This window comes from Patella vulgata, chromosome 6 (genome assembly GCF_932274485.2).
Source record: "Patella vulgata chromosome 6, xgPatVulg1.2, whole genome shotgun sequence".
Taxonomy (NCBI): Eukaryota; Metazoa; Mollusca; class Gastropoda; family Patellidae; genus Patella; species Patella vulgata.
In genome coordinates, this window is record NC_065884.2 from 69,985,142 (window position 1) to 70,273,499 (window position 288,358).

At 37.5% G+C, this 288,358-nt stretch overlaps 7 protein-coding genes and 4 long non-coding RNA genes across 15 annotated transcripts; 5 read left to right on the forward strand and 6 right to left on the reverse strand.

Annotated features, from left to right (window-relative positions):
* Window positions 1-803: 803 nt before the first annotated feature.
* Window positions 804-15,690, forward strand: LOC126824554 (protein ILRUN). Its single transcript, XM_050553791.2, has 5 exons — window positions 804-1,076; window positions 4,292-4,446; window positions 6,190-6,387; window positions 9,060-9,295; window positions 12,363-15,690. Exons 1-5 carry the CDS (start codon window positions 922-924, stop codon window positions 12,417-12,419), a joined length of 801 nt encoding a protein of 266 aa, XP_050409748.1. The 5' UTR covers window positions 804-921; the 3' UTR covers window positions 12,420-15,690.
* Window positions 15,691-22,201: 6,511 nt separating this feature from the next.
* Window positions 22,202-46,575, reverse strand: LOC126824553 (thymidylate synthase). The gene is made up of 8 exons (XM_050553790.2): window positions 46,364-46,575; window positions 31,051-31,178; window positions 27,935-28,111; window positions 26,337-26,507; window positions 25,501-25,601; window positions 24,172-24,246; window positions 23,505-23,576; window positions 22,202-22,385 (listed from the first exon to the last, which is right to left on the reverse strand). The coding sequence occupies exons 1-8, from the start codon at window positions 46,453-46,455 to the stop codon at window positions 22,248-22,250; spliced, it is 954 nt and encodes a 317-aa protein (XP_050409747.1). The 5' UTR covers window positions 46,456-46,575; the 3' UTR covers window positions 22,202-22,247.
* Window positions 46,576-48,239: 1,664 nt separating this feature from the next.
* On the reverse strand, window positions 48,240-51,590 carry LOC126824555 (uncharacterized). The gene is given in 8 exon segments (XM_050553792.2): window positions 48,240-48,707; window positions 48,709-48,826; window positions 48,828-48,981; window positions 48,984-49,232; window positions 49,235-49,379; window positions 49,381-49,401; window positions 49,779-49,842; window positions 51,568-51,590. Coding segments are annotated over 8 exon segments (870 nt in total). The 3' UTR covers window positions 48,240-48,611.
* A 10,536-nt stretch (window positions 51,591-62,126) lies between these two features.
* LOC126824556 (40S ribosomal protein S16) lies at window positions 62,127-71,342 on the forward strand. The gene is made up of 6 exons (XM_050553793.2): window positions 62,127-62,281; window positions 62,402-62,495; window positions 67,138-67,242; window positions 68,909-69,005; window positions 70,419-70,466; window positions 71,160-71,342. Exons 2-6 carry the CDS (start codon window positions 62,403-62,405, stop codon window positions 71,303-71,305), a joined length of 489 nt encoding a protein of 162 aa, XP_050409750.1. The 5' UTR covers window positions 62,127-62,281; window position 62,402; the 3' UTR covers window positions 71,306-71,342.
* Window positions 71,343-73,623: 2,281 nt separating this feature from the next.
* On the reverse strand, window positions 73,624-85,541 carry LOC126824557 (myotrophin). Its single transcript, XM_050553794.2, has 4 exons — window positions 85,299-85,541; window positions 77,838-77,948; window positions 77,184-77,267; window positions 73,624-76,855 (listed from the first exon to the last, which is right to left on the reverse strand). The coding sequence occupies exons 1-4, from the start codon at window positions 85,368-85,370 to the stop codon at window positions 76,769-76,771; spliced, it is 354 nt and encodes a 117-aa protein (XP_050409751.1). The 5' UTR covers window positions 85,371-85,541; the 3' UTR covers window positions 73,624-76,768.
* A 5,291-nt stretch (window positions 85,542-90,832) lies between these two features.
* On the forward strand, window positions 90,833-211,439 carry LOC126824549 (double-stranded RNA-specific adenosine deaminase). 4 transcript variants are annotated; one of them, XM_050553782.2, is made up of 11 exons: window positions 90,833-90,967; window positions 95,107-96,945; window positions 193,381-193,521; window positions 195,003-195,153; window positions 197,652-197,850; window positions 199,326-199,419; window positions 200,443-200,601; window positions 200,929-200,993; window positions 201,595-201,765; window positions 202,975-203,218; window positions 203,741-211,439. In XM_050553782.2, the coding sequence occupies exons 2-11, from the start codon at window positions 96,389-96,391 to the stop codon at window positions 203,976-203,978; spliced, it is 2,019 nt and encodes a 672-aa protein (XP_050409739.1). In that variant the 5' UTR covers window positions 90,833-90,967; window positions 95,107-96,388; the 3' UTR covers window positions 203,979-211,439. The 4 variants fall into 4 exon arrangements, with proteins under 4 accessions (XP_050409739.1, XP_055957785.1, XP_050409743.1 ...); XM_056101810.1 differs by lacking the exon at window positions 90,833-90,967 and having other exon boundaries at window positions 95,036-96,945; XM_050553786.2 differs by lacking the exons at window positions 90,833-90,967; window positions 95,107-96,945 and adding an exon at window positions 107,924-110,528.
* On the reverse strand, window positions 153,553-154,708 carry LOC126824552 (programmed cell death protein 2). The gene has a single exon (XM_050553789.1). It carries the CDS (start codon window positions 154,683-154,685, stop codon window positions 153,579-153,581), a length of 1,107 nt encoding a protein of 368 aa, XP_050409746.1. The 5' UTR covers window positions 154,686-154,708; the 3' UTR covers window positions 153,553-153,578.
* Window positions 211,440-214,759: 3,320 nt separating the features above from the next.
* On the forward strand, window positions 214,760-219,060 carry LOC126824561 (uncharacterized). 2 transcript variants are annotated; one of them, XR_007681559.1, is made up of 4 exons: window positions 214,760-214,898; window positions 215,601-215,821; window positions 217,302-217,421; window positions 218,682-219,060. It is a non-coding gene; the product is annotated as an uncharacterized LOC126824561 (long non-coding RNA). The 2 variants fall into 2 exon arrangements; XR_007681558.2 differs by having other exon boundaries at window positions 214,873-214,969.
* A 10,785-nt stretch (window positions 219,061-229,845) lies between these two features.
* LOC126824559 (uncharacterized) lies at window positions 229,846-234,111 on the forward strand. The gene is made up of 4 exons (XR_007681556.2): window positions 229,846-230,075; window positions 230,637-230,857; window positions 232,353-232,472; window positions 233,733-234,111. It is a non-coding gene; the product is annotated as an uncharacterized LOC126824559 (long non-coding RNA).
* A 20,842-nt stretch (window positions 234,112-254,953) lies between these two features.
* LOC126824560 (uncharacterized) lies at window positions 254,954-259,954 on the reverse strand. Its single transcript, XR_007681557.2, has 4 exons — window positions 259,738-259,954; window positions 258,492-258,715; window positions 256,822-256,941; window positions 254,954-256,276 (listed from the first exon to the last, which is right to left on the reverse strand). It is a non-coding gene; the product is annotated as an uncharacterized LOC126824560 (long non-coding RNA).
* Window positions 259,955-270,008: 10,054 nt separating this feature from the next.
* On the reverse strand, window positions 270,009-276,305 carry LOC130013178 (uncharacterized). The gene is made up of 5 exons (XR_008788531.1): window positions 276,187-276,305; window positions 273,717-273,751; window positions 272,654-272,932; window positions 271,063-271,197; window positions 270,009-270,507 (listed from the first exon to the last, which is right to left on the reverse strand). It is a non-coding gene; the product is annotated as an uncharacterized LOC130013178 (long non-coding RNA).
* Between the last annotated feature and the right edge of the window lie 12,053 nt (window positions 276,306-288,358).

Genomic DNA, 288,358 nt, shown 5'->3' on the forward strand with positions numbered 1-288,358 from the left:
TCGAGAAATGGCCATTTACAGCCACCATAATTAAAAGCTGATTTATAGCGAAAAACTATTTTGGCTTTTAAACGTGGTTACCGTAGCCTAGGAAACAACCAAGAATATCAAGACTGTATACGTAACAACAGCAATAAATATGCCACCAGTAACTACTGTCGCTGCGTCTGTCACGGGACAGACCGCAACCTTATGTTCTTTAACAGTAAGCGCAGGAGATCCGCAAAACAAACCCGACAAAACAAACCTACAGACGAGACAAAGTACGCAGACATTGCACGAAATAATCAACAATGCAAGTGAATGGATCCTGGGTGCTAGTATATAGCCGTAAGTTTCCACTGCGCTGTACAGGAGAATTTTTTCGGCATTTCATTTATAACCTTCTCCTCAAAACTTGAAATTCGGCTATTCATAGAGTGGAATTTCGGTTGCAAAACCACATAAATAAGGCTATATTTGGACAACTTCCAAGTTTTCATGGATTTAGCATTCAAGTTATCTGGAAATAATTAATAGTCTGATCCCTGTTCTTAAATGTAGTTGCCTCCCTTTCCATTCGGTGAAGACAGTCATCCATATAATATTATTTAATGTACGCAAATTCGTGCTGTTAATAAATTGGATTAATCATTTACACTCTTTGGTCTGAATGGTTGTCGTTATTGGCAGACAGCATAAAATATAAATATCCCCCCAAAAGCGATAATTAAACTATGTTTACGTTCAATCGAAACCGCGTGGCTAATTTGCATAGATTTCCCGAAGGACGAATTACTTCCGCGCATGCCTAGTCATCACATAATGGCGTCGTGTGTTGTTGAGGTGTCACAGGACACATCGAATCGAAATACATAATTCATCAGAGATCTTAGTCTTATATAATACGAAAACTGTTAAAAAACTAATAACGAATTCACGATGGATGTTGACAATGATTTAGATGGAAAACTGTTACAGCAGTTCAGTTCTATGGGCACAACAGATCGGGATGTGCTGATCGCAGAGTTCCAGAAATTGCTTGGCAATCAACTGAATCCGAATAGCTGTGCATTCTTCCTGGACATGAACAATTGGTATGTGATGAAAATATGAAGAAAAATAATACTTCTGTCCGCAATGAGTCAATATATCTACGTATTTTGGATAGGCAGCGTTTATTCTAATATGGATGTGAAGTGTGTGAATCCTATGAGTTGACTACGCCATTCTTATTACGTATTATTACAAGGCCTATTGAATTGTAATCCGGGTGATGACGTGACCATGTAATTATGTGTCTCAATTATATGTTAGACAAGATATCAAGAATGATATTATTACAAGCCTAACCTGTTAGGTTATTTCCCCCCCCACCCCAGCCACCAAACCTGTACTTGTAGCTTACAAATTATATTTGTAAACAATGTGTAGGCCTACCTAGTACCTACAAGTAGTACAGTACTCTACAACCAAAAGGATATGGATATTTATTTAAAGTATAGCAGTTCAGCTTATGTATGTACTTCTACCTGTCTGCATATGAATAGAAGAAGTAGAAAATATTCTGTTTAAAATCACAGAAAAATGTCCCATACATAAATACCATCACATGCTATCTCATTTTAATCAAAAGCTGACTAGTGTATAGCACTGCAATTATTTCACTATCATTCTGTTAATTGTATGATATAGCGCTAGTATCAGTACAACATAGCCATAGGGTTACTGAAATGAAATGTTCTGCTTCAACTGGGCTAATTTAGACAGACATAAGGCATACAGTGTGCTATGATTGAATGAAATTTTGCCCAGGCAGCGGCGTTATGGCCTACTCTTATATCGACTTCCAACTGCCAAGGGATCTTTTACATGCATGTCAATGTGTACATGGGACCTCATATTTTGTCCCATCCAAACTACTAGACAGCTGTCCTTGACAGGCCCTCCGCCCTGCAACACTGACAAGGGGAAACCATATCGGAAAATCCTGATGAACTTTCTCAGCCAATGCAGGGGTCGAACACGCGATCTCCAGACTAGTGAGCCAGCGTGGCTCCCCTATAGGGTTACCAGATTACAGCAGAAACTGGGACATTTGTTATTGGAAAAAGGATTTGAGCCTGACACGAAAGTCCCGATGGGCATGACATATTGTGTGCCGAAGGCCCAAATTTTCTAGAGGGTTTGGGGTGCATGCCCCAAAGGATGCCTTTTCCCCCATTTTGTGACGGTAGTTACTCTAAAAATTTATGTTGTGGGATGGGCCAATGACAGACATTATCAGTTTGCTACATGTACATTGTATGTAATGTGTAGGAGGGCAATTGTCTTTTCGTCATACCTGTTCGTAAATTTAGCTGTGATAACCACACCTGTTTTTGTATGGTCTCTTTTTTTCTTATTTTTTTTTTTTAACAAAAGCCAAAAAGGATTCATGGTTATGTTTAACAGAAAGGCCTAAATTGATTTACAATCAGAGAACCAATCACACTATAAATAACATTTAGAAGTGGTATTATGTAGCAACCTCTGTATACATTAAACACTAGTTTATGTGTTTTTTTTGTGTTATTATTTTCAATCAACCGTATGGTAACCCTAGTAGAGTATCTAATTTTATACATACGCCCTACACAATCTGATTATAACACATATCCTATTTCGTTTCGGTTTTTTTTTATAGTTTAAAATTTTGTTTTACTTGTTTTTACTACACTAGGATCTGGAACAGTTGTTATAATTATATTACCGGTCTGGCGTTTTGGTTGAAGGGAGAGATTAGCCAGAGAAACAGTCTGTTACAGCGAGTTCTTGGCCTTTTGATGCATGGAGCTGTGGGTAAACCACTAGAAACGTCAACGCTTGTTGATTATTCAATGTCTGACGTCAAAAGCCGCTTGTTTGACCTCAGACATGAACTCCCACTGTAACTTGTCAGATCGTCATGTAGTTTAATCCATTGAAAGTTTAAAATAAACAAATGAAATATAGATCTGTATTTTAATCAGATTGAGGCAATACACTGTATTAGTTCTGAAAGCCGTGCTGGCTCATTGAGTAAGACATTGGATCACTAACTTGGTGGTCCTGTGTTCAATCCCGGCGTTGGCTGAGAAAGTTCATCAAGATTTTCTGGCATGGTACCTTCTGGTCAGTGTTGTAGGACCAACAGCCTGGCAAGAGACAATGTATTGTCTTTGGATGAGACGAAAAACCGAGGTCCGTTGTACACATTGGTGTACATGTAAAAAATCTCTTAGCAGTTGGAATTCGATATAAGAGTAGGCCGTAGCGCCGATATCCGAGCTAAATTCCTCTCGTAGCTCATTGTATGGCGTATGCCTATCTTCATTAGCCCAGATGAAGCAGAACAGTAGGAAGTTAAAACCCATTTGATTTCAGTATGAGAGCATCTGATTTTTTAACCCAAGGCTTGCTATTTATGCTGCGTGTAGTCGTGAGTGAGATCCTGTGCATGTGTGGAGAAATGAAATGAAATGAAATTGAGTTTAACGTCCTACTGTTCTGCTCCTAACCTGGGCTAATGAAGACGGGCATACGCCATACAGTGTGCTATGAGGGAAATTTTGCCCGGGCAGCAGCGCTAGAGCCTACTCTTATATTGAATTCCAACTGCCAAGGGATCTTTTACGTGCACGCCAATGTGTACACGGGACCTCGGTTTTTCGTCCCATCCGAACGACTAGACAGCTATCCTGGTCTGACCCTCCGGCCTGCATCACTGACAAGGGGAAACCACGCCTGAAAATCGGGATGAACTTTCTCGGCCAATGCAGGGATCGAACACCCGACCTCCAGGCTAGCGAGCCAGCGTCTCACCCACTTAGCCACGGACAAGGCGTAAATGACCATTGCAGGCAAACAACTTATTGAAATAAAAAAAGAATACCATGTTACTGTTAATCCAAAAATGACCAGTTCTGGGTAATAGTTGTATAAGCTTAGATTAAGCTACATGTATTATTTGTTTTTATGCCCAAATTTAGATGTTGTCGTACATTATCGTTGTCTCCATCAGGCATCCACAATTGCTTGTAACCGCTTTAGAGGCTAAAGATATTATCCGATTGACTTTAAATTTATACACAGTGTCTATAGTCATGAGACAAAAAAGCCTACAGATACATATTTTCAGGGCTCTGGGATAACTACTGCCAGAGTTATGTCCCTTGATCACTTTGATAAATCTTTTGGATGGTTTAGTTTGCAAGACAAATACATGTATATTTATTCACAAGCATACCCCCAAAATTATGTTGCATCATCCCATGTTATTATTTTTTTACAGGAACCTTCAGGCAGCTATAGGATCATATTATGACTTTGAACAGCCACCGATAACCTTACCATCAATGGCATTTGTAAAAGATGTAACCATTGGAGATGGCGAAGCTATTCCACCAAATACTAAATTTATCAAAACTTGGCGAGTTAAAAATGGAGGTAAAGTACATGTAATTTAAACATACATTATTGCAGGTATTTCTTCAGGCCTGAAATGTTATATAAATTATTAATTAGACATTTATTAACATGAAAAGACCATAATCAACTCTTGATGCCATCTTATCTGTCAGATTTTCATTGGATTTGAATCCAATCTGCTGTTCAACGTCTGTTGATGATTAAACGCAAAAATAGATTATCGAGACTTTGTTAATATTCTTGACAGCGCTAACAATGACAATCATGGCTACAGTGATTTTAAAATAAGGTTTTCTCGACTTAGAGCGTAACAATTTGACTGAAATTTTCAACATTTTCCCTTTACATTATCTAGTTTTTAACTATTATAGAGAGAGAGAGAGAGAAATGGGGTTTAACGTCCACTCGACACAAACTAGGTCATTTTGGGACTAACATCTGGTTTAATTTTATTTACATAATTTGCTTGCGCGTAGGGGACTTTAGCAGTGGGAGGAAACAGGAGGACCCGGAGAAAACCCACGAGGTTGGACAGGCGACCCTACTCCTTGCCACGTACAACCAGGGATTCAAAACCACGCCGGTCGACTCAATGACAGACTTTATGATACAGCGCGCGCACACTAACCATTCAGCCATCCAACCCCCCTATTATAGAGAGAACTGCCAGCTCTTTATCTAATCTTCCATAATGTTTCTTTAAGTTCAGGTCCCGTGTATATATTGGAATGCACGTAAAAGATCCCCTGGCAGTTGGAATTCGATATAAGAGTAGGCGATAGTGCCGCTGCCAGGGCAAAATTTCCCTCATAGCACACTGTATGGCGTATGCCCGTCTTCATTAGCCCAGTATAGGAGCAGAACAGTAGGACGTTAAACCCCATTTCATTTCATTTCATTTCATTTCTTTAAGTTCTTTGACTAAAACTTATCTGGGAACTATTGGGAACACAATGAAGTGTCAAAGATCTCATGATACAAAATGCTTTATTACATATACAGTGGACTCTTGTCACATCCGGCCTCTGAATACTACAGCATTCTGTGAAATTGATTTAATCCGTCATCATTTTCATGTCAAGATTTGTTTTCTTATTACTTCAACCCAAAAAGTTTTGAGTAATCCGTATTCTGAAATATTACGAATTACGACATCAATCAGTGTTCAGTCACACGATTTGCATTGAATTAACATTTTGTCTTTATTATTGTTCGAATTATATAGCACATTCACAACAAAACAGTTCAAAAACTTTTTTGAAATAAGTATGTTTTTTAAGTTAGTCTTAAAGATTTGGATGGAAACTTGAATGGTTTTTGGAAGATCATTCCACATTTTAGGTGCTCTGACGGAGAAAGCATATTCACCAGAACGTTTATTATATTTAGGAATCCTCAATATGCTACGATCACTTGAAGAACGAAGGTTGGATCTCCGGGGAGAATAGAAATCAAGGAGTTATTTTAAATAACTTGGTGCAGCGTCGGAATGAATTGATTTAAACACAATCACAAGAGCTTTAAATTGAACCCTTGCTTGAACTGGACGCCAGTGGAGTTTCTGTAACTTAGCTGATATATGATCAAATTTTTGTGTTCTAGTTATGAGAAGTGCAGCATTGTTTTAGTGCTATTTGTAATCTGTTTAGAGCTGTTTTTAATGTATAATTTTTAGGTTCGGACACATGGCCTCCTGGTTGTAGTTATTGTGTTGTGCTATTTGTAGTCTATTTAAAGCTGTTTTAAATGTATTATTTTTAGGTTCGGACACATGGCCACCTGGTTGTAGTTTAAGATTTAGTGGTGGTGATAATATGAGTGTAACAGATAGAGTACTAGTAGATATATTACAACCACATCAAGAAACTAATATCAGTATTGAAATGACGAGCCCTTCATCAAGTGGTGTTTATCAAGGACAATGGCGAATGAGTACACCTACTGGACACTTTTTCGGAGGTAAGACAAGAAGTGATTAAATTTGATATGAACAGTCCTGAACTAATTAACTGGTCCTGAACTATTTGATTGGACCGTAGCTAATTAATTGGTCTTGAACTAATTAACTGAGCCTTAGATAATTAACTAGTCCTGAACTAATTAACTGGTCCTGAACTATTTGATTGGACCGTAGCTAATTAATTGGTCTTGAACTAATTAACTGAGCCTTAGATAATTAACTAGTCCTGAACTAATTAACTGGTCCTGAACTAATGATTGGACGGATGATTAGGTACATGCCAGCGCATTTCCGCAGTTTTGTATTGTTTCTGAATATCCCCTACTTTTTTTGAAGAGTATATATAGGCTAATATGCTAATTTACATAATATGATTGTTTAATTTGAAAAGTAGTTCTTTGTAACCGATTGCCTTTATTTCTAAAGATATAATTAATTACACCCAGTGTGACTGTAATACAGGTGTAGAGGCTTTGTTTTAGAAAGGGGGTTGGATGGCCGAATGGTTAGCACGTACGTGTTATATCAAAAGATATGTCATTGAGTCAACTCGTCCAACCCTCGTGGGTTTTCTCCAGGTCTTCCGCTTTCCTCCCACTGCTATAGACCCTTACGCGCTAGTGAATTATTTAAATAAAATTGAACCATACTGTATGTTAGTCCCGAAATGACCAAGTTTGTATCAAGTGGACGTTAAACCCCATTTCTCTCTCTCTCAATGTTCTAGAACAGTGCCGGTTAATCTATCGTAGTGGGGGGGCCGTGGCATTTTGGGTGTATCTGTTAGGGGTAACCCACCGCACAAACTGTCTGTCAGTGGTCATTCATGATTCCTGTAGTGGTACTGAACAATGCCAAAGCTGTTTTAGGTGGTACAGATTTCAGCTATTCTAACCTAGCTGTGGTCTGGAAATTAGAAAACTCTTGTCAGGGATACTCCACCACTACAAATGTCTGGCAATTACATAGCTCTGTCCGAGTGTTTTTATACGCCCACATTTTCAATTTCATGTGGACGTATATTGTCTTTCCGTCCGTCCGTCCACAATTGTTTGTGAACAGTCTACAGGTCACAATTTTATCCGATTTCAATGAAACTTGAAATATAGGTTTATCACCCTAAGATCTCGTTTCCTTTTGATATTGGCATGTATCGTACTGTAACTTCATGGATTATGGCCCCTGATTATATGAAAAATCACGTTTTTAGCTTGTGAACACTGTAGAGGTCACAATTTTTTTCCGATTTAGTTTAAACTTGAAATGTATGATAATAACCCAAAGATCTCGGTTCCTTTCGATATTCGGGCATATCGGAACGTAACTTCCTGAATTATGGCCCCTGATTGTACGTAAAATCGCGTTTTTGCTTGTGGACCCTCTAGAGGTCATAATTTTTATCTGATTAAAAAAAAAGTACTATTATATCACCGTTAAACCCTAAGGATGGCTGAGTTCGAATTTTGTAAAAATCGGCCCAAAACTGACAGACAAAATGGCCACCGTTCATTCTCAAATAGCGTAAAAATATGGTATATCAAGGTTGTGGACCCTATAGAGGTCATAATTTTTATCTGATTTTGTTGAAACTTGAAATGTAAGTTAATAACCCAAAGATCTTGGTGCCTTTCGATATTTGCGCATATCGGACCATAACTTCCTGAATTATGGCCCCTGATTGTACGAAAAATTGCGTTTTTAGCTTGTGGACCCTATAGAGGTCATAATTTTTATCCAATTTAAAAAAACGTAAGATCTCGGTTCCTTTCGATATTTGCGCATATCGGAACCCTATAGAGGTCATAATTTTTATCCGATTTAAAAAAACGTAAGATCTCGGTTCCTTTCGATATTCGCGCATATCGGAACGTAACTTCCTGAATTATGGCCCCTGATTGTACGAAAAATCACTTTATTTTTAGCTTGTTCTCTATCCATCTCTCGAAAATGTGGGCGTATCCTGCCTGGCAGCCGCTGGTTGTAACACCTGAAGATGTACGGTACACTGCAGTAAGATTTTCGTGTGGTACACTTTCAAGCTTATCTAGCCTAGTTGGGGGCATGGCATTTTGGGCGTGGAATACCACACCAACCACCAGAAACCCGGCAAACTTACATTCTGATGATACCAGATATACATGCATTGATACCATTTAGGAGAAAATTGGTACACTTTTCACCTAGGTTAACCCCCTGGGCTCCCGCTCTATATGCCCAATCAGACATCAAGACATGGTGAATAATATTCAAAATTCCAAAATTAATATAGTGTACTGAGTGTATAACTACCACTCAACCCGATTATCATTGATAATAGGCTGGATTGATTAGGTAATTAAGTGAACGACGTATTTATTGTGTTATATCGTCTATGCACCTACATGTACCTTGATTAACTATTTAATCTGCCTTGATTGGTTGACTTAATCTGATTGGTTGACTTAATCTGCCTTGATTGGTTGACTTAATCTGCCTTGATTGGTTGACTTAATCTGCCTTGATTGGTTGACTTAATCTTTTGTCGGACAATTCATCAATCCAATCCTGAACAGAAGTCATTGCTTCTCCTTTGTCGGAGTATGTATGAATCCAATAAGAGTGATTATAAACTTAATCTTCGTGATTAACCTGTGATTTCTCCATTGACGATACTTTTACAAATGTATTGTAGAAATAATCTGGGTGATAATTAATGTTGAAGAAGGTGGAATCCTCGCTGTCACACAACAGATGTCAAGAGTTGGAGAAGATTTTGTAGAGACGGGACGACTAGCCACATCCCCAAACCCTTTTGCTACACCTGAAAAATCATCTGAAGATTTACACAATGTTTCCATTATTGGACAAACAAGTCTACCTTCCAGTCCGTCAAACTCTAATGATGCAGCTAGATGGCTTATATTCGCAGTAAGTGAAACAATTTACGATATTTTTGAAATACTAATCCACCCCCAATCTGATTAAAATACAGATCTATATTTCGTTTTGTTTTTTTATTCTTTCGATGGCCTACACTACATGAAGATCTGACAAGTTGTACTATAAGGTCGTGTCAGGGGTCGTACGAGCGTCTTTAGACCCTGTGACATCAGACATTGATTAATCAATCAGCATTGACGTTTCTAGTGGTTTACCCACAGTTCTGTGCATGGTACGCCAAGAAGTCGCCATAACAGACCGTTTCGTTGGCTTATCCCTCACTTCAACCAAAATGCCTTTATATAACAACTCTTCCATATCCTAGTGTAGTACAGACAAGTAAATTGAAATTTTGAACTATTAAAAACAAAACAAAATAGGAGCTGTGTTTTAATTAAACTAATCCACCCCTGGAAGTTTTTTATCCATGTACATGTACATGTATGTGTCTTTGTGTATTTACAGCCCCTTGTTAGTGGTGCAGGATAGAGGGCTGTTTAGATGGGATAAAAATTGAGGTTCTGTGTACACATTGGCGTGCACTTAAAAGAGGCCTTGACAGTTGAGAATAGATATAAAAGTAGGCCATAGATAGGCAATATTTCCCTAAAATCATACTGTATGGTATATGTACGTCTTCATTAGCTTAGTCGGAGCCGTTTATTTCATTTCTGTATTATCAGACCTTATCTTAAAGATACTTTCCGACAAAAGTATTTATCATGTGGTTATTTCCAATCAAAGTATGGCAATTTTGGTATATATGGAAAGTATAAACATCCCATCTTATTAAATAAATACTTTATTCCTTTAAAAACACAGATGGAGCGCATACTGGACAAGAATGATAGAGTGTCACTAATTGAGTGATGTCAAAGGTTGCACGCGTAGATTGTAGTGTTGAAACTACTATTCGGATATCCGTTAACGGATACAAAATAAGGGTTATCCGAATCATTTTACTATCCGTTACAGTCTTCTGACATTCCGTATGCTCTATATTTAGCCATTTTTACATCTGATTACTTCGAAATTTTCCCCAATGCTATTGATCACGTACGCAGCTTTGAGCATAAATGTTAATATCACGCGTATTATTTAGCGATAGTAACTAATAAAAATATTAATGCAGTGCAACGAAAAACCGTAGTCTAAATAAAAAAATATTCATTCATTCCTCGCGCTGGTTTACGCTAGATAGAAGCTGCGTCTTGGGTTTACGGGATACAAGTTAACACTGTGTTTAGACTTCCCACAATGAAATTTATTCATAACGACCTAGGTCACGTATGTTCTCACTTACTGATTGGTTCAATAGCGGTAGATTATCAGAATGAGGCAAACGACCTTGGCGGAATAAATGTTAGATGTTTTTATTTTACTTTTTTCATTCGTGTTGATTGAGCAAAAATGATAAGTGGGAGGGCCGCAGATTACAGGAGTAGTTATACACAAATTTATTCACCTCGTTGATTTTTTTGGATATCATGGATTGTCTTAATAATTGCGGATAAAGGTAGGCAGGTTTTTTTCTTCGCGGCTCAAACAATTTGCAAATCGAAAGTAAGATTTCATACTTGGCATCCACAGACATTCATAAACAGTGAAATAAGTAAGAAATTATGAGTATATGAACTTTTGATGTGATTTTGTTCAAGAATTTCACGTTGCCGAATTATCCGACGAATAGTATTCAGATAGCAAACAAAAGTATTCGGATCACAAATCTCGATCCGATTTTCAACACCAGTAGATTGTCTGTCTGAGCCCATGGTGTATATGTGGATAAACTTGATGGTGAACGAACGTTGAAAAAGTGAGAGACTTTAACGTACACCAGTTTCCGAGATAAAAAACACAGAAAAAGACGTGGGCGCTTCGATATTTATGATAAATAGTCAGCGATTAAAGACAACATCGTCTATTATATGCAATGAATTCTCCTCTGGCTTCGCACCCGTTGCTAGGTTCTGCGACAACCAAGTCATGTGACACAAGCATGAATTTTTTTTAATAGATTTTTTATAGCTTGTTGTAATTCCTCACAAATACAATGTTTTGAGAGGGATTTGAAGAAAATTTTTGATGGATTGCTTAGTTTGAATATGTACATGTATTTAGTCCAAATATATCATCAAATCACCCAGTTTATATGCGGGAAGGTATCTTTAAAGGGCATGTCTAATGAGAAACGTCCGTGTAATTTTCAGTTTCTGACCTATAAGTAGGGTGACCCGTGCACTCTACAGAAAGTTTGTCTCGACACGGCTAAATGTGCACGCTTCAGTTGCTTGTCTCGTACTGATTTCTGACTAACCCGCATTCTCTTTGAGTCGATAAATAGCCATGGCACGTGCAATTCTCTACAAATATATCAACTATTACAGCCGTAATAAATCTGCTGTTGACGATTTTGAATAGCAGTAAAATTTAGCTTCTTGGTTATTACAGCAGCTTTAGAAATTACGTTTGTTTTATTTTTTAAATTGCTTTATCATTAACTGTACCGTTAAGAGCGGCATCTTTTGGTTTAGTACAAATACTATCTCTGAATCACTTTCGTTAGCAGGAACATGATACTAGCAGTAGTTTTATTTTACTTTTACAAGTTTCTTAAAACAATTGTTGAGTTGTCTAAAGTGCTTATTTCTAAATTCAATTTCTTTTTCTAGCTTTTTGTTATGTTTCGTAGAAAAGTAGTCTTGATTATCCCGACCTGTCAATCAGACGTAGAATGGTCGATAGACTGGTTAAGCGAGACTAATTTCAAAACAAGGGCACGTAACCTATCTTTTACTCAAAAGTGTCTGGATGTTATGGACGACACTTGGAACCAGTTTTCAGTCTATTATTTATAGATGATTAATGGTCATAGCTTATTAAGTACAACATGATCGTTTATTTAGTGACTATAATTGTGTGAAACTGATTTGAGGCTTGGCATATATATAAATATTGTGGCGTAATTGTCGAGATATTTGGAGATATTTATTTATGGTGGATCACCCTACTATAAGACAAAATTAATTTTTTTTACACAATTTCTGTTTTTCAGAATAGTTATGAAGCTTCACATCAGTCTGAACATTCCCAAGATACAGAGATGTCCTAGCAGTAGTTAATACACCTTACTTGTTTGTTTTTTTATTTGTTATGATGATGATGTGGTTTTTAATTTGTAAACCAGATACTTCTCACTACTGGTACTAATCCCGGGCCCAGATCTATTACACCCCTACTTCTCACTACTGGTACTAATCCCGGGCCCAGATCTAATACACCCCTACTTCTCACTACTGGTACTAATCCCGGGCCAAATTCTCACTACTGGTACTAATCCCGGGCCCAGATCTAATACACCCCTACTTCTCACTACTGGTACTAATCCCGGGCCCAGATCTAACACACCCCTACTTCTCACTACTGGTACTAATCCTGGGCCAAATTCTCACTACTGGTACTAATCCCGGGCCCAGATCTAATACACCCCTACTTCTCACTACTGGTACTAATCCCGGGCCAAATTCTCACTACTGGTACTAATCCCGGTCCAATCCTCAGATAGATACACCCCTACATGTATGATAGAATACATGGTTTCAATCAGATTAAAAACAGGCCCATCAATTTGGTTCACAGCAAATAAAGATAATGGCTTTCTTGTTAAATAGGGAGCAGCACGCATGTAGATCGATGGGAATTTCAATTATTTCATATTTTTTTAAATACTGAACAGAACTGAACCAGTTTTGGACTGATATTCCTATTAGAGATTCTTCAACTTCCACAACATTGTAGTTCACGAGGGATTCTGTAGCCCTAAAATCCCACTCGGGGTCTTTAAATCTGTTTTGGACTGACACTCCAATTAGAGATTCTTCAACTTTCACAATATTGTAGTTTGCAAGGGTTTTGGAGGAATTTGCTTTACTGGTTACCATGGGAATTACCGGTAGCCTTATTTTGGCTATTGGGAAAATTTCATGTTGATGGAACTATTTAGAAATGAGTTATTTTAAAATTCATATTGTCGAGCAGTGTCTTTCTTCACGTCAACATACAGTCGACTTTAGTACCAGTGTTGAGAAGTGTGGTGGTTTATAATGAAGGATGAATTTACACATTGTTTATTTAAAAAAAAATAAATACATTATTGACTGTTGATTATACCATTACCTCCTTATCTGGTTTCTGTAAATATTCATCATTATTTCATAGTTATATCCCGCGAAATCTATTTGTTAAGGCCAGCTCAATTTTAGTCAAGGTTGCTGAGATGTAAATAATGTTAGGGTACCTGATATTGGGCAAGATTGTAAGTAAGGATAAGCATTGGAGTTAGGGTTATGGTTAGGATTAGTGCTAGCCCTGTTTACATCTCGTGCCCTACGACGAAAAATTGAGCTGGCCTTATCATTTAGCACTAACCAGTTATATCGATCATCTGAAAATTTTATTCATCTTAGGCTGTAAAATATATCTTGTGTAAAAACTAGTAGGTACATTTTAAGATATAAAATTATTGGTTGTACAATAGTTAGTTACATTGTCCTATTATTAGTGCATGGATTCTCTAAATCAGCCCAGATAGGCCTAACTTGTATTGATAGGCCTAACTTGTATCAATAGGCTTAACTTATTTTGATAGGCCTAACTTGTATTGATAGGTCTAACTTGTTTGGATAGGCCTAACTTATATTGATGGGTCTAACCTGTATTGATAGGCTTAACTTGTATTGATAGGCTTAACTTATTTCGATATGCCTAACTTGTATTGATAGACCTAACTTACGTGTATTGATAGGCGTAACTCGTATTGATAGGCCTTTGTAAACAAATCGATTTAAGATTGTCAACTTGCCTTGTTTTTACTTGTGTTATAACAATATGGCAACCTACAGTTATTGCTCATAAACTAGATAGTTGTATTTTATAATTTTATCGGTGGTTTTAACCCGTTAACTGCGTAGGGTGTTATACAACGCCCTGGAGGTATTTCCCCCAACCTATTCTTCGAACATGATCGCAGCATGACTGTAGGACGTTATATTACGCCTGGTCGAGGAAATCTAATTGAAGGGAAACAACTATAATTACCGTTAGTTTTAATATGGTTTAAGACTACTAAAATTTGTATTCAGGAATGAAAAGGTCCAAAAAATGACGTTTTTCGTCAAATTAATTACACAATAGGGGGTAGTTAACATTTTAAAAACTACGCAGTTAAGGGGTTAAACAATAGTAGCATGTCCAAACTAGACATCACCTCGGGGTCATGGCTTCTTTTACTGTGTTAAAAGACATCAGCACTTGATGATAGCACTGCGTCACAGTACATTAACACCTAAGCCTAACCTGTGTGGGAGGTTGCATGGCTGAATGGTTAGCGCGTGCGTGTTTCATCATAAGGTCTGTCGTTGAGTCACCTGGCATGATTTCGATTCCCCGGTTGTATGTGACAAGGAGTAGGGTCGCCTGTTCAACCTCGTGGGTTTTCTCTGGGTCCTCCGGTTTCCTCTCACTGCTGAAGATCCCCTACACGCAAGCGAATTATTGAAATGATCTAGTTTGTGTGGAGTGGACTCTGACAGGGATGTTTTGATATATTGTGAGGACTGATGTTAGAATTATCAGTCAGCAGTATGTACTATGACGCGGTATCATTGAGTAATGACCATTAAAAGTTGTCTTTCCTTGTCCTCAGTGTAGAACAGTTCAATGAAATAAAATGAGATTTATCGTCCTACCGACTAGCCATTCATTATACAATCTGATTAAAGTACAGATCTATATTCTGTTTCGTTTTTTTATACTTTCAATGGCCTACACTACATGAAGATCTGACAAGTGTTAGTGGGAGTTCACGTCAGGGGTCAAACAAATGGCTTTTGACCTTATGACGTCAGAGATTGATTAATCAATCGGCGTTGACGTTTCTAGTGGTTTACCCACAGTTCCGTGCCTCAAAAGGCCAAGAACTTGCCGTAACAGACCGTTTCATTGGCTAATCTCCCACATCATCCAGAACACGTCAATGATAACAACTCTTCCAGATCCTAGTGTAGTGAAGACAAGTAAAACGATATTTTGAACTATAAAAACGAAACAAAATAGGATCTGTGTTATAATCAGATTGTTGATTTATATAATAACCTGGTTAAAGTAAATTTAGGTGTCAAGTATGAGTATGAAGATGAGAATTACTGAATGATTATTTATTTGATTTTTATTATATATCTATTGAGAGATTGCCTGTTTTAGTAATTGAATTGGAACAACAGTGTAGAGAGACAGGGTATTGTGGTAATTGTATCACATTTGTGTTGCACAACTGTATTTTTCTCTTAGTCAAATAACAAAAACAACTCATAGATATATTACTTTAAAGTTTAAAGATATATTACTTTAAAGTTTAAAGATATATTACTTTAAAGTTTAAAGATATAATACTTTTATAGTTTAAAGATATATTACTTTAAAGTTTAAAGATATATTACTATAAAGATGTATTACTTTAAGCTTAAAAAGATATTTTACTTTACATTTTAAAGCTATTTTACTTTACATTTTAAAGCTATATTACTTTAAGGTTAAAGCTATATTACTTTAAGGTTAAAGCTATATTACTTTAAGGTTAAAGCTATATTACTTTAAAGTTTAAGATATATTACTTTAAAGATTAAGATATATTACTTTAAAGTTCAAAGATATAATACAGTGGACTCTGTCACTTCTGACATCTGAATACTACAGCATTCTGTGAAATCCGTCTTCATTTTCATGTCTCGATTTATTTCCTTATTACGTCAAAAAAAAATGTTTTGAGTAATCCGGATTCTGAATATTCCGAATTACGACATCAATCAGAGGTCTCGTCACACGATTTGCTTCCAATTAACATTGGATAATCCGACCTTCAATCAGTGGGTGTTAACTGACCAGCAATCACCAATCAATTATCTGTCGGCATAAATCATGTGTCTGTCTTTGTTGATTACCTTGATAATTTTATAATCTCTTGGTATAAGTAGGCCTATTCAATTGGCCGTACTACAGTTTCCGACATTTTAAAGCAAATAGATGAATTCAAAAAGTGGTTTAAGGGCGTGGACAAACACAACCTGTCAGTCAATTGGTCGGCCAATCGTAAGGTTTGGATGACAAGTGCTATTTAGTCAAGTTTAGATATTATATATATTCAAAGTAAATTAATTGTTATTCGAGGGTGCATTTTTATAAAACGTAAATTATTCGAAGGTACAATTATACTTCCAACATAATTGAGGCAATTTAGTATTCCGATATGCTGTGTAATCTGGCGATATGCTGTGTAATCTGGCGTATTGTATCGATCCCGTGCGATGTCGGAATTGACCGAATCCACTGTACTTTAAAACTAAGATATTATTACTATACTACTCATGACTAGTAGTACATTAACCAAATTTAATTTCTTGGCATCTAATGTACAAAGGAGGTGGAGGGGCGGATTAAATTTCTAATTTGTTGCTGTTGTGCTGACGAAGAATATTTATAGATCTCTCAGTGAAGAACTGTTTTAAAGACAGGTTTTTTTTAACATTAAATGTTTTTGTCTGTTCACTTTACAACAGATATAAATTTACCCATTTCAAACAAATGGGCATTGAATATGGAATAGACTATTTTTTTATATACTGCCTAGATTACACATTATATTTTAGTTCTAGTTCTAATTACTTATACTAACACCTAAGGGCTGTTCCATTTAACACCCCCCACAATCTTGTCAACAATCACATCCCCTAACCCTGTTTACATCTCGTGACCTTGACAAAATCTGCAGGTGTCCTTAATATTTAGACATGACCGGTCCCTATAGTACTTTCATACTTATTAATTACTAGCAGGATACCCGGCTTCACTCGGGGGTCATAACTCCGAAACCGGAAGTGGTAGACTAACGCCACCTGGCCTATGTTACTCCCCGGTCCGAGCTACCCCTATACCCCAAATTTCAGACTCGGGGCAGACCTAGTGTAGCCACCAACCCCAAACAGACAGACAGACAAACGACAGTCACAAATATATATATATAGATCAGAGATCCACTTATTGATTGTTAGGTTACTAAAAAAAAAAAACCTCATCACATATCGTTTTATTGTTAACAATTATTTCATAGTTGATTTTGTATTGGATTTTTTATAATGAATTGTGTTGTGTAATGAAATGAATTCATTATATTTGACTTGTGTATATTTGTATTCATGAATTCCATGGTGATTTTCTATCAATGTTTTTATTTTAATTTTAATTTTCAAATTTATCTCAAAAAACCTCATTTGCTCTTGTTCTGTATAGTGGATGATAATTTCCTAGAGCAGCCAAAAATAATCAGGTATGTGGTATGCTAGTTATTTTATCATCATCAGAGTTAGTTTTCTCTTCTGTATCTAATCAGAATGCAACAGGGTGGGGACGCAGGAATGAGTGAAAAATAACGAGGTGCACCTATTTTTTATTACGTATAAATTTGAATATATTGTTTACACGTGATTCTTAATTTTGGTTTGAAAACACCTGCTTAAAGAACGATAAGAGTTATGTCCCTTTATTTTCGGGGAAAAATGTCCGACAAGAAAATTTTTTAAATCCCATCATTGTCTTAATATCTGCTATTGTTAATAATAAATATAACTAAATAAAATAATGACGGATCTGTTAAATGGCCCTTTTGTCCTTGAGTTTTGATTTTCATGGGCGTTATAAGTCAACATTAGGAAATATGCCCTATTTTTAACACGATCAGAGCAAATGATATACACTCAAGTTTTTCAATTGTGATGAGGTTTAAAGGAATAAAATATTGGATTGTTAGATTTGTGTATATTTTTTCCACATAGGTTAAATACTGATTATAAATTTCTATGGTAATTTCATAAAAACTGATTATAAATTTCTATGGTAATTTCATAAATACTAAGTATAACTTTCTATGGTAATGTTATAAATTACCACACTACTATTATTTCCATAGGCACTTGTAAAATAGAAAATTTCTTTCAAGAATAAATGCTGTTTAACCAACAAATTTTTTACTTGCTGGTTCTTTAGGATTGTTTCTAGAGGAGAATGCCTGTTCTTTAGGACCGTTGCTAGAGGAGAATGCCTGTTCTTTAGGACCGTTGCTAGAGAAGAATGCCTGTTCTTTAGGACCGTTGCTAGAGGAGAATGCCTGTTCTTTAGGACCGTTGCTATAGGAGATATGCTGGTTCTTTAGGACCGTTGCTAGAGGAGAAATGCCTGTTCTTTAGGACCGTTGCTAGAGGAGAAATGCCTGTTCTTTAGGACCGTTGCTATAGGAGAACTGCCTGTTCTGTAGGACTGTTGCTAGAGGAGAACTGCCTGTTCTTTAGGACCGTTGCTATAGGAGAACTGCCTGTTCTGTAAGAACTGTTGCTGTAGGAGAAATGTCTTCTGTGGGACAGTTGCTGTAGAACCATTGCCACAGCAGAAATTTAAAGACTAAGTGACACAGTATAATATCCTTGTTTTCCCCCTTTAGCAGGGGCGTTGGATGGCCGTATGGTATAATGTGTGCGCATCAGATCATAAGGTCTGTCATCGAATCCAGCAGCATGGTTTTAATTCCTGTCCAACTTTGTTGGTTTTCACCAGGTCCTTACGGTTTTCCCCCACAGCTAAAGACCCATACACGCACACGTAATGTTATTTTTGAAAGAGATTTTTCATTTTACAAGTGCCTGTGATTTTTTCCAGACCGAAAAACTATACAAATTTTATTTTTATTTTGTGTAGATGATATAATTGATATTTTAGCTTTAATCTTTTTTTATTAATGTTACATTAAACCTCCAATCTCTACAACATAACAATCAAAGAATATTTATGGAAAATGTTAAAGATGCATTCCCACAAAGTTATTTGTAGGGTAATTTGTATGTAGGAAGGCATCTGTTTTTCATGCAATCTGATTAAAATACAGATCTATATTTCGTTTCGTTTTTGTATCTTGATGGCCTACTCTACATGAAAATCTGACCGGTTGTACTGGAAGGTCATACGAGCGGCTTTTGACCCTATGACGTCAGACATTCGATTAACCAATCAGCGTTGATGTTTCTAGTGGATTACCCACAGTTACGTGCACCTCACACCAAAAACTCGCTGTAACAGACCGTTTCATTGGCTAATCCCTCACATCAACCATAACGCAGGTTATATAACAATTCTTCCAGATCCTAGTGTAATAAAGACAAGTAAAACGAAATTTTGAACTATAAAAAAAGAAACTAAATAGGATCTGTGTTTTAATCAGATTGGCAGTCGCTTTATTTTATTTTCTGGCATAAAAATTAGATGTCAGTTAACCCTTGAACCACCCGAAACATTCTCAAATATTTGCTGGGGAAATAACATTTATTTTGCACCAAAGATTTTGTTTGAGGACATGTAACATCTAAAGGTTGTTGTAGAGATTAAATCTATTCCTATTTAAATGATATATATATATGTATATGCTGTACAGGATATATAAATAAGATAATGCATGAATGTGTGTTATAAATTGTATGAAAGAAAACCAATTAAATCCATGCTAGAATTAATTTTTGTTCTTTTTCCTTTTGTTTGTTTTAATTTTTTACTTTTACATTGGTGGAAATGCTGCTTGTCCAGTCAAAACTTTACCATTCAGATATAGATGTAAGTTGCTTGTCTACTGAAAACTTTACCCTTCAAATTGCACATGTAACGATAGATATAGGTGAAAGCTGCTTGTCTAGTGAAAACTTTACCCTTCAAATTACACATGTAACTACAGATATGAAAGTGATCATAAGCTAGTCTCCAAATGACTGAAGTGATGTGTTGATAAAACTCTAAATTCCATTCTATTTATGTTATGGGGTGGAAGGCCGTAGGCTTAGCATAAGGTCTGTCATTGAGTCAACTGGCATGGTTTCGAATCCCCGGTTGTACCTGACAAAGAATATGGTCGCCTGTCCAACCTTGTGGGTTTTCTCCGGGTCCACCAATTCTAAAGCCCCCTACGTGCAAGCAAATCAGGGCTTGCCACGAGACGCGAGCAACTGCTCGCGCTCGCACTGTGCTCGCGTAAATCTACATTTACGCGAGCGGTTCGTTGCTCGCGCAAAATTTTAAGAAAACCCTGTAAAAATAATCAAAATATTGACAAGTTTATTGCCGAAACTAACCCAACAATGTCAATAACGTCATAAATTCGTCTGTCAAACTGAGATTCACCCAGCTGCACGCGACATTTCCTCCTGAAATTTGATTGGCTAATAAAGTTACTCGCAACTTGTGTTACTAAAAATACACTTTAGACCTGAACGTCATGACTGGTTTTCCTACGAACACCAGTAACAAACACGTGATAATCGAGTCTAAAGTAAAGAATGTTTACATCCGGCATTTGGCATTCACGCTAAATGAACACGTTTCAAACTAATATTTATCGGTATTTCCTGTTTTATCAGAACTTCGGTTTTTATTCCATTGTTCCATTGTGCAGTCGTATAATTTTCAATCTAAGCGTAATAATGGCCAAAGTGCTTTGGCGCAACCTGATTGCCCTATCCACATTTATTTCGTGGGGTGAAGAAATCCATACGGAAATTGGTTTTAATAAAGAAGAGTACGTATGACTGTCAAAAACAGAAAGCGATGGTCACACATGTTTACTGCAAACTTTGTGCCAGGAATAGCAATTTTCTTATGATTTTAAATTGAAACAATGTTACAAAATGTGTGCTTACGCAAACAACATTTTGCGTGAGCAATTTTTATTGCTCGCCTTGCTCGCCCAAACCTAAATTTGCGTGAGCAGTCATCTGCTCGCCATCAATTTATTCGTGGCCAGCCCTGCAAATTATTGAAATAAAATTGAACCATTTATATTTATGACTTAAGTTCTTTTTATACAGGTCTATGGAATACAACTACTGTTTATTACTGAACAACATTTCAACTACGCTTCTCTAGTCATTATCTCGAGACAGAGAGAAATGGGGTTTAACGCCTACCCAACACAAACCAGGCCATTTCAAGGTTCAATTTTATATCAATAATTCGCTTACGCGTAGGTTTTTTAGTAGTGGGAGGAAGCCAGAGAAAACACACAAGAACCTACTCCTTGTCACGTACAACCCTGGAATCGAAACCACACCAGTTGACTTAACGACAAGACCTTATACAGCACACATGTGCTAACCATTCGGCCATCCCCGCCAAGTCATTATCAAGTTCTCTTTCTGGATATGAACCTGCTTTTGTTGATAAAAGTGTTTAGACATCTGCTTTTGTTGTTGTCACCAGTGCTCACACATCTGCTTGTGTTGTTGTCACCAGTGCTCACGCATCTGCTTTTGTTGTTGTTAACAGTGCTCACGCATCTGCTTTTGTTTCTATGGTTTTGAAAATAAATGTCATGGGGGAAAAAGATTTAACCTTGTATATTTCTGCTGTGACTGAGCTAAAGTCAAAAATTATTTTACGTGCACGCCAATATGTCACCAGGGCCTTGATTTTCCGTACCATCCTGACGACTACACACCTTTTTGAACTGAGGGAGAGAGAGAAATGGAGTTTAACGTCCACTCGACACAGACTAGGTCATTTTGAGACTAACATATGGTTTTCTTTTATTTCAAAAAATCGCTTGCACAACGTGCGCATTTTAACCATTCACCTCCCACCCCATGCTGGAAAATTCTGAGGAACTTCCTCGGCAAATACTGGGATCAAACTCTAGACCTCCTAGTGAATGAGCCAGCACCTATATCACTTAGCCACAGTGGCTCAATGTGGCCATGTGTTTTTGACAAGGTTTTTCAAGAACGCGGGGTTATAAAAACCAAACAATGTGTATTTTATATATAAAAATAAAATTTAATGTCGTCATTATATTGCAATATCAAACAGCCATATCCATTTGAATCTTAGGATAAGGATCATAACCATTCAGTTTGATGTCCTCCATTGTAAATTTATCTATATTTGTAACACCATCTTGTAACGAGAGGGTAGGGAAGGGTCGAGGCGTTCTCTTCAACTGAAAAAAAAAAAAGCTACATGTATAAAACACCTCATTATCATGGACCAATCAGCTGGGGGAAGGCCTAATTATGGACCCAATATTTCTAACAATTTATGGGCAAATGCCTAATATTTACAGCAATCTGTGGGACGAAGGCCTAATTATAGACCTAATATTTATAACCATTTGCAGGGGAAGGCCTAATATTTATAGCAATCTGTAGGATAATTTGGGAAGGTCTAACTATGGAACACATATTTGCCGCTATCTTTGAATGTAAAGCAGAACTAATTTGATCTCGATGTTAGTACACTAGATATTTGAGACAAAACTAGGTATGTACCAGACAGGTTAAAGCGGGGCTTCCAAAGGTTAAGAATTCTCGTAGAATGCCATAGATTCGAGAGAGAGAGAGAGAGAGAGAGAGAGATGGGGTTTAACGTCCACTCGACACAAACTAGGTCATTTCGGGACTAACATATGGTTTAATTTTATTTCAATAATTCGCTTGCGGGTAGGGGTCTTTAGCAGTGGGAGGAAAGCGGAGGACCCGGAGAAAACCCATGAGGTGGACAGACGCCCCTACTCCTTGTCACGTACAACCGGGGATTCGAAACCACGCCAGTTGACTCAATGACAGCCTTTATGATACAGCGCGCACGTGCTAACCATTCAGCCATCCAACCCCACCATAGATTCGAATCTAGGTGTGGGCCAAAAAGAACCATTGCATTATTGGAAGTGGGCCTTCTGTTTCATAGGAAAGTGTGCCTAGTGATCAGAACTGCGTGCAAAACTGTAGTCTCTATCACCAAGAACCTCTTAGTCTTCAACGTAAGGAGGGTCTGGGGCCATTGTCAATATTGGTCGAAAAGTTCCATTGCCCATGGGTAAGCAGGAGTTTGTTTTTTTTATGTGGTTGATTATCCAGTATCTTTGGCCAAGTCAAGTAAGAGTTGCACCCCTTCCCAAATTAAATTGCATCCCTTCCCATAATTCTTGCATTATTATAAACAAACATGAATCGTGACAACGAATTAGGATTAATTAAAAAAACATAGATATGGTCCATGAGGAAACCCAATGTTAAACCCTATAATATTGTAATCTAATTATATAAAGTTAAAGTTGTACCTGTTCTAGTAACGGATCAATATGATTGACATAAACATGGGCATCACCGATAGTATGTACAAAATCTCCAGGCTGTAATATATAAGTATTATAAATATAAGTATCAGAGAGAGAGATGGGGTTTAACATCCACTTGACACAAACTAGGTCATTTCGGGACTAACATATTCAATTTTATTTCAATAACTCCCTTGTGTGTAGGGGTCTTTAGCAGTGGGAGGAAAGCGCAGGACCAGGAGAAAACCCACAAGGTTGGACAGGTGACCCTACTCCTTGTCACGTACAACCGGGGAATCCTAACCTCGCCAGCTGACTCAATGACAGACCTTATGATACAGCTCGCACGCGCTAACAATCGGCCATCCAAACCCCCATAAGTATCGGCAATGATGTTGGAATGAAGTTTAATAAGATTCACTCTTAAACTCTCCTTAATCTAAAAAAAAAACTCCAAAACCAACAGACTCATGAATAGGTTATTTCAATATGAGAGAGAGAAATGGCAGAAACTAGGTAGGGATCGTTAGCAGCGGGAGGAAAACAACGAGGTTGGACAGACGACCCTTGATTCAATGACAGACCTTATGAGCTAAAGTGCATGCATTAGACTTCATTAGACCAAGATGAATAGTGATTGTGTTCCAAATCAAAAATGTGAGTTACCTACCTTTAATTGAGTGACATGTGCTATCATACAGGTCAACAAGGAATAACTGGCAATATTAAACGGAACACCCAAACCCTGTAAATAAATTAAATAATATCTAATTTCCAAAATAAGAGAGAGGGATAGAGGGACAGAGAGTAATGGGGTTTAACTCCACTCACACAAACTAGGTCATTTCGAGACTAACATATGGTTCAATTTTATTTCAATAATTCGCTTGTGCGGCGTAGGAAACCGGAGGACCTGGTGAAAACCCACTAGGTGCACAGGCAACCCTACTCCTTATCACGTACAACCAGTGAATCGAAACGCCAGTTGACTCAATGGCAGACCTTATGATACAACGCGCACACGCTAACCATTCGGCCATCCAGCCCCGATTGTGAGACAAATTTGAGAAAGGTTGATACCTTTGAAACTATATCTTGCCTGATGGTAGACAAAAATGCGAATTTTACATTTTGGGCACTTGAAAGACACAAACTGTCCTTGAACCCCTGGAAGTGCTACAAAATTGTGACACAAGACACTTTGTGACTAAATTGCGAAAGAGTATTTTATGTTCAATTGCCACGCATAACTGTCACAAATACAAAATATTCTCAATTTTTTTGCTCGTTTTTCACATGACTAGCATACTTAATTAAGATAAATATTGGTCCAAATTTTGTCAGAAATTCATGCAGCATATGCAAATTCAGTGTGATTTCATACAAAAACTTGCTAATTCACATATTTTCTCAAAAATCTGTGTCTCTCAATTAGTTGTAAACTGTCACTGTCCAGCGAGATATTAGCTTTAACGTCCTACTTTTCTGCACCGACTGGGCTAATGAAGGAAAACGGGCATATGCCATACAGTGTGCTATGAGGGAAAATTGGGGATACAGCTGAGAAGACATAAGATTTTGCTCTGCGTGCACTACTTTATTAACGGTAATAATTATGATATACATGTATGGTATTATCAATCTGATTAAAACACAGATCCTATTTCGTTTGTTTTTTTATAGTTCAAATTACATTTTACTTGTCTTTAGTACACTTGATGTGAGGGATTAGCCAATGAAATGGCCTGTAAGGGCCACTTTTTGGCATTGAGGTGTACAGAACTGTGGGTATCCTACAGGACACATCAATGCTGATTGATTAATCAATGTCTGACATCACAGAGTCAAAAGCCGCTCGCATGAACCCCCGATGTGATCTTCCACTACAACCAGTCAGATCTTCATGTAGTAGAGCCCATCAAAAGTTTAAATAAAAAAAATGAAACGAAATATCAGATTGGCAGTATTATTTAATATATTAGAGAGACAGTATACTTACCATGTCCGCTGAACGTTGATATAACTGACATGACAGTTCATCACCAGCAACATAAAACTGTACCAGACAATGGCATGGTGGTAATGCCATCTTTCCTAAATCTAAACACAAACAAATAATACATGGTTTATTTTAAATAAATTTCAACAAAATAACTTATTCTATTTTTTCAAGACTTTAACTGTTGGTACGGTAACCAAATTTCCAAAAGTCAGCCAACATTAAGACAAATGTTTTAATGGCTACATCGCAACGTTTGATTCCACCTATCGCTGTAAAATTATGTCATTTCGGGATTAACATCTGGTTCAACTTTATTTCAATAATTCACTTACACATACATGTGTCTTCAGCTGTGGGAGGAAACCGGAGTACCCGGAGAAAACCCACGAGGTTGAAACCACGCCAGTCGACTCAATGACAGACTTTATGGTCTAAGGCGCATGTGTTAAAACATTCTGCCATTTAACACCTGTTAATAGTTCTTATCACTGTCCTCATGCAATCAAAGACACACAACAATTTTGTGGCAATCAAAGAGAGAGAGAGAGAGATGGGGTTTTATTTCAATAATTCGCTCGCGCGTAGGGGTCTTTATCAGTAGATGGTAACTGGTGGACCCAGAGAAAACCCACGAGGTTGGACAAGCGACCCTACTTGTCATGTACAACCTACAACCGGGGAATCAAAACCATGCCAGTTGACTCAAAGTCAGACCTTATGATACAACGCTCTCAAGCCCCCCCCCCCCTCCCTACAGCGCCATCCATCTATACAATCAAGGACGAACAACACTATAGTAGTCAAACTAAAATATGTTACAATGTGAAACAAACCTTGTGGATTCCATGCTGACATAATGATACGTCTATCTTCAGGAGTATTTTTTATTTTATTTATGACATCTTGTAACTGATCAACACCCTGTCCACTATAGTCACTGTTCATATCTTTATATTCAGCTCCAAAATGACGCCATTGAAACCCATAAACTGGACCTAAATCACCTGAAGACATTAGAAATAACAAGACTTGGTTAAAACACATGTAAATACATGTATAACACGAGCAGGATGAGAGAGAGAGAGAGAGAGAGAGAGAGAGAGCTGTTCAGCTCCAAAATAACGCCATTGAAACCCATAAACTGGACCTAAATCACCTGAAGACATTAGAAATAACAAGACTTGGTTAAAACACATGTAAATACATGTATAACACGAGCAGGATGAGAGAGAGAGAGAGAGAGAGAGAGAGAGAGAGAGAGAGAAATGGGGTTTAACGTCCACTCAACTCAAACTATGTGATTTCGGGACTAAAATATGGTTTAATTTTATTTCAATAATTCGCTTGCGTGTAGGGGGTCTTTAGCAGTGGGAGGAAACCGGAGGACCTGGCGAAAACCCACGAGGTTGGACAGGCGACCCTACTCTTTGTCAAGTACAACCGGGGAATCAAAACCACGCCAGTTGACTCAATGACAGGCCTTATGATACAGCGCGCACGTGCTAACCATTCGACCATCCACCCCCCCCCCCAGAAGCAGGATGATCACACATTATAAACACAATACCATAATGATAGTGCATGATTCTTCATCGCAGCAATGAAAAATCAAGTGTTCTCTTAGAGAGATTATAAAATTATAAAGGTAATCAACACGTGTTTTAAGCTCATCGATCCATAATTGATTGGTGATTGCTTGTAGGTTAACACTCACTGATTGAAGGTCGGATTATCCAAAGTTAATTCAATGAAAATCATGTGACAGGATCGCTGATTGATGTTGTAATTGATTGGTGATTGCTTGTCGGTTAACACCCACTGATTGAAGGTCGGATTATCCAAAGTTAATTCAATGAAAATCATGTGACAGGATCGCTGATTGATGTCATAATTCGGAATATTCAGAATACGGATTACTCAAAGCTTTTTTGTTTAGAGTAATAAGGTATTATGCAAGAGATAAATCTGCCAATTGCAGGTTTTTCTTTAGGCCTGAAATGTTATATTAACTATTAATTAGACATTTATTAACTTATCCCGAACATAATCAACTCTCGATGGCATTGTTAGCCTTCGATATTTACCGGATCAATTAGACATTAATTAACTTATCCAGACCATAATCAACTCTCGATGACATTGCTAGTCTGCGATATTTACTGGATTAAGATCCCATTTGCTGTATGCCTTCCATTCATAATTTAATCATGAAATGGATAATGGAGACTATGTTTTTTATCGTACCGACTTTAGTAATGATGATCGAGGCTAGGCCGAATTTTTAATCGCTTAATTCTCGGTTCATAGTGGATCAATTTGAGTGAAATTTTCAGCAAATTCCCTTTACATTATCTAGTTTTTAACTATTATAATGAGAACTGCCAGCTCTTTATCTAATCTCCCATAATGTATCTTTAATAAAGTAACAAACCTTCCTCTCTGTGGTTTAAGCCAAGATTATCTAAAAACTGGCGCGATCCATTAGCATCCCAAATCTTGACTCCTTTATCCGATAATTCTTTACCGTTTGTACATCCCTTAATAAACCACAATAATTCCTCCGCTACACCTCTCCAAAATACTCTCTTCGTCGTCAGTAATGGAAAATCTGGAAAATATTTGGTTTGTAATTAAAGATAATTCATTGAACGAGAGAAAGATGTGGTTTAACATTTGCTCCACACAAACTAGGTCATTTTGAGACTAACATATGGTTTAATTTTATTTCAATAATTCATTTGCACGTAGGGGTCTTTAGCAGTGGGAGAAAACCCAATCTGATTAAAATGTATATTTGGTTTCTTTATACTTTTGATGTTCCTACTACACGAAGATCTAACCAGCTGTAGTGGGGGTCGGGTCAGGCGTCATACGAGTGGATTTTGACCCTATGATGTGACAATCTGCTACTTATTGAGAAAAAAGCTAATCTCGTCAGTTTCGGTGAGAAGGCTTTTGAGGAAGCTGCCCCCAAACTATGGAATAAACTTCCCCATTCCATTCGATCATATACTTCTCTGTCATCATTTAAGATTTCTCTAAAAACCCACTTGTTTAATACTAATAGGGCTTTTAATTAATCATCTCTATGATAATTATATCTATAATTTTATACATTACTTCCTTTTACTCAACTTTTATGTATATTATTCACTTTTTTATGTTTTAATCTTATATTTGTTTTGTCAATCACATTATCTTTATTGTAAAGCGTCATTGAGCACTTTTGTGGAAATGGTGCTATATAAATGCTTATAAATAATAATATAATAAATAAATATTTGATTAACCAATCAGCATTAATGTTTCTAGTAGGATACCCACGGTCCAGTTTCATTGGCCAATCCCTCACACCAACCAGACCGCAGGTTATATAACAACTCTTCCAGATCCTAGTGTAGTAAAGACAAGTAAAACGAAATGTTGAACTAATAAAAACGTAATGAAATAGGATCTGTGTTTTAATCAGATTGGAGGAAACCTGAGGAATGAAACTGAAAGTTAGAATTCAACTGCTGTCCAGGCAAAATCATCCTCACAGTACTGTATGGCGTATGCCCTAAGGATGTGAACGGTCACTCGGTTAACCGGTCACGGTTCGTTTGCACTGTTGAAAAAATTACTAATCGGTATTCGTTTTCATGATAACTGACCTTCAAACCCAGGAATGATAGCCACAACATTGTTTTCTTTCACCAAGACAACATAAATATTTCAAATAGCACTTGCCATTTGTAATAAGTCTCGGGAAATTGACGTCATTCAAAGTTTTGACATTTGTGTATGTTATTTATAGCACTCACTGCCAAGCATTAAATAGCCTCAACCGATTGACAAATTAATTGTTTTACAGTATTAACCTCACCACTCCATAAAGTCTCAAAATGAAACAAGTATGATGTGATGAAATAATATTAAAATAGAGAGGATATCATAGTAAAATTGTTTATATTATCACTCAAGTGCGTGATGCTGTGGGGTCAAAGTTGACACACGGGTCACTGAGTGGTACCATACGATACAGCATGGCTTGTGATAGAAACAAGTGTAGTAAATTATTTGGAATTAGCTGACGTTGAATAATCAAACTTATTTTGTATTTAAAAATCCAAAGGTATGATTTCAAATACTGATTTCATAACTAATCTTATTAAGTATTATTAGTGAAGCTTTTTTTTTTAAAAATCAACATGATTTCAATTCAACTGGTCTATACGACATTACCTGATCATTACCTGACTGGTCCATCGTATATACTGACCGGTCCATCGCAAGGGGAGAAATGAAACATCAAGAATGAATGAATGAATGGAATTTGTACAGACTGTTAACTTAAAAGTTGTAATACTTATAATTTAAAAATACCGGTATATTATTAAGTCTTATTTTGGTGCAACAAATATTTTGACCAGTTAACCGGTTCAAGAATTTTTGAACCGTTACATCCTTAGACTATGTCCATCTTCATTAGCCCAGTCAGTGCAGAACAGTAAGATGTCAAACCCTGTTTCATTTTATTTATTCACAAAAAGGTGAGATGGGTTGATGGAGGTGCAAAAGATACTAAGGTGCAAGGTGCAAGGTGCAAAGAGAGAGAGTGCAAGATTTTTATTTCAGTACTTCACATGTAGTAAGCAAATCACAATGGTCAATAAAGACTGGTTACTTAGGCAGACAATCTTGATCCTCAATTTTTTTAATGACATCTAGAGGCACAGTTACACAACACAAGCATGCACATTAACTACTTCTCTATTATCTAATAACGATCAGATTGTGTATCACGGTATCTGGACCATAGCCTGCTTATGACAGACTGAGAAACATTCATTGTCCGCGCCACAACCGCCTGTGTTGTGCCGATCTGTAGCATGCCAAGGGCACGTAACCTTTCATTTTGGGTAAGCCGACGCATATCAAAATTTGTTTTCTGGTCACTAAAACAATTAAACTGATGTTTCCACCCTGGAATTCAATGCAACAATGACTGTAACATTCAAAGTCAGAGTCGTGCAAATCTTGGGTTGGACCCCCATGATGATCCCAAGCATCACCTGCATTCCATGCGGTAGCTATTGGTGCGTTTGGGCGTCACATGTAACTGGAAATGTTTCTTCTGTTAGGTTCTATAGTGACTTTTTTCGTAGTCATTTGCATATTTTAGTATTATGCCCCCAAAATCAAATATCCCCTACTTTTTTGAATAGTATATATGTAATAACACATAAAGGTCACGTTTTCAAGTTAATGATAAATATTCATCAAGTCAGCTTGGCTTACACCAAACTGTAAAATAATAAGAAGAATCCATTAAAATAATTAAAAGCAACCATAATTACAATAATAAGATAAATAATATATCGAATTCCAACTGTCCAGGGATCTTTTACGTGCACAAGGGACCTCGCTCTTTGTCCCATCCAAACGACTAGACAGCCGCATACATATGTAGTAGGGTTTTTGATTGACAGTGCGAACATTAGACGAACCTATACCTTTAGGAAAATAGACCAGAACATTACACTAAACGAGATTGAATAAGTTCACCTTTTCTTAAGTTGTATCTCATCTGCATACCAAATATGGATAATGTATCGACACCCGTTCTGTTCCCACGTTTAACACCACGTTTAATTATTTGTTGAATGGCTTCTAAATACTGTAACTCATCATGTCTAAAATTATAATAACAAATATAATATCTAAATACTGTAACTCATCATGTTTGTACATGTAATTATAATAACAAATACCATATCTAAATACTCTAACTCATCATGTCTGTAATTATAATAACAAATATAATATTTAAATACTGTAACTCATTATGTCTGTAATTATAATAACAAATAAGCACCTACATCGAATAAGCACCTACACCAAGTGTAAACATTCTAGCTCAATTAGAAGGAGAGTTATTGTGTTCCAACGTCTCCACCAATCAAATTGCTTATCCCTGTTTACCCTGAGCAGAAAATGCTCATTATCGAACTTGGTCAAGGTATTGATGTTATGAAACTATACACCATTGCAAGTTTCATCACTCTCACTTAATTAGAACTAAAGTTATCGTGTCCCAAAGCATCAACCAATCAAATTGCTTATCTCTGCTTACCCTAAGCAGAAAATGCTCATCTTCGAACTCAATCAAGGCATTGACCTAATAAACACCTACACCAAGTTTAAACATTCTAGCTCAATTAGAAAGAGAGTTATTGTATCCCAAAAAATGTGACGGACATGCATGGCTCGAAATGTTCACCTGTCTACTTGTCCCCGACAGGTGAATTTTTTGTCTGACAGACCTGTAGTTTTTTTTAAACATTTCGAGGCCTGCGGACATGGATAGACAAACCCATTTTAACATTTCTTCAGAAGACAGGGGACAACTGACCAAATTGGCTGATATTCAATATCCTTCTTTGTTTCACTAATTTAAAGGATGCATATAAATTTCATACTGATCAGATAATTGTTGTCGTTAAGAGCGCAATAATGTGAAACAAGAGCCATAACTCCAGAAGAAATTAACGGGAATTATTGAAATTAAATAGGGGTATTTATCTCAAATGATAAATGTAGACTGTAGAGTTTTCACAAGGAATTCATCGACGATGAACCGATGGCAATATACGAGGTAGTTCAGCTCTGAACGTAGGTCTCATTACACTCGCCCTAAATTTCGTTTCGCCTTGTATGGCCAACATTCCTAAATATGGGCGTTGACCAATATTTAGAGTGTCATGGCGGCGAAAAGGCAACTTGATAGGAGGGGTTGTATTTTTAACAGTGTGTTGTGTCGCTCATGCTGACTCTAGTGAGGTAAGCAAAAGGCGTTTTTACGAGAAACCGATTATGGCTAATCGATTTGCAATTCCTTTTCAAACACATTTACGGCAAAGATTACCCTAATTGGTTTCACCTAATTGTCGTATTTACCACAATGATTTGCCAAATCGATTATGCAAATCTTCCAACTTGCTCACCTGCCGGATTGACGATTCGACTTCCAAGATGGCGTCCCCCAACAAGGGACACGACGTGCCCGACGTTAGTTCATTTTCTTTTGAATTTCACATTAAAATATGAATATCATGGACATTCCTAATGAGAATACAGTACAATTTCTCGTTTTTATTTTTGGGCGGTGTCGCCAAGAACAGAATAAAGAAAGATCTGTTGCCAGGCACTGAAACATACGCCGAGAGCAGCTAAATCGTCCGGGCAGTCAACAAGAGTTGTCACATATTTTTACTCTTTTTTTTGGTAATGAAACATTTATAATACACTAAAATCTAATTAAGAGTAACAATTCATTAAGTAATTATCAGAAAATCATTGGAATTTGTTTAGTTTTTATAAAGTTCTACCCCATGCTAACGTTTAGAAAACGAAACATTTAATATCATGGATTCAGCTGTTCAAGTTATTAAAATTCATTGAAATCAATATACTTGTTCGTCTCAAGACCTTAAACTCTGTGTATCAATCTGAAGTCAATCGGATGATAACTTTAGCCTCTAGAGCATCACAAGATTTTTCAAAGTGATCAAGGGCCATAACTTTGGAAGTAATTATCGGAAATCGTTGAAAATCAATAGGATTCTTCGTCTTATGACCTCTTCCCTCATAGCACACTGTATGGCGTATGCCCGTCTTCATTAGCCCAGGTTAGGAGCAGAACAGTAGGACGTTAAACCCCATTTCATTTCGTATGACCTCAAACACTGCGTATAAATTTAAAGTTAATCGGATATTAACTTTAGCCTTTAAGTCCACAAGATTTTAAAATGTAATCAAGGGCCATAACTCTGGCAGTAACAAACCAAAATCGCTAAAAATCAATAGGATTCTTTGTCTCATGACCTTAAACACTGTGTATAAATTTAAAGTCAAGCGGATATTATCTTTAGCCTCTAGTGCATCCACAAGATATTTTGAAGTGATCAAGGGCCATAACTCTGGCAGTAATTATCGGAAATCACTGAAAATAAATATGCTTCGTCTCATGACCTTAAACACTGTGTAGAAATTTAAGAATTATGACCGCTATAGGGTCCACAAGCTAAAAACATGATTTTTCGTACAATCAGGGGCCATAACTCAGGAAGTTATGATTTGATATGCGCGAAGATCTTTGGGTTATCAACTTACATTTGAAGTTTCATCAAAATCAGAAGAAAATTGTGACCTCTAGAGGGTCCACAACCTTCATATACCATATTTTTACGCTATTTGAGAACGAGGGGCGGCCATTTTGTCTGTTAGTTTTGGGCCGATTTTCACGAAATTCGAACTCAGTCGTCCTTAGGGTGTAATGATGATATAATAATACGTTTTTTTAAATCAGATAAAAATTATGACCTCTATAGGGTCTACAAGTTAAAAACACGATTTTTCGTACAATCAGGGGCCATAATTCAGAAAGTTACGGTCCGATAATCAGTGTTCGACACAAACGTCGACCCGTAGGCCCCAGGCCAACTGATTTATCGGAGGACTCCTGCTTGCCTATTTCACTCTGGTCCGTCGGGCCTTCGCCTTCTTTCTTATCTCACATAGTTAGTGTCCACATACGACAATTCGGGAAATGCTAGAACTGTCATAGAAACGCAACCTCCGAGTCTCCGATAGTTGACGGTTATTGTTTACTTGTCATCGACATGACGGAAGCTGCTGTTTTTCCAAACATTGACTCGCGTAACCAGCCTTTGATTTGTAACTGTTTTTTTGTCGGCTTTAGCCGCTTGAACTTTAAACAAGCCAATTGGTAAAAACAATGAATCGGCCACTATGGTATCATAAATCAATCTACTTTCGGCTAAATTTAACGGGTTAATTATTACTTTTTGATTAAGTAGTCAATCAACTTGCTTGTTGGCTACAATAACAGTCATACCTCTCGGTATGGATCGGGAATCACGCTACTTTGACGCTCCGTATAGATTCCAGGTACCGGTAGATAATAAAATAATAATTGGATCATGCATTTAATGGTTTCGCTGACCAGTTGTTACAGAAATTTAAATCTTAGTTGAATATAATCCTCAGATAGAACACCGAATACACCGAGAAACAGTCATTAATAATATATTTTTCCGACAAAATCTTCAATGCCAAATCCGTCGATGACACGTGACATCAGTTGGAATTTCTAGGTCAATAAGCCAGCGATGCTAGGTTTAGTTTTATAGTTTTAAGTAGCGTTTACCGTTATGATTTTTTATTTGATACACATGCTGGCAGAGGCTAAATATTAAACATATTGTCGTTATTATTATTGAAAACTATATGGCATAGTGGTACGGAATTTTATTTTAAAGCAATTTCAATTATGGTTGTCACGTGATCACTGTGCCCTGTGTCTCTCATGGACGAATGAACAAAAACATATTTGCAAGTTATGTGATAGACAAAAACTAAAATTGTGTTATGAAAAATACCACAGTGCTGTATCATTTTATATCCATCCAAAAAACGAAGACAGTAATTTATTCAGGAATATTACCGACACGAATTTCAAGCCGGAACGTGAATATGGAAAATTTTCCGAACAGTGTAGCTGTAGGCCTACCTATTATTAAAGGTAATGGAAGCTTATAATTTTAAAACCATTTCCTACGGGACCTTATTTGACTCAATTCTGGGCTATTGTGCTAACAATCTAGGGCGGGATAAGCGAGTTTATGCCAACGCCATTCCTCAACGTTATCGCCAGGCGTCAAGTTTTTTTGTGTAATTGTTTGAAGTTGACCTAGTTTAATGAGAAAAACCGTAAATTATGTAGCCATGAATAGATTTGTTGCCATTAAATTGAAATGAAATTAAGTTACTAAACCCTTAGTCCTTCTGTGGTGTACTGGCTTTATATGTACTTCCATTATTCTGATCATTCTGCGCTTCACTTGGAAACTATAAATATTATTATTATTGGTTGGGCCTGCGTGTCACCTGAAGGACCCACATGATCACATGCCACACAGGTCCTGCGGGCCTGTGCTTGGAAAATGTTTGTTTCAGACACTGCCGATAATGCGCAAATATGAAAGGAACCAAGATCTTTGGGTTATCAACTTACATTTCAAGTTTTAACAAAATCGGATAAAAATTGTGACCTCTATAGGGTCAACAACCTTGATATACCATATTTTTACGCTATTTGAGAACAAGGGGCGGTCATTTTGTCTGTTAGTTTTGGGCCGATTTTCACGAAATTCGAACTCAGCCATCCTTAGGGTGACCTGTATAGAGTCCACAAGCCAAAAAACGTGATTTTTTGTACAATCAGGGGCCATAATTCAGGAAGTTACGGTCCGATATACGCGAATATCGAAAGGAACCGAGATCTTTGGGTAATAAACTTACATTTCTAGTTTCAAAGATAGGTTGCCAGGCAACGAAACATACGCCCACAGCAGCTAAATCGTCCGAGCAGTCGACAAGGGTTGTCACATCTTTATTCCTTTGTAGGTAATTGGGGGCCTTTACAAGACACTTCCATACAGATCATATTATAATTTTTGCCATTTGAGGGTTCACAAGGTTCTACAAATTGAAACAAGGGTCTCAGCTCTGGAAGTAATCTACAGAAATTGTTGCATATTAATTTCATACATATCGGATGATAACTTTCATCAATTGAGCATTAACAAGGTTGAACAAAGTGAAACAAGGGCAATAACTGTAGAAGTAATAAACGTAAATTGCTGAAATTCAAAAAAAGGTTTCTTCTCCTTACTAATTTAAATGACGCATGTAAATTTCATACAGATCGGCAGATAACTTCTGATGTTAGAGCGTTCACAACGTTCAATAAAGTGAAACAAGGGCCATAACTCTAGACGTAATGAACAGAAATTGTTGAAATTCAATAAGCTTCTTCATTTCACTAATTTAAATAAGGCATATAAATTTCAGAAAGATTGGATGATAACTTTTGGCAATAGAGCGTTCACAAGGTTTAATAAAGTAAAACAAGGGCCATAACTCTAGACGTAATACACAGAAATTGCTGAAATTGAATAGGCTTCTTCGTTTCACTAATTAAAATAATGCATATAAATTTCAGAAATATAGGATGATAACTTTTGGGGTTAGAGCGTCATACATGTACGGTTAAACAAAGTGAAAAAAGGGCCATAACTCTAGAAGTAATAAACGGAAATTGCTGAAATTCAACAAGTTTCGTCAAAATCGGATAAGAATTGTGACCTGTAGAGAGTCCACAAACAATTGTGGACGGACGGACAGGGGCAACGTCATAATACGTCCACATAAAAAGTACAGAATACTTCAGCTAGACTTGTTACTTAACTAAGAAATGTGACCACATAACTCCTGTTTTATATAATTTACAATGGTTACCTGTTAAATATCGAATTGATTTTAAGATTTTATTACTTACTTTTAAATGTTTAAATAATTTAAGCTCCTGTTTACCTCTCAGATCTTTTAGAACTTTATACACCTGGCCGAACATTACGTACATCAGATAAACTACCTTTAAAGCACAAAACTGTTCAACTAGTCTCTTATGGTCAGCGCTCTTTTAGTTATCAAGCACCTGTTTTATGGAATAATCTACCATTTAGTTTAAGATGTTGTACATCTCTATATTCTTTTAAAAAAACAACTTAAACACATTTATTTAACCAGGCTTTTAACTGATTCTGTATACAATCGTTAACATGTCCATAATCTTGTTGTTTATTATACGCCCACATTTTCATGAGGACGTATATTGTCGTCGCTCCTGTCAGTCCGGACGTACATGCACATCCGTCCACAATTTGTTTGTGGACACTCTACAGGTCACAATTCTTATCTGATTTTGACGAAACTTGAAATATATAGGTTTATCTCCAAAAGATCTCGGTTGCTTTCGATATCGGCATGTATCAGATCGAAACTTCATGGATTATGGCCCCTGATTGTACGAAACATCACGTTTTTAGCTTGTGAACCCTATAGAGGTCACAATTTTAATCCTATTTTGATGAAATGTGAAATGTAAGTTTATAACCCAAAGATCTTGGTTCCTTTCGATATTCGCGCACATCGGACTGTTACTTCCTGAATTATGGCCCCTGCTTGTACGAAAAATCGTGTTTTTAGCGTGTGGACCCTATAGAGGTTATAATTTTTATCCGATTTCAAAAACCGTTTGAATATCACGGTTACACCCTAAGGATGGTTGTATTCAAATTTCGTAAAAATCTGATCAAAACTGACAGACAAAATGGCCGTCCCTCGTACTCAAATAGCGTAAAAATATTGTATATGAATGTTGTGGACCCTCTAGAGGTCACAAGTTTCTTCTGATTTTGATGAAACTTGAAATTTAAGTTTATAACCCAAAGATCTTGGTTCCTTTCGATATTCGTGCATATCAGATCATTACTTCCTGACTTATGGTCCCTGATTGTACGAAAAATCACATTTTTAGCTTGAGGTCCCTCTAGAGGTCACAGTTATCAGATTTAAAAAGATAGGTTGCCAGGCAACGAAACATACGCCCACAGCAGCTATATCGTCCGGGAAGTCAACAAGAGTTGTTGCATATTTTTACTTTTTCCGGTAATGAAACATTTATAACAGTGCTTCACGTTTGACGCGAGCGATCGCTCTCGCTCTTCTCGGCTCGCGCAAACGTCAAAATAGAAGAGCTTTTTATCGCTCTGCTCCGAGGATAAAATCGCTCTCTTCATATTTTACATTTGTCAAAAAACGAACCCCAAACTGCAAATAAAGGCCATGTAACCAATCCTCGAATTATTGTCCAATGGGAAATGTGTTTCTGGCCCACAGGAAAATGTCGCTAAATTTGATTCTTGGTACTGGAAATTAGTGGAAACATATGATGCGTCAAGTAAATATTTTTGTTAACGTGAAAATATTCGTTATTTTTATTGTATATAATGGCAAACTCAGTAGCACATTAATAAAAGGTAATACATGTTGGTCGTTGAGGTTACCGATCCATCCATTATACTATAAAGCATGCAATATGCAAATAAGATTGTTTGATTCGTGCATGCATGCTGTCAGCCAATAGTAACAGTAAATTTTCCCACGGTTAGACCCCTCTAACCAATGAAAAAAATAGTTGTTTTGAAAATTCCTCTTGGTTGAATATGACCAACAAAACAATGATTATGTCGCATCAGAGAATAATTAATGAACCTTAAAATAAATAGGCAGTGGATATTTAACCTTACATCCCACTTCTACTCGTTGCCACTAGCAACCTTTGATAAAACTGTCCCGTTTTGCAATAGATGCCTAAAACGCCTAAAAGTATGGTGTATCAGAAATGTACAGAAAGAATACTGTTCATTTCTGATACACGGATACTTTTATGCCGTTTTAGATACCTATCAAGCAATAAGTAGCGGACGTTTCGACCCAGATCGCAATTGATAACAATGGCTCTATCCAATGTACATGAAACAACTAGTCAAAATCATAGTAACAAAACAAAATGGGGGGAACTACATGGCAGCTCAAAAACATATACAATGACATTAAATTAACATAACAACATATTACAAAAATCAATTATTATACATATCAATTGGCATAATTTGGTTTGATTTATATTAATGTGCAAAATATATAAATTAGAATATTGAATAATTATTTTAATTAATTGTGATGATAGAAGGCACAGTTCTCTTGCTGGACACTTCACAGGCATTGAAAATAAGCAGGATGAAAAAAATGCCTAGAAATTTATTACAAATAAATTTCAACGGAAGAACTATCTGCCGATGCATACTTTCACCAGGAATGACCCACGTTTCGCATTTCCTTTATACTACATTTAATAATATCGCAGTCCTCTACGCCATAGACAAGTTGTTTTGACGGTGTGGTCTAAACAAACAAGTGATTGTTTTACGCTCAGAGTATCATAGCAAGACGCACGTGTAAATACTACTCAGGTCGTCTCTCCACTGCGAAATCATTCTACCATGAAATGTAACGTGAGGCTCAGAAAGGGATAAATAATGAAAGAGCAGAAAGTATTTGTCACTTTTTGGTTGAAACGACTCGATAATAAATACTATTTTTCACATTTTGCTTCACAATACTCAATAGAAATGTGATGTAAGTAACTTATTAGCACCTTTCCGAGGTGTATCGGTGAATATCAGGACAGTTTTGGTCGGGAGCCGCCTCGGCTGGGCCCCTCGACCAAAACTGTCCTGATATTCACCGATACACCTCGGAAAGTGTGCTAATAACTACTACGTATACGGCACTTTACTATTTGTTTTTTGTCTAACATTACTTCCTTTTCCGTTTCTTATAAAGGAATGAAATAGCCATACTTGAATTTCTCTAGTGGAAACTGGAAAATTATTTTTAAAAGAAAATAAGATAACAAATGTAAATTGTAGAAAAGCATTTAGAATATTATTCTATTTTGGTCGAGGGCACATTTCTGCGGATTTTGGTTTTTAATTAAGTACTAAGACTGTCAGTGGATTATGTTTTTACCCGTAAAATCGTGCTTCTGCACCGAACTTGAAAGACCATTTACCAAAATGGCGGAATATATCTTTACTTTCTGCCATTTTGAATCAGAAATGATGTACGGTAAAATAGCGGAAGTAGATACTTTGCCGTATACGGTTAAATATCCACTTCGTAATAAATATGTACAAAAAAGAAAGAAAATAAGATACAGTCAGAACAGTTTTCCAAATGTTCAATTGATCACGTACGCAGATGCATCGAGGATTCGAGCACCTCACGCGATTTTCTATAATAAGCAGCCTATAGGCCTAAGTGTGGGCAGGGCCGTAACTAGCTCAGAGCAACGAGGGGGGCGGGAAGTGTTCTCGGGGGTGCTGTAATATTGACGGACAATGTATATCTATTTTTTTATGGTTGAAAATTTTTACACGGGGGGGGGGGGGGGGGGGGCGAAACTTTTTAAAGCCCCCGCACCCCCTCTTGGAGTTTTTTTAATGGTTTTCAAAAAAAGAAAATAATTTACATAAATAGAAATAAATATAGAATTTAATCAGACAGACCTGTCATTTATAATTTTCCACGTCACACATTATCCATGCACACAAACACGATTAAATGGTTTTGATTCTTATTTTGATCCATGTGAATATCGTAGTTAATTTCTTTGACATCAGCAGGACTAAAAATTTGCGCAAATCGACGCACTAGCTGTAAGTCTTGATGTGGATTCCGCTTAGTAAAACATGTTTTAAGTTTAATTTAGACGTCTATGACCCTGCCGTTGAGAAATGTGTAGAATTCGGATTCTAAAATATAGGTATAAAATGGAATATCAAACACGTCGTTGCACCTGTACATGACACTATACTATTATTAATCACGTGCAGAGGACAGTTGGAGACAAAACGGGCAACATCGAATTGTTACGGTGCAGACTTTGTGCCAAAATTATCAGGGCGTCAAAGTTAAACTTAAGATTTTTTCTGTGACTTTTGTTTATGGTTTTCATCATGTCCAATCTGGTTAAAATAAAGATCTATATTTCGTTTTGTTTTTTTATACTTTCGATGGCCTACACTACAAGAAGATCTGACAAGTTATAGCTTAGGTCATGTCAGGGGGTCAAAAGATCGACTTTTGACCTATGACGTCAGACATTTGATTAACCAATCAGCATTGATGTTACTAGTGGATTACCCACAGTTCCGGGCAAAAAAGGTCAAACACTCGATTCGACAGACCATTCGATTGGCTGACCCCTCATTTCAAGCAGAACACGAGTTAAATATCAAGTCTTTCAGATCCAAGTGTAGTAAAGACAAGTAAACGAAATTTTGAACTACATGTATAAAAACGAAATAGGATCTGTGTTTTAACCAGATTGCATCAAGTCAGTATAGGAGTGAAAGATTGATACTGAAATTTCATTTTTCTTTTTATTTATTCTAATAAATATCGAAACACATATCTTTATTTTCTAAGTATTAATGGTCAATAAATGGCTTCATCTATGGTCAAAGTATAGTATGAAATACACGAATGGTCCTTCTAAACAATGGATTAGAGTTGAGAAGTGCTATTTTTGCAGGAGCTATTTTCAGCTGTTGTAATTTTAAAGCTTTTTATGGCTCCTCTATTTTTTTCAAACGTGAAGCACTGTTTATAATACATTAAAATCTAATTAAGAGTAATTAAGTAATTATCAGAAAACCATTAGAATTTGTTTGGTTTTTATAAAGTTCTGCCCCATGCTAACGTTTAGTATACGAAACTTTTAACATCATGGATTTAGCTGTTCAAGTTATAAAGATTCATTGAAAATCAATATACTTGTTCGTCTCAAGACCTTAAACTCTGTGTATCAATCTGAAGTCAATCGGATGATAACTTTAGCCACTAGAGCGTCACAAGATTTTTCAAAGTGATCAGGGCCATAACTCTGGCAGCAATTATACGAAATCGTTGAAAATCAATATGATTCTTTATCTCATGGCCTCAAACACTGTGTATAAATTTAAAGTCAATCAGATATTAACTTTAGCCTCTAGAGCGTCCACAAGATTTTTCAAAGTGATCAAGGGCCATAACTCTGGCAGTATTTATCGGAAATCGCTGAAAATCAATAGGCTTTTTCGTTTCATGACCTTAAACACTGTGTATAAATTTAAAGTCAATTGAATATTAACTTTGACCTGTAGAGCGTCCACAAGATTTTTTGAAGTGATCAAGGGCCATAACTTAGGCAGTAATTATCGAAAATCGTTGAAAATCGATAGGCTTCTTCGTCTCATGACCTTAAACACTGTGTATAAATTTAAAGTCAATTGAATATTAACTTTGACCTGTAGAGCGTCTACAAGATTTTTTGAAGTGATCAAGGGCCATAACTTAGGCAGTAATTATCGAAAATCGTTGAAAATCGATAGGCTTCTTCGTCTCATGACCTTAAACACTGTGTATAAATTTAAAGTCAATCGGATATTAACTGTAGCCTCTAGAGCGTCCACAAGCAATTGTGGACGCCGGACCGACGGGGGCATCAACAATATACGACCACATTTCAATGTGGTTAAAAACAAAGTCATGGGTATCACAAAACCATCTTTTATAGTATCTAACGTTTCGTAAGTCTAAAAACCTACTTCTTCAGAGAATACAAGCTACACAAATATATTTGGATTCACACATTTCAATGTGGGCGTATAAAAACGTTTGAATATATCACCTTTACACCCGAAGGATGGTTGAGTTCAAAGTTCGTAAAAATCAGACCAAATCTGACAGACAAAATGGCCGCTCTTGTACTCGAATAGCGTAAAAATATGGTACATCAAGGTTGTGGATCCTCTAGAGGTGACAATTTTCTTCTGACATTGATGAAACTTGAAATGTAAGTTTATAACCCAAATATCTCAGTTCCTTTCGATATTCGCGCATTTCGGACCGTAACTTCCTGAATTATGGCCCCTGATTGTACAAAAAATGCGTTTTTAGCTTTGTGGACCCTATAGAGGTCCTAATTTTTTATCCGGTTACTCTCTGAAACAGAAAGGGCAGGGGCCTCTTTCACAAGGTTCTGTGCCATAGGAACGTAGCTTGCCAATGTTTGCTTGCCAATGTTTGCGGCTGCTTATTGGCCCCAGTCCCAATGACTACTCTACCCTGCAATTTCCAGCCAGCGTAATGTATCTATAAGAGACATTTTTTCCTAGTTCCTACTGGCGGTTCACAAATATTGCATTCAAAAATTCAAATAAGAACATAAACACGACTAATAAACAGTATCATATTGATTATAACAGTATAATGTATATATTGGTTACACTATATATATCACAAAACATCAATCATTAGATAATAATAATTATTCACTAATTATAAAAATCATTTTAACTCGTAGGAGTTATCTTTTACCCTTATAATCTACCCTGGTTAGAAAGGTATGGACAATTAATGAAGGTATTTAAATATGATTATGACGAGAGAACATAACACTATAGACTTCTATAAGACATATACATGACATGTTTATAAATTTAGAAATGACAATGTCCTACATGCTAATGTAGTACTTTATTTGTTGTGTTCCTTGTGATCGTAAATAATACTGCAACAACAATGATTTCACAGCTTTATTAGTAAACTGGAAATAACTTTGCAGGTTCCTCGTTCTCAAATATATAATGACTGGTAAGAATTTCTGGGTGAGCTCTATCTAGCTCTCCTCTACACCCTAATTTATACCCCCTACTTTTTCCAGGTCTTCAATAACCTTGACGTGAATTTCCACGCCATATAAGGAATAAAACTCTATATTTCCCACAAACAAGACAGGCAACATTACCTATTTTTGGTCAACCGACCATAGGTCAATAAACAGCTAGAATTTGATGACTATTTTGACAATGATTATAATTTAACTAAAACATCACTGTTTTTAACGAACAACTATAACCACCTTCATTTAGTACTTATGATTTGACTTTATAGACAAAATTAAAGAGACAATTTTATAAAGAGCCAAAATTGTCTCAAGGGCCATAGTGCTACACTAACAAATAATGTAATATTATAGTATTAGTAAATATAAAAAAAAAAAAAAAAAAAAAAAAAAAAGTAATCGCGAACATCCTGGCTCTTGACTGCTTCAATAATTGTATTTTTACTTTCGAGAAGGATGCGCTATGATTGATAATAATAGTAATAATAATCATACCGGCTATCTATAATGGCGTGTACCAAGCTCAAGGGCAGTTAACTCTGTTTGGCTTAATATTTGGTCCAAAAACTGGTTATGATTTTAAGCGGAAAAGTAGGTATCGAATTACGTTTGACCGTACCTTTACTTTTGTTGGCAGGTGGTGTAACTTGGTGGGAGATGTTCGGGAGAATGTTGGGCCTGTGGAATATGACAATTGGACCCTATCAGGTGAGTGGAAGGATTTTTTCTAGAATTTTAAAAAGTTCAAATATTTTCCATTTCTTTACGTAAGAATATTCCAACATAATTTTACGACACTTTAGAGAATATTCTATTCATGAAAAATTAAAAACCGAATTGTCATGGACGTAATCATGCGTTAAATTGAGAATTAAGTAAAAATTCAGCAAATAATGGTACATGGCAATAAACCAGAAGTTGAATATCCATCATGGAAGCTTATGGCGAGCACTGTAGCTATTTGTTTTCATTCCGTAAAAATGTGCTTATTCTGCCTTTTTTTACATAGATCGGTTACAACATGACTTAGAAAATAAAACTACCCATGTTTATAATAATATATTAATGGTAAAATTTTAGCCGATATTATTCGATCTGTAGAAAATGGACCGAAACCGACCCGTAGATACGGCATAAATGAAACAGTGTAGTGTCCTCTAACAAGAGGTCTGCTATCAGTGAAGGTAATTCTGCCACCAGTGACTTCTTCCCTTGCTCAAAAACGAACAACAACTTGTTAATTAAATAACCATTTATTCGTAAAGAACTTCTAAACTCAGGAGTCTTAGTTACAAACAACGTTGCAGTGTTTTAGATACCTATCAAGCAATGGACGTTTAGTCCGGCCCAGATCACAATGATAACGATGGCACTACACAAGGCACTAAAATAATGTACATGAAACAACTAGTCAAAATCATAATAACAAAACAAACCGAGTGGAACTAAATGACAGTGCAAAAATATATACAATAGCATTAAATTAACATAACAACATACTACGTAAAAAGATCACTATACATATTAAATGGCATATATATATATTCCATAATTTGGTTTGATTTATATTAATATACAAAGCATATAAATTAGGATATTGAATTATTTTAATCAATTATGGTGATAAGGAGCGCAGTTCTCTTGCTGGACACTTTATCAGTATGAACTCACGTTTTTAAAAGCAGAATTTGTATTAACAAAGAATAACTCACATAGACACTAAAGTGAAATGTTAGGCCAATTTATTATCACTGATATATGACATAATGTCATGTGATATTGCGAGTAGGCTGTCACTAGTAAGTAGACTTAGTAGTATCAGATTAGGTGGGTTTGAAAACTAATCCTTTGCACTGGTTTGTTTAGTTTATTTCATTTTATTTATTTTTTCTATGCACGCTGTTTACGATAGACTCTGAAGCAGAGGCCTCATGCGTTCAGTGATCACACTTTCTGTCATATCAAAAATTATTACCTCAACTAGTTGATAAAAAAAAAAAGAAACAGCTAGCAAAAAAAAAATGTTGTTTGAAACTTTCCAAATATTATTATATAATTTTTTTATATATCTAAAAAATATGTATTTATATAAAATGATAACAATACATGGTATTATATAATAATAAATAAATAAATAAATAAATATTGGTTATTTATATAAAATGATAACAATACATGGTATTATATAATAATAAATAAATAAATACATATTTTTTAGATATATAAAAAAATTATATAATAATATTTGGAAAGTTTCAAACAACAATTTTTTTTTGCTAGCTGTTTCTTTTTTTTTTTATCAACTAGTTGAGGTAATAATTTTTGATATGACAGAAAGTTAATTCATTGAAAAATAAATTTTTTACATTGCACTGAAGTCAAATTACCACTTTTTGGACCAGATTTCGATTTCGGACCAAAAAAACAAATTCAATAAAAATTGAATATTAAAAAAAGTATAGATCTAAGTCCGATTCTAAAAATTTAAACGGTTTTGAAATTCTAATGTTTGGGCAATTATTTCTGCCATGTTTCAAAGCAATTAATTGCTCAAAAAATAAAATTTGGTTGGTACATGCTATCTATAATAAAGTCTGCAAATTTACTTGTTAATATTAAATATAGGATATCGATGTTATTGTTGAAATAAATATTTACCGTTCTTCGATGACATCAGGTTTTGTGCAATTATTGGTGTGCTTTAACTCGGTCAAAGGACCGTTATATTGAACTTGATTTTCTATTTCCATTGCAATTGTTTGAATTTGTTCCCTGCACTTGCCGCGGTCTTTTTCTGTTTACGCGCGAAATATATGCCCCGGAACTGGTTAACACATTTTAGGCGAGGTCATGTGAGACGGCGAAGCTCGCATATAGAAACTAGCATAGATATATATGGAAACTAGAGTCCGCACTGATCACGTGACACCCATGACTATGTTAGGCGCAGTCTTCACCCCTAGCCATCTGCGCTTATCAAGCTGGAGCGCAGATTGCCAACTTTGCGCTAATTACCCCTCGATGTTTTTAGAGATGTTAGTAGTGTTTCAGACGTAACTAGATATATGATCTGCCCCCTATTGACTTTATAGTGAAATATTTTCAAAATCACTACATAATTAGCGTGTGTTCTCGAAAATAAGACTGCATAATCAAAACAATAAATCAACCAATCACAAATGATATCTATGGTCAGACACGTAAATAAAGGTTAAGGTATTTCCAGCAGACACCACCAACCTGTCATAATGGTAAAGAGATGTGCATGGAGTACGTGTAATACGGACAGTAGATACCCGAAGAGACATGATGAGTTAGTTGTATTTTACGTATATAACCTTTATATACTTCCCCAAAGTTTGGAAGAAGACGCGATACTATGAGAGCCGGCCCTACCTAACTGAATCGATTCCAGAGATAGCTTGTCGATGCGGACAACCTTTCGAGCGGAGAAATAAGGCCCACATACTAAGGTTATTATTTATTTATATTTTTATAGACTTTTTTGCCTACACTGTTTGTTTTGTTTTTTTTTCAAACAAAATTATGTACCGGTAGGCCTTGTCTTATAGGCTAATAAATGTGGCTGTTTTTACCATGTGACATTAAAATGTCAGTAGGCCTATTTCCTCTCAAACATTTTGACAGCCAGTGGAAACAATCTTTTTCATAATATAATTAACATAGTTGATCTTATTTGACTGTACCTCACATAGTATGATATAGGCCTATAGGACAGATCTGCAGGTTAAATAGTTCAGACATGGGCCTTAACTTCAAGTTTGAATAAAATTAAGAATTTATTGTTAACAAAAAACAGAGAAGGCGGAAGGCATACAAAGCAAATCCAGTTGCCAATTAAAAACTTGATAGTAATTATCTAGGAGAATGAAATGGTCATGTAAACTTACTTATATTATATTATGTATCATAATAATAATATTTATAATATTATTATTTTTTTCATTTTTCAGCACTTTGTAAATGGTCAGCCACATCTTATCGCTGCACTGCATTATGATCATATTGCTCAACCAAGACCACCACCCAAACCCAGTTCAAGTAATTTTTTTAAGAAATCTGCAGTAGTTGAATCAAAGGTTTAAAGGTAACAATGGCTTTATCAGCTTTACAATGTTTTTTTCCTGTCACATGTGCTCACAGTGTTAGTCATACAGAGGCCTGGAATCACTGTCTTGTAGATGTGCCTTCTGTCCTATACAGGGGTTTTGGGTTGTCGAATGGTTAACACATGCATATTAGATCATAAGGGCTGTCTTTCAGTCAAGTGAGGTGGTTTCAAACTATTCGAACCAATACTTGTATGTGGCAAGGCTCCTCTGTCCAACTTCGTGTGTTTTCTCCAGGGCCTCCTATGCTGAAGGGAATTATTGAAATAAAATTGGACAATTTGTCAGTCCAAAAATGACCTATCCAGTTTGTTTCAACTGGATGTTAAACTCCATTTCTCTCTGTCTGACACTACAAACTATTCTGTATCATTTTAGATATATTTCATTTATTTAGATCCAGGTATAGAGTACATACATTCTTTATGCATCTGTAACTCTAAGTTATGGTAATAGCATGAAATTAAAATTGAGAAAATTGTGTTAATGTTGCATTTTTTTAATTAATGGCTAGTCTAATTATCATATTTATTAAAATTAGACGACCGGCTTTAGCAGCAAACAATTAAAATATTTTACTGCTGTAATTACAAAATTAGTCTCTACCAATCTCTGATATAAAAATTCTAAAATATAATCATGTATGTACAAATTTCTTTACAGATATTCTATCAAGTCAAATCTGATTGAGTATGAAAACTGTGAAGAAAATGCTTTAATGAAATGGTACAGATAGAGAATATAGTTGATGCTGTCAAAGGTTAGCTAAACTTATTTTATAGACATGTAGAATATTTTATAAGATAAAATGGCTTTAAATGTTCAACATAAAAACATGATAATTTTGAGACAAGTTGCTGCATGGTTTCTTTTTTCAGGATATATTCTCTCTATGCAGAAATCCGGTCTTGTAAAAGTGAAAAAGTCGCAAAATTGAGCCCCAGTTATGAGAAATTGTCCCTGAATCTGAAACAAGTGAATATGGTTTCTACAATTTATATTCATCATCATTTTGCACTGAAAAGAAATCTTTCAGTGTATTGCATGCTTCTGTAAGTGTCATATCTCGAGCTGAAAAAGGACATTTAATTTCAATGAGCTCAGTCTCGCCTTTATCACAAACACTTGCATCTGGTGTAGCACCTAAAATGGAAAAGCTGGATTTATGACAAGTCCAATGTCATGAATATGATTCCCGGGCTGTTTGATATACATTTGTTTTGCAATGGTTTCGTTTGCTTGCCCATAAGAAGTGGGAACAGAATAAAAATGAATTGACACGTGTTTTCTAAAAATGAATCGTCTGTTTCTTTCTTTTCATAACGCTCCAAAATTTGAGGCCGTAACACAACACTTTCTTTCGGTCATCTAAATGTTATTAATATTTCTTGTGGAATCTCTATTTTTATGGCTTCATCTTGCTTTACATCTATTTATTTCCACTCAACTGTCATCTTTTCTATCTGATTTAAATCTAAACGTACATCAACTGTTTTTTGAAAAACTATTTCACCACATTTATCAGAGTTCTCTGCTCTTGGTTGTTGTCACTTGTGTAAGGGGTGCCTGAAATACATATTATATAATCTATTTACTGTTTATATTTTTCAGGATTGTAGCAGTTTATTTACCATTTGGATCAATTATATGTTTTATAGACTTGGCTCTCTTGTTATATGGCCACACAGAAATATTATCATTGAAAATATGCCAGAACAATTTAAAACTGATTATGGCTGACTTATATCTGTTGCGTTTTAACAAATTTTATGTGATTCCTTATTGAGAAATAAAAATGGAATATAAAATACTGCATTATGTCCTTGTTACTGAAAATACAGAGTGATAACTAATGATATTGTTTTTATATTACGGTTATGAATCTGTGGTTTTGCTGAAAAACCTATACAAGCCCAAATCAATATAGATACATTATTACATACATGATAAGCAAGTGGGGATCCAATAAGTTGAGGACCAAAGGATGTTGTTATGGAGTCTGCTGTGCTGCTCACCAAGTATTAGACTGTAGTATTTTGGCATCTGATACTTGAATATTTCTGAAAAAGAAAGTATTGAACTACAAAACCAGCATACCGGTATTTAAAAAAATTGCATGACACCATAGGCGTAGGGGCTCGATGACAGTTAGGGGGGCAGAATCCGAAATGCCCGAAAAAATTTCATGGTTTACAGACAGCAGCGACCTTGTATACCCCCCCCCCCCAAAGACAATTTTGGAATATTTGATGGCTGCAAACACGTTTTCCTGCTATTGCAGCCGTTGAACAAAGCAACTTCAAAGTGGTCTTATATAGCCTAATTAAGGTGGCTGACTCGGAATTCCAATCAATCGTTTACAGTCCTCGAAGACGTGACCGTTAGGAGTGAATTTTGAAAATTTAACTGCCGCAAACGCGTTTTCCCGATATTTCAGCCAGTGAACAAAGCAACTTCAAGCGGTCTAATATAGCCTAATTAAGGTGGCTGACTCGAATTCCAATCAATCGTTTACAGTCCTCGAAGACGGGACCGTTAGGAGAAAATTTAACTGTCGCAAACGCGTTTTCCTGCTATTTCAGCCGGTGAACAAAGCAACTTCAAAGTGGTCGAATATATATTATAGCCTTATTAAGGTGGCAGACTCGAATTCCAATCAATCGTTTACAGTCAACGAAGACGGGACCGTTGGGAGAAAATTTTGAAAATGTAACTGCCGCAAACGCGTTTTCCTGTTATTCCAGTCTGTGAATACAGCAACTTCAATTTGGTCCCGAATTCCAAACAACCAATCAATCGTCGCGCGGTATATGGAGGCCTCACCCTCCCGGAGAAAAATTTGAAAATTTAATCACCGTAAATGCGTTTCCTGCTATTCTAGCCCGTGTAAGCAACTCCAAAAGTATCCAATGGTTTTGTTACTGAAATCCCACTCTGAATTCTAACCATCCAATCAGACTGTTGCATCTGCATTCACAAATAATAATCGATGCCTGAAAAATGTCGCACAAAGTAGAGTGGCTCCAGACAAAATGTTTTAATCCATAGTCAACTCAGTACAAATTCGTGATATTCAATTACAAGAAAAGTAAAATTAGTGTTTTATTAGGGCTCGATGACAGCTAGGGAAGCAAAACTAGAAATGCCCGAAAAATTTCGGATTTATAGACAGCGGCGCCGGTTTTCTTTGAGAGGCGAATGACCCGCCAAGAAAATTTTGGAATATTTTACGGTCGCAAACGCGTTTTACTGCTAGTTTCCTCTGCCGCTTTCCGGCCCGATGCCCGTTTTTCGGGCAATACCGTTTTTTCGGGCATACCTATCATAAGAGAGCTTCGGGCATATTTTCGGGCATATGCAGTGGACAAGAAAAAGACGAGAAAATACTTTTCGGGCAGTGTGGATCTCATAGAAATAAGTTAGTTATATTTTTTCTCTAAACGTTAATACGCCTATGCATGACTTTTGGAGGTATCACGTCATTTGAGACTCAACATAAACGACATATAGGGACTCAATATAAACGACATCTGGGACTGGCAATATAAACGACATCTGGGACTGGCAATATAAACGATATCTGGGACTCTTAAGAATTTATGTAGAGATAGTAATAACTTATCTGTTTTCGTTTTAGATGATCGTATTTTTAACTGGACGATCACAATAATTACATCACTCCCTAAGAACATTTTCCTATGTGGTGGTTGCCCATGTTATCTGAACACTTACCTGTTGTCGTTAAAATTTGCCATCACAGGCTTTCTTTTTCTGTTTACATTCCCAGGTCTTGATATTAAAATAATCTGTGAAACAGGGTCTGGTTACATTTTTGCCACCCTTGGTTTATTTCACTGTTGTGGTAAACTTGTTTATGATGGATGGCAAAGAAGGGGGATTTTTTTATCCTGCTATCTTCCATTCTAGCACACTTTCCTCCCATTCTAGAAAATACAATTATTTTGCAAGGTTAAAAAGACTCATATAAATAGGCCTACTACTAACGAATAGTAGGCCCACTAGAGTATGAGATTAAAATACAATTTTTGTCTATTCCTTATAAACTTTATAACTAATAAGTAATATTACTATTATTATTAGTGCAAGAACAAATTGATTACGGTACTAAAGAGATTTAACTTTATTACGAAAATGTTTAAATTGCAGAGTATTACCTTTTTTCTTATGAAAATCACGTTCATGAATATAATGAAACAATTTAGGGGTTATCCAATCAGGTTTATGAACATTTTTGACTCGTTTGGTTTTTAAAGGGGCATGTTTATTAATAATGGGCAGTGTAATATCATATCAGTTGTCTAGTGCAGTATTAGAATCACAGTGATCATATACAGAATTATATCGAGCCCATCGTAAATCATAGAGGAATAAATCATTATTAAAATGTTTAAATGAGCGATAAGTAATATTAGTATGTGAAGATTTGGGGAATTTTACACCTTTCTTTTGCCAAGTAAAACAAATAGGGAAATGGTCTGATATTGAGTATGAAGGAACAATAGATTCTTTGACATGTTTAGTTTCAGATACAAATATATGATCAATTAGTGATTTAGAGGAAGAAGTATTTCTAGTAGGTGACCTAATAATTTGATGTAGACCATATATTTCAAGAAGATCGGTCCATGATTTATTATGATTATGTAATAAGTCAATATTTAAATCTCCTAATAATTGTATCTCACAGTGAGAATTCCATGCTTTTTCTATCATAAATGAGAAGTCAGTATTCCAGGAAGATAAAGAAGAGGGATTACGATAAATATTACAAAGTAATAATGGTTTAGAGTGTTTAAGAGTAATTTCTATCCATATAGCCTCAATATTATCATGTTCTAAATCTAACCTACGATTACATATGATATGATTTCTAACATACAGAAGCGTTCCAGAGGAACTTACATTACAAGAATCTTTCCTAAAAGGATGTTGAAAGTTTGAGATTGAAATATCTTCATCATTAGTCACAGATATATCTAAATGTGACTCACAAAGTCCAAATATATCAAAATTTTGAAAAAGGTACAGTACAGGCAATTATGAATAAACAAGCTTAGCTTAAGAATAATTATGATATGGGGAAGAGTTATATTGCGGGAAGTAATAAGGATTGTGTAAATACCCAGATGTTCACTATGTTATCGCATCAATCAATCAGTGTCAAACTGTTTGAAAACGTGCACAAATATTAAATGTTTAAATTTTCTCACCCAAATTTTTATTGTTTAATAAAAATAATAATAAAGATCCATGGACCGACTTATCTCCGGGCTCCACTTTCCACAGTAAAGGTTATAGAACATTTTAATTTGACATGTCACCGATCTCAACCGCAGTTTCTCTACGTCTACCTAGTTGTACTTACCTTCGCTTTCTCTTTTAATTTTTATTAAAATATTGATCTTTTAAATTAGTTCAATGTACACAATAAGTATTCTACGGAGCCCCTTAAGCGCAATTTTCGATACTTTTTTTAATTATTTCGTTTAAACGAAATAATTAATTCGTTTAATAACGAAATAATAATTCGTTTAAACGAAATAATTAATTCGTTTAAACGAAATACATGATATTATTTCGTTTAAACGAATTAATTATTTCGTTTAAACGAAATAATTAAAAAAAATATCGAAAATTGCGCTTAAGGGGCTCCGTAGGTATTCATATTTACGTACCTTGTTAAAGCAGATATAATTTAGATCGTCTGAACTCTATTTAGTGAGGGGATGGGGTATTTAAAAGTCAACATACGCGTCTTAATACGAAATTCCAGTTGTCTTAAAATGCTTCACCTGAAAGTATTTGTCTATCGCTCTTTGAATATACGAGTATTAGTTATTTTTCTGACCCAATCATGATTACATGATTTAGAAGAGATAAAGCCCTCTTTCGTTTGTCCAAAGAAATATGTCGCTATCAAATAATAACTTAATTACTAAAATATAGACTACTTTCAATTTATTTTATTTAATGCTAGATCAGATTAACAATATATATATAGAGAGAAATGTAAATGTAGATTATTTTTTTTATTTACTAAAATAAATTTTGTCTTTATATTAAAATAAATTTAAATTAAACAAACATACTATACATTTTATAAATCTGATATGACAAATGTCTGATTTGTAAAACAAATAATGATTTTAAGATACAAATGTTAATTTTAGTGTACAAATGTCGAAATACGACAAAAAAAAAATGAAGAAATAAGATTTAAGGACTATGAATTAAGAACTAACAATTAAGAACACTGAATATAGAGCTGTTTGGTTTTCCACTATTTATACCGAGATTGATGAGGAACTTTGATTTCAACAATATTTTATTCATAAAAGAATGGGACTGAGCAATAGGCTTGAAACCTATATCAGCTCTTTCCATAGATACAAAGGTATAATAAAGAGTAGCACGTTATTTACAAAATATGTTTAAAGAATGTACAAACATTACATTTAAAGAACATATATACAGATGTTGTACGGAAGTGTATTTTGCACTGATTTTGAAATTAAAATCTGTGACTTCGTTTGATAAAAAGGTGAACAGCTGTAGTTAATTGTATATTTGATTCCAATGATAAGCTTTCATCTCCTTGTAAAATAATTTTTAAAGTAATATTTTGATCATTTATAATTTTATAATAATTTCGAAGATATGTAGTGTAATTTTATTATAGTGTGGACAGATAAAAAAAATAGTGATATGAATCTTCTTCATTCGGGCAATTAGGACAAACAGCAGAGTCTAACAAAAATTGTTCTTTGAGGTGGCTTTTTAGGTTACTACTATTGTTTCTTATTTGCCAGTGTAAAATATTCTCTTTTCTGTTACAACGTTATGATAGGGTTTGATTTTTTGAAAGGGGTATAACTTAGAGATATTAGTTTTAAACTGATTAAGATTATTTGAATTTCTGACGTTCAGAATAGGCAGATTGTTCCATAGTCGTATAGTAGTGGGAAAGAAACTGTTAAAAAAAGACATTGGGATTTGAAGAACGCAGGTTGTAACGTGAGAAATGAAAAAAAATCGGTTAAGATGTCTTGCAGATATGTCGGCGCACAATCATAATAGATTTTATAAAGCATGACAAGCTCCCATCCAAGTTCAGAATAAATAAATTTTCTTTGAGAATTTCATCGTAGCCCTGTTATTATTCGCCCTGCTTCTATCTGGACACTTTCTCATAAATTAGAATCTTTCTTAGTACAGTTATCCCAAACGAGATTAAAATATTCAAGAACTGGCCTAATAAATGACAAACAGATTTTGTTTAATTATCCCAAACCACAATATTCAAAAACTGGGCTAATAAATGACAAATAGATTTTGTTTAAAGACGTTCGATCGAATTTGTATTTCATCAGTCTTAATATATTCAATCGTTTGGTAGCTTTTTGATATATAGTTGAAATATGTACAGACCACGAGGCGTTCTTTTGAAGGTTAAGATGACAATGGCTATTTACTTGTTCAGCTAATTGGTTATTAATATAAATGTTCAGATGTATAATACTTTTCTGCGAGGGTTTTCTCTGGGTCCTCCGGTTTCCACCCACTGCTAAAGACCCCTACGCGCAAGCGAATTATTGAAATAAAATTAAACCATATGTTAGTCCCGAAATGACCTAGTTGGTTTGTGTGTGTGTGTGTGTGTGAGTGTGCGTGTGTGTGTGTGCGTGTGTGTGTGCGTGTGTGTGTGTGTGCGTGTGTGTGTGTGTGTGTGTCTCTCTCTCTCTCTCTTTATTGATGATAGTATATAAAGACACATCATCGGCAAACAATCGTACTGAATTATAAAGACCATTAGAAATAACATTTATATAAATTAGAAATAAGAATGGACCCAGTCTGCATAGGATATTTTATGTCCATGGTTTGGAAACTCTTATGTGACCGGAATAGCCATTTATCCAAATGCCCAAGACAATACGTTTGACATTCACTAGTTCTTCTAAATTAATAAGCGTATGTTTTCTCTCGTGGATTAATTTGAATTCGGTTAATGAATCACCAGTCGGAACCATGAGAGTTCTTTTTATGTAAGTTATGTAAACAAAATAATAAAATCTCATTAAGCTTACCTAATTTAATATTTGTGTAGAGAATGTTATAAAATAAATTTATCTTTATGTCATTAATCAAGTTTAATGAAATAAATTAGACATTACTAACTATATGTACGATATTCCTCTCGACCAATAATATTACTTGACTCCTCCCAGTGGAAGTATCGAGTATGGACGAATATTGATTAAGGTGCGTCGTAATCAATAGTCATCTATGTGAGCTATTCCTTTCAACCAATAGTAATATTTGGCTCTTCCCAGTGGGAGTTGACGATGGAGGAGGCCACGTGTTTCATGTTCACCAGGTATCGTGCTATTTCTCATGAAATTCGGTCGCTGTTACCATCCGCCTGTCTATAAAAGAATCATTTGTTTTTAGCTTCAAGTTGAATTAATTTCACCATGTATGCTTTCAGATGCACAAATGCACTGCACATTTTTGGATACAAAACATTAGTATATGCTCGGATATTTTTTTTCCCAGTGTTGTGTTAAAACCTAGCCCTAATTTATTCAAAATTGTTCTTTTAAATTTTGCGTAGTAGTAAATAGTAAACACTATAATGAACTAATGGTTAAAGATACTTTCAAAGAAAAGTATTTATCGGGTGGTTATTTCCAATAAAAGTATGTCAAATTTTGTATATATGGAAAGTATAGACACACAATCTTACTAGAAAAATACTGGATTACCCGACAAACGCCCATGGGGTACGCACTGGGCAAAATTAAACGGGTATCACTAACTGGCAACCCGACTGTTATCTGCCAGCTTATTCTGTGCCAGCTTAAGTGTGGGGGCGATTGTTATTTCTTGATCAAATGGTTATAGGCGGTTTGGGGTAACATTGAGGAGTGTCACCGTACAAAAGACTCTGCAATTAAACGGCGGAAAAAGAAGTTGACAGAAATAATTAAGAATTTACTTAGACCTCAATATGTATGGTAAATGTACAGTAAGTAATGATGATAAATACATACTTAAAAATGGACCCTCCCACAACGAAGCTAAGTTGACAAACATTGCGTCTAGCAACAGCTTACTTATAGCTATAGGTATCCCCGACGAATACAAAGTTTTGAGAGGGAATTGAAGCAAACTTTTGATAGATTGGTTACTTTTAATATGTTTTTAGTCCAAATATATCATCAAATCACAAAGTTTGTACGCGGGAATGTATCTTTAATTGGTAACATGATTAACATAATTATTCCCTTGACCAGGTGCTTCCCCCTTGTCAGTGACGCAGGACGGAGGGCCTGACAAGAACAGCTGTCTAGTCGTTCGGATGGGACGAAAAACCGAGGTCCCGTGTACACATTGGCGTGCACGTAAAAGATCCCTTGACAGCTGAAATTCGATATAAGAGTAGGCCGTAGTGCCGCTGTCCGGGCAAAATTTCCTCATAGCACACTGTATGGCGTATGCCCGTCTTCATTAGTCCAGTTCGGAGCAGAACAGTATTTAAACCCCATTTCATTTCATTTCCCTTGACCAGAGATACATTAATAGTTTATTATTTCTTAAAATCAAGTTTCACATTTAGCGACTCCTAAAATATTTACAAAACATGTGAAATTAGAAATAGAATGAATTATGTATAGGTTGCGTTTAATATATACATATTTAAAATGAGTGTTCAAGTTAAACTAGGATCGGGGGGAGGGGGGAGGCGTTGGATGGCTGAATGGTTAGCATGTGTGCGCTGTATCATAAAGTCTGTCATTGAGTCAACTGGCGAGGTTTAGAATCCCCGGTTGTACGTGACAAGGAGTAGGATCGCCTGTCCAACCTAGTGGGTTTTCTTCGGGTCCCCCGGTTTCCTCCCATTGCTAAAGACTCCTATACGCACAGGCGAATTATGGACATAAAATTGAACCATATGTTAGTCCCGAAATGACCTGGTTGTGTCGAGTCGACGTTAAACCCCATTTCTCTCTCTCTCTCGCTCTCTTTCTCTCTCTCGCTCTCTCTCTCTCTCTCTCTCTCTTGAACTAGGATCGATCAATAGTATTTTCCTTCGGTCCAAACGCGTATTGTTTTCTAAAGTTTTTTTTTTATTTTCGTCAGTTTGCAGCAAAAACTGTGCATGGTGGAAATATCTTAGCATCGTATAATTTTAGTCGTGATCAGAACTATTTATTAAATTTAGATTGGGTCAATTATGACAAACTGGAATAGTTTTACGGATATGACAAAAAATGGCCATATTTCAGTCAATATTAATGCTGGAGTCATATAACTATAGAGTTTTGCATAAGTCTATAATAAATATGTACTATAGCATATTCTTTTTGATAATATTCTGAGGGGGTTACCCGAGGGCCACTTGTCCATCATATTACTGAATCAATGGCCCGAGAACGCCTTCTCTAGCCTTTACCGTACTGAAACTGAGAACGTGGGAGTATGTCTCTTCTTATCGTCCAATCAAATTTGAGCTGAACACAGTAGAAGTGGGGGAATTATTTGTCTATCGCTCTTTGAATATATGAGTATTAGCTATTTTACTGGCACATCCATGATTTAGAAGAGATAAGGTCCTATATCGTTTGTCCAAAGAAATATGTCGCTATCAAATAATAACTTAATTACTAAAAATAGACTACTTTCAATTTATTTTATTTAATGCTAGATCAGATTAACAATATATATATATATATATATATATATATATATATATATATATATATAACACGCACGCGATTTCAGATTTCACTGAAGTCACGGTCATCGAGCGATATTTCTAATTGTATATATACTCTTCCAAAAAAGTAGGGGATATTGAAATGCAAATACCTATGCAGGTTGTGATATGATAAATAGTCATGGACACTTGACATGCTTTGAGAGTATGTTCACAGATGAAGAACTTATAGCCCCAACAGAACCACCGAGCTGCACATGCGACACGCAATAACGCCATACACATGGGAGGGGTTCATTGTCAAATTTGACACTTCAAGGAAGGGTTGATGAAAACTGCCGCGTACTGGTTTATCTATCCATGGTTGCTTTCCTATCGGTTCTTGCATAAGCTTTTGTGTGTTACATTTAATTTGATCGGGAGACGTGTTCGTCGACGTCAACGTCAACCGACAACACTGCAAATCGTGATTGGACGGTTGATTAGGAGCATGCCACGACGAACTGCTGAATGTCTGAGGATTGGTGGAGCAATTACTCATTATTAAGACAGAAATCAAAAACGTCCATTTTTACTTTTGACGGTGTATCTCTGTGCGAGTGAAATGGGGCCGTCAGATAAGCCGCCCATATGAAATGTTTATGTTCATGTGTAGGCAATTGGCCTGTTATTAACATACACTGGTTACCTCGAATAAAAACAGCAGTGCATTTCCCGAGTTTTGTATTGTTTCTGAATCCCCTACTTTTTTTGGAGAGTATATCTTTGGTCAATTCTCATTTGTTGTATGGTGACTTATTGTATGCCAAGTTGATTTCCGCTTATGTCGTCATAATGTTCCGGTTGGATGAATTTCGAAAAATGTTTTTGGAAAAATGTTTTTGGGAGAAATGTTGTTGGAGAAATGCTTTGAAAGATTTGTGTTTGGAGATTTGTATTTAGAAATTTGTTGTTCGAGATTTGTTTTTCGTTGTATGTCTATGATGAAATGTAAATGTAGAAATATTTTTTTGATTTACTAAAATAAATTTTGTCTTTATATTAAAAAAAAATTAAATTAAACAAAAATACATTTTACAAATCTGATACGACAAATGTCCGATTTGTAAAACAAATATTGATTTTACGATACAAATGTTAATTTTAGTGTACAAATGTCGAAATACGACAACAAAGGAAGAAATAAGATTTAAGGTAAATGAATTAAGAATTAAGAACGCTGAATTAAGAGCTGTTTGGTCTTCCATATTTTTGATGAATTGTTAAGATATATGCATAAGCTAAAAACAACAGAATATACTCTAGAAAGCACCATTTACAGTCATTTATTTTCAAAAGAAATTTCGAGTCTGGTTGGAGAGAACCCTGTCATTCCCCTCACGGAGCAAAGATCAGCCCGTCCCCAGTATTTATACGTATTGCCTAGTGTCCATTGCTGGCACAAACAGTTTTACTGTGGCAATTGCAAGAACTTGTGAAATAAATAACAGACAGAAATTAACATGTGCTTACTATCGGTCTAGATGATACCAAAGACGGACCGGGGTCCGAAAGGTTCCTGAAACTTGAGGTCCGGTGTGGTTCTCTCCTCCCATGCGCGAAATCTCTTTTGAAACTGGCTTTAAATTTATGTTTTCTATAGTATGTTCTGATGTTTCTAGCTTAGGCATATGCACAAATTTGATGTGTAACAATCTTATCGGATATTAATTTTTGAACCCAATATTGAATTCAGTAACCCTGAAAACGGTCTTTTGCAAGCAATATCCACAAGAACAAAAATCGCAATTTTGGGTTCTATTTTGATTTTCGTTTTAAATTTAGGTCTACACCATCTTGGCTAGGTTTTTGGGTAGAAACTGAACCAAGAAACCCCAAAACCCTTACATCAGACATATTACAAGCCATATCCAACGGAAACAAATGACGATTAAATAAAATTCCGGTTTGAATTGCTGCAATGTTTGATTTTCGAAATATATCTTTAAATTTAGAGACATCGAAAACCATATAAAAGACATAGTAAAGGTCATATCTTACGATATTTTCGCTGGTTATATGGAGAAAATGACATTTTATTACGATTAATTAAAAGTCCGCCATTTTGGCTTTCATTTTTGCGGCAATTGGAATTTCTACCATCACGGATTCTCGAAATTCATGTTACAAGCCAGCAAGAGTGTTATGGTCCCTTTAACAATATATTTTTTGCTATTTTATTCTACAAATTCGTATTATCGGCACATTTCGCCTCTATAACTACTTTTTGTTTGAAGAAGCCCGGATCACGGCGAATCTGTTTGTGTTTTTGTAAACAACGCACATGCCATCGAGGCCGTAAGATGTGACCGTCACACGTACCCTATAATGCACGCGTACTAAGGTCAGTCATCCTCTACAGAGTTAAAAGTCTATGCTTTCGCATTCAATGAACAGAAATGAAAGGAAATTGGGTTTAACGTCTTACTGTTCTGCTCCTAACCTGGGCTATTGAAGACAGGCATACAGTGTGCAATGAGGGAAATCAATGAACAGATTGCCAAGTAAGATAACCACTCTTTATAACGGACAGTAAACATATATCCCGATTTCCTAACTATAAATTACAGGTGACCCTATATGCATGTATAGGCCTACATTTAACCCGAAAAAAAAAATATAGTTTTTTCACCAATTTAAAATTATTTATCAAAAAATTCACAGTATAAATTATTACCGTGTCTTAAAGGGACTATCCCTTATTTGAAAAGAGTCTCAACAATAAAAGTCTGAGTATGTATGAAATTTAAGCGCCTAAATATAGAGGAATGGTGTATTGACCTTATCTCAAAATTTCAGCTCAAAATTTTGAGTCGTTTGGACGTGACCGTCAAAACTGCTTATCCGGACACGTATCCCTTTTAAGATTTTGGGTCAGTTTTTTCGCTTGGAGACCTGATAATCGATTGTCGTTCCTTTAGAGGTCTATACAGTGAATGAACCAAATGCTGTACTTGATAACGAAAGGCAAATGTCACCTACACATTATTTTTATGCAAAAAATGTCTGGTTTTATCTAGACGCCGCATAATACAGCTTGGGACACTGGTCTCGATTAACAGATGAAGACTGACGGGTTTCAGTTATTTGAAAACTTATCACAAATATTGAGTTAGTTGCTCGGTCCTTAGGAAGAGGACTTTAAGGGATTTTAAAACAAAATTAAACAGTTGTATTCTCCAAAAATTTATCGGTATTAGCCCTTTAAAACTGTATGGCGTGACTAGTTCTGGTGTGTTAATTGTTGTCACATCAGTTGGATATTAAATTTTATGCATACTTGAGATTTACTAGACTAAAATATTGTACATAATATAATATTATGTTGGCTAGTTTTTGAAGCCCATGGTGCCATATTTAAGACTTTAAATCGGCTTTTACATTATTATATCCACATCGTCCTTCCGTAGATCTGAATTAATGACGTCACGTTAGATTCTCGATTTTCATTATTCCAGCTGCAAATCATGTATTTTAAACTTGTATATCAGTGCGCATAATAAAAGTAATATGACATTTAACTGACAAATACTTTATAAGCGTAGATGTGTGTTAAATTAAAGAAAGGCAACTGAAGGTGTCGTGTTCGAGAGTATAAAGTCGTGTAACGGAAGTGGAGACCCCAAGTAACTTCCTTTTCCTCTTTCGCCGTGATAAAAATAAAACGTGAGTTGAGAGCTTGCACAAAACAATATTAAAATGATCCATATATATACCTTTTAGAAAATAGTGAAATAAATAAAGATGTTCCCAATATATTATATGTCCGATTTTCTTTAATTTTAGCATGGCTCCTACCACTGGTGTCCCTGCAAGCGGCCTAAAAGCCGCGGCGAAAGCCAAAGTTCCCGTACAATCGGTTCAAGTTTGTGGTAGAAAGGTGAGGCAAGAAGATAGAAATTAGAAAAAAGTGTTCATTTAAAAAAGAAAGAGGGAAATGTTGCAAATAACCATTCATTGAAATCTTATATATTTTATTTTTCGACCCATGCCATTGGAGCTTGCGATAGCTGTTCGCGAATGTCATGTAATTAATTGTAATATCATGTTTTAGTTGAGTGGGATTATTTTATAGCAGAGGATATTCGCCATTCGAATGGCAAAGAGTTATTAGCCATTCGTTTACGTTATTTGCCATTCGTTTTCGTTATTTGGCATTCTTTTTTTTAAATCGATATTCTCTGTCCTATCACGATGTCTAGTCGAGGGGTAATGCTACCAACCACTTAAACTACCGTAGTTTAACTTCGTCCTAAAAAATGCACAAACATCATTTTCGTTGCAGTAAAAATGCGAAAATAACTACTACAACAAACGTTGTTTGACACAGTGCCATTGGAGGTCTATTTATAGCCTAGCGGTGACTACCCGAAAAAGTACCATACTTTATGACCTGTCTTTGAAAGGTTTAGATAACACAAAATAGTTTTATTCAAATATATGGATTGGAAATAAACAATGGTTGAAAATGAAAGGTTCGAGTAGATAAAAAAAAAAATAAATAAATATGAAAAATAAAAACGAATGGCTCAAAAAAGACGAGAGATATATACAATAAGATAATAATAAAATACTCCATATTTTAACCTGTTTCGGCGTGGTTTCGATTCACCTTTTGTACGTGACAAGGAGTAGGGTCGCCTGTCCAACCCCATGGGTTTTCTCCAGGTCCTACCACTGCTAAAGTCTAAAGACCCCTACGCGCAAGGGGATTATTCAAATATAAAAAATGGAACCCTATGTGTTAGTTCCAAAATGACCCCCCCCCCCTCTCTCTCATTCCAGTTTCATATGGGGGATATTCTGCCCGGATACACCAATGTATACACGGTTCCTTGTTTATTTCGTCCCATCCGAGCGACTACACAGTAATTGTCTTATCAGGCCCTCCGTCCTGCACCACTGACAAGGGGAAACATTCATGATTCCCGAAAAAATGTCACTGTGTATTAAACTGACTTTAAATGTTCTAAATTCTATGCCAAACTTTAATCCCTTAGTCAATTTTAAGAAATTACGATCTCATCCCTGGCTGGACGTATGCCTATGTGAGTAGATGTAAATGAATTATAAGTTTGACAATAAAACATACGGTTGAGAAAGAAATGTAGGCTATGAGTAGCAAATGAATACGGGATGCCAAGAAAGAAATGGCGGGGGGGGGGGGGGCAATGGTTAGAACGTGTGCGCTGTATCATAAGGTCTGTCATTGAGGTCTCTCTCTCTCTAGTTTGAAATGGAAGGTATAGAAACATTCAGGTGGCAAATATAACACGCAGTTGGAAATGAAATGAAACAGGGGTTTAACGTCATACTGTTTTGTTCCTAACCTGGGATAATGAAGACGGGCACACGCCATACAGTGTGCTATAAGGGAAATTTTGCCCAGGCAGTGGCACTACGGCCTACTCTTATATCGAATTCCAACTGCTGGGTGATCTTTTATGTGCACGCCAATGTGTACACGGGACCTCTTTTTTTTTGTTCCATCCGAACGACTAGACGACTGTCCTTGACAGGCCCTCCATAACACGCAGTTGGAAATGAAGTATTGGTAGGAAATAAAATATACGAATGATACATAGATAGAACGTGCGGTTGGCAATGAAATGATATGGGTAGTCTACTCCGGGTGGTAGGCGGGCGGGCAGATCAGGTAGAACAATTTCAATAAGCCTCTGCTGCTTTCGCAGGAATGAAATTAGATTAAAAAGTTTGTATGTTATCTTCTTTGTGATAACAAAATTACAAAGAAATGTGTTTTCGATGTTTCTGGATTAGTAAAGATACAAAATGTCGCAGAATACGGAACTTTTCACATGTGCGCTACTTCCATCTACACACGATGGCGGTTTCGGTGTCTACGCTTCGCTGTGAACGAAGGTGTTCATATGCACTATGAAGCTTCAAATAACAAATGACAATTAAAAAGGGATTCTGGGTCTGTATTTTGAATAAAACCACAAACAATCTGCAAGAATGTTAGGTTTATTATATAAAACGAATGGCGAATAACCATCCTTATGGCTCTAGGATATTCGCCATTCGAATGGCAAATATCCACTCCGTTATTTTATTACGGTATAATTATGTAAAATTTATGGCTCCTTATTACTGTACAAATACTTATGGTTTTACCTATATTGGATGCTGAATGGTTAGCGTGTGTGCTCTGTATCATAAGGCCTATCTTGAGTGAACTGGCGTGGTTTCGATTCACCAGTTGTACATAAGGACTGGTGTAGGGTCACCCATCCAACCTTGTGTGTTTTCTCTGGGTCCTCCGGGTTTCCTACTGCTAAAGCCTCCTATGCACAAGCGAATTATTGAAATAAGGTTGATCCTTATGTTAGTCCCAAAATGACTTGGTTTGTGTTGAGTGCATGTTAAACCCCATTTCTCACTCTCTCTGTACCGATATGTTATCATTTGCTTGATAAAGATGAGTAGGCTTACGTAGACATTGCATGTTAATAAATAGTTCCTTTAGAACAGTCTCTGATCGGACGAGTTCCACAGACAGTTCCTATCCGCTCTTTATATAGTTGCAATACTGTAAAATACCGCTCTTTCCCACCTCTGTTCTCGGGCTTGTTTCAAAACCTGACTTTCAATTTTTCACAGCGATTCTTTATATTTTTTGTCAAAAGGAATCATTTATATTAATTCAACGCTATTTTCACGTACAATTTAGCGATTTAATAAACATGTGATCTTCACATGTTCGAGTGTCGTAATGACTGATTGGATGTTTTTAAATTTTAATCGTGAAATTGAAAATAGTGTTGAATTATTATAAATGTGTGACTGCTGTGGCAAAGAAATGATTCCTTTGGCAAACAAATAATAATCAAGGTGAAGAATAGTAGGTAAGAGGTGGGGAAGAGTGATATTTCCATATTGCAGCTATATAGGGACAGATGGAACTGTCAGCGGACATCGTCTGATCAGAGACCGTAACTAAACGTAGTGCCGCTGTCCTGGCAAAATTTCCCTCATAGTACAGGCCTTGAAATGTTTAAAAAAAAGATGCTTTTCTTCATACCTGTCGCTTCAGTAAATAACCTGTCACTCTCAATTATCAAACTCAAAGAGTAATCACATCACTCATATCCATACATGTAGGTACACACACACACGTGGTTAGGTCTTTGACGTACATTGCTCTATATTAATATCGTAATATGAAACCTATTTATTTCTTGGCCTTGGAATGCCTACTAAAAGTTCTTGAAAGTCGGCGAATCTGCTTTGGCTCAGCGACTCGAAGATTCATACAATTCTATCATCCGTATCAACGTGAATTCCGCAAAGTATCATGGTACCACACTTCCGTACTAAATCGAATACTTCGCCGTTGAGTTGTAGAATTCAGATTTTAAAATATCCGTAATAAATTGAATATCAAAACACAAATCACACCTGTGCATGGCACCGTATTTATATATACTTATGTACCGGACTATATTTACGCTACAAATTATATTTATATATGTATGAAATATTTTTCCGACCTGATTTTTTGATTTTGTCAAATTGTCTTATAAATTATTCATAGCTTTTATTTATGGAAAATTGTTTAAAACTTTTTAAATGATTAAATACACCAAGCAACGAGCCGTGTGCATTTCCATTCCAACCACTACTTTATTTACTGTGGTGTCGTTACGGTAGAACTATTTCAGGTGACTTGGGGGTGCGTTTTACTTTATTTAGATATAATACTCCATAATGCTATAAACTAGTGTCCAGCAGATGAAAACAAGCGTAGATGGTGTGAAATTCATTGATACAAAATTGTCTACTTCCAAACTGTGTGAGTAACTGTAGCCTACGACAGAGCGAAATGTAAACAGTGCAAATGGCGGCTTTTCGCGGTGTTTCCGTGCTTAATTCTTGCATTTAGAAACGTGGACGTGAGTATTGTGGTCAATTTACTGAACATCAAGTAAAATTTAGTCCAGCTGTCGCAAGCGACAGGTAGTTTTATTTGCCACCTGTCAGACGAAAAAATCGCCTGTTGGCGACAAGTAGACAGGCGAACATTTCGAGCCATTTAGTACACTCTATGGCGTATGCCCGTCTTCATTAGCTCAGTTAGGAGTAGGACGTTAAACCCCATTACATTTCATTTCATCTCCTTATTTAGTCCCGAAATGACCTAGTTTGTGTCGAGTGGACTTAAAACCCCATTTCTCTCTCTCTTTCATCTCCTTACCTTAAGAATAGTGTTGGATTATTATAAATTCTGTTACTTTGACCAAGAAAATTTCTCTGGATTTTCCAGCCTGGTTCCTCCTTGTCAGTGTTACAGGATAGAAGACCTAACTAGTCATTTGGATAGGACAAAAACAAAGGTCCTGTGTAGACATTGGCATGCACGTAAAAGAAACCTTCCCATTTTGAATTTGAAATACCGATAACCCATTTCATTTATTAACTAATTAAAGTTAATTATAGGCTTACTATTATTTTTGTTAGTAGGATATCCCTATATTGTATTTATTTAAACTGTTTTTCAGAAAACTTCAATAGCTGTTGCTTACTGTAAACGAGGATCCAAATCTACTTTAAGAATCAATGGCAGACCTCTTGAACAGATGGAGCCTGAATGTCTTCGTGTCAAGGTTAGTAGGCCTTCTTCACTTCTCCATGTATACAGATGTCGGTCTACCTGTCATCAGTTAGTGATACTTAGTGCAGTGATATCATCCAGCCTGGACATAAGCCAACTGTCACTGACAATGTTGGACACAAATTTAATTTTTGTCTTGACACAATCTGGAATTGGTGTCTCATTTTTCCGGCAAAGTTTGCTAGCTTTCTGTGTTTTTATACGCCCACATTTTCATGTGGACATATTATGCCGTCGCCCCTGTCCGCCCGGACGTCCGTCCACAATTGTTTGTGGACCCTCTACAGGTCACAATTCTTATCCGATTTTGACGAAACTTGAAATATAGGTTTATCTCCAATAGATCTCGGCTGCTTTCGATATTGGCATGTATCGGATCGAAACTTCATGGATTATGGCCCCTGTTTGTACGAAAAATCACGTTTTTAGCTTGTGGACCCTATAGAGGTCACAATTTTTATCCGATTTTGTTGAAACTTGAAATGTAAGTTTATAACCCAAAGATCTCAGTTCCTTTCGATATTTGCGCATATCGGACAGTAACTTCCTGAATTATGACCCCTGATTGTACGAAAAATCACGTTTTTAGCTTGTGGACCCTATAGAAGTCATAATTTTTACCCAATTTAAAAAAACGTATTATTATATCACTGTTACACCCTAAGGACGACTGAGTTCGAATTTCTTGAAAATCAGCCCAAAATTGACAGAAAAAATGGCCGCTCTTCGTTCTCAAATAGCGTAAAAATATGGTATATCAAGGTTGTGGACCCTATAGAGGTCACAATTTTTATCCAATTTTGTTGAAACTTGAAATATAAGTTTATAACACAAAGATCTCGGTTCCTTTCGATATTTGCGCATATCGAATTGTAATTTCCTGAATTATGGCCCTTGATTGTAGGAAAAATCACTTTCTTTTTAGCTTGTTCTCTATCCATCTCTCGAAAATGTGGGCGTATCCTGCCTGGCAGCCGCTGGTTTATTAATACATTTAATGTCTGGCTCAAAGCTAAAACTATCACATAAAACTTGTGTCAGGTACAAGTACAATTATTATTTTCAGGCCTGGATATATATATCATTCTAGCTTTGTGGGTTTTCTCCGGGTCCTCCGGTTTCCTCCCACTGCTAAAGACCCCTACGCACAAGGGAATTATGGAAATAAAATTGAACCATATGTTAGTCCCGAAATGACCTAGTTTGTGTCGAGTGGATGTTAAACTCTCTCTCTCTCTCTCTCTCTCTCTCTCAGAACAAGTTAGACAATGTCTAGATTAACAACCTGGCCTTCACAAAGCATTATCAGACTTAAGAATGTACTTGAAATTGTTGGCTTTATTTTAACTCCTATAAAGCCCTTTATAAGACTTCTATTGTTTTAATGTATGCAATACATCAATAAGAAACTGTGCAAAGTTTTGTGTTTCTGAAACCAAGATATTTCTCATAAACGGGGATGGAAATTTGAGTAAATTCGTAAGTCTGAGAATGCTTTGCGAGCTTTGACAAGTTGAGGTCATGGTCGATACTGGTGATAATCTGTGCACAAGAAGAGAATGTGAGTGGCGATAAGACTGCCAGTGGTGTCAGTTTTTTCGTTGCCTGGCAAGCCTATGTATGTATGCCATGTTAACATATATGTTTTTGTTTTGTAGCTGATGGAACCTATGTTGCTCCTCGGTAAAGAAAGATTTGATGGATTAAATATCAGAGTACGAGTAAAGGGAGGTGGTATCATTGCACAAATCTATGGTAGGTTGTTAACATAAGGATAAAAAAGAAAATGGGGAGCCCCAGTGACTCAGAAAGATGTTGACTCGATCAACTTGTGGTCCTGTGTTCGTTCCCGGTGTTGGCTTAGAAAGTTCATCCTGATTTTCTGACGTGGACCCCTTATCAGTGATGTAGCACAAAGGGCCTAGCATGGGACAACAAATCAAGGCCTGCGTGCATATTTGTGTGCACGTAAAGGAACCCTTCACAGTTTGAATTCGATATAAGAGTAGAACATAGCGCCGCCCTCTGGGCAAAATTTCCCTCGTCATGTTAGCTTGACAAGGACAGCCGTCGAGTCATTCGGATGGGAATTTTGACGTAACTTGCAATACTGGGCCCTGTTTCTCGAAATCTTAACTAAAGATAAAATCCAAATTTTAGTAGATACTTCAATTTTGATTGACTAAGCACTAAAATCAATCTAATATTAACCAATCAAATTACTAAAATTTGGATTTTATCCTAGTTAAAATTTCGTGAAACAGACCCCAGGTTTATATCCCAAAGATCTTGGTTCCTTTTGACATGTATCGGACGGTAACTTCATGGATTGTGGCCCCTGAATGTACGAAAAATCAGGGTTTTAGCTTTTGAAAACTATAGAGATCACAATTTTTAACCGATTTTAATGAAACTTATGTATGTTACCCAAAGATTTTGGTTCATTTTGATTTCGGTGCTTAACAGACTGTAACTTCCTGGATTATGGCTCCTGATTAGGACAAATAATCACATATTTAGCTTGTGGACCCTCTAAAGGTCACAATTTTTATCTCGGTTCCTGGGGCGTTGGATGGCCGAATGGTTAGCACGTGCGCGCTGTACCATAAAGTCTGTCATTGAGTCAACTGGCGTGGTTTCGAATCCCCGGTTGTACATGGCAAGGAGTAGGGTCGCCTGTCCAACCTCGTGGGTTTTCTCCGGGTCCTCCGGTTTCCTCCCACTGCTAAAGACCCCTACGCGCAAGCGAATTATTGAAATAAAATTAAACCATATGTTAGTCCCGAAATGACCTAGTTTGTGTCGAGTGGACGTTAAACCCCATTTCTCTCTCTCTCTCTATCTCGGTTCCTTCTGATATAGATGCATGTCAGACCGTAACATCCTAGATTATGCCCCCCCCCCCCCCCAATTTAAAATATCCTTTTTAGCTTGTCCATCTCTTGCAAAATGTGGGCGTATCTTGCATGATAACCGGGCGTTGAAATTGATGTGTTTACATTCGTGAGAAGCATACTTAATTTCAAAAATTACTTGTAAATGCTCACATTACCAATGAAAGAATAAATGTGATAGCTCTTGTCGACCGTTCGGACAACTGAGCTGTTATGGGTGTTGCCTGGCAACCTATCTTCTATATTACAGCTTATATTATTTTATATATTTCAGCTATCAGACAAGCTGTAGCTAGAGCTATTGTAGCATTTTATCAGAAATGTAAGTTTCATTATAATAGGGGGAGGGGGTGGATGGCTGAATGGTTAGCGCGTGCGCGTTGCACCATAATCAACTGTTGTGGTTTTGATTCCCCGAATCCCCGGTTGTACGAGACAAGGATTAGAGTTGCATATCCAACCTCGTTGGTTTTCTCCGGGTCCTCCGGTTTCCTACTGCTAAAAACCTACGCGCAAGTGAATTATTGAAATAAAATTGAACCATATGTTAGTCTCGAAATGACCTAGTTTGTGTCGAGTGAACATTCCTCGCTGGTAATAAAACCCCATTCCCCCCTCTTTCATTGTAATATATAATTTATTATTATATATTCACTGTTTCGTTACGATTTTGGGGGTTGGATGGCTGAATGGTTAGGGTGTGCGCGCTGTTTCACAAAGCCTGTCATTGAGTCAACCGGCGTGGTTTCGATTCCCCGGTTGTACGTGACAAGGAGTAGGGTCGCCTGTCCAACCTCGTAGGTTTTCCCCGGGTCCTCTGCTTTCCTCCCACTGCTAAAGACCCCTACGCGCAAGCGAATTATGTAAATAAAATTTAACCAATTGTTAGTCCCGAAATGACCTAGTTTGTGTCGAGTGGACGTTAAACCCCATTTCTCTCTCTCAATAGGCAGATTTAACTCGTGCATACAGTTGTAATGTATGTTTAATATCCACTATTAAATTTGTATTTCAGACGTAGATGAAGCTAGTAGAAAGGAGATTAAGGATATATTACTTCAATACGACAGAAATTTATTGATTGGTGATCCTCGTCGTTGTGAGATGAAGAAGTTCGGTGGACCTGGTGCTCGTGCTCGTTACCAGAAATCTTACCGTTAAATATTACTGTAAAAATAAAAAAAATCTGAGCATCTTATTTCTTCCTCTTTATTAATGTACAAAAATAGAAAAGAAATTGTTAGCCATGCGAATTTTCCAATAAAAGGAAAAATAAGTTCTAAAAGAGTATCGAATAGCCACTGTGGCTAAGTGAGTAAGATGCTGACATGCTAGCCTGGAGGTCGCAGCTTCGCGTCTGGTGTTGGCCGAGACACTTCATCAGGATTTTCCGGCGTGGTTTCCCCTGTGTCAGTGGTGCAGAACGGAGGGCCTGAAAAAGGACAGCAGTCTAGTTACTCGAGTGGTGCAAAAAACCTGTGGTCCCATGTACACATTGGCATGTATGTAAAAGATCCCTTGGAATTTGGGGTCGCCTGTCCAACCTCGTGGGTTTTCTCCGGGTCCTCCGGTTTCCTCCCACTGCTAAAGATCCCTACGCGCAAGCAAATTATATAAATAAAAATTAAACCATATGTTAGTCCCGAAATGACCTAGTTTGTGTCGAGTGGACGTTAAACCCCATTTCTCTCTCTCTTCCTTGGAATTTGGGGGGGTTGGGTGGCCGAATGGTTAGCACGTGCGTGCTGTATCATACGGCCTGTCATTGAGTCAACTGGCGTGGTTTCGAATCCCCGGTTGTACGTGGCAAGGAGTAGGGTCGCCTGTCCAACCTCGTGGGTTTTCTCAGGGTCCTCCGGTTTCCTCCCACTGCTAAAGACCTCTACGCGCAAGCGAATTAATGAAATAAAATTAACCATATGTTAGTCCCGAAATGACCTAGCTTGTGTTGAGTGGATGTTAAACCCCATTTCACTCTCTCTCTCTCCCTTAGAATTCGATATGAGAGAAGGCCATAGTGACGCTGTCCGGGCAAAATGTCCCTCATAGAACACTCATATTACTGCATGGCGTATGCTTGTCTTAATTAGCTCAGTCGGACCAGAAAGGTAGAAAGTTAAACCTCATTTCATTTACACATTGACGTGCATGTAGAATAACTTCTAACATATGGAAGTCGAATTGGGGTAGAAATGAAATAAAATGGGGTTTTAATGTACTACTGTAGAAGGAAATGTGGTAATCCAGGCTGAATTCTACAAAAGTCTTAAATGAACCTACAGGATTAACTTGAGGTTTAGGGAGCTGTGATATTCAGGGCACTACAATCTCATAGTCCCTAATGTTTGTGTCTTGTAGGTTTTGTATGGGTGTAGTGATGTGCTCCTGAATTTGCTACTAGAGAATTTGGGAATACTTTTAGGTCATCAACAACAAAGTGTATGTTTTATAGATGCTGCCATCTCCTTAAATACTTTGCGTGCACCACTATGTACTAAACTTGCCAGTAAATCTAAAGATTCCAATTCCTAGCCCCTTATTTAAGGATATAAACAAGCGGTTGCCATGCAATATATCCCCACTTTTTGCAAGAGATGGACACGGAATGAGATAAAAAAAAAAAAATTATTTGTACAATCGGGGGCCATAATCCAGGAAGTTCCAGTCCAATATGCACGAAGATCGAATAGAACAGATCTTTAGGAGATAAACCTATATTTCAAATTTGGTCAAAATCAGAGTGTCCACAAACAAATCATGGATGGACAGGGGTGAATACAGGGAGAGACAGAAATGGGGTTAGTCATTTTGGGACTAACATAGTTCAATTTTATTTCAATAATTTGCTGGGTCTTTAGCAGTGCAAGGAAACCTGTTGAACAGGAGAAATCCACGAGGGGTATTCGATCGAACGTTCCGGAATTGAATTCTCTCAATCCCAAAAATAGTGATAACCAACCATGCAGCCGAAACATATTCCTTGTGTTTAATTACGTCACAATTCTACTCACACCACCTCCATTATCGGGACTGACAGAACTGAATTCTGTGTTACTCGATTGCAATTCGGGACGTTCTGGACTGTGAATCGAGCATCCCCTAAGTCACATACAAGCATGCAATCAAAACCGCGTCCACTCGCGCCATGACTGATCTGACCCGCACAAGTTAACCCATTTGGTCACCCAACCCCACTTACAAAAATACAAGACATTTTTAATGATTTATTGCAAATAAATTTGTTAAAAAATAGGCTGGCCTCTTACGTCTTCAGGTATACAACATGCACATATACAGTACATTTATAAATAAGCTTAAAACTTCTTACAACATTTATTTCTAGCAATTCAATAATCAAGCCTGGAAATAAGGCACCTGTCACAGACAATGTCAGGCACAGAGATTCAGGCTTTGTCAGGCACTAAACCTCTGGTGCCTGTCATTTAGTTCGGCACTGATTTGTCTTTTTTATTGATATCATTGATACATGTCCGGCACTAAGTTGAAAATGTCAGGTACTATTTTATTAGTGCTTGACATTTTGTCAGGTACATCTAAAACCGTTATTTCCAGGCCTGTCAATAATTCATTTTCATTTAACACATGATCAGAATGTGGTGGACTTTTCAAATTCAAAGTGAATTTTGGTCCTTTTATTAGTGTTGGCCCCTGAAAATTGATATTTTTCACTGGACTGGGAATTACGTGAACATTGGTATTTATTGGTAATAAAATCATTAGCATTCCTTGTGTTACAATTTTGTGAAAAAAAGGAACCCAAGCCTGGAAATATAAGGCACTTTCCACTGATAATGTCAGCCACAACTTCAGGCTTTGTCAGGTACGGTTCCTTTTTTCACTGTCATTTTGTTCTGCATCATTTGGTCTCTTGATATAAATTTAAATGTTAGGGCTGTATATTGCGCCAAAAATCGTATTGCAATACTTCGATAAAGTCAGGGTTTATCACAAAGCACAGTTTTATTTTGAATAGTTTTATTGTTTACTGCAAAGCTTATAATATGACTGACAATGTGAATACACATTTTCACTTTATTTGTTTTTACAAGCTTGGTCTTGGCTTAGCAGACTTAGGCTAATGTTTACTGCCAAGCCTAATATAAATAATATGACTGATTAATGAAGTCTAGCTAACATTTGTTTAAAAAAAAATATCGATACGGCAAAAATTTATCGATACAGTGTATCGCGGACGATCGATCGTATTGCAATATATCTATACAGCAATATTTTTGGACAGCCCAAAATGTCAGATACAACATTCAATAGTGCCAGAAATTTTGACATAATTCATCATATCCAGGATTGAAAGTGGTTTGGTTTTCAATGAAATATAAGTTTTAGGGTGTAGTACATGCTATAAAACTTCACAGAAACAAAAATGGCAGTCACAAGAGTTAATTAGTAAATTAGTTTATACATGTAAACAGGAGTTTAGCGTCTTATTTTTCTACATCTTAACAGCGAATGAAGACGGGCTAGTAATTAGTAGCGAAAGATAAAAAGCACTAAAGATGTCACATAATGTACAACACATACATAATATTTTTCACATTGTTATAAAAAAGTTTCTTGAACCAAAAATTTTATGAACAGTATGGATGTTTTACTTATTACTTTTATAGAAACGTATGAAATTATAAACAGAATTTACCAAAAGATTTTCGTTAAAAAAATGGAAGTTTTACAATACATCATAAACATGATCATTAATGTTAACTACGTGAAATTCTCAGACAGTATCAGGTGCTTTAGAAAGAGTTACACATTATCAATGGAAGTTTTGTAATATATCTTAAACATGATCATTAATATAATGTTAACTATATGAATTTCTCATACAGGAAGTGATATCAGGTGTTATAGAGAGAGTTAAGCATCATCATGGTATACTGGTTTCTCGAGAAGCGAGATTTGAGACAGAACAAAACAAAATACACTCGCCTTAATTAAGCCATTCAAATCATAGAAATAAATTAATACAATAATCTCAATATCAAGCAAAAACAAATCAATTAATTTCTACTCTAATATACATGTACATGTAACTCAATAACAAAATTATAATTTGGGTTAGAATACGAGGGGAAAAGCCAGGATGTGTGAAATAAGATCAGTGAAATAATTCATTCATGGATGGTCAGTGCTAATTAACAAGGCCAGCTTAATTTTTCGTCATATATCACGAGATGTAAACAAGGCTAGCTCTAATCCCAACCCTAACCCGTACCTAGCCCCAAAGCTTATTCTAACCCTAACTTACAATCTCGCAAACAATTATGTGCCCTAACTTTATTTACATCTCAGCGACCTTGACAGAAACTAAGCTGGCCTTAACAAATAGATTTAGCCATTTAGGGATTACAGTCTATGATCGTCATTTCACAAAGTTGAATATCGAAACCGAATTTTTGTCAAAAAATGATTCAATTACTCTCAGTATTGACAAAGATGAATTGAAAATCTGTCATCATTCTATGGCATGTACTGCAGGAAGGGATACCGTCAAAATAGGTCAGAGCTACTTATAATTTTCACTAAATTGTTGTTTCTGGATCAGAGATATTTCTCAACAGAGCCACTTCAAATCTCTTTACTTAAATCGTTTGAGAAGACTCTTTTTAATCCGACTGACCCCAAACTGCGAAAATACCCAATCTGATTAAAACACAGATCCCATTTCATTTCGTTTTTATAGTTCAAAATTTCGTTTTAATACACTAGGATCTGGAAGAGTTGTTATCATTGACGTGCTCTGGATAATGTTAGGGATTAGCCAATGAAACGGTCTGTCAAGGCGAGCTTTAGGCGTGTTTTGCATGGAACTGTGGGTAATCTATTAGAAACATCAATGCTGATTGGTTAATCAAATGCATGACGTTATAGATTCAAAAGCTGCACATATGACCCCTGATGTCAGAACTTCATGTAGTGTAGACCACACGAATGTATAAAAAAAACGAAACGAAATATAGATCTGTATTGTAATCAGATTGTAGTAAGGTGGTACTTGTTTACGCCCAATCAGCTGACTCCATTTCCAATTGTTCGATTCACTATCATAAATAAATAAAGTTTTTAACTAAAATACTTGAAATACCGGTACCCCTATGTTCATTAATAATCTATCTATATGAGGCTGAATGGGTTGCAATATTCCCCCCCTCCATGCTTCAAATGCAAGCCTGGAAATAAGGCACCTGTCACAGACAATGTCAGGCACAGAGATTCAGTCTTTGTCAGGCACTAAACCTCTGATGCCTGTCATTTTGTCCGGCACTGATTTATCTCTTTTATTGATATTATTAATACATGTCCGGCACTAAGTTGAAAATGTCGGGTACTTTTTCATTAGTGCCTGACATTTTGTTCGGTACATCTAAACCGTTATTTCCAGGCCCGTATAAATGATAATATATACATATAATATATATAGTGAGAGTTGCATGACAAATGGTCAGAAATCACTAGTTACTAAACCCTCACGAAGCAAATGTTTATACACATGATTGGAAGTCTTAAAGTAGTAAAATAACAAATTCGACTATCTTCATTTTGTAAAGATCACATCCATTTTGTCTTTTTTTTCTAGATCACTTAATTTCACTTCAGTAAGTCCTTAATTTCCTGTTTTTCAGCACAATCTAGATACGATGTTCCATCCGGAGATTTGCCATCTTTTTTTGCACCCTGTAAGAGAATAATGCAAAGTTTGTTTTAAAAACATATGGACTGGGGGGGGGGGGGGGGAGAGACAGCAATCTCATTAAAACACAGGTCCTATTTCGTTTCGTTTTTTTTATAGTTCAAAATTTTGTTTTACTTGTCTGGAAGAGTTGTTATATAACCCACATTCTGGTTGATGTGAGGGATTAGCCAATAAAATGGTCTGTGTTGCAGCGAATTCTTGGCATGCGATGCACAGAACTGTGTGTATCCTACTAGAGACATCAATGCTGATTGGCTTATCAAATGTAGCTCTCAACATCTGGAGGAAAGGTGTTAGTTCATATTTTACCTTTTGTAAGAGAATTTTAACACATTCACTATGACCCTCCCATACCGCAGCTAGTAGAGGACTTATACCATGAATATCACATGCCTGAAACAGTTTATATAATTCATATATTATATAGTCAAAAGGATAATCAAATACAAAAAAAAATAAGCTGCAAGAACTGACATCTGTGTTTTCCCCTGCCTTGGGAGAGAGGACAGGACAGCTTTGAGTTAAATACCCCAAAACTCCATTATACATCTATGTAGTTTTATTCTATAACAACATGCAAATACAAGCAAATATCATTGAATACAGCCATTGAATAACCAAAAATATTTTGTATGTAATTTAATTAAATACTCTCAAACCACTTTACAAGTCATTAGAATGAATTAATTAAATAGCCCGCAATCACATTGCATGAATGAATTAAATATCTGAAATACTATATTAAATAAGGTAGATACATGTACTCCAAAACCACATTCTATGTAGTTTGAATGAGTTAAATACCCTCAAACTGCAATAGTTTAAATGAAAAACATAGTAAATGGCATGTGCAGTTAACAAAATATGTAATAAATCATAATGACTCCATGGTTACACATGGATTCCTTGTAGATTTAATACGTAAATCGTTCCGAAATAAACCCACTAATAAATAAAACTTACGTTGACATCAGCACCATTTTTGATGAGATATTCAACGATTTCTGATTGTCCATAGTCTGCTGCAAAATGTAGAGGTTTACGTCCAGATACATCTTTATTGATTATACCTTTCTGAAAAAAATACAATTCCGTACAATTTATTATTCACTACATAATATATACACTAACACATCCTCGGTATGCCCTGCAGTTTTGAATGGACGTTAAACTCCATTCGGCTCTCTCCTTGAAGAAAACCAGCGAAATATGATACAGTAATATTGGTACATCCCTGAAGCTTAAGTCTGAAAAGGCCAAAATTAAAGAGAGAGAGAGAGAGAGAGAGAGAGAATTGGGGTTTAACAGCCACTCCACACAAACTAGGTCATTTCGGGCATAACATATGGTTCAATTTTATTTCAATAATTAGCTTGCGTGTAGGGGTCTTTAGCAGTGTGAGGAAACCGGAGGACCCAGAGAAAACCCATGAGGTTTGACAGGCGACCCTACTCCTTGTCACGTACAACCTGGAAATCGAAACCACGCGGTCAATGTTGTCAGGTGGTAGAAGCATTAACCTGTACATGTACATGTAAAATACAATAAAACTGATCAAGGACAATAACCCTTGTAGTAATTATCAGAAATAGATAAAATTTGACAGACTTCTAGTTTTTCCCAGCTCTTAACATAAACAAAACCTCCACTGGTGTTCAAGTTATACCTGTTAGTAATCGTTGAAAATAACTTTAACCTCTAGAACGTCCAGATTTTATTTTTTTTCTCTTACAGATCAAGGAAGATAAATCCAACAGTAATTATTAGAAAATCATTACACTTTTTTATCTTGAACATAAACTCTGCTCATCAATTTCAAGCCAATCGGATGAAAACTGGAGTCTCTAGAGTGTCGACAAGGTTTTATTTTAAGTGATCAACGGGCCATAACTTTGGCAGAAAATCAAAAGACATCTTCATCTAATGTAACTGTGCATACATTTCAAATTAATCGAACAATAAATTGAGCCTCTGGAGTGTCCACAAAATAATTTTTGTAAGTCATCAAGGGCCATAACTCTGACAGAAAATCAACTAACATATTCATCTCAAGTGACTGTGCATACAGTCATTACAAATACATTGGAAGTCAATCAGATGATAACTTGAGCCTATAGAGCATCCATTAGATCAGTGATTGTCAACCAGTGTGCCGCGGCAACTGATCCTAAGTGTGCCGCGGAATTTTGAACGGCACACTTAGAAAATGGGAAAAACCACGTGACCCCAATTGAGTATTCACTGGTGTCTACTGAAAAGCTGCATTTGTCTTTATGTAGTTTTAGTTCTTCTATGTGTCTATGACTAGTCTCTGTCTACGGTTGTATGACGTCTGACTTGCCATGTTTTTATTTTACAAAATCCAGATATTTCTCATATATATTTAGCCAGGTGTGCCGTTATTTTTCATGTGTTCCTGGGGTGCCCTTAGCAAAAAAAGGTTGAGAACCACTGCATTAGATCTTGCTCAGTAATGAATTTTTGAAAATCATTAGGCTTCATCGACTCAAAAATAAATGTTTAATTTAGCTGTTAGAATGCCCCTAAGCAATAGTGGACGACAAACTGATGGACAGGGTGATGGCAATATACAATCACATTATTAAATTGGGCTACATGTATATATAAAAACTATTTTCCTTGTGTTTGCCTGACAGAAAATTTAAAGAAATAGTTTTTATGATTCACATTAAGTGTGTGCTAGCCTTGATACATTGTTTTAGTCTAGACACAAAGATAACACATGCTGCCAAAATAAATTTAAACTCGGCAGCTAAATTGAAAAATAAAAACTATTTATTTGTTGTTAGTGTTAGTCTGAACTCACCAAATGCCATTGTAAACGTACACTCACTACACTGTTGTCGGTAGTGATGATTGTTGAGAGAGAGGAAGAGAGAGAGAAATAGGGTTTAACTCCACTCAACACAAACTAGGTCATTTCAGGACTAACATATGGTTTAATTTTATTTCAATAATTCGCTTGCGCGTAGGGGTCTTTAGCAGTGGGAGGAAACCGGAGGACCTGGAGAAAACCCATGAGGTTGGACAGGCAACCCTACTCCTTGTCACGTACAACCGGGGATTCGAAACCACACCAATGACAGGCCGTATGATACAGCGCGCACATGCTAACCATTCGACCATCCAACCCCCCTTTGATTGTTGAGAACTAGATAGATTTAACTGAGAAGGCAAAAAATGAAATGAAAAGAGGTTTAACGTCCTACTGTTCTGCGCCGACAGGGCTAATGAAAACTGACATAAACCATACAGTGTACTAGATAGATCTAACTGAGACGGCAAAAAAAGAAATGAAATGGGTTTTAACATCCTGCTACTCCTACTGTACAGCTCTGACTGAGCTAATGACGACGTTCATACTTCATACAGTGTGCTATGACTCAAAGTATGAGGGAAATTTTGAACGGCGGGCAGCGGCACTATGGCCTACTCTTATATTAAATCCCAACTGCCAAGGGATCTTTTACGTGCATGCCAATGTATACACAAGACCTCGGTTTTCCGTCCCATCCGAACGACTAGACAGCTGTCCATGTCAGGCCCTCCGTCCTGCACCACAGACAAGGGAAAGATACGTCGGAGAATCTTGATGAACTTTCTCGGCCAATGCAGGGATCGAGCCTGCGACCTCCAGGCTAGCGAGCCAGCATCTTACCCACTTAACCACCATGGCTCCCAATTGATAAGGCCAACTTTAAATTTGGTCAAAGGTCACGAGATGTAAACATGGCTAGCGCTAATCCTAACCCTAACCTACAATCTCGCCAACAATCGCGTGCCCTAACCTTATTTAGCCGGCCTTAACAAATAGATTAAGCCATAATCCGCTTATTCAACAATATTTAACTGTACAAGTGTATTCAACCAGGAAGAAGATCACTGTTTAAAAATGGCAGTCAACTTTGTTATTATACAGTAATACACCACTTAGAGTTTAGTGTATGAATTAAAGTAGTTACAGTAGGCCTTCATGTATTAAACATACATTATTCAAGAGCTAAATCTGCTTTATGCAGGTATTTCTTTAGGCCTGATAATTTTCTATAAATTAGAGATTTATTTACAAAACAAGACCATAATCAACCCTCGATGACATCAAAGCCTGCAATATTTACTAGATTTGAATCTGACTGAATGCTCATTGATGATTAAATCCAAAAACTGATAACTGAGACTATGTTTTGTATCTTACCGACTTTAGTAATGATGATCAAGGCTAGGCCTAAAATTCAATCGCTAAATTCTCGGTTCAGAGTGAATCAATTTGATTGAAATTTTCAGTAAATTCCCTTTACATTATCTAGTTTTTAACTATTATAGCGAGAACTGTCAGCTCATTAGCCAATCTCCCATAATGTCCCTTTAAACTAATTTGATCAATATTGCCAACTTTTTCCGAGGCGTCAAAATTACAAATTTGGCAGAATGTTTCACAATGATTGATTGACAGCTAATCAGACGACCTATTATTTCAGGCTGGTGACAAAAGACTACATCTGGAGCAGATACTAGGGGATGGGGTTTAACATCCATTCAACACAAACTAGGTAATTTTGGGACTAACATATTGTACAATTTTAATTCATTAATTAGCACAACACAATTTTTATGGGAAACAATCACTGGTTATATTCTAAAAGCACAACGTTTCGACAAGTATTCTCTGGCATCGAGAGTTGATTATGGTCTGGATAAGTTAATTAATGTCTAATTAATAATTTAGATAACATTTCAGGCCTAAAGAATGACTGCAATAGGCAGATTTAGCTTGCGTCTACCGGAGGAAACCCGGTAGTATTGAGTAATCAGTTTATTCAACAATATTAGTTACATATATACCAGGAAGAAGATTAATATTTAAAAATAACTTGGTTAATATACATCACTTAGACAGGAATTCAGTTAATGAATAAAACTAGTAATAGTATAATCTTTAAGTGGCATTTAGCGATTGTGAAACACATTAACAGAACACAGATTTCATGGGATACATTCCGATACAATCACTAGTTTTATTCTAAAAGCAGTACGTTTCGACAAGTATCCTCTTATCTTTATCAAGCACAATGACGACGATAAGTAAATACTTGTTGAAACGTCGTGCTTTTAGAATAAAACTAGTGATTGTATCGGAATGTATCCCATAAAAACTGTGTTCTGTTAGTTATAGTATACATACAACACTAATTTCATCCGTTGTCCCATTGTTTCCAAAGATCCAAAATTACAATTTCACAGAATTTATACAATGATTGTCTAACCCCTAATCACACAAGCTATAATACTTAATTAGCAACAGGGGCATTCATTTGGGGATGGGATTTAACATCCATTCAACACAAACTAGGTCATTTTAGGACTAGCATATTATAAAATTTTACTTCAATATATATACATGTACCTTGCACCTACATGTCTTTATCAAAGGATCTGGAGAAAATCCATGAAGTTGGGTACATACAAACAAGTTTTGAATCAAATCCATGCCACCTGACTTAGCAACATACTTTATATTCTAAAGCGCAAGCATTAGACATCCCCCCCCACCAAACACACCAGCCCAAATGTGTACCAAGGCTGATTTTGACTTGAATTTAAGGAACAGCCTACAACCCCCCAAACTATTTACGGATGACAATTGCTATATATAGTTTATTACACTACAATGTTTCATCAAGCTACAGGATAAAAGTAAAGCATAAAAGTCACCCAGGTTTACCTAATATTAGGTCATCTTTTGAGGGCATTTTGTGACAATAGATTTGCTTAACTTTCAAATATAATTTTAACACAGAGATCATTGCTACGATAGCAGAGTAATACAGGTTTCCCGAATCGGAAGTGACGAACACCAAAGGAAAACACGAGTCATCTCTCTATATAACTGACTGATGTGATGTGGTCTTCGAAGGAATTATTAGTAAGCAGAAATTTGCCCGTATGTCCGTTATCACTTGTCACATCAGTCAGTTATATAGAGAGATGACTCGTGTTTTCCTTTGGCGTTCGTCACTTCCGATTCGGGAAACCTGTATTACTCAGCTATCATAGCAATGATCTCTGTGTTAAAATTATATTTGGAATGTGTTTAACAAGCTCTATCACATGTGTGATAATGACTGGCACCAATATTGTCCTTTTAAATACTTTCTATAGTAAAATTACACATAGAATGTTTTAATTGTAGCCTACATTGTAATATAACCAGAAGTGTCAAAGTCGGCCAACTTTATCTTAGTTAGAAGGTATATAAGTTACCTGAACAATGAGAGAGAAATGGGGTCATCCACTTGACACAAACTAGGTCACATGGTTCAATTTTATTTCAATAATTCGCTTGCGCGTAGGGGTCTTTAGTAGTGGGAGGAAACCAGAGGACCTTGAGAAAACCCATGAGGTAAAACTGGGGAATCGAATCCACGCCAGTTCACTCAATGACTGACCTTATGATACAGCACACATGTGCTAACCACATAACTATATCTTACTTGATGCATTTAATAACTCAACCGTAAATACACAGGTCACAATTCTACGAAATTCATTTACTGTTTATTACTGGGGCTAAAGAGCAGTGAGAGGTGTTTTGACTAGGATTCAATAGTGTTTATCATTTCTTGATAAATACTAGAAAACAAACAAATGAAATTGATTTAACGATCTACTGTTCTGCTCCTATCCTGGGCTAATGAAGACGGGCACATGCCATGCAGTGTTCTATGAGGGAAATTTTGCCCAGACAGCGGTGCTACATTTATGGCCTACTCTTAAGACCAAATAAATAAAAATAACATTACTTTTCATCACATAATATATTGAGATCAAATTTATGTTTCAAATTCTTTGCTGAGCCACTGTTACGCACGTACATTACAAAATATACGTTTTTGATTGATGTCGAGCAATAGTAATAGTATAATGCTAAAGCATCGCACTAAAGAAACAGCTCTTTTCCGGAAACACAGGAATGTAACTGAAACTCTCTGAGTGATGGCTTAAAGAAAATTCAGACCAAAACCGGATACTCTAGGCAAAACAGGCAAACCACATGACAACTTCGTCAGAGTTAGCCGATCTCTCCTCAATCAAATCTCGTCAAAACGAAGCAAGATTATGTAACTTATCAAACATATACGTATAGCGTCAATGAAATTAATTCTCATCCTTATTTTTTCTTAACAATTTGGAATTTCAAATGAAACAAAATTATCTAATTTAGAGCGAACCTCTAATACATCGCAAAAGCTCTTTTCCGGTAATACAGGAGCGTAACTAAAACTGTCACCGACAGACGGTTGATTAAAAAAAAATTCACACTGGAACCGGATACACTGGGCAAAACTGGCAACGCGCACGTCACCTTACCAAATCTTGCCCAAGCGAGATTATGCATCTATGACGCGTCTAATCAATGACATCACATATTTTTGACATCAATGAAAATAATTCTCACACTTTTTGTTCCTTTTTTTTTTAAAAACAAAATTAATCATACAATTGGTAAAAACAAAATAATTTAACATTACTTGTATCACTTGAGAAACTTAATTTAATTATATGAAGTGGATATTTTTAACCGTATACGGCAAAGTATCTACTTACGCTATTTTACCGTACATCGTTTCTGATTCAAAATGACGGAAAGTACAGATATATTCCGCCATTTTGGTAACTCGTCTTTCAAGTTCGGCGCGGAAGCACAATTTTACGGGAAAAATATAAACCACTGACAGTCTTAGTACTTAATTAAAATTCACAGAAATGCGCCCTCGACCAAAATAGAATAATATTCTAAATGCTTTTCTACAATTTACATTTATTATCTTATTTTCTTTTAAAAATAATTCTCCAGTTTCTACCATAGAAATTCAAGTATGGCTATTTCGTTCCTTTATAAGAAACAGAAAAAGAAGCAATGATAGACAAAAAACAAATAGAACTGTTGGGTTAGGGTTAGGGTTAGGTTTTGGGTTTGGGTTAATGTCAGACGGCATTGCCAAAGTGAAAACTGCTAAGTCCAGGTATCAGAGAACTGCGCATGTTAAACGGAAGTGTACGGCAAAATAGTAAATAAAGTAAAGCGCCGTATACGGTTAAATATCCACTGCCTTAATTTTAAAGGTTTTACTTTTTTATTTTTATAATTTAACAACAATCACATCATCAGCATCCCTCTATATTCAGGCAATGTCTGTTAGATTCTATCCTTTGATCTAGATTTCAAGTAGCCTACTGGATACTCTTGGCCTATAATACAATGCTCTATTTGGTTTCTTTAGTAACCTAGTGGAGAACTAGTGCCCTTGCTAAGTAGTGCTAGTCTAAAGAAAGGAGAAAAAAATCAAGAATCGAGTCAGTCGGCATCACTTTTCTGGATATCACACAACTTCAAGTACAAACCTCGGCTTCTAGAAGTTTCTTCACTTCGTTTAAGTCGCCATTTTTAACACTCCACACTAACCCCTCCGACATTATGTTGACTTTTTATGAAGATTTTAGTATTTGGTAAATCACTGTAGTCTGTCAATTTTTGTTGGGAGGCTTCGATAAACCGGAAATAGTTTTAATAAGGTTTCCGAATGTTACACAACTTCCGATTCGATTTCTTCATCCAATCAAAAAAGTTTTCTTAGGCGTGTATGGCTGGCTGTTATGAAGACTAGATCAACATGACCCACGTGTGTCTCGATTAAAGTGCACACGGCTAGACACAAGTTCATCCAAGAGCGTTTTATAAGAGGGGCCTTATGTGTGCTGTTCGGAGCTTAGCATCAAAGGATGGCGCTACAAGTGCTTGAGAGAGGGATATGTTTTTTTTTAAATCTGTCAACAAGCTTCAATATAAGAGCTGTCTCAGTTCTTTCTCGAATGTTTTTGATCAATATTATATATTTTTTTTTACCGTGTGATTTTTACACCCCATTATGGATGATTGTACCGCTATATGTAACCATGTTTTTTGCCTGCAATAAAATTTTAACAATGTTAACAATGTTTATCCATTATGTTCATTCTGTAAGTTTTGTCACAATGAGTTTTATGTTATTAATAAAATACAATTAGGTCATTTAGTTATTGCTTTTATATCCGGTTTCCTCCCACTGCTAAAGACCCCTACGCGCAAGCGAATTATTGAAATAAAATTAAACCATATGTTAGTCCCGAAATGACCTAGTTTGTGTCGTGTGGACGTTAAACCCCATTTCTCTCTCTCTCTCTCTCTATTGCTTTTATAGTGAACCGTATATAACGTCGGGAGAAAATTTTTAAAACGTAGACAGCCGCAAACGCGTTTTCCTGCCATTCCAGCCCCCGAGTACATGCAATATTAGTTGATAAGGCCAACTTCAGGTTTGATCAAAGGCTAGGGCTAGCGCTAATCCTATCCCTAACCCTAACCCTGGACCTAGCCCTAATGCTTACCTAAACCCTAACCTACAATCTCGCCAACAATCATGCGCCCTATGCTTTTATACATGTAGGCCTACATCTCCGGGACTTTGGCGAAAATTTAGCCGGCCTTAACAAATAGATTTAGCCATGCAATATATAGGCCTATTTATGTGGTTTAACTGGTTTTCAACCGAAATCCCACGCATTGCCCTCCCGAATTCCAGTCAATCAACCAATCAATTAGACTGTTGCAGTGCATACACCGGATACCAGAAATTTAAATTCCCAAAACAAAGACGAAACAATAATGTTGATGCCCGAAAAATATCTCGTTTAGAGTCCACGGAGCGGCCTGCAAAGTCGTTCGCCCGCAGACACGGAAACAAGTAATGATGATTCCAGTCTAATTAAAATACGGATCTATATTTCGTTTCGTTTTTTTTTTTATACTTTCGATGGCCTCTACTATGAAGATCTGACCAGTTGTAGTGGAAGGTACGTCAAAGGTAATACGAGCGACTATTGACCCTGTGATGTCAGACATTGGATTATAACTAATCAACGTTGATGTTTCTAGTGGGTTACCCACAGTTCCGTGCACCTCTCGCCAAAAACTCGCGGTAACAGACCGTTTCATTGGCTCATCCCTCACATCATCCAGAACGCGGGTTATGTAACAACTCCTTCCAGATCCTAGTGTAGTAAAGACAAGTAAAACGAAATTTTGAACTATTAAAAAACGAAAATTATAGGATCTGTGTTTTAATCAGATTGTGATGATTCCCGAATTTAAATATTTTCAAATTTAATCCATTATTAAATTTAAATAATTTAGGATTCCCGAAAAATTGATGAAACAAATATTGATCGATGCCTGAAAAATGACAAAGTCGAGTAACTTCCCGACAAATTCGCTGCATTCAAATAAAAGAAAGTAAAATTCGTTTTTTATCACCACTTGAAAGTCATCCGGTTTTGGACACTGATTTTTAGTTAGGGCCAGAAGCAAGCTTAATCCAGTCTTGACGTCTATATTCACATCCATATTTTTTTTAGAGGGACAAGGTGTCTAAAATGGAGTTACCTCCCATTATTAACCGCATATTGAGCGTATTCATAATTTAGTTTGGTATTAATGGGATGGGTCGAATATCGCCCTACTTTTCCGCACCACTTACTCTTTTAACAACTAGAAGGAAAAAATGTCATTGGTTCATATAATTTATATCAAAACGTGGCCACATTTTATTTCCACTGATGGTAGCCCAGTTAATAGGCGCTGACTCGCTAAACATCAGGGCCCTCATTCACGAAAACTTAAACTAAGATAAAATCGAAATTTTAAGAAATACTGCAATTCGATTGGCTGACCAGTAAAATCAATTTGCATATATCCAATGAAGTTGCAGTATTTCTTAAAATTTCGATTTTATCTTAGTTTAAGTTTTCGTGAATAAGGGCTCAGGGTGGGGGGGGGGGGGCGAATGGTTAGCACGTGCGCGTGTATCATAAGGCCTGTCATTGAGTCAACTGGCGTGGTTTCGAATCCCCGGTTGTACTGTACAAGAAGTAGGGTCCCTGGTCCAACCTCGTGGGTTTTCTCCAGATCCCCCGCTTTCCTCCCACTGCTAAAGACCTCTACGCGCAAGCGAATTATTGAAAAAAAAACCCCATTAAACCATATGTTAGTCCCAAAATGACCTAGTTTGTGTCGAGTGGACGTTAAACCACATTTCTCTCTCTCTCTCTCTCTCTCTCGCTAAACATCAGGGGATTCGGGGTTTTGATCCCTTTTAGAACGTTAATCCTCGACATTTTCCAGTGTGGTATCTACTTGTCAGTGGTCGATCAGGGAGAGTGTCTAGCCGTTCGGATGGTACAAAAACAGGCGCGTGTCCGGGAGAGGGGGGGGGGGGGTGACCAGGGATCACGCTGGTTAATTTGATACCACGTATATGGTGGTGGGTTGTGCCAAGAAGCGCGATGGGCGCACACATAAACACCCACCCAGACATCTTTGATTTTATTTATTTAAATAGATATTTTCTCTCTAGAAGAAATGAAATGATACGAAATGGGGTTTAACGTCCTACTGTTCTGCTCCTAAACTGGGCTAATGAAGACGGGCATACGCCATACAGTGTGCCATGAGGGAAATTTTGTCTGGACAGCGGCACATACGGCCTACTCTTATATCGAATTCCAACTGTCAATGGGTCTTTTACATGCACGCCAATGTGTACCCCGGATCTCGGTTTTCGTACCATCCGAACGACTAGACAGCTGTTCATGTCAGGCTCTCCATTCTGCACCACTGACAAGGGGGAACCACACCGGAAAATCTGGATGAACTTTCTCGGCCAAGTCGAACACCCGACTTCGAGGCTAGCGAGCCAGCGCCTTACCCACTTAGCCACCGTGACCCCCACCCCCTCTCTAGAACATGATTTTAGTAAAGGAATCTTGTATGTGAACAATATTAACTGACACTCGGACAATATTGAGCGGAATATGCTGATCTCCCTCTTCTCCAATGGCGGTTGGGTGGTCGTATGGCTTAACGAAATGAAATGGGGTTTAACGTCCTACTATTCTGCTCCTACTGGTCTATGAGGGAAATTGTGCTCGGACGGTGGCGCCGTGTACTTGTTTTATTTACAATTCCATCAACTGACAAGGGTTCTTTTACATGCACGCCAATGTGTACACGGGACTTCGGTTTTTTGTCCTATCCGAACGACTATACGTTGTCCCTAGCCTATCTAAATCGTGAATTTTTTAACAATATCTCACTTTCCACAACTTCTTCCATGCTAAATTGTATTTAGATGGATTAACATTTCATAAAGAAAAGTACAATATGAAAGGTATAGATGTTCTCCCGGCTTGGGAGAAATGGGGTTTAACGTACACTCGACACAAACTAGGTCATTTCCGGATTAACATATGGTTCAAATTTTACCATGATGCTTTTCAGCGCCATTTGTAACATGGGACTCGAAGAACGGGGCTAGACATATTCCACAAGTCATGTCAAACGCTGACGCCATACTCTTATCTGGAGAGCATACGTAATTAATACTATCGGTGTAGACTGGATTAACCAGACGCTAGAGATTGCTATTCCATTGATACTTCTAGCGTATTTCACCGAACATAAACTGATTTGAAATTAGAGTAAAAAACGGAAACAATTGAATGTAAATCAGTTTATATACAATCAGATTACATTATTATATGCGGTGCGACCTATTTGTGTCAATTTCTAGGTCCCAAATATTAGCGATTTAGCTCCTTTAAAGCTGTAACTGCTAGTAGATGTCTAATTATGTCGATGCTTTGTCAGTATGGTTCACTGCAATTGCTGGTGCTATTTTATTTTAAATCGTTCATAGATACATCCAATGTCGAAATAAACACAATAAATGATTAAACATGCATTATGCAAAAACTAAATCTGTCTATTGCAGGTCTTTCTTTAGGCCTGAAATGTTATATAAATTATTAATTAGACATTAATTAACCTATCCAGACCATAATCAACTCTCAAGGGCATCGGATTTCTCCGATATTAAATAGATTGGAACAGTTCAGCCATATTTTGACTTAACCTAAAAATGGAGGAACGAAACTTAGCTTCGAACAACCAGTAAGGTGGTTGAAATTATTGCACACGTCTTGACAAACTTTCAAAGGCTAATATCTTCAATTGCAATAGAATAATTTGAATGAAATTTTTCAAATTATTAATTTTACATTATTTATTTTCTAACCATTATAGCGAGAATGGCTAGATCTTTATCTAAATCTTACATAAAATATTTTTAATAAAAATCATAATATATTTATAAATAGACAGAGTTTCGCTGACATAGGTAAATATTTGTAAGATCGCAGCAATATTAATCGAAACATCGCCCTTATTTAACAAAAAAACAGACGTCTAGCCCCTTTTTGACGCCTTTTTGTAAACTTATTTTTCTTATAGGTTGTCGGGTTGTCGGTCTAATGTCACTAGATAACTCGAGTATAAGCCAGGTTAAAAAAAAAGGGTTATTAAATTTGTAAATACATGCACGAGACGATGTTTGAATACACATATAATGGAAAGGGTTTTGGCATATGATTACCTCTCTATAGCCTTTTATACATTGTTGCCAAATTACTATTCGAAAGAATGAAAGCTGTATTGTGAAGTTCACCATGAATATCAATAGTTAATATTCACCCCTCCGTATAAATAGAACGTCAGATTTAGTAATAATATTTCAATGGCTTTTACTTCTATATAGCTGTAATAAAATAAATATTATGTGGGGACATAAACAGACTGCCATTTTAAACAAATGTAACGGTTAACGGTTTATAAGGAGTGTATATCATATTATTATTTAACAGGTAGAAATGTACATAAATATTGTTAAAGCGATAAGTACTATAGCACGTTCAGTTTGTGTATAAATTAGTGGTATTTCCGGGAAGTGGTTATTAAAAAAAAAGCTTTGAGGATACAAGTAACGTATATATATATGTGTTAATATGGGATAATAGGCTATAAGGAACGAGTGTGAGTGATATGTACGAGAAGCGAAACCGAATTGAGGATTTAGCAGTAGGAATAAAGATGGAGATGAGTTCCGTCCCTAGTCAGAAGGATATGTAGTTTATATTAGGAGGTAAGGTCTGTGAATTATATCTAGTAATTTATTTCTATTAACAAATACAGACTTGATATTACACAGGTCATGGAATACGATTACTGCTTATTAATGAGCGGTTTGGGAGCCACGGTGGCTAGTTGGTGAAGACGCTGGCTTGCTAGCCTGGAGGTCGGGTGTTCGATCCCTGCATTGGCCGAGAAAGTTCATCTGGATTTTCCGACGTGGTTTCCCCTTGTCAGTGGTGCAGAACGGGGGGCCTGACAAGGACAGCTGTCTAGTCCTTCGGATGAGACGAAAAACCGAGGTCCCGTGTATACATTGGAATGCACGTAAAAGATCCCTTGGCAGTTGGAATTCGATATAAGAGTAGGCGATAGTGCCGCTGCCCGGGCAAAATTTCCCTCATGACACACTGTATGGCGTATGCCCGTCTTCATTAGCCCAGTATAGGAGCAGAACAGTAGGACGTTAAACCCCATTTCATTTCATTTCATTTCATTTTAATGAGCGGTTGGCCGAGAAAGTTCATCGGGATTTTCCGGCGTGGTGCAGGACGGAGGGACGAAAAACCGAGGACCCGTGTATACATTGGCGTGCACATGAAAAATCCCTTAGAAGATGGAATTCGATATAAGAGTAGGCCGTAGCACACTGTATGGCGTATGCCCGTCTTCATTAGCACAGTATAAGGAGCGAAACAGTAGGTCGTTAAAGCCCATTTCATTTCATTTTAATATTTATTAATGAGCGACGTTTCGATAAATACTAGAGAAGCCTAGTGGAAACGTCGATCAGTAATAAGCAGTAATTGTATTCCACACAATTGTCACCTATGTACTCTAGTTTAATTACTAAATGCCATTGAAACAATTAAATTAATGTTAATTATGCACTTTATTCCTAGTAAAAGAACAAAACCAAAAATTAATATTAATTATATAGCACACTTTATTACTAGTAAAACACAAAAAATGATATTAATTATATAGCACTCTTTATTACTAGTAAAACACGAAAAAATGATATTAATTATATAGCACACTTTATTACTAGTAAAACACAAAAAAATGATATTAATTATATAGCACTCTTTATTACTAGTAAAACACAAAAAATGATATTAATTATATAGCACTCTTTATTACTAGTAAAACACAAAAATTAATATTAATTATATAGCACACTTTATTACTAGTAAAACACGAAAATTGATATTAATTATATAGCACTAGTAAAACACAAAACAATTATATAGCACTCTCTATTACTAGTAAGACCCAAAAATTGCTGTCCGTTTTGCCAGGGTAGCGGCACTTTGGCCCACTCTTATATCGAATTCCAACTGCCAAGGGATCTTTTACGTGCAGTGTATTTATAGGTTTGTTTGTTTGTTTGCTTGTAAATCAAATGGGGTTTAACTTCCTACTATTGTGCACAGACTGGGCTAATGAAAACGGTGGTTGTTTGTAAGATAAGTATAGTATACGTGAAAAACCAGGAAGTCATGTTTACTAATATTATTTATAAGGAGGTCAAGTACTTACAGTAACCAAAACATAAATAATATATAATATGATGACCTATATAGGACTCAATGTTGGGAGATCGAGTGTGTGTGTGTGAAATAGCTTTATTTAACGTCCGCTTCCACCGAAGTGATATCGCAGATAAAAGGGACATTGAGTGTGTTGAAATAGCCTTATTTAACGTCCGCTTCCACTGAAGTGATATCGCTGACAAAAGGGACATCTTGTGTGTGTGTGAAATAGCTTTATTTAACATCCGCTAAACCCGACGTGATATCGCAGACATAAAGGACATCGAGTTTGGTGAAATAGCTTTATTTGACATCCGCTTACACCGAACTGATATCGCGAACAAAAGGGACATCGAGTGTGTTTGAAATAGCTTTATTTAACGCCAGCTTCCACCGAAGTGTTATCGCAGACAAAAGGAACATGGAGCGCATCAACAGGTTTTATATAGTGCTGTAGGTGGGATGGGGTGTATTGGACGAGAACAATTTTAGTATTAGAAATTTAGAAATATTACAAGGAATTTGAAAATACTTTCCTCACAGTAGTATGAAGTATCTAACTCTATCCCCAACCGAGGTGTGTGTGTGTGAATGGTTAGCGCGTGTACGTTATATCATAAGTCCTGTCATTGAGTCAACTGGCGTGGTTTCGATTCCCCGGTTGTACGTGACAAGGAGTTGGGTCGCCTGTCCAACCTTGTGGGTTTGCCCCAGGTCCTCCGGTTTCCCCCACTGCTAATGACCCCTACGCGCAAGCGAATTATTGAAATAAAACTGAACCATGTGTTAGTCCCAAAATGACCTGGTTTGTGTCAAGTGGACGTTGAACTCTCTCTTTCTCTCTCACGCTACAGGTGAACGATCAAATACACCAGGGGCCTGTTTCACGAAATTTTAACTAAGATAAAATCCAGATTTTAGTAATTTGATTGGATAATATTAGATTGATTATAGTGCTTAGCCAATCAAAATTGAGGTATCTAATAAAATTGGATTTTATCTTTATTTAGTTAAGATTTCGAGAAACAGGGGCCAGGCTGTCAGAGAAAGGTTGATTTCACAAATTTAAATGCATGCAGCCGATTTCATTCATGCATTTCACATCACCCACCCATAGAAAATAACCATGATTATATTGTAGGTATTTTTTATAATCATTTGAAAATACGTAGTTTATTGGATGTAAATGAACTGAAGAAATTAAAGCGTCATTTCGTTGGCGCGTAAACGTTAATTTAACGCTTTTTGAAAGAAGTCTCAGCTTTCAAAGGGTTTCCGAAACAAGACATTTCACTTTTTGAATGGATGCACCCAATGCACCCAAGGTTTAGTTCATCGGGATTTTCCGACGTGGTTTCCACTTGTCAGTGGTGCAGGACGAAGGACCTGACAAGAACAGCTGTCTAGTCGTTCGGGTGGGATGAAAAACCGAGGTCCTGTGTATACATTGGCATGCACGTAAAGATCCCTTGGTAGCTGGAATTCGATATAAGAGTAGGCCATAGTGCCGCTGAACGGGCAGAATTTTCCCCTAACACACTGTATGGCGCATGCCCGTCTTCATTAATTAGCCCAGGCAGAACAGTAGGACGTTAAACCCCATTTCATTTTATTTCATTTCCAATGCTCCCGCCCCAACCCCTCATTGATTCCAGCCCCCCTTGATTAGATGCTCCTCACTGACCACCCGCCACCCAACCAACCCCAACCCCTCTTTTATTGGAAGTCCCCACTGCCACCCCCACCCCATTCACTGAAGTAGAATAAAGGGATTTAAGATTTCACACAGAATTAACCCGATTCATTTACTGGCATATTGCCGGGATTTCTTCTTTAAAACAAATTATTCAATAATTCTATGACACATAATAGGGACCTTTCGCATCGGTACGAAAACGAATACCCCAAAACGAAAACGTCATCGAGTCGTGTGTACTTGTGACGCCAACCCGTAATGAGTGTTCGGCCAGTGAAAAACGTTACGCATGTTGAACTGGATTCACGTAGATATGCAAGCGAATAATTATTAATTTTAATTTGACATTTTTGTTAAAATAAACAATTAAAGTTTTAAAAATAAATAAATAAATAAATAAATAAATAAATAAAAATCGCTGTAGATAAACTTAAGACCACAACAATGTCAGTTAAGATTTTAAATGGTTAAGCCATGTGGTAACTAACAAAATAAACAAACAAACAGACGAACAAGAACAAAGGGTGTCTTAATATTTTTAACCACGTTAATTTTTAATTTCCAGAAAGTTATAAATTGAAAGTAGTATACACTGAGAATTAACACGTTTGAAAACTGCATGAAAAGATGAAAACACGCCCGAAGGTGACATAGTATATGAAAGTTGCAGGAGATTAAATTTTAAATTTCACTAAAACACACGTATACTAAAGCCAAGGCTGAAAATATAAACAAGAAACTGGGATATATTAAAATCTGCTTGAAGAAGGAAATAATTTTAGATTTTTAAAAAGATTTTTAAAACCCTTGTGATGTGTAATACCCCGTCTCGTGATTGGAGAGTCAGAAAGCCGAGACTTGGCGTACGTGGATAGTATACACTAGTTTCGATTTTAAAATTTATGAAATTTTATCTTTTAGAGGTTGTAGATGGTTGAAGGCAACAGGACGGTGTGCTCACGTATTACCGAGGTTGCAGTTATTGGGGATTGCATTAGAAGGTGGCCAATTAAGGATTTATTCAGAACTAAAGGATCCTGTAAACTCTGCTGCCACTGATGGAATTTAGCTCTGAATCTTTACGCATGCTCCGGAATCGGGTCAACCAAGAAGACTTTTTCAATCAGGACTAAATACCATCTTCACAAAGCAGGAATTTTCATTCGTCTTTTAAAACTGAGTGTACAGGTCATGGAGGCCCAAAGCTAGTCCAGACATATTTTTTGTTTTATTTGGATAACATAATCCAGGAACCCATACCTTCGAAACAAACGCATTATTTTCTTCTTTATCCTAAAGGTTTGGATCGTATCTTTTTTTTAATTATATTTTGAGAGTAATTCGAATAACAAGTTCTAAAGACAAGTTATGTTATCAGCATCATAACACCCATCGTCGCAGCCACAATAATTATCGAAACCTAACAACGTATAGTGTAGAGCTATTTTAAGAGGATAATAACAATCATCGTCGCAGCCACAATAAGTATTGAAACCTAACAACGTATTGTGTAAACTTATTTTATCAGGATAATAGCACCCATCGTCGCAGCCCGAACAATTATCGAAACCTAGTGTAACCCAACTGGCGTGATCATCGACACCATGACCCACGAATCGCTGTAAAACTCGGACGACCTAATCTAATAAGGAAACGTGTATTGCTGTAAAACTCGGACGACTAAACCTAATAAGGAAACGACGACGTGCACATTTTTAAAAAGGAAAGTGTGAAGTCAGCACGAGTGAAGATTAAGGAATTAAATCATTTTAACATTTATATAGCCAGTGTTTATCCTGTTAACACGTCTTCTTTACCACATACCATCTTCTGGATTACCAGATTTAGACACAGAAACTTCATTATTATTGTACCTCGACACTCATATCAACAGATGTAAGAAGTCTAATATAGCCAGTGTTTATCCTGATAACACGTCTTCTACATCACATACCATCTTCTGGATTAAAAGATTCATACTCAGAAACTTCAGCATTATTGTACACAGATACTCATGTAAGAAGTCTAATATGCCTTTCTTAGACAGGGTTTAGAAAATTGTATTATCTGCGCTGATTCTTGTATGGAACAGATATACGCTACGCTAGGTATCTATTGTTTTTAAAAGGAACTTCTGTATCGTTAATAGACGATACGTCCTGTGTTGGTTGCTAAAGTTGAGCCCTCATAATATTTGTTTGAAATGGGCGACAAGTCTGTAATTGTCGTAAATGGCTACGACGGAGTAAAATCAGCGAGGAGACCTGGGCATGAAGGTACCTTTGGAAACGGGAAGGAACAGGGAAGCAATGAAGCCACGGGAACAGTTCGACACTTTCCAAAGAGCATTAATGGACAAACAGCAGCAAACGGTGACTTAACAAGGGGATTTGGTTCGTCAAGCAGCAACGTCGCGAATGGTTGTGGGACTACGAAAAGCAACAGCACGAATGGCGGCCTCCGATTGAATAGCAATATTGATCTTAAGCCTAATGGGCAGAATGGCACGAAACCAGAACAATCGAATGGAACGAAACCAGAACAAGTCTTAAATGGTTTTAAAGTGAATGGAATAAATAATAATGGCACTGATCAAGGAGTAGCAAGTTGTTCGACTAATGAACCAGCAGAAAGAAACCACAGCGAAACCAATGGAAAAACAACAGTTAACGGGTCTGGGGATAATGATGGCGCCAATGGGAAAACTCGTGACGAATCCGTGAAAAGAACCCGAGTTCATAGGTCAAGGGCAAGGTTCAGGTAAGTCTTAGACTCTTTCCGTAATTATTTTTTTGGTATAAAAAAAGATAAAATATACTTTATAAACGTGTCACCATCTACATGTGTACAAAAGTGTTAAAATATGTTAATATTGCTCTATGTATTAAAGTACTTATAGTTACATAACAGTAAAAATAATAGATTGTTCTCCGCAAAATGTTTCGAATTTTAACATATAAAGATAAAACATATTTTATTAACGTGTCACCAGCTACAGGTATACAGAAGTTTTAAAATATTTTAATATTGCTACCTTATAGTTACATAAAAATAAAAAGTAGATGTCAGCCGATGACGACTTATGAGACATGGTTAAAATTTTCAAATTAGTATAAATTACAAATATAAGAATAAAACAAGAAAAATAAAACCAAATTACGAAGTTAAAATATCACATCACTATCAAGCTCTTTCTCAATTCAAATCAATCGTTTCGAGATATCAATCTCCGTATTGATCTGATCACCCACTATTACAAGATCTCCGTGCTTCCTATTCCGATTTTTTTTTATAAGCAATATTTTATTCAGATTTGTATCTGAATAGGGATTGGGGAACAGGCATAGCCTATATTAAACCCCTCTCCCTGTTTGATATAGATACATGTCTTTACATTTTAGAAATTAATAATCAATGTACACGTGCAAGTATGATTATAGTGAGAATATATTTACAATGATGAGTGTTTATAGTTGTCCCTATTCCGATCCCAAGGCTGAGCCTTGCTTTACAAATCCCCAAAAGACCGAACTGAATAATTTCAATACCGACTATATATATGGAACTCAGTTGCATCTCCGAACTTCTAACAGTTTATATACACTTTGGTGGATCAATCGTGATTAATTTTGTTGCTGGACTCGATGTGGTTAGCCTTAGTTTACAATTATTGGCGGATGTCGCATCCTGAATCAAGAACCGTTTATTTACATGTAAGAGTCCGTGTCTATAAAATATATTTTTATCTTGTGGTCCGACATAATATTTCTAGGGTAAAAAATGGGATACAGACATAATCCACATTCATTCAAACACACCTGTAAATCGTGACACTGCACGAGACTCATATGTGTTGTCCCGATCATATACGCCTAAATCTATTTGTTAAGGCCAGGTCAATTTTCGTCAAGGTCGCTGAGATGCAAGTAAGGTTAGGGTGCGTGATTGTTGTCGAGATTGTAGGTTAGGGTAAGCATTGGGGCTAGGTCCAGGGTTAGGGTTGTGCTTGGGATTAAGATTAGGTCTAGCCCCGTTAACATCTCGTGACCTTTGACCACATATATGAAGATGGCCTTATCAAATAGACCTAAACATCATAAAAAAATATATACCTTATTGATAAACAGAATAGAATATAGAAAAAAACAGAGTTATGCCCCATTATTACTTGTGATTGGTTATGGGAGTGCATGTTGTATACAATAGTTTAATAGAATTATTTTGTCTCGTTCCTACCTTATTTGAGATTTATTGTAATTTATTTCTATTGTTATGTCTATGATATGAGGACGGACAACTGTATCCGACTTTCCCTCTTTGTGTGTAAATCAGAGAGAAAATAAATTAAAGATGCATTATGTCAGATCAGATTTAGATAAAGAGATGATAGTGGTCGCTATAATAGTTCAAAAATAGATAACGAAAAGGGAATATATTGAAATTTCAGTCAAATTACGACTGAAGAATTGCATATACTCGATTTTCATTGCAACCGTTTTTACGATAACTAAAAAAAACCGCGATTATCCATTTGCAAATACAATTATTAAATGGTGATCGTCTGCCAGTCCGTTTAAAATCGCCACCATCCGATGATCTAGGGCGTTGATTATGTGCTTATCATAGGATTAGATGCCTAATTAATGATTTATATAACATTTGAGGCCAAATGTAAGACCTGCAATAGGTAGATTTAACTCTTACATGACGTGGAGCCACGGTGGTTAAGTGGGTGAGAAGCTAGCTCGCTAGCCAAGAGGTCGCGTGTTCGATCCCTGCATTGGATGAGAAAGTTCATTGGGTTTTTTTTCGGCGTGGTTGTCTCTTGTCAGTGGTGCAGGATGGAGGGCGTGATAAGGACAGCTGGTTGTCTATAGTCATTCGATTTCCCCGGTTGTACGTGACAAGGAGTAGGGTTGCCTATCCAACCTCGTGGGTTTTCTCCGGGTCCCCTGGTTTCCTCCCACTGCTAAAGACCGCTACGCGCAAGCGAATTATTGAAATTAAATTAACCATGTGTTAGTCCTGAAATGACCTAGTTTGAGTCGAGTGGACGTTAAACCCCATATCTCTCAATGACAGGCCTCGTGATAGAGCGCGCGCGTGCTAACCATTTGGCCACCCCCTGCATGCTTTAAAGTCATACGTTTGAAATATATTGGGGGTCACGGTGGCTAAGTGGGTAAGACGCTGGCTCGCTAACCTGGAGGTCGGGTGTTCGGGTGTTGGCAGAGAAAGTTCACCTAGATTTTCCGGCGTGGTTCCCCCTTGTCAGTGATGCAGGACGGAGGGCCTGACAAGGACAGCTGTCTAGTCATTCGGATGAGACGAAAAACCGAGGTCCCGTGTACACATTGGCGTGCACGTAAAAGATCCCTTGACAGTTGGAATTCGATACAAGAGTAGGCCATAGTGCCGCTGTCCGGGCAATATTTCCCTCATAGCACACTGTATGGCGTATGTCCGTCTTTCATTAGCCCGGTTCGGAGCAAAACAGTAGGACGTTAAACCACATTATATTTCTTTAAAAATATGTTAAAATAAACCTTAAAATACATGACAACTAAAACGTTTGATTTTGAAAACGTCATTGTAGACATCTATATAATTATCAAGGGGTCAAAATTTTGCCTCGATCACCCAGGCATTGTTATTATTATATGGTTAACAATCGACCACGTCCATTTTGTAATCTTGCTTTTCCAGTGAAATTTAGAGCAATTTCCAAGCACCGTGGGCGAATAGAAAATATATCAAATTTGTATGTGATATGTTTTTAAGTGCCAGAATGGTTATGAAGCAACAGATATATAAATAATTATGTTTAGTTTTTCTTACAAGGTATGGAATTATCGCTTTAACAAACGTTTTTTCAGCCAATTATTAACGGCTTGACATTTACAGAATTGTTTTTGTTTTTTTTGTAAACCGGCATTGTATGCAGTAGACATAATGTTTGTTTTATGTGAGGATTTTGATTGCCGGGCGCGTGTATAGAGGGAGTCGAAAGGGTCCGGACCCTCCCCTGCTATCGTAGGGCATGTTTTTCCTCTTCAACGTTCATCGAAATAATGTCGAAAAAATTAACGTGCGAGTACTTCCACCATTTTGACTCCTCTTATAGATGTATTCACCTCACCTATATGTACGGAGGGGGTCGAAAGGATCCGGATCCTCCCCTGATGGGGTAGGGCATGTTTTTCCTCTTCAACATTCATCGAAATAATGTCGAAAAAACTAACGTGCGAGTATTGCCGCCATTTTGACTCAGCCTGTACATGTATGCACCCAAATGAGCAGAAATAATATTATCTCAAATAATCTGGTCCCGTGTATATATTGGTATGCACGTAAAAGTTTCCATGGCAGTTGGACTGCGATATAAGAGTAGGCCACAGGGCTGCTGTCCGGGCAAAATTTCCCTCATAGCACACTGTATGGCGTATGCCCGTCTTCATTAGCCAAGTTGGTGCGCATGCGCTTTAGATCATAAGGCCTGCCATTGAGTCAAGTGGCGTAGTTTCTATTCCCCGCTTGTACGTGGCAATGACTCTCTCTCTCTCCCTCTCTGTCTGTCTCTCTCTCTGTCTCTCAACCTGTAAAACAAAACACAGAACCAGTTTTAGAACGTGTAAATCAGGTGATATATTTATATCGCAGCAATTAATTTTTAATTAGTTATAACCTGGTTATTCAAGGTTACACACCGTGTAGATAAAATATCGACTCTTTAGTGAAAAGATCCAGGTTTGAAAACCAGGGGTCTACCACATGGTTTATAGGTGACAATAATTTGTTTTGGTGTGGTTTTAAGGTATTCGTAGCCATGGCTTCACTGTAAGGGGTAAGTTGTTTAAACATTTGTTTTAATATTTATTGCGAGATAATTTTTATGTGCGGGACCATGACAAATTTTTACCGCACCCCATAAAATATATTACAATATGTGTATTTTTAACGATCTTAATATCGGTCTTGTTGACGTAAAAAAAAAATAAATAGATAGATTATACTATTGTTAAACTCAATGATCCCGATGCGACTTTTTGCGACCAATAATGGAGCGTTGGATGGCCGAATAATTAGCGCGTGCGCTTGTATCATAAGGTCTGTCACTGAGTCAACTGGCGTGATTTCGAATCCCCGGTTGTACGTGGGTCGCCTATCGAACCTCGTGGGTTTTTTCCGGGTCCTTCGGTTTCCTCCCACTGCAAAAGACCCCTACGCGCATGCGAATTATTGAACCATTGGCCTAATTTGTGTCGAGTGGACGTTACCCCCCTCCCCCTCTCTCTCTCTATCTGAATGATTAAACAACAATTTTCTTGTCACCCCCCCCCCCCCCCTATCCGCCCCACTACCGCGGCCACCAAGATAGTGAATTCAAAGGAATACCTTGTTTTTAGGAAGTACATTAACGTTAACCATAACATGGATGTGGTTATAATACGTGTTGGAATTTTTCGCATAGGAGCACTCATTTCGTCGATCCATTATCATTAGGTTTATAATGGGAATCACATATAAATTATAGCACAATCAACAAAATCGTTCTATCAAAATCGTCTTCACATTAATACCAGGCTTTTTTTATTCCTAAAGTGAACAAAAAAAAAGACGATAGCTTTAATTCAACACAAAACATCAATAAATTATACTCCTATAAAAATATCCACGACAATATATGACTTGAGAACCAATTCACAGCTATACAAAATAGCAAAACTCGATCACTTTTATTCCAAAGCAACAAAAAAACAGATGACAATAGATGACCCGAGAGAACAAGTTGGGGCGTAAAACGTCACGACATATCTTTGTGGAAAACTGTTATTGTTTGTTGATTTGTATTGATTGTAGATAATGACTATATGTATTATATCGTGTTGAGTTATGGCTGTAAGTGGTAGGCCGGAATATTAATGGCTTCATTAGTTTTAGCTAGATCGTTTTTTGTACAGATGGAACTTTGATAGAAATAAAATCACATTGTTATAATGCAACAGTTAAATTTGCAATTGATTTAACTTGAATCCGTTTCTCGAAGAATTAATGTCGAGGTGATCTAAGTTAAGTGATAACGTGAAGATAGACATGCTTTACAACAACAGCAGGGTTGCATGCGCACTGAACTCAGACTGTCTGCCTACAGTTAGCCCCGCTTGAGAGAGTGAGAGAGAGAGAAAGAGTGAGAGAGAGAGAGAGAGAGAGAGATAGATGGGGTTTAACGTCCACTCGATACAAACTAGGTGTGGTTCAATTTTGTTTCAATAATTCGCTTGCGCGTAGGGGTCTTTAGCAGTAGGAAGAAACCGAAGAACCCGGAGAAAACCCACGAAATTGGACAGGTGGCCCTACTCCTTGTCACGTACAACCGGAGAATCAAAACCACACCAGTTGACTCAATGACAGACCTTATTATGCAACGCACACGCGCTAACCATTCGGCCATCCAACACCCCTCACCCCGCTCGAGAAAAGACACTAAGCTAGTTGACCGACATTTTAAGACCTAAATCGAAGATTCTAGTCCAAAACACTAAATGCACTTCGAGACTTTTGTTAACTATTTGTTCTGCTTTCGTTTAATAAAGTTGAAAAAGTTTATTTAGTCCTAGTTTGTGACAGATGTAAACCGGCGTAGAATCGCAGTACAAAACAATACATTAATTTTTGAATATGGCGGTCATTGATAGCAGAGATCTATTCTCAAAGTATGGAGCAGATGGACCTCTGTGTGCAGAATGAGCTGCATATTGTAACATGGTGTATGAAACTGAAATAAAATGAGGTTTACCGTCCGCCTATTATAAATACTAACCGGTCTTATAAAGACGGGCGTACGTCATTTAGCGTGTTATCCCTGACGTTTTGCCCGGGCAGTGGCGTTTGTGCCTCCTCGTCATCGAATTCCGTTGGTCAAGGAGTCTCTTGTGTGCATGCCAATGAGCACACCACTGGACATCATTTTTTTCGTCCCATCCGAAGGACTAGGGGTCTATACTCTCCGGGCCTCCTTCTCTAACCTGACAATGAATTGTCGCCGACAAATACTCGTTAATATGCTCCTTTCTTTACAGGGGTGGGGGGGGGAGGAATAGCCGAATGGTTAGCACGCGCGCGCTGTATCATACGGTCTGTCATTTAGTCAACTGGCGGGGTTTCGATTCCCCGCGGTTGTACGTGACAAAGAGTAGGGTCGCCTGTCTAACCTCGTGGGTTTTCTACGGGTCCTCCGGTTTCCTCCCACTGCTAAAGACCCCTACGCGCAAGCGAATGATTGAAATAAAATTGAACCATGTGTTAGTCCCGAAATGACCTAGTTTATGTCGAGTGGACGTTAAACCCCATTTCTCTCTCTTTTATAAAGACGGGCGTACGTCATGTAGCGTGTTATCCCTGACGTTTTGCCCGGGCAGTGGCGTTTGTGCCTCCTCGTCATCGAATTCCATTGCTCAAGGAGTCTCTTAGGTGCACGCCAATAAGTGCACGATTAGACTTCCGTTAGACGAAAAACCGAGATCCCGTGTACACATTGGCGTGCACGTAAAAGATCCCTTGACAGTTGGAATTCGATATAAGAGTAGGCCGTAGTGCCGCTGTCCAGGCAAAGTTTCCCTCATAGCACACTGTATGGCATATGCCCGCCTTCATTAGCCCAGTTCGGAGCAGAACAGTAGGACGTTAAACTCCATTTCATTTCATTCCTATTGAAAACAGAATTACTGCCGGGAATTTCTCAATTTCTATTAGGCCCTCAATATCACCCCAATGACAACTCTTCTAAATTTTTAATATCTTTCCTTTAAACTCTGTTCCGTAGGTCAAATCGTAAACGGGACGGTAACTTCGCGATGTTTTAGGCATTTCGAATTGCGACAGGAGTCTGTCTTACTATCATGTCCGAATAATCACATCTTCGCATGTGATTTTTAAAACAAATAATTCACCGATAATTTGTCGGGTCAACAATTGCCACATATTTTCGATTATTTATGGGGGATAAATTGTCGCCGATAAATAATCTTTAACGTGTCGTTTTCGGTACAAATGCACTCTTATCTTTTCAGTCGCGTTTACACCTGTTTCAATCTGACCCCATATTCATTCCGAGGTCAAACTCTAACAACAGTTATAACAAAAACTATATTCAACTTGATATTGTATATGTATTTATATGTACATGTTCGGGCACGGCACTGATATGTCTCCTATTCTCTTCATTGAAATACATTGTGTACGGACGCATACACTGAAAAAAACTTTACTCTTAATTTAAGGTGCCCCAATTATTGTTAAAGCAAATGAAATGAAATGGGGTTTTAGATCCGACTGGACTAATGAAGACGCGCATTATTATGCCATACAGGGTGTTATGAGAGATATTTTGACCGGGCGTTCTACTCTTATTTCGAATTCCAACTACCAAGGGATCTGTTACGTGCACGCCGATGTGTACACGGGACCTTGGGTTTTCGTCCCACCCGAACGACTATACGTTGTCCATTGCCAGGCCATCGGTCCTTATTGTGAAAGACCCAATAATTCAGACGGAGATCGACAATCAGTCTATACAAATTGAGAATTGTCTTATAAAAATGAATATTAACACCACTAAATGTACCAAAATTGATTATTTACAATTTCATTAAGGGAAAAAAAACATATATTAACAGTAGATTATCTCTGGACTTGGATTAGCTCAGAATAAAAGGAAAGGAAATGAAAAGGGGGTTTAACGTCCTACTGTTCTGCTCCGACTGGGCTAATGAAGATGGGCATAATCCATACAGTGTGCTATAAGGAACGTTTGGTCCGGGCATCCGCCATACAGTGTGCTATGAAGTACATTTGGTCCGGGCATACGCCATACAGTGTGCTATGAAGTACATTTGGTCCGGGCATACGCCATACAGTGTGCTATGAAGTACATTTGGTCCGGGCATACGCCATACAGTGTGCTATGAAGGACATTTGGTCCGGGCATACGCCATAGAGTGTGCTATGAAGGACATTTGTTCCAGGCACCGACATTTCTATATACTCTTCATCGGATTATAATTGTTTGTTCCATCCGAACGACTAGACGTTGTTCATCTCCATACCCCTCCGTCCTGCACCACTGACAAGGGGAACCCATTGGGACTTTAAAGTAGCCACGCTGTTATTAATTCATGAATCAAACCACGCCAACGCGATCGCCCAGTTCATAATCTTACACAGCCTATACAGTTTAACACTGTACCCTCTGTCCTGCACCACTGACAAGGGGGGGGGGGGCATTTGGGACCTTAAAGTAGCCCCGCTGTTATTGATTCATTAAACCACACCCACATCCAAGGATAATCCATGTTATTAATTCATGAATTAAACCACGCCCACACCCACGACCACGCCCAGTCGTTTCTCTTACACAGCCTATACAGTCTATATACAGTTTAAAGCGATAATTTCATATTTCTATGTCTTTTGCTCAATAGGTTATCAACTCACTATTATACGACCATGGGCATTATTTCCCACCCTTAAAAATCATTGACACAGGAAATAATAACACAATTACCTCCCTTGTTTTCCTATTGCCTCCATGCATTAGCTACCTTCAAACGTTGGAATTTGAAGTTGAAAATAATATTTTTGCCAATTTCTAAGCTGGCAATAGTGAATTATAGGATTAATAGGATTATTCTTTAACAAGGTAGGACGGTTTATGGATACCATCTATTTTAAGGCTTTATTTTAATATATTTTAAAAATATAACTTAAAAGTATGAAATTGCAGCTTTAACACCAACATTATTTTTACAGTGTAGTCTAGATTTCGTTTATTGAATGAAAGGCGATTTACTTATTTAAACATATCGTTAAACCACCCGAATTATAAAAGCCTCATAAATAAATATAGCACACAAGTTTATTATTGTCATTATAAACAGCATTTCTCTTTATCGCTGTTTTATTGATATTATTTTTACATTATTGTATATTTTAAGCAAACCAATGTTGAACTACTCTGTAACTCCAAGGACAATAGAACAATTGGCTGGACATTTTGTTGATATTTTAATATTTATTGTATTCATTAGTAGATTAAGTGAGATGGCTACTCCGTTTTATCTTTTGTTATTAGGCTCTTTGTATTTTTAGATAAATATTATGGTATTAACTCGTGCGTTATAGCTCTGTTTATATACACGTTTCGACGAGATCGGATCTGTCATCGAATCAAGTGACGTGATTTCGATCGCGAGTTGTTATATATCCCGCGTTCTGGATGATGTGAGGGATTAGCAAATAAAATAGTCCCTTACGGCGAGCTTTTGGCTAGAGGTGCACGGAACTGTGGGTAAACCACTAGAAACGTCAACGCTGATTGATTAATCAATATTTGACGTCATAAGGTCAAAAGCCGCTCGTACGTGAGAAAGAGTTGGGTCACCTGTTACACCGATTTCCTCCTACTATTAAAGTCCTCTATGCGCAAGCGAATTATTGAAATAAATTTACGACATGAGTTAGTCCCGAAATGACCTAGTTTGTGTCGAGTGGACGTTAAACACAAACTATTTTGGGACTATCATATGTTTTAATTTTATATCCATATGAGTCTTTAGCAGTGGTAGGAAACCCAAGACCTAAGACAATTTCATAGGAGCAATCTCTCTCCCTCTCTCTCTCTCTCTCTCTCTCTCTCTCTCTATCCCTCTCTCTCTCTCCCTCCCTATCTCTCTCTCCCTCTCTCTCTCTCTCTTCCTCTCTCTCCCTCTCTCTCCTCTCTCTCTCCCTCTCTCCCTCCCTCTCTCTCTCTCTCTCTCTCTCTCTCTCTCACGGTTATATTTTTATTTACAATTAAGCACAAAATAGACTTGCACTGTTTCCACTACAGAGAAAGACAATAAAACAATTTCACAATCGATTGATCACCATTTATATTAATCTATTGGACAGATTGATTATTAATTTATGTCTAGGAATTATTATCCCGTATCCCCGGTTTCTGATTTATCCAGTAGATTATGGCATCATTACAAAATGTTTTACGATCTGTGACCATCGTTTTATCTGCGGATAATTTTTTTTATGATTATTCATTTATTTCTAATTGAGGAAGCAGTGGATTAACTTTCACTGAACATTACAGTTTAATTTAAAGGGGATTATTCCATTTCCTCCCCAATCAGATTAAAACACAGATCCTATTTCGTTTTGTTTTTTTATAGTTCAAAATTTCGTTTTACTTGTCTTTACTACACTAGGATCTGGAAGGGTTGTTCTTATATAATCCGCGTTATAGATGATGTGAGGGATTAGCCAATGAAACGGTCTGTTACGGTGAGTTTATGGCGTGAGGTGCACGGAAATTTGGGTAAACCACTAGAAACGTCAACGCTGGTTGATTAATCAATGTCTGACGCCATAAGATCAAAAGCCGATCGCATCACACCTGACGCGACCTTCCACTACAACTGATCAGATCTTCATGTAGTGTAGGCCATCGAAAGTATAGAAATGAAACGAAATATTGATCTGTATTTTAATCAGATCGTTTCCCCTCTGTGTGGGAGGAATATTATAAAGTTTAATATCGGACCGTGTTAGTTCGTATGTATTACCATTAAAAATGGGGGGGGGGGGGGTGAACGAATGATTAACACGTGCGCGCTGTATCATAAAGCCTGTCATTGAGTCAACTGGCGTGGTTTCGAATCCCCGGTTGTACGTGACAAGGAGTAGGGTCGCCTGTTCAACCTCGTGGGTTTTCTCCGGGTCCTCCGGTTTCCTCCCACTACTAAAGACCTCTACGCGCAAGCGAATTATTGAAATAAAATTAAACCATATGTTAGTCCCGAAATGACCTGGTTTGTGTCGAGTGGACGTTAAACCCCATTTCTCTCTCTCTCTCCCACCATTAAAAATATTCTTTTAACTGGTTTAGTGAATATTTTAACACCAAATTCCAGGAGGCCTTGTCGTCGCCATATGGATCGAAGTGCAAGGGGGTGTGGTAATTACGTTTCACTTTTCATGGCCATTTAAAAAATATATATGAAAATGAAATGAAATGGGGTTTAACGTCCTACTGTTCTGCTCCGACTGGGCTAATGAAGACGGGTATACGCCATACAGTGTGCTATGAGGAAAATTCTGCCCGGACAGCGGCACTACGGCCTACTCTTATATCGAATTCCAACTGTCAAGGGATATTTTACTTGCACGCCAATGTAAACACGGGACCTCGGTTTTTCGTCCCATCCCAACGAATAGACAGCTGTCTTTGTCAGGTCCTCCGTCCTGCATCACTGACAAGGGGAAACAACGCCGGAAAATATATAACCAATGAGGGCTGTCCCTCGCAAAGGCTCTTAAAAAAATATGAACCAAGTTACCATGGTTGCTTTAAAGCTGCGAATTTTTGATGCGAATAATCGTTGTTTTGGGGTGGGATCCTGATATTATCTCGAGACCTTTTCATTGGATGAGAGTTAAAATCCTATAGGCTCTTAGGGAATGAAAGGGACGCATTTTTAAAATTAATATTTTCGTGAATATGGTCTCTACAGTTAAATTCAAAAGTTACAAATTTGCAATCCTATTGGGTTACTTGATAGCTTCTTAATACATGATACACCTTACAGTCTTTAAAAATGAAAGCTTGTAAGGTTAAAACCTGTCTCAGGCTGCAAAAAGCGGTCTGAATTTCGGGAATTTAAACGAAAATCAAAGTAATAGTTTTAAACCCATAACTAGACTAAAGTTCGGCAGTTTATTTTTAAAAAAAAGCAAAAAAAAAAAAAAAAAAAAAAAAAAAATATCCACCAACCAATATCCACATTAGCAGTAGAGTAAAATCGAAGTTTTAAACCCATACCTAGACTGCTAGAAATATCGATCTGAAGATAGGCAATTTTTTTTTATATATTAAAAAAAAATACTATAAACACTAGGAAAGAAAATCGAAGAGTTTCCGCGAAGCACTTTAAGAATGTTGTCCACTGTCTAACATCTTACAAGAATGTGTCAACACTCAGACGTGCTACAAATCCGTTACAGCAACTCACGCAGGATTCCACAAAAAATACAACCACTTGAATGTTATTTTACATGCGAGCCACGGTGGGTAAGTGGGTAAGACGTTGGCTCGCTAGTCTGGAGGTCGGGTGTTCGACCCCTGCATTGCCAGAGAATGTTCATCGGGATTATCTGAGGTGCCCCCCCCCCCCTTGTCAGTGGTTCAGGAAGGAGGGTCTGACAAAGACAGCCGTCTAGTCATTCGGTTGTGACGAAAAATCGAGGACCCGTGTATAAATTGGCGTGCACGTAAAACAGTTGGAATTCGATATAAGAGTAGGCTATAGTGCCGCTGCCGGGTAAAAGTTCCCTCATAGCACACTGTATGGCGTATGCCCGTCTTCATTATCCCAGTCGGAGCAGAACAGTAGGACGTTAAACCCCATTTCACTTCATTTTATTTCCTTACATAACGCACCTTTAACAATAGTGCGGTACGCTTTCAGCGGTTCCGCCTCCCTCGGGGTGAAATAACCCCAAAGTGTTTCTTAAAATCTGTCTCGCACTCAGACGACAATGTTAAACCCCCATTTCATTCCCTTTCTGTTATTTTACATGCAGATTGGCACACCCGCGAAACCCTCCAGCTTAGATTTACACGTTTTCTGCGACACGAGGTGTAAGGATTTGAATTCAACAAAGCTCTTTTTAAATACGGATAAACTTTAAAGAGGGGAAACAATTTTCAATAACAGCCAAAGTGGGTAAACAGATTGTCGAGCGCACTTTCTTTGTTTGAATTGAACAAATAACTCAAGAAAAACGAACACGAAAAGGGAAAAACATAGAAGAAAATCTCCCTAAGATAAAATCTGTGCATAATGTTATAAAAGCTTAATTATTATGTAGACTGAACGTGTGAAAGCGAATTTCCTCGCGATCATTTCTCGCGATGTTGACATTCAGATCCACGTTTCATACCATATATAGATCCAACCAATGATAGCGTTTGTATTATCGATCTCAACCTTTGACCTGCTGGTTAATGTCAATAGTTAAAGTAAGAAGAAATAAAAGTAGAGAGATATTAGTTGGTGGTTTATGATATTGGGGCCGGGGTGTTGTGCTCGATTCAATGTTATCGGTGTGTGTATTTAGTAACTACTACACGTTCAAGTAGTGAAAATATTCGGTTAGATTTAACGTTGTAGGGATTATAACATACCGTTATAGTCCTTGTCGTTACAATATATAGTTTACTGGGAATTAACATCGGGCACCTATTCACTGCCCCTAACCCCTGGATTTTATAATCAGGATAAATTCTATCACAGGTAAGAACTTGATTCATTAATTATGTATTTTTTTTTAAACTCCACGTGATTTTTTATGTTTGATTTTTCACCGCGCGCTGACAAAGTGTAACTAGTCGTACGGATGGGACAACAGCTGCACACCCATCAGTCCCAAACATTGACAGCACCTTGCCTAGTCGTTCAGATGGGGCAATAGCTACCCACCAAGCAGCCCCAAACATTGACATCACCTTGCCTAGTCGTTCGGATGGGACAATAGCTACACACCGAGCAACCCCAAACATTGACATCACCTTGCCTAGTCGTTGGGATGGGACAATAGCTACACACCAAGCAGCCCCAAACATTGACATCACCTTTCCTAGTCCTACAGATGGGGCACACCAATCTGACATTGACAAGGCCTGTATTAAACACCAACAGATCTCTCCTCACGTATGTCAGTTATCAGTAGGCTATAACAGAAAAATCATATTTAATTAAATCTTATGTCATTCATTTATTCCTCTCTGGATCGTCAGTTTAATATGTGTATGATTTTGTGGATGATGATTTTAAACTGAATGTTATTTAACCCGATGATGGTAACTAGAGCTACTTCAACAATATGCACACTTTACCCTGTCATTCAACACACTGATAACACACAGCCTTTATATAATATTATCACATTGTACTCCTTGTATTAAATACAACCTCGTGGATTTTCTCCGGGTCCTCCGGTTTCCTCCCACTGCTAAAGACGAATTGTTGAAATAAAATTGAACCATATGTTAGTCCCGAAATGACCTAGCTTTGTCGAGTTAACGTTAACCTCTCTCTCTCTCCTCTCATCCCTCCCTCTCTCTCTCCCTTATTTTAATGTACTCATTTTATTGTATGTGGTATAGGGTGTTCTGTTCTGTGGCATGTTATGTGGAGAGCGTTACAATTCATACTATACCAAGAAGATGAATTTTATAAATAAGTGTTTGTAGAAATAAGTGTTTGGGGTAATAAGGGTTTGTAGAAATAGGTGTTTGGGGTAATAAGGGTTTGCAGAAAACAGGGTTTGTAGAAATAAAGAGTTCTAATCACTTTACAACGCAGTGGATCGACGCTTACGGTTAACCCCCGGATCCAGTCCATTAATCTGATATGCACGCTTGTTTGTGATTTCTGCGTATTGTGTCTTGTCCGTTGTTTTGTTTTGTGTAATTATGTGTGGTGCAGTACCCGTGCACTTACTATTATAAATAAGGGTTTGTAGAAAACAGGGTTTGTAGAAATGTGATTGTTACCGACTATGGTATGTATTTATATATGTTTATACAATATTGATAGTTTATCTATCTGATAACAACATAGATTGTTATGTCTGTAAACTTTAATATCACAGATATAACATCAACCAAACTATTGACGGGATTACAAATATACTTTAATATTACAATCTATAAACTTTAATAAATAGAATCGCAGATAACATAAACCTAATTATTGTAGGGTTTTATATTGAGGATTACAAATATACTTTAAAGATACATTATGGGAGATTAGATAAAGGGTTGACAGTTCTCGCTATAATAGTTACAAAATAGATAACGTAAATAGAATATGTTGAAAATTTCCGTAAAATTGCTCAACTCTGAACCGAGATATTAGCTTTTGAATTTTAGGCTCGATCATTATTACTAAAGTCGATACGATAAAAAAACACAAAGTGTCGATAATCCAATTTTACGTTTAATTATTTTTCAAAAACTGTATTCCAATCCGCTAAATATCGTGGGCTAGCGATGGCATCGATAGTTGATTATGGTCTGGATAAGTTAATTAATGTCTAATTAATAGTTTATATAAAATTTCAGGCCTAAAGAAAGACATGCAATGGGCAGATTTAGCTTTTGCAAATGTATGTTTAATATTATTAAAATGGTAGAAGAAACAATTTGGTGGTGGTGTGTGTGTGTGTGGGGGGGGGGGGCTCAGATTTCATATTATGTGGCCTATTTTCGTGATGGAGCTACGCATCTCATTAAAGGAATTTCATTCCTCAGTTGTATGATTGACTTGATAATCACGACGAACACTTACCATCGTATAGATAGTTTCAGGGGTGGTGTGGGCGGGACGGGTAGTTGTCTAGGTTGTCGCGCATTGATCTCTGGCTTGCGGTCGTGGTTGCAATCTCTGGCGTGATTGTATGTGGCTTGGAAATAGAGGCGCCTTCTACACCTCGTGGGTTTACTCCGGGTACTCAGGATGATGTGAGGAATTAGCCAATGAAACGGTCAGTTTTTGGTGTGAGGTACACGGAACTGTGGGCGACCCATTAGAAACGTCAACGCTGATTGGTTAATCAATTAATGTCAGACGTTATAGGGCCAAAAGCCGCACGTATGACCTCTGACGCGACCTTCCACTACAACCGGCCAGATCTTCATGTAGTGTAGGCCATTGAAAGTATAAAAACCGAAACGAAATGTAGATCTGTATATGAATCAGATTGATCTTGCAGTGCACTGGGCGTATCTTGCAGTGCACTGGGCGTATCTTGGAGTGCACTGGGCGTATCTTGCTGTGCACTGGGCGTATCTTGCAGTGCACTGGACGTATCTTGGAGTGATATTTAGCTATAAAGATAGCTGTAATGGATGTTAGAAAATTGAATCGTCATGACTCCGAGGCTTATTACGTGTAATAATGACACTAGACAACCTCATGTCGACCATAGAAAACATGTTTTAACTAGAACTTTCGATTTTCTTTTCAAATAGTTGATTGCCTTTTAGGAATACATGTATTGATACAGTTATTCTTTGCATTCATAATTTACGGGTTAAATATCTATACGATATTCAAAACGATGTAGATGCCTATACAGACTAGCCAAGAAAACCAGCACGATGTGACGTCAGACTTCCTTGCTTGTACGTCACGGCGCTATTCTGGCATAATATTTTTTCTATAGTCAGAAAATGTGCGAGGTCAGGTACCTCCTCTACAGTTGATTCCATTAGTAAGTGCAGGAGGACGGCACTACGTGCAGATAGTACCGATAAGACAAACATGCGGACTAGACACAAACTCAACAGACATTACAATCATTAATGCTAGGTTCCCACTATCACGATTCGTGCTAATATTGAAAGCATGGTTTTAATCGTAAAGTAATAGTTGTAATCCTATCAGGTCTGATCATATATTGAGGTGAGTCGTAGCAATCGTGTTGATCGTATCGAAACGTATCCGAACGTATCTGTACGTACCAGATCGTGGACACAATAGAGGCAATCATATTGTAACACATCGCACGACAGTGAGAATCTAGCATTAACAACTACCATCAAATCAAGTGAATTATGTAGCATTCGTCGTTGTCGTTATATATATTTGGGCGCTACTAGATTTACGTTGCCCTGTTTCGGAATTGATATTGAACTCGCCGTTGAATAGCTCTTATCTGAACCCCGCTTAATCTAGCTAACTCTTCTTTCGGTGACAATTTATAACAAAAATCTCAGGTTCGCTGAATACGAAAATCATCCCCGAATTTTTGCATTGGATCCGAATTCAACCACTAATTGTGTTATCTATAGTTTCATTAATGTACCGTTATGTAGTCTGAATAGGCCGCCATGACAAATTACCTATAACGGTAAATACCTTAACACGTGTTATAAAAGTAAAGCTACCATACCGAGTAACAGTATTGTATATGGTTTCATTATTTACTGGCTGACCAGTTTTTTTCATTTCTAATGAATAAACAGTAAGCAATACCACACCGGATAATGTTGTATATTGTCTAGGAGCATGTTGTACCTATTATTGGCTGACCACATGTATTCATTTGTAAAGAATAACAGCATGTATACAGTATAAATAATATTATTCTTTCACAGTCTCTATTCTGATTTCCTCACACTTACCGTATTCGCCATTGTAATGATATTGTTTGAATGATATTGTACAAAGCTGTGGTCAAATTATAACCCATGCCACAAGTTCACAAAGCATTCGCGGGCTTAAGTTAAAGGGACAATAACACTCTTGCTGGCTTGAAAGCTGCAGAAAATAAATAATATCTCTATAAGTGTCCTACCTGTTGTGTAAATTATCCATTACATCCTATTTTACTTGTCCAGAGGGTTCGAAAATATTTTTAAATCGAAGTTTCATTTGAAAAGGTTTACGTTAGACGTTTCAAACCATTATGTTGAATTTTTCAAAATTTTTAAATAAGGTGTGTTAAGATGAAATTTGTATCATCAATTAATTGAAATATTCTAAAATAGTACAATTTGTTGACCAGAATAAAGATTGGGACATATTATTCAGTTACAACAAGAGTGGTATTGAGCCTTTAAGAATTTACTTAACTTTCAATCACTGTTTATGTGAAATATCTACGATCTAGAAACACAGAACTTTTTTATTGATGTATTTGATACATCAAGTTTTATAAAAGGCTATATCTTACTTAAAATAAGGTGAATAATTCTGAGTAAATTCTTAAGCCTGAGAATGTTTTGTAAAACTGAGGTTGGTCTATTAAATGGTGAACAATGCCACACAAGTACAATTATTTTATGGATATACAGTTACTGGATTTGTTAATATGTCTCTATTGTTAATTCCCACTGTCGAACGATGCGTCACGATAGGCTTGTCCCTATTGGGTCCACGATCAACTACGTGCACGAATGTGACAAAGTGATCTATACCTGAAGTTGACGTTTAAATTGTGTTCGTTATTTATTTTTAATAAATAAACTGTGGGTGGGAAAGGAATGTGACAAAGTGATGCATACCTGAAGATGACGTTTAAACTCTCTATAACTTCTGTTAATGCACGATCTTATTAAACATCTAGTTTATTCAATATGTTCTTTACAAGCTACACGTGATCCGTGTATAACACTAGACAGAACTTCAAGAAAATGTATTAGTGGTCTGTACCTTGACCTGACAATGACTTCCAAAGAAACATGCAGTGTAATTACAAACACCATAATTTGATAATAAACAATACCATATATGATTATCACTCCTGTTCATCTCCCCTAATTGTTAGACGCTATATAAGCAGGCGTTTACTGACAGCAAGTCAGACTTGGAATAGAGCTCCTTCCGATTTATGTCTATTTCATGTTCTCAATAAATGTTTATACATTATGCTGATCTTCTGTTATCTGTAAGATAGTGTTACACGAATCGTGATAGTGGGAACCTAGCATTAGTTATAAGCGATATATCGTTTCGTTTTTTTTCGTTTTAAGTAATGGGTGATATATGGATGAAACACGTCATATTAAAACGGACCAGAATAAAATCTGATTGTATGAACATGTCTTGTGGAGTACTATTTTCCTTGACCATGTATTGCTCTCTACTGTTAAGTTATAAAAACAATTTAGTGTAAGCTTCCTTAACAACAGTATAAGCTTCCTTAGCAACAGACCGGGAAAAGATGGGCTTCTGATATCCGATATTTAAGACAAAATAAACATTTTACCATTGGTACACGAATCGTGTACCATAATTCGCTTCAGCGCCATTTGTAACAGGTCGTGCCAAACGGCGACGTCATATTCTTATCTGGAGAGCATGCACAATAAATACTATCGGTGTAAACTGGAATAACTAGACGCTAGAGATTGCCATTCGATTGAGACTTCTAGCGTATTTCGCGGATCATAACTGATTCGAAATTAGAGTAAAAACGGAAAAAATTGAATGTAAATCAGTTTATATACATTCATATTACATGTTACATTATTATATGCATTGCAACCCATTTGTGTCAATTTCTAGGTCCCAAATATTAGCGATTTAGCCCCTTTAAAAAAGCAGGTGATAAATCTAATCACAACATTTACCTATCTTTACCTATTTTATCACCTTGTTTAATCTAATAAAACTTTCCGTGTTTAATTTTACCTCGAGATAAAACATGCCGCTCTTTATGGCAGTACATATTTAACATGGTGGGTAAACACTAACTGTTAACTTTACGTCTGCGATCAGTAAACGCAAACGTAACATTGCGTCATGGAAAGCTATTGTTGGGTAACTTTTATGGTTGATTCTAAACGAAAAGCACACATTTTAAAAAGTCAATATTAGGTTTCCCATTGGATTATGTTTGGGTAGGTTCATATTTTATAGGACCTCTAATGTGAGGTCTATGTCGTTCTATTTATAAAAATGTTGCGGATTAGAGAGAGAGAGAGAGAGAGAGAGAGAGAGAGAGAGAGAGAGAGATGGGGTTTAACGTCCACTCGACACAAACTAAGTCATTTCGGGACTAACATATGGTTTAATTTTATTTCAATAATTCGCTTGCGCATAGGGCTCTTTAGCAGTGGGAGGAAACCGGAGGACCCGGACAAAACCCACGAGGTTGGACAGGCGACCCTACTCCTTGTCACGTACAACCGGGGATTCGAAACCACGCCAGTCAACTCGCAACTCCGCTCCTGAACTACTTTGAATATGGTATTGGGAGAGACGGTGGATCAGTGATTGGGGTGCTTGCCTCACTAACAAGGGGATTCCGGGTTTCATCCCGGTGCTGATCGAGAAAGTTCTCTGCGGAATTATCGACCCCTGGCTCCCCATTTTCTCTCAGTGGTAACCTCACAAGTAAATCCGTCTAGTTGTACGGAACCTACAAAAAATAAAAACCCAAATAAACGGAAGATACGAATTTGTCTCCATCAAGGAGCGCACCACGGTATGTCCGTTCTCGTTATTCCGGTTGGTAGGATGTAAAAGTCCATTTTATTTCAGTTTTCTCTATCAAACACCCCAACGCAACGGATGAGGGAATCCCCATCAATTATATAGTCAGTAAACAGGTGTTTTTGTTAAGGATGGCCGGCAAAAGAGAGAGAGAGAGAGAGGGGGGGAATAACGCCGACTCGATAAAAACTAGGTCATTTCGGGACTAACATATGGTTCAATTTTATTTCAATAATTCACTTGCGCGTAGGGGTCTTCAGCAGTGGGAGGAAACCCGGAGAAAACCCACGCTCCAGGTCGGACAGGCGACCCTACCCCTTGTCACGTACAACCGGTTAACATAAACCAATGAGAGACCTTCTGATACAACGCGCACTCGCTACCCCCCCCCCCCTCCGATTAAGAAGCAAAAAATCTAAGGCAGCTCTACTTAAATACATTTCTAAACTATAAATCTAGACTTTCCTCAGGGTTATAAGTTAGTCATCACTTTAAAATACATTAATTTTGCTGCTAAGCTCTTTTGTGGGTCATAAATTAAGAGCCTTTGTATCAACATATATTTTTAAATCTTTAAGATGTACATACTGGCATATCTTGTACTTTATTGCTGTTATATCCTTTCAAATCCTCTCGTGAATTTAGGTCTTAATGTCTGGTCCCTGTTATCTACTGTAAACCAACATTTAAAATCGGTTGATATTTATGAGATTGTCGTTTATTTATTGAACTCGATAAGGATGTTATAAATTATAAAATTTAAAGTGTATTTGTATTAATAAATAATAAGATGTCTACAAAGCATTATGGTAAATCACGAAGCCAATACTAGTCCACTCGTGGGTGCATATATATCGTGATACATGGCAGATTTTAAAGCCCTTGAGAGTTGAATCTCTAAACGGAATATCATCAGCCATAAAGTAGTTCCGTTTAGCTTAGTATTGACAAATGTTATACGAACTGAAATTGTTTCAACCTTGGACATCGTCTTCAGACAATATAAAAAATTTGTGTCAAATATTTTGATGGGCCTCTGTGTTTGGATGGGTAAGACGCTGGCTCGCTGGGCTGGAGGTCGCGGATTCGCTCCCGATGTTGGCCGAGAAAGTTCATTGGGATTTTCCGGCGTGGTTTCCCCTTGTCAGTGGTGCAGTCAAGTCGTTCGGATGGGACGGAAAACCGAGGTCCCGTGTATACATTGGCGTCCACGTCAAATATCCCTTGGCAGTTGGAATTCGATATAAAAGTAGGTCATAGAGCCGCTGCCCGGGCAAAATTTCCCCCAGAGCACACTGTATGGCGTATGCCTATCTTCATTAGCCCTGTCGGAGCAGAACAGTAGGACGTTAAACCCCATTTTCTCAGACAATATAAAAAGTTTGTGTCCCGTATAACAGCTTTGTAAAATATTTTGATAGGCCTCTGTTTGGTCCGATTGAATTCAAGGCGGGGGATTATCAACCGTTGATATTTTGATTCTTAATTAAATTTTTAAAAAAGAAATCAGAGAGAGGGAGAGAAATGGGGTTGAACGTCCACTCGACACAAGTCATTTCGGGACAAACATATGGTTCAATAAAGGGTTCTTTAACAGTGGGAGGAAACCGGAGGACCCAGAGAAAACCCACGAGGTTAGACAGGCGACCCTACTCATTGTCACGTACAACCGGAGAATCGAAACCATGTCAGTTGACTCAATAACAGACCTTATGATACAACGCGCACGCGTTAACCATTCGGCCACCCAACCCCCTTTAAATAATCAATCTGAATAGATTTTAGCGTGTGAAGGATCAGTGATTTGATGTACTGGGTATGTTCAGATCAGTCAAATAATGCCATTGTTAATAATAACTTCACATCGCAAACAAATCTCTTCAATTGCTATTTTATACGCCCAAGTATAACAAATTAGTAAACCTCGAGTGTCATTCTTCTATTAAGACAGAAAAACTGAAATGAAACGAGGTTTCTGCATCTACAGGGCTAATGAAGACGGGCATACGCTATACAGTGCGCTATGAGGGACATTTTGCACTGCGGCCTACCCTTATTTTTGCCTACTAAATCACCAACAAAGACCGACAATAGCGCTTCTTTTGTGTGGGTGGCGGGATGTTCTCGTTGAGGCATAATAGACCTGACATTTTCAATTTGACATTTTGGGTTTTGAATTGCTTGTACCCCTGTGCACTGACGTTTTTAAATACGTATTTTTGTGAGCTATTCAAGACACTTCTTATTCATAAAATAATTATTCACCGAGGATATTAAAGCTGCATCATGAAATGAAATGGGGTTTAACGTCCTACTGTTCTGCTCCGACTGGGTTAATGAAGACGGGCATACGCCATACAGTGTTCTATGAGGGAAATTTTGCCTATGGCTTACTCTTATATAGAATTCCAACTGCCAAGGGATCTTTTACGTGCACGCCAATGTATACACGGGACCTCGGTTTTTCGTCCCATCCGAACGACTAGACAGCTGTCCTTGCCAAGCCCTCCTGCCTGCACCACTGACAAGGGAAAAACACGTCGGAAAATCCCAATGAATTTTCTCGGCCAATGCAGTGATTGAACACGGGTCCTCTAGGCTAGCGAGCTAGCTTAACCTTCCTATTGCAGGTCTTTGTTGGCTTCAAATGTTTTATACATTATTATTTAGACATTTATTCACATCAACTCTCTGGGCCATCGGATGGTCGTGATATTTAATGGATTAGGACACTCACACCATTGAATAAATTAACAATAAAATGGATAATCGAAACTCTGTTTATTATCGTAGCAATGGTACTTGACAATCGAGACTGTCGTGTCAAGACGTCAATCACTCATAACGTCGCACAGAAAAAAGTAAATTGAAATTGTCAATATATTAATTTTTCATTATCTATTTTTGAACTAGTGTAACAAGAAGGCCAACTCTTTATCTAGTTGTTACATGATACATCTTTCAAGTGTGGCGTCCTACGTTATTGTCCTATGTGTTAACAAAACTAGAGTTAAGTCCCCATCACACCAAAGCACGAAAAATGAAATGAAATAAAATGAAATGGGGTTTAACGTCCTACTGTTTTGCTCCGAACTGGGCTAATGAAGACGAGCATACGCCATACAGTGTGCTATGAGGGTAATTTTGCCCGGACAGCGGCACTACGGCCTACTCTTATATCGAATTCCAACTGTCAAGGGATCTTTTACGTGCACGCCAATGTGTACACGGGACCTCGGTTTTTCGTCTCATCCGAATGACTAGACATCTGTCCTTGTCAGGCCCTCCGTCCTGCATCACTGGTTTTTCGTCTCATCCGAATGACTAGACAGCTGTCCTTGTCAGGCCCTCTGTCCTGCATCACTGACAAGGGGGGACCACGCCGGAAAATCTGGATGAACTTTCTCGGCCAATGCAGGGATCGAACACCCGACCTCCAGGCTAGCGAGCCAGGGCCTTACCCACTTAGCCACCGTGATCCCCACCAAAGCACGACCTAACGCGACTCACCTTGATGAATCGGGAGCAGGTCTTGTTGAAAAGGCATCAATTCGACCTCTTCGTGACAAGTGACCGTGGCGGCCCAGGTCGTGCAGGACCAACTCACTCCATCCCAGATCCAACAAGACCTTGCAATCTGTTTCACAGAGGATTACCAAAGTCTTCTAATATCTCTGTAAAAGATGACTACCTTTAACACATGACGTCATATCACGCGGCGTCAATTATTGGCTCAATGGCGCGTGCATTGTTTACATAAGACGTTCTAGTTCGGGCAGAATGGAGACTTTCACTCATTTTAATACCAATTTGCAGGAAATAATTTTTACCTACAAATACGGCAAACGCCTTTATTTATTTTTCTTATACATAAAAAACATGTTTTAGAATTTAATTTGTGGGAGGAAAAAAGTTAATATTTGTGGCTCTTTAAGTCGCATCGATGTAATACTTATCAGTGATTGTAGAGGCCTAGCGAATATTCACTGCTGATCTGTGTGAAGACCTTGATGAAAATGCATTAACTCGACCTCTTTCCGACGAGTGACAGTGAAGGCCAAGGTCGTGCATGGCCAACTCGCCCCATCCTAGATCAAACAAGACCTTGATAAGACCTACTCGACCTAATCACGGTCCCAACACGACAAACTCGCTTCACTCCAGATACAGTACAGACCCATCACTACCTCTGCAGAATAGTATAAAATGATCAGAAATAGACGTGTAGTTTCATATTGTGTCTGGATTGGGGTTGTGTTAAAGGGACAATTACACTCTTGCTGGCTTGACAGCCCCAGAAAATAAATAATAGCCTTATTCTAAGTACTAGATGTTTAAGTGTCCTACCTGTTGTGTAAATTATCTATTAAATCCTATTTTACTTGTCCAGAGGGTTCAAAAATATTTTTAAATCCAAGTCACATTTGAAAAGGTTTACGTTAGGCTTTTCAAATCATTTAGTTGAATTTTTCCAATTTTTTAAATTAGGTGTGTTAAGATGAAATTTGTATCATCAATTAATTGGAATATCATAAAATAGTACAATTTGTTGACCAGAATAAAGATTGGGACATATTATTCAGTTACAACAAGAGTGGTATTGAGCCTTTAAGGCCTTCTTGGATCGCGTTAGTCGTGTTGAGAGCGTATTGGGGTCTTGATTGATTAGGCCGACATCGTGTAGTTACCCAATCTTTGGGTCCCGGAGACTGGTTAAAGTAATTTTATCAAATTTGTACCGCGATTTCACGCGACCTGCTACAAATTATGCGTCTCTTTGGATCGCCAAATTTTTTTTAGATTTGAACCACATTGAGCTTTGGTCTGATGGGGGCTTAAGAGATAATCTTTTAAACTATGATCTATGAATCACATACCATCTGACCTGAATTACAATACAAATGATAGTCTCCTTCAAAGATATGGGTGTACAATTGATATAGCGTGGGCCACATGTTCAGGTTTGCTTGTTAACTTATTATGCAAGGGTGTGTCAATAGCACAACGGTGACGATATATGTCATAGAAATTGTAAAAATGCGACTGACAAAATGAAATGAAATGAAATAGGGTATAACGCTCTACTGTTCTGCTCCTATACTGGGATAACGAAGACGGGTATACGCCATGCAGTGTGCTATGAGGAAAATCTTGCCCGGACAGCAGCACTTTAGCCTAATCTTATATCGAATCCCAACTGCCAAGGGATCTTTTATGTGGGACGTCAATGTATACCCGGAACCTCGGGTTTTCGTCCCATCCGAACGACTAGACAGCTGTCCATGTCAGACTCTCCTTCCTGCACCACTGACAAGGGGAAACCACGTCGGAAAATCCCGATGAACTTTGCGCCCGACAAATACATCCATGTTGAATTGGTGGGGAATGATAAGAGAATACCCGTCTCAATAAACCCTATCAGAACAAATCAGCGGGGGGGGGGGGGGGTATCATAAGGCCTGTCATTGAGTCAACTGGCGTGGTTTCGAATCCCCGGTTGTACGTGACAAGGAGAAGGATCGCCTGTCCAACCTCGTGGGTTTTCTCCGGGTCCTCCGGTTTCCTCCCACTGCTAAAAGACCCCCACGAGCTAGCGAATAATTGAGATAAAATTGAACCATATGTTAGTCCCGAAATGACCTAGTTTGTGTCGAGTGGACGTTAAATCCCATTTCTCTCTTCCTCACTCTCTCTCTCTCTCTCTCTCTTCTCTCTAACAAATCAGCAGGACGTTAAACCCCATTTTATTTCATACAATCTTCAATTATTACCGAAAGTTTATATAGTTTGAATTCATACAGGTCGAGTTTTCTCTGGGTCGCCTAGATAAAAGTCCGTTTAAACCTGAACGCAGACGTATAGCATATTTACCTTATCTGAAATTTTAGGTTGCAAATGATTGTCAAAACCGGTTATAGACGTTCTTGTAGGTTACTGTAACTGTATTTTAGTTACATTTAACTGTATTTTAGTTACATTTAACTGTATTTTAGTTACATTTAACTGTATTTTAGTTACATGTAACTGTATTTAGTAACCTTACTTTAACTGTATTTAGTCACACGTAACTGTATTTTAGTTACATTTAACTGTAGTTACATTTAACTGTAGTTGCATTTAACTGTATTTTAGTTACCTTACTGTAACTGTATTTTAGTTACATGTAACTGTATTTTAGTTACACGTATTTTAGTTACATGTAACTGTATTCTAGTTACCTGTATTTTGGTTAAAGTATTTTATACTCCGTCAGTGAAAACCTGTAAGGTAAAAGTTATTGTGACCCGTGTCTTTATTTGACCTTGGCTTGACATGTTTGTCAAGATTAACCTGTGCCAATGTCAATTGATCACGTGACATAATGATTGACATAATGTTTGTATCCAACTCAAATAAAAGCCTACCACGAAAAAAAAAACCCAAATAAAATAACAAACATTTGCCTCATCGCGCTACACCTGCATTCGAAACACTTCGAATTCCACTTCCGCCTATTTACATATTTAGTGCAGATTGTCACAATATAGTTTATCTTAGTTAATTCCATTTTATTCCATTAAATAACAAAAATAAAGCCATAACATATTTACACGGAATGTAGCTGTTGGTTGCTTGTAAGGACATTATTAATACGCTTCCCCTTTCGTATTCTGGACGCCACGGTGACTCAATGAATATGACGCTGTTGATGGATATCTGAGGTTCGATCCCGGTATCTGAGAAATCCACCGGAATATTCCTGCGTGGTTCACCTTTTCAGCAAACTGATTAAAACACAGATCCTATTTCGTCTCGTTTTTTTATAGTTAAAACTTTCGTTTTACTTATCTTTACTACACTTTGATGTGGAAGAATTGTTATATAACCCGCTATCTGGTTATTGTGAGGGATAAGCCAATAAAACGGTCAGTTGTGGCGAATTCTTGGCGTGCGATGCACGAAAATGTGGGTAAACCACTAGAAACAGCAACGCTGATTGGTTAATCAAATGTATGACGTCATAGGGCCCTTCCACTACAACTGGTCAGATCTTCATGTAGTAGAGGCCATCGAAAGTATAAAAAACAAAACGAGATATAGATCTATATTTTAATCAGACTGATGTACTCATAGCTAGGTTTATAGGTAAGTATAGTCTCTAGTTTTGAACCTATATAACATGTATAGCCATGTATATTCCATCTACCGTCATGAGTAGACATCCACTAGGTATATTTCCGCAGATATACTACAAAATGACTCAAGGGTAGAACAATTTACAAAAAAAAATCACTAGGACGCCTCCCTCCCCCCCCCCCCCATGAATTTAAAGTCTGTCACCCACTCAAAAAATGGTTCCCGCGCCATTGAGCTTCAAATGAAAAGTGCATCCATTAGAGGTTGGCGAGGCACGCCATCCCTCTGATGCCGACAGTGGTGACTACATGTTGGCGTTCTATAAATAATTATGGTTTGAGATCTCTTGACTGATGTACGTCTAGAATGGAGACAAGGAGTTTGAGATCTTTTGACTGATGTACGTCTAGGATAGAGACAAGGAGTTTGTGTTATAAATGTGTTTAATAATTGGTTAGGTTTAGATTTAAACAATGGTTGTTTATTGTCTGTGACTTTTAATATCTCCTGTTGTTTATGTTTTAACGACAACCAGAGAGTATAATTCATGTATTTACTGTTTGTTATCATCCGTAAGACAATCCACGGATGGCGATCGGCAATCATCCGGGATATTAAAAATAACCAATGTTGGCTCTCCAGTGTTTGTTGGTTGTGGCATTAATATTCGATCTTTGACACCCTGTAAACTGAACGGTTTTTTTTAAGGTCATCGAATGGTCATATTTTAAATCTTTTTCTTTTCACTGGGAAGTTTCAGCCTCTGGTAACATTGAAATGTGAATTATTTGATTATCATTATTAAAAATGACATAGGACATAGTGGAATTGAAATCGGTTCGTTTCATAGAACAATATAGAATTAAACTCTTTGATCAACTTTGGCACAATGACACATGGGTAAAACAAATGTAAACAACGCTACGCTATACATCAATTTAAACTGTTATGTGACACGCATATATCTTTGAAAATGGCCAATACAATTTATTGGAGAGAGAGAGAGAGAGAGAGAGAGAGAGAGAGAGAGAGAGAGAGGGGGGGGGGGGTTAACGTCCACTCGACACAAACTAGGCCATTTTGGGACTAAGATATGGTTCAATTTTATTTCAATAATTCGCTTGCGCGTAGCGGCCTTTAGCAGTGGGAGGAACCCGGAGGAACCCGGAGGACCCGGAGAACCTAATCCTTGTCAAGTACAACCGGCGAATCGAAACCAGTTGACTCAATGACAGACCTTATGATACAACACGCACACGCTAACCATTCGCCCCACCCAACTCTTCCTCCCGTGACAATTTGCGTGGGTTTTTTTGTTTTTTTTATTAAGAAACTAAGAAAGCAAGTCGCCATAGAAACCAAACAGCAAAATTATGTGCATTTCTGTAACGTTTTGGCCTTTGATGTCAAATATGTACATGTTTGTTTTCTTTCTAAAAATAAGGGGGCTTCGATATGTGTCTCACTTATCCAGGTCTGAGTACACGTACATGTTTGTATCGGCTCTGAAATAAGGGGCCTGTGACACGTGTCTCATTTATCCAAGTCTTATTACATACAGTTCTTTATAGAAAACTTGTTAAATAAAATGGGGTTTAACGTCTGCATCGACTGGGCTGGACGAAAAACCGAATTCCCGGTTATACATTGGCGTGCACGCAAAAGATCTCTTGGCAGTTGGATTTCGATAGAAGAGTAAGCTATAGTGCCGCTGCCCGGGCAAAATTTTCCTCATAGCACACTGTATGACGTATGCCCGTCTTCATAAGTCCGATATAGGAGCAGAATAGTAGGACGTTAAACCCCATTCCATTTAATTTCCGTCTGGGCTGATGAAGCTATACATCCGCCATACAGTTGAGTATAGACACCATGTTAAACAAAGGAATATTGTGTTCAATTCACAGTACATCGTGAATAGAAGATATATCTTTTTAAGTGTAAGTCAATAACAATTTTAAATGATATAGTATGGAATAAGGTTTAAAGTCCTACTGTTCTGCACCGACTGGGCTAAAGACACTATGTTAAACAAGGGAATATGTGTTCAATTCACAGTACATCGTGAATAGAAGATCTATCTTTACGAGTGTAAGTAAATAACAATGTTTAAACGTGTGTTAAAGAAGATAAAGGGGGGTGTATCGCTATGTGTATTGACTTATAACAGTAATAATAATAAATCTAACCAGCGTATAGTTCAACTGTTATCTATCGTGTGTATATACACCGTATCTAAATACAGGGGCGGATTAATACCTTTAGAGGCCCTAGATTATATACATATACATTTACATGGAATTCGTGTAATAAGAGAGGGAGAATGAGAAATATAGCGAGAGAAATGGGATTTAAAGTCCACTCGACACAAACTAGGTCATTTATTCGGGTCTAACATATGGTTTTAATTTTATTGAAATAATTCAATTGCGCGGAGGGGTCTTTAGCAGTGGGGGGAAACCGGAGGACCCTGAGAAAACCCACGAGGTTGGACAGGCGACCCTACTCCTTGTCACGTACAACCAGGGTATCAAAACCACGCCAGTTGACTCAATGACAGACCTTATGATGCAGCGCGAACGCCCTAAGCATTGGCTATATATCGTGTATATAATACAGGTCTGGATGAAGATCGTTGGAGGCCTCAAGCACTGGATAGATTTTGCTGCCCCACATTCGAGCGTACGTGTAATTCAAAAAATAAATCGATACTAACCTGAAAAATAAATTTTATTCAAATCTTTAGAGGCCCTAAGCAATGGATGGATCATGTTACCTCCATTCGTGTAATAAATGTTATCTTAAGAAAGGAAACTAAACTTACAAATTTTAAAACAGCTAATAAATTAGTCATTATTCCCCTCAAGACTACAATGGAGGAAGAGCGAAGAGAGAGAGAGAGAGAGAGAGAGAGAGGGGGTAACTTTTTCGGTCAGTGCAGGGATCTAACATGCCACCTACAGGCTAGTGAGCCAGCGTCCTACCCACTTAGTCACTGTAGCTCCCTGTTTCACATAGAACTGTTTTGCTTATTTTAATATGTTCAATTACTAAGTTCCGTTTAAACAGTAAATCATGGAGTCAAGTAGATCTACCATAGTTATAACTCACAGCTTAGTAACCTATATATGTGATAAAACTTTAAGATATATATTGATATAGCTATATATTAATCTCGCTCTTTATATAGAATTGATCTGATTTATTGTAGGGTGATTTATAATATTATTTTTTTTAGCCCACTTCTTTGACAGTATTATTTATTAATCCTAGTGATCCACGGTGGCTAAGTGGGTAGGATGTTGGTTTGCTAACCTGGAGGTTCCGTATTCGATCCCTGCGTTGATTGAGAAAGTTCATCCTGATTTTCCGACGTGGTTCCTCCCAAGGGACACAAACCGAGGTCCCGCGTGCATGTTGGCGTACATGTAAAAGAACCCTTGGCTGTTGAAATTCGAAATAAGAGTAGGCCATAGCACCGATATCCGTGCAAAGTTTCTAAGAGTAGACCATGGCGCCATTGCCCGGGCAAAGTTTCCCTCATAGCACACTGTATGGCGCATGCCCGTCTTCATTAGCCCAGTGGGAGCTGAACAGTAGGACATTAAACCCCATTTCATTTAGATATCGTTTTATTGATCCTTGTTTTGGGTTCTAATCCTAAGCCTAACCCTAACACTTGCTCTGTAGTGTTATATAGTGTGCACGGCGAGTAATACCGGTGGTTTGCTGAATCTGGTGTCTAGCCCTATTCACTTCCTCATCATTCCACCAATCCTGATATAACAATATCGTAAATGGAAACAGACCACCATTAACTATGGCCACGAACTATATTATTCCTTATTTCTTATTATATTATATTGTATAGAATTCAAGAATTAATGTACGACGGATAGTTGCGTCTTTATAAGTATGCTACTTGCATTTTTTTTATCTCAAGATTTTCATGGCGAACCTCATACATGCTTTTGAGCAAGAGGTTTGCTACATTATACCACATCCGTGGTATAAAGCGGTCGAGCCTACGAATATGTTAGAGCCAGTCAAAGAAAAGAGAATAAACATTACAGTCAAAGGGGAAATCTATGGTATATATGGTCAAATGGCTAAATCTATTTGTTAAGGCCGGCTCAATTTTTGTTAAGATCGTTGAGATGTAAATAAGGTTAGGACACGCGATTGTTGTGAGATTTTGTGTTAGGGTAAGAATTGGGGCTAGGTCCAAGGTTGGGATTAACGCTAGCTCTGTTTACACCTCGTGACCTATGACGAAAAATTGAGCTGATCTTTTCATTTAGCACTAACCATGGTCAAATTTTCCATGCATGTGGTGCCCTCTCCTTGTTCTCGCATTCCGTTCCTGGTTTGTTTGTCTGGTTTGTTTATGTTTGTGTTCGCATTGTTGTCTTTAGTGTGGTCCCCCTGTTTATCGTTAAATATATTTTACATAATACGTACACGTAGGCCTACACAAGACAAACACAGATAATGGAATTAAGATGTTGTCAAACTAATTTCTGTATAACACGTCAAAACCGTTACGTCAACGATAGAGGGCGTTGAGTCAACATCATTACTTCAAGCCCTTATGTCAACAACTCTGTCAGGGTAATTTTTATTGGCCTTGAGTATATTTAGACGAGGTTATACCATATTTAAACAAGACTAATATTGGGAAAATATTTATCCTATCTGGGTTTAAATTTCAGAGATAGATGATTTTAAATGCTTTACCACAAATCTCCTGTGCACTGATTATATTTCTGCTGATCTTGCATAACAAACCACCGTGTTGGGTTTTATAGCCTATAAATGTCTGATTTGATGAAGAACTGATATTTTATTTGAATATGAATTACAACTGATGGATGAAATAATATTTGTATTTGAGAAATGGAGGTGATTTCAGTATAAATAAATGAAATGAAATGAAGTGGGGTTTAACCTCCTACTGTTCTGCTCCTAACCTGGGCTAATGAAGACGGGCATACGCCATATAGTGTGCTATGAGGGAAATTTTGCCCAGACAGCGGCACTACGGCCTACTCTTATATCGAATTCCAACTGCCAAGGGATCTCTTACGTGCACGCCAATGTGTACACGGGACCTCGGTTTTTCGTCCCATCCGAACGACTAGACAGCTTTCCTTGTCAGCCCCTCCGTCCTGCATCACTGACAAGGGAGAACCACGCCGGAAAATCTGGATGAACTTTCTCGGCCAATGCAGGGATCGAACACCTACTCAGCCACGTGATCCCCCACGTGATCCCCCAGTATAAATAAAGTGGGGAATGAGGGTAAACATACATTATGACGTCACATTAATAATGATGTCATTGTATACATTATGCAAGAGCTAAATCTGTCTATTGCAGGTCTTTCTTTAGGCGTGAAATGTTATCTTAATTATAAATTAGACATTAATTAACTTATCCAGACCATACTCAACTCTCGATGTCATCACTAGCCTGCGTTTTTTGCTGGATTAGGACCCGATCTGCTGCTTTACATTCATTCATGATTAAATCAAGAATTGGATAATCGAGACTATGTATTTTATCGTATTGGCTTAAGTAATGATGATCGAGGCTAGGCCGAAAATTCGATTGCTCAATTCTGGGTTCAGAGAGAATCAATTTAACTGAAATTTTTGAGCAAATTGCCTTTACATTATCTAGTTTTTAACTATTATAGTGAGAAATGCCAGCTCTTTATCTAATCTCCCATAATGTATCTTTAATGATGACATTTTTATTTAAAGGCGTTGAGGTCGGGAGGGGGGACAATGGCCAGGTTCTCTAATGTGTGCTGTTTATATCGTAAGATCTGTCATTCTACTGGGGGTGGGGGACGAATGGTTTAACGACCACACTTTGGATCATTAGGTCGATCATTGAGTCAACTGGCATGGTTTCGACTCCTCGCTTGTACGTGAAAAGGCGTAGAGTCGCCTGTCCAACCTCATGGGTTTTCTCCGGGTCCTCCGGTTTCCTCCCACTGCTAAAGACCCCTACGCGCAAGCGAATTATTGAAATAAAATTGAACCATATGTTAGTCCCGAAATGACCTAGTTTGTGTCGAGTGGACGTTAAACCCCATTTCTCTCTCTCTGTCTCTCTCTGTCTCTCTCTCACCCCACCTCTCTCTCTCTCTCTCTCTCTCTCTCGCTCTCTCACCCCACCCCTCTCTCTGTCTCTCTCTGTCTCTCTCTCACCCCCACACCCTCTCTCTCTCTCTAACCCCCACCCCCCCTCTCTCTCTCTGTCTCTGTCTCACCCCCACACCCCTATCTCTCTCTCTCTCTTTCTCTCTCTTGGCAGATTTAAAGGTCCTAGACCATCGGATCTCTGTCATATCTCAATACATTAGTCCAGTTGGTTCTGAACAGTAAGTCATTCAACCAAGTTATAGATATTAAATATAGATAATATTACACTACATAATTATAACACCAGGTCTTCATATCTATCTCGATATTAAATATACAATATTACACTACATAATTACATCAGAAGGTCGATATTAAATATATATAATATTACACTACATAATTATAACACCAGGTCTTCATATCTATCTCGATATTAAATATACAATATTACACTACATAATTACATCAGAAGGTCGATATTAAATATATAATATTACACTACATAATTATAACACCAGGTCTTCATATCTATCTCGATATTAAATATACAATATTACACTACATAATTACATCAGAAGGTCGATATTAAATATATAATATTACACTACATAATTATAACACCAGGTCGTTATAACTTCACGAAGTCTTCATATCTATCTCGATATTAAATATACAATATTACACTACATAATTACATCAGAAGGTCGATATTAAATATATAATATTACACTACACAATTACAACACAAAGGTCGTTATAGCCTCACGAAGTCTTCATATCTATGTCAGTGTTAAATTCAATATAAAAATAGATATCCAGGTCCCTATTGACATAACAAATATAAAAATATGTTCTTTAGCTTCACGAAATCTCCATATCTTTGTTGATATTAAATAGATACACAGTGTCTATTTGTATAATAAGTTTTGTATCTAATTGATGATGTAATAATGGATCGATCACTTCACAAATAAAAAAATCATGTTTCATATAAATATTTGTTTTATTTCATATTTTATTCATATTGACTTTGGTTTAATTCTATTTCATCAAATACAATACGTTTTATTTATGAAATGAAATGAAATTAAATGGGGTTTAACGTCCTACTGTTCTGCTCCTATCGGGGTAATGAAGACGGGCATACGCCATACATTGTGCAATGCTGGGTAATTTTGCCCGGGCAGCAGGGCTATGAGGTAATGGTCATTTAATAAGTAATGATCATGACACATGAGTAATGACCATATAATGAGTAATGACCATGTGATGAGTAAGGTCGATTAATGCATAATGGTCAAGTTATAATGAGTAATGAAAATATGGTTTAATCTCACTGTGCCCCCAATCAACTGGTGTTATAGGGTAGTGGTGTGAAAATTTAAGTAAACAAAGGATTATAGACTGTATCCTTATTAGTACTGTTCACCTAGTTAAAATTTAATTATTTTAATGATTAAAATATATAAGTTAAGTTCACGTGTCATCGGTTAACGAGTATCTTAAATATTATTCACCTACCTTTCATTCAGACAGTACTCATAAATCAGTCAAATATATGATTAGAAACTCACTATCATTATATAAGGATAGTTGTCACCCCCAATTACATTATATCTTTTAAAATGGCTCAAGTTCGCATAGGGTTTATTCCTAATTCTCAAGGAGGTCACAATTTAGTTAATTTGGGGTATAAGTACAGAGTAAAAAATACGAAACCCAATAGCACCAGCAGACTTTTACTGAAAATACAATAGTTCAATTGGATAACGGGGGACGATTGCCCCCTAAAAGACGAAAATATAAAAGAGTAGAAGAATCTATTAATGATCTAAAAATCAAACTGTTAAATGGAGTAAAAAGTGCAATTGAAAATACTGACGCCATATCACATTTAGTAGGGTTATGATTTATGTTTGATACATGTATTTGTTGTTACTTTTATGAAATTTATTGTGAATAAAGTTGTTAATTAGTTTAAGACTAGTAGTTTTAAAAAACAGACTATACTTTTAACACCATTGTATTCGATAATCCCCTTGCTTGATTAATCCCTCCATGAGAACAATAGCAGGGGGCACAGTGAGATGTCCCCGAAAGTATAATTAACCACATCCCAAAACAGGATTTTGCTACGTGTAGTGACGAGTGTCGTACATGAGGCAGACTAGTACACCACTTCCTATTTATTTAAACAAGTATCATTCGAATCTGAACACGTAAGAACTCGATATCTAACACACGAACAATTTATAGAATTTATTTAATATTATCAATTCATTTTATCTCAGATTCAGTGGTTTGTATTTGAAAGTCAATCGCCATGCAGATTTCAATAACCAGATTTAAGTAATAAACGAAATGTTCGCTTTTTTTTCAGAAAATATTTTTATAATATCGATCTAGGGGGGGTTGATCTACTGACCTATATTTGATACTGAATTAAAATGGCTTTGGGGAAGTTTATTATTGTTATTATTTTTCTGTACACATCTCACAGAAATTCGTTAACTCAAACATGAGATATGACGTTATAAACCCCGGTTAAATTAGTGTTATTGGTTTTTTTTACCACATTATCCAGTCAAAATTCAATACAATCTCGGCCGTGTTATATTTTACCACATTATCCAGTCACAATTCAATACAATCTCGGCCGTGTTATATTTTTAAAGAACATACAGCAACTTAATAAAACCATCTTTATATTTAACCCTGTAATTTTCGAGTGTCTGGATAAGCGAGGTTATAAAATCATTAACAAGTCACTTGAAAACTTCTGTCATGAATACACAAAGAGAACATATCGTCAGCAACAATATTGAAACGACTGTAAAAAGTTGTCGGCTCGGGGGCAAATATTTTCTCTGGAGTTCTCAAAGACAGATATCCATTCCAATTTCTAAAGCTGGAACGATTCCAGTAATGGCGTATAAACTCTTCATTACGGAGTAAATATTGACAGTGGTCATACAAAAGAAGTAGTTCCATGAAATCCTGGACCGTGTCTAAAAGTATTTAAGGATGAAATCAATATGGCGGCGATCAATATAAGATGTTATAAACAGCTAAATTCTAATAAACATTCCAAGAAAAACTGAATGTGATTATTTCTTTAGACAAATACCAACCGTGTACGGTGGTGTTAGAAATAATTACTGTTTTTATTATTAGCTAACTGGACAGACAATAAATGATTATATTTTACTGAATGAATTGTTTCCGCTTGTCAGTGGTGAAGGAAGGGGTGTCTGAAAAGGACAGCTGTCTAGTAGTTTGGATGGGTCGAAAAACCAGTTGGAATTCGATATAAGAGTAGTCCGTAGCGCTGCTGTCCGGGCAAAATTTCCCTCATGGCACTCTGTATGGCGCATGCCCGTCTTCATTGAACTATCGTCTGCATTAGCCCAGTCGGAGCAGAACAGTAGGACGTCATACCACGGCGAGGCAGAACAGTAGGACGTTAGACCACATTTTAATTCTTGTTTCTCTGCTTGTATTCCTGATTGTTTGTCTTTCAATTTTGAGTTAAGTCTGTATCACTACAGCCACGGGACTGTACAACGCGGTGGACTCGTACGGCTAGCCCCCGGATCCAGTCACTTTATTTGATATCTTCTTTGAGCGGCATTTAGCAATTGACATACGTAATAAACACAAAAACTATTTTAATTAAAGCGACGTTTCATCGAGGGTTCTCTCAACCTTTTCAAGCAAATAACGAAAAGTTGCTTGAAAACGTTGAGAGAACCTCAGCAAAACGTCGCTTTAATTAAAATAGTAATTGTGTTCCATATTATGGTTTTGTGTTTATTAATTGGATACGTTCGTTTGATTGTTATATCTGCGTATTATGTCTTGTCCGTAGATTGTTTTTCGTAAATTATGTGTGGTGCAGTCCCCCTGTACTTACTATTAGAAGAGATAAACCTCGCTATTGTACTGATAGAGAGAGAGAGAGAGAGAGAGAGAGAGAGGGTTTAACGTCCACTCGACACAAGCCAGGTCATTTCGGGACTAACACATGGTTCAATTTTATTTCAATAATTCGCTTGCGCGTTGGGGTCTTTAGCAGTGGGTGGAAGGCGGAGAACCCGGAGAAAACCCTCGAGGTTGAACAGGCAACCCTACTCCTTGTCACGCACACCCGGTGAATCGAAACCACGCCAGTTGACTCAATGACAGACTTTATGATACAACGCGCTCGTGCTAACCATTGAGCCCCCCTCCTCCCCCCGGAAAGAAGAGATAAATCTCCCTATTGTACTGAAAGAAAAGATAACTTCCCTATTGTACTGGAAGAAGAAGCGTTGAATTTAAGTTGACATATAACTTTCTAGATCTGTTTATATTCTATCGATATGAGACAAACTTCGAGACAAGTGAGATCGTTGTCAATATTTGTTTATCAGAGTTCGATATTTTCAACCGTCAGACACCTAGACGTAAACATGGCAAATATCTGTATTATTGAGTTGAAGTTAAAGTAACACCCCAAATAGAGAGAGAGAGAGAGATGGTTTAACGTCCACTCGACACAAACCAGGTCATTTCGGGACTAACACATGCTTCAATTTTATTTCAATAGTTCGCTTGCACGTAGGGGTCTTTAGCAGTGGGAGGAAACCGGAGGACACACTATTACAGACGTCCAGCTATTCTCCAATCTCTCTCTCTTTATCGGTTTGATGGCCGTGGTGAATATCTGTAGAAGATATTCTAGACAACTGTCTAGTCATTCGGATGATACGAAAAACTGAGGTCCCATTTGTGCACGTAAAAGATGGCTTGACAGTTGGAATTCGATATAAGAGTAGGTCACAGTGCCGCTGTCCGGGCAATATTTCCCTCATAGCAAACTGTATGGCCTATGTCCGTCTTCATTATCCCGGTCCGAGCAGAACAGTAGGACGTTAAACCCTATTTCATTTTATTTCATTTCATTATTTAAGATGACAGACTTGGAGTAAACACTAGGATGCTGATGGTTACACGGTTTCCTTTAAGCATCACATAGCCAAACACAGGCACATAACTTCATCTCAAACTCATATTTTACTTTTTATTTGACAGTGCGCCGTATTTTCGTATTTTATTACATGTTAATTTAGCGTGTTTGCACGTGGAATTGGTCCCATGTGTTAGAAAGGTGCGACGGCAGAGTGTGTTTTATTACATAAGATTAAGGTCTTTAGAAACTTTAATTTATTTTTACGAAATGCTCGATATGTAATCAGGTGATTTGCTGCGTATGTTGTGACAGGGGATGGCCCACAGAGAAAGTTTTCCTAGTCGTTCGCAAAACAACCGTTGGCAGTTGGAATTAGATAAACAGGTAGGCAAAAACGCTCCTCTATTGGGAACCCCCACCCATCTCGCTCACACTGCATACGTAATGATCGAAATAAAATAAAACATAATATGTTAGTCTTTCCAGTGTGGTTTCCCCTTGTCAGTGATGCAGGACGGAGGGCCTGACAAGGACAACTGTCTAGTCGTTCGGATGGGACGAAAAACCGAGGTCCCGTGTATGTATTGGCGTGCACGTAAAAGATCCTTTGGCAGTTGGAATTCGATATAAGAGTAGGCCATAGCACCGCTACCCGGGCAAAATTTCCCTCATAGCACACTGTATGGCGTATGCCCGTCTTCATTAGCCCAGTTTAGGAGCAGAACAGTAGGACGTTAAACCCCATTTCATTTCATTTCATTTCGTATGTTAGTCTCAAAAAGTATAATGATGCCGAGACTTTAAACCCACAGATTATTATCCACTGTTCATAAAATTAAAAAGGGGGGGGGGTAGAATTTTCTGACACTGCGCTGTATATCATAAGGCCGGTCTTTGAGTCACGTGGCGTGGTGTTTATCCCACACTTGTACGTGACAATGGGTAGGGTCGCATGTCCAACGGTCGTGGGGTTTCTGCGGGATCCCCGATTTCCCCCCAATGATAAACACCCCTACTCGGAAGCGAATTTTATTCTAATAATGAGGAATTTGGAATTTGAAAAATTAGATCGTTCATGTCTGACTTCTCTAACCATATATCAAAGATCCCATTCTTATAAATATAGTTTAAACCTGTATTGTGGAAGTTATATCAAACTTGATTCGACAACAATTGTCTGAAAACAATAAATCACTAGTAATATTATAGAATTTTATTCATCAAACTGTGTGTATATTTATAACCCTGGCATTCATTTAGCGGTTTAATATTACATGGAATCAAATCAACCTGGATAATGTAGACGCCTGGGGAATTTTGATCTAGCAGCGGTACTACACTACATTTCCCACTGTTTGGGGATCTTTAACGTGGTTTGGCCGAGATATTTCATCGGGATTTTCCGGCGTGGTTTCCCCTTGTCAGTGGTGCAGAACGGAGGGCCTGACAAGAATAGCTGTCTAGCTGTTCGGATGGGACGACAAAAACCGAGTTCCCGTGTATACATTGGCGTGCACGTAAAAGATCCCTAGGCAGTTGAAATTCAAATAACAGTAGGTCATTGTGCTTCTACCCGGGCAAAAATTCCCTAATAGCACACCGTATGACGTATCCCCGTCTTCATTAGTCCAGTCGGCTCAGAATAGTAGGACGTTAAACCCCATTTCATTTCATTTCATTTCTTAAACGTGTTGCCTTCGGTATACATGGAACCTCGGTTATTCGTCCTGTCCTAACGACTACCGTGAAGAAGATTAGGTGACAACACGGGAGAATTTCCCTCATAGCGCACTAGGCGTTTCTCCGAAATGAAATGAAATAGGAACGTCCTACCGTTCTGACTGGGCTAATGAAGGCGGGCATACGTCATACAGTGTACTATGAGGGAAATTTTGCCCGGGCAGCGCCACTGTGGCCTACTCTTATGCCGAATTCCAACTACCAAGGGATCTTTTTACGTGCACGCCAATGTATACACGGGACCTCGATTTTTTGTCTTGTATCCTTCCGCCTCAAAATCAGGAATATTCACCAAAACCTAACAGAAAATGTATTTTCAAACCCGTTTCGTCGATCTACACCAAAAAACACAACAAAAATCGCCATCCAAAGGGGGGAAAAAGGGAATGGGAGAGAAAGACTAAAAATAACTTTTGCCCTACATTCGTGGGTGACAGCGTAGAAATATTTGGTGAGCTGTGTCCATCTAGACTGAATGACGCTTGGATCGAATCCAGCAGTAACAGTAACAGTAACAGTAACAGAGCCGTTTGATCTTCAATACGAATCCTGGAGAAACTTGCACAATAATTTTTTTGATTCCAAAATATTTTTTCTAGTGTTCTTAGGAAGATCCTTTCCGCTTTCTTCACAAGTCAATTAATCAAATATTTATACTGATAGTGTTTTCAATTGACCAGTTTTAGCGAAGCTTTTTGTTCAAATCAAGCATGGCGTCTTGACATAATACTCTCTTATTCAAGAATAACAGTTAAGTCCAAAAAGCTCCGAGATAACGACTTGATGATAATATTTATTGAACCATCGTGTAAATATAATGTATTGCTGACTTAATCGAATATTTTTTAAGCTTTCTTTTGTCTTTGTGATATTATCAGTTTATAAAACTTGCCCTGATTTCATATTCAAGTATTTACACTAACGGATTCGTATAGAGGTAAGCGGAATGGACTGAGAGAGAGAGAGAGAGAGAGAGAGAGAGGGGGAGAGGAGAGAGAGACAGTGCTCCTTTGAAAGTGTCTTAGGTTTCCTACCACTGCTAACGACTCCTATGCGGAAGCGGTTTCTGGATATAAATTCGAAAACTATGTTAGTCGACACAGTCTAGGTCATTTCGGCACTAACTCATGGTACAAATCTATTTCAATAATTCGCTCGCTTGCGCGTAGAGGACTTTAGAAGTGGGAGGAAATCAAATCGGTGTACACAGGTGGGTGACTCAAATCCTTCGTATCGAGTTAAGCCGAATGGACTGAGAGAGAAAGAGAGAGAGAGAGAGAGAGAGAGAGAGAGAGGGTGTAACGTCTACTCGACACAAACAAGGTCATTTCGAGACTAACAATACAGATCTATATACAGATCTGACCGGTTGTAGTGGAAGGTCGCTCCAGGAGTCATGCGAGCGGCTTTTGACCTTATGGTGTCAGACATTTGATTAACCAATCAGCGTTGAGGTTTCTAGTGGTTTACGCACAGTTCCGTGCACCTCAGGCCAAAAACTCGCCGTAACAGACCGTTTCATTGCCTATTCCCTAGTGTAGTAAAGACAAGTAAAACGAAATTTTGAACCATAAAAGACAAAACGAAAGAAATAGGATCTGTGTATCAATCAGATTACTCGATTGATAGATTCGATTTTTGGTTGTTACTTCGATTAGTAATAGGAAAATCATTCGACCGTTTGATATCTACATGTATTCTATCAAAATAGACAGATTTCGACCTTTTCCCCAATGTGAAATATAGATCAATTTTCAAAAGAGAGACACAATAGCCGACCCCCTTCAATGTTGGTACGGGGGGGGGGGGGGCTGGGACGGGGCTCCTTGTGGTGGATGGCCGAATGATTAGTACGTGCGTGCTGTATCATGAGGTCTGTCATTGAGTCAACTGGCGTGGTTTCGATTCCCCGGTTGTACGTGACAAGGAGTACTGTCGCCTGTCCAACCTCGTGCGTTTTCTCCGGGTCCACCGGTTTCCTCCCACTGCTAAAGACCCCTACGCGCGCAAGCGAATTATTGAAATAAAAAATATCACCATATGTTAGTCCCGAAATGACCTAGTTTGTGTCGAGTGGACGTTACCCTCTCTCTCTCTCTCTCTCACTCTCTCTCTCTCTCAATGTTGGTACTAGTGATTATCTAGGAGTTAAAAGAGATGTATTGACCGTTACTATATGTCATATTAATTATCACTGTGTTAGGGTGAATAGATGAGTTGTCAGTAAAATTCTATATAATTATTGACCAGTCACAAAACTGGCTATAGTCAGTTTGAGTGGTATAAAGTCACTAGAGAGTTAATTACATACCATTATCTATTCCAATAAACAATGACCAAATAATAATAGAGATTTCATCTTGAAAAAAAAACCCAACCCAAACAATTTACACAGATAAAGTTTATCTTGCTTACTCGGGCCCCCATGGGTAATATCATATCTGGCTTTCTAACTCGGGCCTTCGTGGGTAAGGGTTAGGGTAATATATATTATATCTGGCTTTCTAACTCGGGTCTTCATGGGTTATCACATACATTTAGCAACCTTGCTCAATGCTTCTCTGATTTCACTAATATGCAGAAACGCAACGAAAACACACTACCGATTTGACCGGAAGTTCTGGTGAGACATACACGATGCAGCTGAAATGTGAATTTTGGCTTGATTGTAGCCTGCACATAGAACGATTCAGGAACGTAGTCATAAGGCGAAAAATCAGAAATCAGTAACGTGTGTGTACAACTCAATATCATCCAAACATAGCATAGAGCGTCACTTGACTCAGGGGATAAGCCTCTAAATAGGTGCTCGTTGTACTGACCCACATCCCGGCATCATAAAATCGTCATTTTTAACATTCAGTGCCCTGTTTCAAGAAATTGTAACTAAAGATAGAATCTAAATTTTGGTAGATACTTAAATTTGATTGGCTAAGCACTAAAATCAATCTAATATTGTCCAATCAAATTACTAAAATTTGGATTTTATCTTAGTTTAAATTTCGCGAAACAGGCCACTGTCAAATTAAATTTTTGTCTTTGATAAATTTGATTCTTTGTGCGCTTACGTGAATATCAAAATAACACTTGATGTTGTTACATTCAGAATTGCAAGATATACGTAAATCACTCAAATCCATTTATGTAAGTGGTGGTGCGTTTTCATTGCGTCTCAGTATATTAGTGAAATGACTTGACAGTCGACATGTTGACCGATAGGACGGTAGAAGAGGATTGTATTCGCCCCAGGAGAGTATCCGTGTTAATGGTCTATAATTCAGTGTAATGTAAAATAGATAGTATTGGTACTATTCTATATGTTTAGTTCTCTTAACAAAATCTATAATATAGCAATTGGGAATATTGACTCTTTTTATACCTCAACATAGATAAAACTGTTATAACTCATTGACTTATAATATATAGTACGCCCACTACATGATACAAAACTGTTATAACTCACTAACTAATATATACTACGCCAAATATGATATAAAAGAGTTATAACTCATTGACTTATACTAACGAGTACGCCAGTATGATATGAAATGAAATGAAATGAAATGAAATGGAGTTTAACGTCCTACTGTTCTGCTCCTAACCTGAGCTAATGAAGACGGGCATACGCCATACAGTGTGCTATGAGGGAAATTGTGCCCGGGCAGCGGCGCTACGGCCTACTCTTATATCGAATTCCAACTGCCAATGGATCTTTTACGTGCACGCCAATGTGTACGCGGGACTTCGGTTTTTCGTCCCATCCGAACGACTAGACAGCTGCCCCAATATGATATAAAACTGACTTGTAATATATGGTACGTCCAATATGATACAAAACAGTTATAACTCATTGACTTATACTTATACTACTTCCATTACATGATATAAAACTGTTATAACTCACTGACTTATAATATATAGTACGCCTACTATGATATCAAACAATTATAACTCACTGACTTATAATATATAGTAGGCCTACTAAGTTATAACTCACTGACTTATAATATATACTACGCCAAATCTATATATATATTTGTGACTGTCGTTTGTCTGTCTGTCTGTCTGTTCGGGGTTGGCGGCTACACTAGGTCTGCCCCGAGTCTGAAATTTGGGGTATAGGGGTAGCTCGGACCGGGGAGTAACATAGGCCAGGTGGCGTTAGTCTACCACTTCCGGTTTCTGAGTTATGACCCCCGAGTGAAGCCGGTCTGTTCGGGGTTGGCGGCTACACTAGGTCTGCCCCGAGTCTGAAATTTGGGGTATAGGGGTAGCTCGGACCGGGGAGTAACATAGACCAGGTGGCGTTAGTCTACCACTTCCGGTTTCGGAGTTATGACCCCCGAGCGAAGCCGGGTATCCTGCTAGTATGATTTAAAACAGTTACAACTCACTGACTTATGATATATAGTACGCCTACTATGATACGACGTTTTCAGTCTGATTAAAACACAGATATTATTTCGTTTCATTTTTTATTGTTGAAAATATCGTTTTACTTGTCTTTACTACACTAGAATCTAGAAGAGTTGCTATATAACCCGCGTTCTGGATGATATGAGGGATTAGTCCACGAAACGGTCTGTGACGGCGAGTTCTTGGCGTGCGATGCACGGAACTGTGGGTAAACCACTAGAAACCGTCAACGCTGATTGATTAATCAATGTCTGACGTCATAAAGTCAAAAGCCGCCGTACGACCCCTGACGTGACCTTCCAGTACAACTGGTCAGATCTTCATGTAATTCAGGCCATCGAAAGTATTAAAAAACGAAACGAAATACAGATCTGTATTTTAATTAGATTGAAATTACACATTTTGTTTTACAAAACACAAATCGACATTTTGTTTTATATAACTTTATCATTTATTTTTTTATATAGATTTAGAGTATGTCTCATGTTTCTTTACCTTTTATTGAATAAATCAATTAATTATTTCAAGATTATTTTCCCTGTCGATCAACGACAATCCCTAAAGTGTTGATATCCAGGTCATCTTTCTGTAAAGTCGACGTGTTTTATTCAAACAATAAAATAAGAAATAAGAGAGATTGTCAAACTATACCCATGTTGAGAAACAAGGCTCATTCATCTCATATGTGCATTATTTATGTGAATTTGCCAAGTACCGTAATATTGAGTGTTGCGATTTGTTCTTGTTGTGCTGGATTTGTGAATAGATAGGCTAAACAGATTTGTGATTGCGTATGTGGGTTGGGATGGCCTAGTGGTCTAGAGTGCCGCGCTTCGAGCTCTAGCTTGCCAGTCACCCCTGGCTTGCGGTCGTGGATTTTGATCCCTGGTGTGAATGTATATGGCTTGGAGATAGGGGCACCTTCTGAATCTCGTGGGTTTACCCAGGGTACCCCGGTTTCCTCCCACAGGAAATGCCCCTGCGCGTGCGCTAAGATAATAAGAAAATGAAAATAAGATAACTCGTCTTCGATATCACCCTTGGTGGAAGCGGACGTTAAACTTTAAACACTAAAAACCCAATGGGTACGACTGTTTTGTAAATGAAACGAAATGGAGTTTAACGACCTACTGTTCTGCTCCTAACTGGTAGGGTCGCCTGTCCAACCTAGTTGGTTTTCTCCGGGTCCTCCGGTTTCCTCCCACTGCTAAAGACCCCTACGCGCAAGCGAATTATTGAAATAAAAATTAAACCATATGTTAGTCCCGAAATGACCTAGTTTGTGTCAAGTGGACGTTAAACCCCATATCTCTCTCTCTCTCTCTCGCTCTTAACTGGGCTAATGAAGACGGACATACGCCATACAGTGGTCTAGAGGGTCGCGCTTCGACCCCTCGCTTGCCGGCCACCCCTCGCTTGCCGGTCACCCCTCGCTTGCCGGTCACCCCTGGCTTGCGGTCGTGGTTTCGGTCCTTGGTGTAAGTGTATGTGGCATGGAGATAAGGGTGGCTTCTCAACCTCGTGGTTTTACTCCGAGTACTCCGGTTTCCTCCCACAGCAAATGCTTGCACTAAGATAATAAGGAAATAAAAATAAGACAACTTGTCTGCGATATCACCTTCGGTGGAAGCGGACGTTAAACACTAAGAACAACAACACAAGCCACATTGACAATGATGACGTTTTAATTTGTTGTGCTGGATTTGCTCTCAAAACATAAAATTGACAAATCATGTGTGCCTTCGATTTAGTAAAAATGTAATTCCACTGTATAATGACCTAGTGTAGAAGTTATCCTCCCTCTCTCCCTCTCTCTCTCTCTCTCTCTCTCTTTGCCATAATGCCATTCGTGACTTTTAATTTGTTCTACTGGATTTGCTGTCGACATATAACATGGTTTGTTATCTTCGATATACACAAGCTAGAACCTATTATAATGAAACGGATATGAATATAGATTTTGGTGATACTGACATACATATTTAATTAAGGAATGTTTTATCCAATAATGGGAAAATAAATGATCCATGGAATGTTCCAATCCGACCTTTTAATAGCAGAAGAAAACGTCAATAATGTTTAAACAAAGTAGAAGTCCCTTAGTACCATAAAAACATTTCTACCTCAGCGAGAATGATAGATAGTGTTATAGGTTTATTTCATATTGCGATAATCATTGATGGACGTCCAGTATGGAGTTTGTGGATGGGTTTAATTCCTGGCTAGCAGCACAGGTAAGCTTAAAATTTTGATGTAAAATATGGAGAAAAAAAACCGGGTAAAACAAGTTGTCTTTCCCGTGGGAGGAAACCGGAGGTTGAGAAGGCGCACGCATCGCTAAGTCACACACGCGCACAACAGAGATCGAAACTATGACCGCAAGCCACAGGTGACTGACCGACTAGAGTCCGAAGCGCGATAATTTAGATCGCTAGGCCATTCCAACACCCAAATCTGAAACTTTCGGATCCGTTATTAAAAACGAAGAGCCGCAGTCTCCCTGTGAGTAAGACGTTGGAGGTCCCTTGTCAGTGGTACAGGACGGAGGGCCAGAGCCAAGGACATTGCATGGGACGAAAAACCGAGGTCCTGTATGTATCATGAGGTCTGTCATTGAGTCAACTGGCGTGGTTTCGATTCCCCGGTTGTACATGACAAGGAGTACTGTCGCCTGTCCAACCTAGTGGGTTTTCTCCGGGTCCACCGGTTTCCCCCCACTGCTAAAGACCCCTACGCGCGCAAGCGAATTATTGAAATAAAAAATATCACCATATGTTAGTCCCGAAATGACCTAGTTTGTGTCGAGTGGACGTTACCCTCTCTCTCTCTCTCTCTCTCTCTCAATGTTGGTACTAGTGATTATCTAGGAGTTAAAAGAGATGTATTGACCGTTACTATATGTCATATTAATTATCACTGTGTTAGGGTGAATAGATGAGTTGTCAGTAAAATTCTATAAAATTATTGACCAGTCACAAAACTGGCTATAGTCAGTTTGAGTGGTATATAGTCACTAGAGAGTTAATTACATACCATTATCTATTCCAATAAACAATGACCAAATAATAATAGAGATTTCATCCTGAAAAAAAAAACAACCCAAACAATTTACACAGATAAAGTTTATCTTGCTTACTCGGGCCCCCATGGGTAATATCATATCTGGCTTTCTAACTCGGGCCTTCGTGGGTAAGGGTTAGGGTTAGGGTAATATATATTATATCTGGCTTTCTAACTCGGGTCTTCATGGGTAATCACATACATTTAGCAACCTTGCCCAATGCTTCTCTGATTTCACTAATATACAGAAACGCAACGAAAACACACTACCAATTTGACCGGAAGTTCTGGTGAGACATACACGATGCAGCTGAAAATGTGATTTTTGGCTTGATTGTAGCCTGCACATAGCACGATTCAGGAACGTAGTCACAAGGGGCAAAATCAGAAATCAGTAACGTGTGTGTACAACTCAATATCATCCAAACATAGCATAGAGCGTCACTTGACTCAGGAGATAAGCCTCAAAATGAGTGCTCGTTGTACTGACCCACATTTCGGCATCATAAAATCGTCATTTTTAACATTCAGGGCCCTGTTTCACGAAATTGTAACTAAAGATAAAATCCAAATTTTGGTAGATACTTAAATTTGATTGGCTAAGCACTCAAATCAATCTAATATTGTCCAATCAAATTACTAAAATTTGGATTTTATCTTAGTTTAAATTTCGCGAAACAGGCCACTGTCAAATTAAATTTTTGTCTTTGATAAATTTGATTCTTTGTGCGCTTACGTGAAAATCAAAACATCACTTGATGTTGTTACATTCAGAATTGCAAGATATACGTAAATCACTCAAATCCATTTATGTAAGTGGTGGTGCGTTTTCATTGCGTCTCAGTATATTAGTGAAATGACTTGACAGTCGACATGTTGACCGATAGGACGATAGAATAGGATTGTATTCGCCCCAGGAGAGTATACGTGTTAATGGTCTATAATTCAGTGTAATGTAAAATAGATAGTATTGGTACTATTCTATATGTTTAGTTCTCTTAACAAAATCTATAATATAGCAATTGGGAATATTGACTCTTTTTATACCTCAACATAGATAAAACTGTTATAACTCATTGACTTATAATATATAGTACGCCCACTACATGATACAAAACTGTTATAACTCACTAACTTGTAATAGATACTACGCCAAATATGATATAAAAGAGTTATAACTCATTGACTTATACTATACAGTACGCCGATATGATATAAAACTGACTTATAATATATGGTACGTCCAATATGATACAAAACAGTTATAACTCATTGACTTATACTATATAGTACTTCCATTACATGACACAAAACTATTATAACTCACTGACTTATAATATATAGTACGCCTACTATGATATAAAACAATTATAACCCATTGACTTATAATATATAGTAGGCCTACTATGTTATAACTCACTGACTTATAATACGCCCACTATGATACGACTTTTCCAGTCTGATTAAAACAGATATTATTTCGTTTCATTTTTTATAGTTCAAAATATTGTTTTACTTGTCTTTACTACACTAGAATCTGGAAGAGTTGCTATATAACCCGCGTTCTGGATGATGTGAACCACTAGAAACCGTCAACGCTAATTGGTTAATCAATGTATGACGTCATAAAGTCAAAAGCCGCCGTGCGACCCCTGACGTGACCTTCCAGTACAACCGGTCTAATCTTCATGTAATTCAGGCCATCGAAAGTATTAAAAAACGAAACGAAATACAAATCTGTATTTTAATTAGATTGAAATTACACATTTTGTTTTACAAAACACAAATCGACATTTTGTTTTATATAACTTTATCATTTATTTTTTTATATAGATTTAGAGTATGTCTCATGTTTCTTTACCTTTTATTGAATAAATCAATTAATTATTTCAAGATTATTTTCCCTGTCGATCAACGACAATCCCTAAAGTGTTGATATCCAGGTCATCTTTCTGTAAAGTCGACGTGTTTTATTCAAACAATAAAATAAGAAATAAGAGAGATTGTCAAACTATACCCATGTTGAGAAACAAGGCTCATTCATCTCATATGTGCATTATTTATGTGAATTTGCCAAGTACCGTAATATTGAGTGTTGCGATTTGTTCTTGTTGTGCTGGATTTGTGAATAGATAGGCTAAACAGATTTGTGATTGCGTATGTGGGTTGGGATGGCCTAGTGGTCTAGAGTGCCGCGCTTCGAGCTCTAGCTTGCCAGTCACCCCTGGCTTGCGGTCGTGGATTTTGATCCCTGGTGTGAATGTATATGGCTTGGAGATAGGGGCACCTTCTGAATCTCGTGGGTTTACCCAGGGTACCCCGGTTTCCTCCCACAGGAAATGCCCCTGCGCGTGCGCTAAGATAATAAGAAAATGAAAATAAGATAACTCGTCTTCGATATCACCCTTGGTGGAAGCGGACGTTAAACTTTAAACACTAAAAACCCAATGGGTACGACTGTTTTGTAAATGAAACGAAATGGAGTTTAACGACCTACTGTTCTGCTCCTAACTGGTAGGGTCGCCTGTCCAACCTAGTTGGTTTTCTCCGGGTCCTCCGGTTTCCTCCCACTGCTAAAGACCCCTACGCGCAAGCGAATTATTGAAATAAAAATTAAACCATATGTTAGTCCCGAAATGACCTAGTTTGTGTCAAGTGGACGTTAAACCCCATATCTCTCTCTCTCTCTCTCGCTCTTAACTGGGCTAATGAAGACGGACATACGCCATACAGTGGTCTAGAGGGTCGCGCTTCGACCCCTCGCTTGCCGGCCACCCCTCGCTTGCCGGTCACCCCTCGCTTGCCGGTCACCCCTGGCTTGCGGTCGTGGTTTCGGTCCTTGGTGTAAGTGTATGTGGCATGGAGATAAGGGTGGCTTCTCAACCTCGTGGTTTTACTCCGAGTACTCCGGTTTCCTCCCACAGCAAATGCTTGCACTAAGATAATAAGGAAATAAAAATAAGACAACTTGTCTGCGATATCACCTTCGGTGGAAGCGGACGTTAAACACTAAGAACAACAACACAAGCCACATTGACAATGATGACGTTTTAATTTGTTGTGCTGGATTTGCTCTCAAAACATAAAATTGACAAATCATGTGTGCCTTCGATTTAGTAAAAATGTAATTCCACTGTATAATGACCTAGTGTAGAAGTTATCCTCCCTCTCTCCCTCTCTCTCTCTCTCTCTCTCTCTCTCTCTCTCTTTGCCATAATGCCATTCGTGACTTTTAATTTGTTCTACTGGATTTGCTGTCGACATATAACATGGTTTGTTATCTTCGATATACACAAGCTAGAACCTATTATAATGAAACGGATATGAATATAGATTTTGGTGATACTGACATACATATTTAATTAAGGAATGTTTTATCCAATAATGGGAAAATAAATGATCCATGGAATGTTCCAATCCGACCTTTTAATAGCAGAAGAAAACGTCAATAATGTTTAAACAAAGTAGAAGTCCCTTAGTACCATAAAAACATTTCTACCTCAGCGAGAATGATAGATAGTGTTATAGGTTTATTTCATATTGCGATAATCATTGATGGACGTCCAGTATGGAGTTTGTGGATGGGTTTAATTCCTGGCTAGCAGCACAGGTAAGCTTAAAATTTTGATGTAAAATATGGAGAAAAAAAACCGGGTAAAACAAGTTGTCTTTCCCGTGGGAGGAAACCGGAGGTTGAGAAGGCGCACGCATCTCTAAGTCACACACGCGCACAACAGAGATCGAAACTATGACCGCAAGCCACAGGTGACTGACCGACTAGAGTCCGAAGCGCGATAATTTAGATCGCTAGGCCATTCCAACACCCAAATCTGAAACTTTCGGATCCGTTATTAAAAACGAAGAGCCGCAGTCTCCCTGTGAGTAAGACGTTGGAGGTCCCTTGTCAGTGGTACAGGACGGAGGGCCAGAGCCAAGGACATTGCATGGGACGAAAAACCGAGGTCCTGTATGCACTTTAGGCTATACGTAAAAGATCCCTTGGCTTTTGGAATAATATATAACAGGCCGTAGCGAAGGATGTATGGCGTATGCCCGTCTTCATCAGACCAGTCAGTGCAGAACAGTAGGACGTTAAACTCCCTTTCTTACTTTACTAGTCTAGTTGAGGGAGGGGGTGGGTGTACGTGACAAGGAGTAGGGCCACCTGTCCAACTGGTTTCCTCCCACAGCTAAGAAGCGTATTTTTGAAATAGAATTGAACCATATGTTAGTCTCTAAATGACCTAGTTTATGTCGAGTGGACGTTACCACCCCCTCTCTCTCTCTCTCTCTCTCTCTCAGAAATAACCTAGTTTGTGTCGCGTGGACGTTAATCTATCTCTCTCTTTCTCTCGCATATTCAATAGTTATTATAATAGTCGATAGACTGATGGCAGAAAGACGATGGTTATAAGTATTTATTATTAATGATTATAGACCGATTCTGTGCCTATTTTCTTAATCTAACGTCATGCTCTAAGATACAATACTGGTCAGAGCTCAGGTCCAGACATTATTGGTCAGAGTTCAGAATATGAGGACATTATGGACTCTACTGAACATTCTGATTTAAGGCACATTATGCCAGATTGTACAGATAGGTCTCAGAAGACCAAATACAAAAAGGGGGTTGGATGGACGAATGGCTGAATGGTTAGCGTGCGCGCGCTGTATCATAAAGTCTGTCATTGAGTCGACTGGCGTGGTTTCGAATCCCCGGTTGTACGTGGCAAGGAGTAGGGTCGCCTGTCCAACCTCGTGGGTTTTCTCTGGGTCCTCCGGTTTCCTCCCACTGCTAAAGACCCCTACGCGCAAGCGAATTATGTAAATAAAATTAAACCAAATGTTAGTCCCGAAATGACCTAGTTTGTGTCGAGTGGATGTTAAACCCCATATCTCTCTCTCTCTCTCTCCAAATACAAACAATAAATATGACCAGTAAACTGTCCTCAAACTAATGTGAACGGAAAGACGGGCGGAGATTGTCGACGTCATAAACTAAAAACAATCATGGCTTCGCCTAGAAGTAATGTGACTGAAATCAATTTGTTTTATCTATTTGAAACTATTACGGCAAGGTCGGCCAACTCTTTATCTAAATCTTGTATAATGCATCTCAAGACCGCTGTTATGTAATTAAGCACATGCGATCATAAAAAATATCTCAAAGAATGGTACGCCTTATACATAAAAGATGACAGAATTAGTTTTGTTTTATTTGCCCACTTGACACAAACTAACCCAAACTTTAAACGGCCATAACTTAAATTTGATAATATTGTTCTATCAAATAGAATTTAAACTTAATGAAAGTTGTGTATGGTATTAGGAATCTATTCCACCAATATTGGCCGCTGTCCGGGCAAAATTTCCCTCATAGCACACTGTATTGCGTATGCCCGTCTTCATTAGCCCAGTTCGGAGCAGAATAGTAGGACGTTAAACCCCATTTCATTTCATTTCATTTCCACCAATATTGCCAACCTCGTGGGTTTTCCTCGGGTCCGTCGATTTCCTCCCACTACAAAAGACCCATACGCGCAAGCGAATTATTGAAATAAAATTGAACCATGTGTTAGTCCCGAAATGACCTAGTTTGTGTCGAGTTGACGTTAAACCACATTTCTCTCTCTCTCTCTCTCTCTCTCTCTCTCTCTCTTCACCGATATTGTGGGATGTTTGTGCTTTGAAAGGTTAATAACAATCTACCAGAACTGGTTAAATTATGGTTTATTAGGGATAAAGGAAGTGGTTCCAGAGGCATAGATTATCTGCCTGTCTGTGTTATGGAGAGAACAGTGCGGATCCTCTGGCATTTTTAGAATTGCTGATAATGGTAATAGACATTGTTTAAAATGACCTACATTAATTATTAAAGTAGCCATTACGATGGTAATTATAAACTAGTGAACATTAAACAAATTTTATTGTCGAGACACACACTAACGGTTATATGTCGGTTATAATTCATGATAATCGATTAACCGACACTGTAAGACCCCGATAAATTATCGGCGACTGTTGTTGGGATCCCTGATATTTAACTAAAAGTAAAAAACCAAAAAAAAAAACAAAAAAAAACCGACTGTCGTTGGTGATGCCAGAGATATATCTCTTGAGTCGGCAGCTGGAAAAATAACAATGCCAGCGCCGTGGTACACGTTATGGCATGATACGGTACCTCGGTTTTTCATCCCATCTGAACGAATATCACATTATAAGGGGGTTGGGATGGCCTAGTGGTCTAGCTGGCCGGACATCTCTGGCTTACGGTTGGGGTTTCGATCCCTGGTGTGAGCGTATGTGGCTTGGAGATAGGGGCGCCTTCTCAACTTCGTGGGTTTACTCCGGTTTCCTCCAACAGGAAAGACCCCTGTACGTGAGCTAAGATAATAATGACGATAAGAAAACTTGTCTGCGATATCACCTTCGGTGGAAGCGGACGTAAACCACTAACAACAACAACAAGACACAATCCTCGTTAAACAGTAAAAGGACAAGAATCACAAACACGAGAAAGATTATACCCAAGCAATTCACCCGTGGTATTGCCTGCATTGCACAACATCGCCAAAAGAGGGTAAGGGTCAGCGCCAAGGTTAAGAAAATTTAAAGAACAAATTCTTTACTTTTACGTATAGGTCAGCAATTTTATAATTAACAGTGTATTATTATCCATTCCGGTTTATATAACTCCACGAATTCATAATTAATTAGGAATCGCGGTGGCCCAGTGAGTAACCTTTCAAGCCTTTCGCCCTTCGAGAACAGGTTTCCTCCGAACGCTCATAGTCGATTTGCAAATTTTAAATAGTTCCTTTATTACTTTGTTGTTAGATACCTTACTACAAATCTGAATTCTAAAGAATTTTTTTTTAAAATTATGTACATAAAACTTAAACACTGCTGTGACAAGGAGTTGGGTCATCTGTCCAACCTCGTGGGTTTTCTCCGGGTCCTCCGGTTTCCTCCCACTGCTAAAGACCCCTACGCGCAAGCGAATTATGTAAATAAAATTAAACCATATGTTAGTCCCGAAATGACCTAGTTTGTGTCGAGTGGACGTTAAACCCCATTTCTTAATTATTGTACCATTCATATCCTAGAATATCTTTATAAATGCAATGTATTATATTTCATGAATAAACATTTTGTTAAAAAAAAAAAGAAAAAAAAAAAGACGTTGGCTCGCTAACTTGGGTGTACCGTGTTCGATCCCTGTGTTGGCCGAGATACCACATCGGGATTTTCCGGCGCTGTTTCCCTTTGTCAGTGGTGTATGACTGTGGGCCTCACAAGTAGGAATTCGATATAAGGTTAGGCTGTCGCTGTCCGGGCAAAATTCCCCTCATTAAACACTGTATGCTCGTCTTCGTTAACCCAGTCGGAACAGAACAGTAGGACGTTAAACCCCATTTCATTTCATTTCATTTTATAATTAATTAATAACTGTCTAGGTTAGAAAAAAAAAAAACCAATATGATAAAGAATGTATCTAGATTTATATCTTGACCACATCGCCATTATTATCAACAATAAAGTCATTAACTAGATTTAACCCGTTTATATAGCTCCGCCCATTTCTTAATTAATTAATGAAATTGTCTAGTTTAACTTTAGTTGTTTGATTGCGTGATTTCAACACCTGGAAGTACAGGTCTATTAAATAATCATTATCATTCACCAGACGTAAAATGCTTCTCTTTATTCTATTGTGTAATGGAACAATTCTAGCACAATTCAAGGACAACCGTAGTTTTTTTATGACACGTATTTGGATAATAAAATCGCATGGAACATCAGGTCATTCGGCATCCAATGGCGAAGGTTAAGGCTTTTACGCCAAGCAAGATAATGGCGTTTTTGCAAGGCATTCGGACAACATGGTAAGTGGATTCTTGAGACAGTAATTCTATTAGCCTATGTTAATTCAACTAGGAACGGTGATTGAAAAGTTAGCTGTGGTATTAGTGTACATTGAGAAAATAGTCCATATATTTCCATTAAAAACGACAATTAATTGTGATGTAATAGTACAATACTGTTTAGTATACAAGAGGCGTGTCCCAAGGGTTTCCGGCCTACTGGTGGGGATTAGACGGCCTAGTGTCCTTTTAAATGGCCGCCAATTATTCTCAAAATACAATATATTATTAATACATTTCAGAACAGGGACTATTACATTTGCACAAACAAAAAAAAAATCTTCAATCTTTATGATTATATTAACCATATAATATTTGGCCGCCAATTCCTTTCAAATTATCACATTGTCTGTTTTATGAGTTCAATACCAGGCATGTACAATGTTCACGGGCTTCGACCAGGGTGAAATTAATGAAATTCATAAGTTCGGCATTTTAATCTAAGTTTGGTAAGGGGTGTAGGGTCGAATCATACGCATGCGCTTTGAATCATAAGGTCTTTATTACGACCCCACCTGCCTGCAAAATCGCCAAAGGAGTGGGTGTGGAGACAATAATTACAAAGAACTCAATTGAATTGATCAAATGGTGGGAAAGAACAGTGGTCTGTATCCATTTGGTGCTCTCCACGGCACGATATGCGCTCATAACTTAATCTCGATCGAAGGCTTTTAGGTGAAAATATACGCGGCTGTCGAACAAACGAGAGAGAGAGAGAGAGAGAGAGAGAGAGAGAGGTTTAGTTGTTGACATTACTTCTTTGAATGACAAGGAATTCCATTAATGAAAAGAAGCGCGTGACACGAATGAAAAAAATTCCCACGAAAATAGCTTTTTATATAATTATCTTTTTAATATCATAAATAACAAAGTGATACAATGTCAAAAACAATTTCTTTTTCGTCAATTTAATATAATAAATAACAAAAGCGATTTCAGTAAATCGTGCATTATAACAAATAATATTTATTTATTGTCAATCAGGTTTTACAATGTCTTGTTTCCATAGATACTCCTCCTGGTATTTATTACCAATATGGCAGCTATTTGTACACGTATAAATACATAGAACACCCCAGTCAATACTCTCACCCAAACTATCCACATTTAGATCATTTAAGAGCTGAGGTAATACCTGGAATTCAAATTGTCGTTCAGCACCACAAGTACACCGAGGTATTTCACTCGGTTTATTCAAGGCGGAAATCCACAATGGTTCACCACCGCGATCAAATCGAAGAATTTGCTGTTGTTCGTGTCGAATTCTCTCCTTAAACTTTAAAAACTGCTCGTCGTCTTCGGATTGTTTAGTTGCGGTTCGTTCAAGTTCTTTCTCGTCCAGATCCTCCGACAACGACCTGGCTGCTTCGGATGCTAAGAATTCTTTATATTCGTTCATTTTTTCTTGTTCGTCCTTTTCGTTCGTTTTCGCATAGTTCTCTGGCTCCGTCACAAGATCGAATTCCGGGAAAAGAACATTCGGACTTTTGAAACACATGGGTTTATTCACTTCTCCGGGTGAGGACACGTTATCCGAGTCTGTACAAATAGTTTTATGTATGGACTTCCAGTCGACCGTTTGGTGCTGTTTACTGCAGTAAGACGTTTTGTGACATCTACCACATAATTTAGGCCCCGCAGCACCGCATATGATGCATAAAGGTTGTAATTTACCCGCATGGGGGTGATCGTCCGGATTTGACACGCCCTCCTTTGGTGGCTCGGAACTATAAAAATCATTTATCTTCGGTAACTGAGATCTAAATACACGAAAATTACTGTTAGTGTTACTGACACAACAAGACGGATTTCTACACACAAAGATAAACATTGTCCTATGAAAGGCTTGCTCGACCTCATCACGCGGTGCATACACTTGTAACAAAAACACAGTCGGGTCGCCACACTTCAAACACTTCAACTGCTGCAGGTTTGGTAATGGCTTCAGTGAAAGCCATGCTGGCATGCCCCCTACTTTACTAGGAAACTGATGAGACAGTAAACTATTGCTATCGGCTTCTTCAATGAATCCTAACTCGATTTCTCCTGTCACACGTGTTTTCTCCTTCGTGTTCGACGCCATGATTAAAAGAGGATAAACAGAGTTATTCCCCTTGTAACTTTATCAAATTATGGAAGCCAAACCCGGACAAAAGTTTAATGTGCTTTGGTTTGTTACTAAACCTACGGGCCCATTATTATTTAAAAATTTAAAATGATGTGTATTATTTTTATCAAACACTAATTAATCTATTCCGATTTCAGAATTGCTCATTTTCATGAATTAAAATTATTAAATATATTTTCCGACACTTACAATTCATTACAGATATATACATGTATCAATAAATATGTATATTTTATACATTATGCTTGATGGGGATCACGGTGGTTAAGTGGGTATAAGGCGCTGGCTCGCTAGCCTGGATGTCGGGTGTTCGATCCCTGCATTGGTCGAGAAAGTTCATCCAGATTTTCCGGCGTGCCCCCCCCCCCCCTTGTCAGGACGGAGGGCCTGGCAAGGACAGCTGTCTAATCGTTCGGATGGGACGAAAAACCGAGGTCCCGTGTACACATTGGCGTGCACGTAAAAGAAGATCCCTTGAAGTTGGAATTCGATATCAGAGTAGGCCGTAGTGCCGCTGACCGGGCAAAATTTCCTCCATAGCACACTGTATGGCGTAACCCGTCTTCATTAACCCAGTCGGAGCAGAACAGGAGGACGTTAAACCTCATTTCGTTTCATTTATTTTGACTTGAATCCGATGTGTTTACATGAGTTGTAGAAATCTAAATGTTCGTCTAATGATTGTTTCCAGACTGAAACACCAAATTAACGTACATATATTCAATTACCTTCACATAATTGGATAGGTCATGTTATCTTCCACGGTGGTTTGTTGAGTAGAACACTGTCTCGCTAATCAGAAGATTCCGGCTTAAAATCTTCCTCGAGATTTTTCTCGTGTCATATGTGCTTGATAGAGTGGGGCGGGTGTGAGAGAGAGAGAGAGGGGGAGAGAGAGAGAGAGAGAGAGAGAGGGGGTGGGGGTGGAGGATCCGAAAGAAATTAATGTTTTCACGTTTTGGGGACCTTTTTAGTCTTTAAGTCATGGATTTACGTCGTGCTTAATGAATTTGTAAGCTGGGCATTCGCTGGAGCTTTGCTTCTCGGGATATTCTCATGGACGATTGAAGGTGACACATTGCACCTCAATATAGAAGGGGGGGGGGGGGGTAACGTCCACTCGACACAATCTAGGACATTTCGGTACTAACATATGGTTCAATTTTATTTAAATAATTTGCTTGCGCAAAGGGGTCTTTAGCAGTGGGAGGGAACCGGAGGACCCGGAGAAAACTCACAAGGTTGGACACGCGACCCTACTCCTTATCACGTACGACCGGGGAATCCAAACCTCACCAGTTAACTCAATGACAGGCCTTATGATACAGCGCGCACGTCCTAACCATTTGACAATTCCCCCCACCCCTCCTCACCTTGAATTAAAAAGTACATCGAACCTTTTTAAAGACAATTACTATCTACGTGACCGACATTTATAAAACCAGGTGTTTTGGCGCCAAGGTTTCATACTTGATGGCGATTTCTTGACAAGTTTTCCTGCATGGAATAATACAGATATGATTAATTTATTAGTTTTAAAAGAAGAAGGGGCATGTAGAACTACTATCACGCACTAATCGAACCTGGGTACTTTTTCCATGACTTGATTAATCAAAACTTTTCACATTGATTAATTAATTAATTAAATAATCAAAGATTTTGTGATGTCACGGCATTAGCTGCTAATATTCATGTTAGGTTAACCTGACATTGTAAGTTGATTGTCGGCCATTTCCAAGGTTACTAAAAAACCCCTATGGAGCCATCTTAGGTGTGTGTGTGTGTGTGTGTGGGTGTGGGTGTGTGTGTGTGTGTATGTGTGGAGGGGGGGTGTGTGATTTTGTTTTGTCGGGATTTTCCTGCGTGGACTACCCGTGTCAGTGGTGCTAAGGACGCCTAAAAAGAAACGTGTCTGATAAACTAAATGTTGTCGTGTACATGTATATATTGTCCTGTTGGAATCGTCACTCAGTAATAAGCAGTAAATGTGTTCCATTGAAGTGATAAAAAATAGAGACGTCGACTCGAAACGTCGCTCAGTAATAAGCAGTAATTGTATTACATTGAATTGTCACCTGTAGAAACCGTGTCTGGTCGTTTGGGTGAGATGAAACAATGGGCCCAGTGTACACGTAAAAGAACTCGTGACGTGTATCCTTCTTAATTAACCCCATTTTGATGTTCCCAATCATTTTATATTTGATGTTCCCAATCATTTTATATTTGATGTTCCCAATCATTATTTGATGTTCCCAATCATTTTATATTTGATGTTCCCAATCATTTTATATTTGATGTTCCAAATCATTTTCGTCCCGATTTAACCTTGACAACTTGGTTATAAATGAGTTTAAATTTGTATGACGATGTATCGATCTGTAGTGAAGCGTAGCCCCTCTTTGTCAGGACAACGGATAGTCGTTCGGGTGAATTGGTGTGCACGTAAAATAACCCCGGACAGTTGGAATTCGATAGAAGAGGTCGTAGTGCTGCTGTTCGGGGGGTGGGGGTGGCCGAATGGTTAGCGTGCGCGCTCTATCATAAGGTCTGTTATTGAGTCAACTGGCGTGGTTTCGAATCCCCGGTTATACGTGACAAGGAGTAGGGTCGCCTGTCCAACCTCGTAGGTTTTCTCCGGGTCCTCCGGTTTCCTCTCACTTTTAAAGACCCGTACGCACAAGCGAATTTTTGAAATAAAATTTCCCTCATAGCACACTGTAGGTTGTTTGCCCCATTTCATTTCATTTCATCCGTGGTGCCCTTGACGTTAAATTAAACATCAATATTTAATTTGTTTTAAAACTTTGGTTGAAAATAATGGCTATGTAAAAACGTGCACTGGGTCAGGTCAGTGTTAAATTCGGCCCTGTTCGTCGATAAAATACATTGTTAGAACGAGTCTTTTCACTTTATTAATGTAGATATTTGATATAGAAATTTAGATCTGTTCGTCAATAAATTCTTAGAATGAGTCGTTTTACTTTATTAATATAGATAAACATATTTGATAAATTCTTAGCGTGGGCTTTTTTATTTATTGATTCGCACACTGTTAAAAATGGGTGTGATTAAAAACTATAAGTAGTGTTATTTAAGTGTAAACTGTAACACTTTTACAAGGGGTTACCGACTAATAGAGCTACACCCAACAAGTGTAACCGATATTCATGACCACTGAACACCTGAACAGGTGTAATTGTGGGGTGTTTTGGATAAACTACACCACTACCAGTGTTATACAGCATTTACACCAAAGGGGAATAAATCCTATACAAAGGTGTACTCGATATTCATGAGTACTGGACATTAGAATAGGTGTAATTGTAGCCCCTAACGGGTGTTTGGGATGAGCCACACCCCTACAAGCATTTTATTGCATTTACACCAATAGGTGTAATTATTATTAGGTAAACATTCCTTCGAATAAGGTGTTAATTTTACACCGTATCTTGCGTTAAAAAAGTGTTTGTGGACTCCAATTTCAGTGTTTTTTTTTATCATGTATAATAATCTTAATAGATTATTTTAACTTGTATACACTTAAAGGAGCTAAATCGCTAACATTTGGGACCTAGAAATTGACAAAAGGGGGTTGCAACGCATATAATACTGTAATATGAATGTATATAAACTGATTTACATTCAATGGTTTCCGTTTTTAGTCCAATTTCAAATCAGTTATGTTTGGCAAAATAAGCCAGCAGTCTCAAGCGAGTGCAAATTTCTAGCGTCTGGTTATTCCAGTCTACATACGCCGTTTGATTTGGTGCAATGTGTATAGCCTCGTCCCTCGAGTCTCTTGATACATCTGGGGCTGAAGCGCATTATGGTACACGATTCGTGTACCAATGGTAAAATGTTTATTTTGTCTTAAATATTGAATATCAAAAGTCCATCTTTTTCCGGTAAGTTCACAACATGAATGTTAATTTAATTTTCAATGTTGAAGATTTTGGATAATATTGAGTTAGAGACTTAGCTTCTTTAAAGACGAGTAAATGTTCCAAAATATTACCAAGTACTATATCTTAATTGATTATTCTTAATTCAGGTGAGGTGCATAAATGAATAAACCACATTATTCAGCTAAGTTGTAAGGATATGTGTATTGATTTTTCCTCATGATTTATAAGCATTATAAACTGATACAGATTGTCTAATTGCCCAACAGCAGTTGAATCTGAATCAGTCTGTTTGATATTTGTCAATTTAATGTCGTTGTAAAATGAAGCGAAGTAGCCGACGGTTATATGTAATCTGGGTCGGGCTAAACGCCCTATACATACATGTACTAATTATCATAGAACTTAGAAGTTGTTGGCTTGAAATAAATATCTAACAAAACAAATTATACCTGCATTGGTTTAATGATTAAAATGGAAGCGTAATTTACAAAACATCCTTGGGGGGTAATGCCTAATCTACACCCACGGGTGTAAACTATTTAAGTGTAACATTACACTGTCTGAGTGCATCAGGCAGGTTACACTACTGGAAGTGGCAACTAGTTTCCACCTGAATTGGTGTAATGTTCTACACTAGTTGGGTGTTATCGGTTTACACCACTAAAGGTTAGGAGTTATCCCTATTTAGCTGGCAAGTAATTTCCACCCGAATTGGCGTAAACTTCCTTATTATTTTTAACAGTGTATAGAAAAACCTATATATATGATATCATAAAAAAAATTATATGTCGTGGCGAGTTTTTATCATCTTTTTATTTTTTCCAAGTCATATATATTCCAATTACCAAAACACATTTCAATCGCCGTGCAGAGGGAACTGGGGATATATGAAAGCGATATAACTTGTGGCCGACATTTACGATGATTTATTTAAATTACTTTAGATTTCGCGATATTGCTAACACTCTTTAATCGCCTACACGATCATCCTTCTGGAACTTGGGTGTCAGGAATCGAAAACGAGCAAATATCCTGATGTTATGTGTACAGTGTAGTCGACGGTTGCGGCTGCCCCCCCCCCATCCCCCGAATTATCTCACTTTATTTTATATTTGTTGTTTATTTCTTGCAATGTCTGTCGTGTCCGTAGGTTTGTCTTGTCCGCAGGTTTGTCTCATCGGTTCTCCTGCGCTTACATTAGTAATATTTCAATTCATTTTATTTTTAGTTCCTTGGGTAGTGGCGGGTTATTCTGTCTTACTGAATAAATGGGAGCCATCGTTTCTGTTATAATTGCTTAATTCCATTAAATGACTCGTTTGAAGTGTCAATCATTCTGAAACATTCAGATGAGGACTTAATTTGCTCACTGCTAGCTCTGTCTGCTCTATGAAATGAAAAAGGAAAAAAAACCATAAAAATTACAAATAAGATAACGAGTATATCCCTAGATTGGATGCTAGTCTAATCTGGGAGGGCTTTATAGTGTATTGTATAAGTCAGTAGAGTATGATGATATAGCTAGTTTTCCCAAAGACTAGACGACTGTCTAATCTGAGAGGTTTTATAATGTATTATACAAATTATAACAATATGATCAGATAACTAGTATTTCCATAGACTAGGGATAGTCTAATCTGAGATAACAAGTATTTCCATAGACTAGGTATAGTCTAATCTGAGATAACAAGTATTTCTATAGACTAGGGATAGTCTAATCTGAGATAACTAGTATTTCCATAGACTAGGTATAGTCTAATCTGAGATAATTAGTATTTCCATAGACTGGGGATAGTCTAATCTGAGATAACTAGTATTTCCATAGACTAAGGATAGTCTTATCTGAGATAACTAGTATTACCATAGACTTGGGATAGACTAATCTGAGATAACTAGTATTACAACAGACTGGGTGACTGTCTACTCTTGAGATGCTTATATAATGGGTTCTTATTTTTAGCCTAGTGTAGATATTTATTTTAATACCCGTCGTAGGTGTGTTTTTTTATTTATATTTTACTATGCTTATTTATTTGTGTCTTTATAATGTACATCTCGTCTCTCATAATTCTTAATGAATGACAGTTTTTTAATTCTTAGTATATTATAATTTATGAATATAATGTATTTATAACTGGTGAGACGTTAATAAACAACTACTGTAATTACTATAAAAAGTATAATTTGATGACTATCTAATTTGAGAGATTTTATAACCCATTATATAAATCAATATATTTATTTTAATTGATGAAGCTGGAGAAGAAGATGGATAAATATGATAATAAACTATTGACATTACAATTAATCTTAATTACATTTCTATTATCAACCGGAAAATGTCGACTTTATTGATTATTTTAAAAAAGATAATTGTCTTATTAAGAGCAGTCAACGTCGAAATGCTTTTTATTTTAATTTTTTTTTAATTTTATTGAATATAGAGGAACATTAAAAATACATATTCATGAACTTCTAATTTATAAGAGAAGGTGGCCGAGCGAGTGGTTAGTGTGTGTGCGTTGTATCATAAGGTCTGTGATTGCGTCAACTGGCGTGGTTTCGATTCCCCGGTTGTACGTGGCAAGGAGTAGTCTGTCGAACCTCAAGGGTTTTCTCCGGTTTCCCTCACTGCTAAATATATTGAAATAAAATTGAACCACATGTTAGTCCCGAAATGACATAGTTTGTGTCGAGTGGACGTTAAATCCCATTTCTCCCTCTCTCTCTCTCTATAACTTAAATACGTTGATAGACCGGTATTGTTCGGTGTATTTGTTTTAATTAGGCCATTAAGTTATTCACATTTAATGCCTAGGTCCCACTGGGCATTGTGTTTTGCCTCAGTGATGTACTAACAATGAAAATCGATGAACCCGTTTTCAAAGTGGCTTGCGATGCCCCCGGAGTTCCCCTTGGACGCCGTAGAACCGATTCCCGACGCCTCCCGAGGCTCATAAATTTCCATCGTTAGTACATCCCCGAGGCAAAAAAAGGCCAGTAGGGCCTAACCATTACCATCGTTGTCCAGTTCGCCTTATTTCATATAAGCCTTTCCCAGTAGGCCTACATATGGCCTTTTGAAGTGTAGGCTTACTATCATTGTCCATGTAGGCCCGTCCCGGTACAGGGCATCTTCGCAGAGTCCAGGTAATGCAATACTACATTTCATATCAGGACGTGTATTACCGGTCCAAAGACTTAGTGTATATTGCGGACAGCTATAATTATGACATGTCCCGATTATCTCATCATCGTGCTATATAAATGACATTAACTAAATGAAAAGATAACAAAATATTTACTTTACAAATCTGTCAATTAGAAGCACAAATGCACCGTCTCATTAGGCGTACAGGAAATAAGTTCTTGTAGCATTGACGCGACACCCCACCGACACGCCCACACCCCGCGCTTGTACTAGTTGATTGTTGTTTCCATCTTACAATTTACCAACATCTTAGGGTAAGGTTAAGGCAAAAACATTTGTCTAAAATAAAAAATAAAAAAAACAAACAAACAAAAAACCCCCCAAAAATTGTTTATTTATCCCGACAGTATCACCATAATTACGTAAACTTGTACTAAACACAACAGAAAAGAGCACTGATTATCGAAGATGTCTTTTATTGACGTGTTCCGAATTAATTCCTGTAGAATTAATTAAACTCGTTGATGCAAATGAAAGTTTCAATCGGTCTGAGTGAGGAGCATGTATAATCGGGTCACGGTGAATCTCTGCTCAATTCGTTTTACGTCACGTTTTAGCTATTGACTCGTTTGAAAGACAACTTAACATCTTACTAAGGATATCGAACATCTCACGTCTCCATGTTTTTTTTTCTTGTTCGTTAATTTTAACTACTTGTGTTGGATGTTTTTTTGGAGGTGGATTTTGTTTATTACTTCCATTGATTTGAAGTTTGGGATTTGTGTATTTATTCGCTTGTTGTTTGAGGGAATTCCGATTGATATTTTGTGCAGTTATCGGATTCCCAAGAGAATAAAATCCACGGAGTAATTGGCCCGAACGCATGCTTATTCAGGAATTACCGAGTTGATTAACAAATTGAATTTAGTCAATTGGGAAGAATTGAGCAAGCACATTAAACGACGACAATAGTCAATCTATTACGTTATTTATTATTCATTCAGTAAGAATCAGGGTGAATTCAGAATGGATAATTTGTATATGGTGTATACATGTTCACACACACGTGACCGCAGAATTAATAATTTGTATTTAGTGTATACATGTTCATAGATCTATACATAATTCTAAGGATCAGCGCCACTGTAGAATTGATGATAATGTATATTAGGCGTATACAATATGTTCAAGGAAACATGAAATCTATGGATTTATATGTCTCGGGACCATTGATTGGTTAGAATGTTATGAAATATAACATCAGAATTTTACCGTAAGACATATGTTTCTTCTGTATGGGATTCTCGCAGGATAGTTTGTCTCTGGATGATTGACCCATGTTTTAAATTGTATTTCTGCATTAGAGAATGAAATGTCACCAGAATGTTATAATAAGACGTGGTGGGATTCTCGCAGGGTAGTTGTCTCTGTATAATTCAAATGACTAACTCATGTTTTAAATTATACTTCTACATTGGAGAATGGATTATGTTTGATTAATGATGACGTCACAACTCAAGACATCATAGATCTTGCACCGGACACACCCGAATAAAGTTGGAACATTTATTTATAGTCTTCAAGCTCCACGCTGTCATGACTACATAGGGTAAGATTCACTGGTGGACTAGTTTGTGATATAATAGATATAATGTCTGCGATATCACCTCGGTGGAAGGGGACGTAAAATACAACTAACCCATCACAGGACACCCAAATAAAGTTGGAATGGGGTTAGAGCTAAATAATAAGGCCAGCTCAATTTTTCATCATAGGTCATGAGATGTAAACAGGGCTAGAGCTAATGCCAACCCTAACCCCTACCTTGGACATAGTCCCTATGCTTCTCCTAACCCTAAGATACAATCTCGCCAACAATCATGTCAGTGACCATGACAAAAAATTGAGCTGGCCTTAACAAATAGATTTAGCCAAGTTGGAAGAGTTGTAAAAAGTATGAAAGCCTATAACTACTCGTACCATTCGTAATTTCAGAACGCGAAAGTGATCGAAAAGTCGAAAAGTAGAAGTTACGACAAAATGTGAGTCGACAGCACGCTATACAAGCGAAAATGCAAGTCGAAAAGTAGAAGTCACGACAAAACGAGCGGTGCTATTTTCGAGTCAATTTTGGCTTGTATGGCGTGCTGTCGCCTCATATTTTGTCGTAATTTCTACTTTTCTGCTTTCGCGTTCTTAAAAGTTGACATTACAAATGGATAGTTATAGACTTCCATAATAAAGACCCCAACTCCACATTGTCATTGTTTTATACATAACAACTTAGCGATCGAGTAAGATCTATTGCGGACCACGTTGTGATATAGACTGTATTGATCTAGGTTCGAGACGTACCAAAAACGTCTTCCAGAAATTAAACGGACATAACTGCTGGGACTAGGCAGAGTGTAAAAGATATGGCTGGACTATGGAGTCTTATTTAAAGGTATGTGGGCATTTCATTTATTTTAAATAATTATCGAACACAGTTAATGGAGGGGAGGGGCGGGGGTGTGTGTGAAGTGTTTTTTCCGTTCCGGTTTGGATTTTGGAGGATATCGCAGGAACCCCTTAGAGACACATTATATAAGAGCTGCATCTGCCTATCTATTGCAAACTTTTTTTCTGATATGTTATATGAATTATTAATTAGACATTTATTCACATGAAGAGCCCATAATCAACTCTCAAGACCATCGGAGGGTTGTAATTTTGAACCGATTGAAACACGGCCGTCATTTCATTATTTAATTTAAAAATGGATAATCGAGAATTTGTTTATTCTCATAGCAACGGTGGCGATGGAAATCGAAACTATACGTCATTATCCAAACATTCATAACTCCTCTCAGAATGAAATAATTTGACTGAAATTTCCAATATATTTTTCTGCAAGCGTTTCAATCTGATTAAAACACAGATCCCATTTCGTTTCGTTTTTTATTGTTCAAAATTTCGTTTTGCTTGTCTTTACTACACTAGGATCTGGAAGAGTTGTTATATAACCCGCGTTTTGGTCGACGTGAGGGATTAGCCAATGAAATGGTCTTTTGTAACGAGTTCTTGGGGTGTGATGCAAGCAACTGTGGGTATCCTACTAGAAACCTCAACGCTGATTGTTTAATCAAATGTCTGGCGTCATAGGGTCAAAAGTCGCCCTATGACCCCTGGCGCGACCTCCCACTAGCGTCTCCGATCTAGCGTTCTCCCAGATCTTCATGTAGTAGAGGCCATCAAAAGTATTAAAAAAAACCCAAAAAACCCCCAAAAAACGAAACGAAATATAGATCTGTAATTTAATCAGATTGCAAGTGTTCGATATGTTGGTGATTGAATCATCCAGTTTTTATGATTTATGAAGCAATGCCGGGAAATTATAAATGAGAATTTAATGTTCTCTACACAATATTTTTGTCGTGCGTGTGCAGGCCTGCCAGCTCCTTATGGAACAATTTATACAACTTGTGGGGGGTTGGATGGCTGAATGGTTAGCGTGCGCGCGCTGTATCCCAAAGTCTGTCATTGAGTCGACTGGGGTGGTTTCGAATCCCCGGTTGTACGTGGCAAGGAGTAGGGTCGCCTGTCCAACCTCGTGGGTTTTCTCCGGGTCCTCCGGTTTCCTCCCACTGCTTAAAGACCCCTACGCGCAAGCGAATTATGTAAATAAAATTGAACCATATGTTAGTCCCGAAATGACCTAGTTTGTGTCGAGTGGACGTTAAACCCCATTTCTCTCTCTCTCTTTATACAACTTGTAATTAATTTGATACAAGGTCATCGGTTTTAGTATTTCAGCTCATACGATGATCTGCAATAAATTGGGGGCTATTTTACTAATGATTATTGGCCAAGAAAGTTCATCGGGATTTTCCGACGTGGTTTCACCCTTCAGTGATGTAGGACGGATGGCCTAACAAGGACAGCTGTCTAGTCGTTCAAATGGGACGGAAAAACAAGGTTCCGTGTACACATTGGCATGCACGTAAAAAATTCCCTCATAGCATACTGTATGGCGTATGCCCGTCTTCATTAGCCCATAGTAGGACGATAAACCCCATTTCATTTCATTTTCTTTTTTGTGCTTTTTTTTCTTGATAAGTTGGTGAGTGTGTGTGCGGGGGGGGGGGGGGGGGGTCCGAATGAGTTAATGCGAGCGCGTTGTTTCGATTCCCTGCTTGTACGTCGTGACAAGTAGTAGGGTGGCCTGTCCAAGCTCGTGGGTTTTCTCCAAGTCCTCCACCACCCCCTATTTGCGTCCAGTAGATTTTAAACGCCCCCCCCCTCTATTTTCTTGATGCGTTGTAGCTTGCTTATCGTCTCTGGCGTGTTGTTTATTAGAAACGTGACTTATTATAAAGGTGGAGAGAATAAAGCCATCATCTCATTTGCCTACACCTGCAATTAACCTGTACGTCGACCTCCTTATCACAACGTGATCTGAATAATTTAAAACAAGACAGACACTTTTATTGAATTTATGGATTCCTATTTTCATGCAGTGAGCAGTTAAAGATAATTATGTAAGGGTTAAATCTGCCAATTGCAGGTCTTTATTTTGGTTTCAAATGTTATATAAATTATTAATTCACATGACAAGCACTTAGACAACTTTCTATACCATTGGGTGCATGGCTTATAGTTATATTGAATAGAGTAGAATTCCTTTGCCATTTCAGAGAGAGAGAGAGAGAGAGAGAGAGAGAGGAGAGAGAGATTGGGTTCGTCCAAACTGGGCCATTTCGGGAGTAACATACGGTTAAATTTTATTTCAATGATTCGCTTGCGCGTATAGATCTTTAGCAGTGGGAGAAAACCCACGGGGTTGGGCACGCGACCCTACTCCTTGTCACGTACAACCGGGGAATCGAAACCACTCCAGTTGATTCAATGACAGACCTTATGATACAACGCGCACGCGCTAAAAATTCGGCCATCCAATTCCCCTTTTATAGCTGGAACGGCCATCTCTTTATCTAAATGTTACATAACACGTCTTTTATACAACAAATTGTTGAAATAAATTTGAACCATATGTTAGTCCCGAAATGACCTAGTTCGTGTTAGTCCCGAAATGACCCAGTTTGGACGTTACCCCCCCCCTCTCTCTCTCTCTCTCTCTCTCTCCCCCCTCTCTCTCTCCCCCTCTCCCTCTTTCTCTCTCCCTCTCTCTCTCTCTCTCTCTCTCTCTCTCTCCCCCTCCCTCTCATCATGAATTTAATCGTTTGATATTGGTCTTTTTGTTTGTTATCGGGATTAATACCGTATTGACTTTTGGTATTTGATTAAATGACTTCATCTGGATTAAATGACTCCATCTTGATTTCTTTATTTATGTGTAAGTTAAATATGGTATCAATCTATCTCAATGATTCTAGTTGAATAGTTATAACCTGTATCATATCGTCAGTATCGTAGTTATTGATTTGTATATTAACAAAGGTATAATATGGTATGCAATGTGGAGAATATTACCCACTGTTTCCCAGGTTGTCTTCTTTATGAATTTGTTTTGATTTTTAAGTGAATACTGTGTAGCTACAGCACTGGGATCACATTGATCAGCAGTGAATATTCGCTAGGCCTCTACAGTCACTGATAAGGATGACATCGATGCGACTTAATGAGTCCCCAATATTAACTTTTTTCCTCCGACAAATTAAATTCTGAAACATTTTTTTGATGTATTAGAAAAATAAATAAAGACGTTTGAATTGTTTGTAGGTAAAATTATTTAGTGTAAATGGGTATTCAAATGAGTAAAAGTCTCCATTCTGCCCGAAGCAGTTATGTCTTATGTAAACAATGTACGCGTCATTGAGCCAATGATTGACACCGCGTGATGTGATTGCACGTGTTGAAGAAGTCATCTTTTACAGAGATATTAGAAGACTTTCGTAATTCTCTGTGAAACAGATTGCACTGGGATGTACAGTCCATTGGGCGCTTACGGGGGGAGTCACGGTGGCTCAGTGAGTAAGACACTGGTTCGCTAACCTGGAGGTCCCTTGTTCGATCTCTGCTGTGACCGAGAAAGGTGGGTTTTTTTTGGGTTTTTTTTTTGGGGGGGGGGGGCAGGCATGGTCATATTAAACCCCTCTAGGGATTTTCCGACGCGGTTTCTTCTTGTCAGTGATGCAGGACCGATGGCCTGGCAAGGGACAAAGGGACAACATATATTCGTTCGGATTGACGAAAAACCGAGGTCCCGTGTACACATTGGTGTGCACGTTAAAGATTCCTTGACAGTTGGAATTCGATATAAGAGTAGGCCATAGATTCGCTCTCCGGGCAGAATTTTCCTAATAGCACACTGTATGACATATGCCCGTCTTCCTTAGCCCAGTCCGAGCAGAACAGTAGGACGTTAAAGGGGCTAAATTGCTAATATTTGGGACCTAGAATAATGTAGTATGAATGTATATAAAGTGGGTTACATTCAATCGTTTCTGTTTTTACTGTAATTTCTGATCATTTATGTTCGACGAAATACTTCAGAATCCCATCTCTTCCCGGTAAGATCACAACATCAATGTTGATTTAAATTGACAAATAATTCGTGTTTTCAATGTCGAAGATTTTGGATGATATTGAGATAGACACTTAGCTACTTTAAAGCCCATTTCATTTCATTTCATTTCTGGACGCTTACGATCGATGCTAAGATCCCTGTAACTGTTTGATTGTTTTACCCGACATTGCTTGGGAGAGAGAGAGAGAGAAAGAGAGAGAGAGAGATAAATGGGGTTTAACGTTCGATCGACACAAACTATGTCATTTCGGGACTAATATATGGTTCAATTCTGTTTCAATAATTCGCTTGCGCGTAGGGTTCTTTAGCAGTGGGAGGAAACCGGAAGACCCGGAGAAAACCCACGAGGTTGGACAGGCGACCCTACTCCTTGTCAAGCTTGGTAGAGTTTATCTCCAATTTTGTAACATCCATATAATAACGCAATGATCATTATTTGCCAATTTCATCTTTAAATACTATGCCAAGCATAAAATAAAACAAACCCGGCTTTGTATCCATAATAATACAATAATATTTGTGAATACAAATATTATTATTAAGTTTATCCCTGCGAAACATGTTGCGTCATAACGGACAAAATTGTGAATAATCATCGTAAATATCATCAATAAACATACATTATGCAAGAGCTAAATCTGCCCATTGCAGATCTTTCTTTGGGCCTTATATGTTATATAAACTGTTATTTAAACGTTTATTAACATGGCAAGTCCATAATCAACTCTCAGTAGATACTTTTCGTTTTAGCTCTATACTGATTTTCATTATATTGACCATCTTTTGATGCTTATAGTCTTATTATATCACATTGTACATCCATAAATGATCAGCCCAGATGTTATGTTATAATTGTATAATCGACTTTTGTTTAAACTGTGTATGCTGTCCTTGCTGTATGAAATGATACAATAAAATCTTATCTTATCTTATCTTATCTGATGGGTACGATGTTAAAAAGATTTGAATCCGATCTGCGATGCAATGGCTGTTCATAATTAACCGTAAAAACGGACAATCGAGACTTTGTTTATTATCTTAACAACGGTAGCAATGACAATCGAGGCTACAGTGTTTTTGAAATTCCGTTTTCTCGGCACAGAGTGAAGTAATTTGATTGAAATTCTCAGCATATTGTCTATTTTTTTAAAACTATTATAGTGAGAACTGTCAGCTTTTCATCTAATCTTCCATAATCCCCTTTAAATACACCACTAAATACATTATAAAAAGCACCATTAGATTACTTGTAAACAAGGTGATTTAACTGAAATATTCAACAAATTTCCTTTTTTTATTATCTATTTTTTTAACAATTATAGCTAGAATTGTCAGGTTTTCATCTAATCTTCAATAATCCCCCTTTAACTACTGCACTAAATACATTATAAAAAGTTATTATGAAGTTGATTTAAAATTTGTAAGTTTATCCGATTATAATAATATAATAATAATAAAAACTTTTTTTTAATGAGTCAACTTATTTAGTTTGTAAAAAAAGTAATCTTCCATAAGTCCCTCCTAAGCTACAAAGACATATATACATGTAATATCAGCATAAATTCAAAATCATTTGAAATGGAATAGCATTTTAAAGTCGAAAGTTTGGGAAGTCGATCGCTCCTAAAGTGAAAAAAAACTTACTTACTTATAATGCTCGTGTATTGCTTGTCTTGTAAAGAAAAGTTGTGAATTTTTGAAATCATATGTTAGTTCCGAAATGATCTAATTTGTATCGAATTGACGTTACCCCCCCCCCCCCACACACACACACACACCTCCCTCTCTCTTTCTCCCGTTATAGGGGGGGGGGGGGGGCTGAATGGTTAGCGTGCGCGCGCTGTATCATAAAGTCTGTCATTGAGTCGACTGGCGTGGTTTCGAATCCCCGGTTGTACGTGACAAGGAGTAGGGTCGCCTGTCCAACCTCGTGGGTTTTCTCCGGGTCCTCCGGTTTCCTCCCACTGCTAAAGACACCTACGCGCAAGCGAATTATTGAAATAAAAATAAACCATATGTTAGTCCCGAAATGACCTAGTTTGTGTGGAGTGGACGTTAAACCCCATTTCTCTCTCTCTCTCTCTCTTTCTCGTTATAACGTTATAATTCCAAGATGTCAATATTTTAATGTGTAGGCACAATATTTTAAACATACATTATGCAAGAGCTAAATATGCCTATTGCAGGTCTTTCTTTAGGCCTGAAATGTTACGTAAACTATTAATTAGAAATTTATTAACAAAACAAGACCATAATCGACTCTCGATGGCATTGGATACGCGAGATTTCAACAAGATTAAAAACGGTTCGCCATTTAAAAATTTAATTTAAAAATGGGAAAGCGAGGCTAAGTCCCGATTATACCAGTGCCCTGGTTACCACTGCCCTGTACACACATCTTGTCAAAACTACAAATAATGGCTGAGAATGAAGTAATTTGAATGAAATTTTTAATATTCTCTCTTTTTTTATCATCTATTTTTGAATTATTATAGCAAGAATGACCAACTCTTAGCTAATGTATCTTTAATGTTTTATCAGTAAGTGCAGGCGAAGACAGGGCTATTAAAGACGGTATTATAATGGAAGAAATACGCTGAATAAAATCCAGTCAGTTGAGAAAGGTGGCTTTTGATATTCAATTAAGAATAGTAAGCGGATATGATATATGATTTATGACAATAAACCCCCCATCGTAAAATGATAAATAACACTATGCTCTATAAATAGGCCGATAGTAATCCGTGATTTACAGTTATAAACCATTCATGTGGAAAGTTAATAACACGGAATTAAACAATTTATTCACAATAATACCTGGTTATTATCTCTAGGTCAAGATCAATCAGCCATACTGATACCTGTATACAATAATAACACGGTAAAATATACCTGGTTACTTTACAAACATGGTGGAGAGAGAGAGAAGAGAGAGAGAGAGAGAGAGAGAGATTAACGTCCACGCGACACAAACTAGGTTATTTCTGGGCTAACACATGGTTCAATTTTATTTCAATAATTCGCTAGCGCATAGAGGACTTTAGAAGTGGGAGAAAATTGGTGTAACAGGTAACCCAACTCTTTTGAGGTCCACGCGACACAAACTAGGTTATTTCGGGACTAATATATCGTTCAATTTTATTTCAAAAACTCGCTTGTGCATAGGGGTCTTTATCAGTGGATCGGTGGCAGGAAACCGGAGGTCCCGGAGAAAACCCACGAGGTTGGACAAGCGACCCTACTCCTTGTCACGTACAACCGGGGAATTGAAACCACGTCACTTGACTCAATGATAGACCCTAGTACGTGTTAAACCACTAGGCCAACAATTAGTTTTTTACTATGTACCGTTAATCTGGGTAGAAATGTCCATATGAGGACACTGTAATTTCACACGAGTCCTCTCTTTACATTCATATCTCACAAATAATTACAGTTATTCACGTTAGTCCATGCATATGGATGTGAATCAGTTGTTCTCGTTCAGATTTTGAAATTGTGGACTATTTGTAGACAGCATAAAGATACATCTTTTGCCCTTTGGATTCAGAAATGCTCCTTTTTAAAATGCATGTTTCTCCAATGCAGACTGTTTGTGAACAGCACAGGGATACATATTTTACCCTTTGGATTCTTTGATACAGTACTTTGAAAAGTTGAGTGATTTTGAACAACATAAAGATTCATAATTTTACCATTTGGATTCTGCAATGCACCATTTTCTAAAAATAAGTCCACTTGACTGTTGATTCGATTTTTTCTTTATTGTCGTGTGGAATTTGGTTAGCAGACTGTTTGTGAACAACACCGGATACATATTTTACCGTTTGGATTCTCAAATGCACTTCTTTGAGAATTGTGAACAACATAAAGATTCATATTTTACCATTAGGATTCTGCAATGCACCATTTTCTATTAATAACTCCACTTGACTGTTGATTCGATTTTTTCTTTATTGTCGTGTGGAATTTGGTTAGCGGTTGGAATCGATTATAAAATCTACACTTACTCTCTATTTACGGAATCAAATGACGAATTGATTACTTTACTGATTGAGTAGATGCCGTGTCGAACCACGTGGAATTTACTTCATTCCTGAAACACACGTGGTGGTTGTTATTTGGGAAAGCGGGTCAAACCGTCATTGTGATTTTGATCTCATTTTCCGTGTTTCAATTTAAAAGAACAACGCGACTGTCAATGCGTGATCCTGTATGTGATGAGACCGCTTAATGTTGCTTTGATCGCCGATTTTGTGTCTCGAGGACCAATCACAATTAGTTATAGTTCTCATCGGAATCTTGTGTCACGTGGGTATTTTAGAAGCCGTGTTTATCAAAGGAGTATCCAGTTTCCAGACCAGAGGAATTAATGTGGATATCTATAAGATTACTAAACATTACATTTTCCTTGACGGGGGTATCGATTACAATTGGTTTGTCTTGAAACAAGAGTCTAGTAGACGTGGTCATTTAGTAATCTGGCCAATCAAAGAGAAAACACATCATTTCCTGGTTTTAAATATCCCGTCTTCTGTTATGACCATTTAATTAGTGTCTGATTTGAGTGGGGAACCATTTGAGTACTGGATGACGGCGACTTACCAAGCCTGGATGACAGCGACTTAAGAAACCGTCTTAAGACAACATGCCTAAGAATGTTACAGTAGAATTACGCTATATTTGTTTACACTATACAACTCGTAGAATGAATGTTCGATAACATTTAAATATGGCTTCGGAACACATACCCAATCTATTTAATTGAAATTTGTATTCCGATCAGTTCTTTGTTAGGATATTTCCCTGTCCATGAATTGTCGGTAACTTTCAAATATTATGCTTTGGGACACACAACCAGTTGTTTTAATAGAAAGTTAGTGCAACTGTACTTTAGTTCCGAATAATTAACCAATTTTTAAAGAATCCTACACATTGGCGTGCACGTAAGAGATCCCTTGAAAGTTGGAATGCGATATGAGCGTAGGTCGCAGTGCCGCTGTTCGGGCAAACTTTCCCTCGTAGCACACTGTATGGCGTATGCCCGTCTTCATTAGCCCAGTTGGGAACAGAACAGCAGCACGTTAAACCCCATTTCATTTCATTTCATTTCCTTTCCTTTTCTCAATTTGGAACTGTATAGTACCGACTCTTTGTTATAATTACCGGCATGCTATACATTACCAAAGTAATATTACAGGAACACAAAGGTATACGTGCAGTATTAAGAAGACGTTTATGGATCTTGAATCGATCATGCTGTTTGAAGTTCCTGGAACCTTTCAGATTGAATCATACTATCAAAGGACTTGGATTTCCTGAAAATCTCCAAGACTTCTGTAGTATATGGATTTTTTTCTGACTAAATAAATGGTACTATCGAAAGTGGTGCCATTTGCAGGCCAAATCATTCAAGACCATCTTTATGATTATTGGGAATTTTTGTAGACGGACAATAGTTCTGTGTATTTCCAATAATTTTGGAATTATGGCTTAATGAGAAATTTCAATATAGGAACACGTACAGGAACCAGCAGACAAATCTCCTGCAAAGGTCATGTTATTAGTTCGTAACGTTCATAACTAGAGGTTTTCATCTAAATGCGAGGAAGTCACGTAGTAGCCTACATATGGAAATTATTTAATTCACCCCTCATTGAACCGGGGATTGTTCATTAGCCGGTGACCCGAGGGCTTTTTATTGACCGTTGATCCCGAGGTTCGTAAGAGAAGGCCAGACTACATTGAACGGTCGTTTAATTTGGAATTGACTCAAGTGGCTTTCAGTGCAGCTTGTGGTATGGCCCGAGTATATAACTGAATATATAGAGCAGTCTGTGTTGCAATTCGTGCTTTTATTTTCATGGAGGAGTATGACCTTAAAGGTAAGTTGAGTTATTCTCTTGACATAGAAATAAATTTAAAGTTCCTGCTATAGTGTACTTTGTTTTGACAAAACACGTGTTGAAGTTGATGTATTTGGGCAATATATAAGTATGTGTGTGTGTGTGTGTGTGTGTGTGTGTGCGAGAGAGAGGGAGAGAGAGAGAGAGAGAGCATTAACTTATACTCGACACAAACTAGGTCATTTCGGGACCATAACATCAAACAAAATGGTCAACACATTCTGGTCAAAGTCGAAAAATGTGCACCACTTACAAATTTAAGTCAACATTAGCTGATAACTAAAACTCAAATTCTAACGGTCTCCAGAGGCCGGGGGATAGGGGCGAACGGTTAACACATTGAGTCAAGTGGCGTGGTTTTGATTCACCGCTTGTACGTGACAAGGAGTAGCGTCTCCTGTCCAACCTCTTGGGTTTTCTCCGGGTCCCCCTGTTTCATCCGACTGCTAACGACACCTACACGCAAATAAATTATTGAAATATATTTGAACCATGTGTAAGTACCGAAATGACCTAGTTTCGTGTCGAGCGGAGTTAAACCCCATTTCTCTCTTTTCCTTCTATGACGTTACAGCTCACTTTGTCAGTAGAATGAATTGACCAGCTAAATATGCATTACAAAAAGAGGACTCACATGCACAAGCGAATAATAAGTAACAACTGCCATTCAAAATGGCCGCTTTTAAACAATTCTAGACGTTATGGCGGCATTCATATGATAATGACGGACGCATAAACGATCATTTCTCGCTAATCACCAGATATTTTAACCAAGTTTCCTTTATATCCCAGCCGGCGAAATTAAAATCCGATACTCGATTCCTTTCTCAGCTTTTGTGTCGGTCTACATAAATTCTAACCTGTTACTTGTACAAGTTCTGATAATAAAGACTTTATTCAGCCCATTAAGAAATGATATTATTATATATTAAAGCCATTGTAATATGGCATAAAGAAATTAACTCACTTATTTCTCTTGACTCTGTAAACGAGCCGTGTGGCTTTCAGGATGTTTTGGCGTGGGAATGGGTTAGTTACTTTTTAATCTTTTTAGTCGCTTTTTAAAACCTCCACGGCTATACAATACTTTAATGCTGTTTTGATTGTCGGGCTTTTGTGACAAACGACGATGCATGAAAAGAAGGCCTCGGTGCTTTTTAGTTAGGATAACCACGCCTATACAAAGTTTCAATACTGTTTTCATTATGACAAGCGATGATGCAGAAAAAGGCCTCGGTGGTTTTCACTTGTAATGAAATGAAAGAAATGGAGTTTAACGTCCTACTGTTCTGACGATTTGTTCTTTGGTTAACCACTGCACGCCAATACAAAGTTTTAATGCTGTTTTTATTATCGTTCTTTATGGCAAACGACGATGCAGGAAAAGGCCTCGGTGGTTTTCATTTTAACGAGTTATTCTTTGGTTAACCACTGCACTTGAACGGTTACGGGACAGAAATCTTAAAAGCTATGGAATTACCTTAATTGTGAGATAGGACTGTTAAATATCGTAGTCTTTTACCTGGATTTATTACTATGACATAACAGCACCGAGGCCTTCAGGTAAACATATAGTATTTGAACATGTTGATAATTATTTGTTATTTTGCATTTCTTGGTTGACAAATTGACCGTGGTAGATGTATATTGTTTACCTTAAACTGTTTTTAATTTTTTTATTTTTTGCTACTTTGAATTGTTAAATGAGCGATCAATCATTCACACGCTCCGCTACAATTTCAATTACGCCATTTTCAGACTTAAGAAGTGTTTATTATTAAGATAACCGCGCGAGGTATTTTAGTAACAAACGACTTGACCGTATCTTTTAGAGGAAAGCGAGGCTAAGTCCCGATTATACCAGTGCCCTGGTTACCACTGCCCTGTACACACATCTTGTCAAAACTACAAATAATGGCTGAGAATGAAGTAATTTGAATGAAATTTTTAATATTCTCTCTTTTTTTATCATCTATTTTTGAATTATTATAGCAAGAATGACCAACTCTTAGCTAATGTATCTTTAATGTTTTATCAGTAAGTGCAGGCGAAGACAGGGCTATTAAAGACGGTATTATAATGGAAGAAATACGCTGAATAAAATCCAGTCAGTTGAGAAAGGTGGCTTTTGATATTCAATTAAGAATAGTAAGCGGATATGATATATGATTTATGACAATAAACCCCCCATCGTAAAATGATAAATAACACTATGCTCTATAAATAGGCCGATAGTAATCCGTGATTTACAGTTATAAACCATTCATGTGGAAAGTTAATAACACGGAATTAAACAATTTATTCACAATAATACCTGGTTATTATCTCTAGGTCAAGATCAATCAGCCATACTGATACCTGTATACAATAATAACACGGTAAAATATACCTGGTTACTTTACAAACATGGTGGAGAGAGAGAGAAGAGAGAGAGAGAGAGAGAGAGATTAACGTCCACGCGACACAAACTAGGTTATTTCTGGGCTAACACATGGTTCAATTTTATTTCAATAATTCGCTAGCGCATAGAGGACTTTAGAAGTGGGAGAAAATTGGTGTAACAGGTAACCCAACTCTTTTGAGGTCCACGCGACACAAACTAGGTTATTTCGGGACTAATATATCGTTCAATTTTATTTCAAAAACTCGCTTGTGCATAGGGGTCTTTATCAGTGGATCGGTGGCAGGAAACCGGAGGTCCCGGAGAAAACCCACGAGGTTGGACAAGCGACCCTACTCCTTGTCACGTACAACCGGGGAATTGAAACCACGTCACTTGACTCAATGATAGACCCTAGTACGTGTTAAACCACTAGGCCAACAATTAGTTTTTTACTATGTACCGTTAATCTGGGTAGAAATGTCCATATGAGGACACTGTAATTTCACACGAGTCCTCTCTTTACATTCATATCTCACAAATAATTACAGTTATTCACGTTAGTCCATGCATATGGATGTGAATCAGTTGTTCTCGTTCAGATTTTGAAATTGTGGACTATTTGTAGACAGCATAAAGATACATCTTTTGCCCTTTGGATTCAGAAATGCTCCTTTTTAAAATGCATGTTTCTCCAATGCAGACTGTTTGTGAACAGCACAGGGATACATATTTTACCCTTTGGATTCTTTGATACAGTACTTTGAAAAGTTGAGTGATTTTGAACAACATAAAGATTCATAATTTTACCATTTGGATTCTGCAATGCACCATTTTCTAAAAATAAGTCCACTTGACTGTTGATTCGATTTTTTCTTTATTGTCGTGTGGAATTTGGTTAGCAGACTGTTTGTGAACAACACCGGATACATATTTTACCGTTTGGATTCTCAAATGCACTTCTTTGAGAATTGTGAACAACATAAAGATTCATATTTTACCATTAGGATTCTGCAATGCACCATTTTCTATTAATAACTCCACTTGACTGTTGATTCGATTTTTTCTTTATTGTCGTGTGGAATTTGGTTAGCGGTTGGAATCGATTATAAAATCTACACTTACTCTCTATTTACGGAATCAAATGACGAATTGATTACTTTACTGATTGAGTAGATGCCGTGTCGAACCACGTGGAATTTACTTCATTCCTGAAACACACGTGGTGGTTGTTATTTGGGAAAGCGGGTCAAACCGTCATTGTGATTTTGATCTCATTTTCCGTGTTTCAATTTAAAAGAACAACGCGACTGTCAATGCGTGATCCTGTATGTGATGAGACCGCTTAATGTTGCTTTGATCGCCGATTTTGTGTCTCGAGGACCAATCACAATTAGTTATAGTTCTCATCGGAATCTTGTGTCACGTGGGTATTTTAGAAGCCGTGTTTATCAAAGGAGTATCCAGTTTCCAGACCAGAGGAATTAATGTGGATATCTATAAGATTACTAAACATTACATTTTCCTTGACGGGGGTATCGATTACAATTGGTTTGTCTTGAAACAAGAGTCTAGTAGACGTGGTCATTTAGTAATCTGGCCAATCAAAGAGAAAACACATCATTTCCTGGTTTTAAATATCCCGTCTTCTGTTATGACCATTTAATTAGTGTCTGATTTGAGTGGGGAACCATTTGAGTACTGGATGACGGCGACTTACCAAGCCTGGATGACAGCGACTTAAGAAACCGTCTTAAGACAACATGCCTAAGAATGTTACAGTAGAATTACGCTATATTTGTTTACACTATACAACTCGTAGAATGAATGTTCGATAACATTTAAATATGGCTTCGGAACACATACCCAATCTATTTAATTGAAATTTGTATTCCGATCAGTTCTTTGTTAGGATATTTCCCTGTCCATGAATTGTCGGTAACTTTCAAATATTATGCTTTGGGACACACAACCAGTTGTTTTAATAGAAAGTTAGTGCAACTGTACTTTAGTTCCGAATAATTAACCAATTTTTAAAGAATCCTACACATTGGCGTGCACGTAAGAGATCCCTTGAAAGTTGGAATGCGATATGAGCGTAGGTCGCAGTGCCGCTGTTCGGGCAAACTTTCCCTCGTAGCACACTGTATGGCGTATGCCCGTCTTCATTAGCCCAGTTGGGAACAGAACAGCAGCACGTTAAACCCCATTTCATTTCATTTCATTTCCTTTCCTTTTCTCAATTTGGAACTGTATAGTACCGACTCTTTGTTATAATTACCGGCATGCTATACATTACCAAAGTAATATTACAGGAACACAAAGGTATACGTGCAGTATTAAGAAGACGTTTATGGATCTTGAATCGATCATGCTGTTTGAAGTTCCTGGAACCTTTCAGATTGAATCATACTATCAAAGGACTTGGATTTCCTGAAAATCTCCAAGACTTCTGTAGTATATGGATTTTTTTCTGACTAAATAAATGGTACTATCGAAAGTGGTGCCATTTGCAGGCCAAATCATTCAAGACCATCTTTATGATTATTGGGAATTTTTGTAGACGGACAATAGTTCTGTGTATTTCCAATAATTTTGGAATTATGGCTTAATGAGAAATTTCAATATAGGAACACGTACAGGAACCAGCAGACAAATCTCCTGCAAAGGTCATGTTATTAGTTCGTAACGTTCATAACTAGAGGTTTTCATCTAAATGCGAGGAAGTCACGTAGTAGCCTACATATGGAAATTATTTAATTCACCCCTCATTGAACCGGGGATTGTTCATTAGCCGGTGACCCGAGGGCTTTTTATTGACCGTTGATCCCGAGGTTCGTAAGAGAAGGCCAGACTACATTGAACGGTCGTTTAATTTGGAATTGACTCAAGTGGCTTTCAGTGCAGCTTGTGGTATGGCCCGAGTATATAACTGAATATATAGAGCAGTCTGTGTTGCAATTCGTGCTTTTATTTTCATGGAGGAGTATGACCTTAAAGGTAAGTTGAGTTATTCTCTTGACATAGAAATAAATTTAAAGTTCCTGCTATAGTGTACTTTGTTTTGACAAAACACGTGTTGAAGTTGATGTATTTGGGCAATATATAAGTATGTGTGTGTGTGTGTGTGTGTGTGTGTGTGCGAGAGAGAGGGAGAGAGAGAGAGAGAGAGCATTAACTTATACTCGACACAAACTAGGTCATTTCGGGACCATAACATCAAACAAAATGGTCAACACATTCTGGTCAAAGTCGAAAAATGTGCACCACTTACAAATTTAAGTCAACATTAGCTGATAACTAAAACTCAAATTCTAACGGTCTCCAGAGGCCGGGGGATAGGGGCGAACGGTTAACACATTGAGTCAAGTGGCGTGGTTTTGATTCACCGCTTGTACGTGACAAGGAGTAGCGTCTCCTGTCCAACCTCTTGGGTTTTCTCCGGGTCCCCCTGTTTCATCCGACTGCTAACGACACCTACACGCAAATAAATTATTGAAATATATTTGAACCATGTGTAAGTACCGAAATGACCTAGTTTCGTGTCGAGCGGAGTTAAACCCCATTTCTCTCTTTTCCTTCTATGACGTTACAGCTCACTTTGTCAGTAGAATGAATTGACCAGCTAAATATGCATTACAAAAAGAGGACTCACATGCACAAGCGAATAATAAGTAACAACTGCCATTCAAAATGGCCGCTTTTAAACAATTCTAGACGTTATGGCGGCATTCATATGATAATGACGGACGCATAAACGATCATTTCTCGCTAATCACCAGATATTTTAACCAAGTTTCCTTTATATCCCAGCCGGCGAAATTAAAATCCGATACTCGATTCCTTTCTCAGCTTTTGTGTCGGTCTACATAAATTCTAACCTGTTACTTGTACAAGTTCTGATAATAAAGACTTTATTCAGCCCATTAAGAAATGATATTATTATATATTAAAGCCATTGTAATATGGCATAAAGAAATTAACTCACTTATTTCTCTTGACTCTGTAAACGAGCCGTGTGGCTTTCAGGATGTTTTGGCGTGGGAATGGGTTAGTTACTTTTTAATCTTTTTAGTCGCTTTTTAAAACCTCCACGGCTATACAATACTTTAATGCTGTTTTGATTGTCGGGCTTTTGTGACAAACGACGATGCATGAAAAGAAGGCCTCGGTGCTTTTTAGTTAGGATAACCACGCCTATACAAAGTTTCAATACTGTTTTCATTATGACAAGCGATGATGCAGAAAAAGGCCTCGGTGGTTTTCACTTGTAATGAAATGAAAGAAATGGAGTTTAACGTCCTACTGTTCTGACGATTTGTTCTTTGGTTAACCACTGCACGCCAATACAAAGTTTTAATGCTGTTTTTATTATCGTTCTTTATGGCAAACGACGATGCAGGAAAAGGCCTCGGTGGTTTTCATTTTAACGAGTTATTCTTTGGTTAACCACTGCACTTGAACGGTTACGGGACAGAAATCTTAAAAGCTATGGAATTACCTTAATTGTGAGATAGGACTGTTAAATATCGTAGTCTTTTACCTGGATTTATTACTATGACATAACAGCACCGAGGCCTTCAGGTAAACATATAGTATTTGAACATGTTGATAATTATTTGTTATTTTGCATTTCTTGGTTGACAAATTGACCGTGGTAGATGTATATTGTTTACCTTAAACTGTTTTTAATTTTTTTATTTTTTGCTACTTTGAATTGTTAAATGAGCGATCAATCATTCACACGCTCCGCTACAATTTCAATTACGCCATTTTCAGACTTAAGAAGTGTTTATTATTAAGATAACCGCGCGAGGTATTTTAGTAACAAAAGACTTGACCGTATCTTTTAGAGTTTCTTTGTATACTGTTTTTCAATTCCGTAGTAGCCATTATTCGGGAGGGGGGGGGGTGAATGGTTAGCGCGTGCGCGTTGTATCATACAGTCTGTCATAGAGTGAACTGGCGTGGTATCGATTCCAGGACTGTACGTGACAGGGAGAAGGGTCGCCTGCCCAAACTCGTGGGTTTTCTCCGGGTCCTCCTGTTTCCTACGCACAAGCGAATTATTGAAATAAAATTGAACCATATGTTAGTCTCGAAGTGACCTAGTTGGTGTCGAGTGGACGTTAAACTCTCTGTCACTCCTTCTTACTCCCTCCCTCTCCCTCTCCCCCTCCCTCTCTCTCTCTCTCTCTCTCAGGAGCCATAATTCAAACATGGCGCTGACTTTCACGGGTTCGATCACGTATTGATCAGCATCGTTCGTAGGGATTTTCCAACGTAGTTTCATTTTGTCAGTTATTCAAGGCGGCTGGACTGAAAAGAGAAAGCGTCTAGTCATTTGGATTGGAAGAAAAAAAGGATTCCCCGTGTACACCATTAGTAACATATCATTTCGACAGTTGAAATAATAGCAGACCCAGCCTGGCGTTTACCCGTCCGAGATGTTGAGGCGCTAATCCCTTTTTAGACCAGTAAATCTATGGAACAGAGCCACTGTGAACTGAAATAAATTTTCAGAAAGCTGGATTCAACGGGTTTTGTTGTATCTAGGGTACTTGTTTATCAAAATACGAAAAGTCTTCCAAAATCGCATTTGCGGGTCTAGGCGAAAATCGATAATGAATCAAAAATGGCGGACAACGGCGTGAAATGGCTTAAAAGGAATCATTTTAGACCATATTGTACATAAGTAATATCACTGAATCACATGATGGGTTCAAATGGTTGCCATGACGTCATAGTGGCGTCATAACGCAATATCGGTTCAGTAAACGAACTAATTTAATAGAAAGTGAAGTCATAACGCAACAACGAGTCAGAAAATAAACAACTTAGATAGAAATGCCTTTTGAAAAGAATAAATTGCCTAATACACTTTATATATTAATTATAATGAATGTATATAGCTCCTCTCAACTAGAACTGTTCTACTCGATGGCACTAAGTATTTTATTGAAATTATTCAAAGTCAGTTAGTTTGATGCTATTATCACTACTGTCAGTGTGCCACGTACCATATGCGTTAGGGTAGGAGAGTGCATATTGTTGACACCCATACCTCATACTGTCGCAGTCACAGTGAACTGTTCTCAATAATTTGTCCGGTGCCAGGGAGTTTGGATGGCCGAATGGTTAGCACGTGCGCGCTGTATCATAAGGTCTGCCATTGAGTCAACTGGCGTGGTTTCGATTCCCCGGTTGTACGTGGCAAGGACAAGGGTCGCCTGTTTAACCTCGTGGGTTTTCTCCGGGTCCTCCAGTTTCCTCCCACTGCTAAAGACCAATTATTGAAATACAATTGAACCATATGTTAGTCCCGAAATAACAGTTTGTGTCGAGTGGACGTTAAACCACGCCCATCTCTCTCTCTCTCTCTCTCTCTCTCTCTCTCCTATTGCAGGTCTTTCTTTAGGCTTGAAATGTTATCTTAATTATTAATTAACTTATCCAGACCATAATCAACTCTCGATGTCGCTAGCCTGTGATATTTAATGGATTAGGATCGGATTTGCTGCTCAACTTTCATTCATGATTAAATCATGAACTGGATAATCGAGACAATGTTTGTTATCGTATCGGCTTAAGTAATGATGATCAAGGCTAGGCCGAAAATTCAAGCGTTAAATTCTCGATTCAGAGTTGATCAATTTGACTGAAATTTTCAGCAAATTCCCTTTACATTATATAGTTTTTAACTATGATAATGAGAACTGACGACTCTTTATCTAATCTCCCATAATGTATCTTTAAACGTTGCTACAATATCGTGCTACCTGCGGCAATTACAGGTAACAATCCCACGCCTTGTTGTTGTTTGTTTTATTTGTTTTGTAGTTTGCATTCTGCGTTTTAATTGATGTTTAACCTACCTTTTATTTACCTTTGTTTACGTGTTTATTTCATCACTATAGTGAATATATGTACGCTTGTACCTAACAGTTTCAATGGTGTATCCTATCTGGTAATTAGGACATGACACAGGTCATGACCATACACCCAACATGTCATGACCTGTCGATGGTAATATGTAAGATTTGATATTTTAATCAGTAGGTAAATAAACTGACTGGTTTCCTAGGTAACAACAAAGAGAGAGAGAGAGAGAGAGAGAGAGAGAGACTAACCTATGAGAAGAGAATATCAAGCAGATACATAAATACACCAGGAGAGGGGGAGGGAGAGAGAGTGGGGGGGGGATGGGGTTTAACGTCCACGCGACACAAACTAGTCATTTCGGGACTAACATAACAACAAACAAGATGGTCAACACATATTATCGTCAAAGTCGAAAATTGTGCACCACTTACAAGAACACATCCAACTTACAAGAACACACCCAAACGATTTCATTGATTTTAACCATTTTTTGGACGGAGAGACTGACAAGGACAGCTGTCTAGTCGTTCAGATGGGACGAAAATCCCAGGTCCCGTGTATACATTGGCATGCACGTAAAAGATCCCTTGGCAGTTGGAATTCAATATAAGAGTAGGCCATAGTGCAAAATTTCCCTCATAGTACACTGTATGGCGTATGCCCGTCTTCGTTAGCCCAGTCGGAGTAGAATAGTAGGACATTAAACCCCATTTCATTTCATTTAACAATATTTTGACAAATACGTTTTAAATATAATAAGGCTGCATGTGTGTATTTCTTGCGATTTTTTTTCGACTTGTCATACGCCTGACCCCTTTCTAATTGATTATTCCTTTTTCTCCTTCCATAATAATTCTGTTGATATCTGTGCTGATTGGATAATATACGTTCTTACTTCATGATTCTTCTTCGGATATTTATGCTGATTGGATAATCGCTCTTTTCAATTCATGATAATTCTTCTGACAGCAATGCTGATTGAATAATTCTTGGTCTCATTTTACGATAATTCTTCTGATATTTATGCTGATTGGATAATCCATGTTCTTCATTTATGCCAATTCTGGTAATATCAATGCTGATTGGGTAATTCTTGGGCTCATTTCATGAGAATTACCTTTTTAACAAAACTATGCGTAATGAATGTTGGATGTTGTGGGATGTGTCATAATTAGAAAATAAAACTATTTTTGAAAGGATTAATTATTTACCTTTTTCGGCCAACACCGGGATCGAACTTTCGACCTCCAAACTAGCGCCCTTTTTTTTTTCTCACTTGCCACCGTGGTTCCCTATCTCACTTATATAAGTCTAATATATTTGTCGTTGCTATACCACTGTGTGAAAGCGGACGTTAAACCCGATCTTCGAAGTATTATTAATAGGCCGTACATTAAGCCGAATAGCCAATGTGTGTAAAAGAGGGCGTTAGATTTGATCGTTGTAGTAATACCAGACCTCGCAGTAGATCTATTATACTAGGTTCTCAATATCACTATCACGATTCGTGCTACGATTGAAATCGTGGTTTTAATCGTGGAGTAATCGTGGTGATCCTATCAGGTCTTATTATATATCGTGGTCAGTGGTAGCAATCGTATGGATCGTATCGAAACGTATCCGAACGTATCAGATCGTGGATCCAATACGGACAACCCTATCGTAACGCATCACACGACAGTGGAAACCTCGCATTAGCCAAAATGTGTAAAAGAGTGTTAACCTCGATCGTAGTATTAACCTCACAGGTCCAATAGTCAAGGGGAGCCACGGTGGCTAAGTGGGTAAGACGTTGGCTCGCTAGCCTGGAGGTCGGGTGTTCGATCCCTGCATTGGCCGAGAAAGTTCATCGAGATTTTCCAACGTGGTTTCCCCTTGTCAATGATGCAGGACGGAGGGCCTGGCAAGGATAGCTGACTAGTCGTTGGGATGGTACGAAAAACTAAGGTCCCGTGTACACATTGGCGTGGACATATAAGAGTAGGCCACAGTGTCGCTGCCAGGGCAAAAGTTCCCTTATAGCACACTGTATGGCGTATGCCCGTCTTCATTAGCCCATTCGGGACAGAACAATAGGATTTCAGTAGATCTATTAGTATTATTAACCAAAGTGTGTGAAAACGGGCATCTTAATAACAGACTTCACAGTAGATCTAATAGTCAAAATGGCGACCAAACCAGTTACAACACAGGCTGTTGCACTTTTGATGAGTTTTTATATATTCTGATTATATTTAGATTATGTTGACTGTGGGGAGAAGTGATTGATGATATAACCACTATAATACACATTCTATCAAAGATCAATACATCATCCGATTGCTAGATTTATATTAACGATTGATTTCCTAACTTAAAGATATATTATGTGAGATTAGATAAAGAGCTGACAGTTCTCACTATGATAGTTAAAAACTAGATAATGTAAAGGAATATGCTGAGAATTTCCGTCAAATTGATGCACTCTGAACCGAGAATCAATCACCATTACTAAAGTCGGTACAATAAAAAGCATAGTCTCGATTATCCATTTTTTGATTTAATCATCGATGAGATTTGAGCAGCACATCGGGTTCTAATCCAGTAAAAATCACAGACTAGCGATGACATCGAGAGTTTATTATGGCCTGAATAAGTTAATTAATGACTAATTAATAATTTAGATAACATTTCAGGCCTAAAGAAAGAACCACATTAGGCAGATTAAGCTCTTGCATAATGTATGTTTAAATTATACGACATCTTTTGGTCGGTATAAACTGTTTAAGTCTCGCAACCAGTTTCACTAACTCATTCTGACAGTGATTTTAGGGCTATATAATCTCTTGAAAACTAGAATATTGTGAAAGACAAATCTCTCATAAGAACATAAATGGTTCAATTTCCTTCAGATATGAAATGAAATGAAATGTGGTTTTACGTCCTACTGCTTTGCTCCTACTGGGCTAATGAAGTCGGGCATGCGCCATACAGTGTGCTATGAGGGAAATTTTGCTCGTGCAAAAGCACTATGGCCTACTCTTATATCGAATTCCAACTGCCAAGGGATCTTTTATGTGCACGCCAATGGGTACAGAGAGAGAAACACGGTTTAATTAAAGGCCAGTTGACACAAACTAGGTAATTTTGGGATTAACATCGTCGGTGGTGAGTAAAAAGGTCGAATATGGGTTTTGCGAAATTGTCCAAGACCTTGTGATCTATGAGATCATATGAGAATTCTGCCAATCTATGCTGCACCACCCATATATTGATAGACAAGACAAATCTACGGACATGACATAATATTTCAAACAGACATTTCAAACAATAAACAATAAACGTACGTATCGAAGAAAGTGAATGGATCCAGGGGCCATGTAACAAGCGCGCTGCCATCTTTATTGTCAACGAACCAAATTATTGGGCCTGTTTTTAATCTAAAATATGATGTCTAAATGGATCTCCTTGCCAAGTACAAACCGAAATCGAAACCGCGCCACTTGAGTCAATGAAAGACCTTATGACCTAAAGCACACGCGTTAGGCCAATCGACCACACCCCACTGACTGTTTATGGAAATAAAACTAATTAATAATAGACAATGACAGGACGAGTAAATAAATGAATTGTGCATTATGCCAAGAAATCATAATGAAACACATATATATAAATTGATATCACTCTAATAGTGTCGTGCACCAGACAGGGTATGCCACTCTATGGAGAATGTTGAATACATGAGAATTTATTCTTTGTATATTTACCTTTGATTTAAATTTGGTTTTTTAATAAATACGACGTATTATATTGTTATGATTTTTGTACGTTAATGTCAATAAACCTCAGGGACAGTGTAAATACGACGTATATTGTTATGATTTTTGTGCTTTAATATCAATAAACCGCAGGGAATCGGTACAGTCATATGTTGTTTATCAGATAAATTAAACTGTTCTAATGTCACTTTACAGTAGGCTACACATCTATACACTGTTTTACATCTTTCCTTAATATACATGTACACAAATAAATAAACATTTACAACTCTATTCCATGTCAATTAAATTCGCATGTCCGAACCTTTCAGCGCAGGGTGTTTTTAAAGGCACAGTCCATGATCCGATAGGGTTTCCTTGTGTACAGTGAGAGAGAGAGAGGAGAGAGAGAGAGAGAGAGAGAGAGAGAGAGAGAGAGCACGGTAAGCTGGTTGTCCGTTTCGCGAATCAAACTTAATGTTTTGTTTAACGTAGGCCTGCACCGATTTTCGTAAGATCAGCGCATGCGTAGAAGGAGGAAACTGGAGACCCGGAGGTTGAGAAAGCGCCAATATCTTCAAGTCACATGCGCTCGCACCGGGGATCGCCCAAAACGACTGCAAGCCAGAGGCGACCGGCCAGTTAGATCTTGAAGCGCGACACCCTAGTCCCCCACCCCCCGCAATCCTAGTCGTTTGCGTTGCCCCCCCCCCCCCCCATCACAGATCTTCGATAAATGTTACAGAAGCAAAAAGTTTTATTGACTAAAATAAATATATCTCGGACATCTCCTTCAAGCTACGCACCCCCCCCCCCCCCCTAAAAAAAAAAAAAAAACCCAAAAAACAAAAACAAAACAAAACAACCTAACCCACCGTCGCCCGACAGCACACACTCACACAAATACACAACTCTGTCAGTCTTTAAAACATATACCACCATGTATTACGAATTTGCCACATTGTTACGTGTAAGTCAAAACAAATATCAACACTGTTCTACCTTCAAACTACCCCCCCCCCCCCCACCACCCCGTTCCCCGTCCCGCGACAGCACGCACACACCAAAACACACACCGTTTAAAACATATAACACCATATATGTATATTAGGGATTTGCCAGTGTTACGTAGGTCAATACAATTATCAACACAGTCCTACCTTTAAAGAATGAACCATCTGTTACCCAATAAGAAATTTGTACTTTATTCTAATTTGATATAATTATAGAGAAAAATCAATTGTATATATGTACATGTATATCCAGTGATTTTGTTGTGACATAATGACAGAGTGAATTTCTTACCAACCCTCAATACAATACACGACACCTTCTGTTGGATAAACATATAAAATACTTTATGCATAACAAATGTGACCGATTGTCTTAAAGGGAGAGTCTGTCGAGTATAAAGTAAAATTAAAGGGACACCGTGTGATAACTAGCTTTATATATCCCTCGATCGCTTGAATTCGATATGAGAGTAGGCCGTAGCGTCGCTGTCAAGGCAAAATTTCCCTCATAGCACACTTCATTAGCCCAGTCGGAGCAGAACAGTAGGACGTAAAACCCCATTTTATTTCATTATTTTACATATGTGAGCTACTATGAATCTATGAGTAAGACGCTGGCTGACTAGTCAGGATGGCCAGGGTTCGATCACGGTGATGGACGAGGAAGTTCCTCGGGATTATGCGCCCATTGTCTTAGTGCAGGACCTGACAATTAAACATGTCTAGTCATTCGTATGAGACAAAAAAAAAACAACCCTCAGGTTCACCCGTGTTCTCTTTGTCACGCACGCAAACGAACCCTTGACACGAGTAGCCAGAAACGACACATTTCACGCTGAATCTTCGTCCTAGTGCACGCCATTTCGTATGCCCTTCTTCAATGTCGCGATTGATGAAGATTTTTCATTTCATTTCTTACGAAACAAATCAATATTTGTTGCACTTTTACTAGTATATTGATTATCTTCATTCATTACTTTTATTTATAACAGCACTGAAGGATAATTTTAAAGTTTTAAAAATGTTCAATCTGATTTAAATACAGATCTATATTTCGTTTCGTTTCGTTTTTGTATATTTTCGATGGCCTCTACTACATGAAGATTTAAAATATTTTATGGTTAGACCGTGCACAATCAAAATAACTTTTATTTAAAAATTATTGGTTCAATGAATATTCACACAAATCGATCAATTCGAATTTAAGTTATGGCTGTTGATGTTTAAATTAGTTTCTACTGATTTCATTATGAATCTTACACAGCTATGGTAGTAATATTGATCGTACATTCTTCGTGAAGATGCCTAAATACAGGGGCATTAGGTAAGATTAGATAAAATGAAATGAAATGGGGTTTAACGTCCTACTGTTCTGCTCCTAAACTGGGCTAATGAAGACGGGCATACGCCATACAGTGTGCTATGAGGGAAATTTTTGCCCGGGCTGCGGCGCTACAGCCTACTCTTATATCGAATTCCAACTGCCAAGGGATCTTTTACGTGCACACCAATGTCAGGCCCTCCATCCTGCATCACTGACAAGGGGGAACCACGCCGGAAAATCTGGATGAACTTTCTCGGCCAATGCAGGGATCGAACACCCGACCTCAAGACTAGCGAGCCAGCATCTTACCCACTTAGCAACGTGATCCTCCAGATAAAGTGCGAACAGTTCTCGCTATAATAGATAAAACATTAGATAAAGAAAACAGAATATGCTGAAAATTTCATTCAAATTGCTTCACTTTGAACCGAGATATTAGTGATTCGGTTTTAGGCTAGCCTCGATCGTCATTACTACCATTGATACGATATTAGATAAAGTCTCGATTATCCATTTTTACGTTAAATCATCCATCACAAAACGTATTCAAATCCACTAAATATTGCAGGCTAATGATGGCACCGAGAGTTGATTATGGTAATGATAAGTTAATTAATGTCTCATCAATAATTTAGATAATATTTAAGGCCTAAAGAAAGACCTGCAATAGGCAGATTTAGCTCTTGTATAATGTATGTTTAAATTATACAGGATCTTTTGGTCGGTATAAACTGTTTAAGTCTCGCACCCAGTTTCAATAACAGATTCTGAGAGACCTGCAATAGGCAGATTTACCTCTTGTATAATGCCTGTTTAACATTAAAATATGCGATCTTCCTTACTGGGCGTTTATTATTTTTGAAAAGAGCAAGATAGCCACTTTAACATACATATACTATAAATCGCTATCGAATAGGTTTAAACCATTATTCACACTGAATAACGAGTTATCGTCAACATTGGGTGGGTTATCCAGAGAGAACCATGAGAGATGTGGCCCCATACACAAGGTAAAGATTTTTAATGTCCGTGCAAATCGATATAATTCAACTTCAGATGTATCTGAAAGATGACGTAAAATGAATGGATGAGCCAAGACGAAAATGATATTTTTTTATTGGAGGAGTTTGGGACATATATTCGTGTCGTGTCAGAATTCTATTGATCGTTGAGGAGTCTGTCATCCCAGAGGGTTTAACGTCCACTCGACACAAACTAGGTCATTTCGGGACTAACATGTGGTTTAATTTTATTTCAATAGTTCACTTGCGCGTAGGGGACTTTAGCAGTGGGAGGAAACCGGGCGACCCGGAGAAAACCCACGAGGTTGGACAGACGAAAGAGACGGTGTGTTAAGGAAAATGTTTTTTCTTTCTATTTTTAAAAGCAAAGAATTGTAACATATCTATGGCAAATAATTATTGAAGTATTTGGTGCATGTTGTTTTAATTTATACCACTAGTCGCTGCCATTGTTTTACCAGTTAACGTTTAACATGCTGTTGAATTATTTAGTCGCCGTCGTCCATGTATATAGTTCTTTGGTATTTATTTTTTCTCTTTTTTCGAAAAAAAAAATCATTGCGACTTTTTAAAGCTTTAGTCATATAAACAATTTATTATGTCTACAAATTTTACTCTCGAAAAGAAATAAAATGACATTTGTTAGAATTGTAAACTTTACAAGATTAACACGACATTTTAGGTAACCTGGTTTCAAATCCCCGGTTGTACGTTGCCTGTCCAACCTCGTGGGTTTTCTCCGGATCCTCCGGTTTCCTCCCATGTTAAAGACCCCTACGCGCAAGCGAATTATTGAAATTTTATTTCAATATCTTTAGCAGTGGGGGGACACCGGAGGACCCTAAGAAAACCCACGAGGTTGGACAGGCGACCCTACAACCGGGGAATCGTAACCACGCCAATTGACTCAATGACATACCTTATGATACATCACGCACGTGCTAACCATTCTGCCATCCAACCCGCCCCCTATATTCTACAAACCATTTCACTTTAAAATAATAAAATAATCATGCCAGTGGCTAATACTAGGACGAAGTTATACCATCTGCTGTGACAGGAAGTAGTTTATATATCCCAGTACCTAGCATATATCATAGTTCTACTGGTCTTTATATATCAGCTATAGACATTGACCTAATTTAAAACTCTACCTTACATATGGTCCTCATACACTGTTAAAATATCTTCCATTGTTTTCACAACAAATTAACACCGGGGTTTCCTATTCTGCACGCCTGACAAGGACAGCTGTCTAGTCGTTCGGATGGGATGAAAAACTGAGGTCCCGTGTACACATTGGTGTGCTCGTAAAAAATCCCTTGACTGTTGGAATTCGATATATGAGTAGGCCATAGGGCCCGATAGATCAGTATTCTTCTGCGTGACTTCCTTTTGTTAGGGGTACAGTTCTTCGGATGAGACAAACAACAGGGCCCCGTGTACACGTTGGCGTGCACGCAAAAATACCAGTGACAAATGAGGATGCTACTGCAATAAGGTAGATAAGTACCATCTACGGATCGGACATAACTTGAAAATTACAAAATATTTACACACATCCTGTCACAACTACAAACAGTGATAACTTAACTCATAATAAGTAAAGTAATTTGAATGAAATTTTCAATACATTCATTTTGTATTATCTATTTTTGAACTACAATAACAAGAAGAACCAGCTCGCTATCTAAATCTTACAGAAAGAATCGTTAAATTATTTCACGGAATTTACTGTATCACCAGTGGTTGAAATGTTTTTAGTTTATTTTTTTTACTGTGTTTGTGATTTTGATATTAAATCTGTACTGTAGACATTTTTATAGAGTGTTTATAATAGGAACAATATTTTGTTTTGTTGTCAGTCTATATTTGGCACCGGTTACCGGCTAAATGCAGTTTTTCTTCATTGTTTTGAGATGTGATTTGAAGATTTTAAAGGGTATAGGACGTAACTTTTTTTTAAAAAGTATATTATAGCTTGTATTCATTGTGTTGCGCAGATGTCCAAATCGCATTGGAGTATATGTAGCGTTTACAGATGCGGAACCGGTCTTAAAAGTGACGAATTTACACGTATCCGAAAATCATTTGAAAATAGTGAAGTGTCTCTACATAGTAAATAAAGAGTGGGCTTCGAATACTTTGAGAAACTATTTATGTTTTTTTTACCGGCCTTAAAAGTGACTAATTTACACGAATCCGACAGTCATTTGAAAATATGGAAATGTTTCTACATAGTAAATAAAGAGTGGGCTTCGAATGCTTTGAGAAACTATTTATGGTTTTTTTTACCGGCCTTAAAAGTGACTAATTTACACGAATCCGACAGTCATTTGAAAATAGTGAAGTGTTTCTACATAGTTTATAGAAAGCGGGATTCGAAAGTTTTGAGAAACTATTTACGTTCGTTTCCTTTATGTTTAGAGAAAGACAAAACTCCGTCGACCATCTTTGATAGTTTTTCTTTAGATTGAATTTGACCCTCTCAGTTTAGGCATTTGATGCTTCCATTCTGCAAATATTTGAATTTATCAACTGGGTTTCTGTAATTTCTTCAGACATGGATGACGTGATTCTTGGATATGTTAAATTTTTAAATAAACCAAAGCTTGATTGCAAAGAGACACAAATCATAATCATGAAAGATAGCACACCTGTCTACCTGAAATATTCTTAATTGGAATAGCGGAGCATTGGCGAATATTTATGCCACTTGCCACTGGCAATTCGAAGGAACAGACACAGCCAAAATAGTTTCTACTTCATTGGTTTAAACTGAGTATATTTGTATATTGCAGACGAAGGATGGCGACGAATTTGCCGCCATGTGTCATCAGTAATAGAGATCCTGTCAGCGTGTTGATGGAACATGGACAGACAAGGGAGGTAACTGTTGATTTTACGGAATGTACACGTACTGGACCAGCTCATAATTCAAGGTAAGCTACTTCCGACTATCGAGGAACTTTAATACTCGTATCATCAAGTGCAATAAATTGTTTTAACAGTCTAATTAAAACACAGATCCTATTTCGTTTCGTTTTTGTATAGTTCAAAATTTCGTCTTATTTGTCTGTATAACACTAGGATCTGGCAGAGTTGTTATATAACCTGTGTTCTGGATGGCGTGAAAGATAAGCCAACGGAACCATCTGTTACGGCGACTTCTTGGAGTGCGATGCACGGAACTGTTGGTAAACCGCTAGACACGTCAACGATGATTGATTAATCAATGTCTGACCTCATAGGGTCAAAAGCCACTCGTACGACCTCTGACGCGACCTTTTACTACAACCGGTCAGATCTTCATGTAGTGTAGGCCATCGAAAGTATAAAAAAAACGAAACGAAATATAGATCTGTATGTTAATCAGATTGATTGTTTTAACGTTTAGCGTATTTACTTTTCATGTTTATTTTACTTTTGTTTTATAATCCCGGTCATTCTATTACCTAAAATCAACACATGGCTCAATAACCTTCATAAAATGAACATGCTCTAACGTATAACAACCCCATTGTAGACAGTAGAGACCATTATATAAAGCTACTCTTCTTCAAGTTACAAATACCAATGGGTCTTTTACGTGCACGCGTATTTGTCCACGGATGGACCCCGAACTTTAATACTTTCCGAATGATAAGGTCCCGTGTTCACAAAGCATTTTGAGACTTAAGTTAAGAATTTGTTCAAAATTGTTCGCCTTATTTTAACTAAAATATAGCCTTTTATAAAAAAAATTGTTGTTTTAATGCATCAAATAAATACATCAATAAGAAACCATCTGCAAAGTTTTGTGTTTTTGGATCAAAGATATTTCTCATAAACAGTGATTGAAAGTTGAGTAAATTCTTGACTTAAGTCTGAGAATACTTTGTGAACTCGAGGCCAGACACACTATGCCTCTAGCACGTAAGAAGTGTTTTCCCAGCCCACGTCGGGATTTGAGCCCGGTATATTCTAGTCGAGAGAGCAGTGCCACCCTCCTCGCAGAAGGAAGTATTTGTTTTATCTTCGGTTTAAACATACATTATGCAAGAGCTAAATCTGCCTAATGCAAATCTTTCTTTATAAGCCTGAAATGTTATATAAACTATAAGACTTTAATTAGCTTTCGAAGCCATCTTATGTGTCGGATTGTCACTGGATGATTTGAATCCGATATGCTGCTCAACGTTCATTGATGATTAATTCCAAAAATGGATAATCGAGACTATGTTTTTATCGTATCGACATTAGTAATGCTGATCGAGGCTAAGCCTAAAACAGAATTGTTAATATCTCGGTTCAGAGTCAAGCAATTTGACTGAAATTTGCAGTATATTCCCTTTACATTATCCAGTTTTTATCTATTACAGTGATAACTTCCATAATACCACTTTAATGTTAAACTAAAATTTATTATTGATTTCATTGACAGATTCCATACAGCCGCCCTGGTTAACGGAAAGCGCTTTGCTGAAGGGCACGGTACATCTAAGAAAAATGCCAAAAAGATCGCCGCGGAGCTAGCGTTAGACAGATTATACAAAGTTGCCAGCCGTAATCTGAAGGATGCCAATCAAATAGCGGTAAGATTCTCTCTGTAGCTTCACAAACACATCTTCCTTTTATCTCTAGCGACTGACAATATCTGAAATATGTTTTTCTCTTCTGTAAATGGACCGAAAGATTGATTTAGGCACGGGTCATTGGTTGTCTGTCATTGGCAGGACTAGACGACCTCGTATAATTAGTTGCATCCACGTCCAACTTAGTAAAATACCCGATAGCGGATACATTTATAGTGGTCATGATATTATTCTTTATGAAGGAAAGGAAATCAACCAATTTTACATATTTGTGGAGGCTCATGAAATAAATTATACTCCTAGTTATATGGTATTATTCTTTATGAAGGAATTGATAACAAGCAATATTACAGATTCGAGGGGGGGGGGGGGGGAGATGGCCGAATGGTTAGCGCTTACGCGTTGTATCATTAAGGTCTGTCATTGAGTCAACTGGGGTGGTTTCGATTCCCCGGTTGTACGTGACAAGGAGTAGGATCGCCTGTCCAACCTAGTGGATTTTCTCGGGGTCCTCCGGTTTCCTCCCACTGTTGAAGACCCCTACGCGCAAGTCAATTATTTCAATAAAATTGAACCATGTGTTAGTCCCGAAATAAACAAGTTTGTTTCGAGTGGACGTTAACCCCCAGTTCTCTCCCTCTCTTTCCCCTTCTCATTACATATTCGTGGACGCTCGTGAAACAAACGATACTCGTAGTTACGTATTATTCTTTATGAAAGAAAGGATAACAGCTGATATTACCGATTCGTGAAATAAACTACACACGTAGTTATATGGTATTATTATTAATGAAGCAAAGTGTCACAGTCTTAGTTACATTTACTCTTAGTTACATGTTACGTGATGTTATTCTTTATGAAAGAACGGATAACAGCTAATATTAAAGATTCGAGGACGCTCATGCTAATCAAAGTCTTTTAGAAATGAAATGAAATGGAGTTTAACGTCCTACTGTTCTGTGCCGACTGGGCTATTGAAGATGGGCATACGCCATACAGTGCATTATGGGGAAATTTAGCCCGGGCAGCGGCGATATAGCCTACTCTTATATCGAATTCCAACTGTCAAGTGATCTTTTACGTGCATACCAGTGTGTACACGAACCTCGGTTTTTGTACCACCCGAACGACTATACGTTGTCAATTGCCAGGCCCGCCGTCCTGTGCCACTTATAAGGGGAAACCACGCCTCCAGGTTAGCAAGCCAAAGTCCTACGCACTGAGCCCCCGTGGCGACTAGTTACATGGTTTAATTGACCAACTTAACATTAATGACAATGACAGTTGAAAGTAACACCCTTTTTTTTTTATTAAACATTGTGGTTAGCACGTGTGCGTTGTATCATAAGGTTATCATTGAGTCAGCTGGCCTGGTTTTTCATTTCATTAATTCGTTTGCGCGTAGAGGAGGACGCCAGGGGGCCCGGGGAAAACCCATAACATTGGATAGGCGACCTTACTCCTCATGTACAAGCAGGGAATCGAAAACACGCAACTTGACACAATAACAGACTAAAAGGTGAAACGCGCACGCGTTACACCCCCCCCCCGTCTTAATTTCCCCGATTGGTGCATAAAAGTAGGACGTTAAACCCTTTTTCATCCTATGTCAACCACGTGAATATTATATAACTCACTATGTGAAACGTACCTAATATGGCGCCGTCCACATATTTCTGCCATCTTGTTTTAATTTGTTTACAAGCTGTGTAAAGGTCACTGCAGATTTGAGATAATGGTTGAAGTAATAACCACCATTTTGTCTCGTTTAAAACTCTACCTCTTGGAATTGTCTAATGTCTGCTGTTTAAAAAAAATACAGTGTAATTTGTAAATTTTGTAAGATAATACCAATTCATATCTGCCTTTCAACTCCAGACATTTGTTCAGTCCCTTCCGTACATACCCACGTGTTTCCTGTTCATCACCCAATGAGAACCTTTCAATCCTACGTTTCTCCAATTCCTTCCCTATTTGATACGTATTATACCGCCATCCACATCCATGGGTCCGCCCGTCCGTCAACATATCGCTCGTTGTTATCGGATGACTGTGAAGCATTGGGGTCATCGCTCTGTAATATTTTGTTCCAAAGTTATCCCCTCTTTCTGAAAACATCATTAACGCCATAGAGGCTACAATTTGTTAACGGATTTCTTTTTGTTATATTATTATTTATGATCATATCCTTGTTATTTGTAACGAGTTCATCCCCTTGTGGTTTCCCCTTGTCACAGGTACGGGACGGAGGCCCGTACGAAAAACAGAGGTCCCGTCTAGACTTTGGCGTTCACGTAATAGATCCTCTCGGCAGTTGGATTTCGATATAAAAGTAGGCCATAGTACCTCTGCCCGGGCACAATTCCCCTCATAGCACACTGTATGCCCGTCTTCATTAGCCCGGTAGGAGCAGAACAATAGGACGTTAAACCCCAATTTAATTTCATTTATTTGTAACGAAGAACAATGGCGACTACATTTTATTTTCACATCAACAGGCAGAAAATGTAGAACTCAGTGAAGAAGAAGGGGAACAACCCGAGCCACTTTCACCGGCCCAGAAAATAAAAGCTATGGCTAAAGGCGTGTTTGAATTAGCCGAAGAAACACAGATGATATATTTCTGTAAAGAGAAAGTCGTAGCAGCGTTTTTAATGGAGCGGAACGGACAGCAAACTGTGGTGGCGCTGGGAACAGGTATGTACCTTAAAGGTTACACAGACTCAGCTTTCGACCCCATTTCTACAACTCCCAGCTAAAACTTAATTCTATTTTTATCTTTCGTATAATATCTGTATTTCCCATCCATGGAATTCTCTTAAATTATATTATGTTTTATTTTGAACTCCTTTGAACAAAGTACGGATTTACATTTATCCATTTGGAGATACCGAATCCACTTGGAGATACCGAATTACTATTTATCCATTTGGAGATACCGGATGAATAGTTATCCATTTGGAGATACCGGATCCATTTGGAAATATCGGATCTTACAAAACTATCTGGGAATGGTCCAAATTAAGGTGTATTATAACTCAATCGGGATGTTCTTTTGACCAATTGTTTTCTTATGTATGTATATTCTACTGTTCAATCAATTTTACCCTTTATTCATATTGGTAATCCAATCGGAGATCTCGGATCTTACAAAATGGAACAACTTGAGGTTTTCTGTTGGTATTTTGTTATTTCTGTCAATTTTACCCTTTAATCTTAATTCTTTATGTTTACAGCTGTAGACCAGGTATACTTAGAAATTATATTTATATTAACAATTTATTTTACACTTGTTGTGTTACTGTTTTTGTTGAAATTCACTTTAACTAACCTTATAACTGAATGCTTTTGGATTATTTAAATGGTTGAATTATTTTAAGAATAGTGATTGTTTCTGACTATAAGCATTACAATTAAATTACAAATTGTGGCTCTCGACCAATGAAAAGTCTGAATTTTTAAAATATTTTAGTTCAAGTTTTATTGTATTAAACAGGCATTATGAAAGATCTAAATCTACTTACAGTAGGCCTGTTATATAAATTATTAATTAGACATTAATTAAATTAACAAGACCATAACCAACTCCCAACGGCATCCAATGGCTGTGATATTAATATATTTTGTGGTCGATGCGGTTACCGTAAAACTGCATTATCGAGACTTTGTTTATTATCGTAACCACGGGCGTAATGACAATTGAGACTAGGCTATAATTGTATCGCCGATATCTAGGCTCAGAGTGAAGTAATTTGACTAAAATTTATAGCATATTCTCTTTTTGCTACCTATTTTTTTTAACTGTCAGATCTTTATTTAAGTGCCCCTGTTCCCTAAGCATATGGCTCATTAATTTTAAAGAAAAACCTGATACAGTCAATTGTCTGGATTGTCGTGAGTAGCGTAATTAATATAGTTTTTTCATCTACTCGCCATACTGATTTTCAAAATTAGACAAATATACTTCCTGAACGAGACTAGCGGTAACTAAAAGCTGTAAAAAAAAATGCAAGGAGCGCGACCTAAATTATGCTTTAAAGGGTTATTTAAACATAAGGTCGTTTATCTGCCTTGTAAAGTTTGTTGATGAAATAGTAAAATCATGATGTTTGTGTCTCTAAAACAACGTGGATATACAAGGGAGATAATCCATGGTTTATTGTTATTATTAGGTAATCGAAGTGTATTGTATCAGAATTTAAAGTCAGATGGAACGTGCATTATACAAGCTCATGCTGAAATAGTAGCTAGAAGAGCCTTTGTCAGGTAAAACACTTTTTATGTTAACTACTTGCTGTGGGTTATTACGAAAGAATCACATTCGAAAATCTTAAACTATAATCCGTATATAAGAAATGAAATGAAGCGGGGTTTAACGTCCCTTAAACCAACGAGGGCATAGCAAACAGTGTGCTATGAAGGAATCTTGACGTCGAATTTCAACTGTTATGGTTACTGTTACATACCCGCCCAATCAGGTTAAAACACAGACCCTATTTCGTTTCGTTTTTATAGTTCAAAATTTCGTTTTACTTGCCTTTACTACAATTGGATCTAGAAGACTTGTTATTTAACTCGTGTTCTGCTTGAAATGAGGGGTCAGCCAATCAAATGGTCTGTCGAATAGGGTGTTTGACCTTTTTTGCCCGGAACTGTGGGTAATCCACAAGTAACATCAATGCTGATTGGTTAATCAAATGTCTGACGTCATAGGTCAAAAGTCGGTCTTTTGACCCCTGACGTGACCTATCGCTATAACTTGTCGATCTTCATGTAGTGTAGGCCATCGAAAGTATAAAAAAAAACGAAACAAAATATAGGTCTGTATTTTGATCAGATTGATACCTGCCAAAAATACATTGGTAGATCTCGTAACATTCCGAAGTTCGGGCAAAATTCTCCTCTCTGCAGATCATTTGCCGATAGTTCCATCTCTCAGCGTCCTCAAACAGTAACTCAAAACCTACCTATTTCAATGTTCACATTTATAAGTATTCCTTGGAACTTATTGTCAGCTTGTTGAGCATACAATACTGTTTGGAGTCTAGATCATTATAAGAATAATAATAATGTATTTATATAGGGCCTATTATCCAGTAAATTGCTCTAATGGCGCCGAGTTGTGACTGTCACAGAGAGTGATGTTATATTGAAGTAAAGAGATGAGTCTTGAGTCTATTTCTGAATTCTGCAATATTTCCTTCTTCTTTCACATACTGAGATAGTTATTATTATTTAAGAGACGTTCAACTCCATATTTTAATATTTCAATGCCCGGATTTAATACAGGTTCTTGTACAATGAGTTAGATCGTTTCGTGGAAGGGGAAAAGAATCCAATCTTTACAAGAAGCAATTCAGGTAAATTAAGTCTGGTTGATGGAGTCAAGTTCCATCTGTATATTAGTCGACCACCTTGTGGAGATGCATCAGCGTTTCCTACTATCGGGTAAGTTGTAACACTCATTGGTATAAGTTAATAGATGGGATAGAGAGTGAAAGGGGGAGAGAGTTATTTAAGCAAAATTTCTTATTACGAAAAAACCCTACAAATAGCATTGCTAATTTGTGATATCTTTCACATATATCCTAGCGTATTGTACAATGTTTATTTTTTTTTTGTATTTGTTATATCTTTCATGATAATACATACAGTATTGTATAATGTTTAAGTTTTTGTTATTTGTTATATCTTTCACGTATATCCTAGCGTATTGTACAATGTTTAAGTTCTGTTTTATTTATTATATCTTTCATGAATTTGATGTTTTTATAGAAGTAAAGATGTAAGAAGTAAGGCGTTAAGAAAACAAGGAGTATTAAGAACATTGGTTGCTGACGGTAAGATACCTACTATAAACTTACCTTGCCTGTCTACAATTAACGCTGCTTGAGAACATAGACTTGTATACCGTTCAGACGCTTATTTTTAAACCAGTTCAAAATCGACGGGGTTTTTAAGACAGTATCTTGTTGCATCCACACGTACTCTAAGCCAAACCAGTTTAACTATTCTGACCTCTTCCGTCGGAGGTTAGAGTTAACTATGCATGGGTAGCTTCATATTCTTCATTCGATTCTGGCACGCTTTCGATAACTCTGACTCTGCATTACGCCGCCATTTTCCCAGGAATATAACTTAACGCGTACTGCGCATGTCCAAAGCGAGCTGGAGTCGGGGTTTTTAAGTCAACCCGTTCAGACGGCCAAGATGAACCAGTTTAAAAAAAAAAGCCTTCTGGGGTTTTTAAACTGGTTTATTTGCCGCACATTTGCGTTCCGACGACACAGTTAAACTGGTTTAACGATCCCTGTTTTTTTAAACGGGCTATAAGCTAGTTGACTGACATTTTAATTTCTAAACATTGTCTTATCTTTCCACCCAAAGACTTTTATCATCAATTCAAACCATATGGTTGGTGTTTTTGTTTTAAATTCACAGGCGAAGGAGCTATTCCAACCGATTCAGTACTTCCGGCAGGCCATAATGGCGAAGAAAGGCTAAGGGTCATGACCTGCAGTGACAAAATATGTCGATGGAACGTTGTTGGTGTACAAGGGGCGCTACTCTCCCATATAATGGAGCCTATTTATCTGTCTTCCGTTGTGATTGGTGAGTTTTATTATTCTTATTTAAAGGGGGATTATGGAAGATTAGATAAAGGGCTGACAGTTCTCGCTATAATAGCTAAAGAAAGTAGATAACGTAAAAGATACAATGTTGAAAATTTCAGTCACATTACTTTATTCCCAACCGAGAAAACGGAATTTCAAAAACACTATGGATTCGATTGTTATTGTGACCGTTGTTACGATAATAAACAAAACTTCGATTATCCAGGTTTACGGTTAATCAAGTACAGACGTTGAACAGCAGATAGGATTCAAATCCAGTGAAAATTCGACACATAAGATAGCACCATGTTAATAAATGTCTAATTAATAGTTTATATAATATTTAATGCCCAAAGAAAGATCTGCAATAGGCAGATTTAGCTCTTGCATAATTTATGAGTAATCTATATATATTACCAGTGAGTGACGATTTCTGCGTCAAAGTTTTGTTCCAAGAAAAAAATTAACAGTGTTGAATATTGAACTGGCAATTAAACATTTATTTTCTGAGATGTTTTTCTTAAATTAATTTCATGGGCGCGAACATCTTGTTTTAGACTTTGTTTATGATTATGTAAAAGACAGGATAATCTAGCCAATGACCTATTATTCTTAAATGTTGACAACGCATCCAGACTGATATTTTTCTGGATGACAGAGACTACTATCATTGCAGCAAAGCGTATCAAAGGGAGTGGTGGATTACACAATTCGGAATCAGGTTACCTATTCTTGATCCTAATGGTAGACACTAGCTGATGTGTCAGTGAGCGCCAGTTCGGTTCTTTATTCTGTCAACATATTCAGGGTTTTATGCAAATCGGTCGTAAACACGTTTTAGACTTTCATTCTTGAAAAATGGAGACACGCTAAACGATTGGATAGTTTTTAATAACGTCTATGTTAACAATAATTTTGTAAACACGTCTGTGCTAACTTTGAATATCTTGTAGCCATTTAAGAAGTCCTTCAGACAGGGCTATTTCTATATTATTGTGCGCCTACCTTCATCCCACAATCTATCTACAATAACCGAACGGATCTTGGTTTAAAGGTGTCGTCAAATCCACTCCTGTTTTTGTCCTATCCCAGCGACTATACAGTTGTTAAAGTCAGTCACGCATTGGTCACCACTGATAACTGGAAACTGGGCACTAAAACTTCAGACAAAATTCTAAAATAAAATCCAACTCTTCTTATCTTTCAGGAAGCTATTCTGGTGACCAGAAAGAACACGTACCTCGCGCCGTGTTTGGTAGACTAAAAACTGGAGCACTGGATGAAAAGATCTACAATCCTTATATGGTGAACTCGCCTAGTTTGTATTATCCAGAAGATCATGACCTGGATAACTATGCCTTAAATAAATCGAGACAGTACAGTGTTATATGGACGATTGGTGATGAAGGGGTCGAGGTTATTGATGGTATATTTGGTACCAAAATCTCTGGGTAAGTCGTTCAACAGAATCCTAGATGATCATTACACATATTCAAGAATGAAAAGAAAAGGGATAAATTTAACGTCATACTTTTCTGCGATCTGATTAAAACACAGATCCTATTTCGTTTCGTTTTTTATAGTTCAAAATTTCGTTTTACGTGTCTTTACTAAACTATAAGGATCTGGAAGAATTGTTATATAACCCGCGTTCCGGATGATGTGGGGGATTAGCCAATGAAATGGTCTGTTACGGCGAGTTTTTGGCATGAGTTGCACGGAACTCTGGCTAAACGACTAGACACGTAAACGTCTACGCTGATTGGTTAATCACAAGACTGACGTCATAAGGTCAAAAGCTGCCTGAATGACCCCTGGGGCGACCTTCCACTACAGCTGGTCAGATCTTCATGTAATGTAGGCCATCGAAAGTATTAAAAAAATATAGATATGTATTTTAATCAGATTGATGAATATCGCACTGGATGAAATGAAATTGTTTACATTCAATATGATGTTTATTTATATTTCAGCCCGACCGACATGCCATATTCTGCAATCAGTAAGAAGCATTTCTTCACCCTATTCCATCAAATTTGTACCAAGTTTGGACGTCGGGATCTGTTGGGGAAATCCTACCTACAGATTAAAGATAAAGCTTCAGAATATCGTCGGAACCAAGATGTTCTTTATCAACATTTTGTGTCGAAAAAACTAGGAACGTGGTGCTCTGTGTCGGAGAATTATGACGTAGACAACTTTTATTTATAGCATGTGTCGGAATAAGATTTTCGTATGGATATATATATATATATATATATATATATATTCGCTATGAACTGAACATTTATCAGTATATCAACGAAGTTTTAACTCAACTGAAAGGTCAATGAACTTTGACCCTACTAAGGTCAGCTCTATAACCTTGACCTGCTATATATTATTGATATTGAAATATTTGATCTCCAAGGAAGCATTAAACTTATAGAAGAGAAAAAAGATGGCGAATGCGACTAGATCTGTGATCTGTTTCTACGTAAAGGTAGACATTATTTATTGTGTTGACATACGGCCTTTACGCAATTTAAACGTAATGGACAATTGATTGACACATATCATTGACGGTGCCAAATTATATGACACTAAAACCTACATATAATTTACTAACAAGTTTTAAAAGTTCGACTGTGATCACGTGGATAGATGTCAATAACGCCATCAACCAATCAATTGACAACGGAAATACAACCTACGCCATTGTTATCGTCTACACAAAAAATGCTTACGTCATTACAAAAAGTGTAGCGTAGTTAACATAATTTCCTACTATCCATTAATATAAAAGAAGTATTACATATAGTTTGATGCTACTGTCCCGCCAAAATATGTCATAGGAATGCCCATTGTATAAAACTTGCGCAGTACCATGTAAATATTTTGCGCAATATTATATTATTTGTATTATGTTATATTCCAGATTTCAATTAGCGCACACTTGTTTATTATAAAGCACTTGTTAGAATAATGCGCATTTATACATACTATGATATTACAGCATTGTCTTGAACCGTTTTAAATTGCGTACATCTTGGATATGCTTATGTTCAATGTTATTCCTCTGTTAAAAATGCTAAAAAGCGAAGTCACTTTGAGTGTCATGCTAACAACGGAAAATAAGTAGGAATAACTAGAACGTATTTTGGGTGATGTAATTAGCAGAAAGGTCATTGCAAGGGGACGTAATTTACTCATTCGGTGCACACTTTGAACTTCAGTAAAAGTACCATAAAAGATGAAACGTTTCAGACTTTTAAAAACTACAAACAGTGCCATATTGAATCCAATGTGGTGGCAAATGCCGTGTTATGTGAACAAGATATGACGCACGTGAGTGGTGCGCGATTTATGATGACGATTCAATATGGCGTCATTTAGTTAGTCTTGTGGAGGTAGTTTGTGACGTTTAGAATGTTTTGCTTGTTAAGTCATTCCAATACATATCAAGATCTATGCACATATGATAAAACATATCACCATTGACCAGAATGATTTTATCAACGATCAGAATACCCTTTCTAGTGCGTTCGATCACATATCACATATCACATATCATAATAATAATTCAAATTCTTACTAAAATACACCTTTCTCATCCCGTAATCCATTTTCCCATTGAATTCATTTTATCATAAAACTGAACCATATTTTAAGATCTCAAATCTTGGAGCGTTTGATCTAATTAAGAAATAATCCAACATGTACCAAATTGGGGTTTGTCCTGGTTGTATGAAATAATCGGACATGTAACAAATTGTTTTTTTCCTGGTTGTATCAGATAATCTGTCTGAGAGACTGGATAATAAAACTGTTTATTGTTTAAGAACTATAAAAGCATTCCTTTTTATAAACCTAAATTTGAAGAGCGTTTATTTTTGCTTTTGTTATCCAGACACATTTTTACGTTATTCTAATCATCACGTGCTTGCCTTCATGCGCCATTCTTCATTTATTAGTTATTTATTTAGTTTTATGTTAAAATGGACTTTTTGTATATAGGGAGGTATATTTGTTAGATGGCGGCTTGGGCCGGGGAGTGACAGCCGGGGAGTGACATAGGTCTGATGGCTTTGTACTACCACTTCCGGTTTCGTAGTTATGCTAGTTCCGGTTGGAGGTTATACCCATGAAACACCGATTTAACCGCTAGTATTTTTTAAACATCCAGGTTCTTCAGATTGAAGTGGTATAGTGGATTTGCAAGAAAAAGTAAAACAAATACAATTATGTGGGGTTGAAGGTTTAACGTGTCTGAACCAATCCAGAACTTGACGACGGGCATAAGACAGCATAAGAGGTGTAAAATAAGATTGCAAATTTGGCTCATATGGTCATCCATACAATTTGATATACATGATCATCCATACAATTTGGTATATATGGTCATCTACATGTATATAATTTGGTATAATGGTTATCCATACAATTTGGTATGGTTATCCACACAATGTAGTATATGTGGTCATCCATACTGCAATATATAGCGATTTTATTTTCTAAGATATGCCTTTGGTTTCGTCTTACATTTAGTTTAAAATATTACCAGTAATTGTTTTGTGTTTCTTCAATCTGATTAAAATACAGATCTATATTTCGTTTCGTTTTTTTATACGTTCCATGGCCTACTCTACATGAAGATCTGGCTGGTTGTAATGGAAGGTCACGTCAGGGGTCTTACGAGCGGCTTTTGACCCTATGACATCAGACGTTTCGAGTGGTTTATCCACAGTTCCATGCATCGCACGCGAAGAAGTCACCATGAAAGATGGTTACATTGGCTAATCCCTCACGCCATATAGAACGCAGGTTATATAACAACTCTTCCAGATCCTATTGTAGTACAGACAAATAAAACGAAATTTTGAACTATAAAAATCGAAACGAAATAGTGTTTTAATCAGATTGGTGTTTCTTTCACCGGTGAGTACAAATATTACCTGATGTTATGGTCTCTATGTTGTGAACATAGAAAATATTAAGTGTTTTGCCAAATTTGTATTTTGGGATATTTGTATTCTATGCTAACATAATTTAAGCTTAAAGCAATGTGTTAGTATCTAACAATTAAATTTGTATTAATTTGTATTTTACAATATAATAGATACGGTTGGTGGTTCGCAGAAACAGGATAGCCAATCGGATTGTCACAAAATCACGGAATCTTTCCTAGGGGAGAGCGTTTTGGATTATCACCGAAAGACTTGGGACCGTTTTCAATGAATTTTACAAGGTAGAAGAAGACCAATGAATGTAGATTAGATTGTCATTTCGCCTGACTATCGTCAAGCGTAGCTAACAATATCAGGCCAAGTGAAATACCACGATATTAAACGAATGGATAGTATGTTTCCAGTGTCCCGCCATTTTGGCCTTGTTTGATGTATTTGTAGTTTCGTATTCGTATTTGTATGTTAATTTTATACTGTGTATTTTTCATTACTTGGTGATTAGTTATTTATTCCAGACTTGATTTATTTATTATGATTATAATTCTCCATGTTTTATTATAACATTTTATTATGTATACGTTTAATTCTTAATTATTCTGCTGTTTATCGCTTTTAATATAATCTAGTTTCTTTATTATTTTTTTTACCATTTTTAAAAATCGTCAAGCAGTATTTTTTCATTAATTTGCCAAATTTATTAAGATTGTATTAAGATTAATTATATAACATTTTAATTAAGAACCCAAAACCTAAACTTCAACGCTAGATAAGAAATTACCGTAGAACTTGTTTATATCGCCTGGAAAGATTGCCGGATGTTGGTAAATTTTCAACTTATCATATACTGAATGGAACTGAACCATTTTTACACTGACATTCCCTTTAAATATTGATGTTTTAAGTAGTTTGCAAAGGATTCAAAATTCCTCAGATGACGAGCGTCGGTTTTAAAGGACATTTTAAAAGTCTGTGATTCACGAAAATAGAGGTCCTAATAGGCTTTAAAGGACATTTTCAAAGTCCATGTTTTACTAAAACAAAGGTCCTAATAGCCTTTAAAGCATTTTTAGATACGTAGGTTTTATATACCCATTCATATAAAATTGTTTTTGCAGCTTATGTAAGACTTACATTTTAATTATGGTATATCGCTGTCTTTATGTCTTTAATTCTTACCCGAGAGTCCCTCCCCGATATTCTGGAACCCTTTTATTTTACGTATCAAATTTAAAAATGAATGATTATACATATTTATATACATATACATTTCTAACGCTGTTATGATTCGTAAATATTAGACCATTCCATATGTAAACTAAAATATACAAATATATCAATTGTTAATTTATTGATGGGTCGATACGTGTATTTTAACATGGTTAATTTTTTAACAGATGCTGAAAGTATTATACTGTAGTTCAAATCTCTGGCCTGGCTTCCTCTTGTCAGTGGTGCAGGGCGGAGGTCCTAACAAGGACATCTGTCTAGTTGTTTGGATAGGAGGAAAAACCGATGTCCCGTGTATATATTGGTGTGCACGTAAAAGATCCCTTGGCAGTTGAAATTCGATATACGAGTAGGCCATAGTGCCACTGCCTGGACAAGATTTCCCTCATTGCACACTGTATGGCCTTTGTAGAATAATCATATCGTTAGGATTAATTGTATTAAAGGCCGATCCGAATAGAACGTCTAAATATAACAATTTTGATGAAACCATAACTGGGGAAGCTTGTTACATACCCAGTTTAAAATGTTTCATACGAATAAACATTTATTGTGAATTTTAAATTCAAATTCAAAAATACCTCTGATAAATTACATTTGTTATTATGTTATATTAGAATACCAATCTTAATTCCAACTTAATCTTTTATTCGTTTCGTTAGACTATTTACGTGAACAACCGATTGTTTTAGCAGGGAGTACAGAGTTGCCCCCCTTCTTTACTATTTTGTGTTTATGAAAGTGAGAGTGGTGGAATGCTGGAGCGCTCGATTGCTTTTCTCGAATAAATAAATAAATAAATTCGAACCTTCCTGGACCCCCCTTTGGACCACTGGGTCCGAGAACGAATTAACACCAACCCCCTACCCCCATCGCCCGCCCCACGCGCCCGAAGCTCACCACTTCCTGCACAACCCCGGTTATAGATTACATGAATAATACGCAGCAAAACAGAAACGAAACGAAGGTAGTATAAAAAGCCAATAGTAATTTAATAAGATTGAATATTTTAATATAAAAACTTCTAGTCCGCTTTAAATAGCTTGCATCAGTTTATTATCTTTATATGTTTATCATTATTTTTTTATTTTAGTTATTTATATATCATTTATCACGGTTAGTGCTAAATGTTAAGGTCAGCTGAATTTTTTGTCATAGGTCACGAGATGTAAACAGGGCTAGGGCTAATCCCAACCCTAACCCCAAATCTGGACCTAGCCCCAATGCTAACCCTAGCCCTAACCTACAATCGCGCCAACAATCACGTGCCCTAACCTTATTTACATCTCAACGACCTTGACAAAAATTGAGCTGGCCTTAACAAATATATTTAGCAATCTATCACCCAGTATTTAGTTGTTAGTTGTTTTGATTTAAAGAGAGAAGGTAGTAAATATAAATAAAACCCGTCTATAATTATGATTAAACCTAACTGATGTTTCATCAAAGCAACGGTTTAGTATAGTACATGAATACACGCGTACGTGGAAACTAATAATGCGAATTTCTGGAAATCGAGAGAGAGAGAGAGAGAGAGAGAGAGGGTGAGGACATTACTTGAATACAGTCGTACAGGAACTAGCCACGGGATTCGTTAAGTAAATGTAAAACTATATGACCTGGGCCCTGTTTCTCGAAATCTTAACTAAAGATACAACCCAAATTTTAGTAGATACTTCAATTTTGATTGGCTAAGCACTAAAATCAATCTAATATTATCCAATCAAATTACTTAAATTTGGATTTTATCGTGAAATAGGCCCCTGGTCTAGACGGGGTAAGCCAACCCTGCCGTGTCTACTAAATTAGGTTTTTAGTTGGGTTTTATTTTGTATTGGATACCCGTTTCCTTTTAAATTGGATATCCATTGATAAAGCTTGGAGGTAATCCTACTTTATGATTAAAACAATAAAACTATTTTATTTTTCATTCATTATTATCCCTTTTTAAATTGTATATTTTTTAAATCGTAGATGATGATCGAATTTTACAGTCTTTAATTCATACTTCTTTACTTCTTTATTACAAAATTTTGCGCCTGTCGTTTAGAATGTGAACTTCTAAATGTGAGAAATTAAAAGTAAGCCATTTTGGTTAGCCGGTTGACAATATTAATACTTTAGTGGCATTTAGCGATGGGAGACATAACAGAACTAACACAGTTATATGGGAAAACAATAACTGGTTTATTATACACTAGTACGACGTTTCGATAAGTATCCTCTTATCGTTATCAAGCACAATACTTACCGAAACGTCGTACTTGTGTATAATAAACCAGTTATTGTTTTCCCATATAACTGTGTTAAACTGTTTCAATGGCATTTAGTAATTGAACTAGAGTATACAGGTCACAATTCTATGGAATACAATTACTGCTTATTATTGAGCGACGTTTCGACTAGGCTTCTCTAGTTATTATCAAGCTATGATAAAAATGAAAATATGACAGGACAATATATACATGTACACAACAATGCTTAGTTAATGCTGACAAAGACTAGAGAAGCCTAGTCGAAACGTCGCTCAGTAAAAAGCAGTAATTGTATTCCATAGAATTGTGACCTGTATAACTGTGTTAGTTCTGTTAACAATATTATCAATATACGGTTCATATTTATAAATGAAATCAATGCTTTTATATTACTGATCGATCGTCATAACCATGTGTTTTGGTATGGTCCTGTCTGATTTGGGTGATATATAACGATTTAATCACCAGTACTGTTGGTCATTATAATTTAAGTACATATCATCATAGTTTAAGTCCAGAACATCTTGATTGAAGTTCATAACATTATCAGGACTTGGCGGAGCTAACTAGTTATCTTGCTTTTAACTAGTTAGTTTATTTTTAACTACATTAACAATTTTGACTCCACACAGTCCTACATTTTGATTTAAGTACATAAGAATACGATGTAAGTACAGGACAGGGCTTGGTCTTGATTGAAGTTCAGAAGATCTTTATTTAAGTTCAGAAGATCTTGATTTAAGTTCTGAAGATCTTGATTTAAGTTCAGAAGATCTTGATTTAAGTTCATAATATCATGATTTAAGTACGTCACGATACGATTTAAGTTCAGGACAAGACTGGGCCATGATTTAAGTATAGAGCACTATGATTTAAGTTCAGGACAAGACTGGGCCATGATTTAAGTATAGAACATTATGATTTAAGTTCAGGAAAAGACTGGGTCTTTAAGTATAGAGCATTATGATGTAAGTACAGATTGTGTCATGATTTAAATACGGAATATCATTTTTCGGATTAGAACATTTTGATCGAATAACAGGTACTTATGTATAAAGCAATAATGGAACTGTATTTTGATGATATAAGTAGACATAGATTAGAGGTTTATATTAGTAAAGAGATATTTAAAAATAACATTGAATACAGCAGAAAAGAGATGTATATTATTAAAAAATATATGTATACATTATATATTATCGTTATTTAGCTTATCACCCATCAATACATTTTATATTAGTAAATCCACTGGTGTTGTTGTTTGTTGTGAAGGGATGGCCGAGTGGTTAGCGTGCGCGCGCTGTATCATAAAGTCTGTCATTGAGTCAACTGGCGTGGTTTCGATTCCCCGGTTGTACGTGACAAGGAGTAGGATCGCCTGTCCAACCTCGTGGGTTTCCTCTCGGTCCTTCGTTTTCCTCCCGCTGCTAAAGACCCTAGACGCAAGCGAATTATGGAAATAATATTGAACCATGTTAGTCCCGAAATGACTTAGTGTGTGTCGAGTGGAAGTTAAACCTCATTTGGGCGGTCTTAGGTGCCCTAACCCTCAAATTTCAAAAAATCGTTTTAGTACATGTTTCGATTAATGAAATCATGACGATTGATATGCGATATTGTTCTAATCGATATATATTAATAGAACAAAGCTATTTATAGATTGTTTAATAGAACGCCATCACAAAATACTCTGGCTCCTTTTGCTTATTAAACAAGTCTGATCTAAATGGGTTGGATCACTGTGATTTCCGAAAATGCATTTTGCATAACAAAGCTATATGTGGGCTAGATCATTCTTCTGGTAAATATGTTGATGGTTAGATCTTTCTCTTCACACTGTCCATTTTCGGTTTAGGGTATTTGGTCACAACTTTCTTTCCAATGATTCCGACTTTGGTGATTTAAAATGTGCATTGAAGCGCCAACAGTGTCTTTTTACTCCTGATGACTACATGCTAGTAATGGAGAGGTGTCGACAAAAACCATTTCTCGCCTTGACTTCAAAAATCAGCCAGATCCACGATGGAAAAGTAAGCATGGTAACAACATACAGGGAGCGGGTAGAAAGCACATGGTGACACTCTTAGTACGTTGACAAAGATCTCATTAAGCCCTCTCTAGTCCAATCAGACCACGCTACGCTCTCGCCATGCTATTACGAGCTTGGTATAGTCCCCTTGAGAACAGGCCCTAAACTAATTAATCGACATTTTAATTCCTACATCGACGACTTTAGTCGAAAACACTGAGTATGTTTTTAGTAATGTATAGAAGTATTTATTTCTCTTCTATTTTCATATTGAATGAAATTAAATATGTTTATTTAGCCGTTGTGTGTTTGAAAGATGTCAAACTGATCAGAGCGGAATCACGAAATAGTCCACTAATTATTCAATATGGCGGCGCCCATGAAAGATAATTTCACAGAAAAATTTAAGAGTATCTAACCTTGTTTTGAAAGATAAACAGATTGAAACTGTAAAGGCAGTTTACAATGGTAAAGACTGTATTGCAAAATTACCCACTATAACATATTATATATCGCTTTTACCGGAGTGGCAGAAGTCGAAATTTTGCTAACATAACATTTGTTTACATAAACCACATGCTTCGGGTGTACAAAGCAGTACGCCAGCCGATAAGTCTCGCCCCAAAATGATCACGTGAGCGTTTTAAATCGACGGCATTTAGGGCAGTGATGTATTCTCGAAGTATGACGTAGATGGATCGCTGCGTGCAATATGATCAATGTGAAATCCTTTTAACATTGTAGCATTGATGGGCTTGGAGCGTCGTGTCAGTGTGGCCTTTTAGACTGTGGCAGCAACGTGGTTGGGATCGGTGGGGGACGTTGCTGTGCGGCGCAAAGCGTGCGTGCCAAGAACGTAGTGGGGTCATTGTGTACACGTAGTGAGAACGTGAAAGTGCCTTTACAAGTAAGAGGGTTTTTCGCATTTCACCACAACCTCACCACACTGTATTTAATTTTTGTGCGTAGGATATCCAAAATTTGATAGCACAAGGTTTCGTACTGGCTTTGATTGTGACAAAAATATAAGAAAAGGCATTTAGCTTTAATGGAATCATAGACCTAGAATTGGAGTTTAGTGATGAATAATTAGTTTAATCAGTTGCGTCATTTTGAGGCGAAATTACGCAAATTAAGTTCATTTTGGTTAGATGTTACGCAAAAATGACATAATCACATTTCATGCGTTACCATGGTTACTATTCCATATTTCAACTATTATTTTAGTACATTTTAGTCCTATATTGTATTTCATGATGTTAAAGTAATACAAGTTTTCTTTATTTGAATGGCTTGTATTTTCTGTTTTCAGTGTTTCCTCAAATCTTCAAATTTGGGGTTAAATCACATTTGTATAGAACCGTCCATTTCTCTCAGTGGTCGATAAAAACGCCTATACTTTTCTAGCAACATGAGCAGATTTTTGAGTTTGGACGATTTAAGCATGTATATAATTCTGTATATATATATACGTTTCTGATTTATATGCGGTCACAAATTCAAAGATACCGAACACTATATACTCGTATGCCACTTATATTCAGATGCAAGAAAACAGACAATCCATAACCTTCAATATAATCATAAAACAATCAGTTGTCTGTTGTATGGGTCAACAAAACTTAGTCCAGAGATAAACACACTTATTTTCCAAGAAGTCCAACAATTTATTCTTTATCAAAAAGATTTAAATCTCCATAAAACAACTCTCAAGTCATCTCAAACTGTACATTCATCAAAGTCTCTATATTATCCATTATGTACCATATACGCTCTATATTTATGTAGTTATGTATGTATATTATGTGTACATATATCTAAATCAGAGAGAGGGGTTACACATAGGCATAGCCTGTTCCCCAATCCAAATTCGGATAATGAATAAAAATATTGCTTAAAAAAATATCCGAAGTTTACCCGGCTCCGTTTCCAATAAGAATGACAGGTGATTGATTACGAAAGTGTTGCGAAAACAAAGAGAATATTTTTCCTGACGAATATTAGAATACTGTTCCCCGTATTTGCAACACTCCATTTACGACCGCCCACGAACACCTTCGAATGTCTAGCGATCACCTTGCTATCATTGCCAATTGGTGGCGAATCGGTATTTGTCAGTGATGCAGCATAGAAGGCTTGGCAAGGATTAACGCATAGTCGTTCTGATGTGACGAAAAGGCCAGGTCCCGTTTACACATTTGCGTGCACGTAGAAGATTCCCTGGCAGTTGGGATTCGATATAAAAGTAGGCAGTAAGCTCGTTTCCATTCGCACAGTCTGTGCGGAACAGTGGGCTGTTAAACGTTATTTTCATTTTTATTGATTAATTCTTAATGTATGTAGTTCACACCTTGATGTGAAATGAAATATATAAATATTGTAATAAAATATGCTGTTTATTAAAATTAAATGTATGTAGTTTATACTTTTATGTGAAATGAAATACATAAATATTGTAATAAATATAATATTTATTAATATTAAATGAAATACAGCGATCTTTATAGTCTCTACGTTGAAGCTCAATAAATAAATATAAATAATGCTTGTATAAAACAGAATAGGAACACCTTGTTTGATTTTTAATAACTATAAGAGAATAATTGTCGAAACCAGTGAATGTTTTCCATATAGTTTGTGTTGTGTTATTGAACGCCACACCAGGAGTATATAGGTTTGTAGATTTCTAACTTTGTTGTGTTATCGTATTCTGCTCAGTCACAGAACGCCACACTAGGAGTTAAGGTTTGTAGATTTCTAACTTTGTTGTGTTGTCGTATTCTGCTCAGTCACTGAACGCCACACTAGGAGTATATAGGTTTGTAGATTTCTAACTTTGTAGAGTTTGTTACCATGTATCACATAAATCCAGGGAATTTAAGCTTTCCTTCCACTGCAATGATATAGCACACAAAATTAGGAGAACCAAAGCTTCTTCCTCGTAGGACCGAGTTGTTATTAGATGATTTTAAATCTCCGTCCGTTAGTTTGCTGTATATGGTATAACAAAGAGAGAGAAATGGGGTTTAACGTCCACTCGACACAAACCAGGTCATTTAGGGACTAACATATGGTTTAATTTTAATTCAATAATTCGCTTGCGTGTAGGGGTCTTTAGCAGTGGGGGGAAACCGGAGGACCCGAAGAGAAACCACGAGGTTGGACAGGCGACGCTACTCCTTGTCACATAGAACCGGGGATTCGAAACCACGCCAGTTGACTCAATGACAGGCCTCATGATACAGCGCACACGTGTAAACCATTCGGCCATCCACCCCCATGGTATAAGAGAGAAAACAGCATATCATTGACAATTACTGAAGAGAAGATACTTATACTCTGTTTTCTTTTATAATCTGTTAAATCTTTATTTCAGGCAACTATTTCTAGACTCGTTCAAAATGGCATTCTCTCAGAGACCGGTGACTGCAAAAATTGGTGCTGTTCTTTTATTGATTTCGTTTACAGCTGCTTTGATTGGAATCATATCGCCATCGTGGTATAAATATGAAATCAAATTTGGTGGACTTTGGTTGCACTGTACTAGATCCCAAGAAAGTTTGGGTTGTATTTTATTCCAAGTACCTTTCGAGCTAGGTACAATAATTAAATATTATCATTTAGTGTGGGCATGCGCATTACTCAAAACGTCTACTTCTAATTTAATCGAGTAAAAAGTGGACATTTTATTATATTAGATATTTAAATAATACTGAGACAATAATAAATGACGTAATTGTGATTTTGGAGAAGTGGTCAAAAATACGTGATTAAAATATATATTATGCATGAGCTAAATCTGTCTACTGCAGGTCTTTCTTTAGCCCTTAAATGTTATGTAAATTGTTAATTAGACATTTATTAATATCGCATACTCTAGATATAAAGACAATTAACGGTTAATGATTTAATTTTAAAATAAAATAAAACCAAGTACGAACAATCCTAACCATTAGACAGAATTCGAAGTCCTAAAAAAACGGTATAGGCAAAATAGTGTAATAAAGCAAAATAGTGTAATCTGCATATGGACTGTTCACCGTGTACAAAATACACGATAAACAGTGGTAACAGGTGTCCGGAAGAGTAAGCTTACCCTGCCTGGCGCCACACCCGCCAGAGCTGCATACAAACTATTAGGCGAAATCTCGCTAAAATAGCGTGATTGGCCAATGGACTATCGGTATGCAAAATGCACGTGATGAACAGTGTTAACGATGTTAGTAGACAAGACATTATCAGGGAGATTGTATACGCGTCAATTAAATATATCTAGAATAATAGCCGAGAGAGACATGTTATATTTACCAATCAAATCAATATGACGCCCATAAAACTTTTTAAAGGTTTTAATAAGTTTAGTTCGCAAGTATCCTTGTAGTTGAAGCTTAGATGACAAATGCCTCGATCTACTTAAAAAATCAGAATAAAATGAACAAGCTCTCGCGTAACGAATTACTTCAGACATAAACACTCCATAAGCTGGTGATATTGGAATGTTACTACTAATAAATGGAAAGTTAACAATCGGAAAGTCAAAGTCATCACGTTTATCGTACAATTTTACACTAAGTTTATGGCAATTGTCAAAATCGAGACGCAGATCCAAGTAGGAAGCGTAATTGTCACTGTCAGTAGTGTTTTTAATTTCGAGCTCATCAGGATATATGAATTCTACATAATCACTAAATTTTAGATTATTCAGTGATAGAACTTCATCGATATATCGATAAGTGAAATTAAAATGTCTGACTAATTGTTTATTTGATTTTACGAGTGCCTGTATGTAATCGGCTTCGTAGGAATAGAGAAATGCACAATCTAGACTTTGTTTACTTACGAAACAACGGTGGCAATGACCCAAACGTCTCCCAGATTCAAATAATCAAATAATTTGACTGAAATTTTTCAAGATATTCCATTTTTATTATCTGATTTTTAACTATTATAGCGAGAACTGTCAACTCTTTATCCAAATGTTCCATAAAGTATCTTTTATACTTTTCTAGAAGAATATTTAATTAGAAGCATTTAAAAAGTCACGGTTGTTAATTGTGTATCTTTGAATTTTACATAGCTTGGTATTATGCTGTCGTGATATTAGTGACAATTGGAGTTGTATTTTTGTTTATATCAACATGTGCAGCTTTCTGTGCTACCAGTAGAGTGGTTGGTGCTGTTTTAGGTATACTAGGAGGTAAGTGGTTTAATTTGATATCATCACATTATCCTGACATTCAACCGCTATAAACTGAACTACTGTTCAAGGTGATACTACGACTCGAAAATTACTTGGTCACCCCATTGCTTTCTGTCTTGTGAGAACTAAGTTCAGATCAAGCTATATAGCTTTTCTCCCTAGAAAAATCGTGGTTTGTTGACTTCTTGGTACTGAAAACAGCCATGTTTGGCCCAGTCATCTGTAAGAGCTTAAGTGGACAAGATTTGCTGGCTTTCAGTCGTTTCGCCCTACTTGGAGAGAGAGAGAGAAATGGGGTTTAACGTCCACTCGACACAAACTAGGTCATTTCGGGACTAACATATGGTTTAATTTAATTTCAATAATTCGCAAGCGCGTAGGGGTCTTTAGCAGTGGGAGGAAACCTGAGGACCCAGAGAAAACCCACGAGGTTCGACAGGCGACCCTACTCCTTTTCACATACAACCGGGGATTCGAAACCACGCCAGTCGACTCAATGACAGACTATATGATACAGCGCGCGCACGCTAACCATTCACCCATCCAACCCCCCGCCCTACTTGGATGTGTTGTAGCTGGTTGTTGTGTGGTACCACATTCCAAAGTCGAAAATTTTGTAGAATGTGGTACCACACAGGCATATAAGGAGGTATGAGCTAAAATTTTTGAAAAAATTGATTTTTTTTTCTAAGTCCAAAATCCTGTGGAACTCTTGTGGTGAAAAACACCACAGACCCAAAACACTCTATGAATATTATTCTAAGTCGAAAGTCTTGTGGAATGTATTATTTTCAGAAACCCAGTATCTTGTGGAACTCTTGTGGTGAAATGCCACACAAATGCCCCCAAACCTTGCCATAGATGAAAATGAAATTGTCTAAATATGTGCAATGTACAAGAGAATACTGAATTTTAGGCTAATGGAAGAAATCAAGGGGATGACAATTCCAGGTATTCACAAATTTGTATCCATTTTAATTAAAAATTGAAGAAATGGCAAGCACTTTTCGAGTCGGGGTATCACCTGGAACAGACAGTAGTTGGTAGCAAGCCTTGATAGTATTCAATAATTTTGTGTATTTGTTGAAATCAAATATAACCAATTTTATAAAATATGTCGTCAATGTATTTCTCAGGATTACACAACACATTTATTGAGTTATGGCCAATTGTTTATGTGTAATGATTGTAAACAGACGGAAAACAGTATAAATATCTTTTAGCCAATTGAGAAATATTTATTTTCTTTATTTAAAGGGCTGATGGTTTTTATCTCTGTTGTGCTTTACTATGTGAATAAAAAAGAATCTACGGCGAATTATAATGGGTTACTGGACTGGGGATTCTTCTTGTCCGGGGTGTCCGGAGGTCTTGGTGTTATAGGCGGATTGCTCTTAATACCCGGTCAATACCAAAATGCCTATACAGCTTATTAATAAGTATATTTCTAATTTGTTGTTATTGCTTGTCTATAAATAATTGATCTACAGATTTGTTACTCTTTTTGCTTGAAAAAGTTGAGATGGTAAATTAAAGGAGCTAAATCGCTAATATTTGGAACCTAGGAATTGACACAAATGGGTCGCAACGAATATAAAAATGTAATCTAATTGTATATAAACTGATTTACATTCAATTGTTTCCGTTTTGTCTCTAATTTCAAATCAGCTATGTCCAGCGAAATACGGCATGAGTCTCAACAGAATGTCAATTTATAGCGTCTGGTTATTCCAGTCTATTGCTCATGCTCTCATGGCGTCACCGTTTGACATGAGTTCTTTCTGGTCACTTGTTAGAAATGACGCTGAAATGCATTATGGTCCACGATTCATGTACCAATGGTAAAATGTTTATTTTGTCTTAAATATTGGATATCAGAAGCCTACCTTTTCCCGGTAAGATCACGACATCAATGTTGATTTGAATTGACAAATAATTTGTGTTTTCAACGTGCAAGATTTTGTATGATATTAAGTTAGAGACTTAGCTACTTTAAGTTATTGTTCTGCCAAAAATGCGTGTTATACGAGGAATGGCTAAAAAAATTCTAATACTACCCGTGAAAGTGTTATATGGACTGATATAAGAAATGGGAGCTAGGGATCGATATCACGCTACTTGACTCAATGACAAACCAAGTGATCCGATATGTAAGAAATCAGACCAGCAGTCGAGGGTTTAGCAGCTCTCGTCCAGTACCCCCCCCCTCCCCCTCCCCCGACTCATTCACAGTTTAAGCGGAGGTTTCAAGGGGACAAACAATAATAATAACAAAACCAGCGAGAAAACTCTTCGATACCACATTCTCGGTTCCTACCACTCTGAAACAGATGTTGGAAGCCAATGGCAAGCTGTAACCAATTCTCCCCATTTAACCTAAAGGAGTGGTCTATCTAGTGAATTGTCCCTGTATTCAATCATATGTTGGGGAAACGAAACGACCCATTTTAGCATAAAACTAGTGATTGTATCCCATAAAAACTGTGTTCTGTTAACTCTATATTGAATGGACGAAAATGGTTCGATAAGTACATTAATTTAACAAGAGGTAAACTGATTTAAATCCAATTATTATACGCTTACATTGGCGTGTGGATGTATTATGTCATCACCCACGTCTGTCCGTCGGCCCTGCACTGGCCGAGAAAGTTCGTCCAGATTTTCCGACGTGTCAGTGATGCAGGACGGAGGGCCTGACAAGGACAGCTGTCTAGTCGTTCGGATGGGACGAAAAACCGAGGTCCCATGTAGCGCCGCTGCCCGGGCAAAATTTCCCTCGTAGCACACTGTATGGCATATGCCCGTCTTCATTAGCCCAGTTTAGGAGCAGAACAGTAGGACGTTAAACCCCATTTCATTTCATTTCATTTCCCTGTTTCAACAATTGGCTCGTTTATGCGATAGAAGCCAGATTTTTCAACAGCATTTTGGTCAGGAGAAGCCGACCCCTATCAATTTTCAGCTCTCCTTGTTATTATGTTAAGGGTCTACAGTTTCGTACAAATTATTTAAATTTGCCTTAAATCCAATATGGCGGCCAAACATCCAAAATGGTGTCCAGTCATAGGTTTTTGTGGTCAAGGAATCATTGGTTTATACAGACATCCAAGATGGCCGCCAATGCTGTCCACCGATATAGCAGATTCAGCCATGTCTGATGCTCAATAATAGATAATACAATAAATTTTGATTCAATATCTTGGTTTCCAAAGTATGGTTATCCATTTAGTTAGTTATCATAACTAGCTCAATAAATCACCCCTTAAATCATAAATGACCACTAAATCCAAGATGGCTGCCGTTGAAAGGCTTCGTCTACCGACTGTCGATATACCATGTTTAAGTAACAAAGAAAATGAGGGGGAAGCCGGGAAAGCCTAAAAGTTCATGAAATAAGTTCCGGTAAAACGTCCATTCCATGCATACAGAAAAGCTGTACAAAGGGTTGGTTTCATTCCACATATTATGCACATATTGGAAACATACTTCCTGTCTGGGGAAAAGAAGGTTTTATTTATTGTGTGGACTTTGTGCTTTTAGTGAGGACTTTCAACTATGATGGAGCATTACTAAGGTGAGTAGATCACTACTCGTTTCAATTGAAACTTGAACTCCCAGTGAAAGTTTCAGATATTAGCCATAAAATTAAATTTAGCTGGATTAAGTTCATATGACGCTGGCGAAGCTCTATGGATGAACTTAAACCATATTGAGACATGAAAGTGTCAAAATCTTATAGAGCAGTCAACAAAGAAGAGTTAATAGGGGGGTCAGTTGTGGAAATGCGGACTTTTAAAGTTACCCTACTCCCCACCATTTGATTGATCAACTTTCAAAATTCTACATACTAGTTCATTGTCCATTAGGAAATGCGCGAATTGTAAGCATGAAAGTATTATTTTTGGTATGATCACTTCCTTGTTATTCATGTTCAAGCGACAAATTTATTAAATCACCAAAACTTCCTTATATATACATATTGGCAACATCTCGAGCTTTGATCTTGGCATATTTTTAAATAATAAAATTTATATAAACATCGTTTGATCAGGAAAGGAGGATAGAAATAAACTATTTGTGAGTTAAAGGGAAAAATATATTAGACAGTTCCTGTCAGGCAACAATGGCACCGGTTTTAGTCAAAGTTTTTTCAATGGATTTATATACTTTGGAACAAACTATTTCAAATATGCTTGCGGGCCACCCTGAAATTTGCCTTAAATCCAAGATGGCGACCAAAAATCCAAAATGACTGCCAGAATAGCTAACACGCTATTTCTGAGAGTTGTTATCACCTAGTGATGAGCTTTTTTCAACTGATAGTGACACATTATTATAAAGCAAGATCTCTCAGTCATAAAAAATTACAAGCAGCACTTAAATCCAAGATGACAGTACAATTACCTTGATAAACCAGATACCTATTCCATACCTATATTTTATGCATAATTTATGACGGCTAAGCAGTTTTAATATATTTTATTTTATTATGCTTTTCGGCATTGTGTGCGTGCTATTATGATTTTTGTTTTGTAATTAATGATTTGAATTGAACAATGCAAGGGAACACATATCAGAAAGCAGGGAACTATTGAATTGGGTCCGTCTGTCTGTCTGTCCGTCCGTCCGTCCGTCATACTCTTTAGGATACCAAATTCCCTTTCTAATTGAGCTAGAATGTTCAAACTTGGTGTAGGTGTAGCTGTTGGTGGTGAATACCTTGATGGAGTTCGAAAATGAGCATTGTCTGCTTAGGGTAAGCAGAGATTAGCAATTTAATTGGCTGATGCTTTGGGACACGTTAACTTTAGTTCTAACTAAGTGAGAGGGATGAAACTTGGTGTATAGTTTCATTCTATCAATAAAGATTATTTTCTGCCCAGGGTAAGCAGAGCGATAAGCAATTGGATTGACTGAGACTTTGGAAGACAATAACTCTCTTTCTAATGGAGCTAGAATGTTTAAACTTGGGTGTAGTTGTTTATTAGGTCAATGCCTTGATGGAGTTCGAAGATGAACATTTTCGGCTTAGGGTAATCTGAGATAAGCAATTTGATTGGTTAATGCTTTGGGACACGATAACTTAGTTCTAATTAAGTGAGAGTAATGAAATTTGGTGTATACTTTTATCACACCAATACCTTGACTACGTTCGATAATGAAATCTTCTGCTAAGGGCATCAGTATTATTAACTATATATTGACTATTAAAATGGGCCTGTCCGTGTGTCTGTCTCTCTGTCCGTCACACTCTTTGGGACACAATGACTCTCCTTTTAATTGAGGTAGAATGTTTAAACTTGGTGTAGGTGTTTGAAGGTAAGCATTTTGCTGCTTAGGGTAAGCAGAGATAAGCAATTTTATTGGTTGATGCTTTGGGACACAATAACTTTAGTTCTAATTAAGTGAGGGTGATGAAACTTGGTGTATAGTTTTATTATTACATCCATACCTTGACTAAGTTCGATAATGATCATTTTCTGCTTAGGCTAAGTGGCGATAAGTAATTTGATTGGTCAATAAATTGGAACATAACAACTCTGTTTTTAATTGAGGTAGAATGTTTAAATTAGATAATTGAACGTCCAAATCCAAAGCTACAAGACTGTCATATATTTGGGAACTTGTCAGACAGCAGCTTGAGTCCAGAAGGGAAAATATGTAGCAATTGATATCAGCAGACTCGCCCCAGCGAGTCAGGCTGGATGGGGTTTGAGGGAATGACTTTACTGTTATTGTACTTTGCTTGTATCTTTGTATCCGGCTATGATATATAACATGTAAAAACGAACTGTTGCATTGTTATTCCTGGTAAGACAAACGTTTTAACTAACTGAGAAAATAGTAAGAAGTAAATACACAACTGGAAGGGGAAGCAAAGAAGACGACAAGTGAAAATACTAGATCATCACAAGGCTACATGTACTAATATAGATATGTAGTAAGAAAAGATTCGTGGGTCATACGTAGGATGTGGCTACCTGATTTGGTGGCCCGCTCTCCACGTCTGACAGAAGACCCATGGTGCTACAGATTAGATAAGGAGTTGACAGTTCTCGCCATAGAATATGCAGAAAATTTCGGTAAATTGCTTTACTCTGAACCGAGATATTAGCGGTTGAATTTTTAGGCTAGCCTCGATCGTCTTTTCTAATACCGACATGATACAAAACAAAGTCTCGATTATCCTTTTTTACGTCTAATTCTTCTTCAAAAAATGTATCCAAATCCGCTAAATATCACATGATAGCGATGGCAACGAGAATTAATTATGGTCTGGAAAAGTTAATTAAGGTCTACTTAATAATATAGATAACATTTCGGGCCTAAGGAAAGGCCTGCAATAGGCAGATTTAGCTCTTGCATAATGTACAAACTATCAAGGGTATATAATCTACCACAAAGATTCAACGGGATTAAAAATTACTGAACCATATTTTCCACTGATATTCGTTTTAGAGATTCAACTTTCACAGTATTGTAGTTTTCATAGGATTCAAAAACGCTCAAATGACGAATATCGGCTTTAAATCAGTCGTATCAGTTTTAAGGTAATTCTGGCGTGGTCACCTGTCCAACCTCGTGGGTTTTCTCCCGGTCCTACGATCTCCGCCCACTGCTAAAGACCCCTGCGCAAGCGAATTATTGAAATAAAATTGAACCATGTTAGTCCTGGAAATTATCTGGTTTGTGTAGAGTGGACGCTCTCTCTGTCTTTCTCAGTCAAGGGTGAACTTAACTACAATTAAACAAACATTACCCAGTCCGGGACTGACTAGCTTACAAGTAAAAATATATTAAACATACATTACTTAGCCCAGGGTGGACTTGGTTAAAATTAAACATGCATTACTCAGCCCAGAGTGGACTTGACTACAATTAAACATACATTACTCAGCCCAGAGTGGACTTGACTACAATTAAACATGCATTACTCAGCCCAGAGTTGACTTGACTACAATTAAACATGCATTACTCAGCCCAGAGTGGGCTTGACTATAATTAAACATACATTACTCCGCCCAGAGTGGGCTTGACTATAATTAAACAAAGAGTAGAGATTGTTTTCAAACAGTTAAATATTACAGACTTACGGTGACAAGGAGTAATGTCGCCTGTCCAACCTCATGGAATTTTTCCGGGTCCTCCGATTTCCTCACACCGCTAAAGAACCCTACGCGCAAGCCAATCATTGAAATAAAAATTAAACATGCATTATGCAAGAGCTAAATCTGCCTATTTCAGGTCTTTCTTTAGGCCTGAAATGTTATCTAAATTATTAATTAGACATTAATTAACCTATCCAGGCCATAATCAACTCTAGATGGCAGTGCTAGTCTGCGATCTTTAGTGGATTGTAAGCCGATTTACTGCATATCTTTCCTTCTCTATTAAACGATTAAATGGATAATCGAGACTATGCTGTTTATCGTACTGACTTTAGTAATGATAGTATAGATGTATACTCTTAAAACAAAGTAGGGGGTATTGAAATGCAAATACCTATGCAGGTTGTAATATGATAAATAGTCATGGACACTTGACATGCTTTGAGAGTATGTTCACAGATGAAGAACTTATAGCCCCAAAAGAACCACTGAGCTGCAATATCGCCATACGCGTGGGAGGGGTTCATTGTCAAATTTGACACTTCAAGGAAGGGTTGATGAAAACTGCCGCTTGCTGGTTTATCCTATCCATGTTTGCTTTGCTATCGGTTCTTGCATAAGATTTACTGTTTAGCGTATCTTTGCTTTAGTGTGTTACGTTTAATTTGATCGGGAGACGTTTTCGTCGACGTCAACGTCAACCGACAACACTGCAAGAATTGGCCGTGGCACTGCAAAAGGAGTGGGTCAGATTTCCCCAAATCGTGATTGGACGGTTGATTAGGAGCATGCCACGACGAATTGCTGAATGTGTGAAGATTGGTGGAGCAATTACTCATTATTAAGACAAAAATCAAAAACGTCCATTTTCACTTTTGACAGTGTATCTCTTTGTGAGTGAAATAGGGCCGTCAGATAAGCCGCCCATGTAAACTGTTTATGTGCATGTGTAGGCAATTGACCTGTTATTAACATACACTGGTTACCTCTAATAAAAATAGCAGTGCATTTCCGCAGTTCTGTATTGTTTCTGAATATCCCCAACTTTTTGTGAAGAGTATATTATATAGTAAAGATCACATCTTTAATAAACAATAAAGATCACATCTTTAATAGACAATACAGATCACACCCTTAAAAATATAAAGATCACATTTTTAATAAACAATAAAGAGCACATCTTTAATAAATTTAAAATATCACATCTTTGATAAACAATAAAGACCACATTTTTGATAAACAATAAAGATTACGTCTTTAATAAACGATAAAGATCACATTTTTAACAAAAGATAAAGATCACGTCTTTAATAAACGATAAAGATCACGTCTTTAATACACAATAAAGACCGTATCTTTAATAAACAATACATTTCACATGAAAAATAGACAATACATTTCACATTAAAAATAAACTATAAAGATCACGTCTTTAATAAAGATCACGTCTTAAAGGTCACGTCTTAAAGATCACGTCTTTAATAAACGGTAAAGATCACGTCTTTAATAAACGATAAAGATCACGTCTTTAATACACGGACCCCCCTGGAACATCCCATGTGTGACACTCATGCCAGTAACATGAATAGCAAACGGATCTTAGCTATATGGAACAACTGCCATTTTGGCGGCTATGTTCATTTTTACCTTTTTCTTCTTTTTTTTTAAACCCACAGGGACCCCCTTATATTTTTCACATCATGTCAAAATATTAATAATTTCATACAAATTTGAAAGAAATTATGGATAATTCAAATTTTAACTGTTTCAATATGGCTGTATGCAATTCTTAATGTAAGCAGTTTTTTATGGAAGACCAAACAGCTCTTTATTCAGTGTTCTTAATTCTTAGTTCTTAATTCATAGTCCTTAATTCTTATTTCTTCATGTGTTGCCGTATTTCGACATTTGTACACTAAAATTAACATTTGTATCTTAAAATCAATATATGTTTTACAAATCAGACATTTGTCATATCAGATTTGTAAAATGTATTTTTGTTTAAAGATACATTCCCGGTACAAACTGGGTGATTTATTGGTATATATGGACTAAAAACATTCAAACTAATTAATTTGTCATAATTTTGCTTCAAATCCTTTTCAAACATTGGAATTGCGAAGGAATGCCCTGCTATAAAAATTCGATCAAACCAGGTCATGTTTACGTCACGTGACTTACCTCTCTTGGAAGTCAGAGGAGAATTCATTGTATATATAAGACGATGTTGTCTTAATCGCTTACTATTTATTACAAATATCGAATCCTAATTAAATTCTCGGATTATCCACTTCCCGCATCTATTTCCGTCATTTTTATCCCAGAAAGTGTTGTACGTCTAACTCTTCATAAAGTTTATCAACTTGTACATCAAGCGCTTAATGTTCGCGTGTGACCTTTGACATCACGCGTGCAGAAATTCCTAATCGTCGGGCTGTCGATTAGGGGAACCCTTACATTTTTGTCCTGTATACGTTCCATGAATGTTTTTCGGGGAATCCAGTATTGTTCTAGTAAGATTGGATATCTCTACTTTCCATATATACCAAAACTGCCATACTTTTATTGGAAATAACCACCCGATAAATACTTTTCTGGGAACCCATCTTTAATTTAATTTTATTTTAATATAAAGATAAAATTTATTTTAATAAATCAATAAAAATTAATCTACATCATTTACATTTCATCATAGACATACAACGAAAAACAAATCCCGAACAAATTTCTAAACACAAATCTCCAAATACAAATCTTGCAAAACAGTTCTCCAAAAACATTTCTTCAATAACATTTCCCCCGAAACATTTCTTCAAATTCATCGAACCGCTACTTTAGTGAAATCGCGTGCGTGTTATGCCTCTCCCTCCCTATATATATATATTGGTTAATCGGATTTAGCATTAAATAAAATAAATTGAAAGTACAGTAGTCTATTTTCAGAAATTAGGTTTTGTCTGATAGCAACATATTTCTTTGGACAAACGAAAGAGGGCTTTATCATGAATGTGCCAGTAAAATAGCTAATACTCGTATATTCAAAGAGCGATAGACAAATACATTCCGGTGAATACGATAACTTTTAAACACCCCTTTCCTCACTAAATAGACCTTTATAATGTTATACATCCCGATATCTTGTATTTTGTGTTATAGCCCGTTTTTTTACGTTAAATACCCCCCCCCCCTTCTCATTTAATACTTGTTAATGCCATTTCAAATTTATTCTTCTTTCAAGGTATGTAAATACAAATGTGTAAGAAAATAATTTACATTTTGTAGCAAATAATAAACATACTTTCCAGCTGTATATGAACAGGTATCGAGAATTTTTTAATAAGATCGGCTTTTGACTTTAAATATCCACCCCCACACTTAATAAAGTTTAGAACCGTGGAACTTTGTAAATATAAAAGTATTAAACTCTATTAATTGATTGGTAGGCGGTGGGTGGGGTCTTAAATGTCAAACAACGGGTCATTCCAGTTTTCACACAGAAAAGCCACTGAAAAGAAGTTTCATTTACCTTTTCAGAAATGTAAATTATATTCTGGCACATTTAAATTTACATACCTTGAAAAAGGTATTACAGTTGGGTGGCGCTAAATACTAGTGTGTTTGTGTGTGTGTGTGTGTGTGTGTGGGGGGGGGGGGGCATTTAGAAATTAAAATACTGTAGAGGGGTGTCAATCAACTAGACTGACAGTTACTCACGGTAGTGTCGGGTCAGATCTGTCACCCATCTATACCCATTGTTTCATAAATTAAGTACGTTTACCTAAGATAATAATTTAGAGTCGGTCTATTGTTTCTCACTATTCAACCAGCACTAAAGGATTAAATTGAACAATACGGACAATTAAGCCCTGAAGCTGGGGCTATCTACGTCACGTGACAGCTCTCAGTCTCGATTCTCCTTTATTGTATGGTGGCTTAATGTATGCAAGGTTGATTTCCGTCAATGTCGTCATAATATTCCGGTTCGATAGATTTCGAGAAATGTATTTAGAAAATGTTATTGAAGAAATGTTTTTTGAGAAATGTTTTTCAAGATTTGAATTTAGAAATTTGTTGTTCCAGATTTAATTTTCGTTGTATGTCTCTGATGAAATGTAGACTAATTTTTGATTTTCTAAAATAAATTTTATGTTTATATTGAAATACAATTAAAACACATTTTACAAATCTGACATAACAAATGTCTGGTTTGTAAAACAAAGATTTAAGTATACAAATGTTAATTTTAGTATACAAATGTTAATTTTAGTATACAAATGTCGAAATACGGCAACAATTGAAGAAATAAGAATTAAGGACTATGAATAAAGAAATAAGGATTAGGAACACTGAATAAAGAGCTGTTTTAATTAAAAAAATTATGAATTTATTAATATTTAACCAAGTGCGACCATATTCGACTAGATCTATCTAATATTGCTTCATGTCGGCAAGTCTAATTCGTAAATTTGTTCTTGCTTGTGACTGTATCATGCTCATTGGTGACGAGCATGGTTTGTTGCGATATCCATGGACGATTTCAGTCGTAGTGCGAATCGTGATAGTGGGGAACCTAGCATAGTGGCACCTGACGGTGGCCTAATGAAGGACAGAATGGGTACATGATTTCAACACGATAATGAACAAATTTTGCCAGTGCTCACGAAGTTGCCCGAGTCTGGGAAACTCAACAGGCAGTCATACGATGTCTTTGAACATTTACTTTATTGTATGTCCATCTGGTGTAAATTTCGGGACAGTGTGGCACCTGCATTACAAATGTCTTACGGCCACTTCTAACAAATTGTTAGGATCACTTCACCTGCCCTGCTATCAAGAAGAATGATCTGTGAAAGCAATGGCAATGTTCCTAATATTTGAAACATCCCATTTACGACCCCGACTGCTCAAAAACACCGGGGGATTTTCCGGCATGGTTCCCCCCTTGTCAACGTATAGTCGTTCGGATGTGACGAAAAAGCGAGTTCCCGTCTACACATAAAGGATCAGTTGGCAGTAGGGATTCGATACATGAGTAAACAGTATAGCCGCCGCCCGGATAGAGCACCCCATCCACCCCCAGCCCTGTATGGCAATAGCCCGTCTTCATTAGCCCAATCATTTTTATTTTATTTTCATTTCTATTGATTTCTTCTAAATGTGTCACCTTGATGTGAAATGAAATATATAAATATTGTAATAAATATACCATTTATTAATATTAAATGAAATAAGGCAATCGTTAGAGTCTTTGTGAAATGAAATTTAATCCATTCCTGTGACCTGGTAGCGTTTGCGAATAAAAATTATTATTATGACTATGTCAACAGACGGAGCCAATTAAATTCATATGGTGACTGATAGTCGACATCACGACTTTATTGAATAAATAAATATAAATAATGCTTGTATCAGAATAGAAATTTAGGAACACATTGCTTGATTCTTGATAACGATAAGAAAATAATTGTCGAATGTTTTCCATGTAGTTTATGTTGTGTTATTGTATTCTGCTCAACCACTGAACGCCACGCCAGGAGTTTAGGTTTGTAGATTTCTAACTTTGTTGTGTTATTGTATTCTGCTCAGTCACTGAACGCCACACTAGGAGTATATAGGTTTGTAGATTTCTAACTTTGTTGAGTTTGTTACCATGTATCACATAAATCCAGGGAATTTAAGCTTTGCTTCCACTGAAATGATATAGAACACAAGAATGAGGAGAGCCGAAGCTTCTTCCTCTTGGAACCGAGTTGTTATTAGATGATTTTAAATCTCCGCCCGTTAGTTTGCTGTATATGGTATAAGAAAGAGAGAGATAGGGAGAGAGATAGAGAGAAAGGGGCAGAGAGAGAGGGAGAAATGGAATTTAACGTCCACTCGACACAAACTAGGTCATTTCGGTACTAACATGTGGTTTAATTTCATATCAATAATTCGTTTGCGCGTAGCGGTCTTTAGCAGTGGGAGGAAACCGGAAGACCCGGAGAATAAATCCACGAGGTTGGACAGGTATAAGAAAGAAAACCTTATGTCATTGACAATTACTGAAGAGAAGATACTTGCCCTCTGTTTTCTTTTATAATCTGTTACATTTTTATTTCAGGCAACGATTTCTAGACTCATCCAAAATGGCATTCTCTCAGAGACCGGTGACTGCGAAAATTGGATCTGTTCTTTTGTTGATTTCGTTTATAGCTGCTTTGATTGGAATCATATCGCCATCGTGGTATAAATATGAAATCAAATTTGGTGGACTTTGGTTGCACTGTACTAGATCCCAAGAAAGTTTGGGTTGTATTTTATACCAAGTACCTTTCGAGCTAGGTACAATAATTAAATATTATCATTTAGTGTGGGCATGCGCATTACTCAAAACGTCTACTTCTAATTTAATCGAGTAAAAAGTGGACATTTTATTATATTAGATATTTAAATAATACTGAGACAATAATAAATGACGTAATTGTGATTTTGGAGAAGTGGTCAAAAATACGTGATTAAAATATATATTATGCATGAGCTAAATCTGTCTACTGCAGGTCTTTCTTTAGCCCTTAAATGTTATGTAAATTGTTAATTAGACATTTATTAATATCGCATACTCTAGATATAAAGACAATTAACGGTTAATGATTTAATTTTAAAATAAAATAAAACCAAGTACGAACAATCCTAACCATTAGACAGAATTCGAAGTCCTAAAAAACGGTATAGGCAAAATAGTGTAATAAAGCAAAATAGTGTAATCAGCATATGGACTGTTCACCGTGTACAAAATACACGATAAACAGTGGTAACAGGTGTCCGAAAGAGTAAGCTTACCCTGCCTGGCGCCACACCCGCCATAGCTGCATACAAACTATTAGGCGAAATCTCGCTAAAATAGCGTGATTGGCCAATGGACTATCGGTATGCAAAATGCACGTGATGAACAGTGTTAACGATGTTAGTAGACAAGACATTATCAGGGAGATTGTATACGCGTCAATTAAATATATCTAGAATAATAGCCGAGAGAGACATGTTATATTTACCAATGAAATCAATATGACGCCCATAAAACTTTTTAAAGGTTTTAATAAGTTTAGTTCGCAAGTATCCTTGTAGTTGTAGCTTAGATGACAAATGCCTCGATCTACTTAAAAAATCAGAATAAAATGAACAAGCTCTCGCGTAACGAATTAGTTCAGACATAAACACTCCATAAGCTGGTGATATTGGAATGTTACTACTAATAAATGGAAAGTTAACAATCGGAAAGTCAAAGTCATCACGTTTATCGTACAATTTTACACTAAGTTTATGGCAATTGTCAAAATCGAGACGCAGATCCAAGTAGGAAGCGTAATTGTCACTGTCAGTAGTGTTTTTAATTTCGAGCTCATCAGGATATACGAATTCTACATAATCACTAAATTTTGGATTATTCAGTGATAGAACATCATCGATATATCGATAAGTGAAATTAAAATGTCTGACTAATCGTTTATTTGATTTTACGAGTGCCTGTATGTAATCGGCTTCGTAGGAATAGAGAAATGCACAATCTAGACTTTATTTACTTACGAAACAACGGAGGCAATGACCCAAACGTCTCCCAGATTCAAATAATCAAATAATTTGACTGAAATTTTTCAAGATATTCCATTTTTATTATCTGATTTTTAACTATTATAGCGAGAACTGTCAACTCTTTATCCAAATGTTCCATAAAGCATCTTTAACAAAACGTTTCTTTTATACTTTTCTAGAAGAATATTTAATTAGAAGCATTTAAAAAGTCACGGTTGTTAATTGTGTATCTTTGAATTTTACATAGCTTGGTATTATGCTGTCGTGATATTAGTGACAATTGGAGTTGTATTTTTGTTTATATCAACATGTGCAGCTTTCTGTGCTACCAGTAGAGTGGTTGGTGCTGTTTTAGGTATACTAGGAGGTAAGTGGTTTAATTTGATATCATCACATTATCCTGACATTCAACCGCTATAAACTGAACTACTGTTCAAGGTGATACTACGACTCGAAAATTACTTGGTCATCCCATTGCTTTCTGTCTTGTGAGAACTAAGTTCAGATCAAGCTATATAGCTTTTCTCCCTAGAAAAATCGTGGTTTGTTGACTTCTTGGTACTGAAAACAGCCATGTTTGGCCCAGTCATCTGTAAGAGCTTAAGTGGACAAGATTTGCTGGCTTTCAGTCGTTTCGCCCTACTTGGAGAGAGAGAGAGAAATGGGGTTTAACGTCCACTCGACACAAACTAGGTCATTTCGGGACTAACATATGGTTTAATTTAATTTCAATAATTCGCAAGCGCGTAGGGGTCTTTAGCAGTGGGAGGAAACCTGAGGACCCAGAGAAAACCCACGAGGTTCGACAGGCGACCCTACTCCTTTTCACATACAACCGGGGATTCGAAACCACGCCAGTCGACTCAATGACAGACTATATGATACAGCGCGCGCACGCTAACCATTCACCCATCCAACCCCCCGCCCTACTTGGATGTGTTGTAGCTGGTTGTTGTGTGGTACCACATTCCAAAGTCGAAAATTTTGTAGAATGTGGTACCACACAGGCATATAAGGAGGTATGAGCTAAAATTTTTGAAAAAATTGATTTTTTTTTCTAAGTCCAAAATCCTGTGGAACTCTTGTGGTGAAAAACACCACAGACCCAAAACACTCTATGAATATTATTCTAAGTCGAAAGTCTTGTGGAATGTATTATTTTCAGAAACCCAGTATCTTGTGGAACTCTTGTGGTGAAATGCCACACAAATGCCCCCAAACCTTGCCATAGATGAAAATGAAATTGTCTAAATATGTGCAATGTACAAGAGAATACTGAATTTTAGGCTAATGGAAGAAATCAAGGGGATGACAATTCCAGGTATTCACAAATTTGTATCCATTTTAATTAAAAATTGAAGAAATGGCAAGCACTTTTCGAGTCGGGGTATCACCTGGAACAGACAGTAGTTGGTAGCAAGCCTTGATAGTATTCAATAATTTTGTGTATTTGTTGAAATCAAATATAACCAATTTTATAAAATATGTCGTCAATGTATTTCTCAGGATTACACAACACATTTATTGAGTTATGGCCAATTGTTTATGTGTAATGATTGTAAACAGACGGAAAACAGTATAAATATCTTTTAGCCAATTGAGAAATATTTATTTTCTTTATTTAAAGGGCTGATGGTTTTTATCTCTGTTGTGCTTTACTATGTGAATAAAAAAGAATCTACGGCGAATTATAATGGGTTACTGGACTGGGGATTCTTCTTGTCCGGGGTGTCCGGAGGTCTTGGTGTTATAGGCGGATTGCTCTTAATACCCGGTCAATACCAAAATGCCTATACAGCTTATTAATAAGTATATTTCTAATTTGTTGTTATTGCTTGTCTATAAATAATTGATCTACAGATTTGTTACTCTTTTTGCTTGAAAAAGTTGAGATGGTAAATTAAAGGAGCTAAATCGCTAATATTTGGAACCTAGGAATTGACACAAATGGGTCGCAACGAATATAAAAATGTAATCTAATTGTATATAAACTGATTTACATTCAATTGTTTCCGTTTTGTCTCTAATTTCAAATCAGCTATGTCCAGCGAAATACGGCATGAGTCTCAACAGAATGTCAATTTATAGCGTCTGGTTATTCCAGTCTATTGCTCATGCTCTCATGGCGTCACCGTTTGACATGAGTTCTTTCTGGTCACTTGTTAGAAATGACGCTGAAATGCATTATGGTCCACGATTCATGTACCAATGGTAAAATGTTTATTTTGTCTTAAATATTGGATATCAGAAGCCTACCTTTTCCCGGTAAGATCACGACATCAATGTTGATTTGAATTGACAAATAATTTGTGTTTTCAACGTGCAAGATTTTGTATGATATTAAGTTAGAGACTTAGCTACTTTAAGTTATTGTTCTGCCAAAAATGCGTGTTATACGAGGAATGGCTAAAAAGTTCTAATACTACCCGTGAAAGTGTTATATGGACTGATATAAGAAATGGGAGCTAGGGATCGATATCACGCTACTTGACTCAATGACAAACCAAGTGATCCGATATGTAAGAAATCAGACCAGCAGTCGAGGGTTTAGCAGCTCTCGTCCAGTACCCCCCCCCCCCTCCCCCTCCCCCGACTCATTCACAGTTTAAGCGGAGGTTTCAAGGGGACAAACAATAATAATAACAAAACCAGCGAGAAAACTCTTCGATACCACATTCTCGGTTCCTACCACTCTGAAACAGATGTTGGAAGCCAATGGCAAGCTGTAACCAATTCTCCCCATTTAACCTAAAGGAGTGGTCTATCTAGTGAATTGTCCCTGTATTCAATCATATGTTGGGGAAACGAAACGACCCATTTTAGCATAAAACTAGTGATTGTATCCCATAAAAACTGTATTCTGTTAACTCTATATTGAATGGACGAAAATGGTTCGATAAGTACATTAATTTAACAAGAGGTAAACTGATTTAAATCCAATTATTATACGCTTACATTGGCGTGTGGATGTATTATGTCATCACCCACGTCTGTCCGTCGGCCCTGCACTGGCCGAGAAAGTTCGTCCAGATTTTCCGACGTGTCAGTGATGCAGGACGGAGGGCCTGACAAGGACAGCTGTCTAGTCGTTCGGATGGGACGAAAAACCGAGGTCCCATGTAGCGCCGCTGCCCGGGCAAAATTTCCCTCGTAGCACACTGTATGGCATATGCCCGTCTTCATTAGCCCAGTTTAGGAGCAGAACAGTAGGACGTTAAACCCCATTTCATTTCATTTCATTTCCCTGTTTCAACAATTGGCTCGTTTATGCGATAGAAGCCAGAGTTTTTAACAGCATTTTGGTCAGGAGAAGCCGACCCCTATCAATTTTCAGCTCTCCTTGTTATTATGTTAAGGGTCTACAGTTTCGTACAAATTATTTAAATTTGCCTTAAATCCAATATGGCGGCCAAACATCCAAAATGGTGTCCAGTCATAGGTTTTTGTGGTCAAGGAATCATTGGTTTATACAGACATCCAAGATGGCCGCCAATGCTGTCCACCGATATAGCAGATTCAGCCATGTCTGATGCTCAATAATAGATAATACAATAAATTTTGATTCAATATCTTGGTTTCCAAAGTATGGTTATCCATTTAGTTAGTTATCATAACTAGCTCAATAAATCACCCCTTAAATCATAAATGACCACTAAATCCAAGATGGCTGCCGTTGAAAGGCTTCGTCTACCGACTGTCGATATACCATGTTTAAGTAACAAAGAAAATGAGGGGGAAGCCGGGAAAGCCTAAAAGTTCATGAAATAAGTTCCGGTAAAACGTCCATTCCATGCATACAGAAAAGCTGTACAAAGGGTTGGTTTCATTCCACATATTATGCACATATTGGAAACATACTTCCTGTCTGGGGAAAGGAAGGTTTTATTTATTGTGTGGACTTTGTGCTTTTAGTGAGGACTTTCAACTATGATGGAGCATTACTAAGGTGAATAGATCACTACTCGTTTCAATTGAAACTTGAACTCCCAGTGAAAGTTTCAGATATTAGCCATAAAATTAAATTTAGCTGGATTAAGTTCATATGACGCTGGCGAAGCTCTATGGATGAACTTACACCATATTGAGACATGAAAGTGTCAAAATCTTATAGAGCAGTCAACAAAGACGAGTTAATAGGGGGTTCAGTTGTGGAAATGCGGACTTTTAAAGTTACCCTACTCCCTATCATTTGATTGATCAACTTTCAAAATTCTACATACTAGTTCATTGTCCATTAGGAAATGCGCGAATTGTAAGCATGAAAGTATTATTTTTGGTATGATCACTTCCTTGTTATTCATGTTCAAGCGACAAATTTATTAAATCACCAAAACTTCCTTATATATACATATTGGCAACATCTCGAGCTTTGATCTTGGCATATTTTTAAATAATAAAATTTATATAAACATCGTTTGATCAGGAACGGAGGATAGAAATAAACTATTTGTGAGTTAAAGGGAAAAATATATTAGACAGGTCCTGTCAGGCAACAATGGCACCGGTTTTAGTCAAAGTTTTTTCAATGGATTTATATACTTTGGAACAAACTATTTCAAATATGCTTGCGGGCCACCCTGAAATTTGCCTTAAATCCAAGATGGCGACCAAAAATCCAAAATGGCTGCCAGAATAGCTAACACGCTATTTCTGAGAGTTGTTATCAACTAGTGATGAGCTTTTTTCAACTGATAGTGACACATTATTATAAAGCAAGATCGCTCAGTCATAAAAAGTTACAAGCAGCACTTAAATCCAACCAAGATGACAGTACAATTACCTTGATAAACCATATACCTATTCCATACCTATATTTTATGCATAATTTATGATGGCTAAGCAGTTTTAATATATTTTATTTTATTATGCTTTTCGGCATTGTGTGCGTGCTATTATGATTTTTGTTTTGTAATTAATGATTTGAATTGAAAAATGCAAGGGCACACATATCAGAATTTATTGTACCCCGCCTTTCGAAGAAAGCAGGGAACTATTGAATTGGGTCCGTCTGTCTGTCTGTCCGTCCGTCCGTCCGTCATACTCTTTGGGATACCAAATTCCCTTTCTAATTGAGCTAGAATGTTCAAACTTGGTGTAGGTGTAACTGTTGGTGGTGAATACCTTGATGGAGTTCGAAAATGAGCATTGTCTGCTTAGGGTAAGCAGAGATAAGCAATTTGATTGGCTGATGCTTTGGGACACGTTAACTTTAGTTCTAACTAAGTGAGAGGGATGAAACTTGGTGTATAGTTTCATTCTATCAATAAAGATTATTTCCTGCCCAGGGTAAGCAGAGCGATAAGCAATTGGATTGACTGAGACTTTGGAAGACAATAACTCTCTTTCTAATGGAGCTAGAATGTTTAAACTTGGGTGTAGTTGTTTATTAGGTCAATGCCTTGATGGAGTTCGAAGATGAACATTTTCGGCTTAGGGTAAACTGAGATAAGCAATTTGATTGGTTAATGCTTTGGGACACGATAACTTAGTTCTAATTAAGTGAGAGTGATGAAATTTGGTGTATAGTTTTATCACACCAATACCTTGACTACGTTCGATAATGAAATCTTCTGCTAAGGGCATCATTATTATTAACTATATATTGACTATTAAAATGGGCCTGTCCGTGTGTCTGTCTCTCTGTCCGTCACACTCTTTGGGACACAATGACTCTCCTTCTAATTGAGGTAGAATGTTTAAACTTGGTGTAGGTGTTTGAAGGTAAGCATTTTGCTGCTTAGGGTAAGCAGAGATGAGCAATTTATTGGTTGATGCTTTGGGACACAATAACTTTAGTTCTAATTAAGTGAGGGTGATGAAACTTGGTGTATAGTTTTATTATTACATCAATACCTTGACTAAGTTCGATAATGATCATTTTCTGCTTAGGCTAAGTGGCGATAAGTAATTTGATTGGTCAATAAATTGGAACATAACAACTCTGTTTTTAATTGAGGTAGAATGTTTAAATTAGATAATTGAACGTCCAAATCCAAAGCTACAAGACTGTCATATATTTGGGAACTTGTCAGACAGCAGCTTGAGTCCAGGAGGGAAAAGATGTAGCAATTGATATCAGCAGACTCGTCCCAGCGAGTCAGGCTGGATGGGGTTTGAGGGAATGACTTTACTGTTATTGTACTTTGCTTGTATCTTTGTATCCGGCTATGATATATAACATGTAAAAACGAACTGTTGCATTGTTATTCCTGGTAAGACAAACGTTTTAACTAACTGAGAAAACAGTAAGAAGTAAATACACAACGTGAAGGGGAAGCAAAGAAAATACTAGATCATCACAAGGCTACATGTACTAAGATAGATATGTAGTAAGAAAAGATTCGTGGGTCATACGTAGGATGTGGCTGCCTGATTTGGTGGCCCGCTCTCCACGTCTGACAGAAGACCCATGGTGCTACAGATTAGATAAAGAGTTGACAGTTCTCGCCATAGAATATGCTGAAAATTTCGATAAATTGCTTTACTCTGAACCGAGATATTAGCGGTTGAATATTTTAGGCTAGCCTCGATCGTCTTTTCTAATACCGACATGATACAAAACAAGGGGTTCATTGTCAAATTTGACACTTCAAGGAAGGGTTGATGAAAACTGCCGCTTGCTGGTTTATCCTATCCATGTTTGCTTTGCTATCGGTTCTTGCATAAGATTTACTGTTTAGCGTATCTTTGCTTTAGTGTGTTACGTTTAATTTGATCGGGAGACGTTTTCGTCGACGTCAACGTCAACCGACAACACTGCAAGAATTGGCCGTGGCACTGCAAAAGGAGTGGGTCAGATTTCCCCAAATCGTGATTGAACGGTTGATTAGGAGCATGCCACGACGAATTGCTGAATGTGTGAGGATTGGTGGAGCAATTACTCATTATTAAGACAAAAATCAAAAACGTTCATTTTCACTTTTGACAGTGTATCTCTTTGTGAGTGAAATGGGGCCGTCAGATAAGCCGCCCATGTAAACTGTTTATGTGCATGTGTAGGCAATTGACCTGTTATTAACATACACTGGTTACCTCTAATAAAAATAGCAGTGCATTTCCGCAGTTCTGTATTGTTTCTGAATATCCCCTACGTTTTGTGAAGAGTATATTATATAGTAAAGATCACATCTTTAATAAACAATAAAGATCACATCTTTAATAGACAATACAGACCACACCCTTAAAAATATAAAGATCACATTTTTAATAAACAATAAAGAGCACATCTTTAATAAATTTAAAATATCACATCTTTGATAAACAATAAAGACCACATTTTTGATAAACAATAAAGATTACGTCTTTAATAAACGATAAAGATCACATTTTTAACAAACGATAAAGATCACGTCTTTAATAAACGATAAAGATCACGTCTTTAATACACAATAAAGACCGTATCTTTAATAAACAATACATTTCACATGAAAAATAGACAATACATTTCACATTAAAAATAAACTATAAAGATCACGTCTTTAATAAAGATCACGTCTTAAAGATCACGTCTTTAATAAACGATAAAGATCACGTCTTTAATAAACGATAAAGATCACGTCTTTAATACACGGACCCCCCTGGAACATCCCATGTGTGACACTCATGCCAGTAACATGAATAGCAAACGGATCTTAGCTATATGGAACAACTGCCATTTTGGCGGCTATGTTCATTTTGACCTTTTTCTTCTTTTTTTTAAACCCACAGGGACCCCCTTATATTTTTCACATCATGTCAAAATATTAATAATTTCATACAAATTTGAAAGAAATTATGGATAATTCAAATTTTAACTGTTTCAATATGGCTGTATGCAATTCATAATGTAAGCAGTTTTTTATGGAAGACCAAAACAGCTCTTTATTCAGTGTTCTTAATTCTTAGTTCTTAATTCATAGTCCTTAATTCTTATTTCTTCATGTGTTGCCGTATTTCGACATTTGTACACCAAAATTAACATTTGTATCTTAAAATCAATATATGTTTTACAAATCAGACATTTGTCATATCAGATTTGTAAAATGTATTTTTGTTTAAAGATACATTCCCGGTACAAACTGGGTGATTTATTGGTATATATGGACTAAAAACATATTCAAACTAATTAATTTGTCATAATTTTGCTTCAAATCCTTTTCAAACATTGTAATTGCGAAGGAATGCCCTGCTATAAAAATTCGATCAAACCAGGTCATGTTTACGTCACGTGACTTACCTCTCTTGGAAGTCAGAGGAGAATTCATTGTATACATAAGACGATGTTGTCTTAATCGCTTACTATTTATTACAAATTTCGAATCCTAATTAAATTCTCGGATTATCCACTATCCGCATCTATTTCCGTCATTTTTATCCCAGAAAGTGTTGTACGTCTAACTCTTCATAAAGTTTATCAACTTGTACATCAAGCGCTTAATGTTCGCGTGTGACCTTTGACATCACGCGTGCAGAAATTCCTAATCGTCGGGCTGTCGATTAGGGGAACCCTTACATTTTTGTCCTGTATACGTTCCATGAATGTTTTTCGGGAAATCCAGTATTTGTCTAGTAAGATTGGATATCTCTACTTTCCATATATACCAAAACTGCCATACTTTTATTGGAAATAACCACCCGATAAATACTTTTCTGGGAACCCATCTTTAATTTAATTTTATTTTAATATAAAGATAAAATTTATTTTAATAAATCAATAAAAATTAATCTACATCATTTACATTTCATCATAGACATACAACGAAACACAAATCCCGAACAAATTTCTAAACACAAATCTCCAAATACAAATCTTGCAAAACAGTTCTCCAAAAACATTTCTTCAATAACATTTCCCCCGAAACATTTCTTCAAATTCATCGAACCGCTACTTTAGTGAAATCGCGTGCGTGTTATGCCTCTCCCTCCCTATATATATATATATATTGGTTAATCGGATTTAGCATTAAATAAAATAAATTGAAAGTACAGTAGTCTATTTTCAGAAATTAGGTTTTGTCTGATAGCAACATATTTCTTTGGACAAACGAAAGAGGGCTTTATCATGAATGTGCCAGTAAAATAGCTAATACTCGTATATTCAAAGAGCGATAGACAAATACATTCCGGTGAATACGATAACTTTTAAACACCCCCTTTCCTCACTAAATAGAGTTCAGATGATCCAAATTATATCTGCCATAACTACGTAAACATGAATATGTCAGAAAATATTTTACCATTTTAAAAATGTATTCGGACCTTTATAATGGTAAATACAAATGTGTAAGAAAATAATTTACATTTTGTAGCAAATAATAAACATATTTTCCAGCTGTATATGAACAGGTATCGAGAATTTTTTAATAAGATCGGCTTTTGACTTTAAATATCCACCCCCCACACTTAATAAAGTTTAGAACCGTGGAACTTTGTAAATATAAAAGTATTAAACTCTATTAATTGATTGGTAGGCGGTGGGTGGGGTCTTAAATGTCAAACAACGGGTCATTCCAGTTTTCACACAGAAAAGCCACTGAAAAGAAGTTTCATTTACCTTTTCAGAAATGTAAATTATATTCTGGCACATTTAAATTTACATACCTTGAAAAAGGTATTACAGTTGGGTGGCGCTAAATACTAGTGTGTTTGGGTGTGTGTGTGTGTGTGTGTGTGGGGGGGGGGTATTTAGAAATTAAAATACTGTAGAGGGGTGTCAATCAACTAGACTGATAGTTACTCACGGTAGTGTCGGGTCAGATCTGTCACCCATCTATACCCATTGTTTCATAAATTAAGTACGTTTACCTAAGATAATAATTTAGAGTCGGTCTATTGTTTCTCACTATTCAACCAGCACTAAAGGATTAAATTGGACAATTAAGCCCTGAAGCTGGGGCTATCTACGTCACGTGACAGCTCTCAGTCTCGATTCTCCTTTATTGTATGGTGGCTTAATGTATGCAAGGTTGATTTCCGTCAATTCCGGTTCGATAGATTTCGAGAAATGTATTTAGAAAATGTTATTGAAGAAATGTTTTTGGAGAAATGTTTTTCAAGATTTGAATTTAGAAATTTGTTGTTCCAGATTTAATTTTCGTTGTATGTCTCTGATGAAATGTAGACTAATTTTTGATTTTCTAAAATAAATTTTATGTTTATATTGAAATACAATTAAAACACATTTTACAAATCTGACATAACAAATGTCTGGTTTGTAAAACAAAGATTTAAGTATACAAATGTTAATTTTAGTATACAAATGTCGAAATACGGCAACAATTGAAGAAATAAGAATTAAGGACTATGAATTAAGAAATAAGGATTAGGAACACTGAATAAAGAGCTGTTTTAATTTAAAAATTTATGAATTTATTAATATTTAACCAAGTGCGACCATATTCGACTAGATCTATCTAATATTGCTTCATGTCGGAAAGTCTAATTCGTAAATTTGTTCTTGCTTGTGACTGTATCATGCTCATTGGTGACGAGCATGGTTTGTTGCGATATCCATGGACGATTTCAGTCGTAGTGCGAATCGTGATAGTGGGGAACCTAGCATAGTGGCACCTGACGGTGGCCTAATGAAGGACAGAATGGGTACATGATTTCAACACGATAATGAACAAATTTTGCCAGTGCTCACGAAGTTGCCCGAGTCTGGGAAACTCAACAGGCAGTCATACGATGTCTTTGAACATTTACTTTATTGTATGTCCATCTGGTGTAAATTTCGGGACAGTGTGGCGCCTGCATTACAAATGTCTTACGGCCACTTCTAACAAATTGTTAGGATCACTTCACCTGCCCTGCTATCAAGAAGAATGATCTGTGAAAGCAATGGCAATGTTCCTAATATTTGAAACATCCCATTTACGACCACGACTGCTCAAAAACACCGGGGGATTTTCCGGCATGGTTCCTCCCTTGTCAACGTATAGTCGTTCGGATGTGACGAAAAAGCGAGTTCCCGTCTACACATAAAGGATCAGTTGGCAGTAGGGATTCGATACATGAGTAAACAGTATAGCCGCCGCCCGGATAGAGCACCCCATCCACCCCAGCACTGTATGGCAATAGCCCGTCTTCATTAGCCCAATCATTTTTATTTTATTTTCATTTCTATTGATTTCTTCTTAATGTGTCACCTTGATGTGAAATGAAATATACTATTCAAAAAAAGTAGGGGATATTTGATTTTGGGGGCATAATACTAAAATATGCAAATGACTACGAAAAAAGTCACTATAGAACCTAACAGAAGAAACATTTCCAGTTACATGTGACGCCCAAACGCACCAATAGCTACCGCATGGAATGCAGGTGATGCTTGGGATCATCATGGGGGTCCAACCCAAGATTTGCACGACTCTGACTTTGAATGTTACAGTCATTGTGGCATTGAATTCCAGGGTGGAAACATCAGTTTAATTGTTTTAGTGACCAGAAAACAAATTTTGATATGCGTCGGCTTACCCAAAATGAAAGGTTACGTGCCCTTGGCATGCTACAGATCGGCACAACACAGGCGGTTGTGGCGCGGACGATGAATGTTTCTCAGTCTGTCGTAAGCAGGCTATGGTCCAGATACCGTGATACACAATCTGTACAGGACAGACCACGCTCAGGTCGACCAAGGGCGACAACTCAAGCCCAGGATCGATTTATCCGTACCTTGGCCTTGAGAAATCGTGTCATCACAGCAAATCAGATCAGCGCTCGTCTTCAAACAGACACTGGTGTGAGAGTGAGTGGCCAGACGATTCGGAATCGACTGCATAGGGGTCACCTTCGCGCCCGACGTCCTCGCGTGATCCCTTGTTTGAGAGATCATCACATTCAGGCAAGACGTCGTTGGTGTAGGGATCGTCAACACTGGGATAATCGACGCTGGAGCAATGTGATGTTTTCAGATGAGTCAAGGTTCACTGTTGATTTTTTGGACAGACGTAGGAGGGTGTGGCGTCGTCGAAACGAGCGCTTCCAAGACGTTAACGTCATCAGACATGATCGATTTGGGGGTGGTTCTGTTATGGTGTGGGGAGGCATCACTGTTGCTGGAAGAACGGCTTTACATGTTGTTGCAGGGCGTGTTACAGGCCAGTACTACCGGGACAACATCTTGGCAGTCCATGTTGTGCCGTTCGCACGACGTCATGGCCGCCGTTTCATCTTCCAGGATGACAACGCAAGATGTCACAGGGCCAGGATCGTTACAGGTTACCTCCAACAACAGAACATCACCACATTACCTTGGCCAGCACTGAGTCCCGACCTCTCCCCCATCGAGCATGTCTGGGACATGCTTGGACAGAGGTTACGTCAACGTCAACAACGTCCTGCCAATGTCCAAGAACTTGCTGCTGCGTTGCAACAGGAATGGGACAATCTGGACCAAAATGACCTTAGACGTCTCATTAGGAGTATGCCACGTCGGATCAATGCTTGTTTGGCAAACAGAGGAGGATTTACCCGTTACTGACTTGGTTGTGATGCTGTGGTAACTTTGCTGTTTGACCCCGGGTATCATTTTACCCTTATAATGGTCAGTCTGTGCCTTACTTAGTCTAACGATCATTTGGAATAAATCGATGAATGTGAACTTCATTTCATTTTGTCATTTGTTTCTTCGTCAGTTTCATTAGGTGACTTTAATAACACTTAAAAATCAAATATCCCCTACTTTTTTTGAATAGTATATATAAATATTGTAATAAATATACCATTTATTAATATTAAATGAAATAAGGCAATTGTTAGAGTCTTTGTGAAATGAAATTTAATCCATTCCTGTGACCTGGTAGCGTTTGCGAATAAAAATTATTATTATTACTATGTCAACAGACGGAGCCAATTAAATTCATATGGTGACTGATAGTCGACATCACGGCTTTATTGAATAAATAAATATAAATAATGCTTGTATCAGAATAGAAATTTAGGAACACATTGCTTGATTCTTGATAACGATAAGAAAATAATTGTCGAATGTTTTCAATGTAGTTTATGTTGTGTTATTGTCTTCTGCTCAACCACTGAACGCCACGCCAGGAGTTTAGGTTTGTAGATTTCTAACTTTGTTGTGTTATTGTATTCTGCTCAGTCACTGAACGCCACACTAGGAGTATATAGGTTTGTAGATTTCTAACTTTGTTGAGTTTGTTACCATGTATCACATAAATCCAGGGAATTTAAGCTTTGCTTCCACTGAAATGATATAGCACACAAGAATAAGGAGAGCCGAAGCTTCTTCCTCTTGGAACCGAGTTGTTATTAGATGATTTTAAATCTCCGTCCGTTAGTTTGCTGTATATGGTATAAGAAAGAGAGAGATAGGGAGAGAGAGAGAGAGAAGGGGGCAGAGAGAGAGGGAGAAATAGGATTTAACGTCCACTCGACACAAACTAGGTCATTTCGGGACTAACATATGGTTTAACTTTATATCAATAATTCGTTTGCGCGTAGCGGTCTTTAGCAGTGGGAGGAAACCGGAAGACCCGGAGAATAAATCCACGAGGTTGGACAGGTATAAGAAAGAAAACCTTATGTCATTGACAATTACTGAAGAGAAGATACTTATCCTCTGTTTTCTTTTATAATCTGTTACATTTTTATTTCAGGCAACGATTTCTAGACTCATCCAAAATGGCATTCTCTCAGAGACCGGTGACTGCGAAAATTGGATCTGTTCTTTTGTTGATTTCGTTTATAGCTGCTTTGATTGGAACCATATCGCCATCGTGGTGTAAACTTGATCAACTATATATTGCAATGTGGGGGTTTTGTTCTGGAAACTACGAATTTAGGAATTGTCATTTACTTATCGATGTTCCTAGAACAGGTACAATAATTACATATTTTCATTAAGTGTGGGCATGCTCATTAATCAAAATGTCTGCTTCTAATTTGATCGAGTAAAAAGTGGACATTTTATTATTTTAGATATTTAAATAATACGAAGACGAGAAAAAATGACGTAATTTTGAATTTCGTGAGCTGGTCAAAAACACGTGATTAACAGATGCATTATACAAAGGGGTTAATCTGCCTACCATAATCAACTCTCGGTGTCATCGCATGCTCGAGATTTCCAACGGATTTAAACACGATTGACAGTTAAGGATTTACTGACATAATGGACAATCGAGAACGTTTAGTATCGTAGCAATGATAATCGAGACTCTAGATTTAAAGACGATTAGTGGTTAATGATTTAATTCAAACATGCATGAACGTGACTTTGTTTACTTTGGGAACAATGGTGGCGTTTGCAAATTCTAACTCCGCTATCCTCCAAACTACCCAAACATCGCCCAAAATTTAGTATTTTCACTGAAATTATTCAAAATATTTGCTTTTCATTATCTAGTTTTTACCTATTATAGCGAGAACGGTCAAATCTTTATCCAAATCTTACATAAAGCTGCGACATTACGGTGTTGTTACGTCTTGACTCTCTAATCAGGAGCTTTCACGTTGTGTATAAACTTTTTCCAGTGATGAATTAACTGACTCTGGAACTCTGTTTATGTTAACTATGTTTTTATATCTTTACTAGCAGGATACCCGGCTTCGCTCGGGGGTCATACCTCCGAAACCGGAAGTGGTAGACTAACGCCACCTGGCCTATGTTACTCCCCGGTCCGAGCTACCCCTCTACCCCAAATTTCAGAATCGGGGTAGACCTAGTGTAGCCGCCAACTCCGAACAGACAGACAGACAGACAGATAAACAGACAGACAAACGACAGTCACAAATATTAGTATAGATGACATCCACAATACAATGGTTAAATACAGGAAACTAAAACATCTATGATAGGACGTTATGTTGTTTTGTATAATATCTACAGCCTGAGTTTAACAAGCCTTGAACTCAGACCTAACAGCTGAAACACTACATGTTGTCTCTATCCCGACCTCTAAGCCGAGGCGGCTGTGCGTCCCTCTAGGAACAGCAATGGTGTCCTCCCGAGCAACTCAAATTGATGTCTTCACCCTGGGAACTCCGAACTTAAACCCCACACGTTCGTTATAAAGAAAGTATAGATGCGTTAGCTATTAGGGCGGACAATTACTATTTTTGGGTAAATGTTTCGTATGGGCACCGTTTTAGGTCAACATAATTCTATTTAATTCTACTAATATGTGCACCAGATGCATGGACGATAGTAAACCCCTTCCAGAAATGGGTACCGGGGCAACTGTCAGCGAGTTAGTCTAAGAAAGTAGTAGAATAATGCAAGGTTCTTCATTTACCTAGTTTTCGTCACACATCATGTAGGTAACGAATTTCTATATTAAACAGAACACCTTTCTTAGAACTAAAATAAACCCTATAGTATTAACAAAACATTTTTATACTTTTCTAGAAAAATATTTAATTAGAAAATTTAAAAAATCACGGTTGTATTTTGAATTTTACATAGATTGGGTTAATGCTGCTCTGAGTTTAGTTACAATTGGAGTTGTATTGTTGTTTATATCAACATGTGTAGTTTTTTGTGCTACCAGTAGAGTGGTTGGCGCTGCTTTAGGTATACTAGGAGGTAAGTGTTATAATTTGATTTCATCACATTATCCTGACATTCAGCCGCTATAAACTGAACTAGTTGGTAGCAAGACTTCATATACTTTAGTGATGGTATTCAATAATTTTGTGTATTTGTAGAAATCAAATCAATCGCCAAAATTGTCAAGAAGTAACCAATTTTCTGTACAAAATATTGAACTATTCTAAAATATGTCGTCAATGTATTTCCCAGGGTTACACAACTCATTTAATGAGTTATGGCCAATTGGTTTTGTGTAATGTGCGTCTCGCGTGATACAAGCTTATAGACACGATACTTATATATTATGTTTCTTATATATTATATTCACTAGGAATTAGTGAATCTTTAGACCGTCAAAACGTATGATTTATATGAAAAGTGAAAGTGTTCTATCGTTATTTAGAACCTTGTAGATATACATGGAACTAATATAAACGAATGTAAACTTCAAATGGAGCGGAGCAAAATTTGTTGTTTATATTGATTTTGATTGTACACAGACACAAAACAGTATAAATATCTTTTAGTTAATTAAGAATACTTGCTATATATTTATTTATTTATTGAAAGGATTGATGATTGTTAAAGAATACTTGCTAAATATTTATTTTCTTTATTTAAAGGGTTGATGATTTTTATCTCTGTTGTGCTGTTCTATGTGGAGTTATCTGCCACGCCTCAAAACGAGATTCTCGACTGGGGATTCTTCTTGTCCGGGGTGTCCGGAGGTCTTGGTGTTATAGGTGGATTGCTCTCAATACCCGGTCAATACCAAAAGGCCTACACAGCTTATTAATAAGTATCATATTTCTAATTTGTTGTTATTGCTTGTCTATAAATAATTGATCTACATATTTGATACTGTATTTGCTTGTAAAAGTTGAGAGGGTATTCCTCGAATTGTCGCACAAAAATATAAGTTATTGTTCTACCATAAACGCGTGATATACGAGGAATGGCTGAACAGTTTTATCCTATCTGTGAAAGTGTTATATGGATTGATATAAGAAATGGAAGCTGGGAATCGAAATCACGCTACTTGACTCAGTGACATACCAAGTGATCTGATATGTACGAAATCAAATCAGCAGTCGTGGGGTTAGCAGCTGTCTTTCGGTACCCCCACCCCCCTCCTTTCATTCACAGCTTAACTGGAGGTTTCAAGGGGGCAAACAATAATAATAATAACAGAAACAGCGAGAAAACACTTCGATACCACATTCTCGGCTCCTACAAGTCTGAAACAGATGTTGGAAGCCAATGGCAAGCTGCAACCAATTCTTCTGATTTAACCCAAAGGAGTGGTCTATCAAGTGAATTGTTCCTGTATTCAATCATATGTTGGGGAAACGAAACGAACCATTGACAAAAGAATAGGTTCATAGGTCCAAAGCAATCGGATTAAAACACAGATCCTATTTCGTTTCGTTTTTTTAGTTCAAATTTTCGTTTTATTTGTCTTTACTACACCAGGATTTGGAAGAGTTGTTATATAGAACGCGGTTTGGATGATGTGAGGAATTAGCCAATGAAACTATCTGTAATTACGGCGATTTTTAGGCATGAGGTGCAAGGAACTGTGGGTAAATCTCTAGAAACATCAACCCTTATTGGTTAATCAAATGTCTGATATCACTGCTCAAAAGCCGCTCGTATGACTCGACACGACCACTGGCAACAACTGGTCAGATCTTCATGTAGTAGAAGCCATCGAAAGTATAAAAATAAAACAAAACGAAATATAGATCTGTATTTGAATCAGATTGGGTCCAAAGCTGCCTCCAATAATTCAGCTGTAGTTGAACATCTCCAGAACCCTCCACAACATAGAGTTCAATGGAACTAGGTTCAGAAATGAAAAGAAATGGGGTTTAACGTCCTACTGTGCTACTCCGAACTGGGCTAATGAAGACGGCCATATGCCATACAGTGTGCTATGAGGGAAATTTTGCTCGTACAGCGACACTACAGCCTACTCTTATATCGAATTCCAACTGTCAAGGGATATTTTACGTGCATTCCAATGTCAGGCCCTGCATCACTGACAAGTGGAAACCACGCCGGAAAATTTCGATGAACTTTCTCGGCCAATGCAGGGATCGAACACCCGACCTCCAGGCTATCGAGCCAGCGTCTTACCCACTTAGCCATCGTGATCCCCCCAACTTCTAGTTTTCTTGTTCCGTTAGTCAGATATTCACGGCTAACTAATGGAACAAGAAAACTAGGAAGATCATAGACGCTATACATATCAGAAGATATTCACCTGAACTTAATATGGACTTAAGACTTTACATCTCTTGGGCGTATGATGATGTAATTATGGTGCATAATGTAACTTAACTATGGCGTTTTCCTACAATGGCTGTATTAATATCACCACTTTTTGATTGTTAAGTTCTCGCTATTATAGATTCTCCCACACCTGTTGCCTTATGTTTTGGACTATTTTTGTTTATTAAGTCGGGGATCACGGTGGGAAAGACGCTGGCTCGCTAGCCTAGAGGTCGGGTGTTCGATCCCTGCATTTGCCGAGAAAGTTCATCCAGATTTTCTGGCGTGGTTTCCCCTTGTTAGTGATGCAGGGCGGAGGGCATGAGAAGGACAGCTATCTAGTCGTTCGGGTGGGACGAAAAACCGAGGTCCTGTGTACACATTGGCGTGCATGTAAAAGATCCCTTGGCAGTTGGAATTCGATATAAGTGTAGGCCGTAGCGCCGCTGCCCGGGCAAAATTTCCCTCACAGCACACTGTATGGCGTATGCCCGTCTTCATTAGCCCAGTTTAGGAGCAGAACAGTAGGACGTTAAACCCCACTTCATTTCATTTTGTTTATTAAGTCAGCTCATATTGTGTATTGTCATATTTGTATTTATAAATTTACTTGTATATGGCCTCAATAGCTTTTCCTTATCAGCTACACCATGTTTATGTATTCAGTTTCACCCTTTGAAGGGCCCCTTAACGGGCTTATAACCCGTACTCAGTCTTAATGTTGTTTCAGTAAGCTAATTACCTTGTTGTGCTTGTTATATATCCTTTACCTCTTAGATTATTTTTGTTACTGTTATTTTAATCCATGGTAATGGTTTCACTATGAATTTCGTATATATTGACCTCAAATTTACTAAATGTCATTGAACTGGATAATGATAAGAGGATACTTATCGAAACTTGGTGCTTTGGGAATAAAACTAGTGATTGTATCCCATAAAAACTGTGTTCTGTTAACTATATTTGAGGTTGACCACGCTGTGGAACATTAAAACAGACTAAATGTCCATCATAATACACTAAATGGCGTATGTCCGTTAGTAGCGGACACCCAGAACCTAGTCCCCAACGTACGGCGAGTCTGGGTCAGTTGTACACATATGATGAAAATTTACTGGATAATCAACCACATAGAAATCATACTCCCAGTTACGCATGGGCAATGGAACGTTGTAGCTTAAGTCAAGAAAGAGTTGCGCCCCATCCTGAAATAAATCCAACAATTCGTGCATTATTATAAATAAACACGAATCGTGACGAAGTGACAATTCTTAAATTAATTTCATGGGCGTCGACATCTTATTTTAAGGCTATGACCTCCCTTATTACGGAAAACCTAGGAAATGAAATAGCTGTTCTTAAATTGAAGTGTCTGGCAATAGTACGTGTAGTCGACATGCCAGCCCTGGACATTCCCATGGCTTCAATCCGTTGATTTTCAGTAAGTCTCGGCATCTCTAGCTCGATTCCTTCACACGTCCAACAACAAATTGGGACAGATTGACGTTTCACAGTTCATGTACTGCACATTAAGTTGAAAACATGATTTTAAAGGGCTCACACACAATGCTGCACGTGAAGATTGGGTTTTTTCATGTGCATCTTTTTGCACACGGGCCGATATTTTTTGCGTTTGGGAGCATTGTGTGAAACAATAATTCATAGTATTGCATAATATTATACATTCAAAACCACCTAGTAATAAAATATTTGGGAAAAAAAACTAATGCGTTTTCCATGGCGCTCAGTTTATTTTACTGAATTAAGATATACTGTGCGGATTAGCAGGACGTATTAAAGATTTTCTATTGGGTCTCAATTCACTCTACTACAATAATACTCTCAGATTTTTAAAAATATATTCGCCCCGAATATTTATCTGTCACATATAAAAACAGTCATAAAGATTAATAAATTTTGATACGATATATAGTGGATATGTGTGCCCTTTCCCTGTTCAATTCGAATTATTAATTTAAAAAACAACATAATAACACGCACACTATGCCGAAATCATAATAAAATAAAATATATTAAAACTGTTTAGCCATCATAAATTATGCATAAAATATAAATTGGAATAAGTATGTGGTTTATCAAGGTAATTGTACTGCCATCTTGGATTTAAGTGTAAATAAAGTACCGTTTGTATTTTTTTATGACTGAACGATCTTTCTTTATGACAATAGATCATCAATGGGCAATAACAACTCTCAGAAATAGCGTGTTAGCTATTCTGGCAGCCATTTTGGATTTATGGCCGCCATCATGGATTTAAGGCAAATAGTTTGTTCCAAAGTATATAAATCCACTGAGAAAACTTTTGACTAAAAAACGGTGCTATTGTTGCCTGACAGGACCTGTCTAATATATTTGTCCCTTTAACTCACAAATAGTTTATTTCTATCCTCATTTCCTGATTAAACGATGTTTATATAAATTTTATTATTTGAAAATATGCTCAGATCAAAGCTCCAGATGTTGCCAACATGTATATATAAGGAAGTATTGATGATTTTATGAACTTGTCGCTTGAGCATGAATAACATGGAAGTGGTCATATCAAAAAATAATACTTTGATGCTTACAATATGCGCATTTCCTAATGGACAATGAACTAGTATGTAGAATTTTGAAAGTTGGTCAATTCACCTGAATATTGCGTTCATAATTCAAATGAATGGGAGTAGGGTAACTTTAAAAGTCCGCATTTCCACAACTGAGCCCCCTATTAACTCTTCTTTGTTGACTGCTCTATAAGATTTTGACACTTTCATGTCTCAATATGGTTTAAGTTTATCCATAGAGCGTGCTTCGCTAGCGTCATATAAACTTAATCCAGGTAAATTTAATTTTATGGCTAATATCTGAAACTTTCACTTGGATTTCAAGTTTCAAATGAAACGAGTAGTAATCTACTCACCTAAGTAATGATCCAACATTGTTGAAAGTAAAGTCATCACTAAAAGTCCACACAAAAAATAACCTCCCTTTCCCCGAGGCTGGAAGTAGGTCTTCAATATGTGCATATGTGGAATGAAACCAACGTTTGCATTTAATATGGTGAATGCACTCCCGTTTCTTTGTACAGTTTGTATAATCCAATGATTCCTTGACCACAAAAACCGATGACTGGACACCAAAATTATAACCATATCACAATTAAAACTGGAGTTATATAACAATCTTGGATTTAAGTATTAATAAAGTACCGCTTGTAATTTATTATGACTGAACGATCTTTCTTTATCATAATAGACCACAATCAGTTTTGGCAGCTATTTTGGATTTTTGGCCGCTATCTTCGATCTAAGATAAATTTCAAGGTGGCCCGCAAGCTTATTTGAAACAGCGTGTTCCAAAGTTTATAAATTCATTGAGAATGGTTAGCACGTGCGCGCTGTATCATAACGCCTGTCACTGAGTCAACTGGCGCGGTTTCGAATCCCCGGTTGCACGTGGCAAGGAGTAGGGTCGCCTGCCCACGCTCGTGGGTTTTCTCCGGGTCCCCCGGTTTCCTCCCACTGCTAAAGAACCCTACGCGGAAGCGAATTATTGAAATAAAATTAAACCCTATGTTAGTCCCGAAATGACCTAGTTTGTGTCGAGTATACGTTAAACCCCATTTCTATCTATTATCCACGTTTTCATCTATTTTACAAAATCTGTTAAATCGATATTATTCGTGACGTAGAGTAATCAATAAACGCTTTTACATAGAGGCTTCTTTTGGATATTATGTTGCATTCAGGCCCGTACCGAGCGGGGGTGCCGGGGGTACATTGCACTCCCAGAAAAATAAGGCGCCCCCACAAAAAAAAATAATTTGACAATCTTTCAATTATAAAATAATACACTTGATTATGATCACAGTGATGCTCTTAAGGCACTGATCAGTCGGTCGGTTTTAAGGGCGCCCACACGCCAATGGGTTCGTTTGCCCTGATCCAAACTTTCTTATATGACTTACGTGGAAGCTATGGCGCCCCACCACTCTGCTGCACCCCCAGTTTTAAAATCCTGCATACGGCCCTGGTTAAATTGGACATAGTTTAATAATTTACTAATGCCACATTTCATTTAATTATTATAATTGTCGACTCAATCAAATATGACGTACTGCATAAGGACATGTAAATAGCAAGTCCGCTTCTATATTCGTGTCTACGTATAAGCGAGTATTCAAAATAAGTGTTTAAACCTCCCTAAGTTATGATTACGTCTTGTTTATCCAGTGTATACATGTGTTTCTATTGTTCTTTTGTTACTTATGTTATAGATAATATACTTTACCAACGATTAAAACAACTGTCATCTTGCCATTTAAGAAACCCCAGAGCTGCACAATAACTAGGGTTAGCCATCTGATGAACCCAACTCTTCAAACCACATTTGAAAATAATCCGTGAAAAGCTGTAGACTCTTAACATATTAACAAGGAGAGCTGGAAATTGATAGGGGTCGTCTTATCCTAACCAAAATGCTGCACGTCGATTTTGAAACAAAAACTGCTAACAACTGTGGCCTCTATCGCGTTAAAGAGCCAATTGTTGACAGCAGGGCTGACGGACAGACGTAGGTGGTGACATAATACAGTCAAACGTTAATGTAAGTGTATAATACCTGAATGTAAATCAGTTTACTTCTTGTTAAATTAATGTGCTTATCGATCCATTCTCGTCTATTTTAATGTTCCAAAGTGTAGTCAGCCTCGAAAAAAGTTTAACAGAACACAGTTTTTATTGTAAAAGCACGACGTTTCGACAAGTATCCTCTTATCGTTATCAAGTACAATGAAATTTGGTAAACTTGAGGTCAATATATACGAAATTTCTAGTGAAAATTTCACCGTGGATTAAAATAACAGTAACAAATCTAAAAGGTAACGGATATTTAACAAACACAACAAGCACAACATGAAACAACAATTAGAACGAGTAGGGGTTATTAGAGCCCGTTAAGGGACCCTTCAAAGGGCGAAACTGAATACATAAACATGATGTAGCTGATAAGGAAAAGATAGTGAGGCCATACACCAAGAATAAAATAACATATGCATTTATAAATACAAATATGACAATACACAATATGAGCTGATTAAATAAACAAAATAAGTCCAATAAATAAGATAACGGGTGTGGGAGAATCTATAATAGCGAGAACTTAACAATCAAAAAGTGGTGATGTTAATACAGCCAATGTAAGAAAACACCATATTTAAATTATATTATGCATCATAATTACATCATCATATGCCCTAAAGATATAAGTTCATATTAAGTTCAGGTGAATATCTTCTAATATTTATAGAGTCTATGATCTTCCTAGTTTTCTTGTTCTGTTAGTTAGCCGTGGGTATCTGAAACAAGTTCCATTTATCGCTATGTTGTGGATGGTTCTGGAGATGTTCCACTACGGTTGAATTATCGGTGGCAGCTGTTCCGTGCATCTCATGCCTAAAACTCGCCATAATTACAGACCGTTTCATTGGCCAATTCCTCACATCGTCTAAAACACGTTTTATATAACAACTCTTCCAGATCCTAGTGTAGTAAAACCAAAATTGGAACTATAAAAATCGATCTGTTCTTTTCCCCAACATATGATTGATTACAGAACTAATTCGGGGAGAATTCGTTGCAACTTGTAACTGGAAGCGAGAATGTGGTATTGAGGGGTTTTCTCGATGTTTTTGTTATTATTATTATTGTTTGTCCCCTTGAAACTTCCGGTTAAACTGTTAATGAATGGAGGGTGGGGGGAGGGGACACTGGATAACAGCTGCCAACCCCACGACTGCTGATTTGATTTCGTACATATCAGATCACTTGGTCTGTCACTGAGTCGAGTAGCGTGATATCAATTTCCAGCTTCCATTTCTTATATCAATCCACATAACACTTTCACAGATAGGCTTACAACTTTTAAGCCATTCCTCGTATAACAATAACTAAATTGTTTGTGCGACAATTCGAACTGTAGCGTGATATCGATTCTTAGCCCCCATTTCTTATATCAGTCCATATAACACTTTCACAGATAGGCTTAGAACTTTTCAGCCATTTCTCGTATAACAATAACTAAATTGTTTGTGCGACAATTCGAGGAATATCCTCTCAACTTTCACAAGCAAATACAGTAACAGATATGTAGGTCAATCTTTTATAAACACAATGAGAAATATGATACTTATTAATAAGCTGTTTAGACCTTTTGGTATTGACCGGGTATTGAGAGCAATCCGCCTATAAAACCAAGACCCCCGGACATCCCTGACAAGAAGAAACCCCAGTCGAGAATCTCGTTTTCAGGCTTGGAAGATACATTCACATAGTACAGCACAACAGAGATAAAAATCATCAAACCTTTAAATAAAGAAAATAAATGTATAGCAAGTATTCTTTAACAATCAACCCTTTCAATACAGAAAATAAATATTTAGCAAATATTCTCCATTTGAAGTTTACATTCGTTTATATTAGTTCCATGTGTATCTACAAGGTTCTAAATAACGATAGAACACTTTTCATATAGATCATACGTTTTGGCGGTCTAAAGTTTCACCAATTCTAAGGACAGTGGTTCCTATCTCTTTGCCTTATTTTTTGTTTAGAAACATAATTTACAAGTATCGTGTCTGTAAGCTTGAATCACGCGAGACGCACATTACACAAAACCAATTGGCCATAACTCATTAAATGAGTTGTGTAACCCTGGGAAATAAATAGTTCAATATTTTGTACAGAAAATTGGTTACTTCTTGACAATTTTGGCGATTGATTTGATTTCTACAAATACACAAAATTATTGAATACCATCATTAAAGTATATGAAGTCTTGCTACCAACTAGTTCAGTTTATAACGGCTGAATGTCAGGATAATGTGATGATATCAAATTATAACACTTACCTCCTAGTATACCTAAAACAGCGCCAACCACTCTACTGGTAGCACAAAAAGCTGCACATGTTGATATAAACAAAAATACAACGCCAATTATCACGAAACTCATAGCAGCAGTAAACAAATCTATGTAAAATTCAAAGATACACAATTAACATGATATTTTGCAAAAACTAGGCTAATGAATAACCTTGCATTATTCTACTACTTTCTTAAACTAACTCACTGACAGTTGTGCCGGTACCCATTTCTGGAAGGGGTTTACTATCATCCATCCATCTAGTGCACAGATTAGTAGAATTAAATAGAATAATGTTGACTTAAAACGCATCTATACTTTCTTTATAACGAACGTGCGGGGTTTAAGTTTCTTTAGACATCATACGGAGTTTCTAGGGTGAAGACCTCATTTGGAGGTCCTGCGGAGGACACCATTGCTGTTCCTAGAGGGACGCACAGCCGCCTCGGCTTAGAGGTCGGGATAGAGACAACATGTAGTGTTTCAGCTGTTAGGTCTGAGTTCAAGGCTTGTTAAACTCAGACTGTAGATATTATACAAAAAAACATAACGTCCTATCATAGATGTTGTAGTTTCCTGTATTTAACCATTGTATTGTGGATGTCATCTATACTAATATTTGTGACTGTCGTTTGTCTGTCTGTTTATCTGTCTGTCTGTTCGGGGTTGGCGGCTACGCTAGTTCTGTCCCGATTCTGAAATTTGGGGTATAGGGGTAGCTCGGACCGGGGAGTAACATAGGCCAGGTGGCGTTAGTCTACCACTTCCGGTTTCGGAGGTATGACCCCCGAGCGAAGTCGGGTATCCTGCTAGTAAAGATATAAAAACATAGTTAACATAAACAGAGTTCCAGAGTCAGTTAATTCATCATTGGAAAAAGTTTATACACAACGTGAAAGCTCCTGATTAGAGAGCCAAGACGTAACAACACCGTAGTGTCGCAGCTTTATGTCAGATTTGGATAAAGAGTTGACCGTTCTCGCTATAGTAGGTAAAAACTAGATAATGAAAAGGAAATATTTTGAATAATTTCAGTCCAAATACTTAATTCTGGGCGATGTTTGGGCAGTTTGGAGAATAGCGGAGTTAGGAGTTAGAATTTGCAAACGCGACCGTTGTTCCCAATGTAAACAAAGTCACGTTCATGCATTTTTGAATTAAATCATTAACCACTAATCGTCTTTAAATCTAGAGTCTCGATTATCATTGCTACGATACTAAACAGTCTCGATTATCCATTATGTCATTAAATCCTTAACTGTCAATCGTGTTTAAATCCGTTGAAAATCTCGAGCATGCGATGACAACGAGAGTTGATTATGGTAGGCAGATTAAGCTCTTGTATAATGCATCTTTTAATCACGTGTTTTTGACCAGCTCTCGAAATGTAAATGTGGTGTTTAAATATGTATGTATGTAAAACTTGTTTGAAATGCACTATTAATTAATCTGTTAAAAAATGGTAATGTATCAAGTTTGTGTGTGTGTCAATCCTAAGTTATGGATGAAGGTGTTAAATTACGTCATTTTTTCTCGTCTTCGTATTATTTAAATATCTAAAATAATAAAATGTCCACTTTTTACTCGATCAAATTTGAAGCAGACATTTTGATTAATGAGCATGCCCACACCTAAAGAAAATATGCAATTATTGTACCTGTTCTATGAAGAGCGATAGTTAAATGACAATTCCTAAATTCGTTATTGTTTCCAAAACATGTCCTCCAAATTCCTAGATTTATATTATCAAATTTAGACCACGATGGCGAGATGATTCCAATCGACGCAGCTATTAACGAAATCAACAAAAGAACAGCCCCTAATTTTGCAGTCACCAGTCTTCGAGGAAATGCCATTTTGGACGTGTCTAGAAATTGTTGCCTGAAATAAAAATGTAACAGATAATAAAAGAAAACAGAGCGTAAGTATTAGTTATTTTATCTTCTGTTTAGTAATTGTCAATGACAGCCAGTTTTCTTTCTTATTTCATGGGGTTTGGATGGCCGAATAGTTAGCACGTGCGCGCTGTATCATAAAGCCTGTCATTGAGTCAAATCCCCGTTTGTACGTGGTATTGATGTAATAAAACTATAAACCAAGTTTCATCCTTCTCTCTTAATTAAAACTAAAGTTATCGTGTCCCAAAGCATCAACCAATCAAATTGCTTATCTCTGCTTACCCTAAGCAGAAAATTCTTACCTTCAAACTCGATCAAGGCATTAAACTAAAAACTAATAATAAGTTTAAACATTCTACCTCAATTAGAAGGAGAGTTATTCAGGCCCGTAACTAGGGGGGGGGGGGGGCGCAAAAAGTTTCGCCCCCCCCCCCCCTGTAAAAAAATTATCGACAATAAAAATAATAGATATACATTGTCCGTCAATATTACAGCACCCCCGAGAACACTTCCCGTCGTCCCCCTCGTTGCTCTGAGCTAGTTACGGCCCTGGAGTTATTGTGTCCCAAAATGTGTGACGGCTAGACAGACAGTCCCAAAAAGTGTGACGGCTAGACAGACAGTCCCATTAAGTGTGACGGCTAGGCAGACAGTCCCATTTGAATAGTCAATAGTTAATAATCATAATAATGCAGGACGGAGGGCCCTTGTACAAATTAATATGCGTAGGGGTCTTTAGCAGTGGGAGGAAACTGGAGGACCCGAAGAAAAGCCACAAAGTTGAACAGTTGTCTCAGTGACAGGCCTTATGATACATCACGCACGTGCTAACCATTGAGCCATCGAACACCCTACAGTGGAAGCAAAGCTTAAAGTTCCTGGATTTATGTGATACATGGTAACAAACTCAACAAAGTTAGAAATCTACAAACCTATATACTCCTAGTGTGGCGTTCAGTGACTGAGCAGAATACAATAACACAACAAAGTTAGAAATCTACAAACCTAAACTCCTGGCGTGGCGTTCAGTGGTTGAGCAGAATACAATAACACAACATAAACTACATGGAAAACATTCGACAATTATTCTTTTATCGTTATCAAGAATCAAGCAATGTGTTCCTAAATTTCTAGTTTTATACAAGCATTATTTATATTTATATATTCAGCTTCGACGTGATAAACTCGTAATGTCGACTATCAGTCACCATATGTTGCCGTTGTAACACTACTAGGTCACAGGTATTGATTAAATTTCATTTCAAAAAGACTATATCGATTGCCGTATTACATATAATATTATTAAATAATATTTTTGTTTTATTACAATATTCATGTATTTCATTTCATCAAGGTATGAACTACAAATGAAATGAAATGGGGTTTAACGTCCTACTGTTTTGCTCCGAACTGGGCTAAGGAAGACGGGCATACGCCATACAGTGTGCCATGAGGGGAATTTTGCCCGGACAGCGGCACTACGGCGTACTCTTATATCGAATTCCAACTTTCAAGGGATCTTTTACGTGCACGTCAATGTGTACACGGGACCTCGGTTTTTCGTCTCATCCGAATGACTAGACAACTGTCCTTGTCAGGCCCTCCGTCCTGCATCACCGACAATACTTTCTCGGCCAATGCAGGGATCGAACACCCGACCTCCACCTAGCGAGCCAGCGTCTTACCCACTTAGCCACCTTGATCCCCCTATGAACTACATACATTTAACAGTAATCAATAGAAATAAAAATAACACGAAATGTACTTTTAACAGCCCACTGTTCCGCTCAGACGGTGCGAATGGATACGAGCTTACTGCCTACTTTCATATCGAATCCCAAATGCCAAGGAATCTTTTACGTGCTCGCAAATGTGTAAACGGGACCTCGCCTTTTCGTCACATCAGAACGACTATGCGTTAATCCTTGCCAGGCCATCTATGCTGCATCACTGACAAATACCGATTCGCCACCAATTCGCAAGGTGATCGCTAGACATCCCAAGATGTTCGTGGGCGGTCGTAAATGGAGTGTTGTAAACACGAGGAACAGTATCCTAATATTCGCCAGGAAAAATATTCTCATTGCTTTCGCAACAGTTTCGTAATCACTCACCTGTTATTTTTATTGGAAACGGGGCCGGGTAAACTTCGTATAGGCGTTTTTATCGACTACAGAGAGAAATGGGGTTTAACATCCACTCGACACACACTAGGTCATATTAATTTTAAATATCTTAAAATAAAGACACAGGTTATATATACTATTTAAAATTTATTATAAACGTGTATGTCAGACAAAGCGATTGAATGCGAATACCGAAAGATGAAATAAATTTAGGCTTGAGAAAATATAAAATGCTCATTATAGAGTCTAAATATGATTTTATATGTAATATGATTTTGTACAGATGTGAGTTTGGTAGCATACTGCAGGACTAGGTTATCACGTCTATCGTACAATGAGGCTAGTGGATGAATGAATGAAATTAAATGAGTTTTAACGTCCTACTGTTCTGTTCCTATACTGGGCTAATGAAGACGGGCATTGTGCCATACAGCGTGCTATGAGAGAAATTTTGCCCGGGCAGCGGCAACTGTCGCCTACGCTTATACCGAATTCCAACTGCCAACTTTTCGTGCATTCCAATGTATACACGGGACCTCGGTTTTTCGTCTCTTCCGACGGACTAGACAGCTGTCCTTGTCAGGCCCTCCGTTCTGCACCACTGGCAAGAAGAAACCACGTCGGAAAATCCCGATGAACTTTCTGGGCCAATGCAGGGATCGAACACCCGGCCTCCAGGCTAGCGAGCCAGCGTCTTAACCATCTAGCCACCGTGGCTCCCAGAGGTTAGTGGTCCCGGAGATGTATGAAATATTAAACTGATCGTGTATGATGTCAAAGTCTTTGAAATAAGACACGCGGGATGACCGTTAAATACAACACACCTATACTCGAGTTTTGATCTTATTAATGCTCGATAATATCGATACAAGACCTTACGGTCTACTCCTATAATCAGATGACGTGAATTATTGGCGGTTTGTGTTCTATATGGGTGTCAAACTGAATATTTCATAACAAAAAAGTGAAATGTAATGAAATGTGGCTTAACGTTCGACTGTTAAGCTCCAACTGCACTAATGTGTATTCTGAAAACATGCCGCGATGAACGAAAATCAAAATAAGAGCACAACCGTAAACTGATGAAAGTTTGTAGGCTACAGCGGCGCATCTTAGGTCCATGGGTCTTTTGTTCTAAAATTTAAAACTCTTTCTTAGTTTGAGTTGTGTGAAAAAAGTGGAATAACCGCAAACATATATATTTGAATTGATATTTCAATATTCAACATGTTTCAATATTTAAATGACGTAGATTCTCTCAAAATGTTACGAATTTTATATTTTGTAGAGACAAGCTTGGAATGAATATATGTGTCTAGGCCTTGTACTTTAACGTTAGATTTAATGAGTCAGTAACATATGGTAGAGAGGGGGGTTGGATGGCCGAATGATTAGCACGTGTCCGCCGTGTCATAAAGTCTGTGATTGAGTCAGCTAGCGTGGTTTTGATTCTCCTGTTGTAGGTGACAAGGAGTAGAATCGCCTGTCCTACCTCATGGGTTTTCTCCGGGCCCTCCGGTTTCCTCTCTGTCCTGATATTGGTTACTAAAATATTTTATAAATGTTGAGAATGAAGTGAAAACTGAACATTTTGCAATTTGCAGTAAAATAAGAGAGTAAGATCATTTTCAACAGAATACCCCGTCCCCTCCCCCCCCTTCCCACTTCCCACTTGCCTCCACACTTCCCTCCCCACTCTTCGTACATGATACATTGCTCATCAATATATCAACTTTCAAACCATCAAGGGGGGTTGGATGGCCGAATGGTTAGCACGTGTGTGCTGTATCATCAGGTCTGTCATTGAGGCAACTGGCTTGGTTTCGATTCCCCGGTTGTACGTGACAAGGAGTAGGGTCGCCTGTCCAACCTCGTGGGTTTTCTCCCGGTCCTCTGGTTTCCTCCCACTGCTAAAGACCCCTACGCGCAAGCGAATTATTGAAATAAAATTAAACCATATGTTAGTCCCGAAATGACCTAGTTTGTGTCGAGTGGACGCTAAACCTCATTTCTCTTTCTCTCTCTCTCTCTTTCAAACCATCACTGACGACATCCGTGCGACACTATGATTAGTATTGTGGTGTAAACATTGCTTGAATTGTAGACAACTTATAACTCCTTCCATGGACTATGAGCATACTGCCAGTATTAAAATGCTAACAATATATATTATTCTTATAAAGACATATTTTTGAATTATCATAGCAAGAACAGTCAGCTATATCTTAAATCATTTTTAGTGAAGCCTGTACCATAACAGGCGCAGGGCTGTACAGCGCAGTGGACGCTTACGGCTGGCCACCGGATCCATTCACTTGATTTGATATTTGTTTATTTGGTGCAATTTCTATTTTATGTCTTGTCCGCGGGTTTATCTTGTAGATTTTTGTTTGCGTGTAGTGCCTGCACTTACTATTATAAAGACATATTTTTGAATTATTATAGCAAGAATACCCAGCTATTTATCTACATATTACATAATGCATTTTTAATATTTCACGTGATATTGTGCATAAACCCCGCGCGTATATCTTGTTATCAGTAACCGATTGCGAAATAACCAACCGAACCCAAAAATAGTCTAATCTTTCTACAAATTTTATAATGTGGAACAAACATTAAGGTGAGTGCGTCTAGTATCCCAGGCCGTCGAATTTTATCGATCATATTTGGTTGTGAAACGGAGTTTCCTTCTTGCTGGCTATGGATTTTTATTCCAAAGATAATAACGTAAGTTTAGTTTGTCACACTAATACTACCACGATGTCAACAATGTTACCATGGACTGTAACTTCGTTTGCGTTTGACATGTATGGGAGTTCGCTGAAGAATTTAACTCTGGAGTGATAACGGGTACCAAGGGCGAAGGGTCTTAGCTGAGAAACTGTTAATTGTGCTCAAAGGTACTAATTCGATCCCAATTTTAGTTATTTCAGGGCAATTGACGAAAGTTGGAGAAGTGGTAGGGTGACCCACCATAAATAAATATCTCTATATATCTCGACAATTACGCCACAATATTTATATATATGCCAAGCCTCAAATCAGTTTCACACAATTATAGTCACTAAATAAACGATCATGTTGTACTTAATAAGCTATGACCATTAATCATGTATAAATAATAGACTGAAAACTGGTTCCATGTGTCGTCCATAACATCCAGACACTTTTGAGTAAAAGATAGGTTACGTGCCCTTGATTTGAAATTAGTCTCGCTTAACCAGTCTATCGACCATTCTACGTCTGATTGACAGGTCGGGATAATCAAGACTACTTTTTTTACGAAACATAACAGAAAGCTAGAACAAGAAATTGAATTTAGAAATAAGCACTTTAGACAACTCAACAATCGTTTTAAGAAGCTTGTAAAAGTAAAATGAAACTATTGCTAGTATCATGTTCCTGTCTAACCCGAGTGATTCAGAGATATTATTTGTACTAAACCAAAAGATGCCGCTCTTAACGGTACAGTTAATGATAAAGCGATTTAAAAAATGAAACGAACGTAATTTCTAAATCTGCTGTAATAACCAAGAAGCTTAATTTTACTGCTATTCAAAATCGTCAACAATAAATTTTTTACGGCTGTAATAGTTGATAGATTTGTAGAGAATTGCACGTGCCATGGCTATTTATAGTATCATACTGTCAGAAAGTTGGTCTCGGCACGGCGAATGTGCACGCGTCAGTGGTAGTCTCGAACTATCAGCGGTGGACTGTATTTCTGTGAGTACATGGATCACCCTAGAAGTGGGATAACTTGTATAGACGGATATAGCCTACGTGATCACAACAAATCTAAACGAAAAACCAAAATTCAAGAAATATTTTTTATACTTACAGAACATTTGATAAAAACAAGGAAGAGGGTAAATTTTCACAATCAGTACAAATGGGTGCCAACGGACGAACAGAGGAAACAACAATGTATAGGGGAAAATAAAAATAAAAATCATAATCAAAAACATTTGATAAAAACAAGGAAGAGGGTAACACTTCACAATCAGTACAAATGAGCGTGGACGTACAGGGGCAACGATAATGTATAGGGGAGGATAAAAGTAAAAAATCATAATCAAGAACATTTGACGCTTCCTTTAGAGTTGAGTTTGTCACTAAACGAAATTATATCATGACCTAAAACTGAAAAAAAAACTAAAAAAAAACTAAAAAAAAAAAAAAAAATAGATCTTTATCTCCTTTTGATATCGTTTTAAGTTTAATCTATTTTTCAGGTGTGGCGTATTGACTATGAATTATGTAATAATTGTATCCCGGCATGTATTTTAACTTTTCAGTCGCCATGTGGGAGGAGGGTGGGGCTTCAATAGCACTGTAAAGTTGATATGATTATATAATTTTTTATAAATGAAATGGGGTTTAACGTCCTACTGTCCTGCTGCGACTGGGCTAATGAAAACGGGCTTATGCCTTGCAGTATGGCATGAGAGAAATTTTTCCCGGACAGCTGCGCTACGGCTTACTTTTATATCGAATTCCAACTGCCAAGGTATCTTTTAGGTGCATGCCAATGTGTACACGGGACCTAGGTTGTTTATCGTCCCATTTGAACGACAAGACAGCTGTGCTTGTCAGGCCCTCCGCTTTGCACCACTAATAAAGGGAATCCACGCCAGAAAATCCCGATGAAATGCCACGGCCAACGCCGAGAGCGAAGTATAACTTTTATAGATTAAAGGACAATATTGGTGCCAGTCATTATAACATATGTGACAGAACGGCTTAAACACGTTCCAAATATTATTTTATCACAGAGATCATTGCTACAATAGATGCGTAATCAATGCTTGGACAATCGTAAGTGACGAACGCAAAAGGAAAACACGAGTTATCCCTCTATATAACTGACTGAAGTGACGGGTGATAACAGATACATGGGCGAATTTCTGCTCACTAATAATTCCTTCGAAGACCAAAAGTTGTTGTTTGAGACTGTGAGAGTATATCTGACAATTCCTAAAAAAATTGACTGTCACTAGATAAGAGAACAAGAAAGAAAAATAGAAAAAGTCAATGCAGTACCATGTTTTTATAAGTATAGAATGAATGTAAACACGTGATTATGTCTACTAGATCTGTTAACACTGTTCTTATGCGTATTTTGCATACAGGTAGTCCATTGGGCATTGGCTAATTACGCTATTTTATCGAGATTTCGTCTAATAGTTTGGATGCAGCTATGGCGGGTGTGGCGTCAGGCAGGGTAGGCTTACTCTTCTGGACACCTGTTACCACTGTTTTTCGTGTATTTTATACACAGTGAACAGTACATTTGCTGATTATACTATTTTGCCTATACCGTTGTTTTAGGACTTGGAATTTTGTCTAATGGTTTTGATTGTTCGTACTTGGTTTTATTTTATATTATTTCCAAGTTAAAAGTAAATAATATAAAATTTATATCGGCACAGACGTAATATGATATATATTTCAGCGGCTGAATATTCATTATCTGAAGGTGGTACTAACTATGGATATGTTCAGATAAAACAAAATGGTACAACGGGTTATGCATTTGACGCGTTTGAATCTGATGCTGACGTGGTGGCTGTAGCTGCTTGTAATAGTCTTGGTTTTAATGGTGGTCTACTACACGACATGCCCAAATCATACCCTACATATGTCTGGCGCATCATGGCAACTACATGGGATGAACACTTTCCTCGCCTTCAACCATTGAGTGTCAGTAGTTTAACTTCAAAAGACCAGCATCAGTATATCTCTGTTATTTGCTTCGGAACAGGTTAGTAAAGACATATTCATTCAATGACATGTAGTAATGTCCCCGTCAGACCGGGGTAGCGTCCCTACTGCGCTGCAACCGTACGGCGAGCAGAAAATACTTAAGGTCGCGGCAAACATGAACACACCGCAAGCAAATATCCTGAAAAATTACAAACTTGAAGCAAGTCGCGTTCTCACAACTTTCCAGGCCAAATCGCAGAACCTTGGCGTTTGCATTAAACATTGAAACGTTTTAGAATATAAATACAACAAATACTATGCTGTCTGTGCTGATAATTTTACAATGAGAGAAGGTGATGTGGTTTGTCGACAACTGAGATATCCTAACGCAGTCAAGGTTAACGACGCCATCTTTCATGATCAGGCGGTACTGGGGATTCACAAGTTTACTTGTCCCGAGGGTGTAAATACAACAGCTGATTGTACATCGATATTTACTGCTAACAGTGATGGATGTGTATCGGGCAAAGCTTCTGTGATTTGTGAAGGTGGTCCAACTACTCCTAGTCTAGCTACTCGAACAAGTAGTCAAGCACCATCTCCCTCGCCTACTACTAGTGCTAGCGGTCAGGAAATACAAGGTTTGTTCATATGTAAATTGATACACAGAGGTTGGATTTAAATATACCATTTAACATTAGGAGGAAGCCGGAGGACCCAGAAATAACCCACGGGGTTGGACAGGCAACCCTTCTCAATATCATGTTCAAATGGGAAATCGAAGCCAGGTCACACGACTCAATGGCAGACCTTGTGATTTCACGCACACTTGTTAAATCACTAGCCCATCCAGCTCTCCCAGATTTAAAGATACCACTTTTAAAAAAACAAAACCCGACTATCCCGTTAATCAGTATTTAGTATCTATGTCCGATTAGGAGTCATGGTCGCTAAGCGGGTAGGGCGCTGGCTCACTAGCCTGGAGGTCGCGTGTTCGATCCCTGCATTGGCCGAGAAAATTCATCGGGATTTTCCGACGTGGTTTCCCTTTGTCAGTGGTGCAGGACTGCGGGCCCGACAAGGCAACTGTCTGGTCGTTGGGACGAAAAGTCGAGGTCCCATGTATGCATTTACATGCCCGTAAAAGATCCTTTGGCAGTTGGATTTCGATATAAGAGTAGGTTAGCCCAGTCATAGTAGGACGTTAAATCCATTTCATTTCACAGTGGCATTTAACGATGGAGACTTTGTGGTAACAGTGTAATGATATGAATTACATTTGGAGAGAGAGAGAGAGAGAGACGAGAGAGAGAGAGGGGAGTTAACTTCCACGCGACATAAACTAGGTCATTTCGGGACTAACATATGGTTCAATTTTATTTCAATAATTTGCTATCGCGGAGGGATCTATTTCTGAGGGAGGAAACCGGAGGATCCGGAGATAACTCACAAGGTTGGACAGGCGACCCTACTCCCCTTGTCCTGTACATCCGGGGAACCGAAACCACGCCAGTTGACTCCATGACAGACCTTATGATACAGCGCCATCCCCCAGCCTCCCGTAGAATACTACGGACATCTACATCGCGAATGTGTTGCCATGTTAACGCCATAGTTCAATTCCGTACGGAAAAAGGAATGGATATTTTTTATATTCATATTTTGATTCATCTTTTTTATTTTTTTTATTTCAGCTTCTGTGATAATTATCATTATGTTACTGGTTCTTTATATCTGAGTCTGAATCAAAATTTATTATTATTATGTTATTCTCACCTCATTGCAACAATTAAAAATGAAATTTATTTCTATATAATTATTGTAATCCTGAAATGTCTTTTTTATCTTATTTTCACCTCATTGCAACAACTAAATGAAAATTATTTTTATATAATTGTAATTCAGAAATGTCTTATTTATCTTATTTTCACCTCATTGCAACAACTAAATGAAAATTATTTTTATATAATTGTAATTCAGAAATGTCTTATTTATATTATTGTTCTTATAGCAATTCTGGGGGGTTTGATGGCCGAATGGTTAGCACGTGCGGGCTATATTATTGAGTCTGTCATTGAGTCAACTGGTGTGGATTAGACTCCCCGCTTCTACGTGACAAGGAGTAGGGTCGCCTGTATAAACTCGTGGGTTTTTCTCCGGGTCCTACGCGCAAGAGAACTATTGAAATAAAATTGAACCATGTTAGTCCCGAAACGACGTAGTTTGTGTCGAGTGGACGTTACCCCCCCCCCCCCCCCTCTCTCTCTCTCTCTCTCTTAAATGTCTTATTTATTTTTGGCGATGGTATCTCGGACCCCATATTGACGGCCGTCATTCTTAGATAGAAATTTTTAAAAAAAGATTTCGCTGCGACAGATTGTCAACCAATAACGCACCCCTAGCTGACAATATTTCACTTAATATCCCAAATTAATTCGCCATTCCCACTCGAATTTTGTAAATATAGCGCAGAAAATAGCTGCCATATCCTAATTAAACGCGATTAAGTCTGTGAACACGCATCTTCAATAGAAGGCTTGATCTCGCCTTAACTACGTACATGTAAAACTCGCGGTCGTTGCTTCAGAAACATGGTGAACACGGTTCTTTTGAACACTTTGTTGCAAGGGGATGGGGTGTCCCTGAAACTTTTGCCCTAGAATATTTTAAGGGCCCTGTGTGGTTCGTTCTAAAAGAGACACCAACATCCGGTGGTCGGGTAGAGTTAAGAGTTTCTCAAAGATATATCAATGTCCGGTTTCCAGGTGGAGCTAGAGACTATCCTCTTCACTACAGTAACCACCTTGTGCTTTGATGAACATATGAAAATAACATAATAGGCATGCACAGTGTTTTATTGCCACAGCGAGTAACACAAGTTTGTATCGCCATTTGACAAAGTCTACAAACTAAATGATTTGCGCGACCTCGATGATCTCTTTTGGGCCGAAACCTTCAGGCAAACTTGTGTCAATTTTGAAGTTTAATGTCTTAAGGCACATTAAAAACTGTCGACGGTCTTTGTCAGACCTGTGAAATCCAGCAAACTTGAATTAATTCATAATTGTTTATATACGCGAACGCCCCCCCCCCCCAGCCTCAGTATGCAGTAAGCAAAGCAATACACCATCATTCATCGAATATAACTGACCATTACATCATGTTGGTAATGTCAACGACTCTGGGTAATATTGAATTAGAACTTCAAACCCTTCTTAAGGCCGTTATCCCCTAAGGATGATGTGTTTTACATAGGCTATAACAAGCCTGTTTCCCAACCCCATTATGATATCCTGAATAAAAAAAATGTTTAACAACAAAATCCGTAAGAGCGTGAAAATGTCCACCAAATGATATTACAGGAAGAGCTGCTGGGCTTTATCCCTTAAGATCTGCTCTGGTGAGTCGTTTAGAACGAAATAAAATCAATGAAATGACACGAAGCAAAGTGATACATTTATATTCATTCCAAATAATTCACATAGTTCATTCAGTTTAAGATTACAATATAAAAAAAATGCTAAAATGACGCAATGCCTGTCACAAAATTGAAAAGATCGTGATTTGACTGATATACAAAATACTAATGATAAATATACAATGATCAGCCATGACACAGAAAATTGTAAATTTTAACTGTTTAATGCATCTTCTAGGACTTTTGCTATGTTATATTCTGGTGACAGGGCCTTTATGATTCTTCTGAGGACATTAGGACCACGATTTGCAAGAAGATCCACTAAGTCTCTTGCTGCATCTGCTTCGTATTTGTCTTTAGTTGTCCTTTCGATTCGAGTTTTATCATTCATGTCTATAATGTGGGCTTGATATAATTGCATCATAACGTCGCCAAGGCTCCTTTGAAAATCTTGTACAATACGTTCGGTGTTTGATATCCATACTTTCATATCATCGGCATTCATCACTCCTTTTTGGAAACCTGTAAAACATGATTTCTTTTAATATGATTATTATAACTCCGAGCACTTGCTGATCATCTTATCGACCAAACACTTTAAAAGTAAGTTGTTTCTGACTGCCCAGATAGCTATCTATGGAGGGTGGCGTTCGACCAACACAACTCATATTTTTGAACGTGTGATACCTGTGATCTCTTTTCCTATCAGGATGGATGTTATCTATCTATCTATCTATATCTATCTATCTTGAGGGTTGGATGGCCGAATGATTAGCGTTTTCGCGCTGTATCATAAGGTCTGTCATTGAGACGACAAGGAGAAGGGTCGTCTGTCCAACCTCGTGGATTTTCTCCGGATCCTCCGGTTTCCTTCCACTGCTTAAGACCCCTACGCGCAAGCAAATTATTGAAATAAAATTGGACCATGTGATAGTCCCGAAATGACCTAGGTTGTGTCGAGTGGACGCTAAGCTCTCTCTCTCTCTCTCTAATGCATTACATGTGTATCTCATTGCCGATTTTATCTTCATATATTCGGGTATAATGAGTGACAATGTAGCTAAGTCATTTCCGAACCTGTATACTCTTTGACTTCCGGGTGGGTACTTTGCTGTACCTTGATTCCTGTTACCGGCCCTCTGTAGCTTGCGACTTCCCCGTGGGCTCTTGGCTGTGTCTGGCTTCTAGTTACCGGACCTGCTCCCGAATCGTCTGAAAATAACCCAAATTACATTGCGTTTGTAAATACGGCACAACACTGCTAACTAATATACCATTATCTTTATTGGTTAAATTATAATAAAGTAATTTCAATCTTTCAAGATCAACATATATCAATATATAAAATCCAACGAAACCGAATTTTCCGTAGACGCAAATCTAAGCAGTTTGGCCATTTTTACATCAAGAGTTGTTCTGGCCCAATAACAGTTTCTTACATTCAGTATCTTGTAAACTGATTAATCTCCAAGTACTAGCTATGTCTAATAATAATGTAGTTACTTGGACATCCGTAGTACAATCTAATTAAAATATAGATCTATATTTCGTTTCGTTTTTTTATACTTTCGATGGCCTACACTACATGTAGATCTAACAAGTTATAGTGGGAGTTCAAGTTCTATGACGTCAGGTACCAAGCAAGCGACATTTGACCCCATTAAGTCAGTCATTCGATTAACCAATTAGCGACCGCCATGTATTTATTTTATCTACTTTTGCTTTGTTTTGATTTCTATTGCCGCTAATGTCTACCCACAATTCCGCGCAAAAAATGTCAAACACTCGATTCGACAGACCATTTGATTGGCTGACCCCTCATTTCAAGCAGAACACAAGTTAAATAACAACGCTTCCAGATCCAAGTGTAGTAAAGACAAGTAAAATCGAAATTTTGAACTATAAAAACGAAACGAAATTGGATCTGTGTTTTAATCAGATTGTCTGTAGTATTATACAACACTATAATATTGCTTTGCAAGTAGCACGACAACAATAGTAACCATTTACGTCTACAAAGATAATATCACACTGTATTAGTCTCTACTACACATTGCTGGCTGAAATGAGACTAGTAATTGATTTATAAGTGGTCAGTTTCATTAATAAATACATCACAAATGCAATATAAACAGCACCACTACTTTTATTGTAAACAACTAAACCTCTGGTTAACCATTCGCCCCCCAACCCACCCACACACACACGATTTAAATACAGTAGTTGTTGATCCAGAGAGAGAGAGAGAGAGAGAGATGGGCTTAAAGTCCACTCAACACAAACTATGTCATTTTGGGACTAACATATGGTTTAATTTTATTTCAATAATTCGCTTGCGTGTAGGGGTCTTTAGCAGTGGGAGGAAACCGGAGGACCCGGAGAAAACCCACGAGGTTCGACAGGCGACCCTACTCCTTGTCACGTACAACCGGGGATTCGAAACCACGCCAGTCGACTCAATGACAGACTTTATGATACAGCGCGCGCACGCTAACCATTCAGCCATCCAACCCCCCTTGTTGATCCATAGACCTTTTGTGTTTATTTTAACACTAACGTGAGATTATGGCCTTGTGGTACATAAAGTAGTGTTCGACCGCCAGAATGATTGAAATCGACAACCTAGTCATCTAACAAACTAAGTAACAGCAGATTTAATAATACATACCTTTTATGTTCTTTACTAACTCCCCATAACCAAAAGATGTTAAACAGTCCATAAAGACATCAAAATGGCCACCTTTGTATTCTTTCAGTGTGTTAATTAGTTCTGATACACAATCTTCTGGGTTTATATCTACTCCTGTCAAAATTCTCTTCAACTGGTGATCTTGCAGGACATTGCGATGTTTTAAATCTCGTGCAATGTTACTTATCTGGCCAGCAAGATGCGTTCGTAGGGTTGGTTCGTGATCATTATACTTTTGTAAGTGGTAAGGCAGATAATCTAAATTTAAGAACAATAATAAGGGATGTAAAAAAAGGGTAATGACAAAGGCAATGCGAATAATGTTTTAACCCTTGTGCGGACACGTCGCACGAAAAACGTTGTCGGAAACAAGGGGTAATCAATCTAAGACCCCAGACATAACGACTGAATAATAATCAATCAGAGTAAAAAAATATTTGAGGTATTAACAGTGATGATATGAATTATAAGGTATTTTTGAAACCATAAAAATCTACAAATAACGTAATTGTTAGGTTCCATGTAGAATCGTCTTTTGATGGGGTTGGTAGGGTACCTAGATTTGTTTTCAGATCTAGATTACTAGAATGACCAACACAATATCATCAGCAAGAACGATTCCAAATACAAAGCTAGCACCGAGTGCAGAATAGATTAGACACCTGTATCCAGCAAAATGTTGAAAGAAAGGGGGAGGTAGACCCCTAGTGTCCGATAATGTAATACTCGTAGTTTCTTGTCAAATGATGAATGTTGCCACTGCCTCACTTCCTTTCTATTTGCAGAATTATATTCGACATTAAGTAGCTGACAAGGTATAAAATTCTCACAAGACAATTATAAACCAGTTCCTCACAAATGTTTATACGCACAAGTGTTAATATCAAAACAGTGAATTGCGATATCGTAACTAAAGAGTTTGACGCTTAAATTCACATTTTGAGATAATTATATTTTTTATGAAATCGTATTAAGTGACAGAAATAATTTCTAGTTCTGCTACTATTTCAATGAAAAATCCAAGATTTTGTTTTTAATTTACCTTTGTTCAAGGGTACAGCCATAATGATCCTTTGTCTGCAGAGAGAAAAGTGAGAAGGGTTATTTATATTTGATACTGCAATATACGTAGTATTTCATCACAGGTAAAATCTCAATCTGTTTCATGGAGGTAATGCGAAAACCTTTTTTGAACTCTGAACACGATGGCTGACCTTTATAAGTTCACGTGCATTATAGACCTACATGTGGCGTCACATCATACCGTCTCGATAGCACGTATGCTATGTATATTTGTAGTAAGGCAGAATTGGGGACTTTTACTCATTGTACACCTTCGCGTATTATTTTATGTACCTGGGGCCTGTAGATATATTTGGATTAATGATTGCCAATGGCCCGGGTCACATAATTTTAACATGCCATCATTCACAAAAACAATAATTATTTCTCATCCAATTTCTTTTCATAGCATGTGAAATACATCAACGGTCCGCCCGTTTGTTTTAATGTAAGGCAATTAGATGACGCCCCAAATTAGAACCCCGAGAGACAAAAACACTTAAAACCCCACTAAACAAAAACCCTTTATCATGAAAAGAAGAGCACTCTTACCTATAAAATATTTCTTCGTGTATAATGGTTTACAATGGCCAATTGCTTGGTATAAGAAGGCTTAAAGGCCTATAATACTATACATGCCATATTAAACGTATTTACTCAGGCCGATTTGAAATTATATTTTAATATCATAAATTTATTATTTTTAATGAAGGCTTACGTTAATAACACAACGTAAATCTGGGAAGTTGTAGGAGACAAATATATTTTATCTTGGAAAAATCATTTTCATTGAGTAAGACAGATGGTCATCATCCAATAAGGAGTGTGGCACTTTGGCATTTTTAAAGTATCATTGAAAGGGTCTATGGGGCTGACATTTCCAGCCTAGGCATCCATCGGAACATTGGCTATTTGGTGTATTAGTTTCAAAGTTGTTATATAGTGTTAAAATTGGACAGTAATCTACAGCCTAGATTAGTCGTTTGAGTCATAAATATCCGTTTTTTGCGACAACTCTCAATAGTTTCTGTTGTCCAAAATACCATAAATCTACGAAATTCAAGCGATTTAGTTTATCGATACTCATTATTTCTATTGAAGTCTGCTAATATATCAAATGTCAAGGTCACAAAAGCATGAGCATGCAAGTTCAGGGCCAACCCACCGATACATTTTAAAACGAATAAAATTCAATAAACTCATTTATTTTACCTCTCTACGGTTGCCTGGCCATGTGAAACATTGCTACAACGTATGAAACTCTCCCCATTGATATTGTAACCGTTAGTTCAACCTGTCAACAGTTTTCAGTTCCGAAGCGTATTCCTAAGTGCCCGTACCGGAAACGTGTACTGCGCGAGCGCACGCAATTTTAACTAAAATCTTTTAAAATTGCATTTTAAATTACAATCTATCTTCGTGAAACGCATAAAATTTAAAATCTCATTTGATTTTAGTTAAAATCTATTTTAGTGATTTTAGCTTTAGTTTTTGTAAAACAGGACCCAGATATTTACTTAATATTGGGTTTTTTTTTTTCAATTTAAAAAAAAAATGGTTTAGGATTTTAATTTACAGAAGGAAAAAAGTTAATATTGAGGGCTAATTAACTCGCCCCGATGTCTTACCGTTCTGTTATTGTAGCGGCCACCATTTCGTTTTAAAATTATAGGTAAAGGCGATTTAAATGTAATAAGAATATCTTTCAATAAGCAGCTCAGTAGAATAATATAGGGTTGGGGAGGTTCAGGATTTTAATGGTTTAGGAGAAACCTCTTTTTTAAGACACAAAGTTTTAGAAGTGACGTTACATATTATTTATTTCAACATAATTAAAACGTTTACTAGCAACAGTACGGTATTTATTGCACGCGATGTTGACATACCTAATATGTGACGTCACTTTCTAAAAATGGTAACATTTGTGTCTTAAAATAGAGGTTTTTCCTATACTATTAAGCTAGACACCAATCAAAGAATATCATTAGTTAGAATTACTAACAGTGCAGGACCTAGCACTGACCACACATGACAATGTGGTATCAAAATTTGTCTTCTTTCGCCATGCTTCATAGACTGGGTTGTTCTATTTCTCAAATACGACGAGACAATCCGTTCCAGATGCGAGAGGGAGAAAGAAAGAGAAATGGGGATTAACGTCCACTCGCTACAAACCAGGACATTTCGGGACTAAAATTCTATTTCAATTATTCGCTTTATCAGTGGGAGGAAACCGGAGAAAACTAACTAGGTTAGACATGCGTATCCCTATGCCTTGTACGTACAAGCAGCTAATCGAAACCAATCTACTTGACTCCATGTTAGACCATATAATCTACCACGGGTTAACCATTCGGCCACACACCGCACCCCACCGCACCCCACCTTACCCCACGTCAAATTCTAGATGCCACAGTGTTAATAAATAAAGAATAATATTAAATTCTTACTTGACCAAGTAGATTTGAAATGTCGATAACCTTTTGATTCTGTATGATAATACAGGGAAACACTATGAAATATTTCCGCTTCTATTTATATTTAGGTATATTATACTTGGTGGAGATACCTGATGAAATATTTCCATGTCTTTATATTCTAATATAACGATAAATAGAGTAGGACTTAGTATGCCAACATTTTACATAGTTATTTTGAAACTAACATGCGGTTTTCTTTAATGACTGGGAGGTTTGGGTGACCTAAAAAGTTCCATCCCACTGATATTGTAAGGTACAGAATTGTGCTTATTGATTTTTCGAGTATAAACAAACTGTGTATAAATTTATCAATCAGTAAAGTGGCAAAGGCGAAGAGGGCCCGTGAGAGGGTGTGGGGACCGCTGGGACACTTTTTCAGGGGCACGGAGCCCAGAGGGCCCAGATGTATGCCGAGTAATGTTTTAAAAACAAATTAATAAAATAAATACACTGATTGTTGGTGCCTGGCAACACAGATCCTATTTCGTTTCGTTTTTTATAGTTCAAAATTTCGTTTTACTTCTCTTTACTACAATAGGATCTGGAAGGGTTGTTATATAATGTGAGGGATTAGCCAATGAAGCAGTTCGTTACGGCGAGTTCTTGGCGGAACTGTGGGTAAACCAGAATAAACGCCAACGCTTGATTAATTAACTAATGTCTGACGTCATAGGTTCAAACGCCGCTCGTATGATCCCTGATGCGACGCCTACTACAACTGGTCAGATCTTCATGCAGTAAATGCCACCGAAAGTATGAAAAAAACGAAACAAAATATATAGATCTGTATTTTAATCAGATTGGGTGTCTGGTGGCGTGGTTGAGTAGTATAAAGGCAAATCAGGATACATGGTACTTCACGGGGTTTACAGTTGAAATGATCACGACGTGACAACTACGTAATTTGAACACCTTGATACAGGTCACATGTATGAGGTTTAGTAATTAAAATTAATTTGTTAAAAACTGAATATAAATCACTTTATATACATTCATGCTACATTAATATGTGCTTGTTGACCCAGTGTCATAAGGTCTGTCATTGAGTTAAGTAGCCTGGTTTCGATTCCATGTACGTGACAGCGAATAGGGTCGCCTGTCAAATCTCCTCGAATTTCTCCGGGTCCTCCGGTTTCCTCTCACTGCCAAAGATCGCTATGCGTAAGCGAATTAATGAAATAATATTGAACCATACATTGGTCCCATTTCCCTGCCTCACACCCTTTAAATTATATAAATACATTATGTAAGATTTAGATAAAATTGAAATAAAATGATGTCGCTAGTTTAAAAATAGACAATGATGAATGAAAATTTTAATAAATTCAGTCCATTACTTCATCCTGAGTGAAGTTATTTATTCCTGTTTGAAGTCTTGACAAGACCTGCAATTGACAGATTTAGCTCTTACATAGTGCATATTTAAGAAACAGATGCCTCGTTTGAAACGCATCGTTTAACCGTGAACTATGTATTGTTTAATGATCGAGAGCGAGACATTAAGTAATATATTGTAACAACATGAGGGCCGTGAGGCCCGAATGTTTTTACAATATATTACGCAATGTCTTAAGCTCGAGACCATTAAACAACTTAAAATACAGACACTTGCACGTGCTTAGCAATGAAATACGTTACTCGAGTTCAAAATTTTACCAAGTTACGCTTGGCACATTGCCCGTACGATTATTTGAAATAATGGTACTCCAACATCAAAGGATGACGTCACATCTGTATTTTAAATACGGTTATTAGTTGGTATCTAAGCAACGTTATCTTTTAAACGAGAGCATCGCTAACGCTGCAATATACGTCCACATTCCAACTTTGATTGACATGGTACTTTTTAAAATGAAGAGAGTGAAATATGAAATGGCTGTAATATAATAAGAGGCAAGAAGGCTAGGTGTTGGGTTTGTTTTGCCACATTTACAGACAAAATACTAACAAAAAAGCGGGCGTGACACTGCCCCAGGAGGTTGGGGCAAGAATAAATATGCAAAGTTCCAAGATGATCCATTTAGAATTGCAGCCTGTAGACGGTAAATACAAAAAATGGGTGTGGCTCTGCCCGTGGGGGTTGGATATGGAAACAATATAAATAGGTACCATCCTGTTATTGAAATGACAACATCAATAGTTGCCGTCCTTAGGGTATAAGGAATAAGTATACCAAGTTCCAGGATAATCCATTCAGAATTATGGCCTTTGGGCGCTAAAGGCAAAAATTGGGTGTGGCTCTGCCCCTGGGGTCGGGGCATTCACCAAAATCAATAGTTGACGCCCTTAGGCTATAAGGAATACATATGCCAAGTAACAAGTTGATCCATTCAGAATTCCGGCCTGTAAACGATAAACACAAAAATTGGGCGTGGTTCTGCCCCTGGGGGTCGGGACATGCAGTTGTCGTCCTTGGGCTATAAGGAATACATATCCCAAGTTCAAAGACAATCCATTAAGAATCGTGGCCTGTAGGCAACTCACAGACACAAAGAATAAATGGGCGTGGCTCTGCCCCTGTGGGTTGGGAAATCACCAAAAAACATCAGGGGACATCCTTAGGATAGAAGGAATAGGTATGCAAAGTTGCAAAAGGATCGGTTAAGAATTTTGGCCTGTAGGCGACACAAAAGGCACACAAACATTGGGCGTGGCTCTGTCCTAGGCGATGGGGCATGCACCAAAAATAATAGAGGTCAGCCTTAGGGTATAAGTAATAAGTATAAAAAAGTTTTCAAGACCATCGATTAAGCATTACAGACTGTAAGTGACATACAGACACACAAAAAGAAAATGGGCGTGGCTGTCCCTGGGGGTTCGGCATTCACCACAAACAATAGGGATGTTCCTTAGGATAGAATAAATAAGTATGCAAAGTTTCAAGGTGATACGTTAAGAAATGCGGTCTATAGATGACAAACAAATAAATACAAGAAATGGGCGTGGCTCTGCCACTGGGGTTCGAGCATGCACCAAAAACAATAGGGATCATCTTTAGGGTATAAGGAATTCATATAAAAAATTTTCAAGACGATCGATTAAGAATTGTGGCCTGCAGGCGACACACAGGCACACAAAAAGAAAATGGGCATGGCTCTGTCCCTGGGGGTTGGGCATGCAACCCAAACGATAGGGATGTTCCTTAGGGTACAAGGAATAAGTATGCAAAGTTTCGAGATGATACGTTAAGAAATGCGGCCTGTAGACGACAAACAAACAAATATAAGAAATGGGCGTGGCTCTGCCCCTGTGGATCGGGCATGCACCAAAAACAGTAGGGATCATCCTTAGCGTATAAGGTATAAGTATGTAAAGATTCAAGATGATCCAAACGATAGGGATGTTCCTTAGGGTACAAGGAATAAGTATGCAAAGTTTCGAGATGATACGTTAAGAAATGCGGCCTGTAGACGACAAACAAATAAATACACGAAATGGGCGTGGCTCTGCCCCTGTGGATCGGGCATGCACCAAAAACAATAGGGATCATCCTTAGGGTATAAGGAATAAGTATGTAAAGATTCAAGATGATCACTTAAGAATTGTGGCATGTAGGCGACACACAGAGACACAAAAAGAAAATGGGCCTGACTCTGCCCCTGGGTGTTGGGCATGCACCCCAAACGATAGGGATGTTCCTTAGGGTACAAAGAATAAGTATGCAAAGTTTCGAGATGATACGTTAAGCAATGCAGCCTGTAGACGACAAACAAACAAATACAAAAATGGGCGTGACTGCCCCTGGGGGTCGGGCATGCACCAAAAACAATAGGGATCATCCTTAGGGTATAAGGAATAAGTATACAAAGTTTGAAGACAATCGAGTAAGAATCACGCCCAGTAGGTGACATCACAGACACACACACACCCATACATACCGGCATATAGGTATTTGTCAGACCCTTGACTCAGAACATACTTATGGGGACGTCATGATCCACCCATGCAATCAAGACCATTTTTGGCATTTATAGAGAGTTTGACATTGTAATCAATATTAGATATTGTAAAAACTGATGAAATTGAAAATAAAGATATTTATCATTGTGGTGACGTCGTTGTGGGGGCCTGTTGATCATTGTGGGGACCTGAAACTACTATTCAGTCTTGCCATCATACTGGGGACAGTCTCACAAGGGTGGGTATATTGGAATAGCACATTCATACACTCTATCCTAGTTTTAGATACATAGCAAGGACCAATAATTTCCCTACCTGGGAGAGGAAAGTTTTGAATGAAAAGGCATAAAGGGTATGTTCTTTTGAAGATTACGGCTAACAATTAAACTATTTAATATTAATTGTTTGAATAAAGTATTAGGATATGGAAACTATGTGAAGAACACATACAAAATCTTTTTATATATTTTTTCCGATTTGAAGACCAAAATAATTAAAAAGTCCTCTAGACAGAAACCAGACCCATAGTTCCATCACTACGATATCTTCGTTATTGGGACGTCCCCACACTGACGGGTATAGCACATGCACACCATAAACAACAAGCATTAACATGATTTTCACCTAAATAAGAATTTGTCAAATACATTATGGGAACAGATGCATAGCTGCCCACAAATATAGTCTTGCATAGTTATTCCTCTCTCCCACACAAATCATTGCCTTATAGTCCCTTTAAGAGTAAAACACAATATTAGCTGCATTATGGGGACGTCCCCGTAATGATAGGTGTATTATGTTGCATAACACTTACACACCATAAGCAACAAGCATTACCAGGACTTCTTATAAACCTTTGTCATTTGCTACATACATTAATGGGTCAGACAGTTGTCTCCCCTTTGACTACATCCTAAATTGACACACTTATTTTAAGTATTTAAAAAAACCATTCACCTGCATTATGGAGATGCCACATCTTATAACACTCGCATACATGTGTCCACCCAAGGGCCACCTACATGCGAAATTTCAGCGCCCTGCGAGCAAGGGGAGGGGCAAGATTTGAGAACAAGATACACAGAGGAAAAGTGGTCAGGTCGGGGATAGAAATGGCAATAGAGGGGTTAAAAGGGATTATTCTGGCCTCAATTCTTTTTTTATGTATTCAGGCTAACCCCGCTAACCCTCAGAAAAAGGCAAAAATTTGCTCAAGGCCCACCAGGGGGAATGTGTCAAGTAGGGCTATGATCCGACACTTACCTACCATAAATTAGATTTTGCCGGAGAACCCCCTGGCCGATCGTACCCATAGTTGGTGGGCTCCTGCCCACGGACCCCTATTTGCCCCCCACCCTAATTTTATTTACCTACCACCCATAGGGGCCGGGTGATTGGCTTTTTCCAGGGGGTACCTAAATGCCGAAAAATCGACTTTTTCCCTTTTCGCCTTGTTTTCAGATGCATTATTGTTACACTCGACCCTTTCCGAAAGACGATTGGCGCTACATTTCCAGGGCCAGTATATCAGCCGATTGCCCCTGCTCAGCCAAATTTGGTCCTCCTCGGGCCCATAGGGGCTTAGTACGGACCCTTTTCAGAGCGAAATGGGACCGAATTCTGCCGAAAATCGCCACACGTGTGCCTGTATGCTCACAGCATCCGTACTTTCATGGGTATCAGTCTGAAATTCACTGGTGACCTGCCCTAGGAACCTTTACGGGATTCATTAACACCATCTTCCGGTTCTGACCTCTGCAAGTCGAGCGATGGCCATTTTCCCTTTTTCTATGTCACCTTCCTATCTCTATGTCACCTTTTTACCTGGAATGGGCCCACGAAATAACGCCACGGAGGTAGGGACTCCTATAAGGGTAAGGTTTAAGTGTATCTCCTCTAGGCGTACCCCCGAGGCAAGGTTTACAAAAAGGTAACATAAAGAAAAAGTGGTCATGGCCGGGGGTGTCAGGTCTAGGGATGGGCAGCCTTACCCACAGGTTGCCCAAGGCCCGTAAAATTTGGTACTGATTGCCCGGCCGGAAGGGGTCGAACGTAGTGTCAATACAGGTGTCGACATTTTCACTGGAACATCCTTAATAATTATTTTAAAAATGGAGTAAGCTCTTTGAAATTCCGGCTACTCGCCTCCACCCACATTTTCGACTCTTGCGCATCCGAATCTGGTCTCAAAATTAAAATCGGACCATTCTACGATTTTTCGAATTTTTTTTTTTTCATTTCGGTAACCTCGGGAAAATGGCCACCCCTCGACTTCGGGTAGTCGGAACCGGAAGTGGGTGATATGGAACGGTGCGGAAAGTCCTAGGGTAGGTACCCAATAAATTTCCCCTTGATACCCCCGAAGGTACGAATGTTGTGAGCAAACGGGCACGCGTATTTAGATTTTTAGGCCAAATTGGACGAATTTTGCTTCGAAAAGGGGCCCGTACTCAGCCTCCAAGGGTCCGGGGGATTCCAAATTTGGCTGAGAGATCGGCGCTGGGTTGAGGTACCTGCCCTGAAAGTATGGTGTCGACCGGTCCGCTGGAAGGGTCAGGCGTAGCGATAATCCTATTGAAAAATCGGCGAAAACGGAAAAAATCGATTTTGGCATTTCGATGCTCCCTAGAAAACGCCCATAACTCAACCCCTATGGGCAATAGGTACATGAAATTTAGCTGGCGGCCAGTAGGGTCCGTGGGCAGGTGCCCACCAAAAATGAGCAGGATCTCCCGTAAAAGTCGAATTATAGGTAGGTAAGTGTCGGATCAGAACCCTACTTGACCTTATCTCTTTGTCACCTCTTATGCTCTGTGTCACCTTTTGAGACGTATCCGAGAAAGTACAAAGTGAAGTGTGCGGTTTAGGTTCGAAACCCCAAGGGGTAGTTGTATCTACCCCAGGCCGACCCCCATGCAAAATTTGGGGGCCCTGGGGGCATTAGAAGGGGGCGTATTTTCAAAAAGGTTACATAGAGAAAAAGGGGTGTTGGCCGGGGGTAGAAGCGGGTCCTAGAGGTTTAGGGAGGGGTTGCCTATTCCCCACGGTTGCCCTAGACACTGGACCTAACCTCCGTAAACCGGGGAAATCGACAAAAATGTTTGGTTAACATCCACTTAGACCATAAGGTCGGGTAGGGCTCTGATCCGACAGTGAGGTACCTATAATTCCACTTGTGCGAGAGAACTTGAATGAAATCGGAACCCCCGGGCCGATCTGTCCCATTTTTGGTGGGCACCTGCCCACAAACAGCCACTGGCCGCCCACCAAATTTTATTGACCTCTTGCCAATAGGAGCGGAGTTATGGGCGTTTTCTAGGGGGCGTCGAAATGTCAAAATCGTTAAAAGTCGATTTTGTCGATTTTTCAGCAGGATTATCGCTACGCCCGGGCCTTCCAGAACGCTGATCAGCGCCCAATTTACAGGGCAGGTACATCACCCCATCGCCCATCTGTCACCAAAATTTGGCATCCCTCGGACCCCTGGGGGTTGAGTACTGGCCCCTTTTCGGAGCCAAATTCGTCTAATTTTGGCTAAAAAAAGAAATACCCGTGCCCGTTTGCTCACAACATCCGTACCTTCGTGGGTTTCGACTTGAAATTCACTGGGTACCTACCTTAAGGACATTGCGCAGCCTGCCAAATCATTCATTTCCGGTTCCGACTTCCGTAAGTCGAGGGGTGGCCATTTTCCCGAGGTTACCCAAGTGAAAAAAAAAATCGAAAACTCGTAGAATGCTCCGATTTTAATTTTGAGACCAGGTTCGGATTCGCAATGGTCGAAAATGGGGGGTAGCTAAAATAGCTAAGAGTTTATACCATTTTTAAAGGAATTATTAAGGATATTCAAGTGAAAATGGCGACTTTAGAAATATCGGTCAAGTGTTCACCTGTATTAACCCTAAGTTCGACCCCTTTCGAACCTTCAATCGGTACCAAATCTTAGGGACAGGTACCCAACTCTAGCGCCCATATTGCACCCAAATTTGGAGCCCATCGTTCCCATAGGGGCAGCTTACGGGCTCTTTTCCACAGCAAAATCTTAAAAAAAAACGGCTAAAAATGGAAATTTGCGCGCGCGCATGCGTGTCACATCCCTACTTTCGTGCACACCAACTTGAAACTCACCGGGTACCTAGCCTATGGTCCCAAGCACAATTCCCAAAAAGAAATATTAGGGCCCAACCCGGGGGGGGGGGAGGGGCGAGAGGTGGCCATTTTACCGGGGGTACATAGAGTAAAAAAAAATAGAGATGGAACTAGGTGTTTGATTTTAATTTTGAGACCAGATTCTGATGCGCAATGGTCGAAAATGGGGAGTAGCCAAAATAGCTAAGAGTTTATACCATTTTTAAAGGAATTATTAAGGATATTCAAGTTTATACCATTTTTAGCTGTTTTTTACTTTGCGCATGCGCTACGCTGGAACCAAAGGTACTATGACTACCAAATTCCGGCGAGGACCTTTTCACGTTGGTACCTAGGTGCCCTGAAAATTTCAAGGCGATACCTGCATTCCTTCAAGTCGTTTGTTCTTGACACGGCCTCATTTTTCGTTTTTTTTTCTATGTAAATTTACGGCTTCCATAAGGGGAAAAAGGTGGAATTTCGCTCCGACACCGGCACCATGAAATTTGGACACAATACGCCCATTACCACCCCAGAGTCTGTGCCTTACTCCCATTTTGATCCGATTTAAAAAAAAAAAAGTTTTAGCAAAAAAAAAAGATTTTCAGAATTTAAATTTGGTTTTAATGAATTTTGAAATTGCAAATGAAAAGGGATTTTATCGTCTCTTGCGTATGTGATAGGTATAAGTACTATACACCTTATTCTTTAAAGACATTTTTTTAAAATCACCGGAAGGATGTTTCTGGGACTGAAATGCGAAATCACCTATTTTTACATATTTCGACTGCTGAGGCCTACTTCCGGTGGTCCAAATCTCTGGAATTTCTAGCGGTTGGCTGCGCACGGGTGATATCTATCACATATTAAAAGGAGAAACTGATCAGATATCAAGAACAATAAAAATACGATAAAATACGGCCATTTTCTTTTAGCAAATAAACCTTTCATGGGTGGGGGTGGGCTTCGAATTTATTTTCAACTTTCTTCGATTCCGACACACTTCTATTTTTAATATGTGATAGCTAACATCCTAAGGTACAGTCTGTGAAAATTTGAAGGCAATAGGACCACCGGAATATGCCTCAGCAGTTAAAATAAACCCCGGGCGCGAAAATTTGCCCATTGTTTAATATATGTTAGTCTAATAGATGTACCCTATGTACCTAACCACTCCGAAATCCACCCAAAATCATGTGATCGCGGCCATTTGCATTAAATTAGACGCATTATTTTGCTAAAATAAAGAAAACAACTGCCAATAGTCTTATTTTTTTATTGCTAAATGATCCTGGATATATCTAAATATTGCCATTAAAATTAGAACGTTGTAGCGATTGTAATTATTAAAATATAACCAAATTTAGCGTCATAATGACGTCACATTGAAGATATCGTCCCCAAATCTTTAATTCTGAAACTAACAAGCTCATTTTTACACAAACGTTTCATTAGTATGCCAGGAGCATTTGGAGAAAGTTTTGGGGCAATAGCTGCATAATTCAACAAATGCAATGCATAAAGGTCACAGGTCACATGGCCGCCATTTCCATTTTCGTCAGTTTTTCATAGTGAGCCTATTTTGGTTGAATAAAGAAATACAAATCCATTTTTCAAAATTCCACATGATACAAAACGTTCCTGGACATGTTGGTCAACTGCTATTAACTCTTGGAAGCCCTCCATGTAGATATTAATGTCACAAAAATTTTATATGTTAGGGTCAAATGTGGAACTGTTCGAGGAATCCGGTATTCCATTTTCATTTCTGCATATTTCAATTTCTCTTGCATCTATGAAGCTGGAATTTTCAGACATCCATCCTGTAAACATCATGAAAGTGCATTGCAAATTTTAGACCATATATTCCTGGTGTATCACGCCGTCATACGACACACGTTCAGAACTTGGAATGCAAAACTGATGGCGATTGCGTAATATTTTATCGAATGACCTCAATTTTTTACAGTGGCTACGGTATGTATGTAGGAAGGTGTGGGAAAATGGCAGGTTCTTTGAATCAATATTTAAAGATTTGGAATTGTCGTAATAACACGGAGTCAGCAAAACGGTCGAAATACCACGAACTGAGCCTGCCCTGAACTTATAATTGTTGAGTGATCAGGATGAAATTTGGATACCACCTTCCTGAATATAGTACGAATGGCTGTGCAAATTTCAGGCTGATTGGATTAATATTAAAGATTTTAGACCATATATTCCTGCTGTATAAAGCCGTCATATGACACGCGTTCAGCAAAACGACCGAAATACCACGAACTGGGCCTGCCCTGAAACTCTTAATTATTGAGTGATCAGGCTGAAATTTGGATACCACCTTCCTGAATATAGTACAAATGGGCTGTGCAAAATACAATGTCATAGTCCTACAGGAAGGCTAAAAACGACAGGATTATTTCGGTCGAACCGGACGTCATGACCTCAATATTGTCACTCAACTAAATAGGGGGTGCTATTCATTAATATTGCAGCTATGAACCTGAAATTTGCCAACCACCTTCCAATAGATTACACAAAGTGACTCTACAAATTTCAGGTTCATAACTTCAGCCAAAATGAAATGCAAGCACATTCAGTTGAGCGAAAAATTGCATTCTCTACATAGCCGAGTTTCCATTGAAAAATGTTCTTTTATGCTTATCACAGCCTAAAATATTCTACTTGTCCTAACAAGCTGAAATTTGCACAACCACCTTGGAAGACATGTAGGATGATTGTCTGAAAATTTCAGCTTCATAGCTCCATTATTTCCAAAACAAGAGCAGGGTTCATGCATGCGCATAGTGCGAAAAGAGACGGAATTGCAAAAAAGTGCACAACTGAGCCCCACAGCTTTGGGCCCTTCTAGTCATCCTACCATCTTTAAATTTATATATGTTCTCCGTCAATACCTGAAGAGGTAACTCTCCAAATTTCAGGCTCATTGGATTAATATTAAAGATGTTAGACCATATATTCCTGGTGTATAAAGCCGTCATTCAGCAAAACCGAACTGGGCCTGCCCTGAAACTCTTAATTTTTGAGTGATTAAGCTGAAATTGGGACACAACCTTCCTAAATATAGTATGATGGTGCTGTACCAATTTCAGGCTCATTGGATTAATATTAAAGATTTTAGACATTAATTATATTTTGATTATATTATTTGCTGGTATACGTAAGTCATTAATTATATTTTGATTATATTATTTGCTGGTATAGGTAAGTCATTAAATTATATTTTGATTATATTATTTGCTGATTGGTGTAAGTCATTAATTATTTTTTGATTATATTATTTGCTGGTTGAGGTAAGTCATTAATTATATTTTGATTATATTATTTGCTGGTAGAGGTAAGTCACAAAGTGTGACCTAAAATTCCCATGCTCGACTATTATATGGTAGGCTATTTGGAATTGGTATATTTTCTCAACTTAAGCTGGGGATCACGATGGCTAAGTGGGTAATATTATATTATATTATTTGCTGGTAGAGGTAAGTCATTAATTATTATTTGATTATATTATTTGCTGGTAGAGGTAAGTAATTTATTATATTTTAATTATATTATTTGCTGGTAGAGGTAAGTCATTAATTATATTTTGATTTTGTTATTTGCTGGTAGAGGTAAGTCATTATTATTTGATTATATTATTTGCTGGTAGAGGTAAGTCATTAATTATATTTTAATTATATTATTTGCTGGTAGAGGTAAGTCATTAATTATATTTTGATTATATTATTTGCTGATTGGTGTAAGTCATTAATTATTTTTTGATTATATTATTTGCTGGTTGAGGTAAGTCATTAATTATATTTTGATTATATTATTTGCTGGTAGAGGTAAGTCACAAAGTAGTATTGATCGATCTGCTTCTAACGTGCTTTGTACTGGAGATCTAACACTTACTGGTATAGGTAAAATTCCCATGCTTGACCATTATATGGTACGCTATTTGGAATTGGTATATTTTCTCAACTTAAGCTGGGGATCACGATGGCTAAGTGGGTAAGACGCTGGCTCGCTAGTCTGGAGGTCGGGTGTTCGATCCCTGCCGAGAAAGTTTATTTCCGGAGTGCTTCCCCCTTGTCTGTGATGCAGGACGGAGGGC

What these genes read in the sequence shown, in the direction of transcription:
- LOC126824554 (XM_050553791.2), top strand. Translation starts at nt 922, where the DNA reads ATGGATGTTGACAATGATTTAGATGGAAAACTGTTACAGCAGTTCAGT. An exon ending in TTGGCGAGTTAAAAATGGAG is followed by an intron (nt 4,447 to 6,189) that starts GTAAAGTACATG and finishes TATTATTTTTAG; the next exon opens with GTTCGGACACATGGCCACCT. An exon ending in TACTGGACACTTTTTCGGAG is followed by an intron (nt 6,388 to 9,059) that starts GTAAGACAAGAA and finishes AATGTATTGTAG; the next exon opens with AAATAATCTGGGTGATAATT.
- LOC126824553 (XM_050553790.2), bottom strand. Translation starts at nt 46,455, where the DNA reads ATGGAAATAGAAAATCAAGTTCAATATAACGGTCCTTTGACCGAGTTA. An exon ending in CCTGATGTCATCGAAGAACG is followed by an intron (nt 31,179 to 46,363) that starts GTAAATATTTAT and finishes TTATAATTTTAG; the next exon opens with ACATGATGAGTTACAGTATT. An exon ending in CTTAAACCACAGAGAGGAAG is followed by an intron (nt 26,508 to 27,934) that starts GTTTGTTACTTT and finishes TAATGTCTTCAG; the next exon opens with GTGATTTAGGTCCAGTTTAT.
- LOC126824556 (XM_050553793.2), top strand. Translation starts at nt 62,403, where the DNA reads ATGGCTCCTACCACTGGTGTCCCTGCAAGCGGCCTAAAAGCCGCGGCG. An exon ending in CTGAATGTCTTCGTGTCAAG is followed by an intron (nt 67,243 to 68,908) that starts GTTAGTAGGCCT and finishes TTTGTTTTGTAG; the next exon opens with CTGATGGAACCTATGTTGCT. An exon ending in TATCATTGCACAAATCTATG is followed by an intron (nt 69,006 to 70,418) that starts GTAGGTTGTTAA and finishes TATATATTTCAG; the next exon opens with CTATCAGACAAGCTGTAGCT.
- LOC126824557 (XM_050553794.2), bottom strand. Translation starts at nt 85,370, where the DNA reads ATGTCGGAGGGGTTAGTGTGGAGTGTTAAAAATGGCGACTTAAACGAA. An exon ending in AGAAACTTCTAGAAGCCGAG is followed by an intron (nt 77,949 to 85,298) that starts GTTTGTACTTGA and finishes TATTTTTTTCAG; the next exon opens with AAAGGTATAATCAATAAAGA. An exon ending in AAAATGGTGCTGATGTCAAC is followed by an intron (nt 77,268 to 77,837) that starts GTAAGTTTTATT and finishes AAACTGTTTCAG; the next exon opens with GCATGTGATATTCATGGTAT.
- LOC126824549 (XM_050553782.2), top strand. Translation starts at nt 96,389, where the DNA reads ATGGGCGACAAGTCTGTAATTGTCGTAAATGGCTACGACGGAGTAAAA. An exon ending in TGTGGTGGCGCTGGGAACAG is followed by an intron (nt 197,851 to 199,325) that starts GTATGTACCTTA and finishes TGTTATTATTAG; the next exon opens with GTAATCGAAGTGTATTGTAT. An exon ending in AAGAACATTGGTTGCTGACG is followed by an intron (nt 200,994 to 201,594) that starts GTAAGATACCTA and finishes TTAAATTCACAG; the next exon opens with GCGAAGGAGCTATTCCAACC.
- LOC126824552 (XM_050553789.1), bottom strand. Translation starts at nt 154,685, where the DNA reads ATGGCGTCGAACACGAAGGAGAAAACACGTGTGACAGGAGAAATCGAG.